Source organism: Meleagris gallopavo, chromosome 1 (assembly GCF_905368555.1).
Source record: "Meleagris gallopavo chromosome 1, MGAL_WU_HG_1.1, whole genome shotgun sequence".
Classification (NCBI taxonomy): domain Eukaryota; kingdom Metazoa; phylum Chordata; class Aves; order Galliformes; family Phasianidae; genus Meleagris; species Meleagris gallopavo.
Window position 1 is genome coordinate 168652489 of NC_139404.1, and position 288358 is coordinate 168940846.

Consider the following 288358-nt stretch of genomic DNA (forward strand, 5'->3'; position numbering starts at 1 on the left):
ATTGAAATTTCATTTTAAAACTTGGAGAACAGTATTATTAGAGCATCTATCCATTTTATGATGTCACCTCAGTATATTAGGAAGGAAGAGGATAAAATACTGATTACAGAATGCCTCAAAGCACACTACTTTTTCAGAAACATTTGATGCCTGGTTATAGCCTATGCAGATCAGTGTACTCATAGCAATCCTTCCGCTTCTCCACATGTAACACTTGGGCACAGTGTGAGACAGTTAGGGGAATGAAGATCTCTTCTGTGAGTGGACGCTGAAAGCTGTGGTCTTCCCTGGTCTTGAAAATCAGAGATACGTTTGGTACCTGGGAATATAAAAGGGTAAAACACCAAACATATCTTTCATTTACTTGGAAATGTTGGCATAGAAATAAATATAAACATGTTAATAGGACAGGAATTTTACCCTGGGTCTATGAAGCCCAGAGATCTGGCTTCTGATATAGTGATACTTAATGACAATTACAAAAAACTGTTCCTTTGGAGTTATCCCCACAACCCTCAAATGTTAAAGGAATCAAGAATGATATTACAAAGATCTGTGATCCCCCCTGTTTTCTCAGAAAGAACAGGTAAGCCATCACCATCTACAAACGGCAGCACAAGACACATCTCTCACTGATCTGGCAGCAGATCTCCAGGGCCTTGAGGGGACAAGCAGTCTTTGGTCTGGTCTGGAATTGTTGGGCTGTCATACAGAAAAGGCATTGAGATTCCTGACGTCAAGAGAACAGGCAAGGAAGATGTGCTTCACAGTGGGACTGATGTACACCTCATGTTTTCATTAGCTAGATATTCCCAACACTGTGAATAACGTCTAGATACACCATATTACTCTTTGAAGGTTCATCCTGGTCTGTAACGCTGGCTTTGGACAGACTCCAGCCCATTAAAGCAAGGAACCAACTTTTATACTATTGCAGTGGGTATGCTGGGCACATAAAATAAGCTTCCTGTCTAGCACAGGGCCAAGCAAACTCAGCCAGCTCCTCTCTTTCCACTGTATGTTCCTGGTGCACTTCGCTGAGCTTATTTTCAGTAAACCCAGGTACAAATCACATATGTAGCAATTGTAGAAAGAAACTTTTTCCCTTCTGTTATGGGTATATGAATGAAAAGAAACAAGCCTGTTCTGACAGGTGGTGCTCCTGTCAACAGTGTCTTCTACAAGACATTTGAATATATGTAAAATCTTAGAATACCAGGGAGAAGATCTACTGGAAAACATGGCATCAACAGAAGACATGCTCATGGTGTACACACACCAACCCATTCTCACTCCTCAGAATCCTTTCTTGCCCTGATTTATCCCTCTGTGAAGCTACATCTGCCCATCACTGTTGCTTTCTGACCTCTTCCAGAACAGCCTCCAAAACAATTTTTCCTACTTAAATTTAGTCACTGAAGAAAGCAGCTAAATCACAAGTGTAGGTGTGCAAGGCAATTAAAGAGAGACATCCTTCCTGAAGCTGATTGGGGTGAGTTTGGTAGTTTCTTTTTTGTCTTACTTGACTGTAAGATATATCTTAGGGCAATTACACCCATAATTTAGATGCTGCTTCTAAGTGTAGCTCAGATGACTCATGCAGAATAAGAGAAAAGGTATTAGCAGCTGTCAATTAACTGTCATTGTGGTGACGAAATCTATTTTAGATGGATGGAGGATTTACATCCCATGCTGTTCTGCAGCTCTGCTTGCTGGGGGCCCCCCTAAAGCTCCTGTTACCACACTTTTTCCTCCTCTCTCTTCTCTTCTGAAGAGATTCGGTCTCACTGAGCACTTTGCTTTGCCTGCTAAGTCTTTTCCAGACTTTCCTATCACCCTGTGAATGAATGCCATTCCATTGGCTAGAAATGGTTTCCAAGTGCAGAAATCTCACAGTGAAGGTGTCTCAGGTCAGAGATATTTTCCTTATTCATACCTTGACAGTTTATTGCAACAGAGTTCTTTGCAAAGTAGCTTTTAGATGAGGTATCCCAATCCTTCATGCCCACAGCTCTCAGCCATTTGAAGAAAGTGACAAACTTAAGTACAGAAAGTGTATTTTGAGAATAGCTAAAGCATATCCTAGTAGAAGTTCTCATCATCTCTTTGAGTCATACAAGAAGAGCAGAAAAGGATAGGGAAATTGTCCACCTTTTTGAAGCTGTGCCTTCTAAACTCCCTTAGGATGTTGTGGATGCCCCATCCCTGGAGGCATTCAAGGCCAGGCTGGATGTGGCTCTGGGCAGCCTGGTCTTGTGGTTGGCAACTCTGCACATAGCAGGGGGGTTGAAACTCAATGATCATTGTGGTCCTTTTCAACCCAGGCCATTCTGTGGTTCTGTGATTTTATGATCTTCAGATTTTCTACCTCTCATCTTAGAGACAGTGTGCAGAGGCATTGCCTAAACTCTGTCTTGAACTCACAGGCTCTCCTTTCCTCTACAGATTGCTCTATTCTTCAACTCTCTATGTCAGGGCAAGTCTGCTCACACACACCACCTCAGCAATACCTAGCTGTTAGCCAAGACCAAAGCAAGAGACTTAAACAGTAAGCAAGCAGCTGGATATTTGAGGTTAGACACTGATAGCACCAATAGCTTCTTTGTTCTAAAAATATCTCGTGACACTACATTAAGTGCCCAAGGAGCCTGTGTGAGAGATATTTTCACGGGAAAACAATGTCTATGACTTTCAAGGCAATCGTATTTGTTATTTTGCAAAAACCTTCATCTGAAGAACCTATCTTCTGCTGCCTCCTGCTCACAACCCCCATCATATTTTTGTTCTTTCCATAGTCTCATGTTTGTCTTCCTTTGCAAAAATAAAAGTCAGATGGGAAACTGTCTTTTCTGGGCATTCCCACAGCACGTATTTGCATATTTGAGCAGTATCTCAGTAGCACAGTGTTCTTCAGATAATCTGAAATCACAGAGGCTATGCAGGTAGCAATCACAGCACAACTTAAGTGACTACGCCAGGCAAGGATCAACAGCCCAGAAACAAAATACAATGGCTGGAAGCACAAAGGTTAGCTGGCACCAAGAAATACATGCAGTCCTGGCTCCTATGAACTGCAGGTTAAAGGGCGATGGCATCCCGGGGTGCTGATTTCATTCTCTGTTGTCTAATCACAGCTAATTTCAGGTTATATTCTACAATTCTATGTGGACCAGCAGCAGAGTGACACTGGTTTCCAAGGAAGCCTTTAATCTGAAGATACTTCAAAAGTTTCAGAAAACCTTGATCTAATCTGACAAATTGTGGCACCTCCAGAGGATTCATTCACCTTGAAGCATTTCTTTTCCCTTTCCTTTGCTTTTTATCCTCCGTCATGATGCGAGTAGGTGATAAAAGTGGCCCCCCACTGCTGATGTGAAAGGTATCCAGTTTCTCCAGAGCGGATGTTCTGACAGCTCAAATAGTAAGCAACAAGGATTTGAGTTGTTTTTCTGTTTGTTGCTTTCTTTTCAACCCCTCTTCCTACATTTAAAAAGGACAGCACCTGCTTTAAGCCATAGAGGAGCAACAGAGGAGGTCAGTGGTGAAGGGACAGCTGCTAGGAGCACGCTGGTTACAGAACCATAGGATCACAGAATCATTTGAGTTGGAACAGGCCCCTAAATGCCGTATGTTCCAACTGCCCTGCAATGAACAAGGCCACCTACAGCTCCATCAGGTGCTCAGAGCCCCGTCCAGCCTGACCTTTGGTGTCTGCAGGGACACCACCTCTTTGGGCAACCCTGTGCCCACCCTTACTATAAAGAACCTGATGGCTCTTAAGTAACACAGGTGTGTGGAAGGTTTCTGTAGGAGAAGATGCTAGCTCAAGCTTCTGCATTAAGGAGCCAGGTGTGTTTTTACAATCTCTGGCTTACACCCAGGTGTTGCCTCTTTCTGGGCCTTGGCTGCCTTTTGGGACAATTTCATTCAGCACTGCCAATGCCAGCAAAGGTCTCTGCTTCAAAGTTTCCTACTGGAATCATGCTTTCTTAGTGTATCTTTCTTGATAAATTAGAGCTAAGCAAACAGCCACCAAAAGAGGTTGAAAGAAGTACCGATATAAACAGGAACATTTTGCTGCTTTTTTTACTTGGCAGTTAAGCAGCAGCTGCCTGCTGAACTAGGTAAATAGGGAATAGGGCAGTATTGCACTATTATCAGGGTTCAAGGCAAACTTTTTGCTTTTTTTTTTTTTCTTCCCCCCATTCTGTGCATATTGTGGATTTGTTTTTAGATGTTAATTTATTTTTAAATTTCAGTCTGGGTTTCTGGAAAACAAACAGGTTGAAAATGATTGTGAAATCATTCTCTGACAGAAAGTAGCCAGGAATCATGCAGAACTGCTGACAATAGAAAGAGGTTTCCACAGAAATGCCTTTGTTTTTTAAAAAGGCTATTTTCAGCTACTAATTTTGTGTTTGTATGTTTTACCTTCTTTGTATATGAAAATATCAAGGAAGCAAAGAAATTGCAAATCTACCTTCCTGGGCCAGACTGAAAGCTGAGCTGATTCCCTCTTGCAGTGGTCTGGGAGATGGAGTGAGCAGAAGGTGTCAGAAGTTCTCCATAGGAGCCATGAGGAGTCCACTTTCACTGAAGATTCCCCAGGATGAAGATCATCTAAACTTGAAGAGTAATAGGTCTTGAACAATGCTTCTTCACAACAACGGAATCTGCCATATCCTTCTCAGTCTACTCCTCCCCTAATTGAAGCAATCTAGTCTTTTCAGCCTCTTCATTAACTTCCTCTGATCTCATCATTTAATTGACATTCTTTACAGCATTTTTAATTCCACTGTAACCTCCAGGTGCAGAGACCAGATCTACGCACCATACTCAAGACCCATGGATGCACAAAAGATTCATAGCATGGCTGTTTCCATCCAGAGTGATGGGTGGTGCGTATTGCAACCAAACCTAGACCCAAAGTAGAAGATGCAACCGGTTAAGAGCAGTTCTGCCCAGAGAAGCTGTGGATGCCCCATCTCTGGAGGCATTTGAGGCCAGACTGGATGGGGCCTTGGACAGCCTGAGTGAATAAATCATGGGTAGTTCCTCTGGATAAGGAGCCAGGAGATAGAAATCAGCAAAAAGGGCATGAGCAGCTGCTGGATGCAGAAAGAGAAGAAAGAGAGGGAAAGTGATTTAAAACCTTCTCTCCTAGGATTTGCATCTGTTAAAAATAAGCAACAGCTGAAGTTAAGCAAAAAGAATATCTCCAAGTACAACAAAAGCAACTTTAGTATTCAGAGAGTAAAGAACCCATAGAAAAAAAACACTCTGAACCTAGATTTTTGCAGTCAAAAGAAGCTGGTTGAAAGTACTAACAACAAACAGCAGAGCTACTTAAATTCAGATTACCACAGGCTAAAATCCCAGTGCAAATGTGTGAGATTTTATGAAAGCAATTTAATTAGTCACAAGTGACTAGGCATGAGGATTAGCATCAGGCAGTACGGGAGAAGGTTAAAAGATCCTATCTCCAGTTTGTGACAGAAGACAGGGCTCCAGGAAGAGTAAAAATGCAATGAGCCTTTACAAGGGAAGTGGGGTTTACATGGGAAACTGCTGCAGAGACAAAAGAAGGGAGCCTAAATTGCAAGAAAAATCGTGTCAGTAAATTCTGATAAAGAGAAGATAAAGCCACAAAAGGGGAAAGGGTATCTTAACATAGAACAAATCTTCACTTTTAAGGTAAAAGATCAAATGGATTTATGAGGACCACAAAGTGGAGGGTGAATACCTGTACCAAATGCCCTACCAGTACTCCCATTAGCAGTCTGGCAGTGGTGTAGCAAAATAGACCTGCAGAACATGGTGATGGAGAAAGTGAGCCCTTCTCTGGTGTAGGAGAAACAAATGTTTATACATGAGACATTACTCTGAATGAAAGCTTTCATCTGGCGAGGTGGAACATGAAGAAATTTGCCCTCTCATTGAACATAACAGCCAAAAATGAGGAGGCCTTTCAACTGCAGTTGCCTCAGGTGGATGTTCAGGTGGGATCAAAGCTATGTCCCTGTGGGTGTTGTTACCACGGGAGTTGTGGTCCACATAGGACTCATGTTCAGGTTTTAGTCCTGGGCTGCCTTCTGTGTGATTTGGTGCTAAGCTTTTTTTTTTTCTTTCTGGTGTTAAAAACTGATGTGGAACTTGAGCACATAGGTATCCTTACTGCCTTCCTACCTCCTTTAGTTAGCTCTTGCTAACTGGCATTTCAGAGGAGGACAATGATCTGGACCTAAGACACTACTGGAGAAGCAGAATAAGAGCAGATAAGCAGATCTGATCTTGTGCTGCCAGCAGCTGCTACGGAATGCAGCAGCAGGGCCTAGGACAGCCTCCTCACTGTCCTGCAGGCTGCGGCCAGATAAGGGTGCAAATGGAGCAGGAAGATTCAGATTAGACCAACAGCATCAGGGTAATAAAATATCTGCTTATTCAGGGCTGCGGTTTGGATGGCAAGGCAAAGCCAAGGGGCCCTTTCCTTGCACCCGCCTGGGTTCAGCTCCCTCCAGCCCGCAGATGGCTATTCTTGGCTCTGGTCGAGCTGTTCATGACACTCAGTGTTGAAGCACAGAGATTAAAAGGAATGTAAGCCAGATTTCCTGCTACGCAGTTTGGGGCTTTAACCACAATATTTTCCTGCAGAACTCTTCTTTGCTTATCCTTCCGCTCCACACCTTCAGCAAGCAATGCCTGCTCTCAGCATGGTGTTCAGTCCTCTGTTATCTCCCTTTCTCTTCTCACGTAGCTCTACATGTTCTTCCTTACCCAGGTATCTCCACAGAGGCCCTCTGAAGCCAGCACACCTCCCGTGCAGGGGCAACACGGACCCCATATGTCTGTGGGGTGCATCCTATGGCCCGTTGCACCACAGCAGGGCACAGCACCAATGTGAACTTCATGGTTCTGAGGTTTGTGAGAAGGCTATAGAATCATAGAAGCATTAAGTTTGGAAAAGACCACTAAGATCATCCAGTCCAATCACCAGCACATCCCCACCATGTCCACTAACCACGTCCCTCAGTGCCACATCCACACAGTCCTTGGACACCTTCAGGGACAGTGACTCCACCACCTCCCTGGGCAGCCTATGCCAGTGCCAAACCACTCTTTCAGAGAACAATTTTTTCCTAATATCCAACTTCCAAGGTGAGTGTAACTGCAGCATTTCTTTCCTGTGTCCAAGGAGCCGAATGCTTTTTGCTCTGTGCCCATCCTGCTCGTACTGCGTCCCATGTCCCCACATCCCCGTTGCCTGGGCTGCAACCGCTTTGTTATCTACCCTAAACAGCCCTTCCTCTGCCTTCTCACTCTGCCATCGAGGTCTAGAGCAGCTTCCTGTCATATTTTCTTTGCCGCTTGTATCTTAACTCCTGCCTCAAGTAATCTCTGCCTCTGGTGAGCGTTTTCTGTGCTGCATCTTTCTGCAGGCCGTATATCTTGCTGTGCCCCTGTCCCTCTCGCTTCCTCCAGTCCTACTGAATCTCTTCTCCACCAGCTTGTGATTTCAGGGTTTCCTGTTTTCAGGAGTCAGGACCCCCAGGCAGCATAATATAAACTGCCAAAGCTACTTGCTCCCAGCAATTTAATGAAAGCATTTCAGCTAACTCCTGCTCCCTTGCACTTGCAGCACATCTTGTATGGTCTGGTTCCCTGCTCCAGCAGAGCCACATGGTTGGTGCCCCAAAACTTCTAATTGTTGCAGTTAATGCTTTTCACAAGGAATTGGTCTCAAGCATCTCATTTAGAAGGAGAAATATTAAATAGCTGTATGTATATTGGAGAGCTTGAAAGAAGTCTCAGATGTTTTATGTATTATTTCTTGAAATTCAAAAGAATAAGCTTCACAGGAAAATCTGCATCTACATTCATAGCATTCTATGCATTTCCATAGGCTTTAGGAGAAATTGGGATACACAGCTGACAATGATACAGATCAATAAGAAATATGTTTTGGAAAGTAACTACATAAAAGAAGACCACCGCAGGGGAATTCCATGTTATTTAACACCAGGTAATACCAGAGTGCAAATTAACACACTTTATTATGAAATCCACCTCTTTTTCCTTTCAGGAGGAGATACAGTGGTAATGCAACAACTAGATTAGCTTTAACTGGGGTTAATGAGAGGCTCTCTGAAAGTGGCAATATCAACAGATAAACATGCTTAAATTTTGCTGATATTTTTAAGCATTTAGATGCAGCAAGACTCAATTTCTACCGGTTTGTTAGAAATTAGTTTCTCAATGACCTTTTCTATGGAGAGAGCCAGACTGGGAGCTTTCTTCGAAGAACATCATGACTCCAGAAAATGCATCCAGAATACCTAAAACAGCTAAAAACATTTTATTTCTAATCTTAGGACATGAAAAACACATTTCTGCACCCAAAAAATCAGGAAAATCAAACTCAGAAATGCTGATGCACTCTCATTTCCTAGCAACCTGGTGAGAAAATGTTCAGGAGATTCAGGAGATGGAGAAGTGATACCCATTAAAACTATCTCAAGCAATACTTACCCAGGACCACGGGGTTTGTTCACTGGTATCAAGATTTTTTGGGCAGAGGTGAAGGTGTTAATTAAAGGTTCTCTGCATTGCTTTTTGCTGTACGTACTGCACGCCTGAGACACAATGCTTGGGTCGTATGGCATCCCGAGGAAGATAGGGCCACAGCAGATCCTGGAGAGGTCACAGCGTTCACTTTCCGCCCAGGAAAATGTAGGCAGAAGTGTGTGTACATAGCTGGCTGAAGATGTACCTAATGAATTATTTTATTTCTGTTGTGACTGTGGTATTTAGGGCTAACTTAGGCCATGCTGACATCTCCACTTACTAAAAGCTGTGTCAACCAAATCGAAACTCAGTTGCAGGGGATTCCGTGCAGACCTCAAGCTCACTTGCTTTGCCTCTGAGTATGCGTTTTCCCTACTAACAGGGAGTAGAAAGCAGGACCTGGGGTTAGAGCTCCGTCTCTCTGAACTGAGAAATAGGCACTTTTAATCAAAGTTCTTCTCTTTTGAAGTTGCTTTCTTGATCTGAGCCCCAGTCTTGTGCTGCTGACACCTCTGTGAGCTGAGCCTCAACCAGGAGCTGTCTTTGGCTCTCAGGCACCTACTGCACTGAAAGTGGAAAAATCACAGAACAGTACGTGTGTGAAGTCACCAGTACAAATTAATTACACCTTCCAAGTTGTTAGGTCTTAATAATAGGCTGAAGAGCTTCGCAGGGTTGATGCCAGCATCAGATCATGTAGCAGAAGAGAAAGTGGTAGCTGCAAGGAAGAGCTGGAAAAAGCAGAGCTGCTCCCTGCAGAGCAGCTCTGTTGTGTTCTTTATCCCCTGTTTAACTGATGAATCTGCCAGGTTGGTGAAGTTTTGGTTTTCAGCTTTTTCCCTTGTGTTCGCCTTGGCTGTTTTGCCTCCTAAAGTTAGCCTGAGTAAATATTTGACTTCTTCTCCTAAGCCCCCGCATACCGTTGTGTAACCTAATAAACCCTTTTATTTCATTAGCACCGGTTTACCCAATGTTCCAAACTAATTGAGGATGGATTTCCGAGAAGAAAAAGGAAGAACATGTTCACAGCCACAGCCACCTCTTCACCTGTTTACGAAAGACAACTCAGGTTCTGCAGCACAGGGAAAATATTGGCACAAAAATATCGCATCTCACCTTTCTGCAATGTTGTCAGTCCCTGTCAGTTGCCTGAGCTAAAAGCCGCATCATTCAGCGCTTAGATAAAAATGGAAGGTAAAAATGCAGGTCACTGCTTTCCTCAATGCAGTGGGGATTATTGGAGCAAATCCTGCCCGTCAGTTGGTGGAGGACACCTCTGCTTCATGCTCTGCTCTAGGAATGGAGGAGGCTGGCGCACATATGCATGATGGCAAGGAAGGGCTGTCTGGTTTTCAGCCACTTGTTTCAGCAGTCTGGGATCTTTGTAAGGAAGTGGGGAGTCAGAGAAAACACAAAATGTCATGTCAAGGACAAGCCTGTGAGGCCTGTGTCCCGAGTCAATATCCTGAATGTAAGGAAGAAATTTTCTACAATAAGGGTGGTGAGGCACTGGCACAGGTTGCCCAGACTTGTGGTGGAGGCCTTATCCTTGGAGACGTTCAAGATCAGGCTGGACTGGGCTCTGAGGGACCTGAACTAGCTGTAGGTTTCCTGTTCACTGCAGGGGAGTTGGAACTGATGATCTTTTTAAGGGCTCCTTCCAACTCTAGCAGTTCTATGATTCTATGATTCTGCCTAAGTCTCCTACAGCTTCAGTTGGCCGTGGCTAAATAACCCCTCAAAAACTCTCTCATTTATCTTGAACAAAATTTGAGGGCAGTATGTATTTGTACCTTGTACAGTGCTTCCCATCACTAAATCATAGAATAGTTAAGCTTGGAAAATATGACTAAACTCATCTAATCCAAACACAAGCCCATCACCACCATGCCCACTAACCCACGTCCATTAGTGCCACATCTCCACATTTCTTGAACATCCCTGGGGACGGAGACTCCACCACATCCCTGGGCAGCCCATTCCTGTGCCAAACAACTCTTTCTGAGAAGAGATCTTTCCTAATATCCCTAATATCCAACTTGAACCTCCCCTCATACAACTTAAGGCTGTTCTCCTTCCTATCACTGTTACCTGGGAGAAGAGGCTGACCCCCACCTCGCTACAATCTCCTTTCAGATCATGGTAGAGAACAATAACGCCACCCCTGAGCCTTTTCTTCTCCAGACTGAACAGTCCCAGTTCCCTCACTCCCCATAAGACTTCTGCTTCAGATCCCTCCCAGCTCCATTGCCCTTCTCTGGACACACTCTAGGGCCTCAATGTCTTTCTTGTAGTGAGGGGCCCAAAACTGAACACTGTACTTGAGGTGCAGCCTCACCAGGGCTGAGTACAGGGAAATAATCCCTTCCCAGCTTCTACTGACTATACGATTTCTGATGCAAGTCAGGATGCCATTGGCTGTCTTGGCTACCTGTGCACACTGCTGGCTCATGTTCAGCCAGCTGTCAACCCCAGATCCTTTTCCTCCATGCAGCTTTTCAGTCACTGCCCCAAACCTGTAGCGATGTCTTGGGTTGTTGTGACCAATGAGCAGGACCTGACACTTGGTCTTGTTAAAGATCATACAATTGGCCCCAACCCATGTTGAAACCACAGAGGCTCTGACATAACACTGGCACAAAAAAGCAGATTTGCTGTCTGAAGGACCCAGAGCATTACCCTTAAGAGGACTCCAGTGGCCAACTTGGCTCCTTTTGGCATGGCCTGACTTGATGCATGGTGAGCTGAGAAACCCCTTTGGGCAGCCATCCAGACAGTGCAGCCTTGGAGACATCCTGTCCTCAAACAAGGCACAGCATCTCTGATGTGCACTGTTTTCTTCCCTTTTTGCCTTTTCCACAACTCCTGGAATGTGTTTGCATATGGTGGAAAAAATGCAAGGAGTAGCAAGATGCAGCCAGGGACATTGCCCTGCCTTTGGCACTAGGCTTGGACGAGGACCATCATCACTGTGGAAGTCGGGGCAACCCCGGCAGCTTGTAGATGAGATTAGGGTGAGCTCATCAGAGATGAGCTGAATTCTAGGGGAAATCCATTGTGAAATTAAAATAGAGGAAAATCTATCTTCTGCACAATCTCAGTGAACACAGAATTGCAGCAAAGCTTGTTTTGATCAGAAAACTGGCTAGCAAGTATGAAATATTTTACAAACTTTCAAACTCATCTTCTCCTCCTCATTTCATTAATGGGTATCTTTTATCCTGTCCTAAGCAACAGCAAGAAAACTAATTAGTTTAACAAGTACAACAAATGGTTTTATTGGCAAAAAAGAACCCTTTGAAATATACATTACATTCACAAAGGATTAAATTACACCCTATTATCCATTTTCCATAAAATAAAGATTACTTTGATAAATCACGACTAATGTTATCTTTGGCTGATAAGAACTCCGTGCTTATTTGTGTGGCTTCTATAAATAGTGTGCTCTGAATTTATTTATCCCTAAATATAGTCGATGATACAGTCTGCCAGGCATTTTCCTGCAATTTGACAATACCACATCTGTGAGCAAGGCAGCAAATGAAAGCTTCATTGTCTGAATATGAAACGTGCAACTGGAAATTTTTTTTTGTCACACCCTACAGTAATCCATCAAACATATTTCTGCCATATCTTGCTTGAACAAGGTTTCCCTACTACTAAAGCAAAGTAATCTAAAGATGCCTTTTTTTAGGTTCATTTTTAAAGAGAAGAGTCTCATGTGTTTCATCTCCCCATTATATGTAGAGTCAGCTGTAGGGGATTGTACCCTGATTCATGCTATAATGTAGGGACAAATGGACATTTTCAAGTATCCTTTCATAGAATCATAGAATGACTTGGGTTGGAAGGGAGCGCAAGGATCATCAAGCTCCAACCTCCCTGCCACATCTAATATTAGACCAGGCTGCCCAGAGCCCCATCCAACCTGGCCTTGAACACCTCCAGGAACGGGGCATCCACAACCTCTCTGGGCAGCCTGTTCCAGCACCTCCACACTCTCTCTGTAAAGATCTTCCCCCTGACATCCAACCTAAATCATCCCCCCCTTCCAATTTTAAACCATTTCTCCTTGTCTTGCTATTATCTACCCTTGTAGAGTTGACTCCCATTCTGTTTGTAGACTTCCTTTAGGTATTGGGAGGCTATAGTGAGGTCACCCTACAGCCTTCTCTTCTCCAGGCTGAACAAGCCCAGCTCCCTCAGCCTGTCTTTGTACAGCCCTCATTTTGCACTTCGTCTTTCCATAGCATTGTTAAAGGATTTTGGAGGTTAGTGAAGATCTGAGTGATTGATCAAGGACCAAGGCAGAAGCAATGTCTTGGGTTTCAGTCCATTTCTCCATACGCCACCTCTACATCAGTGCCCCTTTACACAAGACCATGAATACCGGGGATATCAAAAGACTTTTGTGCTTGAGAGGTACAGCTACTTCTTGAGCATTTGGTAATCACATACCCCAGGCTAGTGTGAACATCTCTACCGAAGCATTGAATGGTTGAAGTTAAACTTATTGAAGAATTAGTTTGGTTCTGATGAGCCAAGCTGAGTTCCTACCCTGCAGCGGGTAGGTGGAGACCTGTGGTATTGTTGCCCCCATGATCCCAGCTCTGCCACCAGCAGACAGAACCCAGGGTGCCCCAGGAATCCTGGCCACCCAGCTGCAGCCATTCAGCAGCCAAATCTCTGGGGGATTTCAGAGCCCGCTGCCACAAAGCACGAGGACATGTCCTTTTCACAGAAAATATTTGGCTTTCATTTGGAATCTGAACAAAGATCAGTGCCATAAGATCTCTTTCCTCTATGAAAGATGCCCTATGAAGGGCCTTCAGGAAATCATCCAAGTTTAAAAAAATGATAAATGAGTGTAACTTAAATACATTCATGAAGCAAATTGGCTCCAAGCTCATCTACTACTTTGTATAGCACTGGATGCCTCAGAGGACCTCATGTTACTCCAAATTACCAAGGGTTGGAAATGGTACAGCAGTTGTAGGACCGTCCTACAGTTTAGCTTCTGAAGTGCCTCAATGAAATGGGGTAAAGTAGAGAGAGAGAGGTTCTGAAAACCTCTAGCAAGTAAATCCAGCATGTGAAGGAGTTAAGTTACATAGCACACCGTCCACTCCTACTGCCAGTTCCTTTCTCCCAGCTATTCAAACACAACATCAATCTTGCATTGATTTAGGGCAGCCAGCCCTACCCTGGTGCTTTGAATGTGTGCCCTCATCACAAGCAAATGGCTCTTTTCTGCATTTTCCCTCAGAAGCAGGTGGCAGCAGATTTCAAACAAACCCACACCCATGTCTGTGCTGCTTCTCAAGGGTGTGTTGTGCTCATGGAAATATGCCTAACCCCTCCATTTCATTTTCAACATTTTCTAAGCTCCCCACCCCCTGGGTTGATGGCAAAGTGACTCAGCAGGGCAAGCAAAGGGATTAAAGAGCAGCCAGAATTTTTTTAAGTGAATGGAAAACTTTAGTGGCTCTGAAAGTATTTTCCTCCAAGACATATTTCAGAAACTTTAATAAAAATAATTACAGCAGAGTCTATTAACAGACAAAATTCAGGGCTAGAGTTGTAAAACTCAGAGTAGGGAGAAGCATGCAGATGTTACAAAATAAATGTATTATCACCTTTCCAAACTCCCTTAAATGTCTCTTTTTCCTGTATTAGAAAAAAATTACTCTGGCCGGATTGCTGCATGCATGCTATGATTAAAACAATGTATTTTATTTTCAGTGTGATGTGCATATTTATAGAGATAGTGAGAAAAAGCTTTGGAAAGATTGAACACAGAGGCACTGCCACTAAGTGCTGGTGAACAACTTTGGGTTCAACTCAGCTCTGTGGCTTGCTGGTTGCTTGCTAATTCTGTGGATGGTAAAGTCCTGGGGTATCGATTCTGCTTCTGGGGCTCATCTAATTGGAGGCCAAAGATAAGGTCCCTAAGTAACAACTGTCAGAAAATTTAGACCTCAGGCTCTTCAGGAGTATACTCACATACGTATCACAAAGTGCTTGTTCTTTGCTTGTTCTGTCTTATGTCTTCCATATCTTGCATTGATTTCTGCTGCTACGTTCAAAGGAGAAGAATCAGAGCTGCTCCATTTTGAGCTACACAAATGAAGGGTTTGGGTGCTCTCCAGGAACGAGGGAGATGCAGATTCCAAACTCCTTTGGCCCAGAACTCAGCTTACTTGCTTTCCACAAAAGTGCTCTTTCCATAAGGCAACAATGCATAAAGAAGCCCTTTACTCACCTACTCTCAGAACTGGGTCATCTGAACATCGAATGCAGAGAGCACTGCCTCCTGGAGCCAGTTTCAAATGTGTTTTTGCACCATTTTCCCAAGCATGCTGCTAATGGACTCACCCTTTGAAAATACTTCCCTCTGTATAAAGTGTTTAAGGACCAAGAGTAGATGCGTTGTGGATACTCAAGCCAGATCTACAATAAATTGGTCTACAATAAATATATATGGCCCCCGTGCTGCCACCCACCCTTTCACAATGCAACACTTACGGGCCAATCCATCAACCTGAGCAATTAGAGGACTGAAGCACCACAGTGCTGGTGAGGAAATCCTGGGAATCTGTAAAATGAAAGGATGAGAACTGCCAAGGAACGGCAGGTCTAAATAGAACAATCTTTTCCTTCCTGCTTTAGGAAGGCAAGCAGAGGAAATAACAACACGGAAGACCAAAGTCAGTAAATGAAATGCCTTTTATTGATTTATTTATTCATTTGTGACCCTCTGACATTTACTTTAATTGCACAGACCAAAATTAGTGATTGACCTTAATTTTTTATAAGTTACAACTTTTATAGCTATTGCATTAGTATTAAGAGAAGATAAAATCAGAGATAAGTCTCTACATGGACTCAAAGATGGGAAGGATCTTCTTGCTACTCCTCATGCAAACTACCAACTGATTACTGGAGACTGAGGTGAAGTTTAATTTGAGGAAAAAGTTCATTCTTATGAGTATATTAATCTATTAACAAGCTAATTTATAACCTTTTGACAAGTGATGTAATTTTCACCTATTAGATAATAATTACAGGCATACTGAGCAATATTAATATTATTAAACAATGAACAGCCTTCTGAATATGTACTATAGTAATGCAAAACCTGAATAATTTAAATGCCTTGCCTAGTAGAAGAGCATAATTTTCCATTAAAGCATTCCTAAGCTTCTAGACATTTCTTCTTTTTTTTTTTTTTCTTAAAGATGTGGAGTTCTAAAACAGATCAAATCCAACATTCACATTTACAAAAGAATTTACGCCTCATCCAAGAACTCCAGGGGCACACTCTTTCCAATCTTTTTATATTATACCAACAAATTATGCCCATTAAGAAAAGGAGATATTACTTCAGCGTGGTGTTAGCACTGAAGCTGATTTCTGAGCACACTGATCTATGCCATGAGTTCTCCAAGAGACTAAAATGTATTGCTGCTGCTCTCCTGTTTCCTGCTCTGTTGCAAGCATACACTAAATTTGGCTGCCACTAAGTGTGTGTTCTGTATGGGAAATATTATCATTGTTAAAAGCATCCATCTTAAATATACAACTGATTCAATATGAATGAGTGCTTATCTCCCCCTTGATGCCTATCTATAAGTAACGGCCATAGTCCTGTGCAAATGATCTTCCTAACCTACAGAGTTATTGGTCCTAACCTTAAGTTTCAACTGATATAAGGACTCCTACATAACAATTTCACTAAAACAAAACCCTTCTAGTAAAACAAAATTAGAAAAATAATTTAAAGCATGAAGTTTCGGGTTATGTACATACAAGCAATTCAAATATTCTTTTTTTCCTACCAAAAAAATACCCGAATAACAACACAAGACAATGGATGCAAAAAAAAAACAAACACCAAACCTCCCCCCCTCAAAAAAAAAACAGGAATTTTGCCTCAAAGATTTGATCAACAGATTTTGAAAAAACACATCAAATATTGCAAAATGATTTATGAGCTATAAAAGACTTGAGACATTGAAACCGTATCAGCTGCATTAAAATTAAAGAGGCCCCGTGTATATTAATGATAGGCTGAGAAAAGGAGTGAAAAAATAGAGAAAAGAACAAATAAAAATATTGGTGAGGTCATAAGTGACACTGATTCAACATCTAGTTGAAAGGATTACGTATAGGCAAGGAAAAACCTTTCTCCTTTACTCTTTTTGAAGAGATTGCATATTGTCAAGGTCCATTTCCATTACAGGAATACATTAAAATAATTTTTAATCTATATTCTATTTTCTGGCCTACAGAAGGTTTTCAAAGACACAGGAAAGACTTCACTTCTGCCAAGCAGATTAAAGAAAACCGCATTCCTACGTATTTTAATATATAGTTACACATCAAAATTCAAGACAGAAAAATAATTCAATGCAAATAACAGACAGTACTATGGATTCTGATAAATCTGGGTGAAGCACGACTATGAGAGAAGTGCCTGAACTTGGTGAGGAGATCTGTGTAGTATCGTTTCTGGATCCTTATATTTATTTGAGGGATCCATCACAGCTGCATATAACTCACTGTAAGCTCTGCAGACCAGTTCTGTCGACTGTTTTATTATCTGCTCTCTAAAAAATAAAAATAAATTCACATAATTTGCAAATTGTAGGGATTTAACAACATTCATTGAAAATATACATTAGAATTCGGTGTCGGTTACATTAAAAAGGCCTTTTATTTCAAATATGAAAACAACTGAAAAGCTTTACAACAAAAGAAGGCTTTCCCGTCTGCGCTGTACATACATGAACTCATGTGTACGATTTTGATAAACAAGGAAATTGCATTTTTTATTTCTGCAGTCGTGAAATGAAACCGTAGAAGGAAAAAAAATTATAGAATCATAGACTGGTTTGGGTTGGAAGGGACCTTTAAGATCATCTGGTTCCAACGCCCTGCTATAGGCTGGGACACCTCCCTCTAGACCAGGTTGCTCACAGCCCCATCCAGCCTGGCCTTTCTCACTGACGTTTGTAAACAGACACACTGTTTTTATCTATGAGCACAATATATTCTGTTTGCCTTATCTTCACAGCACCTACTTCATAATTTGTCAGAGGAAGAGCTGAAAGTGATAGTGGTTAGAGATCTAGCATTACTACAGCCTTTTCCCAACAATACCATAAAGCCTGCATCCTGTTATTTTTTCAGATCTGAATGAGTAACAATGCACGAAGATTCCATGCTAAAACACTAACAGGAAAGCTGGATGGTTTTTGAAGACAAATATTTTTATTTTACATTGCCCACTGAATGCTTGCTTTGATCACCATGGTAATGTGCTTACAGTTACATATGCATTTTTATCCAACAAAAACATAATTACAACTATTTCACAGTCAAACTCATACAAACGGGACACCAGGAGATGTGGAGGAAATGGACCCTGAACCCAGGTCCAGCCCTGTTGTAACTGATAGGCAGCAAAGGAATATGATGGCACTCGCTAAAATCAGGGCTGAATTTACCACTTCTGACCACAGTGAGTGTGGACTGACAAACTGGAAGGATTTTGAATACTGAGTGTGTAGAACTTTGCATTTTCAGGAAAAAATAAGAAAAGGAAATTGAGATAATAGGTGAGACATATACTGCATTTTATGCTGATGTGAAGTATTTTGTTTTTCAACAACCACTGCCCACTGTCTAATTATTAGATTATTAGAATACCTGAAAAACAGACTGTTGTTATAAAAGCAGATCTAGAAATGCTCTTTTAGAGTATTCAGAGTTTCCTGGTAAACAACTGTCTCAGAACACAGCTCAGGATCACTCAGCTACGGTAACGTGACCACCTTTTCAGAAAGAACTGCACAAAGGATTTGTATAGGACTCACTGCATAGCACCAAATACTATTACATTAAAAGAAAAAGTTTATTAAAATATTCCAAAGGGCTGAACAGCACGAAATGAGTCTCTCCATCAAATAATGTCAATGTCATTAATCAGTAACATTAGGATTTCAGTTGCCATAACAACACGATCCATTTTATCACCAACACAAATGGCAGTGCTTTCTAAAAATAATAATGCCAGCATTCAGTTCCTGTGATCCAACACAAATGGAAAGAGCTTTACAAGACCGATATCCACAGAAATAAATACCTTAAAACTTTTCCTAAATGAGCAAAGGAATTTGAAAGACAAGATTATGTGCTGGCAAATGTTCTTTTTGAGGGAATGAGGGAATGCTCTTCATGGTCATAAAGCTTAAATTATATTGCCACTGAGTATATAATGCACTAGTCCCTTATCAAAAGCATGTGGTCTGCTTTTGAGAATCAAATAATCGGAGTTTTGCAGCTCAACAACTGGAACAGAGAATCACAATGATGTGATTTCAAGGAAGAAGTCTTCAGTATTGACACCAAATGTCTGTAAAACTAACTTGAAAATGATAACATTGAAATGATAGCAGCAGTCAAATGTTTCACTTGAATTTTGAGAAACTTCAGAATTTTGCACCTTTATTTAGTACAGAAAAAAAAAAAAGCCTGAATAGTAAGAACAAGATTCTGCAGGCAACCATCTATGTAAATATGTACTTTTGAATGCTTTTATTTTCAATTCTGTGCAGAAGCCAAACTGCAATGTTGAGTTACAGTTGGTTAATAAACCCCTTTCTGTCAGCTGAGCTGTGGCAGCTATAACAGTCATCGTCACAGAGGTTCCCCACTCACCTCTCTGCTGCCCACTGTTGCAAGATAACACAAATTTCACTTAAATTGTGCAGAGAGATTTAAAAATTTCATAAATGGAGCAAGGCTAAGAGTGCATACATGACCAGTTTATCTTGATTCATCTGACAGAAAGAAATTATTAAGTCAAGGCAATTTCAGTGCGTGCCTACATCTTTATGGTAGCATAAAGTCTACCTTGAAAAAAAATCACTTTTGTGTTAGTAGCGAAAAATTGAAGCTTTCAAAATTCATTTACTGTTATTATGATTTTAAAATATACCTACATTAAAAAAATATATACTGAGAGCTAAAATATTGGCTTAATAGCTTGACATCTAGAAGCCAAAGTTTCAGTGCTTCTTTTACACTGCTGCTCAAGATGCCTCACTTGATCTGTACTGCGTAGACCTATGCTCATAAGACAGAGCCAGCTCTGCTGGTTGAACTGCAGGAACACTGGCCCTAGCAGAGAGACCCAACAAAGTGCTGAGAGGAACCGACATCCCCCAAGCCAAGCTATGCAGCAGGTGTATGGCGTGAAACTGAAAGTCTCTGAGTGAGAAGAACTTGAGCAATAAATTCCCAGCAATAAATGTTTTTCCCTTGCTGTATCCTGATCACAGAATCATAGAACGGCCTGGGTTGAAAGGGACCTCAAGGATCATCAAGCTCCAACCTCCCTGCTGCATGCAAGGCCACCAACTTCCCCATTTAATACTAGACCAGGCTGGTTTTGAACACTTCCAGGGACAGGGCATCCACAACCTCTCTGGGCAGCCTGTTCCAGCACCTTCCCACTCTCTCTGTTAAGAACTTCCCCCTGACATCCAACCTAAATCATCCCCCCTTCCAACTTTAAACCATTTCTCCTTGTCTTGCTATTATCTACCCTTGTAAAGAATTGACTTCCCTCCCTATAGGTACTGGAAGGCTGCAGTGAGGTCACCCTACATCCTTCTTTTCTCCTAGCTGAACAAGCCCAGTTCCCTCAGCCTGTCTTTTTAAGATGTTGTAATATAGACTCATTTGGAGGACAGGCAGCTGTAATGAGAATCCAAATGTTAGAGTATTAACTCAAAACGTGATGTGCCAGTCATAATTTCTCATATCTTCTTGTAATGTGCATTCTTGACAAAAACATGAAAAATAATGTCAAGAAAAATTTTTGATCAGTGCAGCATATCATTCTCTGAATTAAAGTACTACAAAATGTCTTCATCTGGTTTGAATTTAATTGGAAAGAAATTCGTGGCATTTTCCCTAGCCTTAGGGTTCAGTTGGCCCTTATTTGTCATATAATATATTCATGAAACAAGAGAAGAGATAAATTACAAACTCCTCACTTCTACACTTCAAAGGAAAAAAGAATCACTAACAAAAAAAAGCTATGTAAAAGTCATCTCAGAGCAATATCCAATAGCACAAAATGTCAATACTCCATAGTAAAAGACAACACTTTTGATTATTTTAGTCTTAATGGAGCAGTGGGGGTAAAAGAAATCTTGAGCAGAGAATTAAATATTTCATTTGCCTTCAGAATGCTTACAAAATAGTTCTAAAACAATTTACAACTAAAACGACAAAAAAAAAAGCCAACATAGCATAACATGTTTAAAACAGATGAGTGTAATTCATTTTGATGGCGTCTGTTAAATGAAGAGTGAGTACTTCAGAAATTTACAAAATTACTTATTCCTGTTTTTCAAAAAGTGGTGAGTCAAAGCAAAATTGACCTGAAGTACAATGCAAATGTGATTGCAGCTGATAACCTGAATTCATATCGTGATCCACAAAAACCTAATCAAATTCATCTTCCTGAGTACTATACAGGCATAACATAAATTCAAAGTTAAGATACTTACTTCACAGTGGCACTCAGAAGGAAATTCAGCTGGGACATCAACAGACTATCTGGAGCAGATAGATAGCGATCAAACTGAGCCTAGGGGTGGGAAAAAGAATGTGAGATCAACACAGAAATAACTCGTTATGTGAAGACAGATAAAAACACAGATCTCTGAAAAGTGACTACAATAAAGAGGCATCTTCTTACTTGATATGATTGTCATTATTTTTTTTTTTATATACACTTAAGATAGAAGCTAACATAACATACAGATATTTAAGGCAGAGCTTAATAGTCTACAACAGCATCAAATCTCAGCACCTCTGTTACCACAATTTCAAGTTTCTGACTCTTGAGTTGTATGGGTGGAAGGGTGAAAAATGAGAATGTAGTTTCCATATCTATGCAAGTTTTCCATGCAGACAGTGCATGTATGCACCACTGAAGATTAAGCCTACCCTATTCAGTGCAGAGGAAGCACTGTAAAGACTAGAAAGAAATCTAGTCTGTCCAAGTTACAACATGGGTTTTTTGTTTAATTATTTTTTTTTTATTTTTCCCAAGAAGCTGCTGCTTAATAACCTAATTAGCAGTTAAGCTGGGAGAAACAAGACCAAGAGACCTACTTGAGGTTCCACTAACTCCTTCTAGGTTTACTTCTCCCCCTCGTAATACAGTGAAAAATAATGTAAAGTACTTTGATTTTATTTCTTTGGAGAAGAAAGAACTAAGTAAGAGTGTTACTGCTGCCTTCAAATATTTACTGTGTAATTGTAGGGAAGATGGTGGTAGGTCTCAGAGGTGAACTCACGAGAGATAATGGACATGTTCTTCTGTTCTTCCAAGCAATAAGGAAAACTGATTAGATGATTAAATATTATTTGGAAGATTCTCACCAGCAGCGTTTATTATCAAGTTACCACGAAATAACCAGGGGAAGCTGCAGTACCTCCACCCTTGGAGCTAGTACCTCAGGTAAGGCCCTAAGCAACTTTATCTAGTAACAGCAGTCTTCTGAAACATGCGAGTAATCTTCTCAAGCTCCTAAATCCTAAAACCCATGCCCACTGTCATTTAAATACACAGAAGATGGACATAAACAACTAATGAAGTAGGTCAGTTCTCACAGGGTTATTTGCCAAGGCTGGGAATTTAGGGGAGATACACTTGATAGAGGTATGGACTTCATTAGAACAGCATTAGTAAGCACATATGAGCAGCTTGAAAGTCTGTGACCTGGAAAGATTTCAAGTTGAGAGGCAGTGAATCTACCTCCATGTACTCTCACTCCCTTATGGTTTAAGTCCTACGAAGCAGACAGACTACAGTGTCTGATGAGATTTATGTGGGCTTCATTTCAGCACAATGGGTTCAAGAGTGTTCGAGCAAACATACGTTATAAAAAAAGGTACGAAGAAAAAAAGACTTGGATCACTTTCTAACTTTTCAAGTAAAATTATTATTTACAACCATTAATCATTAACACAGATTCAGTTTAAAAACATGGTCCCCAAGCCACAGTCTTTAAATTTCTTGCAGGTCTACAAGACTATGATAAGAAAAAGATATTTTAAATGCAAAATGTATAAATAATATACAATAATGCATGATAAGAATGCATGCTGATCTGAGTAAACCACAGAATTACAGAATAGCCTGAGTTGGAAGGGACCTCAAGGATTATCAAGCTCCAACACCCGTCACATGTGGGGCCACCAACCTTCCCATTTAATACTAAACCAGGCTGCCCAGGGCCCCATCCAACCTGGCCTTGAACACCTCAGGGACGGGGCATCCACAACCTGTTCCAGCAACTCACCACTCTCATAGTAAAGAACTTCCCCTTACATCCAACCTGAATCTTCCCTCCTTCAATTTAAAACCATTACCCCTTATCCTAAAACCACTGAGTGCTCTGTGCCAGAGCTCTGCTCTTCCAAGCAGCTTGGGATTCACTGGTTTAGAACTGGAATGGTGGAAAATAGGCTATACTGACACCACTAGGAGGGATTCAACATTCTTAAAATGACCCATTTCCTGAATCAAAAAAGACAGAGCCTTTCCCTTCCAACAAATTCAAGCCCGTGTGATCTCAAGATTTACATGGGGATGTTTTCTGTGGGGTGTGCGTGCACTGCTGGATGAGTAAGCCTTATTTACGATTAAACTTTCAGAATAAAGCTAAACTTGGCTAAGCAAGAAGAGTGACACATCATATGTTATTGCCTACTGAACTGTGATATTGCAATCTCTATGCAAAATAGCCTTCACATACACAAAGAAAAAGAATCAGCTGATAATCTGTTTTAAAATATAATGCAGCTTCCAGCTTAAAAATATATATGTAACTATATATAACAAATATAAAGAGAAACAACTGTGGCATACACCCAGCACTTAACTTCTGAGTTTAGTTGAACTATTTGCATAAAATCAAAGCCCTAGGACTAAAATTATAAATGATAGCAGAACCCATATTTCAAAGCGTTCTAGCAAAAAATAAATTCTGGTGATTAAAACTAATTAGAGCTAAGTATTTGCTTTTAGCAATTTAAGATGACTCATGGGATAACATTATTATAAGTAAAATTCTGCTTCTCAAGACTTACAAACTAATATTCTATTACTACTAGTTCATAAATAATTTATGAATTTATTACTTCAAGTGGTCAAATTACTACAAATGAAGAAAATATTCCCAGACATGCAAGTCAGCTATTCTTAAAGAGCATAACTGGTGAGATGAATATCTACTACATCTCACACATTAACAGAATTCTTTCCCAGGTCACAGCAACACTACCACAAAATGAAATTGGAAAATGCTTACCATTGCTGCCTTCAGGGACATGGAATCCAAGCTTGGCAAATTTGAAAGAGGACCCTAAGGGGAAAAAGAAGAAGTCACTCTAGCATTTGGAAAAAGACAAGAAATAATAAACTCTACAATCTGATCATATTAAATTGTTACTTGGTCCTGCTACAGGATATTACATGTTTGGAAACTGAATCACCACACCAGTGCTGGAAATGCAGTAACAGTTCATTTGTATTCCACCACTCCCTTGAATTAAAAATTTGGAATACTGTCTTCTTCATATATCCTCAAGTTCTTTTCTCCTCTTTTCACCACTAGAGACAAAACCTGAAAAAAGTCTTCTACAAAGTCTGGGATAAAAACTCAACTGGCAGCCATCCAAACAGCCTTAGCATCCCAGGATCACAGAGGACAATCTCCACCTCTTCATCTGTTCCTGGACCACGATGAATTCAGCTCTGCTCCCCAGTTACCCTTCTGTTTACATGGCATTACAGTGCATACATGCTGTCTCACCCCTCTAATGAATCCTGTAACAATCTCACTCCTGCAGCCAGGCAGTGGACAGATATGAAAGAAAATTACTACTGGAAATTCTATCCACTTTCCATTAAACAATCTGCTGTGGTCTATTTCAAATTGGTTTTAGAAGAGGAGATAAGCTTATGAATAGGAAATCAAACTGAGTTACTAAGTCTGGGCTCTTTACATAAAAATACTGCCTAGACAAAGAACAGGAAACTCTCTAACGCAGTACCAATTTCTCCTGTAATCACTGCTCTTCACCTTCATGAAAGATCACAGGTACAGGTAAAGGGAAGAGGGGATGTAATAACAGCTAGCAGATAAGAATGATGGCTCAAAAGAAACAAAGAACATGAGCCCCAAGTGTCAGTTTTCAACTTTTTCTAAGGAATCTGATGTTTTCACTTTTAGAATTGGATCGTCTTGGTTCTAGAACAGGTAAAGCAGTGAATAAAGCCAAAAAGCTACTATTAAACTCATCTAAAATTACTATTATACTCATCTAACATTTTTTCATGGAATCAAAAAAAGCAGTAATTGTCTAATGCATGCAAGGTATCTACTCTGGAAATGAATATCACAGTGGGAAAAAAAAAAGTGAATGTTACACACACAGTAGGTCCAAATACATCCTACATACTGTGGAAGGGGTATACAAACTCACTACTTGTGTTTTAGAGCCAGCTGCACTCTAACAACTTCAGAGGGTTATTATACTACCTATACAGTTATTCTGAGAACATACCTGCACAGTTAAGCCAGAAGGAATGATGCATCCCAAACCTACTAGGCTTGCTTAACAGAGCACGAGGAAAATGTGCACTTGCAAGGTACCTCAGTCTAACAGCCCTGGCACTGTATGAAAAACCAAAAGAACTTTTGCTTTTACACAATACTTCATTTACAAAACTAACAATGCCAAAGTTCTTCTGGTTGGCAGGTACACAATACCTTCTCAATAAAACCAGTACATTACCTTACCTGTTCTGGTTTGTGTTGCTGCACAGAGTTATATATGTAACTTAGACCAGCTCTAGTTAGGACATAAGAAGCTTGTTCATTTATGAGTGTATCTAAATGAGCTTCAATCTGAAATTTTAAGCATAAGATAGTTAGAAAATATGCATGAGAATATAAAATAAAACTAACTCTTGTGTGTCTAGAAACACAAATAAGAAAAATGAATATGATTAATAAACAAGGGAAAAACACAAACATACAGCATAATTACTGTATCCATTTACATCTCCTATATTATGAGGAAACAGTAAAAAATTTATTGGCTCTTCTGTACAGAACCAAACTTTTCTGTATTCATAAATTCAACAGCACTAAAAATAAAAAAGTTCTTTGAAAATATGTGATAAAAACCATTCAGCTTATTGAAAATATCAAAACTTATCAAAAATATTGACAACAGGGTGGCAGCTTTATAACAAACAACACTCAAAAAATGACAGTCTCTCAAAGGAAAAATAAAATTGAAACTAAAATATAGAATAGGATCATAGAATCCTTAGATTTGGAAGGGACATTTAAAGGCCATCTAGCCCAACTCCCCTGCAACGAACAGGGACAACACAGCTACTTCAGGATGCTCAAAGCCTGATCCAACCTCGCCTTGAAAGTCTTCAAGGACAGGGCATCAACCACATTTCTGGGCAACCTGTCCCACTGCCTCACCACCCTCAATGTAAAAGACTTTTCCTTACATCTAACCAAAGACTACTCTACTTTGAGCTTGAAACCATTTCCCCCAAATCAGTAAGGCTTCCAAATTCAGTACTGATAGCCATGTGTTTAAAAAAAAAAAAAAAAAAAAAAAAAAAAAAAAAAAAAAAAAGTTGACTGAATAACCAATAAATCCAGTCACAGCTAAAGCAATCACCTTTGAGTAATTTGGGAAGATCTGTGATTAAACAATTTTAAGATCACTGTCCCATATTTATTTCTCTTCTAATCTTAAGAAAAATCTAAAATTCATAATATATCAAACTCTGGTAAAACATAATGATATTTAAAAGCATTTTACTTTCTAAAATTGTTTAGAAAAATGCACTTTTTACAAATCAGGGGGGAAATCTCAATATTTCAATTTGGAGATTTAACTGTCTTCAGGAGTTCCTTTTTCTTTCCCTATGAAAAATGTTTCTTACTTAATATGCCATTCTACCTTCACTTTGATAATCTACTTACGTGTAATCTTAAAGTTTTTTTCCAATCTATTTCTGTATTCATAGAACACTTGAAGAAAGCAATTGGTATTAAATGCATAACCTTCAGTTCTACTGCTTATTTTAAGAATAAATCAATTGCAACATTTACTGTGAACAAGAAGCTCTGATAATGGAAGTTCAAAATGCCCCAGTTTGGTGAGGTTTTCTGTTTGTTTCCCAGCTAAAAGGTGCTAGAAATTCAAATTAGGAGTAGAAAGGGAGAAATGGCTCACAGCCAAACTTTACTGATGCTTTCAAATAAGAAGTTGAGACTTTTTTTCCCCCCCAAAGTCTTCAAGCTCCAAAAACTCTCCTGAGAGGTACTGCAGAGATTATTACGTAGCAAAACTATAAATGGGCAATGCCTACGTTTTTTTTTCCAAGTGAATGCTTTATAAACTACATTTCCATTTTGAAATGCTACCAAATATGAACTACTAACCTGCCACATTAGGTGAAACCTAACAAATGAGAACGGAAAGGTAAAAAGAAGCAGTGAAGTAATGACCTCAGGTATAGTGTACTAACACCCCATAGGATAGAACACAGCCAGCTGTTTCACTCAGCTTTCAAATTCTATTTGCTTCAATTCACACAGTTTGCAAGTGAAATAGAATAATGAGAATGACTCAGAAAATGAAAATTTTCATTGATATGGGTTTATCCGCCACTAAAATAAAATTTTCCTAATTTTTTTTGCATGTTTGAAATAAAGGATGCTGTGTACCATCATCAGTTCTGATACTTTTTATTGGCTTATAAAAAGAGCTCCACTTATCCCATTTCCTTGATTTACAATTGATCCAAAATAAACATTATCAAAGACAAATATGTTCAGATCACAACTTACAGTCTGCAAAACAAAAGAAAAACAGTAGTAAGTTTATTTTCAGCTGGGCTAGTAATGCTCACCTGAAACTGTAACATTTCCAGACGTTTGTCAGTGAATTCAAAGAGAGCCAAAGTAGTCTTCATCATATAAAGTGAATTTACCATGAAGGTTGCCATGTCAGCTGTGCCCAAATTACTAGCAGACACAGTACACATCTGTAACAATGGATCTAGCACACAAGACAGAACCTAAAATAGAAAACACAAAGAAAAGAAGGAGGAGAGGAAGGAAATCATGTCACATGAGGCTTCTAAGCTCTTTCTGTCTCTCTCATGTATTTATTCTCCATAGCAGAACAAAGAAAAATGAGAGTTTCCAACTGTGAAAGCAGTTTTCTACTGGATTTGTCAGTAGGTGATCAGCTACCATAGTGATGGCAAAAATACAAAAACCTGAGAACAGATTCTAATCTAGTAGGAGGAGGAATAACCCAGAATAGATAATTGGCAATTGTGCAATCTTGATGGAGTATTTACTTAATGGAGTAGTAATTGGATAACAGAATGTAGACACTGTGCTAAGAGTAGCACTCCATACTGTACTGTAATTATCCACTTAGTTAGTCACCATGGTATTCACATTGAAAACTTGAGTTTGGAAGAAGGCTCCAAAATGGGACCAGAAGATTAATGGACCAAGACAAACCTAAATTTACTTTCTTTCCCTCCCTTCTCTCAAAGCTCCCTTGTACCTGCACGAAGTCAGCCTGACGGGCATCCAGTGGAACAACGGATGAGTCGTGAGATGCCAGAACCTCTCGTAGCAAATTAAGTGTCTGATTTAGTGCAGAGCTTGGGCCGAGATCAGGAGGTGGGAGTTCAACCTAAAGAACAAGATGATCTGGTTTTTTGTTTGTTTGTTTTGTAAATAAATGCCATTTACAGCAAACTTAATCAAACCCGGTGGCACAAACGCAACCACCTAACAGCAAAATTACATGTAGCCATGCAGAGAAGAACTTTAATTTGACCCTGGAAAAATCTAGCACATTTCAGATAATAACTGTCTAGAACTTTCAGAATAATCATCCGTTTGGTAACAAACAAGCAAAACTAAATTTCTCCCCTCATTCAAAGTATGCCTATTTTACAACCTAACAATCTAGAGAAACTCAAATGCTACAGTTTCTGGTGGTAAAATGTATACACATATATATATTTGCTAGATTAGGTAGTAGAGAACAGTCACACTGCTAGCATCACTGAGTTTACTCTGATTAAGGCTTCTTGTAAAGGCTTCAAAATCTAGCACTAGCAGAGCTCTGGGGCCATATTGCAACAGCTGAATCATCTCCTTGATAAGGCTGTGATAAGGCTGCCTATCCCTATCATACCAAAGGGCTGGTATGAGAACTGCAATAAGCAGCAGTAGACATAGATGCAACAGTCTTAATACCTACCAAGTTTGTACTTAAATTATCAGTATACAAATGATCTGCACGTAAGCTCAAGTACACCTGTATAAATTGCAAAGATAGGGCTGCAATCCAGTGCTCACACTATCTCAAAGATAAGAGAGATATGAGAATCACAGATATTCAAAAACCATAAAGAACACACTTTCTGAGGAAGATTATATGAAGAGTTGGAGAACATGAAATAGATTAAAATTCTACAACATTTTTAACACAAGCTCAAGTACTTTAACAGGTAAATACCAACTGTATCATTCATAAAACATTTACATTACATAAAACCTAACATATTTTTTTTTCCCAGTCACAACCCTCAAACTCCACTAGGGACATAGCCGGACCTTCTGTCTGCAATGATGGTTCAAATTAGCTTCTTGCTGCCTCCAGGTCGCTACTCACTACAACCCAGGCTGCTGTCCTCATTTCCTTCTGACAAAACCTCTTCTCCCTCTTTCCTGTCTCCTGCCTATTCAAAGGGAAGCACAAGTCTGTCTAGATTACACAGTAGTAAGAAGACCCCAAGAACGCTGAGCAAGTGAACACCTGACAGCATAATCACCTTCCAGAAAGACAAGGGGAAAATTAAGTTTGGCTTCATCTGGGACTAGTTTCCGTGTCTCACTCAAGGTGTGTAGGTGCAGAAGAAACAGGCAGTATCTCCAAATCTCTTAAGACTTCTGCCCAGTAAGAATGGTAAGAAGGTAGCTCTGGATGGTCCCCCTAGGCACAGCCAACATGCTCCGTATCTGTTGCTAAAGCAGATCAAACAAGAACTCTTTTGGATCCTTCTGAACATGAAGTGTTTCTCTGCACTCATTTTTCCAAGAGATAATATAGTCAATTCAAGGAACAGTTGTTGCTCAGCATAAACAGTTGAAAATTTTAAACAGATATCCTCCTAGCAATGAAGTAACAGCAATTCAGGAAGAAGCACTTACTACTTGGTGCTGATTAGTAGCAAAGTCTACTGAAATTTACAGCAGTGAGTGACTTTCTTCTTGTTTATCCTTGTTATATTAGGGGTATTGATTGTGCCCTGAACACACTGTTCTCAGACCTGAAACGGACCGTGTTCAGGGATATTTTGTCATTAATTTGAGACTAGAGTCTGATAGGGCTTTCACTTCCAACACAGATACAGATCATGGCAATGATAATTTCAGGCTTCTTTACACAATTACAGAATTTTTGTCTCTTCAAGTAGATGATGGCCAGAAGCCTCTAAATTAGCTTCAACTTTCATTTAACCTGTTCTTTTGAAGTTCCTTGTTCCCATCTAGAAGATAGTGGACAACATTACTGGGGAAGAAAACATTACAAGAAAAGAGGTTAAGATCTTTAAATTCTATTTGAGCTAGCTTAAATTCCTGACTACTTCAGAGGTAGAATTATTTATAAGTTCAGGGAAAACTAGTGCACTGCTATATTCATTCTAAATTTTTGCATGAATATAAGTTGGGTTTAGTTTTTTTTTTCAGAATTAAAAAAGAAAATTTTAACATAGTCATGGACGTTAGATCGCAAAGCTAAGCTGCTATTCTAATTTAAATTTAAAAAGTGATGTCCTAAATGTTTTATAAAACTTATTAGAAATAATGCTATTTCCAGGGAAAGAGCTTTGCTGACTTCTGCCTATGAAGCAATTGGTTCACACACAAGCCAGACAGGCGCTACCTAAAAAATTCTCAAAGAATTCAGTAGTAGCCAGTTCAACAGTATTAAAATGTACTCTAACAACATCAAGAATCTCATCAGTTCTACCTTAGCAGTTCAGTCACACCAAAACTAACCCAGTCAGCTGTTCACCCAGACAAAGAAAATAATTCTCATTTTGTAAACTCTAACACATAAAACAGAAACCTATTCTCCTAAAATAGGTTTAGCATAAAAAGTTGTGGACTGACAATAGTGTTAAACAAAACAAGGCAGTAATTTTAAAGAAAGCACTGCTCAGACAGACAAACAAACAAAATGTTGGTGGCTTTCTGAAGGGCCTACTTGGCTTTTAAATTTGACTTTAAAAAACCTCATTGGAAAGAAGGCAGACGTAGCACTGAAGACAGATGCTTCATTCTAGAAAATGAAATAATCTTTACAAGAGTTAAACAACAGCATCTCATATCAACTGTCTCACAGCTGGTTTCCCAGAAATCTAAGAGGTTTTATTCTGATGGGAACCAAATTATGAAGGAGAAGGTCACAGTTATTCCCCTGCAATGCTTTAATATCTTTTCTACTGACAAACTTAACAGATTATGGAAACATTACATTTAATTTGCATACATCTAGTATAAAAAGAAGAGCATTGAGTAACACAAATTCCTCTGGCTACTCTACTAATCGTCTCCTTCCTCAGATAGCATCCAACAGGTTAGCTCACTTTAGTATTCTTGTGATACCTTTCATTCTACTCACTTCTGTGTTTTAAATTATTCCTTCATTTAATAATTGTTCTGGAGTATTACCAAAATGAGATAGTAAGGACAGATGTGCTTGAAGATTCCCTTACAATTAGCTGCTCTAATAAAATATGCTGGTGCAATGGGTTGATTAAAATGCCTCACCAGTAGACTCACGATTCTAAATACCAATTCTCTCAACATGAGTTGACAGTCCATCTACTCCAGTGCAGAAGGTGCTTTGAGCTTTGTGTCCAGTTTCTCTGGAATAGTTTCTGTTGTCTGATAGTTCTGATTTAGTATTTTCTCCTGGATTTATCATCATCTGTAAAATGGTAATCTGCACCAGATTGTTTTTAATTAGATCCAGACAGTGAGTAACACAAAAAGAACTCTAAATTACTAGGCATTCGGTTTATCAGTGTTTATCAGTTGAAGGAGCAAATACCAACAAGATTTTCAAATCAGGGACACTAATACAGGCCAAACCCCATTCTGCTTGAACGAGGAAGGTGTTCTAAGCCAGAAACTACCCACTTTGCTACCAGAGCTAGAAAGCACAGGAAAGACTGCCTGTTACCAGAGCTAGAAAGCACAGGAAAGACTGCCCAACACTGCTTCTGAAAGATAAAAGCCCATAAAACAATGCAAGGGAGATGCAGTGTTTGTAATAAAAGCTGGTGCACTGAACTTTCAGTGTGACAGAGCTGGTGATGCACAGCCTCTGTATGACACCAGCATTGAACTCTATGACAACCTGAGAATCTCAAAGCTGTGAGTGTTAATTTAAACCTCAAAAACTAAGTACCTTTGGAAGGACTGTCACCAAGCTTTAGAACAGCTTTCAAGAAATATAGAAGCCAAAGAGACTTCCTCATGTTCTGCCTTTCTTTTGATAAAAATGAACTTACGTTCAGGCAGTGTGATGAATGTATTTATTGTATTTATTGTGTAGACTTCAGATCCTAAGGAGCCACCTGAGAAGTGTGAATGAAAACGTGATAAAAAGAGATTATCAGAACGAAGCATGTAAAGTTGTGAGAACTGCTGACTACGTTATTTTCAGATTATAACCAGAATGCTTGAGGTTTTCTGATGTAATTAAAAAAATGTTCATAGGAAAATGCTTCTGAGGAAGTCAGTAGGAACTCTGAAGTAACTAGGGATTTCCTTGTATCATCTACAATGACAATTTGACAACCAAAGAGGAAGAATTCTGATCTAAGACTGCCTTTAAGATTCCATATAGCTTTGTGCCTGCGGAAATACTTATGCAATATGGGATTCTTTCTTAAAAACAGACGTACTGGAAGCTGCTTTCTTCTCCTATAAAGAACAGCCTGAAATCTCAGTTTCCCACCGTGCTTCAAAAACAAAACGCCAGGCAGTTTGAAGGTAGTTTTATTCCTAGCATAATCAATAAGCCAGGGAATTAGTTTTTCTGTGGTAATGAGGAGAGAAACACATCTCTGTCCTGTCCTTCAAAGGAAAGGGTCTTGAGGAGTTAGCATGCTTTATGAAACCTGCTTTGTCTACAAAGTAAAACCTGCTTTGTCTCAGAAGTCTGCGCACATTCCTATTTAAAAACAAGTTTTGCTTAAATACTACCCTTGTCTATCAACTATAAAGCTGTAGATTCTAGAAAAACATACCACAGCAAGACACAATAACACATCAGTTTAATCTAGACAGTTGTCCCCACGCTACAGCACAATAGAATTTGCACAGGGCTGAAGAAACTCCTCAAGCAACAAATTCACCAGTAATGATGACTAAATCTTGTGGAATTCAGTAGCTATGAACAGTAAATACAAAAACACTGACATTCTCTCTAAATGAAATACATATTGAAGAACTGATCTCTATTCAAAACTTTTGCTTATTATTTCTAAGTTATTAGTAACAACTGATGATACTGAGGGAATACTCTCATCAAAATGGTGATTTAATCAAAATAATGGACAGCTGATATTCTTTAAATCAGACTTGTGAAAAAAATATATACTTTCCAGACTCTGTAAGTGAAAAATTATTTACTAATTTTCAAGTGAGCATTCTTTTTGTGTATAACACATCAGCAGCAAAGCCTTTGCAATCATATACGTAAGCACAAAGGTCTGTTTTTCAGTACTTTAATCTTAAACTAAAAAAAATAAAAGTTCTGGAAACAGCTGCACTGGATACATAGCAAAAATCTGGTAAAAATGTTGGACTATGAAGAGACTTTTACTTACGCACAATTGTGGCCTAAATACACATTAATAAAAAAAGACCTGGATGACAAAAAGCAACTCAAAGTTTCCTTAACAGGTAAAAACATTGGAGACATATGAAAAGGCATGAAAGCTGGCTGTGTATTTAAATGAACGACTAAATGAAGTAACAGGAGAATTAAATTTATGCCACAGTATGGTCTTTATCTCATAAAAACAAATGTTTCTCTGGATGTTATTCAGCCTACTTTTGTTTTTGGGGAAGGAAAACTATTTTTAGACACAAAGAGATAGGACATTATCCTATCAATCCAGAAGTCCACTCACAAAGGAAAATAACATAAGGTGATTCACAGGACTGCCCCAAACTCTGTTACAAGAAAGAATTCTTCTCATGTGTATAATTATCTAGTTTTTAACTCCTGAAGCACAGATTCATAAATAATTGCAGATGCTTTTGTTACTTGTACATCGAATCAACTTCTGAGTCTCCAAGTCTTTGGCCTCCATCATATCCTGAGGACAGACTTTTTGAGTGTATATATGCTATGTGAAATTGTCATTTTGTAAATAAAATCTGAAATTGTGTTTATGAGAAAAAACAGTACTTCTTACATCACACGGTAGGCTGGTATGCCTATTCATTATTCTGAATGACTTGCACTGAAGTGCCATTGAAGGTAGCAGTACAATCACCATCATTTAAAGTCATGAAACCCAAAGTTGACTCCTTTATAAAACAACAGCAGTGTCCACAGCCAACCACATCCAGACTGGAAGCTGAGGGAAGGGGAACTAAATCCCTGCCAACACAACAAATGGATTGACATGATGGATCAACAGTTGGACAATGGGTTGATGGTTGGGCTATATGATCATAGTGGTCCTTTCCAACCCTAATGATTCTATGAAGTTCAAGAGGATTACAATACCATCCCACAGTCACTACACGTGCAGCCTAACAGTTTGCTTTTACTTTGCTCAGACCCCAGAAAGCTGAAACTTAATTGCAATTGGCTATGAATACAGCAAGGTGAGCTTAACAAGAACTGTTTCAGATACTGAACAATGAGAAGTTCACGGAAGTGAAGTTCAAAGCAAACAGCAGCAGAAGAAAAGATACCAGGGAAGCAAAGCTGGCTTTGGTACAGTTGTCTAGTTAATAAAAGTATATTCTGCTTCTAGCAGCAACAATGCTTGTGGTTTTTATAGAAGACAGAAAAGGTCAAGTTTTCCTTTTACTCAGTTTGCCATTCCGGGATTTACTGCATAACTTCAAAAAAGGCATTATTCACATGAGTAATTAATTACTGATCTGATGATGCTTCAATACAAATTATCTAGCTCAATTAGCTGACCCTGCTTTACTGCGCTAAGGGAAATTTCACAATTAATTTTTCTGTTTGTCATAGATTTTACAACTGTGTAAACTGCACTGCTGCTCTGTAAACAAATGTGGGTAATAACGCTATTTCTAGCCATATTTACTAACAGTAATAAAAGAATTAAAACACAGATGTGCAGGCTTTTTTATGGAATTCTATAGCCAGGACATAGAAACCAAAAAAAAAATAAATTCAATTTTAGGAAAAATTGAATTCTAAAGCAGCCATTCATCTAATAATCTTGCCAGATAAAAGGAAAATGAAAACATGAGATTGAAAACATGAAAGCTGCATCATTTTGAAACAAACCTTGTCCATTAGTTTACTCGCATGAAGACTCAAGCTGTTAAAGAATATCTTCTTACTCAACAAATGCATTTCTTCTATTGTTGTCAGTAGTGTGGCTGCACTGTTTCCTACAATAGCACTGAAAACAAAACAGAGATTAACTATATGGCAAGGTCAGATACTTCAGAAGCATTTCATGTATAAATTTTTCAAAGCTGAAAATGTAGGAACTGTAAGAAAAGCCATGCTGGCTTTCAAGATATGCGTACTAAGATGACTATGAGAACAAGCACAATTAACCACACCATCAAGCAGATACAACTTTTAAGTGTAGTCTATCTAAACTTTAGCACTTTTGTCTCAAGTAAAAATACTTCTAAGCTACAAAAATGTCAGATAAAAATGTCATTGCATCATAATAGGGCTAATTCCTGTTGCTTGATCTTCAGAATACTTCAGTTATTTTCAGAATCTTGTTGCATTTAATGGGTTATATGTCAAACTGGATTTTCTTTTCATCAATCGGGCACGCTTCCTGTATACAGAGGAAATTATTCAGCTAACAGGTGGTACTTCAATGAACTTTAAACTATACATCACTTACAGGAAAAAAAGTAACAGGTAAGACTGCCTCAGACCTTCCATTTTAACATTGCATTTTCAGTTGCTTTATAACTATTGGGAAACAGACTTTGGGGACAGAAAAATGACAGCGAAAAATCTTACAGCTGTTTTGACAGTAAGAATAGGAATAAAATATGTTTTGCTCAATATTATGAAAGAAAAAAAGTCCCCTATCTATTCTACCAGAAACCTGCAGTTCCATCACACTTGCAGGATTTAAATGCAGCAGTAGATGACCAAGAACCATTTACTCCATTCCATCCAATACCTGAATACTGAACATGAGCTCAAATCATAGCACTAGTGACCCAAATTCTCAGCACTTTAGTACATGATTATGGAGGAACATTTTCTTGCTATTGCTCTTTCTAACCAATATCAAGTATTGCAAATGCCACTATCTATAAACAGCAGTGATTCTGATTCTTCTCCTGTTTCATTGTTCTAAGGGACACTTAAAAGGTTGGAAGATAACTGGTAAACCTTGAACAGCAAGATACAGAATCTTGCTGTTCAAGAGGAAATGCATCTTTTCAACAGGAAAATGCAAGTGCACAATCAGAAAAAGTGGTATCCAAACACAGCTATCTAGGGAAGAAAAAAAATTGAATTTCTAGAGAGAATTTAATTCTAGCATTTTTTCCAAGGGATAGCTGACTGTCACCTTAGATGCTTGCTGGAGTTTTTTAACATACTATTGGCATCCAGATGGAGAAGTAATAAAAGATTCCTTTTTTATTTTTCAAATCAATGCTATATTCCAAAGCAGACTCTGTAGGAATTGAGGAGTAACAACAGACAAATGACATTTGCTTGGTATCATGCACATTTCTCCCTGACTGTGTAGTACACAACAAAGACTAAGGCCAAGAAAAACCTTTCTACTATTCTAATCATTATATTTACAATAAAAAGAAAGACATCCTTAACATATTTTGTAGCTTTGCATACCTGATTGTATGGTGGTAGAACTTGAGAAGATTAGAAATCTTGTACAGTAAAACTGCTCCTGGCTCAGCAACAATCACCTGCTCAATCCTAACCTGCAGAATAAGCAGACATTCTTCAGGTCATACATTCTAAAAGACAACCTCTATCATTTGACGTATAACACAATGCTGACTTTTAAGAAACACATTAAATGGGAAAAAAAAAAAAAAAATCAACAAGAGAGGATGTCCATTTAACTGTAACTTTATTCTTGAACCAAAATATTTTTGGGGTTGCCAAGTCTCTGGGTAAAAAAAAAAAAAACAAGCAGCTGCTTCTTTAAAAGATTCTTAAAATATAAAATGAAATAATCCCCTTGCCCCCAAATATTCCCCCATAAGTTTTTGTTGCACCTTGTTACTGAAAATTTCAAAATACTGAGATTATTTTATGGATTAACACCAGTATTGGAATTCTTCTCAGCACTGAACAGAGCAAGAACAGCTGCAGAATCCCTAAACTATAACCACGGATCTTGAGCTCCATGCAGTAATTTGGAATATTCAAAGCACTAGGCATTCTACTCAAAAGACACCATTTCGTCTGAATTCATCTCTCCTTTACTTAAAGGAGATATCACATATCTGCCACCAGTATGTAAGTAGGTATTTTTATAACTAACAAGCAGCTATGTTGACTGTTTATCTCAACCAGGAGATATTGCTGACACAGACCAAAACAGTGCTGAATTTCTTTACACTTGGACAGTTGATGTCTTGTCTCCATGGTACACACAGTCTCAATTCACTCATAAAAAGCTGTCCCAAGGTCAAGCTCTGGCGCTTATGAAGCAGTGAAAGTCAGTGACTTATCACTGCACTATTCTCCCACATGCCTGTGTGTGAAAGGGCTACATACAGACCACCATCAATCTCCAAGTTATTTGTCTGCTGTTTAGTGGAGCACAATGTGCAGCAGTGCCTTCTTGGCAGAGCCAGTTGCAGAGAGAATCAACTAAGATTCCCTTTGCATCCAAGTTTGAGACCAAAAATGAAGAATAATTTTTGACTCTTATCTGCAAATGCACAAAGTTAATTTTAACATTCAGCTGTACTTTATTCTCCAATTCATATGTATGTACAGAAGAGTATAAAATTATATGTGTGTGTGTGTGTGTGTGTGTGTGTATATACATATATGTATATATATATACACACACACACCCATTTTCAGTGTTGCATAGAAGGATATTTGGACAGGAGTATATTACAGCCCCTTGGAGAGACTACAGCTTGAAGAAATCTTAAAGAATGCTGTAGAACTAAAAGTGGTCCAGAGAAAAGTAAAAAGATGTCAACTAAGAAACAGTTTTTCATGGTTTCTTTCAATACTCAAGAGTTAGAGTTACTAAACAAAACAAAATCAACAGGAATTGATTTTTCAAGAAGTTAAGCTGTGCACTTCCCTCTTGCTAGGTATGTTGTGAACACCAGCATTTTATACCAGCTTGACACATTCATGAAAGAAAAATCTACTGAGCTCTATTAAATACAAAGACAGTAGCTGTGGTTCAGTAAATCCTTAGTAAGCCCACAGACAGTTGAGGAAGCTATTCTGCAGAATAATCTTGCCACAATTCCTCAACATCATTTAAGAAAGTAACATGGGCATGACCAAAAACAGGGTACTAAGTTAAAATGATTTTCCATCTGATCAACTACATCTGTTCCCATATTCTTATCCTAAGGTAAATTTTTGCAAGTAAGTACCACTGAACTTCAGGAAAAGCAAAACAGATCAAGATACAGATTTAGTATCCTAGCGCCTCTCACTGTATGACTACTTCTAATTAGAACACTAACTACATTCCCATGAACTACAGAACCCTTTTGAAGGGCACTATAATTTTCAACACTGAGAATCCACTCTTAACCAAGGAACAATGACAATACACTGTAGAAATGTTCTGAGAAAGAATAACAGATTTTGTTTTAATATATAGAGAGTACTAAGAAAACCAAGATCCCATACCTTTAGAGGCCTGCAAACACCTTCAGTGATGTGCCCAACTACTTCTTGAATATTTTCTTCCACACCTACAGTGAATGCAAGCACACACTAAGATTATGCAAATTTAATTCTCTTTTCTTCAAGACTATAAAACAAATAAACAAATGTTAGAGCTACTCCTCCATAAAAAACATTATGAACGGCACGTTCTTTTCTTCACAAGACTAGTTTATACCTCCACTGAACTTCAAATCTAACCATTAAGAAATAGTTGCATGACAAAACAGTCCTGAAGACTCATTACCTTATGCTACGCAATTGCTTCCTAGCACAACACAGAGCCTGGGGATTTGAGAGAGAAGGAACAATTGGAAGAAAAATGTTTTACCCAGAAACAGTCACAGTGATGCTCAACATCAGCACTTTTTGCAGCTAAAGGAAAAAAAAGGAGGGGGGGGAGGAGTAAGATGCTTAAGGAGCAACAGTACCTACCATTATGAAAGGCCTGAACTGCAAATACACGTCTGACAGCGACGTGCTCATGGCACTGTTACAACTTACATCACATATCACTGTAGTGTACCACAGCATTAGCAAGTGCTTCCTCCCTAGCAGCAGTTGAAACTAATCTATCAGAGAACAAACTATATATGAAAGAGAATATTGCCCTGTCTTATCATGAAACACAAAATTAATTGTTGCATGGCAACCAGCACTGTCATAAATCAATCAAACTGAAAGCAACAGATCTTCAAGCTCTCACTTCAGTAACAACTCGGAATAGATTTATGGAGACAGCAATAGTTTAATTCTAATTTAAAACTTGTCAACAGGAGTTCATCTTCAGATGGGACCCATGCAATGAACAGTAAACAAACTGACTGTGATAAAAATCAGGCAACCTGAAGCTGTATTCTACAGATCTTGTTTCACACTAAAAGAGATTACCGCTCAAAGAAAAAAACTGTAGAAGATTAGAGACGTGTGACAATGCCTCTTTACATCAAGACAGGTGAAAAACCACATAAGCAACTAAATTCAGTAAGGTGGTCATAGCTAAGAACTTCAACGTTCTAAATTCATACAGTCATAAAAATATGTTTATATATTTATGTATTGATACTTATGGAAAAAGCAAGATTACAAACCACAAGGTTCATGGCCTGTTACACCATGGCTAACTCCCCAGCACATCCTAATAATTTACATATTTCTTTGGTAGGAACAGCCACCTTTTTCTGGTTCATCAATATAACAAGCACATCTCTGCAATCATGTTTCTCAGCCAGACTGACTCATTAACAAGTTCTTGGGTATGAAATTTTAGCTGCAAAAATAAACAAGTTCAAATAGCAAGGAACATGGAATTACAATTTTGGTATATCGTATGCTTGTGCCATCACATACACTTTCAGATCTAATTAGAGTATTTTAGCCTTAGCAAAAAGCAAAAAGAAATCTTCCAACACAATTGATTATATAAGCATTGCAATTATTAGCAAGTCACAGTGACATGGAAGAATTAAGATTAAACAACTCTTAAGAGATGCAAAATCACTTTCAGGTCCAGAACAACATAAAATCATTGACCTATTCTGAATTTTGCAATGCTTAACATTTTAATGGCTTTTTCGGCCAGATAAATTTTCAGGGGCTAATGTTTGCAAGCTTATGATTTTAAAGCTCTTCAAGTTACTCAGCAGTACTTCGTTATAGGCTGTAGATTCTGTTCTTTCTGAAGTCAAAATAGCAAACAGCTCTCCAAAATGGTATGCACAGGTCTTCTTCCACTGGGACCAATCTACATCTGTCTCCATCCACAGACAGACAAGTCGCTTTTTTCTTTTTTCTTTTATAAAGAGAGGTGGAAGATATTTTGCCAATGCAACTCAACATCTTCTCCATAGTCCTGAAATTACATAGGGCTTGTAAGGAGGACTTAACAATGATTTGAACTCAGAGATTCCTGACTTCAAATAATAAAAACAGTTCCACCTCCAAAAAAAAAAAATATTCAAAGTGAAACTAGAGATAAAAAGCATTTGACTGACCTAGTATAGGTGAGATAGTGTTTCCCTACATTTCACCTTCAAAATTCCTCATCTACTCTATGCTAGCTGCACGGTCTCCCTCTACAGGGAACAGGGAAAAAGAAAATAAAACAGTTTTGATGAAGAGTCTCCAGAAACGCCTCTATCAGAGCTATCTTTTGTTAGGAAGATTAGCCTTCTGGAAAGCAAATCACTCTCATTATCTATAATCACAAATCAACAAGATGTCCACTTTTAAATGGACAAGTTAAACTAACTTAACTTCTGCTGCAGCCCTTGCAACCTGAAGACTGTACAACAATATAGATAATTCACCTCAAATCTCCCAGCACCGCACACACTGTACACACTCATCAGTCCCAGACTAGGAGCAGTTTTCACATGAAGCATATAACCTCAATCTATTTAATCTGAACCATAAAGCTGTACTTACTTCCCACTTAAAGGTTCTTGCCATACTCAGTGGTATCCTGTTAAGTACTGTTTCATCTTATAGATCTTATCCTACAACCATGCTCATCATCAGAATTTTTTCCAAAGATGCAGAGGAATAGTTAACAGATGCATCTTCCAGGCTTTGCTGGCCCCAGTGTGAAGAGAAGAATCCCTCTTTACCTTTTCTGAAAAGTAGGTAACAGTGATGGCAAAGCACAAAAACATGTGTTTGCTTATACTATTTTTGCTTCCAATAATTAATATTTTGTTTATATTGGACTCTTGGAAAGAAGTTTTGATCTGATGATTTTTTTGGAATTTTTTTTTCCTGTAAATGTTTCTATTCTCTGTATTCTCAAGTAGTTTACTCTGACTTATGGCCGAAATTCTCTAACTATATCTGCTTAGAAGGTCACAGCATCTCAGTCCGACTTCCTGCCAGAAGACTGAAGGATTCTGTAGTTAGATAAGCACTGCACAAAGAGGTGGGATAACTTCAGAACAGAACGGAAGACTGGGCAATAGCACAGCCAACTGCAGAATCAGATACAGTACCATCTCCTGCGTGGCCAACTTTTCCTGAAAGACTCCCCAGTTACAATAGAAGCATTAAATCAGAATTATCGTGTTTTTTTCTCTACCATACAACCATCGTGAGGCCTACTTTATTGTCTCTCTGAGATACTGCCAGCAAATTAAATTAACTTCTCTAGTAACTGTGGTTAAAAAACAACATTTCTTTCCTGCTTGATTTACAGTTCCTACCTCCTTCAAACAGCCTCCATGCTCATATACCTTTAATATACCTTTAATTACAAAAACTACTTTGTATTTTTAGCAATAAGGAAAATGAGAATGCATATTAACTTTAAATCCCAAATCAGGACTCAATTAAAACTCATGATCTGAAAAACTCACCAAAAATACAGATCAAATGTAAGCTCTTGCTTGTTTGTTACAACTGAGCAAACGTTTTATTTGTTTAGTAAGTCTGGCTGAAGCTGTAGAGGCCAATCACATTACAGCTTCTACTGAAAAAAAGTTCTCAAATCATGGTCCAACATACATAAAAGAGAAAAACTGCTGAGATATCTGCATGAGAATCTATCATTTCATTCATAAATGAGATATTTGTTATTAGCTGTATGTACAGTGGCCTACTTTGACCTTCAGAAACCTATTACTTGACACATGAAAATTCCCTTATTTGTAGCACAGAAGGAACAGAGCAAGGAACAACAATTCTCAAAAAATAACCTTACGATAATGTGTTCAGAGAGATATACTTACAGCTTATGGACAATTTTGAACTCTCAGCTACAGTACAAAATGTCTCTTTGTAAATTTAGTGTAAACCTATTATAAGTATAGTTAAATGAAAAGAATGCAATTTGAAATATTCTGCTTTGGTAAGGATTTCTGACAAAATGCAACCATATTATATTGTGAAGTTAATTCCAGGAAAACGAAAACTTAACTCTCAAAACTTAAACCCATTCACGCTTCTTAATTTACTTTCTTATCACTTCCCAATATATATTTTGAAATCAAGTACTACCTTGAATAGTTACAAGCTTTAATATAGCTTCTAGATGTTCTTTTTCAGAAGCTGTAGCTTGATGCAACCAGGCCAGCATGTCTCCTACATACCTGAATAAAGACAGAAATTTCCGCATGAATCAGGGGTTCATGGTGTGAGGGATTCAAAGTGTGAACAGGCAAAAAGAAGGATTATTCCTAATACGTTCTCAGTACAGTACCTCAGAGGATCATGGGAGTGCATTTCAATAGGGCGGGGAGTACCTCCTAGACCTCCTCTGGTGAGAGCATCTATAAAGCCACGGACTACAGCACTCCTTCGAGCTGTTCCAAACTCATCTAGAGTGTACCTGTTATCAAAGAGAAATCAAAATGAAAATGGATAAAATACAATAGTTCACGTTATCACATTTAATCTCTTCAGTTTCACAGTCTGGAGAAGAGGAGGCTCAGGGGAGACCTTATTGCTCTCTGTTAACTACCTGAAGGGAGGTTGTAGTGAGCTGGGGTCGGCCTCTTCTCTCATGTAACTGGTGATAGGACTAGAGGGAATGGCTTCAAGCTGTGCCGGGGGAGATTCAGGCTGGATGTTAGGAAATACTACTTCTCTGAAAGTGTGGTCAGGCACTGGAATGGGCTGCCCAGGGAGGTGGTGGAGTCACCGACCCTGGAGGTGTTCAAGGAATGTTTGGATTTTGTGTTGAGAGAATGGTTTAGAGAAAACTATAGGTGATAGGTAGATGGTTGGACTGGATGATCTTGAAGTTCTTTTCCAACCTTGGTGATTCTATGATTCTGTGAAGTCATCATTTCTATAGTTCTAAAAAACATGCACCAATGCTTCTACTACACAGCATTCAAAAATTCCTGACATCATTGACTCTACATAACAAAAATTATAGATGGTTTTTCCTTGACCCTTCCACCACACACAAATAAATAAATGAAAAATCATTTCAATTTTTGCACAGTACATGCTTATGTATTGACAGGTCTGGGACTCCTGTTCACATGTGGTCCACAACTGAACAACAGAAGAAGCAAATCAATGCCACAATGAGGCTTCCTCCTTCCTCTAGATCACCAGAGGACTAGCAGTGACAAAGTTATCTGCACATGAGTGTTTCGTGTCAATCAAATCAATCTCAGTTACATATTTAAAGCACGGATAATTGGAACTCAGACTGCATAATCTCAAATGGCATTCTGGTAATAGAGAAGGTACCTAGAAAGTACACAGCTCATTTTTGGAGAAGGCTACTTTCCTGTTGGGGCTAAAGCACAATAACAGCTGATAGGCCCAAAATGAACACTGCTAACATCCTTGATTTATCTGGTTAGAAACAGGAATTTAGAAAGCAGTGGAACAATTACTTCTTTGAAGAACAGAATTTAAGTATTTTGCACACGATCCACAAACTACAATGAGGAAAAAGAAAAAAACCAACAGCATATTTTCCCAACGTAACAGAAGAAATGCCAAAGAGTAGGCTTGGTATCACTTCCCCATGACACCCAGTAGCTGAACAGATACAAAAGTAAAATAATAATAATACAAAGTATGTTACTCACTGACTGAAATTAAATAAGTAGCATGCTCACAATTAAACAGACATGAAGGACAGAATACAAAGGGAAATAATACACTGTGTTGTACACGTTTCAAGTTCAATTAGATTTTTCTTATACTATAAATAGTTTAATTAATCATTCATTTTTGTTCTTTTTTTCATCTAAGTTACTATCAAAGGGGGGAGCAGAGTGAAGAACCTTGAAATTTCTTTTTCAGTATTCTTCGTATACTGTGCTTTCTTACTCAGAGTAAAGATATACTTTGTGTTTGTTTGTTTTTTTAAAAAACAAGCTTTTTATCAATCATTACTTATAAAATTTATGCAGTTAAATACGAGAGAAATCTAGAATCCATTGACCACCCACAGTCCAGGAATAGCAGCGTTGCAGCTCTGATGTTAGGAGAAAGCAGACAAGCTTTCCCCTTTCCCCCCAAAAAATCAGCTACGTCATTACAAATACAGCAGGATAATATAACAGTGAGATTGTAAGACCTGTTTGATTTGAATGCAGCAGTTATTAATGGTAATTTTGGTTTAAAAAAAGGAAAATACAACTCGTTTTCAATTTGGTCGCAGTAGAATAGGAGATGACAATGCTGAAATCCTACATGCATAAAAATTAATTAGTAACAATTATTTGTACTAGAAACACACTATTTAGTACTATTTTAGGTGAAGAAAACAACATTTAAACTCTTTTCAGTCCAGGTCCAACTTAAAAAAAAATAACAATACAGTAATGTAATAATAATCATTTGTGAGGGGAGGAAGAAGGCAGTGGAAAAGCTGTGGAAATCAGGGTGGAGGATGGAAGAGGAATGCTGCTTTGAGCTATAACTCCATGTAGTATCTATTAAACAGTTTTCCATGTTTCTGTTAGAAGTATGAAGTAAAAAACAAAGTGAAATATATTTTTCAGATCTGTACTTAGTTTTCAAAAGGCCACCTAGGGTACAATCTTTCTGTCACCTCAAAATTAACATCACAAATTCTTGTTTACTTATTTATGTTGTCTTGTTTCTAAACTGTTCTTTTCTCTTTTATCCAATCAAATCACAACTTTTATCAGATGCTGGTACAGTAATTTGGAAGGGAAGCTAGGTTTACCTTATACTTATATGAATAACTGCAATTAAAAGTTATTTTCTTCTATGACCTAGTTTTTATATTTCAAGCTCAGGAGTTAGAATATACAAAAGTATATAAGCTATCTTTAGATTTAAAATACAAAGCATCAGTACTGCACTTTTGACAGTAGTTATCTATGGTAAGAAAGACATGGTTCCACCTTTTACAGTATCGTTTACTTTTGCCATTCTGGGAGAAAATAAAGTGTCCTATCATTTATTTCTTTTTAAACTTTGGTAACATTGTTTATAAGAAGTCAGGAAAAAAAAATAAAGTCTCTATTGCAGATTCATTTTAAACTAGACAGCTGTGGGTTTAAGCAGAAGATACTTTAGTTTTAGTTTTTGCTGTTTTCAGTCAGTTTAAAAGAGCAAAACTACAGTTTTACAAAGTTGAAAGTAGCACCATTTAACAAAATATTTATTGCAGAAAATACAAAACATATTTATAAAGAACCCTATGAAATGTGAATGATCCTATGCAGCTGTAAGAAAGGACTCGGAGGACAGACTGCAAAAAAAAACAAAAAAAAAGAGCTCTCCAACCCCTCACTTCAGCCTAATGTAGCAGCTGGCTGCAAAGCGTGTAAGGAACAAAATCAAAACCGAATCTCAAAATCAAAGAAGCGAAATGTACCAGAACTAACAGTAAAACAGTATCTCCTCAGGTATATGGTCACTCCAATATAAACAGTTCTTAGAGTGCCACCTCGTGGTTGTCTACAAACTACCATTTAATTTACATTAAATTCTGAACAAGAACCGAGGACTACTATGTATCTAAGCACCTCTATGCTTGTCTTCCATTCTCCTCAGAGGGGATCCGATTAATGTTTCTAAGTATCTTAAGTGCCGGAGACAAGGAGAAATGGTCAACCTCTTTTCAGTGGACTGTGGGGAGAGGACGAGAGGAAACAGCCATAAACTGAAGCAGGAAGCTCTGCATCAATGTGCTTCCAATACTCCTTCACAGTGAGGGTGGTGGAGCATAGGAACAGGCTGCCCAGGGAGGCTGTGAAGTCTCCTTTTCTGGAGATATTCAAGACCCATCTGGATGCCTACCTGTGCAGCCTACTTTGCAGGGGGGCTGGACTCCATGACCTCTAGAGGTGCCTTCCAGCCCCTACAAATCTGTCATTCTGCAATTATGATTTGTACAATCATTATTAAAAAAATGCTCTCACTATCAGAAGTGCTTCAGCAAAAGCTAATTAGCATTTATCAATTTTTTTCACTTTGGGAATTTAAATGAGACGATCATGTGATTTGGATAGCTTTTTTTCTCTACAGAAAAACCCTGCAAAGAGAGCAGCAAAAATTCTGATATAAACAAGAAGTCTGTCATTTTATTTATAAAAGAAACAGTTTGAAGAAGTCCAACCTCTACTATATCATAACTATGTCAAAGAAACTTCTGAATTTAGATAATTTGAATATGTTTTTATTATTTCTTTTCAAATCTGATGGAAGACTAAATTGTCACTGTCTTTTGTATTGCAAATCATTGCAGTCTTCAAGTTTCATAGGCTGAAAACACTAATTTCTGTTAGAGATGGTTATTAACACTGACTTACTTGTAGAGAACAGGTCTGTCTTGTAAGGCTTCCATGGCTTGGGCGAGAACTGGAGAAATGTCACATGATTCTTGTGTCAAAGTCCTGCACTCATCTATAAAATATCAACAGAACATAAGAAGTGCCTTCTTTACGATGCAATACCTTTTGCACAAGGCTGACAAACAAGAAAAAGGGCTACAAATTCAAAGATTTCTGATTTCGAATTGAAGCCTCCAGAATGTGCTACCTGGCCTTGTTTGTATTAATGTAATTAACTTCCCCTCAGTACTTTGCTGTAAACTGGATGTCCATCACAAATCTCAACAAAAGTAAAAATGAAAGAAAGCTTATTATCTGCTTGCACCCACATACAAACGTTAAATCATTCAACCATGAAAATTCTGTCAGGCTTCTTTGTAAGAGATTGACACATCCCAGATAAATCACTGAGAAAAAAAAACAGAACAAGCATTTAACCAAGCTGTGAGGGTTTTTTGTTTCTTTGTTTGTGCTTTCACTTTAATGACATAACTATATAATCTTTCAAAGCCCATGAAAGAATGTTGAAATCACATGAACTAAAACACACAACAGCATAATAATGCTGAATTTTTGTTAGGATGAAACTGCAACCACTATCTGAGACTTCAGTACCAACTGAAGAACAGGCAACAAATTTCATCTCCCTTTGCACTAGCTTTTTGCACACCTTTTGCTGTCAATGTCTTGACCAAAGTAATTTAAAAGCATCTACACTTTTGCACTATTTAGATGTGATATCTAAGACCGATGCTTGGATCCAGAAGATGTGAAAAAATAATCACCTATATTGATTTAGAAGAGCATTCTATTAAAACACGTTGGTTTTGTTTGTTTTTAAGTAATAAGCCACTTCTCAAAAACCAGAACTTTCTTATGACCTGTGAGAAACTAAAATGCAATGCACTTAACAATTTCCTTAGACTATCTGACTGTAATTACCATTTAGTTCATAAAAGCTAGCTTTTAGAACAAATCTTTCAGTAAGAATGAAACCCAAAGCTTGGAAAAGGTTTTTGCTGAGTTCAATCCACATCAAAGAATTAAAAGAATCATCATCGTCATCATCTTCATACACAAAAGAATGGCAGTCCTACTTTGAGTCCATCTGTAAAGCCGCTCATAAGATGTCTCTTGCAGTAAAGCCATCTGTTCCATAATTTCCAAGCTACAAGATAGAAAATTTTTATTTGCAAACACTATTCTAGGTAGTACTACCAGAAACATATGAAAAGTACCATTATTAAAAGTATGAACATTTTAAAGTATTACTGTTCTTCATTTTGATGTGAAATAATCCATAAGGTCATGAGAAGTAAAGAACGAGACCCTGCTGCAACTTTTGTTTGCAATTAGCAAAGGTTATCTTGCATTTCAGTAACACTCACCCTGCCCTTTGCTGATTTGTCCGGAGGAGAATCTTGACATCATCATGAATTTGTTTTACTCTTCCCAGAGCCTTGAAAAAGTCCTAAGCCAATAAATAAAACAAATACAGTGTTAAAAAAAAAAGCAAGTTCTCATTCACACCTCTTGCAATTTATACTCCTTCTTTTAATTTCATTTTCATGTTCCTTGCAGGTCTGTGTTCCAAGTGCTGCTTGTAAATTTAAGCTTCCCTGCCGCTTCTCATCCTTCATTCCATCCTAATAGCCTCGTGACATTTTCCTCTCCTATTGCATCACTCCTTTCTGCAATAATTTATTATTATTTTTTTTTTAATAGCCACCAAGATGTGTTTTTAATCTGTCTCATAGGTACTAGGGCATACATTCTACATTTAATAACAATTCTGGGAGATTTTGAGGGTATTACTACACGTTGCACTATCATCTCCTTATTAACACTAGCAACTAAGGAGTAAAGTGAAACACCATAAAGCACAACGATTACATTATGTTTATGTTTTGTTTTCATATAATAAGGTAACAACTCCTAAGAAAAATTAAGCCTTTACAACATACTAAACCCAGGATTTCCAGTGTAACATTTCCATCTCAAAATTTCAACAGTAGCAAAGAAAAAAAACTTCTAGAAGACATTGAGGTTGGAGCAAGAAGGTTATTTTGTTACTACTTTAAAGCATTAATGGAAATCTACTAACATTATCCAACAGGTCTCAATACAAAGTCCTCTTTCAAACATTATAAACGAGGCCAGAGATTGAGATGTAACTGTTTCTTTTGTGACTTGAATACAGTTTGCCTCAGAAGAGTCCCATTTGTTTCAACTCATATAAAATTATGTATTTTAAGAAAAATAGTCAATTGATTTAACACTGCAACAACTGTGTTGAAGATAACGTATTTAGAAAAACCCAGAAACATACGTATAAAATCTCCCCAAAACTGAAGTCTGACTTCAAAGTCTGTGCTTTTTATGTAGGCCGCAATCAATCAGTGTGCTTGAAACTTTATTACTGAAGTTTGCAACTTCAGTAGCACTGAGATGATTCTATCTGTTACTTCTGCACATTTTTTAGGTAGTAGGTCAAAGTACCAAAAGGATTAATCCTTGCTCTGCTGCAAACCAAGCACTCAGTAAATAGCATAGCATTGCTATCATTGTTCCTTGCAATGTGCTTTTTAGAAACCTGAAGGTTTTTTTATGATAATAGTTGGTACAGAAGCATACAGCAATTACTCAAGTGCACAACCATTTAACACATTCCATTTATGCTTTCATTAGCATTGTTTATGGTTATCTGTTTCACGTCTTCAATAATACTTGAACTGGGAACAGGATGCCTGTGGGAATGAGATACTATGTCTCAGCAGGTAGTCTGCATTTAAGTGAAGGTTTCTATGCAACTACAATAAGAAAAATCTATTAAGCATACTCAGTTCTCTCATTATTCAGTGTGCTCGTACTGCAGAACAATAAGCTGCCTTACCAAAAAAATGAACTTTTTCAAAAACGCTCTGGAAGGTGGCTGAAAGCAAATCAGCACCTAATAGCTTCATCAACAAAATAATAAAGAGAAAGCTCCACGTTATATTGATCCAAATTACTGAATACTGAACACACACACACACACACACACAATCACAGAATGGCCTGGGTTGAAAAGGACCACAGTGATCATCCAGTTCCAATCCCCTGCTATGTGCAGGGTCACCAACCACCAGACCAGGCTGCCCAGAGCCACATCCAGCCTGGCCTTGAATGCCTCCAGGGATGGGGAATCCACAGCCTCCTTGGGCAACCTGTTCCACTGCCTCACCACCTCTGAGTGTGAAAAACTTCCTCCTGATATCTAACCTAAACCTCTCTTGCCTCAGTTTAAAATCATTCCCCCTTGTCCTATCACACACACACAAGAGCAGTGCTACTTAGAAGTGAAGGACATTAATTTCTCATTTGCTTTATTTGAGCATGAAGTAGTTTTAAAACGTCTTTGCTGAAAAGTGAGGCTCCATAAAGGTCTTTTTGAAGTGCAGGAATACACAACGGCTCTTATTGCTTCTTAAACTCAATATGCAAACTAGACTTTAATGCTGGTTTTCTTTCTTGCAATCAGAATCTTTCATCACACATTTCAAACTCATCAGAAATTCAGCACTGTGTTAAAAGGTACATTCCTCCATAAAAAAATGAAATTACAAGCTGATAATAATGATCTCATGTACAATTCAGCTAGGATGTTTTTACATTTTAGTTCGGGGCAAAGCTTTTAATGTTCACTGAGTTACCTCAGTAATTGGCTCATCTTTCGTGCCTCGAAGGAGGTTCATTTCATCTGGTGTCAGTTGGAATTTCGCTATGAACGCATCTGCAACTTGTGCTTTCATTTCTAGTCTCTGACTGCAATAAAACAAAGTGAAAAGGACATTAGCCGTTAATGCTTATCTCTGATTCATTTTGCATATTCATACTCTTGCAAATATAATAAGCGCTAGAAACCAACGCTATTAAATTCTAATAGGACATTTTTGCCATCAAACACTTGAGTCGCATCTTTATGTACAGTCTTCCATTACCTTACATACATTACTGAACAAAAACAATGTAAAGTTAACATATCTGAGAACTAATACATTCTTTCAAAAATATCCCCTTCGTGTTTGTATCAGAAATGATCTAATCCGGATACTTTGTACTTGAACAATTTAATGATTGCAATTATCTCCTTTCCAATTCATCTCGGAAAGAATGAGTTTTAAGCTCCTGTTCTCAGAAAGACATAAAAAGCTGTAGAATCCAAAACAAGAAAACGATCATTCAATTCATCCAGTTTTCTACAGAAGGGTGCATTTCTGTTTAACAATATACAGATGGGATACAATTTCCCTAATCTCACAAGCAATCGAGACGTAATGGTTAATTGTCTTCTTGATTACCCTTCCTGAAATAAACACAGCAGGGATGTAATATGCAAATGCCATCTCTCATGGGCAGCATTTTTGTTTATTTATTTATTTTTACAGGTGTGTTCCATCACACACCTTACAACCACACAAGGACTCAAATCTAGTTTTATTCCACAGGAAGAGTTTGGAATTCCAATACCAACAGAAAAACTGCTTAAACTGTGGTTTGAGCACATAGCATTCCATGAAATAGGCATTTTTTTCTAGACATGGAGAAGACACTGAATTAGTTATCTGCAGAAGAACAGGGCTCAGTTATTACTTTAAGACCATTTCAGCTTCCAGTGTAATTACTACAAGATAAATACACTGCTATTATAGAGTGGTAAGGCAGACAAATACACTTCTAAAACTGACTGCTGTAATTAAATTTCCTTGCAAGATTAGAGCTTGAAAATTAAGTTTTTACTTATTTGCTACTTCTATGTTACCCAGCTCTGGTGTCTGGCCTGCACTCTGCTGAAGAAGCACAGAAAACAGGCATCCCTGCTGCAGACTTAAATAACCTTCCTACCCTGCAGCTCCACAAACTCTTTTAGAGGTCAGATAAAATGTTTTGCAACTGTCAATACTCCAGCATATTCAACAGTGAGCAAGACAGGAAACCCCAAACAGTTTGTTTATTAAATTTGAGCTGAATAATTTAAAAAAAAAAAAAAAAGCCTGGTATTTCTGAAGTCACACCGAAAAAATGTAAACAAAATAGAAAACCGAAACCTCACATGCTTTAATTCCACACCTTTAAATGACATGCTAGGTTTCACATGGGTCCTACAGAAATATGACTGTTAACACTTTACACTGGCAGCCCCACAATGTTTAAAAATCCTACATGTTTATGACTTAGCTATCAAAATTGAAAATCAGGCATGGATGCTTCAAGTTTCATCAAATGATGGTGCTTTTAGCAACACATTCCTCTTCCACACTATTGTGATGAGGAATTCTAATCCATCAATGTCACCACCAATGGATTTGATTGAAATAACCACCAGTGTAATTCAGTGAATTACCTTTATTCAATTGCTCTCCCCTCTCATAACAGAAACCTCTATTTTATATTTAACTACAAAGCTAAGCAGACTTACATTAGACACTCTCTCCTGTAGGGAAGGCAAGGAAGGTAGGAAGGAAGCTGGAGAAAACAAATGCAAGACCTTCTTTGGGCTTATCTAAACTAATACTATCTCCCATAAACACAGGAACAAGTGGGATGTAAAGACACTTCTTTGTTCTTAGAACCTGTGTACCGTCTGAGCATAAAGAAATTTTAATTGCCCTTACAAAAGATCTCCATTTACTATTCTTGCTCATCTTCAGATTTTTTGAATGCTATTTTTATAGGATCTTTCAGCAGTAGCCTGCATACCTTTACCGAACTGAGGAAGGGTGAAGTCTATTTCAAGAAATGCAGTAGAGCAGACATACCAGGGTTTTGTTTCTTTCTCACTTTACTTTGAAGATTTGTTGGAATTAAGGTTGTAGAATAAGACACAGAGAAATATAATTATTTATAATATACAATAATAATTATTATTATTTATACAAAAAAACGTATCTATTAGTCAGCTCTGGGATTCTGTGCCCCATTTACTTATATGGTTATGAAAATAAACAATTAGAAATCACAGAAGATTTCACTACTAAATCACTAATCTTCTGTAAGTCCTCACTCTACATAGCCCCCCTATTTTTTTTTTCTTCCTGTGACAAAGAGGACAAATTTTTTTTTTTCCTGTGACAAAGAGGACAATTTGCAATAATTTACTCACATAAAAGAGTCATAGAAGTAAATCATAGAGTGGTTTGGGTTGGAAGGGACCTTTAAGATCATCTGGTTCCAACCCCCTGCTATAGGCAGGGACACCTCCCTTTAGACCATGTTGCTCAAAGCCCCATCCAGCCTGGCCTTGAATGCTTCCAGGGAGGGAGCATCCATAACCTCTCTGGGCAACCTGTTCCAGTGTCTCACCACCCTCACAGTAAAGAATTTCTTCCTGATATCTAGTCTAAACCAACCCTCTTCCAGTTTAAAGCCATTTCTCCTCGTCCTGTCACCGCATGTCCTTATAGAAAATCCCTCTCCAGCTTTTCTGTAGGTCCCCTTCAGAGTCAATGTACTCAATTCCAACACAACGTAACATAAAACAACTGCCTGAAGGTGGCAGCAGTGTTTAATCTATTCGTCTCAAGATAGCCAGAGTGGCAAAAGCTTCTACCCTAAACCTAAAAGCACGTCTTCCACTTTTAATAAAGCTATTTCATTTGGGCTCTGTAGAAAGGATATGAGATTTAAACAAGCTAATCAAGTCCAGTTTCAAAAAACGGGTTACCAGGTTAATAAGCTTTGATTATCCATCTGTGTGAGAAAGGATCCTATTTTCCAGAAGATGACTGATCAAAACGAAGCAAGAAAAGCTGGAGTAAGGCTATTTTGCACATAGCTCACAGCAGTCAGCACCTGCATAGACACTCAGACATTTCAAGACCCACGGCCCTTCCTGCCAACCTCATCATTTCTAAACTATGTTCTGAGGAAGCACAGCATAGCAGATGGGAAGGCAAAACTGTGCTGGTATCTCAGAATAGGTTATTTTCTTTTTTCCCCTTTATCAACGTTATCCTTGAAAACAACAAAACTAACAGATCATGGAAATACAGAACTGATGCGAAGCAGGAAAGCACCAAGCACTGGTAGACATTTTGAGCTTGGATAGGGGACAGGACTCCAACAAAGAGCAATTTCCCCAGTTTTAATCGTTACCACGGAGACAGAATTCTTTTGCAAGAGAACTCAAAAGGGCTGGGAAAACTATGCACTTCATGCACTTTTCACTTGAACTAAATACAAATGCACACTGTTTGTTAGGATTATCACCTAGACAGCTGAAAAAAAGGAGGTGAAGGAGAAACAGACTTCTCCAAAATTTAATTCCATCTCGCCACCATGTATACCATAAAAATCTGCTAGCGCCCTTTACTTAGGAAGAGTCAAAGCACAACTTTCTGAAAGCACTTTCAGTTCACACTACTGAGGATTCGATATTCTCATTTTTAAAGCCTCAAAGAGCAACATTTATAGTCATTTTAACTCAAAAAATAACCATCTTCAATGAATATTTATCAATGATCCTCACTGGGAACTGGAGAAGCTACTTTTCTGTTACGGCTTTTGCAGAAGGCAAATTTAAAAGATAATTTAACAAAACATATATATATATACAAGAAACCATATTTAAAAACAAGTACCAGCTGCAAAAATAAAAAAGCATTTGTAGAAGAAATTTTTATACTATATTTTGGCTGTCATAGAATCACAGAATGGCCTGGGTTGAAAAGGACCACAATGATCACCCAGTTTCAACCCCCTGCCATGTGCAGGGTCGCCAACCACCAGACCAGGCTGCCCAGAGCCACATCCAGCCTGGCTTTGAATGCCTCCAGGGATGGGGCATCCACAACCTGCTTGGGCAGCCTCTTCCAGTGCGTCACCACCTCTGAGTGAAAAACTTCCTCCTAATTTCTAACCTAAACCTCCCATATCTCAATTTAAAACCATTCCCCCTTGTCCTATCACTATCCACCCTCGTAAACATCCATTCCCCCTCCTGTTCATAAGCTCCCTTCAAGTACTGAAAGGCCACAATGGGGTCTCCCTGGAGCCTTCTCTTTTCCAAGCTAAAAAACATGTCAAACACACATCTTTAAAAAAAAAAAAAAAAAAAAAAAGAGAACGCAAACATTATCAGAAGGTATTTAGTGACCAATTTCACCACAGAATTCAATTATTTCATTTTCTGCTACAGTTAAAAAAAAAAAAAGAAAAGTAAAAGAACAGTGAATTGCCTAACATATTCCCAGGATAAAGGAAAATAACATCATGATTACAGAAAGCTTTTGTAAGACCTCATCTGGAAAACATCATTATCCTGACCACCTGTGTCCAAGAACAATGGACTCCCATTGAACCTGAGGCAGTGGAATGGCCACAGGAATGATGAACCTTTCCTTATGAGAGGAGGCTTAATGATGCTCCACCTAAGAATTAGGTAGGAAATTAAGAAAAGGCTTTTAAATCGGAAAGAAGAAGCTTTTGAGGCAAGCAGCAGGTACAAAACACAAAAATAATTAAGTACTTCTATGCTGAACGACTGACAAGTTTATGAAAGTCATTACGTAAATGAAATACGACAGCAGAAAAGTGGACTTGAACTTTGGTTTCTCTCATCTGAAGTCCCTAACTGAAGAGAGCAATTCTGCAATGCAATAGATGTCCTACGTGATACACCAGACTCTAAAAACAAACAAAGATTAAAAAAAAAAAAACAACAGGCTAATTCAGAAGTTCAGCAACAGAAGATACTAATTGCACTGAAACAATTCAAACCTTGTCAAAAAGACAGATTACTAAACACTAGAATGAAGAAGTTCACATGCTGTAAATGCATTCACAATAGAATCACAGAACGGTTTGGGTTGGAAGAGACCTCATCTAGTTCCAACCCCCTGCTATAGGCAGGGACACCTCCCTAAAGACCAGGTTGCTCAAAGCCACATCCAGCCTGGCCTTGAATGCTTCCAGGGAGGGAGCACCCACAGCCTCTCTGGGCAACCTGTGCCAGTGTCTCATCACCCTCACAGTAAAGAATTTCTTCCTAATATCTACTCAGTATGTATCTACTGAGTAATACCATAAGGTTTCTGTGGACATCACCTTTATTTACAGAATAGTACATAAGATTTTTATGTGCAGGACTTCCAAGTAGTCATTTAATTTATATGCTTGCTAGGGAAATCAGTGTTTAGCAATGGTTAAGATGTCCCTGTGGACAGAGATTAGGTTAAAAAGATGCATACTTCCAGTAGATGGATTATTTTGCATTTTGTAGGGGTTAAGAGAGCTGATACTATGGCATTAAACAGACTGACATCTCAGTATATCTTTTACATAATCTGACATAAAGACATACAAAATTGGATTTCTCAACCTAATTTTTAAATCTGTCATCAAATTCTAAAATGTTGCCAAAGACATAAATATATATATACACATATATATAATGTATATATATACACATATATATACACATATATATACACATATATATACACATATATACACATTATATATATATATATACACATTTTATATATATATATATATATATATACTGCTCCCTGTATTGACTTGGAATAAGATCAGAGCTTACTAAGGAGTGCTAAATTAGATATTAGAAAAATAACAAAGAACCAAAATCAATTTCCAGAGAAGACCAAGAGCTCTCTGTTCTTCGATGTGCTGATTAGACAAGCATCAGACAGAAATGCAATCAGATAATAATGCACTTTTAAGGAATGTGTCTCAGTCTGCGAGTCCGTGCCCCACTCCACACTGATCAAGAGAACTTCATGCTTCATGACAATACAGGGTTGCCAGGTAGAAGAGCGAGTAGGAAATAAAGCTTTTTTTCCCTTTGTTGTTCATGACTAGAATGTGACAAATTAGGGGTTTTTTTTGTTTTTTTTTTTCTTCAGATCCATTATTGCTGCTTTGATTCCTGTGTTATGGCCTATTAGCTATGCTTTACTGTGGCACAAATCAGGAACAAAAAAATCAGCAACAAAAAAATCAGCCTCACAATTTCAAAAATGCTCACTCTCAACCCCCAGAATTGTAATCCAGTTCAGGCAATCATTGCTTTTTTCTCATGAAGTATTTTCACAGGAATAAACATAATTACAAGTTCTCAAAGGTCAAGACATGAAATACATCTCATTAACACGAGCCACCAGATCACCAGTTTTCTCAGCAGATGCTGATGCAAGCATACCTCTCTAACCTGCTACAAATACTGCTGAGCTTCCTGAATCACTTCCAAACTGACTGATGAAAAAGTTGTTTCTGAAAAGAGAAGAAAATGGAGAAGCACCACCAAGAGACGAGCATGAAAGATGTGTGCTATAGCAGATGTTCCCCGAGAAACATTTTTCCTAAGACTTTTGACCTCGTATTGAGCACTGCGCTGACACTCAAATCATTCACTGAACTCCAAGAGCTGCGGCTGTTGAATTTAAATGAAGAGCATGTCTCAGTGTCATTCAATTAAAACAAATTGAAGCAAAGAGAATTAAACTCAGTTACAGCAAGAGAACTGATGAGTCATGGAATGCTTTTACCAAAAAATCACATGCCAAGGAGCATCATCCTTTTTCTGTTGGCTGTTAGAGAAGGGAATATAAAATCCCACACATCTTAAGCAGCAGCATACATTAGGCATAGAAAGCCTAATGCAACCTGAAAGCAATATTAGAGTGCTGAAGTAAATGTACAGAAATGTACTGAAGATACTGAAATGGATCTTTAGCAATTCACAGAAACTGTCTAAATTAACTACCTCACTTCTTCTTCATTATCAAAGTTTGTTACGAAATACAACAGAACAAACATTCTATTTAACACTCTACGTTACAAAGCATCCATAAATCAATCTTGTGTTACAGATGGATGGGTTAAATTGTTTGTACCGCATTATTTAACATGATGAGGACCTATCAAGTTACTTTAAGTCTCAATTTTTAAGAACAGCAGAAAAAAACCCAACAGGTTTTACATTAAACAAATTACATCACTTAAATAATAACATCAAGGCCAACTGCTCTGCTTTTAACATACAATACAGCTATTATTAACTTGTCTTCACAGGGAAGAGAAATTCAGAACAAGCAACATAAATGACAAAAAAGAAAAAATGTTTCAACAACGCTGGCAAATTACCAAATATAAAAATGCAATGTGATTAGCAGGAGATATTTCCTTCCCACAATTTAAGTGATATAATCTAGTCAGCATTTATGCCAAATCAAGACTAAAGCTCACAGACTAAATTACAAGAAAAGCAATGCTGAAAAGCAACAATTTGAGAAGGCAAAAGTTTTAGCTGAAATCTGAGACAAACATGTTACTTTCTTCCTCAATTATATCTAGGGTCTTAACCATACGTTTTGCCAACACAGGAAGGGCCCTAATAGCTCATTACCTACAGGATACCGCAGGTGCTCTGCTCTATCTTCAAACCACAAACCTGAGAGACTAGAAGAAACACTGATGAGTTCAGGTAAGAAGCTTAGAAGCATGAAAATTATCCTGGAGTACATCTAGTAATAGCAATAAAACAGTGCAAACAATAAAACGTGAGCATAATAAATCAATCCCTGCACAGAAGCACTGACACAGATACAGCCACCTCTCCGCAAATACTGCAGGAGAAAAAAAACACCTGGCAAGAATGGAAGCACAACAAGTGCTCTGACTTACAACGTTCATTCTCATACTCAAGCTTCTGTGGCCACTTTGCACTTTAGAAAATATTATTCTTTATGCTGATCTTGGGGAAAATAAATCAAACCAAACCAACATCACCACCAAAACATGTTATGTAGGCTCATGGGGAGCATGCCACATGGGGAAAAAAAAAAACAAAACAACTTTGCAGCTTAAGAAAACAGTTCATTTACTATTTCAATGCTTACTTTTGATATTTGGTTTGTATAACTAGAGGAATGAATGTCCTCGGTTAAAAAGACATAACTCTCCCTGATTTGCAGTGGTAATTCGGTTCTCTAATTGCAGTTTGAAGTAAACAAATGCCTTTGGACAACATTTACTTCTCACAAGGCATGAAGATTTACAGAAGGCAGAGGTTCCACCTGTCATTCACTGAAAACAATTAAAACTACAGAAAGATGAGATACCTTTGATCAAGGCCAGAGCTAACAGTCACTGCATACACAACTTTGTTCTTACAAAGCAAAGGGAAGGGATTAAGAAGTGGACTTCTAACATAACTAATTTGCTAATTTCATCAGATTATGAGAGTAAAGATATCAGCTCATTTTCAGTCAGAGATCAAATCAGATGTTTTTAAAAAGGCAAATCCCCAGCAACCTTAAATGCATGAAATATATCTGGAAGTTTACTGTCTCCCTTCAGTTTAAGAACACTGGAAGAAATCAAAAAAGAAACACTTCCAACCTAGGAGGAGACAGGCTGCTGAAATAAATCAGATGAAAGCCAGCCATCATGGAAGGTATTATTTTTTCCATCAGTAGCAAATCTTGTACAGGATAGTTTTTGAAGTTATTAAATATAAAACGGCTAAAAAGATGAAAAGAGATCAGGGCTTAATGTAGAACTCAGTGAGAAGGGCCGGGTCAAAATAATTTTCCTCAAGGACATTGTAAAGAACTGGTTCAGCAAAATGATAGAAAGTCTTACCTCTGCTGTTACACAACGTTCATTAACTATCGGTGGGAAAAAGAAGAACATAACTAATGTGAAAAAGAACATAATTATTTCTACATAATTAATTTTACTTTTCAGAGTAATGTTTCAAAACATTTCATTCTCCAGCACTTATTTTAAGAGCTTAAAAAAAAATAAATCACAAATATGGTGGCCGTAAAATTTAATTTGGTTCTGAAAAAAATACTTAATGTTAAAATTAAAAACTACAGAGAAAAATCTACTATATTAGATCTATTTTAATACAAATTCTCATTATCCTGAACGTTCAAGGAACTTCAAAGTAACTGATGTTTTCCTATGAAAAGCCTATTACAAAACAGTTGGTAGGACCACAGAGTAGAAACAGAAATTTGGGCCTGATGAAATCTGCAGATGCATTCTGTAACTTTCACAGCAAGGTAAGAAACCTATTCATTACTATAGGAATCTATCTTAAAAAAAAAAAATTATCCTCAGCAATTACTGCTGCCTTCTGAACTGACCGTTTCTGCTTCAGTCTCTTGTTTCAGCTGTCCTGGTTTTGAATGGGCCCAACTTTCATCTTCTCTGCATTTCAATCAGCACTTTAGGACAAACCCCAGAAGAAGCGTTGTCCAACCTGCACTCCTTTGTTGGCTAAGTAATGTCACTTATTAATCCAAAGGAATGAGCAATTCACAATGTATATTTGGCTGCCTGCAAGCAAGATTTCAGCTTTTCAAGAAACCCCTAACATCTGACACTAGAGACCTCTTCCTGTGCCCGATTCAAACCAAAGTAGTGCATAAAAGTAAACAATCACTGAACGTGTCAAAAGGAAAGATTACTCAAATGAACCATATAGAACAAAACAGCCTTCTCTTTGCAGCTTGACAAAGCAAATAAATAAAATCATTTTGTCTAAATTTTAGCCAGGAAGAAGAGCTAATCTTGTTAATAAATAGCACTATGAGTCTTCCATAGCCATAACTGTGGAAGATGACAAATGCTGTTCGGTTTCCGATGGTGAGTACTTCATGCTGTACTTATAAAATACCCTTTTAAAAGGTATTTTTCCTATGTGTGCACTCTTAAGTCACAGAGTGAAAGACAGGCTGCTTCCCAACATTTTTCTTCTCCTTATGCTTGAAGAATGTTCTGTGTTCTCAAGGTAAATTTGCAGAAAGTCTTTTAAGTTAACTACTGTTTAAGGAATATACTGTAGAACTACTGATGTACCCTCTGCATAATCTCCTTTAATGACTTTAAGACCAATCAGGCATACTGTATTTGGAATTGGTCTTGCTATCCCTCCATTCTGCTTCAGTACAGGGAATCAAAACAGCTTTCCTGTTCTTGAGACTAGACAAAAATAGATGACTGCTTTTCTGCCTTGCTGCTTCACATGCTTAACCTCAAAGTAACACATTTTCTAAGCACTGACTTCTGCTCATTTACTTAAACTCTGACTTTGCTAAATCCTTCATTTTATATCAACCAGTATTGTATTTCAAGAAGTTATTGTAATTCAACATGAAAGTACGGACAGGTTACACTCCAATCTCACATTCGATCAGACTCTCACAGGGCATAATCCACTTCCTACTGAAGTCCACAATATGAACCCACTAATTCTGAAAGTGCAACCAGAGCTACCCAAAGTCATAATTTCTACTAGGAATGTATCACTGGAAATAACTGTTTCTAATCTCCAGAGAGCTATATATAATCTTTAGAAGAAAGTTCATAAAGCGAAGAGATTCATTCTTCTAAACTGACAAAGGCTAAAGCTGTAAAACCAGATGCCTTAGTCACAGAAACATTAAAAATTACACCAATCTGTCATACGCTATTATTATCCCCTTCCTATTAATAAAAATACTGAAAAGAGCAAAATACAAATCTTCTCTTCCACAAAGAAGCTGGAGAACTAAGGGAAAACTGGTCTACGTTAGGCTCATTAAACAGTACTTATATATTTCACAGTTAACTTCAAAGATGGCAAAGTAGATTATAACTCAACTTTTCTTCTTACATCCAGTCCCTGAACAGCAGAGTGATCTCCAATGAATATGGAGCATTAACACCAGAGAGTCTGTGGAACTAATGCAAGGCTTAGTGTTGAAATACTTCGGTAAAGTTTCATCAGTACAGAAATCAGCTCAAGGTCACAAATCCCACTTCCATCCATCATTACTCCCTTTCCTTTTTATGTCTAAACCTAGACTGTTCTTCCTTTAAAGATGAATATTATGTCACAATAATAAACTAAAATAATGGCCAACAACTTCCCTATACTAGTGTATTTGTAGGGTGAAGGAATTCACTTAAAATATAGAAATAGGCATTGTTGTTTGCTTGTCTTTTGCATAAAAAAACAAAAACACATTTCATTGCAACATGAGAAAGCCCTTATTTCAAAGCAAATAAAAAGAAAAGATACTTCAATCAATTTGCATCAAATTTCTGTATGTCTCTGAATTACACAGAAAATACCAGTCAGATAGTCATTGGCATTACACTACTGGAACACTAAACAAGAGAAAAAACAAACAAACAAACAAAACTTCAAACACAATTGAAAAACAAGCTTACATACATTAACTAACATCAAACGGTATATTCCAAATGCCCCAAATGCAAAATAAACACTGAAGTTGAATGAATTTTGATCTCATGTAGATCCATTATCTGTTATAAAATTATTTAACTTACATTAGCAATTGACACTCGGCAAAACAAAGCCATACTGAGCACACAGTACCACTACAACTCTTTCCTCTACAAGGTCCATCTTTATGACAACAAGCATTAACGTGTTCTCACCTTTGTATCCTCTAGTAATAAACTTGAGTTCTATATTTTTATTCTAATTGAACTATGAACACAGTGTTAAAAAAGAGAAGTACAGATGCAAAAAAAGCAAAGTCACTAAACAAAAACAGAAGTGGCAGAACCAGATCTAAAATAAAATTACATCAGTACTGTCAAGTCTTCAAGAAATAAGTAAAATGGCATACGTACTTTTCTGCTTGGAGCTTTGTGGTTTTTACTATCAAGTCCTGGGTTTGTTCTTTTGCTGCCTAGAGTTAGAATCAAGTATACGAGGAATACAAATAAAAAAATGTACTACACAACTTCTAAAACAAATAATACTTTCAAACCTTTCTGATTAGTATTTTAAAGAGCATATACTATTCAGTACAAAAAGCTAATAACATTTATTAACTCACCAAAATTTCAGGTATGAAACAAAACAACTTCATCTGTATATATTTTTATTATTATGTACACTCATATTTGCACACTGTTCTGCAGTTTGAAGAGGTTTCCTGAGAGACAATGTTATGAAACAAAACCAGTAGAATCAAGATGGCACACTTGATTTTTCTCACTCTTTGATTACAAGATAATTTCTAACAAGTATGTTTTAGGTATATACATGGACATGCTACTCATGCTTTACTCAGTGTGCAAGGCTGAATAAATTTAAATTTTATACAATAATACACCAAATAGTTAATGCTTTAATCTTTCACACATCCACTCCAACAAACTATTTTCTCTCCTCTCAAATACAAATGAAAATTGATGTTCTCAGAAGTACATTGCTACATTCCAAGTAAGTTAAGTTCTAAGAAAGTAAAATAATTTCCTCAATGCATTTTCTAAAGTAAAAAAGAAATATCTGAATACTGCATTATACATAATACTCGTGTATCAGTGTCACTGTTAATCTTCTAGAATAACGATTTATACTTCAAAAGAAAACAGTTACAATCTAAAAGTAAAAGAACAAAGCACATCTCTTCATACATTACCTTCAAACGACTGGACATATCTTCACAGCAGCTGCTCATCGCTTGAACATCTTCATTTATACTCTCAAGCTCCTAAATAAGTTAAAATAACAGAAACAAAGCAGGAATGTCATGCCCAGGGCCACTTTCACCCCATCAAAATGAGATTCCTCTGTTACTACGAACGTGCAGATCACACATTGAGTACTATGTCTAGTTCAGGTCAACACAACTCAGAACTGATGTGAGGGCTGCAAATTTGATCAAAGGGCAGGAGAACCTGTCCTTTGAGGAATAACTGAAGGCATTTGGTCTTTTCATTCTGAAGAAAAGGCTCAGGGGGACCTCATCATAGTATTCTTGCACGTAAAGGGCAGTTACAGAGAAGATAGAGGCATTCTTTTCACAAGGAGGCACATGAAAATGAGGGGCAACAGACACAAGATATACTGGGAGGAGTCTCCCCTTGATAAAAGAAAGAATTCACTTTCTTCTTTTAAAGTGAGAATAATCCATAACGGGAACAACCTCCCCAGGGCCATGGCAGAATCCCCATCACTGGAAGTTTTCAAAATGCAATTGGACAGGGTTTTTTAAAATTATGCAGTTCTATTTGAGCAAAATAACTACCCAAACTGTAAAGCTGCTACCTCTTTAACTTGCTTGAATATGTGGACAAATTCTTCATTGATGGCCAAGCTCCGACGCTCAATGTCTCCACGCAAGTTCCTTCGGGTGCGCAGACTGTTTTCGACAAAAAACGTCGAAAGAGCCTTGAGTGCTTCCAGCATCTCCTAAAAAGCGAAAACAAAACAAAAACAACAACCCACAACCTTTAACTTGAGAGAAAGTTACAAAGAACCACATCACATAGGCTGCAACCAACTCATGTTCGGGGCTTTGGAGAAAACGTTAGCGTACTGCTAGAATACAGGTTGGATATTAGGAAAAAATCATTCTCTGAAAGAGCAGCGAGGCAGTGGCATAGGCTGCACAGGGAGGTGGTGGAGTCACCGTCCCTGAGGTGTAGACGTGGCACTGAGGGATGTGGGGCACGGTGGGATGGGTTGGTGGTTGCACTGGATGAGCTTTGTGGTCTTTCCCAACCATAATGACCCTATGATTCTATCGTTCTTTATGGTTTTAGAGAAAAACAAGCAAACAAACAAAGACAACACGCTTTAGATCAGTCAGTAGATAACGAAAATAATTACGAGTATTTCTTTTAATGTAATACACGACTTCGTTTACTTTTATTATAGTTTTAATCACAAAAATCGGTCAAAGCACGTTCATTCACAGCTACGAAGTAGCTAAATCAGGTAAAGCTGTGGAAGCGCCCTGACAGCCGAGCTCTGAGCCTTCGCAGGGCTGCATCGGAACGAGCTGCTTCCAAGCCTCTCTCAGCACACAACGCTCCGTGCGCCCTCCCGGCGCTGCGCAGCGACACGGGGAGCGGCACCTCGGCCGGCTCTGCCCCGCAGGCCCCGGCCCCGCCGCCCGCCCCACCTTGTCGTTGTCCAGCCGCGTCTCCAGGATCTTGTTGAGCTTGCGAGACAGCGGGTTGATGCCCGGACCCGTCGGGGCGACTGCCGAAGGCGGCGGAGCGGTGTCGGCCATGGCTGCCCGGCCACTAGCGTGTGGCTGAACGGCTCCCGCGGAAACACGCTCCCCGGGCTTTGGTTCCGTGTGTATTTGTGCCGACCCAGAGCCCTACGTTAGCTGTGAAGAAAGCATCTGCAACTAATTCCACAACAAAGCTGAGGGCTGTGGAGCGAACGCTCTGAAAGGCTGTCGAGGAGCTTTAGAATTTTAACCTTTAAAAAGCAGTCCAGGTGACACGCGGTGTCCCACAGGGGTCTGACTTGGGTCCGGTACATCAGTGATGACACTGAGTGCTTCGTGTCAGGAATTTGCTTAAAACTTAAAATAAAAATGTAAAACAGCCCCCATTGACAGCTGCATGCCATCACAGATGTGAGCAGTGATATTTAAGCACGTACGGAAAAATCTATTATTGGAAGGATCCCATCCCAACCATAAATGGGATACTGCCACCAGATTGAACAAAGATTTGAACAGTATTAATCTGTGGTATGTACTGACACAGTGAAGACACGCCTCGAAGTCAAAAGGATTTGAACTTCTTGAATAGGATGGAGAGATGCTGGCACAGCTGCCCAGAGAAGCTGTGGGTGCCCCATCTCTGGAAGCACTCAAGGCCAGGTTGGATGGGGCCCTGAGCAGCTTGAGCTGCTGGGTGGCACTGCCCATAGCTGGGGATGGGCTTTGATGTCCCTTCTAACCCAATCCATTCTGTGATTCTATGACACTATATGAACCACAAGTTTCAGATTATTCAGTCACTGTCATGTCTCATCCAGAAAGTTATACGACAAACATATAAGGAGCCACACAGGTTTTCCTCTGGCATTTGGTACATGTGTTACCTTTTGAAGCATCCAGTTTTTGCTTTCCAGTGCTCTATGATGGAAGCATATTTTTCCAAGAATTCCTTTCATGAGCTGGAATGCTTCTAGCTAAGTCAATAACCCGTAGGATTTTGAAAAAGCATATGTTTATGTGTGCTTGTGTTCCCCAGGGAAGATGAGAATTATTATTTTACTCTTTCAGGAATATTAAATGCAACTACCATAAAGAAAAAAAGAAAAATAAAAACCTAACTTTTTCTGAAATGGATATTATTTGCAGACTGGCATTTTCTTTGTAAAAAATATTTTAAAACAAAAAACACGAGGTCACCGTCTAAAACTCAGCTGCTGTGACATGGTTTCTAAGTGTCACAAACAAAGTTTTCACGTGGCATTCTTACTAATTTCCATGTCCATCAGCAAACATTTTCCTGCTAAGGCAACTGGTTGAACACTGTGGGACAAAAAGACTGGGGGTTTGTGATCCATAACTGCCAGAAGGTGCTTTGATTTCATATATCAGTCCCTGCGTACCAACAGAAGACAGTTTGTAAAGTGTGTGTAAGTTACTCAAGCATAAGTTATCTTACCAAAGCTAGACACAGCAGGCAAACTACAGGTGGCAGCAAAGAAATGTATGGTACCCAGTGTTTTCTGTTGATTTGCTTATTTCAGTTCTTTATTATGGTAACAGTGTTCACGGAACACCCATCTGGTAAACTACAGATAGGAGCACAGTTTATTCTGTGGAATGACTGTGGAATGCCTCCTGGTATTTAAGTAACCCAAGCTAATACTGCAAACGTATCTTCAAACACATTGAGTTATACGGTTTTTTGAAGGGAAAGACAAAAAAGCTTTCTGTAGTAAGTAAGGAAAAAACAAACAAACAAACAACAAAACAATGGGTATACATAGTTTGGCTAACAACAAAACAAGGATGTGACTGGAGCTAGTGCCCTGTGGCAAAAGATATATGATATAACATGGCATAAAGAGAATGTTTCCTTAAAGAGGTGTCATGATAAGCAAATGAGTGTGAGAAAGGAAAATATTTTTTGTGATGAAGGAAGAAGAGAACATAAAAATCAATGAGAACATAAAAAAAAAAACAAACACTGAAAGAAGAGTAATAGAAGAGACTGAGGAATCTTTGAAGGCAGGAGAGAAGAAGGAAGAAAGTGGGAAAAAGAAGGAAGAAAGGGAGGAAGGAGGGGAAGAAGGAAAGGAGGAAGGAAGGGAGAAAGGAAAATAGGGAGGAAGAAGGGATGAAAAGAATATTGGCAATGCTACTGTTATATGCAGTTTGTAGGCTCTGATGCTTTCAGATGTATCAAGGAAGAGCATTTGCAGGAAGTTGGCCTTAGTAACTTGCCTCTTAGCTACTCCATCCCTGGTGAAGTGAGAGCATCCCTCTGTGTCACAGTCACGAAAGAAGATTCATGTAGTTGTAAAATGGTTTGGTTTGGAAGAGACTTCAAAGATCACCTAGATCCAACCCCCTGTCATGGACAGGGACACCTTCCACTACTTTGCTTGCAAGAAGATTGGTTAAGTGGAACTTGATTTCAACATGCTCTCCACAGCACACAACACACCTCAAAAGATATCCATCACTGCCTTATGTTCTTCACTAACATCAAATTATTCTTTGGCTTTCTCCAGCATTTTAAAGTCTGAGATTTGACTTTAAAAAATCCATCTGATAAGCAGAGGAAAAGGAAGATACTACTGTTTCTTTAAGTCAGTTAGGGATTAATTTTTTTTGGCTTGTTTTCCAAGAGAAAGGTTAACACTGTAGATACTTTTCACCAGACTAAATCAGCCCACTCCTTGAGCTAGCAATTTTTCAAAAGCTCAGACAGTGTTGACCCCACTCTACAAGTCAAGGTATGACTCCATGAGTAATTTGATCAGAGATAATCCTGACAGCAACCTGTAGTCATGTAGCAAAACATGTCTTCGTCCCTTGAAAATCCAGAAGAACATACAGTTCTAAAGTTTTCTGCTAGCTCATGCTATCCCTCTTGAGGATTTGTTGTCATGCATATATATTATAGTCAGCAGTACTGGCTATAATATATGTGATGCTGAATCAGCCACCTGGTTTAGGAGCTGCAAAACTCCTGTTTGTTATAACTCACTGAAAAGATAACTTTAGCAGTACAGTATGCACTTTAAAGCATGCCAAACTTATGAAATTTTCCTGTTCATCTCCTGCTGAAAAAAACAACCACTGATAATAGGGGAAGTATCATGTCACCGAAATTAGTAGGATCTGGTCTAAATGCATTTTGCTCCAGACCTCTTCTTAGTTTTCTTAGACTTCTCTAAGAAATCTTAGACAAAACGATATGGTCAGATCCCCAGAAAGGTCAATAACATTGGTCATGGTACTGTCCCGAACTTCAGTGAGGAGCAAAATTGCATCTAGGAGAAAAGTTTTTTGAATAAACAAATGGCTTAGATGGTGGAGTCAAGAACAGTAGTATCTTCCTGTGCTAACGAGCTGCATTAGTGAAGTTGTGTCTACGTGAGTCGGATATAAAGCTTATCAACCTTTGTGTATGCCTTTTAGTATGTTGACAAGAACTGCAATATGGAAGATTATTGTTATCATGATAATAACAATATAGCAATGAAGGGAAATATTTTTTACCAAAAGAGAGAAAAAAAACAACAAGTAGAAACAGGGTATGATGAACACGTGATATAAAGTCCATGTTTTACACCTTACCTGCTATCCTTTCTCTTCAAGAAATGACTGCCTTTGTCCTGCTAGTAAAGAGTCTCTGGAATGATTTTTTTTGTACAGATGAAATAAAGATAATCTAAACTGAACAACAACAAAATACATCTATTCAACATCAGGGAAAGCAACAGCACTCTTCACTATGGTTCTGATCTCAGCCTAGGTCACTCTCTAGCTAAGAAAACTTGGAGAATAGAACCTGAATTACTGAGCACTGCCTTCATGTCAACCCATGAATATATGGGATCATGACATGGATCATAAAAAGCTTAGATTTAATAAATCACAGGAATGGGCCTAACCAACAGTATGGATTTCTAATACGAGCAGAAAAATGCCTTTTCAGTAAGTACATCAGGACAAGTTTTAACACAGACCACAACTGCCACAAACTTGGCAGAGTTCCCTTTTTCAGACTGATCCTCAAGCTGCTATATTTAAACCCAAACTTGTGGGTCAAATGTCCTTGACTTAAGGATGTCAGTAGAATCTGTTGTTTTTTTCTTCCCTTGACTTTTCTGGCATGTTTCCTATGAACAGACTGTTCATTATGCTCTCCTCCTGGAAATGGAAATCCTAGACCACTACCTTAAGCCCCCACAGATAATGATGACGCATGACTGTTATCACTGCAATGTCTGCATAACTTATGCATTTTTGCTTTCCCCAGAACCCAGCCATTAAGGCTGCCTTGTGTTTACAGTTCAGGTTGCTCGAGACATACACTACATATAGTGTATGTTGTGTCATTCAGAATTCATACAAGCTTGCAAAATACTATTACTCTACTTGGCAGGACAAGAGATGCACAAATATTCACACGAATAAAATGCGCAATGAAGTAAATTTTGCAGACTCCATTTCATTTTCTCTGTTGCGTTTACAGATTTGTCTCTAGTTTGAAGCCTATCTGTCTTTTCAAAAGTTTCCTTTTAAACTCCTGTAGTATAACTTCTGCCATCATGCCTTTTTGCATCTCCCTTCTGCACAGTTCTGCAATGCAGACACGGTATAATGACTGGATTTGGACAGCTCCATTCAATTTCTTTACCACAAAAATAATTTGAAGTACAGTCTTCTGCATTAATGGCTGCAATAATGGATCTGATGGCTGTTCCACGGGATATAGTTGCATAAAATGATAGATTTCTCACCTTGGTAACTTCACAAATTCTGCACAAATGTTGGTATTGGCCCAGAGGGATCAGAGTGTATGGCTAGGGACAGCTAGGGTACGGGATCTCCCTTTTAAAAGGCAGGTGGCAATTTTCTCAGGCAAAAGTGACTCTGGAACCATGAGGAAACAAGGAGCTTTTGAGTGGACAAGCAATGGTAGACAAAAGTGGGGTAGCTTTACCACAAAGGTCATTGTCTTGTGACACTTCTTCTTAGAAATGTTATTACCGTGAGTCACATGTATGTATTCATAACCATGGCCATTTTTATTGCAACATTAAAACCAAAACCAAACTGTGCGCATACAACTGTTAAACCCATGCTTCCCTAGTGCTCATCACAAATGTGTTTGAAACTTTTTTGCTATAGGAGGAAAAGTAAAAGTTTCCAAAAGGCCAGGAGAAGTCACTCTCTGCCATCTGTCAGAAGGGAAGCAAAAACAACAACTTTTCAGCAACTCCACTGTGGAGCTACCTGGTATATTTGAATTTAATTCCCTCTGTAATGTTGATTCGGAAGTGTCCTCCAGGCTTGCCTCAACCACTCATCTTTGTGTGTCAGCTCAAGCGGACTTTCCAAGGCCTTGGCCAGGTGCCATCACCCTCAGAGATGCTGGTGAGCTTCAGTGGATAAAAATAACTTAACAGCTGACAATGGTCTCAGATGCCACAGATGAGCTGTGAACAATTTCTCTACAAAGATCTGCTAAACTCCAATAAATGTGTTTAAGGCTGCAGTTTCTTTCTAAAATTATCTGCCATTGCTTTCTGATGGTCACTTCTGCCTTCACGGCATAATTGCAGAGCTGTATCGCCATGAGCAACACACTGGAAGCCAGTAATTATGTCCCTGAAGGATGGCAAAGGCTGTAGGAAGCAACTTTGTTTTTGAGATTTGGTTTATCCAGTACACATTTGTACATTTGTGATCTGGAACAATGAGGCAGGAATCAGCCTATAAAGTTCTGCTAAGAGAAGGCAGGATGATCATATCCTAGCCTGGCCCTGGCCTCATCATGGGACAGAACACTGATGGCACTCTGTGATCACATTTTTGAAGGAGTAAGCATCGTACATTTTGCTGTTCAGATGAGTGATTTGCAAAAGCAAGAGTTCTGTGTAAGCATCTATAGCAGGAGGCACATTAGTTTGGCTAGTGTACAGTACAGTGTCTGCAGCCTTGTGAGACTGTTCCCTGGCATGAACTCAGCAAGCTCTTCCAGCACCTCCAACTACAGTATTAACTGCAAAAGATTATCAGGTTCCCCAGGACAGACATCAAGCTTCCTTTTGCATGCAAACTAGCAAAGACTATTCTGTCCATGCAGGCAGAGCTGTCTTCAGTATATCGTCATTATGTCTGTACATCACGCATCAATCAATTTCACTTCAACACTGACACCTTAAAACATTGTGTATGCAGAGCATGTGCCTTTCAAGGAGCAAAGGTGATGTTGAGAAAAATGCTAACCTGAAGGTTTGGAAATAATATTTTATGTTTATGCCAATGGTCATCATCTTCTTTCTATTTCTGTCTCATACATGGCTCTTTGTGTGATAAAGTCCAGACCCCTAATAATATTGGCAGAGTAACACCTCAAAGAAAAGCATCAAGTGCTTTAAGCAGCAGCAGATTGCAGCACTAACTGGCAGAAATTAGCAGACTGTCTTCAAGTAATATTTGTGCCTCACTACAGAAAGCTTATGGCAGGAAATGCCGATGCTGGCATGAAGTTAGGCTTTCCTTTCACTGGTTAAAAAAGCAGACTGCTTGGGGACTTTATCAGGGATGTAACTGCTGATCCACTGCTGCACTGAATAGCTGAATTTGTTCTCACTGTCTTGGACACCGATGCCTGAAGAAAATATTGAATACCTATGCTGGGAGACATCTCACCAATTTTCTACTGCTACAGGCTGCCCAGTAAAACTCTGAATGCCCCATCCCTGAAAGCATTCAAGGTCAGGTTGGACAGAATCCTGGACAGCTTGAGCTGGTAGGTGGGACCTCGTAGTGAGAGGATTGGAGTCTGATGATCTTTGCAGCCACCTCCAAACCAAACCATTCTATAATTCCATGATTCTATTATTCTGCCATCAGGACTGAAGGAACAAAGTCCATAGCTGATTGTCCTTTTTCTCAGAATAATAAAAGGAACAGAAATTCGGAGGGCATTTCATCCTAAGATACCTACCTAGCAAACTTTCATGACAGACCATTGACTGGATACATTATTTTTCTCACTCCTATAGACCTGACTCTGGCTTTAGACTTCTCTGCAAATAATACTAAAAGTATTCCCCAGCTTCTGTGTTGTGGAAATTACCTACTGTATTTGAACGCCAGCGTAGACGCAGACTCTCCCTATACTCATGGGGAAGGAGGTGAAAAAAAGCACGATGCTTTATTTTGCAATAAATAAAATAAATGAAAAGTCCTATTTTCACAGCTGAATGATCTACTTGGTGCCTGTAGGCATGTGACATATCATACAGATACATATCATTTTGGGTGAAATATTATAGACTTTCCAGTTGCAAAGGTGGAAGTGCCCAAGGGCTAGTTCAGTTTTTGGACCTGAATTAGAAAAACTTCTTGATTTTCATTCATAAATCAGTGGTACAGTCTAGTTCATACCTGCTTCTTCCGTTTCTTCTTCCATATATTCTTTCTTTATTCATTTTGTCACAACCTCTCCATCTTCCCATCCAAATCCATCTCTCAGAGGTATGTGTTTCACCCACCTCTCAAGCCTGTCCAGGTCCCTCCGGATGGCATCCCTTCCCTCTAGTGTGTCCAATCAGCTTGGTGTTGTCTGCAAACCTGCTGAGGGTGCACTCCATTCCACTGTCCATATCAGCTACAAAGACATGAAATAACATTGATCCCAACACCGATTTCTGAGGAATGCCACTCATCACCGGACTCCACTTGGACACTGAGACATTGACTGCAACTCTCTGAGTGTGACCATCCAGCCAATTCCTTATCCAGTGAGTGGTCCATCCATCAAATCCATTTTTCTCCAATTCAGTGACCAGGATGTCATGTGGGACAGTGCCAAACACCTTTCACAAGTCTAGGTAGATGACATAAGTTGCTCTTCCTTTATCTACTGATGCTGTAACTCCATCATAAAAAGAAAGCAAGTTTGTCAGGCATGACTTGCCCCTGGTGAAGCCATGTTAGTTACCGTCAGTCACCTCACCTTTATTTTCCATGTGCCTTAGTAGAGTCACCACGAAGATCTGCTCTATGATTTTGCATAGGTATAAAGGTGAGACTGAGTGGCTTGTAGTTCCCTAGATTCTCTTTTTTTCCGTTCCTGAAAATGTGGTTTATGTTTCCCCTTTTCCAGTAAGTGAGAACTTCACCAAACTGCCATGACCTCTCAAATATGATGGATACTGGCTTGGCAACTTCATCTGCCAGTTCCCTTAGAAACTGTGGATGGATCTTGTCACTTGTTCACCTTCAGGTTCTTTAGATGGTCTCAAACCTGATGTTCACTTACAGCAGGCAGATCTTCCTTCTCCCAGTTCTTACCTTTGCTTTCTGCACCTTGGACAGTGCAGCTAGAGCCCTTGTTGGTAAAGACTGAGGCAAAGAAGTAAACGAGTATCTCAGCTTTCTCCATATCCCTCATGACGAGGCCTCCAGTTTCCTTCTGGAGAGGTCCCACATCTTTCCTCACCTTCTTTTTATCACTGATGTACCTGTAGAATTTCTTCTTGTTCCCCTTTAAGCCCCTGGCAAGATTTAATTCTGTCTGGGTTTTAGCATTTCTAGCCTGATCCCTGGCATTCGGAAAACTTCTTTATAGTCCTCCCAGGTAACCTGTTCCTGTTTCCACTCCCTCTCCTTTAGCACAGTGAGGTTTGGACACAATTTTTATTACCCATAACAGAGATAACGTACCAGCACAATTCCACAGGGATATTTGCTTGCATCTGACTCATTGAAAGGAATAGCTGTTTTACTAGAAGGTTGAGAGAGAGGGCAGAAATACGTGTGTTGAGCTTCATTCTCCAAAATGTCAGGCACTGGCTTAAAGATGTGTTCAAGTTCTTGGTAACCTGTGGCCAGAGTTTCTGTTTTGCACTGTTGAGCCAAAGTTCCTTTATAAGTTCAGTCTCTGAAGTTAATAGAACTCATGGATGTAAACTGACTTCGGCTGAAGAAACAAGATGGTTCTGAACAGGGAAGACAACTGTCACTGCTTCAGTCAAAGAGAAAGTCTGCATTGCCTTCTGGATGCGGAGGGAGAGAGTAAGGATTAATTCCCTTCTCATCACTGTCTCAGCCCCATCCTACCTCATTTTTCATCCAACTGTTAAATGTCCATGTGATGGGTAGTTCTTTAATATGCAGTGCTACCGCAGTCCTCTCTTCTCGGACATGTGAAAGCGGCGTAGCAAATATCCAGCTTTTCTAAGTTCTATACACTACTAAGCCAGTAGTGTATAGTTAAGATTTTTTTTAAAGACTTCTCAGTTTAATGGGTAATTTCCCTCGAAAATGGTAAACTGCAAATTAAATGAAAAAAAGCAATTAATTATTGAAATGATAATATCCTTGTAAAGGTTAAGAGGTAATATAAATGAAGTTCCTGTGAGCACATTAATGGAATTACTATCTTCCTCTTTACAAGTGGCAACTGTAACGACCTTGCTAATTAGCTTTTTCATCGTGAAAATGAATATTGAAATATGTAGTTATATTGCAGAAGCATAGTCTATGACTAGGTTATTTTGCTACAACAAAATGTAGAGAGAACTCTTTCACAAGCAGTTAAGAGCTCTTTCCAGAGCAGGCAGCTTCTAATGGAAGAAGAAAAAGATGTACTTTAAAGACAAAGAAAGAACAACTTGTAACGTGGAAGGAAAACACTTTGTAAAGGCAAATATTAGCACTTACAGTCTAACATACATTCCTCACTCCCTGCAATGAAGGAAGAGCATGTGGCTGAACTGGTGTCTGTGCCTCCCCATCCATAGTGCAGGTCAGGTAGCCTGTGATCTATGCTTGTGCAGAGTGAATCTGAGCCTGTGCAGTATTTTTAATGTAGGTATGGTAGAGGTATAGCTGTTTATCACATCTATACAAATGCATAGGGCATGTAGATGCTATAAGACTTCTGACTTCTCTTTGCCAAAGCCTTTTAGATAACCTCTTTACAACAAAGAGATTAACAAACAAAAAGAACTAGGCCTTCCCCTGTTGAGAACGTGATGACATTCCCTGTGTTTTGGAACGGAGTGCACCAAGAAGTGGGCACTGCCTGGGTTTCAAGTCACAGCGCTGGCATTACATTTTTTTGCCATGTATAAAGCTGTGAGAGATTTCAGAGGTCGCAGCTTCACAGAGGGCTTGAGAGACACATGAACCTCCGGGTACGATCTGGAGGAAATGAGCTTCCACTTGTAAAATGAATTGGCTTTTGTCCCCAACACGAGGATTTCCAGCTTTGCTTTCAAAACCCCCCAGAAATCATTAGCTTCTTCCTTGGGAATGCGATCTAATAAGATGACCTAGATGCAAACGATTGCTGCAGCCTGGGGAAGAAGCAGCTCAGTGCAGTTTTGCAGCAAAAGGCCTGGGGGAAGGACCAGGGAGCTGCCTCGCATCCATTTCACGCAGATACACACTTTACGCAAAATCCAGCAGTGAGGCCAGCGTGGCACGTTCTGCACCTGCAGCTCGTCAGCATTAAGACAGCAGAACGGTGCGGTCGTGAAGCAGGTGAGAGATTTGTGCAGAACGCAGACAGGCTGAAATCTCTGCGCCGGCAGAGCTGCCTGTGCCCGCGGCCGGAGGTGCCCAGCAAGCGGCACTGCGGAGCAGCGCTGGGAGCTCCGGCACCGCTCCCTGCTTCGGGGACTGGGTGAAAGCTGCCTTTTGAGGCTTTACGCTCCCGTGTAGGATCCGTGTTTTCTTTAGCGCTCTTTTTCTGCCTGGGGAGGATGAGTAGATGTTCTGCTGGTAAATAAGTTGGCTCGATTATGTTGTATTGGTCTGTGCGCACAGAAAACAGACTGCCAATAAATATTTCTAACTGAGAAATCACTCGTTCACAATCCAAACTTTCCTTATTTTTCCAAGCCCACTTGGGAAGAATGGAAATTTAGGATTAAAATCACTCTTGTGGTTTTCCTCTGTGCAGAACTAAGCCAGTTCCCTGTCAAATGAGAACTAGCCTCGGACCAGTTGTCCCATAGCATCTTTGTGGCACTGGTGAGGGCAGAGCAAGCATTCATAGAATCATAGAATTGCTAAGGTTGGAAAGATCACTAAGTTGAACCACCAACACATCCCCACCCACTCACGACATCCCTCAGTGCCAAACCTACACAGTTCTTGAACACCTTCAGGAACAGTGACTCCACCACCTCCCTGTTTTCCCTATGCCAGTGCCTCACAGCTCATTTTCAGAAATTTTTCCTAACACCCATCCTAAACTCCCTGATGTTCCTCCCTCAGCTGCAGAGTTGGTGCCCAGTGAGCCTCCTCAGCATCTCCCACTAACACAGGCCTCGTTGGCAATGGGACATGAAAGAGATAATCAGGAGCTTGTTTTGCTACAACTGCTATTTGGCAAAGTGCAGAGCACCTGGTGGCTTTTATGTTATATTACTTACATAATAAGTAACAATGCTTTAAAAATGAAGCAGCTTAAGGAGGGTTTATTGCATATAATAAAGGATGTTTCCTTTTTTCTCTTATTGATTGATGCTTTACATGTAGGTGTGTCCAGAGATGAAGAGTGAAGTTAGCAGCAAGAGCAGTATTTCCACTGAGACATCCATGCTTCACAAGCATGTTCAGTTCATGAATTTTCAGTAATGTGATTTGTAAAATTTGCCACCTTTAAAACAATCATAAAGATAAATCCTAATGATAACATAGCATTGGAAAGGAACAGAAGAGAGAATGTTTTGCCCAGAGCTAAGTTGTTAGGCCAGGATTCAGGTTCAGATGTGACAGCCTCATATCTCTGGAGTCCACTTTCACCCACAGTAGAAAACGTACAATGTGTGTTACTTGGAAGAGGCACCACATTGGGTGTATTAAGATCTAGCAATTTGAATTTGTTTTCTTACCTTCCTCTGGATGAGAAATTCGCAGGTGTTAGACTTGAGGTGCTACTTTTTTTCCATGATTAGTTGTTTTCTTCCTGCTGCTGTGACTGAATTTAAAGTAAGTGTATTAATTATCAGATGGCTCCCCATAATATTCGTCTGCTTGATTTTTAGTGACTGTATTTGAATAATTGAGTTGACTTTTTGCTGCTCCCAGTACATCGCCTCAAGTCTATTGTTGTGCCTACATCTTTCTTTTTCATTTAAAATCGAGTCCAGACATGACCTGAAGATCCAGTTTTGTAAGATGCTCGGAACCATGAAGGCACTATCGCTCTCCTACAGACCACACAAGAGAAAACCAGATGGTGGCCTGTGAAAGAAAAGCTGCTTTTTTTTTTTTTATTCTTAAAGATGGAAAAATGAGATGGAGGTTCGCTATCTGTTTCATTTTCCTTGGAGTTTAGGAACACACCTACTCCCCTATGGCATTTTATATATGACAGTGGATTGTCTTACAGGATATGCTGTAATGAAAGCTTCTGTGGCTGGGGCTGTGATGTGTATATTAACTGGATTGATTTAGGTGCAGTGACAGGATTTTCTCTCTTTATTCTGCTGCGCTGATCCAGTCTGTAGGGCCCCAGATGTAACAGCAGCTTAGTCAATGGATCAGGGAGAAGAGAGACGGTAAAATCTATACGCATATTTTCCCATCTCCCTTCTATGGCAGTTTTATGACAGTGTGTTGGTAGGCGTTTGATCTGGTCTGACTTCAGGTGGTGCCAGCAGTGGGAATTCCGCATCTCATATTCCTGCCACCAACTCGGAGGCTCTCTCAAAAGAGGATTCTGTTAAATTTCCGAGTACCAGAACCACTTTTAAAACCAGCTGCTATTTCAGAATAGACAAGGCCCTGGGGATCAGGACTGCTGCCATTGCTCCGCTATGAGGAGGGCTCAGCTTTTGTGGTTGTAGGAAAGATCAAGAGTCCAGAAGCACTGTGCAGTAAGTCCCTTTTTATTATTTTATCTACAGGTTAGATACGAGTTGAAATATTTTGGCTTTCACAGTAAAAATACACCTAAGCACAACGTTCCCTGAAAAGACAGCAAATGTTGATATAGTTGAAGCACACTGAATTGCAAACATTAGGGAAAAAAAGGAATAAGAGTTACATAAACATGAAATGTGTTTAATTTGTTTCTAATCAAAACAAAACTGCTTGTCTCTCTGACAGCAAACGGATGGAGAAAGAGATCTTATTCAAGTGGATAAGCTACGTGGCCAGCTTGCAGGGGCATTCGGAGACAGTTGGCAAGATAAGATGCTTCAGGAGAGATGCAGAACTCTGTGTGCAGTCTCTATGAGGGAATGCAGAATGGCAGCAGCTCAGGGAGTGAATATAAAGGCCATATAAGGGAAGTAAATGGACTGCTGTAGAGATGCCATTAGCAAAGCAAACACTGACTTGGGGACCTTGGCATATACCATGGAAGAGATAAATTGCATGAATAAATGCATACTTGTTTCCTTCTCCCTAGATTCACAAACTCAGATGTAACCTAGAAACTGTTTACATGTGTGAAACAGAAGTTTTTCTGTAGTCATTTTAACACCAAGCAATTTCTACCCCTGTCTAATCCCAGTGCGCTTAATTTAGACACATCTATCGTTATTTCATTGTAACCAAGGCCTTGGGCTAATGAAAGAACACCAAACTGGCCTTTAAGCAATTCCAAATTTATGACAATACTCTCTCCTTCTCTCTCTTCATGCCAAGAGCACAGTTCCCATGGTGGTAAAAGGGAAGCAGGAGGAGAAACACCCGAGCCAGGCTCTGGCTGGACGCACAAGAGTGGTCAGCATGCAGACACTCGCAGAAGCGGAGCTGAGCATTGGGGCATTTTGTGGTGGAGGCCTGGAACCGTGCAGTGCTGGTGTGAGAGGAAGGTGCTAGGAAGGCGTGCTGCAGAGTAGGCTCTGCTTCTCACCACTGGGTACAGTCACCCACCCTATGGGCACAGCCATGTTCATGTTCTGGCGTGGCTCACTTTCAGGATGAGTATCCAGATCATCCTTTGCTCAGCCACGTTTTATTTTATCCAGCAGGGATGAGTGCACAGGGTGGATGCTATTCAGATGGTGTTGAACAAGAAGACAAGGCTTTAGAAGGGCATCTAATGGGTCTTGAGTGCTAGAGACTTAGGCTAGAGCAAATAATAATAAAAAAATAACATGTGGAAACACGGGAATATCCATCAGCACCAACAGATTTGCTGAACAGATTAGGCAGGAGGGTAGAATAAGATGATCTCCAAGGTCTGTTCCAGCCCAAAGCATACTGTGGTTCTGGGATTGGGTCAGGCTGATCAACTCCTTGAAAGGGTAGATAGCAGCAGAACAAGGGCAAATGGTTTTAAGTTGAGGGAGGGAAGATTTAGGTTGGATGTCAGGGGGAAATTCTTCACAGAGAGAGTGGTGAGGTGCTGGAAGAGGCTGCCCAGAGAGGTTGTGGATGCCCCATCCCTGGAAGTGTTCAAGGCCAGGTTGGATGGGGCCCTGGGCAGCCTGGTCTAGTACTAAATGGGGAGGTTGGTGGCCCTACATGTGACAGGGGGGTTGGAGCTTCATCATCCTTCAGGTCCCTTCCAACCTGGGCCATTCTGTGATTCTGTAATCTCTAATACTTGCCAACACAGACACAACCTTTGTGTGTGCAGCTGAGGGGCTGTGGTTGTTTTGGGATTATGCCTTTATTGCCTTCCTTGCAAAGCACATCACTACACACACCTTCTAGCACCAAAGCTGTATTTCACAGAATCACAGAACTGTAGGGGTTGAAGGAACCTCTGGAGACCATGGAGTCCAACCCTCTGCTACAGCAGGCTTCCTACAGCATGCTGCATCTAATACAGAATCACAGAATATTTCACCTTCTTTTATTTGAAGCACTTTTATTTAACCTTCTTTTATTTGAATCACTTTTCCTTAAGGAATATGCTTGAAATGATAGGATGGAAAACTAGATTTTGCTGGATAATTCTCAATCCATTTTTTTGTCCTTTGAGAAAATATACATTTCCACTAATGTTCTGATTTTAAGACTTTACATTACAGGGCAAAAATAGAGTCTTCTATTTATATCTAAAAAAAAAAAAAAAAACCAAAAACAACAACCATCCAATAAAGTGGCTTTGTAATTTAATTTCGAACATGACTGTTGTTACTACTAAATGGTGTAAACACAGACTGAGTGCAATAAACCTCGCTTCCATTTAGCATTAATAATATTAATGATCAGTACTTAAATCACACGCGATGTTCTAGGACTGCAAAAGAAACATCACCAAAGAGATTCTCCCTGTCTGGTGCCGACATAATTTAAACTCGGCATAAAATTGTCTTCTGTTGGAGGGAATCTATTGGAGCTGCAGGGCGGGGAGGAAGAAGCAGAAAGAGGAAATCTCTCTCTCAGCGGAGACCATCCCTCCTAGCAACCCCTCCCCAAAACTTTCCCATTCCAGACCCCGGCCAAGGCCTGGGGGCTCCCATCCCTCCGCCCGACTCCCCCAGCCTCAGGAGCTGCTCGGTACTCCGCTCGCGTTGCCCCTCTCTGTAGCACAAACTGTCGGAAGCAAATCGCTGGCTCAGCAGCTCGCATGCACACACACACACACACGCACCGCTCAGACGCACACCACCCGCTTAGCCCGTATTTTCCCATGTAAAGGCTGCAGCCTCCCCCCCCCGTTAACCCTCCCTCCCCGCCGGCTTTTTCCCCCTCTCCCCCACTCTCTCCCTGCCGCCCCCGGCCTCGGGACGCCAGGACTCCCCCCGGGACCCCCAGCCCCGCCCCGGGACGCCTCGGGGAGGTTCCTCCCGGCCCCTCGCCCCCGGCCCCGCCGCGGCGAGTCCCGCCCGGGGAGGCGGCGGCGGGGAAAGGGGGAGGAGAGGCGGCGGAGCGCGGTGCCTCCCGAGGAATCAGACGCGCGGAGAAGGGAGGGAAGGACGGGCCGGGGTGGTGCGGGGAGGGTCCCGGTGCCGGTCCCGCCCGCGTCGCCTCCGCTCCGGGACCGCGGCGAGAGTCGCTTGGGGCGGCCGCCACCCGCCGGCTCCGCAGCCGGGCCCCGCGCCCATGTGCTGCCGGCACTCGCGGCGGCAGCCCCAGCGCCCGGCGTGCAAGTAAGTATCCCGGCTCCCCGCGGCTTCCCCCGGCCTCCCGCGCCCCTCGTAGCCCGGCTCTCCCCGGCTGCATCCCCGCTCCGCTCGCTCCGCCAGCCAGCAGCCGCGTCCCTTTGCCGTTCCACCGAACTCTGCGGACCCCCTTCTGCTCCCGGTTCCCCGCTCTCTCCTTCCTGTCCCGCATCCCCTTCCTCTCTGGGGCCCGCGTCCTTCTCGGATCTCCCCACTACTCCGCACTCTTTCCGCCCCTTTCTCCCGTCCTCTTACTCCCCTGCTCTCCCCTGTACCCTTTCTCGCCCCTCCGCAGCCTTCTCGCATCACCCCGGCGAGTTTCACTTCCCGGCCCCCGCTTTCCCTCGGGGAGCCCCGGAGCTCCCGGCCGCCCCCTCCTACCCCAGAGCGGAGGAGCGGGGTTTTGGGGCCGGAGGGGCGATCCCACGCCCCAGAGAGAGTGCCGGGCGTGGGCTGGCAGCGCTCGGGGTGCGGAGCGGAGCTGCTGCCCCGCGGTTTGGAAGGGTGCTGCCTCTGCATCCATCCTGATCTCGTCCGCTAGTTGAGGGAACCATCTCCCCCGAGTGCCGTGACCCACTTTGCCGGAGACGTTTGGTGAAACGCCAAGACGCGGGCGGGTCCTTCCCCGGGAGATGCCTGCGGAGGGATGGAGGCGGCCCGTGCCCCGCTCCAAGTTTCTGTTCCCGGGGTTAGGACTCTGGCAGGTTGGAAGGCGTTTCTGCAGATGGGCTGTGTCTGCTAGGAGCTGAGCGTGTGGCTTCTCTGAATCTCGGGCCTTTCTCAGCGTTATGGAAGAGACTTTTTGTTTTTTCTCAGTGTTTTAAAAGTAAACAAAAGTTTTGTGCGGTGCACACACTTAATTTCACTTACAGCCACTGTCTCTGCATTCCCTCCTGGTGCAAAGGGAGCTTTAATTTTTTTGCCTGCACATTAATTGAGTTCACTGATTGGTGTCTAATCACGCTTAGAAAAAAAAAGCCCTTGTAAATAGCCATCGGAATTCATTTATAGCAACTGTGAGAGGTGATCATAAATTTACAGACACAGTTGGAACAGCAATCCAGGATGGATTTAACAAGAAATATACCCCAACCTCTGGGAAGCAGCTTTCCTGAAACAGGCAAACGCACCACAGAGCTGGGAGGCTGCGAATTGTCCGGAAGGAGCAGGAGCTAAAGGTGCTGGGTTTGGGCTGGGAACAGGCAAAGAGGTTTTGTGTTAATGAGGTTTACTGCTGCCACAGGGGTCTGGGATTGAAAAGCTGTAGGCAGTGTGAATGGTTTGCACAGAAACTGTGAGGCCATGCCTAAAGCACGTTGCAGGAGGAGGGATGAATGAGACCTCGCCTTTTTCTCTGTCAGCACAGGGAAGGTGAAGACGTGCAGGAGTGAGAGGTGAGCAGGGAAGCCCTGGCAGGGCTGCACAGCCTACGTGCCCACGCTGCCCCCCCATAGTGATGCTAGTGGCTGCAGGAATGGGACAGAGATGTATGATGTCTTCGTGAGAAGTGCTGGAGGAAGGAAAGATGCTCTGGCAGATAAACTCTTCTAATATCAGTGTTACTGAATTTGGCTTTTTCTCCTTTCTGTTATTTAATCAGGGATCTTTGTCTTCATGATGGGAGGAAACATCCCCCTGGCTTTTAGGATCGGAGCTTCTCCCATTGTGAGGATTTGCCAAGGCTGAGAGACTCTGGATTATCCCTAACGTTCCAAAATACAGAGGGGCTTTCTGTCTCTCCATTGCGAGGGGCTTGGTGCAGACGCGAAGATGGCCTCCAGCCTCACCTGTGCTGGTGTGGTCTGGGCCTTCCTCTCCTTCCTCTGCGCAGCGGCATCCTGTGTGGGCTTCTTCATGCCCTACTGGCTCTTGGGGTCTCAGCTGGAGAAGTCGGTTTCCTTTGGCACTTTCCGGAGGTGCTCCTACCCGGTGCGGGATGAGAGCCGCCAAACGACCATCATGGTGGAGCAGTGCGGCCGCTACGCCTCCTTCCAGGCCATCCCCAGCACCGAGTGGCGGATCTGCACGGTGGTGACGGGCCTGGGCTGCGGGCTGCTCCTCTTGGTGGCCCTGACGGCCCTCATGGGCTGCTGCGTGTCCGAGCTCATCTCCAGGACCGTGGGCAGGGTGGCAGGAGGCATCCAGTTCCTGGGAGGTAAGTGCTGCCTGCTTGTGCTGCAGTGTGGATCTTCACACTTAATTTGTATGGGTGTGGAGACTTCGGGAAGAGGAAGGTATGAGGCAGACCACTTGGCTTGGCCACTTGACCACTGAGTGGCTGAGTGTCTGAATGTGTCCCAAAGGCTTGCTCACCTACAGCTGTTCTTGCACTGAGCCCCATGCCTAGTTGTTGGACGACTTTTGAGAGCTACCTGAGAGGTTCAGCTCACATTTGAGCTAAAGACAGAGAGGGAATGTTTAACCCTGGTAGAGGAGGCGTGAGGAGGAGCCCTGCCAGGCTGCTGGCTCCATTCTACCCGGTGGGGTTAGTGGAGGCTGCGGTCTAGACATTGCGTAGGAGAATCACCTCCCATTCTTTTTTTAGCCTGTGAATTGTATGGCTTTAGCCGTGGAGTGTTTGAAGGGTATGAGACAATAAGCAGGATACTCTGGCGTGTTTTTTATAGGGCTGTTTTCCTAGTAAATCATCACTCTCCCCTGTCATCAGCAACACAAGGCTCGGTGGCACTCACTGTCATCTCATGCCACTTGGTGTACACTTGCCTCCATTAGGGGATGAGTTTATCTGCCCAGGTGCCAGCATTTGGGCAGTCCTTCTGGGCCCATTTCCTGCCCTTCTCCCCCCAAACTGAGGTGCAACCAGATAGGACAGTGGGCTCCCATCCCACATGCAAGATGCAAACACAGCTGGGGTGCAGCTTAGGGGACGCAGCTGAGGTCCTGAAAGGGACCTGTGCCAGGCCTTCAGCTAGGCGGTGTCAGCGTGGCTCCCTGCCGGCTGCCAGAAGCCCTGGCTCTGACTTTTGGAGCATTTTCCGCACTTTAGAGCAAACTGACCCTGTCACTTTGCCCTTCCCTCAGCACTGCATTCCTGTGTTTAATCTGGCTGACAATTTGAAAACGCAGCAGCTGCTTGAGAGTTAACTCTGCTGGAAGCTGCTGCTTCGAGAAGGCTGCTTCATTATAGAGCTCCGGTCAGGCAACCAGGGCGTGGAGAGGATTTTCAATTCAGCAAAGCTCTGCAAGCCCACGCGGCCTGGTTAGTTCCACTGAGAGCCATCACAGGCTCTGCTTGGGCTTTAACCACTCCCTCCTTCCAATTGCTGCTCTGCTCATCTGGTTTTAATTTGTGTTTGGTGGTGCCGCATGCCTGGGTTTGGTTACAGCCACCATAGTGAAACATGGTGGAGCTGACGGACAGACGGATAAAGGGACATGGGAGGTGTTGGAGACCCTGCACCGGGATGTCAGCATGGGCCATAGATGTGGGCTCTTCCCCAGGTGTCCTCCTGCTTAAGGAGAACCCTTCAGATTGTGCCATGGTCGCTCATATAACCACACTGCATCCCATCCCTTTAGAAGGGAGTGAGCATCTCAGGAGGTAGCAATTCAAAGATATGTGAACCTGTGATAGGAAATGAAAATTGCCAGCAACTTTACTCACAGTTCAGAAATTATTTACACAGCACGTCCAATTTTCCCCTCTACTGGGTTTTATGGTTGTTTCTCATTTCACTCAGTGCTGCTGGAAATTGTAAGAAATGAACAAAGTGAGAGCCCATCATTTCTTAATCTGCTTAAAAACTGTCTGTGGGGACGTCAGAGAGCGGCCAGGTGGCTGAAGTCAGTATTTTGGCTGATCTGAAGGCACGTATGGGGGTAAAGATCAAATCCTTACATCCTTCACCAGATCTTCATCTGCTATTGATCAGTACAGCTCCATTGTTTAAATGACATAACTACATTTACACAGATGTTGACATTAGGTATTATAATCATTAGGTTGTTTTAAGTCAAGCCATGAGCTGTTGGGGTTATTTGCTATACAGGAATGTGGGTCTTTGTTCCCTGTACAATGGTTATAGGTTGAGGTATATACCATGAAGTGTGCTTTGACTATGGCTCAGTGGCACTATTGTGATTGCCACTTTAATTAGCCTCCATCTGGAGATCTAGCCAAATATAACCCTCACAGATATTTTTATTGGGGTTAAAAGAACCATCTACAATTATTATTATGAAGGAAAAGTGAAAAATTAACAGTGCACTGAGTGGTGCCTTTAACTCATGTTTTGTTCCGTTCCTTTCCCTGCATTTGGGCAAGAAGATGGGTAATGGTTTCACTTTCTGTTTCTTCTCATCCTGCACCAACATAGCTGCTGCATTCAGTGGTAGAGGATGAGTGTTTGAATAAATTGCATTTTTCTTGAAGTTAGAAACCAGCGTAGGCATGTTCAGCTGGTTTAAAGTTATAATGGTGTTCTGTTAGTCTAGGATCTAAGTAGGTTTCCCACTGGGATTTAAAATCATGGATTGATGAGGAGCTAAGCCAACTGAGAGCAGGGAGGCTTGTGGGGGGGTGAGATGTAGGCTGCCCTATGAGTTGCTAAAACTCCTTCATCCAATACTGGAAGAATTTTTACTGCCATGAAAGGTGGCAGAGAGGCATATTTACCAGAAGTGTTGAGCAAACAGCCTGATCCTCTTCTTCCAGCAGTAACAAAGAGAGGGAACTCCAAGTAGGTCAGTAGAATAGCACCTGTGCAGAAGTAGTGCAGCTTGCACTAGCTGAACTGTGCCAAGCTTTTACAGCTGGGATTTCCCCAGTTGTATGTGGCAACTCACGTGAGGGAATTATTCATGAGTGCTTATGCCACAAATCTGCTCTTATCATAAAAATTGAATGGCAGAGCCTGCAAGAAACTGCAGGTCCATGCGGACCCAGAATGACTCTTTAGATATTGGTTGTTTTATGTACTTTGTATGTGATATTTCAGACAATCCTGGCTAAGCAGCATACATATATTTTATGTTGACTCTGGGATATGCTGAGTTTATGTTCCTAACAGAAAGGTTGCATCACAGTCTTTTCCATTTGCAATTTTAGGAACCACTTCCTTTCCCATGTATAATCACGTGGCAGCACTGTAGCTTACATGAAAATCACATTGCAGCAATTGCTTACATGAAAAACAATGCTATCATTAGCTTCTTCTAAGCTTCTACTAAGGCAGTTTGGGCAACAAGAAATACCCCAAGTCCAGCCACTTGGTCAAAGTATCCCAAGTCCAAGCTGTGGTCAAACTGCTGCTGCAGTATCTCAGCAAGATGCTTCAGGAGCATTTTTGTTGGAGTGCTTTGACATGCTGACAACCCAGGTGAAAGTTATGCTGTCTGTAACCTCTTGAGGGCACAGTTATGTAGACAGATACAGTCTTTGCTGGTAGCAGTAAGTGCAGCGTTTCTAGCTGGTTTTCTGTGGATGTTTGGAAGATAAAGAGATATGTAATGTAGCTAGAACAGATTGCAAGGATGCATCTTTGACCATAATTATTGAGGACACAACAGCAGGAAGCAAAGTTTAAGAAATCTATGGCAAATTAGAGTCTATAATTATTGATCTTCTTTTCATTGTATCTTGGCAAGTCAATTCTACTTAAGTGAGGAGACTAGAAATTTGCAGGTCGGCAGCTCAGATATGACATACTAATTTGGTGAATAGTTTCACTCTGCGAATGCAGAGCAATGATTTTAAGAGCATAGCAATAATCTGAAGAACATAATGAACTGAAAGGTTAGCCAGTTTTATAAGAGACAGCGGATTAAAAGATGCAAGTATTGCAAGGATGGTCAATTTAAAGAGTGTTATGCTGGCAAGGTGAAGCTTTTCATTAAAATGGTCAGTGCACAGGAATTATAGATGTAATTTCCACTTGCTCAGAACTCCCCTTGGCTCTGCAGGAAAGCTAAGACAAGCTCAGAGAGGTATGAATCCAGGGGAGCAGAGCATGCAATGACCCGCTGACTTAGAGGCCCCTCTGAATCTGACTCTTTGGCCTTGATTTTGAGTGACATATGAAAAATAAGCCCTTGCCATCATTGTGAGTAGCCGTGTGGCTTACACTGTCATCTTCAGTACTCATCACTTGCTGTGCAAGTAGCGCACAAGTTTTGCCAATCCTTTCAGTAAAGAAAGAAGCAGTACTTTCTTTTCCAATTCCCATTTCTCTATTTTGTTTCTCTTGTGTCTCATGGGAGCTCTTAAAATTCCTGAAACTATGATCCTTAAATTGCTGGTTAGAAAACATGGAGAGTTCTTGAAATGGGCAGTGGTAAAAGGAGCATTTAGTTAGAGAAGAAGGGGATGAAGATTCTAGCAGCTTCTGATTTCACCTCAGGAAAAAGATGGAGCCTTCTGGAAAAAGTATCATACAAACTGCCCCAGGATTCTTATCCAAGTGTCCTGTGCCAATAGTGATTGTAACAGTTTCCGTCACCTATCACCTGGTCAGGACTGCTGTGTATGAAGGGCTGATGAATGTGGCATTTTCCATCAAGATGAAGATGAAGGTGGGGCAATGTGTTGTCTGTGAGGAACTTTCAGAAAAACCCTTGAGATTTTAAAGAGAAAAAGCCAAAGGAGATCTGCAAGTTAGCATATTAACAGCTGGATGTGACTTTGCAGGTGAGACAGTCAAGGTCTAAGATGCAGAGGGTAGAAAAGGGAAGAGATCTAAACTCATAGCACTGCGGGACCGTGTAGAGAAGCTATTCCTCAAAGGAAGTGCTTGAGGAAACAGCTAAAGTAATAGGAGGGCCTCTTGGAAAAGATGAAGTCCGTGAGCCTAAAGGACAAGAAATGTGGCTTGCAGCCAAAGGCAAGGAGAATGAGGGCAGCCTTGGGTCTGAGATTAGCTCAGGAAAAGTCATTAGGGGCTTTGGTGAAGGTAACTGCAGATGACTACCGAGGCTAGAAACCGTCAAGGGAAGGAAATGAACTGTGGGCAGTGACCAGTAACCATTATTTTGTCTGACAGCTGCAATGAGACTTTCTGCTTTCTGCGTGGAAGACTAAGGTCAGGATCATTTTCTGCCTATGGGGAGAGAGTGTAACTGGGAAAAAATAACAAGGAGAAAATGAGCCTTATGGGGGCAGGAAGGCCAAGAGACTTCCAGGAAGGAAATGATTACCCCAAACTCATTTGGGGAGAGTCCAGGGAGGGGTGTCTGTTTCTACCCAAAACCAAGCACTATTCTTCCCCTCCAAGTTTGCTTCTCAGGGCTGTTTTACACATCTTTCCCTCTCATTCATCTTGTCAAATGCAAAGCTTCAGTGACTTGTGACTTTGCTGTGCTGTAGACATGTGTCAGCGCAATCCTCACCCAGGACAAAGATGAACTGCATGCTAGGTATTAATCCAGTGCATACATGCTCATGTAAAGGCATTGCAAGAGGGGCCTGTGAGGGGAACGGATGCCTCACCAGAAGGTAACAGAAGAAGAGCAAAAAAGGAACATGGCACTGTTAAATATTACTTGTGAGTGATTATATGTCATGTTGTAGCCTGATAGATTCAGCAGTAATAAGGTCAGCAGAGAGCACTGTGACTATTTAGACTGAGGTCTGCCTTAGCATAGGTCGCAGGACGACCTTCGTGTAACTCCTATTTGAACAAGAGTATATCGCTGAGGAAAAAAAAAACAATGAAAAACAACAAACAGCCTTTCAAGTCTGGATTTAATTCCAGAAAAACAGGATCTTCATAAGTCTTTCCTGTAGTGAATTATACTGACTGCTTTTCCTGTAGATCATTAATGCAAATATTAAAATGTGTAGCATTAAAAATAGATTACTGAAAATCACATTTGCTTAAGGATCATTGTAATTATTCTTTTAAGATCCACCAGTTTACTTGTTTTTAATCCATTTAAGCTATATTGTGCTTTCTTTACCAAAACCTGTCTAGAAGCATCTTCATGGCATCAGTGTTTCACACTCACTCCAAATTTCTATAGGTATCCACCAAGAGATTAAGTATAGTGTTTTGCAGCATCATTGTTTTTTAGATTGTCTGTGCTTCCCTTGACTTGCTGAACTGCATCCTGTGACTGCCAATGCTGATGTTCAGTGCCCGCTTCCCAGCACTAAAAGTTGCCTTCATGTGCTGTGATAGTGTGCAGGTCAAATTCCTGGATTTGGGTCTGGAGTCCAGCTGAGAAAGGCTGGGAAGCATTATGTTTGGGAAGATGCTAAGAACGAGGGAATTTAGAAGGTGATGTTATCTATAACAGATTTTGTAGCATATGTTCCATTGAAGATTAGCCAGCTCTCTCTCTGCTGTATTCAGACAGAAAAGAGGAATTAAAATATAAAGCAAATTCAAAACAAAAGATGAACTGATGCAATATATGTTCTTTGTTGCTGTTGGTTTGTAAATGACATAAATTAGATTCCTATTCTCTTAGTCAGATGTAGCCTGTATTGCTTAAATCTTTTATCAGTGCAATGCCACCAAATCTGTCTGGAAGGGAATCGAGGTTAGCAGGTGCTTGTATGCAATATGTGAAAAAAAACCAGGTACTTAGATTCCAGACAATCCCTTTTCCTGTGACTGCCTTCCCTTTGGTTGCACATGTCCTTCCTGCCCTAAAGCCCTAAAGGCTGCCCTAAAGGCTGCTGACCCAGCAGATCTACCAGCACTGCTCTTTGCACAGTCTTTCCCTAAGGAATCCAACTGAAGGAGACCCAAGTGAACAAATGTTTGCTGCTGAAGCTAACGCCAGCCATTGTGATGGAGCAGGTTAGCAAGCAAGATTAAATAATAAACATTACTGGTCATAAAGTGCAGAATGATTAGCTCTCATTCCTGTCATCAGGGGCATGAGGAGCATTGAGCAAGCAAGGAGTTGTAATACTCTTGGAATACTGGAGATGCAACCTGAAGAAGACAAATGGTGCTGGGAGTAGCCTTCATATTTATCTGCTTCTGTTCTTTTCATTCTGTCATCAGCCAGTTGAGATGTCTTAACTCTTCCGGTGTTCCAAAATCATATTGGGGAAGCAGCAGAGCCTTTTTCAGCTACAAATTTTCACGTGTTCTTTGAAGTGAAGGACACTCAGTGCAAATTATGTCAATATTTCTGTCCTAAAGGTAAGAATATTTGATTGTGACATTAACCTAAAATGGGTGTGGATCCAAGGTTGTCTCTTTTTGAAGTGTTATCCAAGTGAATTAACTTGTCTGTTAATTGGGCTCTGAAACAAGCATTCAGTTTTTTTTTTCCTCCCCAGTTATATTCAGCCCTAATATAATTTTCAGATAAATAGGGGGAAAAAAGCTAAGTTTCAGCCTGGAGAAAGATTTTGGTGCCTTGGAAGCACAATTAAAATGGAAATGCTGATGTATTAAAAAAAAATAAAAGATGCTGCTAAAATATTGGAAAGAGTTACTTTTCTTCCCTTTCCTATTGATGTTGAAAAAGATGTTTTGAATATTGTTGCAGCTGTATTCAGTTTCAGCAGATTTTTGCATTAAAACAACATTTTTGATCTATAGAAATCCTGGAGTGCTGTTTTATTTATCTGCAGAATCAAGTTTAGGCTTCTTGCTTTTTATTTTTTGCCCTCTTTTATTAGGAGGGAACAATGATACTCAGCACTTCGGCGATGCTTTTCATTTCAAAGGGCTTTGCTTGCATAACCTAATGAAACTTCAGGAAATGTAAGACATGGGAACAAATAATCTATTTTGCTGGTGCAAAGTCAGAGTAAACTCCGAGTTACTTTTCTTCTGATCTTCTACGTTTGTATTGATTAGAGCAGAATCTGGGAGTTAGCAATTTTATTTTTGCCTTGAAAGATTTGGCTTCTTTTGGTTCCTGAGCTCCGTGAGATGTTTGAATATTGCTGGGAGCTTCACTTTGGCATCAAAGTGTTGCAACGTTTTCCAGTGCAGATGAAGTCATATTCCCCACAGAGAGGACAGAATAGTTCCCAAAGGCACATTTTGCAGGATTTTGTCCGGTCTAGTGTTAAATGCTTTTATTTTCTTCTCTCAGGAAACACAGCTTAGTAGGCATTGCACCCAGAACTTTTCCATGTTATTCAGCCTGCATTTTCCTTTCCTTGCTCACATCCCTTTATTTCTCCAATGCACATTTTTACCTTCTGATCTCTTTAACTTCTGCTTTACAAAGTAGAATAAGACAGTTTTCAATCTCCTTCATCACCTGGATAAAGACAAGCACGAGAGCAACCAAGGCATGCAGAGGCATTGGAAGGAGCATGGCTTAGTGAAGAAACAAGGAATATAATATAATACATACCACCTAAACATCACCCACAGCCACATGCCTTGTGGTGTCCATCATGTTGTCTGTTTCTCTGCTCAAGGATTTATTTTGGCTCATTGTAATATCTTTGTTGATTTTAGAGATATTAAGCTTTCTCTGTTGTTGAAGTCCAAGGACCTAAATAGCATTCAGACCATACAGAGATAGCATTAAGTCACAGAGGACCAAGAAGGGCACTCTCTCCTCAGTCTTGGGATGACTCTGGCACCACAAGATATCACAGGTCAGAGAGATAATATTGCATTTGACAGATCCCTTCTAACAGCTGTCCTGTATCTTCTCAGGCATGAAAAATTGAGCATGGTCAGTGCACCCTGACAATGCTAGTTGTACAGCTGATTCACTAGGCTTGATTAGATCTTATTTACATTGTTTGTTCCACTGTCAGTCCCCTGATGTCACAGGTACCTCTGAGAACAGATGCAGATTTGTCTCCCCACTTTTCCTTAGAGCCTTGACTGCTGAAATCAACAGCAGTATTCCTCCATGGGAATTAGGGCAGGGCAGAACAGCTCAGCACAGTTGCTACTCATTGAGCTCATGGGATTTGGAGGAGGCTGGTGTTGCGTAGCAGTGCCGAAAGCTTCTTTGGGTGCCACATCCTACCTAATTCTCTGGATACTATGTACTAACTGCATTAGTACTTATGCATTAAAACAATAGTCTTTTTAGAGGGTTACTGCACCTAGAGCTGAGTCCACCTTCTTCTGCAGAAGCCTGGTAAACCCCAGTCTTTCATAAAGACTGACTATTTTGAATCGATTCGTAGACTTTTAAGTGAGGTTGGCAATAATTTGTAGGACTTGTGGTTTGTAAAGAAAATGCTGGTGAAAGAAAATCTGAACAATTATCTATTATAAATTGTTGTTATTTTTATCTTGTAACATGAGCCAAAAGGCTCCAGAGAGAATGAAGCAGAAAATGCAGTGTTTTGATAAAAACATATCATTTCTGCAGTAATGTAAAGACTTGAACCTTTTCCTTTGCAGTCTGACAGTTCACTTGCCTTGTATTGTCTCCCAATAAAGATGACTTTGCAATATAAAGTGGTATTGTTGATTTGAGAAGAATGGCTTTCTAATAAATGCAAAGGGATATGGAGTTTGTCCCTTGCTTTGAGGAGAAAGGATTTGAGATAAAGCCATGGATGATCAATCTGGAATTACAAAAGCTGCTACTGAAATACAGCACTCTATGAAAGGATATGAAACCCGCTGGCATAGTGGAGTGTAAGAAATAGCCTGAAGGCTTCTGAAGAGTGTGCTTCACGACTTCTTAACAAGTTGGGTGGTTTTTTTTTTGTTTGTTTGTTTTTTTGTTTTGTGTGTGTGTGTGAATCTTCAGCTGAAAGCCCGTTTATGAATACATTTTCCTAAAAAAAATCAGAATAAAAAAATCAGAGTAATCTCGATATTCTGAGCTTAATAAGCAATTCAGGTCAGGCACAATACAGAGCAATGCCAATTATTGGTATGGATTACCAGGACATGTTAAAAAGTGCTTAGTTTCAAGGAGTGCTTAGTTTCAAGTAGAAACTGGGGTTAGGGGACTTTGTGAGTGCATGCATAAGAGGAAATCTCTTTGGACTTTGTTTCCAGCTTAGCTCAGATTTGGCCCAGATGCTGCTGTATGTCTGTGAGCTTCAACTTTTCCTTTGGAGCTTTGCGTGTCTGCCTGATGCCAATTGTACAAGCACTTTCAAACAGAGTTAGTGCTGTCACTATGGTTGCTGCTATTATAATGTAGCAAGTTCTAGAAACCGATCATTCAGATCACTGAGGGAAGAGACAGCTGCTAATCCAAAGAAATCCGAAACAAAGTCAGACTGGAAAAAAGAGTGTTCTTTGAATTCATGACATTTTTAAATGCCTTCAGACATACATACCATGTGCTGAGTCACAGAGGGTGTTAGTATGTTTTGGGTGCTGTGCGGGTTTCACACATGAGAATACAGAACATCAGCCCTGGTCCGTGCCTCCAGCTTGTTGGGTCTGCTTCCATCTCCCCTGGCATTGTAGCTTGCATGGAATTCCATTTGTTTACAAGTACTTTTTCTGCCACAGCATTAAAAATATAGTGAATCGCACTAAATACTGGGATAAAGATCTTTACAGCCAAGACAGATTCCCAGACCATTTTGGGCACATTCTGCAAAATTAAGAGATTGATATAAAAGTCAGCATTTTTACAAGAATTTCTTTTTATAGGAGTCCCAGTGGATGGCTTAGGAGAGCTTTGTTCAGACTCAACATCTCCTCTCTAAGTGGAGACTTTCTCTGCACCAGGCAGCCCAGCAGGAGCTGGACCTGGACACTCAGACCAAGTTGTGGTCATAGAATCCATCAGCAAGGCAAAGCTACAGACCCAAGACTCACTGTGTGGCCAGGGTCTAAGGCAAACTCTGATGTGCACTGCCATCTGTCTCCCAAACTACTCATAACTCTGCAAAGCACTGAAATAATGAATTAAGGTCAAACTACTTCTAACAAGTAAGGTGGGCTGCACAGCTTTATGGCCCCTTGTGCTACAATAGTTTCAGAGGATACCCCTATAAATGAATGCAAGCACAGTTCTGTTTGCTAGATCAGACTTTTTCTTAACAGTGTTTCAAACTAATGCTGTGCAATAGTTAAGGAGTAAAGTGATTTCTTGGTATCCTACAGTGGAGGGATGCTTTAGAAACCATTCTCCTTGTGAGCTCTGAGCCATTTGTTGAACACTGTCCATTGCTTCCTTCTTATCTCGTGTTAGCATTTGATTTTATTCTCTCCTTTCCTCCATTGGCTTCAATTCTCTCCACAGACTGTGGGAAGGGACATGATGGCTGAAGTTAGTTGGTACTGAACCATTAATAACTCTGTTTAGCTTGTTCCTCTTTTCCATAACAATTCGCAATAAAAACTGTGTCAGGAAAGAGCTCAGTGACCTGCAAGGGCTGGGACAAGCCTTGCTCTGGAGATGGCAAATTCCCTTTGAAGCCTCTAAGCTGGAGATCCGGTGCTAAGAACACAGGAAGCAGGAAGGATAAATACTGTAACTTTTCATCTCATGCATAAGAATTGCTGTCTGTTTTGATCTTGTGATAGAGAAAAGTCATTCTGCTTATCTCACCTAAAATAGTGGCTAGTCCGATTACAGGCTTTTCTGCCTAGCACCTTTTTAAATTCAATTTGGCTGCCTGTGCCCTTGGCACTCAGTGGGTTTCATTAAATTTCACAGCAGTTAGTTTTCATTCCCTCTGTGACACCTTTTTATCAACATTTGACTCCAGTGTAATTTCAAGCAATTGTGCTGTTTTTTTTTGCAAAGCGCTTATACCATAACAATTTGGCAGAGCAGGTGGGGGAAAACGACTCAGATACCACTGCAAATCCACATAGAAAACTGATGGAAATCCGGGTCCGCTCAACACTGGTTTTTTGCGTGCGATGATAAGAAAAGGGAGCTGCTTCCCTTCCTTCTCACTTGGTATCAGCCAAGACTGTCAAAAGTACGGCTAAAGAGCTTGCTGTAAGAGGCAAATTTCTCTTCCTTCAGGCTAATTGCAGCTTTATTTTAGAAGTAGAGCTAGTAGACTGCAGTTGAATTGACAGCCCGAGGTTCTGAGACGAGCCTTCTGGAACCCAGGATGCATGACGACAGGGGTTTTCTTTTCAAAACCAGATGAGAAGGCTGGTTTGCTAGGAAAGTGTGTGTGCATGCATGTGTGCAGGAATGCAGAGAGCAAACGTGGTTGTTTTCCATTTAGTACATGATGCTCAGGCCCTGTGGGTAGGGTGAGGGGAGGTGGACACCCCAACACGATCCTGGCATCGCTTGGTCACACCATTGCTACCTCCTCCCTGGCACATAATAGTGTTTTCTCGGGGCTGTGTTTGAGGCAGATGCTGGGTGTTAGTGAAGGTGCTTTTGAGATGTGCTCCAAAAGACCATCGTTTGAATTGCGTCAGCCTGTCCGAAAGGTCTTTCTTAGTCTGCTGGGGCAATTAGAACATGCAAAAATAACGTGTCATGGCTTCTCGGTCAAATTTTAAACTGCTAATTAAAAATGAGGCTTAAAAAAGCCTAAAAGTGAGCTCTGCAGACAGGGGTAACTGAGAGACTGACAGAGCTGTCTCACTGCAAGCTAAGGGTAGCTGTGTGGGGGAGACCATAAATCATTTTCAGAATGAGACTTCTGATTGATGAAACTTTTCCTTCTTGAAGGAACTAGCCTGAGTCCTCAGTTATTAGTTTAAATTAATAGAGCACCTGATTTTCCTATGCTTTGAGGTCTCCATAATTACCCTCGCTGATAAAGTATTCCCAAATGCATGTGAACTTGGGCAGGCCCTTGAGTGCCTCAGGAAAGCTGGAGGTTATGGGCATTCCCCTGCCTCCTTCTCAGGAAGAGGTCTCCCATGGATTTCCTTCTCAGCCCTTTGCATACGTGTATGTGACAGCTATTTGGTGAGTAGGCTGACTGTAGTTTACATGTGAGGCAGTTGCTTGAGCTGGTTGGGAAGGAGTTTCAAAAAAGGCATGGTGCCTTACTTGCACTGCCTCCAAATGTCACAGAATCATAGAATCCTTAGAGTTGTAAGGGACCTTTAAAGGTCATCTAATCCAGCTCCCCTGCAATGAACAGGGACACCACAGCTAGATCAGGTTGCCCAGTGCCTGATCCAGCATGGCCTTGAAAATCTCCAGGGATGGGGCATCACCGCCATTTCTGTAAAATACCTTTTCCGTATCCTTTAACCTAAATCTTCTCTCTTTGAGCTTGAAGCCATTTCCCTGTGTGCTATCACTGCAGATCCTGCAAAAGAGTCCTTTTCCTTCTTCCTGTAGCTGCCCTTTAGATAATGAAAGGCCACTCTCAGGTCACCTCTGAGCCTTCTCTTTTCCAGGCTGAACAAGTCCTGTTCTCAGCCTGTCCTCACAGGAGAGGTGTTCCATTCCTGGGATCATTATTGTGGCCCTCCTTGGGACACACTCCAGCAGGTCCGTGTCTCTCCTGTACTGAGGACTTCCCATCTGGATGCAGTACTTCAGTGCAGGTCCTTTTTGGCAGGGCTGCACTCAATTCTTTCACACTCTGGCTTGTACTGGTAGTGAGGATTGCGTCAACCCAGCTGCAAGATCTTGCACTTGGATTTGTTGAACCCCATAAAGTTCACCAGGGCCCTCTGCTAAACCCTGTCTAGGTCCCTCTCGATGGCATCCTGTCCCTCTGGTGTGGATACAAAGTTCCTTAGTGTCTCCAGAGACTCATGGCTACCAGATGGCCTCCAGAACCATGTGCTCCAGATGCCAGTTCCAAGCAGTGAGCCATAGATGCACCACGTCTATCAGGATAGCTGACGTCAGCCCTGGCTCAGGTCAGGCTGGAAGAGGTGGCCTCACCACTTCTTCTGGGGGAGGAAAATATCTTTTTAAGCACAGTGTGAGTGTGTTGACCTCTGGCTCATGACTGAAGTCTTGCTTGTTTTTTCCAGGTTTGCTGAGAACTTTGCTTCATGGATGAAGATGTAAGTGTTAGTTTGTGTGAACAATTTTTTTTCCTACTAAGCCAAGTGTAAGAATACAGAGTTTTCCTTGGTCTAAGTATGATGGCACAAAGTTAAGGATGTTTACTGTGATGTTTCCAGCAAGAAGTTCTCCAATATAATTAGCAGATGTACTATGGAATTATGCAGGCATTTTATACCAGGATTATTCTAAACATCTATAGTTCTAAAAATATTTTACCAATCTGAGCAGTTGCAGCTCTGAAAAGCTTATTTGGGAGTGCAGATAGGTATAAATTCTAAAAGAGTTTTATCTTTATCTTTTATCTTATTAAGACTTAACACAAGACTTTGTCCTATTGTTTCAAGATGACATGTTCCAGTATCAGTGCTGATGAACACATGACTGGGTGGCCTTTCAGGAAGAGAGATGCAAGACTGCTAATGATATACTGTTTCTGACAGGTTCCTCTGAGTATTTATGGGCCTTGATATGTATGCAATCTATGGTTATTTCAAAACTGATTAACATTTCTGAACCTAAGTTAAAGTTTGTACTTGACATTTCAATAGAGTCGAGGCAAAATTAATCAGAGCTCAAAAGATATGCAGTCTTCCTGACATGCTGGTGACGGGGAGAATATAAACCTCTGAGAACAGCTTGCTGAAAGTCAGAATGTAGCCTGGGTTTTGGAAGGCATTCAGTAGAAATGGCTTATTGCTACGGACAGGCTCTGAGAGGGTGTGCAGTGGTGGAGCCGTGTTTACTGACTGTAGCACTAGCTTAAATGAGTCAGAACTCTGCTGAGTTACTTGTCCCGTAATAAGTCACTTGGAAATCTTCTTATTTGTGAAACATTAGCATATTAAATATGCAAACTAATCTCTTGAAACAGGTCTGATAAGCAGCGTTTTTAAATGTACTCTGTCAAGACATTTTTCAGTCAATGAAGCTCAGCAAACAAATTCTTTCATTTCAGGGGCCTCATGAGAATAGTAAAAAATTATACTTAGTTGTGATTTTAAACAGCACGCCTGTCTGTCTATAGTAAAAATAAGAAAATGGAACAAATTGTCATGGAGGCTTTTCTTTTTTGTTGTCTCTTTTTAAAGTAGGTCAGTGATAGCTTTTGTGCGTTTCAAAAGATGGTTAACAGCCTCAGTGAAAGATACTATGTTTGAAAAGCATCTGATCAAATACTATGCCTCTTAAGAAATCATGCTTTTATTTTCTCTGTAAAATAAAACTCTAAATCACAGAAACATAGAACAAAGAAACCGTAAAGGTTTCAACCTGTCATGGGCAGGGGCAGCTCCCACTAGACGAGGTTGCTTAAAGTTCCATCCAACCTGCCCTTGAACGCTTCCAGGGAGAAGCATCCACAACCTCTCTGGGCAGCTGAGCCACTGCCTCACCACTCTCATAAATGAGGGATAAGAGTGGCTGTGTTTTAATTACACCTGGTATCTGTACAAAAATAAGATGTACTGCATTTCTGTAGATGTGTCTTTGTGTTTTCCAACATAGGTTCGGTTTATTCCTACTAAGTATAGTGGAGCTGGATGGCATTTTTAGGAGGAAAGAGAGCGTAAGCTGTTTTTTAAATTAGTTTTGAAGCTGCAAATCTGTTGCCATATTTTCAGTCTGGAAGAGATCACCCAGTGAGCAGCTGAAATAAAGAAGATCTGCATGGAAGCAGCAGCTTCTCCCAACACTAATATCAAGGCATCTAGAAGGGGCAAGAAGCTTGGGTGGAAGAGTGGTTAGACTATATTAATTCCTTTTCTCTTTCTGACTTGATGTTTATAATTTCCCCTTACTTGTTGCAAAAATTGTCTTAATTTTTACATTGGTAGGAGTAAAACAACAGCCACAACTTCCATTTACCTCCGGATCTGGTATGTTAATGAGTTACATACTGATCCATTGACACATGGACCTGGATTTGATCTTACATCTGGAAATCATTAATGTTTCTCTCATAAAATCTCTTTGATTCCATTGCATTGCATTTTCTTCCTTTCCTCTCAGCACTGTTTTCTTTTCGGAGTACTTTATTCCTCATCCAGAAAGCATGCCTTAGTCATCATGCTGGAGATTGTTCCCATTTAAATACAGATTGTTCAGACTCTCTTTAAGATATCAGAAGTTTTTCTTATTCTCTAAAGATGCAAAGACAGATGAATCCTCTGTCTTGCAAACAGATGATGAGAAGTATTGCTTCCAGATCATGAGTGAAAGTTCACTTTGAAAATAGACTTGGGCTGCTGCACACCCAAGGGAGAGACATCATGGTTTTCATTGAGCTTAAACATCACATAAGACGGAAAGCACTTGACCAAAGCTTACAGTCTCAGTAGGTTTAACTACAAATTCAAAAATTACAATCAGATTTTTCGTTGGGGCCTCCCTCCAAAAGTAAAGCTGAGAATGCAGATGTATCTTTAACAGTCTTTGAGATAGATAATGGGTACAAAACAGTACAGCAGAAAATATAACATTTGAGGGAACTTAAAACTACGTATAGATGGTGCTGCTTTTTTTTTTCTTACTATTCAGGCACACAATTTGATGTCATCTCTGGCGAAGCTGAATGACAGAATTCAATATTCAAAGCTATAAAAGTACCTTTGCATAAAATCCTTATCTGCATGGTGTTTCTTAGCACTGTTGCAAGGAGTATTTCCATTTAGCAGATAGGAAGCTAGAAACTTGCTGAAGGTGGCTTATAAAACTTTCAGTTAAGTAAGTATTGATTAGAGGCCTTGCAGACCTTAGGCTCATGTGCAGCCACTGAACCAGCTGCCATATGGAAGCACTTCTAAGATACAGAGTTGTAACAGTGTGCCTCTTATATTAAATTATGACTACAGGATTATTTGCTTAGCATTTCTGAGGCAAACAGAAGCTTACACTGTATGCAGCCTGAGCTGATGGGCAACTGTGAGAACACTGTCAGTCACAAGCTAACACACAATGTTGCTTAGGGCAATTTTACCCTCTAGAGCTTCTTGTTGCCCTAATTAAAAGGCTTTTTTACTCTAGTTATGCAGAAGGCATGCCCTAACTGAAAGAGTCAGCAAACTTTCTTTCCTTAAGAAATCTCTTCTTGTCATAATAAATGACATCCCATGATTCAAAAGAGATCATAACTTCTTTTAAGTAGAAAGATTATATATGCTTGTTTAGAATCATGGGATCATAGAATCACAAGGTTGGAAAGGACCTACAAGATCAACTAGTCCAACCATCCTCCCATCACCACTGCTACCACAAGCACTAACCCATATCTCGTAGCTCCTCATCCAGACGCCTCTTGAACACTGCCAGGGACGGCGACTCCACCACCTCCCTGGGCAGCCATTCCTGTTTAGGTGATTGATTTTCAACCTTTTTTGACTGACTGACTCATTGGCTGTAAGGCATGGCTAAGTTTGCTGAGCGTATGTACCTTTTGTGGATCCTTTATGAAGGCCTGTGACACCTCCTGTGCTCTTGCATCACAGGCCAAGACCTACTGAAAGACCAACTTTGTTACTTTGGGTAAGTTTTGTTAAGGACATCATCTCCATATGCAAAGAACAGTAATCCCATATGCTTCTGTCTAGGAAAGGAAAAAAAAAAAAAAAGCAAAGACTACTTCTGCCATACAGATCAGAAAGAAGATTTTAGATCAAAGATTTAATGGAGTCATTATCTGGTCATCCTTTGCATATGGAAGATCCACAATTACTATGCTTCTAATTTATTGTGCAAATATGTATTTAGAAATTTAATGAAATGTGGATATGTGTATATTCTTTTGAAAGAGTTGTTAGAGTATTGGACCACAATTTCAAATGGGATCTTTTACAGGAGCAATTAATAGCTCTGCAGATTACATGTCACTGAATGAACAATACTTTTCAGCAAGCAACAGAGCACCATAATCATGAGGAAGGAAGAATTTGAAAGCAGTAGAGAAGTAGGCATGGCTTTTAGGTTGGTGCTTCAAAGTCTTCAGGTTTGAACTACTGTTGAGATATCCCTAAGTTCGGGTAACACAGATACAAAACATTGCATAAATGCTCCTTCTCTCCACTCTTTCTGCTTTTTAGCCTTCAAGTTGCAGTAATCTGAGAAGTGTTTCTTTCTTTCCTATCTCCTGATACAGGGAATCCTGTATAGCTCAGCTCAGGCAAATGGCCCTTTGGCACACTCCTGTGATGGGACCCTATAAAGGTGGGCCATGGGGCAACTCTTGTTTGTGCTGCCATGCAAAAAATGCTCAATAGAACATTTTTTTTGTGATGCAATCTCAAGATTAATTTGTACTAAAAGTTAGCAGAGGACACATAGAAATGAATAATTTGGATTTGCATATGGAAAGAGTGAGTCAGAATGACTTTGCACCTGTTGGCTATTATGCCTGTCATATATATTTGATATTTTATTTTAATGCTTCATGTTTCTATTTTAGTGATTTTTTTCATGTTTTGAACTAGTGTGAAAACCTATCATAAAAAATGCTGATACTTTTTATTTATGTAAGATGCTTAAATTATACTTCTGACGTTTTCCCCAGCATTTTATTTATCTTGCAGTCATAATTATTTGGTGCCTCCTCCGTCTCCTTTGATTTAATTATGGCTTTATAGACAACAGTCAAAGAGATGAGTCTCTTCAGGTTGATCAGTTGCACAGAGTGCCTTCCATGCTCTGTAAAGAGTTTGCTTGACACCTGGTAATTAAATGAAATAGACTTTTTGTCTCGTCTGTTCCTAAGGGCTGGGGGAATATCAGGCATCCAATGATGCAGTTTGCTTATCAGATGTGTGGCAGATTCTGCCTGGCAGTATGAAAAGGACAGGTGAAATAAATTATCGAGTTACCAGCTGCTTTAACATTCCTGTTCAGCTTTGTAACCCAATTTTGTCAAGTTTCTGAGATTTGATGCGTTTTGTGTGTGGATCTTCTTCAGTCTTTTCAACTGTTGACAGAGAGAACTTCCTACTGAAGTTATTAGTGCCTAAAACTCAGAAGTGCTTTCAACTTCCTCTCTAAGGCAGGATTTTCTACAGAATAAAGGCATCTCTTCTCGTGCACTTGTATTTAATATGTCCTTTTTGATGCCATGGTGATGGAGTGACTGGAATCTGTACTTCCGTCAGCTTATCTTATACTCTCTTATTCATCTGTTTACTGCTGGGACGGTGCTACTGGCTCCTCTGGGTTTTCTCCAGCTTCACTCCTGCTATACTTGAAATCTAGATATACACTCACCTGCTTTTTGCAGCACACAGCCACAACCCCAACTCACTTTACAAGGAAATGAATCGGGTCTACTGAGCTTTTAAGCTCAATGGAAGTAAAACCTGAACTTAAGAATTTATTGGCAGCTTTATCCCTGAAAATATACATGTCCACAAAAGTAACTTTGCCTTTCTGTTTCTTTTTATTATTCCTTTCTTTGTGAACAGTGTATTTGAAATCAGTGCTATGACTTGGAGCCACTAACCATTTCCATAAGTGTTTGTCATTCAGAAGTGAAGATTGTCATTAACAGTAGACTAGAATCTTTTCATTTGGATACAAACATTGGAAAAACTCCTTGAACTTACCTTAAAATTGTGATGAACCAGCCATATTTCTCAGTGGTTTCTAACGTGACTTGCATCTGCTCTGTCTCATTGTGTATCACACCACTGTGTTACCCACTGGGAGATAAAATGCACTATCATTAAAAGACAACTCCCAGAGAGAAAGACAGCAAAACTTGTTTAATGAAGGCAGATATGGAAAAATGAAAGAAATTCTAAATTATTTTTTGGAGCATTAATACTCCTTTCTTCTTGGCCACATTCATCTGGCAGTTTTATTAGCAACTTTCTAAGAATCAGGCTATTAGCAGGCAAGATGAAGGGAGCTGTTGGAAAGCCTGGGAACCCTGATTTCTGCTGGCCATGTTGGCCAGCCACTCCTTGGTTCTGCAGGGCAGACTGCTGGGTGCCCTACGCCAATCCCTTCAGAGTGTGTTTTGACACAGGAGGACAGAACTAGGTTTTGCAATTGGTAGTTTCATATTCCAGGCTTGGTCAGAGGCTTCATTACTCATCTCCCCAGGTTAAAAGCTTAATTTTGATCAGCAGGAGTAATAATTCCAGGAGAAGTAGCCCAAACAATTTGATGAAACCAAGGAAGTCTACAAACAGTGAAAGAGTTCCCCGTATGACATTTTGATACTCTTTTCTCTGTGAGGCAAAGCATTGTTCTGTGAGTGATCCCTGTCATGTTGCAGCACCAATGGACATCCACACTGGCATTTTTTTCTTGCTGCTTTGGTTTGGAGTACTTCTGCTTTCCGTTTTTCTTCAAGTTGCTGCACTGCAGGCAAATGTTTCACTCAGATGCCCGCCTCTCCTCTTCTTGTGCCAATGGATCACCTCACAGCACTGTAACATCCTCCTGCTGAAGACAAAAAATTCAGAACATGCTGATAGATTCTTGGCTATCTTAGAACATTACTTAGCAACTGGTGGTAAGGATGAGCCCCAAGGCTGATGATGGAGAGTGGATGCTCTGTTCCCAAACTGCCTGCAGTTTGGCTGGCATGCCACAAGCCTGGTGTTATCCAGGTTGCTCAGCTCTTTCCCTTTCTTTACAAGCCAAGAATGATTCTGAAGTCCTTCCTTAAGTACTCACTGGTCTACTGTTTTCTGTTTCTGTGCTGTTTGCATGTGAGATGATAGGAAGAGATAAAATACCACGTGGGAGTTGTGCTCAGTTCCAGCAACCTTGTGGGAGACATTTAGTCTTGAAATGACACCACATCTGCTCACCAAACCACCACCTCCCACCATTGCTGGAACACTTTTCAGTATCTACATTGCTATGTATTGGTGCCTCACTAGTTTTGTCTTCTTTCCTTTCTCTCTTTCATCCACTGGCTACTCTGCTTCTGCTGTTTCTCCTGTCTTCCCCAAAAAGTTTAAGGGCAGCTTCTCCTTAATATCGTTTATATCCCTATCCTCACATTGATAGGCAGTGTCATTTCATTTGTGTTTGTGTGGTTTTTTTATTAAAGCACGTGTTTCATTATTTTCTGTCCTGCTCTCCCCGCCCCACCTCCTGATCCTGCAGCACCAGTTTTCCACTGGCCCACCACAAATGAACTGCTCTGCCTGAAAATTGACTTGGAAAAAAAAAAAAAAAGTTATTTTTAGCTGGATCAATTCCCCTATCTGATTCCCTGTGCGGCTGCACAAATGTTTATGCTGGCACAAGTGAGAGGATGCTGTGGGAATGGGAAGGAGTAGTCGGAAGGAGGAAACCAGGAACTGCAGGCATCACTTACAGCATCAAGGGCTGCCCCTGCCACTGAAATCTATGGGAAAGTCTGTAGAGCCTTGGAAGTATTAATATTTATATCTAGTAACAAGTGTAAGTGCAGATGACGATGAATGTTTTAAGTGAACTTTTTCTTGTAAGTGAGGCAGCCAGAATGGTTTGAGAAGCAGTGGCTAGAGTTAAGAGCAAGAAGTTTTAACAGAGCTTTGCTGATCCTATGAGGGCTTTTTTTCAGAAGCAGCATGTTCTCTCCCATAGTCAGATTTTTCAGAGTGCACACTACAAGAAGTGTATAGGATAAACAAAGTTGAGTGCCTAACTGTTCAGAAAAGAAGCACCTTCTATTATAATGTATTTTCACAATGGCAGCCTCCAGGTTCCCTACATTTTAGCATCAGTGACCAAATCCTTAGTCATAGCGCAAGGCTGCAGAACACTGTCTTTATTCAGGGGATAATGCAGAGATTTCAGTAATCCCCTAGGAAAAAAAGAAAAAAAAAAAGAAGGCAGAAAGAAACCTCCCACTGATGAGCTTCCCAAAGCAGGAGTTTATGCACTGTATTTTTAATGAACACAGTGTAGCAATTGCATTGTTTCTTCCCAGGATGATGTTAACCCAGTACTCAGGACTGCTTGTCAGTGGCATTCCTGTACCCGACATTTCAACAGTACTTTTCTAGAGGGAAGAAAATAGATTTGAAATTCAAAGTCCTGGGTATTTCTAATACAGTTTTTCAGGTTTAATTTTGCATGTAATCATGATACCGGCTGGCTTTCTCCTCAAGACCTAATGTTGTAATACATCACAGCACTTTTATCTGGGAGCTCATTGTTACTTAATGTCTGCAACCAGGTTGGGGAGATTTGAGGCTTTTTCTCTGCAAAGTGTACACTCATAAAGAAGGTGTTTTTTAGAGCCCTGTCAGCTGAAGTGTTTTTGTTATTATGCTTGGGTGCTTTATGATGCTGTTAGCATCTTCCTTACATAGCACGCCAAGCTGATCCATCATGTCGTTTTAGTTGTTTCACTACTTAATCTGCCTTGCATTCAAGTAGCATTTTAAGTCATGGTCCTCTAAATGAAACTTTCTTCTACTTCTGGCTGTAAAACTCGTAGAAAACAAGTTTGCTGAGGGTTATGTTGTTCCAGATTTTTTATTTACAAAGGGAGAACTGCAGATGTGTCTCTGTTCCCAGGGACCCCGATCCCTTGGAAGCTTTCTGTTTCCAAATAATTGAGCAGAAGCTGTCAGAAGCTCCAGAAATCTAACCAAGCTGCAAAGAACTGCATTTCTACCCCAGAGTGAGCTGAATAAACCAAGTGTTTAATACTGAGCACCACCAACTTGGATCAGTGTTCTTCCAATGTCTGCGAATGTGAGAGCCCCTTCCAGAGACCCAGTGGATTTCAAATCTCAAAGTGCATTGAGGTTTAATTTACTTATACATCTCTTCTTCCAGCCTGCTGTGCATTTACTTGCTTCGGGTCGGTTCTGATGTCTGACAGTGCCAGCACACTATGTAATTATAAGATGAACATAAATATGAAAACCACGGTACCAAAATTATAGCTGGAGTTCATTGTGCTCTAATTTAGTCTTCTCATCGTGTCTCTAATTTGCAATGGGCTGCTGAAGTTAGCTTCTACCGCATGGCTGCCCATTGTGCAGCTGGTGCCCATGATCACTTGCTTTTTCTATGAAACCAGTGGGGCATGAGGGAAACTCATGATCTCAGTGGTGAAATAACAATGCAGAGCTGGATCCTTACATGCAGGGAAGCTGAGGCTGAAACTTGGCAGCCGAACAAAAAGAGTCCAATTTTAAACCACGTAAACCATGCTAAATTGTCCTAACACTTTGGATTAAGTGTGGAGTTGTTTCTGACACGTGCACGGTCTCTTACATTGGAGTGGATAATTTCTTGGTTCAGAATAGTTATCTGATATTTTCACATCTTGTACTTCAACCAGGGTTACACAAGCGGTTTTAAATGCTTCATGATAATGCCTCTGAGCATGTCATAAACATAGCAGAATAGCTTCTCCACAAGTCATGACTTTCCAGAAATAAAAGCTCTCACTACTCTGGAAAGCTGTTCCAGGCCCTCATACTTTTTTGGTCAGAAGTATTCTTCTCATCTCCGGGTGTATCAATGTACTGTTTACAAGTTCTTCCTTGCTTTGGGACAGTGTGGACCCTTAGCTAAAATAGCACTGATGTGTTTGTGTAGACAGCAATCATATCTCAACTCAGACTTTAATTCCATTGTTGGTTTGTTTTTTTTTTAAATATTGAGTTGTTTTGCCTTCCCTTGTAAATCAGAATTTGCAGTCATCTGCCTCACTCTGTTAGTCCTTGTCACAAGCATGCATGCAATTTGTTACCTCTGGTTTTTATTTTGGCAGCCCTCCGTTCTTCAGGTGCATGTTTCCAGCTGGATCTCGTGGTTCTTTATCTTCAGTGAAGGTAGATCAGCACCTCCAGGAGCCTGGTCCCACCTGGATTAAGTCTCACTTACATTAACAGAATGTTTTTTGTGCTGGAGGTGCCTTTGCTTGGGATAGAGAGTCTGGATAATTAGCTCATAAAAGACGTTTATATAAAGTGGTTAAATTTTGGTGAGATTAATCTTGCCCCCTCAAAACAACTGTGTATGTTAGCAGTCAGTTTCTTGTGAGACCAGAGGATGATCTATGAGTGCAGCAAATGATGCCGGTGCTATATATCGATGTGGTTCTCATCCAAGCTGGCTTTGTAGGGCATGAAAACACCTCGCAATCTTCTTTAGAATCTGTTCAATGACACCATGGCATAATCCTTTATCATCTGTTATGCTCTGCTGCACTGAGTACATCCCATAGGACAGCTTTGTAAGGAAGTGCTTGCTGCCATCCATGTGGAAGGCCTGTTTCCCTGATTGATTATCTGGCTGCATTTCATACTTCAGATTGGAGAAGTCTGCCTGGTGAATGCTAACACTGGCTCTACTTACTCAGCATCAGAACCCACATAACCAATTTTTGTCCATTGGCTTCAGGATCTGCACTGGGTGATCTCATGCTGATGTATTTAAATGACAGGGCACTCTGTACATTTGCTTATGTGGATAATGGCAGCATCCATTGTTCATTCATTAAGCTTAGCAATCAAATGTGAAAATTAACTGCACAGCAGACCACTCAGAAAGCCATGCAGCATGGAAACGCCTGTTCTGTATTAAGTAGATGTTTTCAGGACCACTCCATAGTGATGAAATTGTCCCATGAATAAAAAGATGTACTTGAAAACAAGGCTGAAGTGTGACGCCTTGCCAATGTAGTTTATTAATGCCTTGAACAACTATAGTTGGGTTTCAATTATTTATGGTAATATCATCTAGCTTGCCAGTAAACATACTGTAATAGGTTTTCTAAAAGTAATGAAGTCCTGGAAATATGAGATCTTGCTGCTAACATAAATTACAGTTCAGCTGAAAAGAGGAATGAGTCCCCATGAGGGTGAAAAGGGTTGGAGAGTTCTTTAAATATGTGTGGATTAGCAGTGAGAATTAATGAGCAGTTATTATTTATAGAAACAACATCTGATCAGTCTTTCCCCGTAATTTATCATTCCTCAAACCTGGATTTATTTTGCTTTTCCTCAGCTAGAGGCTCTAAACTAAGTAGTATTTTTTCTATGTAACCAAAATTCATCAGTATTTTAAATGGGATCTCCTTTTTGTGCTAGAATAATTATTCTTGATTTATGTTCTCTCTATTTTGCATACAGTAGGCTGAGTTCCTAGTTAAAATTCCTGTAGCTCCATTTGCATCAAAGAGGCTTGTACCTGTTCAAAGACAGAAGAAGGCAGGTGTAGTGTTGCCTGAGACCACAGTTTAGCCCAGGTATTTCTCTTATGATCCTTACCGAATCCCTCAGAGTGGTATCTATCCACCTGCAGGCAAAATACCTGCCATAATTCCTTCTTCATGGGCTCTCTCTGCAGTTTAAGAGAGAGCAGAGGTTAATAATAATTCCACTCCAAAACAGTTGTACCAGAGGGTGGATGTTTGATCATTTGTGCTCCTGTTGCATGGCGTTCCCACATGAGCTTCAGAACTTGCCTGGAAGCCACCCTTGGTGACTCAGCGGAGTGATTCCATACTGTAATTTACTTCTTAAGCCTTCTAGACAATTTTGCATGCATTATTTGTGGAAGTCAATGATATTCATGCTAATTCTACCACAGCTGCAATTGCATCTTACCTACATGTCAAAAGGAATAAGTGGCAGTGAGTTTGGCACCTGGAAGAAGTGGAAGGTGGTACAGCATGACATGGTGTTTCATATAGGCTGTCCGTCTGTCTGAAGTGCCAGTCCTATCCCAGAACCTCTGTCTGTGCTAGCAGAGTATTTGGATCATTAGGATACATTGCTTGAAGGTCCCCCCTTTGTAACTGATATATAAGCCCTAGCCTCTGTGATTGTTTCAGGTCCAGGATCACGTTACCTAAACACTCCTATATTGAATGATCTGAGTCACTGTAAACTGATTTATTCCAGTCTCTTTTGAACTTGTCTGCTTTTGCCTTCTGGTGGCTTGTCACCTTTGTGCCTTCTACCCTGCGCTGCACCTCTTCTCTTTCTGCCCACTCCCAGTTCTCCTGGTGCTCTTACAGGTTACTGGTCCTTAAGTGAAAACATCCCTGATATCTATGTGTTCTTTGCTGGCTTGTTCCAAGTCCCTCTTTGGCTCTCCTTTTTATTTCCTTTATAGTTTTCAGCATGTTTTTTTGCTGTCTCCTCAAAATGATATTTAGTAGTTTCCTTGATGGCTTCATTCTTTATATGTATGCCATATTACAATAACCCTAACTCAGATGTGTAGGTATCTTTTCCTATTATTACCATTATTATGTCTGCCACATTCATTACCAACTGGCAGCCACAGGCTTTACATATTAAATATTTTCCCCTTGAGTACCCTCTATTTCTCCTCTCTCAAGTTTATTTTCCTCTCAGAGTGTGGGGACAAATCATATGCGTAACTACCATTAATGGTAATGGGAACTGTGTGTGTAAATCTCCCTTGCATCCAAAGGAGAATGGGCCTCCTTGTTTCTTGTCACGTAATATGTCATCCCAGAGGTCTTTCTCAGTGCTTCTCCTTAAAGGTTTCCCCTGCCTCATCCCCTGGCACAGAATACAGAACTTGCAGGAAAAACAGAGCACAAGTAACAGTACATTAAGCAGATATCAAAATCCATATTGAAAAATGGATAAGCTACAGTGGGGAGGTGTGGAACACACCAGTCACTAAGGAGGATGAATGCTAGATATGCCATGAATAATTAGATGAAACACAAATAAAAGTGACATGACTTGTTTCTCCATTTACTTTGCAAATAGTCTCTTCCGTACCAGAGGGGAAACACTATGTTCAGTAGTGTTCGTCATATCCACGCTGATGAAAGTGAAGAAAAATTGGCTTTGTTTTGAGAGATGATGTTGAGGGAGTCATTGGAGAATAATGAAGCTATTGGGCAGATTGTTTAAAGTCTCCCGTTACAGCCTCATATATGTCAAGGCAGTACTCACATCTCCCCAGTGTGATAAATTAGTATTTATCCTGGAGCAGATATATATATTATAGTATCAATATGTCTTACAAGTGAGATAGGAGACTAAACCACAACAGATTGGGAAATGCCAGGGAATTAAGCCATTTGGCATGGGAAAGGAGGCTGTATTGTGAAGCATAACAGGGTTTAGTATAAGCAATAGCAGTGCCACGTGATGAGTTCAGTAGGGTGCTTTAGCATATTGCACAAAGCTACTTAACTGAAACAAAAAACTGGCCCACATTAATGAATATTTTGGAGGGGTTTTGTATGTGTTTTTCTTTAGAGGTCACAAATAGACCACATAGTGAATATTGCTTTTTGCTCACAATGGGAGGCTCTGAGCAGTGAACAGAAGTCCCATTGGTTTCAGTAGAACGGGATCCATTCATGAGGGCTGGCTTTTCATGCTGGCGCCATTGTTGTTATTCTTTATTAATTTGTATAGCATCCAAACAGGCAATTTGCAGACAGACACAGTAAGGTTCTTGCCCTGAGGAGCATACGAGTATAATTAACCCATAGAAGTGATTTTAATAGGACATTTCAAGCACTTAAATTAAATATGTGTTGTTTCTAGAATCAGATCTGGAGGAAGGTAGGGGTCCACACCAGCAAAACAGAGACATCTTTCCCACAAATCCCAAGCTCCTTCCTTCTCCTGCCAGCATGTGCTCTATGATCTGCTGACCCTTAATATTTATGTTTTGACATCTAGGACGAAAAAAGTCCCAAAGCTGTGCAGCTGCAGGCATGCACTCAAATGTGCCCCACTAGAAAATGCGCAGGAGTTACAAACTCATGATGGAATTGCTCCCTCCTGGTGCTTGCCCGGACTGAGATGCAGCTGTTCTGTAGGCCATGTCCTCACAGGTGGTCTTCAACCTCAGCAAAACATAGGAGAAAACCACCTCATGCCACAGCTAGAATTAGAACACCATGATTTCATAGGTATTTTGAAAGTTTTCTAATAAGACATGCAGTCAACTATTATTGCCATGTATGAGTTATTTTTGATAATGCCACAGTTTTCATTTTTATTTATTCAGGCTAAATTCAGTCTGTAATAAGCAACAGCAACTCCAGAGCAAACCTGAGAATCAAATGTAAAGAATGAGGCTCTGAAATTACACATCTTATCTCATTTGGCAATGGGGAACGGATGCTGGTGTATAAGAGGAGTGTATGACTCTACTTTTGGACTTATTTGGGGCTTTGATGTCATTCTCTTGGTGTCATGCAGTTATACGTCCATGTACGATTGAGACGAGACTAGAAAGCATGTTTTACAAGACAGGAGTTGTTCACAGCTGGTGCATCATTTGTATTTTATTTGAATGAAGCAATTCTGAACACAGAGTTAGAGAAATGAAGACTTTGCTGAACCTGAAGCTTGTTTAAGTGACTTTTTTTTTTGAGTCTGTAAATTCTTCTAATTGAAAAAGTAACATTACAATCTGCATTAAAATTACAAGTAGTAATCATATTAATGATATCCAGATTTGATGTAGCATTTGTATTTCTTATTAGCGATAGTTTCCAGCTATGATGATAATGTGTGAAATAATTTCCATGGGCTCATGTTCTTGCTATGAAAATATGAGTTCAACCCATAGTTTTCAGAGAACACTTTGTTATAAAAAGTCTTTATAAAAAAATGGTCACTTGGGAAGCAATTACTAATAATTACAGAATCCTTCATCACTGCTTTTGATCTTTCACATGCACGGATCTAAACCCCTAATATTCATGTTGCTGACAGTACAGCACAGTTCAACAATAGCTTTGATGCCAGTAAGAACAAAAGGGCTTTTAAAAAATATTCGATTCAGCAATTACTGTCACAGCCCTACTCCTTGAATGCAACTGTGTGTGTTCTTTGCAGTTAATGAATTCATAGTACCTTTTGAAATTTACAGTACTTTTCCCAGCCCTTAGAGTTTTTAGATGTGAATTGTATCAATAGTGATATCCATAATCTCTAGATGCTTGCTCTGTGAATGTGAGTTGCTCTCTGAGCCATGTCTACAATTAATTTTGAGATAATAGTTGGGCCGTCTCATGCCTTAGGCAAGGGACATCTGCTAGGCATGTGTTTTACTCCACCAATAGGTCTTCAATCTTTCACATCCCCATGAAATTAATTTTTTCCTGGGGCTCCAGATAATTTGTCTTGCCTAATGAAAGTACAGTCATTTCACAAATGACAGACAGAATGATTCCAGAAACTTGTATTATAGAAAATACAGGTTTTTTTTTGTTTTTTTTTTGTTTGTTTGTTTTTAATGTGAAAAACTGATTTATTCTAAGAGCTTAGTTAGAAAATATAGAATGAAAGAAACAGATTATTATGCTAAGGCAAGGGTATTCAGAATAGGTCTGCGATGTGAAATACAGAAGCCATATCTACATAGCTCATGCCACACATACGAATCTTGTAAGGCAAAATATAGTCGTCACTGTTCACTCAGTTGTAATCTATAACCCATCGTCGTTGTCCTAATTAGACTGTGTAGTCTTTGGGACAAAGCTCTTCAGTATCTCAGCAGCTTCTGAAGGAATGGTCTCAGGTTGCTCCAGAGGAGTTTAACATTAAATATTAGGAATTTCTTCTCACAAAGAATGGTAAGGCATTGGAACAGGCTGTCCAGGGTGGTGGTGGAATCACTGTCCCTGGAGGTGTTTAAGGAAAGGGCAGATATAGTGCTTAGGGGCATTGTTTAGTGGGCAATGTTGGTGATAGGTGGATGGTTGGACTAGATGATCTCAGAGCTCGTTTCCAACATTAAAGATTCTATGGTTCTATGATCCTGGAGCCCTCTCAGAGTTCTGCCAAGTGCCAGATGCTGAAAGGCCTTCAGCTTCATGAGAAAAGAGCCTAACTGGGTCATACTGACAGGATACAGCCTTTGCCTTCTCCACCATGAGCAGGAGATGCACAGTGCTCTATCCTGAGACCAGGGTCCACCAAAAGCTGGGTTGTGTCTGCTGTGTGTGACACCTAGAAGAGCCTTAGAGATGGAGCTGGGTTCAGTCATGTCTCCCTTACAGCAGCCTGATGTTGAGGCCTCTTTCCTTTTCATGTACCTATCTGGCATATGCTGGGGTATAATAATCGATTCTGCCTTGCTGTGGGTCAGAGAGTAGGAGAGGAACTGGCTGCTGGACTAGGACTTTTCATCCTGGAGAAATACAAAATCCTGAATAGTGCAAAGCATTCCCTGTCTCATCTCAAGCAAGGATCAATATCCATCAGACTGCGTTATTTGGGAGCTAGGTTTTGAAGAAAGCAAGTCTCTGTGTAACAGGCAATGGACCCACAGGACACCCTGCCAAACAATGTTACAAATGAAAAAAATCCAGGAAAAACTGAGCAAGTGCTTGGAAGAGTGGTTTACAAAGGATTACTAACCAGGCAAAGCACATCAGGTTTAGAAAATGGCTCTCATCTGAAAATAGTCAGAGGCAGAGATAGTCTGCAGGGGAAATAACTGAAAATACCTGCCCATTTCTTATTTTTCACTGGTGATATTCTTATGGCCATTGCTGAGGGCAGGATCTGGGCTAGATGGACCCTTTGTGTGACCCAGGATGGCCACTCACACGTTTTGATGTGCACCCAACACTGTGGTGGGAGGCAGTCATAGTTGTCGCAATAGTCAGTAGCTTTCCTGAGAAGATGTGTTCCTTTGATATGACTGGAAACCAGCTGAAGTGGTGTGTGTCTGAGGTTTGCATTTACATACCCTGAGATCAGTCTGGCTTGGCTGTCCTTTCTTATCCTTTTAAAGCCTTGAAGTCATTTATTTCCAGAGGATTTTGCACGCTTGCTGTTGCAAGCTGGAAGCTTGCCACTGTTGTTCTGCACCCATATTTCTGGGGATTTGCTGAATGTTATGATTGAGGCAATTGCACCTTACATATACTTCCAGTTTTAAATGGTGGTTCCAAAAGAAGGTTCAATCAGCAACAAGATAAAAAAGTAACTCTCCTTCCTCTCTGCCTAGAGTCTTATTCCACAATCCCAATATACTCCTGGAGCATGAGGTGGCTGTGCAATTTCAATGACCCATCTTATCTTTTTCCGTCAACTTAAGCAAGAAAGAAACTCCTTAATAACTCATGTCATTACAAGTTGCATTGAGATAGAAGTTTGAAATCTGATGGATTTGGGAGTTCTACCTAAGATTTACTTCCCTTGAAAAAAAAATTTATGCTTGGAATCCCCCTGCTCTCCTGCCTTGTCTTTTGTAATTTCCATTCCTTGATAACTTTGCTGAGGACTTGTGGGCTTCCTTACACACTGATCGCAGGTTTTCATTCTCAAATGAATCAATGCTATATCACATAGTGTTTCTAATGCTGGGCTAAACACTGCTTTTCTCTGGAAATGACATCAGGAAGATCTGGGTACTCAAATCTTGCTCGTTTCCCTAGCTACATTGGTTGGTTGTGACAAAAAAGCAAGTTTATTCCTGCCAACATCATCTTTCTGATATCCTGTGGTGGTCTCTATGATAACACAACAGTTTAGAGAAATAGTGCAACAGGAAGGCTATCAGTGGCTTATTCAAAACCTCCCAGAAATTATTTCTATTCCTGTTTTTCATGAACCTCTCTATTGCCCTGTTCAATTCAGATACACTAATATGTAATATCCTACTGCTTTCATTGTGCTCATCACCACACTGAGTGCCTGCAAGAATTATGCTTCTTTTTTTTTTTTTCCCCACAAACTCAGCAAAGAATAGATTAATGGCACTTTCTGTTCCTCCTACTTTTCCTCCTACTCATTCATTTGCTTCGGGCAGCAATAAACTCAGCAATTATAGCAGCAGCAGCAGCAGCCACTGCCAGTTTCCAAACAACACATTTGGCCAAGAAGAAAGGCTTCTTCAAACCTGTACTGCACTGCCCACAGTCAGAACAAAGTCTGCGCCTCCCGACAGCAAGAAAGGCAAATACACTCAAACAGAGGCTTGCAAACACTCTTCCCTTCCTCCCTTGCCAAAGGTAAACACTGAACTGGTTTGCAAACCTGGCTGAGGACAAGGAACTGCCCTGGTTTCATGCATTTAAAGCAAGGGCTTTCCTTTTACTTGCTCAGGACAACAGCTCCAAGTGACTGGAGCTCCAAAACACTCAATTTTGAAGGAGAAGTCCTGGGAAAAGTTGCCAAGGATGAAGTGGCATAAAATGACTTGGGAAGACTTTTACCTGACATTACTGGTGGTCCTCAGTTTCCATTGCGTTGGTGGACAGGCATTCCGTCTCCAGCTTTGGTCTTTATACCACCACTCTTGTTAATGTTCTTTTAGCTACAACATGTGGAACAGTGCAAGAAATGGCACTAATGTACTAATGTCCTATGTCAGAGCCGTCTTATCTGCCTGAGTAAATTAAGGTTTTCGTTAGATTATCTTTTATTACAACGTACGTACTCTTTGAATGATTACTGCACTTCTTAGGTGGATCAATGTCAGAAAAGCAAATTGGTTTCTTCAACAAATGTAGGCAACAATGACCACGGAACCAGGTTTCCTGGTTCTCAGTACTAGCAGCAAGAAGATCTGCAGTGGCCAGCAGTCCTCACTTCTTTTGTCAGTTTAGGAACTGCTAAGATTTCTAAAGCTGTATCCTGACCTCTCTTGATCTTGACTTCAGGGGCAGCCTTCACATGCATCCATCTTTCATTGAATCTCCTTTCCTGTCTACCTACAGGCAGTCTTGAATTTAAATTGAAGTTGCAAAGCGAGACAGATGTCTTTAATGAACATTTCTTCTTGCTTTCACCTCCCTTAATAGGAGCCAAACCCAGTAAATATCACCCATCCCGAAGCTGACATGTTTTTGCCTCATGAGTGGGAGCTTGTGGGCCACTTTTCTTAGTTGGTGGCTTTTGCTCTTTTGCTTGGTGATCAAAAGTTGAGTTTCTAGACCAGCAGGATTGGTCATTTACTGTTTTTTTTTTTTTTTTTTTTTTTTTCTGAAGAAGAACCAGTTTGGGGAATCCCTGTTTATACTCATTAACATTGCCCTATGGACTGCAGTTCCTTTGTGTCTGCAAACATGCCTCAGGACAGATGAGAGGTGTGCCTTCTGCAGCTGAAAATAATTAAATGAAATAGTATTGCCAATTGAGAAAGCCAGTGAGGCCTTTGAACTTTAGAATAAGCACTGCCAGAAATAAAATAACGTGTCAGGATGTTGTAAGAATTAAGTGTATTATTGAGTCTAGTGGGAAGAAAGCCAGTGTCTTAAATGGAGGGCACTGGAGTCTCATGTTGATTGCAAATGACACTACAGTGCAAATTACGGCCTGTGTTTCAGGCTCTGCTGCTCGCCTCTCTCCACTCTAGGGATATATCTGTGTGCTCACTTCTTCAAGAGGGAGAAGCAGTTCTCCCATAGATACACAGAGACACAAGCAGCCAGGCCAACCCACACACTCTTGAATAGCTGAGATCTCCCACTGAGCAACAGGAATAGAGAAAATCCTAAAGAATCTAGCATGTGATGAATGTAAAGCATGATTGCCCCGTATAGGCGGGGGAGAGGGAAAGCAAAATGATAATTGGAGAAGGAGTATGTTTGTGTTTTTATTTTCTCTCTTAACACTCCACTCCTTCTGCCTCTGAGAAGACCGTGGAGGTGGTGCTGCGTCTGCTCCTCTCCCTGTATAGACGGAATGAAGGATTTGTTATTTTAAGAGCATGGGCAAATTTCATCCACTGTCTAACTCCACGTTATACATGGTGGGGATCAGCTATCACTCTCTGTGTTTATACCAGGCTGCAAACTGCAGCATTAGCTGATGTATGCTCCTTGGCTGATGTTCCGAGAGTACATGAAGAACAAAATTGGATATAAATCCCATCTTCTTCATAAATAAATATACAAAGTACTGTAACTCTTCTGTAGGAAAGTCATTCTCATTTCACCCATGTGTGACAGAAGGTCTATTAAACAGCCACCATACTTAAACCTTTAAAAAGGAGTGTAGTATGATCCCTGTGGACAATTATATTACACTTTAAACAAATGAATTACCTGCAAAATAGGAAAGAGAATATACCTGAGGCCAAAAGTCTCCATAACTCCTTGGAGAAACAAGGAGACTGGTCCTTCCTGTCTCCTTGGGCTCTCTGCAGCTGCCTATTCTGCACTGCAATGCTCATTATAAGCAGATGAGTAGCTCTCCATTTTGCTTTGAAACCTCCAGCAACCATTTTGCTGTAATACCAAGTTGTTTTATATTTTCTAAACCTTTCCTCACAGAGACAAAAACAATACCATGATAAAGAAAAAGAGCAATTTTCATGACTCTTCTTGGAGGGGGAGAGCGAGTATTTACAGCCCATTTGCCCCAAGAGCACAGTCTATGGGAATTAGGGGGTTGGTGGTTGTCTAGTCTGCTGTGATTTGCCCAAGGCCATACAGCAGAGACAGAAGCAGGAGCTGAGATCAGGAATTCATGGCTCTCCAGGCGGATTCTGTTCCATTCTGACCTTGAAAATTTAGAATTTCAAATCCCTCTTCTCATATGCATTATTTAAAAAAGAAACACCTTTTCTTAAATATTCAAGCAGCTAGGCCTTGCATATCTTCTCTCTGTTCTACTGGCTCTGGGAGTCTCACTCGAGCTAAGCCTATTTAAGTTTCCTATAATGATGCATATTGTAAAAGTTTATTACAACAGAATTTAATGGCTGGGAAGAAAGAGTCTGCAGGCTGAAGCATTATATCAAAGGTAACCTTTTAATAGAAAATTTTGCAGACATGGTAAATTTAATTCAACTTAACTATTTTACTCTTCACTGTGTCTTTCTCATATCTCCGTGAGGCGGGGAGAAAACAGACCTGATTTACACCCTCTCTTGCATAATTATTTATACTTCTACAAAGTAGATATTAAGTGCTTCCAAATCCCGATGGCAGCATTTTCCATGCAATTGAAAGAGGAACTGAGAAGTGCTCAAGGAATCAATAAGCAGAGAAATGGGTCTAGGCGCAGCTTCATCCCTCCCAGCTTCATGCACCTATGAAACCCAAGTTTTGCACATGGTTGCCATAGGTGCCCTCTATGATCAGTGATGAGAAAGAGACCACCTGCAATAGGTAATTCTGGCCAAAAATGTTCCAAATTGATTTCTGCAGGTTACTCTGCCTGTCTCCAACCTAAAAATCTCAATTCAGTTGCCTTAGCACAGATGTTTAACATTATTAGATATGCCTGAAGGAATCTTAACTGGCCTCCAGCTGCCAAACCAGAGTTGCATGGGTTTCCCATAGATCTTATGCTATATGTGCCAGGCCTGTACAGAGATTTTAGATACCCTAAAGAAACTCAAATGGCACCAGATGCTTATGTTTAAGCAACTTACTCAAGCTGTAATTAATTAACCAGCCTCCTAAATTCTAGGTGGATAAACGGGCATGAGGGAGATCTGAAGTTTGTTGTAGGCAGTGTGAAAACAGCCTTGCACAGAGGAAGAGCAACTGCTTTCCATTACCGTATGTTAACTCCTTTAGCTGATAATAGCACTTAGGGAATCTCTTGGGTGTTCTCACTGAATTAAATGTGACCTCAGAGAGGGGCACGAACACAGCTGAATTGAGACCTACTGTGGATTCCCCTTCCCTTCCCTTCCCTTCCCTTCCCTTCCCTTCCCTTCCCTTCCCTTCCCTTCCCTTCCCTTCCCTTCCCTTCCCTTCCCTTCCCTTCCCTTCCCTTCCCTTCCCTTCCCTTCCCTTCCCTTCCCTTCCCTTCCCTTCCCTTCCCTTCCCTTCCCTTCCCTTCCCTTCCCTTCCCTTCCCTCCACCTGTCCTCCCCTGTCCTCCCCTGTCCTCCCCTCCTTTCTCTTGTATTGCCAAGTGACTGAGATATAAGTCCAAGCATCGCAGAAAGGATTGCCTGGAAATTATGATTGCTTACTATTATAACTAGTTCCTGAACTGGGTTTTCCTGCTCAGAACGTTTCACAGCTATATATCTCAGCTTCCTTTTCCATAATTAGGGGTCATGATATTCACATGCCTTGTAAGAAGCTTTGACAGACCATGGAAGATGCTGAGTGATAGTTTAGTTTTGGGGAGACTTGATATATCTCATAGCCTGAAGAGGCAATGTGTTAACTGTACTGTAATACTGTATGGAAGAAGTTGAGACTGTATGTTCATTCCCAGCTTCAGAATAGTGCTCTGGATGCATGATCTTCTCCCCTACCAAGAACATATTTTGATATTTTGATAAATGAATCACAGTATCTGTAAAATCTGAAGAGCCACTGAAATTCTTTGTGAAATGATTCTTACCAGTCCCCATCACAGTTGTCACAAACATTAATCTGGCATATATAATAATCTGACACTGATCTAGCAAAGTCCTTCCCCATTTTGAATAACAATTTCTTCTTCTCTATTTCCTTTAATGTGGTTCCATCCCTAACTCCTTGTATTTCCTCCTGATTACCTAGGAAACCGATTGTGTTCCTTCCATCACTCTCAGAAATTCTTCCACTGAGAGCTTCATGATCTATAGCACACATCCTAAGCACCAGGTGAAAAATCACCTAGAGAGATTTCCTCTGGCCAACTGAATGCAAATTATGCAGTCCTAGAGCAATGAGTTCTTCTCTTAAAAAGGACATTGACCCCTGCCGCTGTCTCACTATATTAATGTAGAGCCAAGCTCAGTTTCCATACAGCATTTGACCTTTCCTCCTTATGGAACCATCTATAACTTTTGTAGGGATGAAGCTAACATTCTTCCAGACTGTCTAATAAGACTCTGCAGAAAATTATTCTAAAACAGGCAGGCTATTTAAAGAACGGAAATACTCTTTCTAAAGATAATTTGAACTATTTTGCCTCATGTCATGAGACAGATATCAGTCTCAGTTCAGTGCAGAGAGATTATTCACAAGTCCCCAGAATATTGTTGTTCTTTTACATTTTCTAGATTTTTTCTCATAATACATTTAGGGAGTAATTTGGAGCAGCACTGCATGGATTCATTAGACCCGCTCCAAAGAGGATTTTCTTTTCTAAGTGCTCATTCCAAGTGTAAGGTTCTCTGGACTCTTGGTTCCCTTGGTGTTTTGGTGACAGATAGCCTTCACATCTACTTCTTTAAGTGGAAGCAAGGTCATTTCCGGTATAAAGGGCAGTGCCTAGATACATGCTTGATTTGGCTTAATGACTTCAATTTAAATGATTGGTATTCAAATATCATTATTAATATTATTGACTGCTTCCTGTAAGTAGGAATCTTGCTGTCATATGGAAGTGCCTACATTTTATTCCAGCAAAAGGCTACGTGAAAACTTGTGATCAGTTTGACACAGATCAGTGGCACACATTTCTTAGCATGAAGGTGAAAAAAGGACAGAATCAGATTCAATAGTTGGAGAGGAAGGAGATAGCAGGAGACTAATGAAGTACACACCTGCATGAGTATAGTGTGCATGCATGCATGTTCTGGGTTTGCGCAGCACCTTACCTCAAATTTCTTAGGTGCCACTAACATGAATAATTGATCTCAGCATTGTGGTGGAAGGCTACGAAGGACATCTAATTAAGCTTTCCTAGGGGAAAACTCGTTTGTCAAAAAAAGATATAAAAAGTATCACTTTGTTATAGGGAACTCATTACACAGGATGATAGGCAATGGATTGATAGCCACCTCCTACGGTGCAGTCATCTTTTGCCTTTATGATATATAGGCATGCCATTATCATAGGCTCTTGTAATAGGGGTGATATTCAGCAAAGGAATGGGCTTTGACTGAGCTGCTGAAGGCTTCATTTGAAGTGCAAATGAAAGGTCCAGTTCAACAGGGAACACATGTCTCAAATGTGTGTACATGAAACTCTACTTGATTTCTGCCAGAGCCTGCAAAGAACAGAGTATCAGATAAGGACTGGACCCCTTGAGGGACTGCTTATCGTAATGTCACTTGCAGGGGTAAATTGAGTTTTCAGCTTGGAAAAGCTTTTAATTCAAAGTGAACAGCTTGAGATGTGTTGTGGCCCTGATTAGAGAGTGAACTCATGAACCAAAGGTTGAAAATTATCATACCTAACCAGAACAAGCAGCGAGATTCCTTTGGGAATATCTGAAATGTCTGTATCCTTTTAGGGAAAAATCCAAATGAGATATTCTTTCATAATCTTTCCTTCTTAAGAGTGCTTTAAAAATCTCTTCACATTTGCCCAGCTTTGTGTAGAAAAGAGAAAAAAGAGAGATTGCATCTCACTAAAAGACAAGCATCCCATATAAGTATCTATTTCTTGCCAAACTGTGAAACTCAGAGAAGCTGCCACTGTTTCCAGTGGGGCTTCACACCTGCCAAAGATCCACTCAGAGCATCCTAAAACTAAGTGAGGGTGACAGGTCTTGTTTCCAGCCAAGAGCATAACACTTCAGGTGATATATCTTTAACTTCAGTATAGCACAAACAAGTCCAAGGTAAATGGTTGAATACTATGGGAAGAATCAGATTGTGCTGTCAGAAGGAACAGCTGTATGTGAAACCAAAATAATTCAAATTATGCAGTGCTTCTGGTTAAGCCAGAGTGGAGACAAACAGCCTTTGTTTGATTTTAACAGAGCTATTTGCAAAATAAAAAACTCCTCAGTTTGAACAGAAGCGAAGAAATCTGGCTCTACCACATGAAACTGAATAAAACCAATCTCTCTCCCCTGAATACGGAACTGAAAGGAACTGTTCTGGAAAACATCTATATTTATGTACTCAGAGGCTACATTAAATAATTTCCTATTGGCAGGCAAATCAAATTCCAGCTATGTTAAAGGGTACTTAAAACAATACAAACATTTGAAGTGAAATATTCAAAGTTAGATCTGGGAGGGTCAGGACTAATTTGTGAATCATCAATCAGCCCAACGGCAACCTGCATATAAATGCTCAATTTTGTGTTTTACTTTGTCATCATCATAAAAATTGATTCTTCCGTGCTGTGTGACTAATATTTATAGGCAAGACTTCCTGGTGGAAGAGAGGTTATAATAAAAGCCTTTGTGAGTCCAGTTAAGATAAGGCTCAGGTGCAAATATGCAGTACTCTCTGTACTCTATACTAATTCTTCACAGGACCCTTTGCTGGGGGGATGGTATCACACATATAAAATGATACATCTTGCTTAAGCTGACTGCTGTAGACTCCCTTGATAGCCAAGAAGAAGAAATGGAGACATCCATGTTAGGAGACGTGATGCTGCTCTCCTTCCTCCCTGAAAATTAGAGAGCTAGAGCTGGATAAAGACCTCCAGAAAAATTTAGGTTAAAATCCGGGATAGTTTACAGAGAAGTATATTTATGTAATAAGAAGGAATAAGAGTGTGACATATAGGAATGCTGACAAATGATGGCTTTTATTTTGTGAACGCAGCCACCTAACATGAATAAATCTGGCTTCCTAGGAAGGGGTCAGTCTTTCTTCATCCCGCCATCACAGAGGTGATGAAATAATTTCCCTAGGGAAAGCACTGTGCTTGGCAGCAGAAAACCAGGAATAATAATAAAATGTGCTACTACTGCACTGTCGTACATTATTATTTAACCCATTGCTGTATGCCTGATTATGGGCCATGCTGCTTTGAAAGAGCTTTCCTGCTCTTTTTTTCCTTTCTAAGGATGCAGACTGTGTTGGAAGCTAGCAGGTGCAGTCAGCCAAATAGCTTTTCTCTTGACCACATCTCATGTTTTTGTGGTAAGATATGAGCATTGCACAGAATCCTGACTCTGCAGGGCTGACGGCCATTTGTTTCATTAGTGTCTTCTTCTTCCTGGTTTTTTTCTTTTCCTCTCCTCTTCAACCACTGCTGTGGGTACTCGTGGACAGAAAGTGAATAGCAGAGCTGTGCAGAAAGGCCCTGTTGTGCTTGTTCCTCTGCAACCATATGCTCATTCCCCCAGTGAGTACTGGAGCTTGCTGTTTTAACATCAGGCTTCTCCTTGGCATGCTGAGTGCTCTTATCCATTACCCAGGACATGCCTTGAATCAGCTGGAATGCAAAATATTCTTTTCAGGGGTTGCAAGAAGACTGTGTCAACACTGCAGGGTTTATGTTTTAGCTCTCCAGTTAATGTTCTCTGGTCAAGATTCTTCAGTTCTCCTCCATGGTGATTCAGTGGTGATCACTGGGAAGATAATTATTTTCCATGTTGAGCACTACTGCTCTGTGCTAAGCTAATGCCACACATCCCGAGGGACAGATTCAAAGCCTCCTGGATGTGGCTCTTCATTACTGGGCTGCCTGGGCCTCTGATGGCTGAATGTGCTGTTGTTTCATGTTCAGGCTTCAAGAGATTTACCCTCCTCTTTTATTACTCCTGTCTGTTTGTTACATGTCCTTGTAATTACGTTTGACATTTGATAAAGATGGAAGGAGATGAGTGGCCAGATGCTGTAGCCTCCCTCACACCTTGCTGGGCTGTTTATAACTTTACTCACATCTTATACAGCAAAGATGACCACACAGAAGGCATGTTGGTGGGAACTTGCCCTAGGGGGTGTTATGCTCATGGGGTGACGCAGGCCAGTGCTTTAGCAGATAATGAGACCTTTGGGTACTTGCTGCCTCAGGAGATGAAGTTGTCCTCTCCAGCAGCCATGCCCTCTTTACCCACACCTGCCCCTCCATCTGGGGACATAGCCTCAGCTCTTTGCCACAGAGGCCTGGAAGGGGTAAGGGAGAACCTTGCTGAGAAGGCAGAGCAGCAGCTTCTAGGCCTCGTTGGGTGGCCAGCTGCTGAGCCCCCACTCCTTCGGGGAGTGGTGATGGCCAGACATCTGGAAGCTGAACTGTTAATGCTTCAACCTTGTGATGAGGCTGTGCCTATGCTTTCGTGAGGTTCAAAGGCCCTGGCTGTACCCAGATTGCCAGTTCCTTCTCTCAAGTCACGGGATGCGTTTTCTCACATGTTCCCTGCCTGTGTTTGCACCTGTCAGGAGATCTGAATCCCGATACGGTATTTGGGAAAATGCTATTTGCCTAGTGGGAGTTATTTACCCAGGGGTGGAATATTGTGCTTCACTGAGGCAGTCTTTGATCTTTTGTTCTGGGGTTTTAAGAATCATGCAGTCAGTCTCTGGCAGACTGGTAGCCAGGGCTTTCTGTAAGTAATTTCCTTTAAAATCCGAGTCACTTTGGCTACCTTGAGGTCTGAAGATTCCTTGTCTATAAATTAGATAATTTTCTGGGAAGTAGATTCATGTTTTAATCTTCATTTGAGCACCCGCCTTGCAAATCCATTTAAGCTGCTTGAGTTACTTGGCATTGTAACAGAACTCCAAAGTGCGAGTTTGCTTTCTCAAGCAAGACTTCTACTCATGCAAATTCAGGTTTCAAATACTGGCAGCAAAAAAGCAGAACAAAGAAGAAAGGAAAAAGCGGAACAAAAAGGAAATGCAGCCACCTGAGCAGGGATTCCACTTCACACCTGGTCGGCTTTGTTTCTCAAGTTGTGAACTAACCTCTAAATGAGTGCATGGAAATAGAAACACTTCCACACTGATAGCCACCTATTGTACAATGAAGGTACCCTAATTAATTCAGAAGATGAAAATACTGCAGGGCCCTCTGCAGCAAATTATACATTTTTCCCAAGTTCTGTTAATGCCAAAAGAAGATCTGTTTTTATACTTGCTGACAGATTTTGTCTACGCTTTTTTCTTCCTGAATAAAACTGCTAGAACAGTGAAGCACAGAGTAACTTCCCATTGCTCTGCTGTGATGTTTTACTATTTTGTGAGTTAAAACACTGTAACTGACACATAAATGCATGAATGAGACTCCCAAACACGTCAGTGTAGTGCTCTTGTATAGATAGGTGCCTCATGAATTGCTGCCCTTGTAACATATTTTAATTGAGTTAATGTATTTCCCATCAGCAGTTAGAAACAAACAAGTTTTTCAGAGCTACCGGTTTTGAGAACCCCTCACAGGCAGCAATATGTGTAAAGGAGAAGGGCTTAAAGGAGTTGCTTTAAGAAGTATTGTGTCACCAGTGCTGCCTCTTTCACAGCTCCTCTTCTATACCTTCAGTTGCTGCTTCTGCAGCATCGCTAATTTACCTTGACAATTGACACTCGTTATGTTTCCAGCAACAAAATCTGTAGTGACACAGTAACTTAACGTTTGTGTGTTTCCTGGGAGAGCAAAGGGAATTATGTTGTGCACTGCTGTCTGACCCTCATTATGTATTGCATCTGTTCTGGCTGGGTGCTGAAAGAAGTGCTAATTCCTATCTTGCCATCTGCCTGAAATTGTCATAGTCCTTCAAAGCCACAGACACATTTTTATATCTTGTCACATAATTTATGCATTTAATTAGGCAACTTCTAAGGCTTGGGTAACTGGCACAGCTTTTTATTTATTTCTTAATGAGAAAAGAACAGCCTCAGGTGGAGAGGTAGCTGCTGCAGCCTGCAGCAGAGCACTGGGTGATGTGCCAGGTTTGGGGGGTGACAGAGTGTGGGTGCAGAGAAAGGACACTGCCCTTTTATCTAGGACTGTGGTCCTGGGCTTGAGGCTGGAAGGAAGAGGAGATACAGCACCAGTGAGAGGAGAGGGAACCCTCTGCTTTCCCGTCCAGCCTGTCTCCTGCACTGCTTCCACCATAGGGCCTGGCATGGATTTCATGTGAGAGCTGTGTGTGCTGCCTCTGAGATTAAACCTGTGCTCATTCCCACCTTTCTAAATGAGAAACCCTGGCCAAAGCATCTTCACGGCCCATAGCAGTGATAAGGGAGTAGGAGGGCAGCCTGCAGCTATTCCTCTGCCACTTCTGCCTTTGGAAACCCATCGCTTTCAGTCCTGTACTTTGGAGAAGCAGCACTCAGGAAACAGAAAGTATTTTTATTTTAGATAACCCTGGGAGAATCTCCTCTGGCACCAGGCGTCACTGCACAGGGCTGAGCTGTCAGCTGCTCAGTGGGCAGCAGACACAGCACAGGAGTCTTTATCTGCCTCTTGTTTCTCCTGGGAGAGAGCCCATTATTTTCCCATAGTGGTGCAGCATAGCGTTGTTCCATGTACATCTTGATCTTATCTGGCACCTGCTCCTATGGGGGTGCCCAGAGGCTGCTCAGGGCAAGGAGGTGGGAAGAGGCGATGCTGCAAAAATGTAATAATAAACCTTCACAGTGATGAATGATCTCTCCTAGGCTTTTTTGGTGTCTGATCCTGTGCTGGTGCTTGACAGTGATCCACACAACTGTACTGTCTGAGTTTGGGTTAAACAACCCACAGATCTGTATTCACATGCAAGTTATCTCACTGGATATGTTATGTGAAGAAACATCTGAAGGGCTCAGTCCACTGCTAATAGCATTTCTGGGGCTGGAAAGATGCTATTGCAGACTCAAGAAATCTCTGAACTGTGAACTCATGCTGCAGAATAAGGAGATGTTTTCTGCCAAAATATCTCACCAAGTTTACCTTGTCCCACATGCATCTCTCCACATCTTTCTGAGGCAGTCTCAGGCTAGTTGAACCCTTATTGTCTGGCCTGGCTTGGTGAGAAATAACAGCCTGCTCTTCACCTGGCATTTCTGAATCCCTTCCCAGCAAAGCAAATAATTGCTAGTGGGCTTACTGCTGACATTAAATATTTCAAAAGATATTTCTTAAATTTAAATAATAATATTTGTATATAATTATATTAAAAATGTATTTCCTTCTAAAGAAAACAAAACTGTTGAAAACTGTATGTACTTTACTTAGGAACTCTAAGAGAGTAAATTTGTGGGTAGCAAATCTGTAGACAGATTTTTATTGCTTTTATCAGCTGAGGTACAAATAAAAGCTTTGACATGGGCAAACAGAGGCACGCACACATGAAATTAGTGAGAAAATTCTCAGAAGTCCAATAATTAGCAAAAGTGATAGGTCACAATTTTATAGCTGACCTTCTACAATGGTTGGTATAATTTATATTCATCAAATAGCATTACTGAATTAGGAAAGGACCAGCGGAAGCGTGGGGTTGTTCAGCGTGTTCCCCCTGGGGAAAAGGTGCTTCTGCAGGATGCAGGTGTGAAAAGTGCCTGGCTCTCAGAGCAGCTCCCTGGCCCAAGGATAACTGGACATAGGCAGGCACTCTTGTAGCCATCATGCTGGTGTTGCTCCCCTACAGCTGCCTACATGAACACGAAGAAGCTCTTCCCTCTTCCCTCCAGCAGCAATTAAGATTTTTCCTAAAGCATGCCCAGACAGAAGGTGATGTGGCTTCAGGTCATTTGGAAGCGTTTGCTAATGACCTTTGTGGTCCCGTTGCTAACTGCTAATTTATATGATGCATTTTGCTCTGTGTAGCACTTGCTGTCAGAAATGCTGACTCAGGATGCTCCGAGGTGAAGATCTGGTGCTAGCACAGACGTTTGGTAAATCTGCCCGAGCTGCACTAACTAGGAAAGAAAGGGATAAAAATTCTCATTAGAAATAACATCATTTAGCTTAATGTAATTTTTTTAAAATTCTTTTAACAACATCATCTCTCTGAAGGTTCACATACTATCTGCATCTTAAACTGAAGCTGTTAAAAAAGCCTTGCATATAATATCTAGATCTAATCTTACTCTGCTAGCTAGCTAGTTTCCGGGAAAAGCAGTGAGGATCTGTAATATAAGAACATTTAATATAATGTGCAAGTGATGCCAAGAGAAGGAAACGTAGAATTCACTGTGCTAACTTTGAAGAGCTTGAAACAAAGGGGGAAATATGCATGAATAGCTGGAGATCCCTCAGATAATGTTAATGTCATAAATTTAGAATATTGTAACATACTTTGTAAAGTGAAGTAATTTTATATTCTAAGTAGAGAACAAATATAAAGAGCTTTCCTAGAGTGTGCTGCAGATTAATGAATTTCGAACAGACACATCAAAGCAAATCTAACAATAACACTGCCACAAATAAAAAATATGTCAGGAAGAAGCTAAAACACAAAGACAAAGGGCTGGATTTAGCTCTCGTTATCCTTCTGTAGATCCAGCGTAACTTTGTTGATCTCTTCAGTGACTCCAGATCTGGATGGTGATGACAAAGAACAGAATTTGCCTCACGCTTGCATTAAAAGTGAGGAAAGCGCAGAGCCGTGAGTGAAAAAAGCCCCAGGGTTTTTATGAGACAGAGAGCTGGGAAGAACTGAGAGGGAAGCCCTGGAGAGGATGACGAAGAGCTTTGTGAAAGGCAGAGCTGCCTTTTGTGCTATCGAGGCTGCGGCATCCCCTTTTGGGCACTGATCCGCAAAGCGGATCAAAAGAGAGCTGAAGGGAGGGACAGCCTGTTTCTAGAAAAATGTGGGATTTTGGGAAGGCATGGAGATGCAGGGGGAATTTAAAGCACTCTTGTGAGCATAGAGAAGGAAGCAGGGAAGGAGAGGAGGCCTGGCCTCCTGGGTTGCCCCTGTCTGCATGCTGCCCCTGCTGCCACTGCCAGGGCCACCCTGGGTGTGAAGGAATCAGGGTCAGGTGGTGGGAGATGTTTGTGACCTGCAGCCCAGGACTGATGTGGGATATCACCAGGCCGATCACAGTCTGGCACCTGCACACGTCTCCTCCCGCTCCCAGGCCATTTTGGACTGGCCATAGCCTTACCTCATATCTTCCCCCACCATGGGGGTGATTCAGGGCGGATTGCACAGTCCTGTGCCACCACCTTGGGATCTCCCGATTCTCCCCAGGCAGTGGCAGGGGAAGGAAGAAGCGCTTGTCACATGGTTTTGAACCCTCATATACACAGATGAATATCTTTGCTGAGTGATTTTAGCAAATGTGTGGAGACGGGAAGGCACTGCAACCTGCACACAATGAATGGAGCTAAATATTTTCCCTGGAAGCTATTCAATTGTTACAGGCAGGGAAGGCACAGTTAAGGTTGACAAATCCTTTCCTTTCTGTTAGCTTTATTCTGCCTTTTATTGCCTTTGTCATCACAAGCACATATACAGATCCATAAAGCAGGAGGCCAGGTAATGATGGGACTTGGCATGACATTGTGTTTGGGCTCTGCAGACACCCACTGAAGTGCCACTTGCCAGGTTCCTATTCAACCTGAAGGGATCAGGCTGTCAGCATATCGGATAGCAAAGGATTGCTTAAAAACAGAGAATCCTTGTGTCAAACTTGGAAGGAGTTTTGATTGAAGCCTGAAGAGGAGTTGTGCTTCCTTCAGTGTTCCTAATCTGTCTAAATGACCCATACAAAGAACCTAGCTGCAGACTTCTTATGTTTGCTCTTACCTGTAAGTGCAGAGCAGGCAGCAAAAAGAAATCAAAGGGACGTCAGATGTACTGAGAAACTGGGTCAATGCACAGCAAATGGAATTTAATGTCAGAACATAAAGAAAATTGTGGGTAAAAACATGAAATAAATGAAGCTAATAAGGACAGCTCACAGTCAGTCTTTGGAACAGCAGTTGCCTGGTTTACTGAAAGGACTGAATGTTTGAGAAATCAGTTTCCAGACAATAAGTCAAAACCTGTGGGACTGCTGAAATACCTGACCACAGTAGGCAGCTCCTTAGCTTGGGAGAAATGTTTTTGTTACGTGGATTATGGCTGGGGAGCTGATCCTGAGCAGGATGCGGAGTGTGCTCTGATTTCATTACATTTCCTCATGCAGCTGAAGTTGTCAGAAACTGAATTTAGTCCTTCTTCAAGGGAGAGCCACATAAGTGGTTTTTTTTCCATCAGAGCAAGGGGGAAGGATTCTGGGAGGCCTTGAGAGAAACCTGCTTACATATTCTGCGGGGGATTCTGAGGCGGCTGTTTTTAAAGTTGTGGTAATATCCAGTGTAGCGCTTGATCGAACAAAGAGCTGCTTGTTAACAGCTGCCTGAAGGGACCAGAGTGAGGAAACAGAACAGGTCTTAAGTGGGCAGATTTCCCTGGTACACTGCTGGAGGCCTAGGGATGCTATATGCACACCCTAACATGCAGTTGCAGGCCAAGAAGCCACCTGGAATTTGACAGAGGAAGGTGGAGTAGGAAAATAAATAGAAAACTATGAAGACTTACTTTCAACTTTTTATTTACATATCCCGGTGTTTAAGTTCAGGTGCAACCTCAGGATGCTTCTTCTTAGTGAGTGGGACACCGCATACCAACTTTCAGTAGTGATGTGGGGGCTGAGCAAGGAATGCATTTGCCTTGTTTAGTCCAGTGCCAAATGGTTTCTGTGATGGGATGTAAACCAGTGGTGATGCCAACAGTGTTAGGCTAGAGGGTGGCAAGGGTAGTGAAAGTAAGGATCTACATTGGCTTAATTGAGGCTAGTTCCCAGCAGGGACATGTAGAGAATGGAAGGACAAGTGGCATGTACTGGGTGTCTTCACCACAAACTAGATATCTAGAGTAAAACATATTTGCAATTGGTTTTCCAAGCAAGAGCCAGTGAGGTAGAAAGACACTGGTGCTATTCAGTAAATTATAAGTTGCCTCCTCAGAGGAAATAGAGCGTTAAATAGAAAAGCTGAGTGAACTTTGATGAACCAAATGGCCTATGCTTGTTCCACCATCTTTTATTAATTGCACCAGGCAGCTCTGGATCTTAGAGTGTATATGTGAATGCTCTACTGTATCTCTGAGTTGTCACTTGGACTCTGAATTCAGGGAGCCTAAGGTGATGGTAACATACTTTATTTCCCAGACATTCCCTGCTAGAGAAATTTAGATGAAGAAGAAAGACCATGGGGATAGAGAATATGCAGAATTCCCCAGGCAGGGGGGCTCTAGAGAACTGTACAATGAAGGGTTGACTGTCCCCAGGATCTGAGTGAGGCTGTTAGGTGTAAAGCAGTTCTTCTTGATAAACAATTGTGCTACAAATTTCTCTTTTCTGCCTTTTAAAAATACTTATTTATTTATTTATTTATTTATTTATTTTGTATTGCTTCCTCCTGAGGGCAAGATGGCTTTCACACAGATTCTATCCTGCACATGGGAGTAAGAGGGCTGGAGGGCATATAGCACATATCCTTCCCACAGCCAGGCCCAAATGTAGTGCAGTCCTACCTTAAGAGTCTTTTCTGGCAGCTCTTGTAGATGAACGAGCTTTTCTTTATGCCTCCAGTTTCTCTGTTCCTGTCACTTGAGATGCCACTGAGCCACCATATCAATGAGCTCTTGTCCCTTAGAGGATGTCAGCTGCCATCGTGGAGTATTGATTTCAGCTGATTGTTCATGAGTAGGTTGAACTATAACTTTGCATGGAGAAATTGAGCTGTTGGAAGTGTCACTGGCACTAGTAGAAATTTCCAGCCAGCGATTATCTGTGTGCTTCTTTGGCAAAGGTAGTTCCCTAGGGAAAAATTCTCACTCTCTCTTCCCCTCAGTCTCCAAAGCACGTTTTCACGAAACTGCTGCCCCACCCTAGCCTGGGGAATTCAAGGGAGCAGAGATCAACCCTCACATCAGGCAATGTAACAAGGCAAGATATTCATAAACTTAACTACTTCTGGACCGCTGAAGTTTATCCACCTTCAGAGTAATATTACTCCACACATATCATGTATGTATAATGTAATGATATGATAATGTAACACACCTCCAAAAGCAGGTAATCAGCAGTGTTCCACCCCTACTTGATATGCAACTCCCAATCCTTGTTTTCATGGCTATTTTATATGTACCAACTGTGAACTTCAAGTCTCAGCTCCTGGTCTACATGGAATCATTTCTAATTGCTCTTGAAAAAACTGTTCACTTTGTAGGAATGTGACTCCAGTGTACTAAAAAAAAAAAAAAAAAAAAAAGACTGATTCATATAAGCAGGTCAAGAAATCTGTCTAGGTGACTTCTAAGCAATGGATCCTTTGTCATCCCTTGAGATCTATTCAGCTGAATTTTGATATTTTGATATATCTCCTTTGCACTTTGATATTTTTCTCCCTGTCAGCAAGCCACATCTTAAGCAGTAGCAGCTTCTTTGCAATTAACCAGCATTTTGAAAAGTCACAGCTCTCTTTCAGCCCTCCCTCTCCCCCTCCAGTCTTCATCCAGTATTATTCTTGCAAAGTCAGTGACAGCTGAAGGACTAATCCCTTTAACCTCACTGTAGGATTTCTGAAATTAACTTTCTCGGAAGGAAACTTACTTCTTTCTGCACATTGACACTTCAGAATTACTCACTCCCTTGAGCTATGCTGCTTTAATATCCTCATGATGGATGCTGTATCAAACTTAAGACAGGTATTCATGTTAACAACATTAGTCAAAAATCATATTAGGGAGGAGGTATGGTCATATTGGATGAGATTAGTGCTCTAACTTGTCGAAATCCCAGACAAGGTGCTAAGAAGGAACTTTTCAATTGGTTATATGTGTAACCATGTGATTTTTCTCTTCTTCAGCTTGATAACAAGATGAAGGGAGGTCCAGCACCCCATTATCTTTGCAGTCTGTTCTAAAGGGGTGGGCAGCTCAAAAAAGGTATTCTGTGTTTAGCTGTAGGTGTTTTTCCTCACAGCTATGTTGTTCTGTCTTGTGAAAATGATTAAGTTACTCAATAAATTTTTTTTAGATTAATGTAGAAGAAGTGGTTGTTGTTTTGTTTTTTGTTTTTTGTTTTTGTTTAATAAAGATCCTTCTTTCAGCTCATTTCATATCCTGATTTACTAAGCTTCAAAGAGGTTGGATGGATGGCCAAGGTCACACAGAACTGACTGACTATGTCACTGTTGGTGAGATCTCTGATCCTAATAGCCATAGGGCATTATGGATGCTTCAGTCTGTGAATGAACCTTCTCTGTGCTGTGAAAACTGGGTCTCCTTTAAGAAAATCAACAGTCTTACTACACTGCAGGCTTATTTTGCTTTATCCAAAGGTGAGAAATGTTTGCAATTCACTTGGCTTGCAACATGGCAGATGTATAACCAAATTATGCTCAACCTCATGGTGGGAAGACGAAGGCCTTGCATGGAGCGTGTTGCTGGGCTGATGCCTCTGCATCTACAACCCAATTGCAGCAGGAGCAGAGGAATGTGAGGTGGCTTGTAAATAAATTACATAATTTGGATGGCATGAAAGCTGGCTGAAAATATTTTGTATTATTTTCCTGGAGGCTCCTTGAATAGCTGTTAAAGTTCTTTGTTGTTGTTGTTGCTGCAGGGCCTTACGTTTGCAGATAACATATGCTACATGTGACTTACAAGAAGATGCACCAAAGAGTCTATGCAGTGTGAAACTATAATTAAGCCTCCACAGAATTTGGGCTTCTGGAGCATTCAAGATAACGTAGGGAAAACTTGGTGCAACTTTAATTGAAAAATACCTACAGTGAACAAACAGAGCTTGTAATTAGCTCCTCAGGAACCTCTGCATTGTGGAACTTGTTACATTTACATGTTTTGAAATCAAGGGTTTAACCAGGCAAGATGGACCTCATCATTCATGTTCGAAAACACTTTGTCCTTGAACCTCTGCCATACCTAATTGCCATTCTTCTCTTTTGTGAGATGAAAGGGGACCTCGATCATCAAATTCAGCTGTCCAATATCACTAGCAACCAAATGGTTTGATAACAGTGGCAACAAATGAGCCTGTTTCTGTTATATCTCAGTAACTTTCATTGGACATATTAATTCCTCAGTATGGCATGGGAGAGGAAAAGGACTTGGGATGCAGAAAGCTTGCTGAGGCAGGACAGCTGTTCACCATGTCCCATATGTATCTCTGTTGCATCCTCCAGCTCACCTATCTTGCCAAGTAGAGAAAGAGGCACCTGAAACACAGCCAAGAGTGTGGTAACTTCTCAGACAAAACTTCAGATTTGAGCTGCTGTCACTCAACTGCTGCAAGTTTTAAGACAGAGAGAGGTGGGAAAGAGCTTGCTCTTGCCATCAGATACATAATCCATCTATTATTAAATTTGGCCGTTAATAATACATGAGAAACTCATTTTTTTCCTTAAATTTTGTATGTGCCATGGCAATGGGAAACTGTCATAAATCTGATGTTAATGCACAGATAACCAAGAAGTTAGTTAATCACAGTATTTACATTGCTCTGAGCCTGCTTTGCTGCCTTGCAGAGATAAATTAGGGAATGAGAGTGATATAAAACAATATTTTAAAACTATTATAAGCCACTACCACATTTGGGAAGTTATTCTACCATTTATAGTGCTCATGGGAGGTGGAAATCTGTTTTTTTTTTTCTTTGTATATCTGTGTATAAGTAATTGACAGTGCCAGCTGTTTTTTTCTATTGATAAATCCTGTGTTTATCAATATAAGTGATGAATAATCTGCTTTGTCCCTATACTGTTTGAGGTTATTGAGGGCAGAGCACAGAGCTTTCTTTGTATCTCTAGGGAATCAGAAACCTCCAGTTCCCTCAAAAATTGATGCACCAGTTCAGGACGGTGGTTCCAGAGCTTCTGCTTTTGGATCTATCTGCAGGAGATGTTGCAGTATTGCCAAATTTGCCATTTGTATCTCTGCAGACTTCTCCGTAAAGTGTCTCAGGAAAGGCCTCTGTCTTTGTGGCATGCAGATCTTGTGTCACAGAATGAAGTGCTGGAGCTTGTAGAGAAAGTTGAGGAGTCTGAGCTGTTTTTCAAGGAAGATCAGTGCCACCCTTCTTATTAGGGATGTGCTTGTACAAAAGCTGTCCTATCTCTGCATACTGAATTCTTTACCTTCGTGATTTTCAATGCATTTTCTGGTTTGTTTCGGTGGAGCTGATGGAAGACCATATGGTCTAGTCCCACTGGGTGAATGGACTCTTCCTTACCTAAGAAGAGAGAAGTACCTACTCACGAAAGACCTTTGATGAGCTTTTGCATGATGCTAGGACAAATTAACTTTTTTCCTATGGCAGCATACATTATGTTATGTAGTTGTAAGGAGAACTGAATCTTTGAAAGGGCTGCTAGCTTTGCAAGATAAAGGTTTTCTCAGCAGGAACTGGCAAGGTCACTTTTGCAGCAGTACCCTTCTCTCCATGGCTGGTCAGACAGAAAGAAAAGCTGTCCTAGCCCAAGCTTGTGCTGGCAGACTTATGATTACTTCTGTCTTGCTACAACTGTGCCATGACATTGAGGTACCTTGTTTTGTTCCCTGAGGACCATGATAATCTGACAAACCTCGGGATGTTGCCATGGACTGAAGATCATTTACAGAGTCAGCTATGGTGGGAAAAATAGCTTGTTCTTTAATCCATACCCCAAGTAATCATTATCAACCATGAACTATGGTCTATTCTGCAAGATCAGGCCTTTTTTTTACAGCAGCACTGAATAATAAAGCATTTAAAAATACCTACGCATAAACTCCTGACCTTTGAGAGTTTTTTCAAAGCAGTACATTTGCTATGTTGCAGTTTTGGGAGATGGCCCAAAATTCTCCCTGAGGAGAGACCAGAATAGCATCCTTAGAAATGTGTGTGAGTTGGAAAGGATTAGCAGGATTAAAGAATACTCATAGCACTCCATAGGTGGAGGCTGACTTGCAAACCTGAACCAAACCTCAGTTTCTAAAGTGAGTAATTTTGAAGGCTCAATGCTGCCTTCCAAACAGCATCCCTCCAGTGCCATTGTTAATTAGCTGATAATGTTCTGTAAGGCTTTATGCTTCAGAACACCTCTCCAGGAGAGATAAAACCAGTGTCCTAACTAGTTATAATAGCAGTTTTTCCACTGCTGGCATTTGTCTTTGAATCAGGCCTTAAATGCGTATAATATTGAATTATATAGCAACTGTGCATTTTCCACTGACCTCAGCAACAACAAAATTTACTCTGTGCATTATTGGGGAGAGTGGGCTCCACAGAAAAGTAAGAGAGAAAAACCTCCCATCAGCATTTGTTCAACTGTTGGTCTCTGTGGCTGCTTCTTTCATTAAAGGAAATATTTCCTTATAATTGTTATGCTCTCTGCCTGGCAATTTTGATAAGCCCTCAACAAAGCAATGTCAGAAGGCTTAAGCTCTGAATTTATCTGATTTTGATGGTAGATTCAGTCTTGGCTGGAGATTTGAATGTTGTTAGAGTAAACTCTGGCTCTGGTGGGAGACTGCTGAGGTAGAGAATCCCACATTTCCTTGACTGAAAGCAATATTAATAGTGTCCCTGAAGGTTGGTCACTTATTTTCTGGTTTGTCTAAAGTGTAAAGCCACCTGCCATATTCCTTTGCTTGTTATGTCCTTCATGGTACATGAGATAATCATGTGAATGAACAAGAGGGATTACTTACTTAGGTTTAGACTTGATGTCAGGGGGAAATTCTTCAGAGAGAGAGTGTTGAGATGCTGGAATAGGTTGCCCAGAGAGTCTGTGGATGCTCTGTCCCTGGAGGTGTTCAAGGTCAGGCTGGAAGAGGCCCTGGGCATCTTGGTCTAGTACCAGATCTGGAGGTTGGTGGCCCTGCCTGTGGCAGGGGAGTTGGAGCTTGATGATCCTTTGGGTCCCTTCCAACCCAAGCCATTCTACGATTCTTTGATTCTGTGATTTTATGACTTACTGTTGTGTCTGGACCCAGGCAAATCCTGTGACTCCCTGGTTCCTAGGGCAGAACTGAAGCAGATTTACCACTGAAAGTTGCCCCAGGAAGTGGTGGGGACTGCTGACTTTGCTACACCTTAACATGAGGGGGACCTCAGTAGGGCCGTGCTGGACAGTGATGCTTCCACCAAATAGGCAGCAATGCAGTTATTTCCAAAGAGGGCAACTCGCACATGACTGGATAATGAGATTTTCCCATGTAGTCCCACAAGGGATTCGTTTGCTCAGGAAACAAAGAAGAATAACAGGACTTCTAAGTCTACAAACAAGACCATATCTCTCTGCCTCATATTTACAACATGGATATATCTGTCATCTTTGATAACAACACCAGAAGGACTGTTTTCTTGGAAAACAAGCCTTCATTGTTCAGGAAATTACCATTTTAATTTATTTTATTTTACTAAATTTCTGCTGTTAGGCTGCCCACGGTGCAGAAGCACTGGGATGTATACAAAACAGCAAGTCTAAATCTGAAGTCTAAATCAGACTTTAATAAGAGAATGTCATGTTGCATTTAAAAACTTCTCCTCACCTTCCTTTTACATGCCATCAAGTGAAAATAAAAGTAAGGTTATAATTACATCGCTGCCTCCGCTCCACATTATCTGCAAGATCTCTCACATTTCTTTCCACACCTTTTCCTCTCCTCCCTGCTTTGCTGCTTACTTAGCAGGCTGTCAGGATCCCGGTGCTGCCTCAACTGAGCAGATGACTACCTGTGGTCCCTGTTCATTAGGGGTGACAAGTTAAAGGAGTAAATACCTACCACATGGAAAGTTTCATGCCACAGAGTGTCAGCCTGACATGAGTGGGTGGGAAATGAGGTGGCCCGAGCTTTCCAGCTCTCTCTGGAGCATGAAATTGCAGAGAGTGACTCTGACAGATGCTAACCCTCTTCAGGATCCTAATGCTCTCTCAGATCCATCCTTCCTTTTTGCTGCTTTACGGTTGTACAAAATATTGTGAAGTCTTGCTTCTCCTTACAAACAGATTGGCCCAAATTCTTCTTTTTATTATCTGTTATTCTTTCCTTCCTTTTCATTCCTGTACTTTATGCCCTTTCTTCCTACTTCTTCCTTTTCTGCTGCTTCACACTTCTTCCCATTCCTTTCTTTCCCATACTTGTTAATTTATTTTTTTTTCTTCAAATATGAATAAGCCTGTAGATTCCTAAGAATTAACAGGCCTTGTGTTTCCTGGCCTTCCCTGAGTTCCTATCTCCCAGACTATGTAGTTCCTGAGTTCCTACTTCGTGATCTTGGCCCAACCCTTGTCTCATGGCACCTCCAGGGCTCCCAGAATATCTGAGAGTCTTCGTGCATGTGCTGCCATGGTTTTCAGGTGACAGGGACTTCATTCTGGAGTCAGAGAATTGTAGAATCATTAAGATTGGAAAAGACCACTAAGATCATCCAGTCCAACCACCAGCCTATCCCCACCATGCCCACTAACCATGTCCCTCAGTGCCACATCTCCACGTTTCTTAAACACCTCCAGGGACAGTGACTCCACCATTTCCCTGAGCAACCTGTGCCACTGTCTCATCTCTCTTTCTGAGAAGTTTTCCCAATATCCAACTTAAGCCTCCCTTGGCAGAAGTTAAAACCATTACCTTTCTCTGTTACCCGGGAGAAGAGGCCAACCCCCACCTCACTACGACCTCCCTTCAGGTAGTTGCAGAGAGCAATAAAGTTTCCTCTGAGATTCCTCTTCTCCAGACTGAACAATCCCAGTTCCCTCAGCCACTCCCCATAAAACTTGTGATTTAATCCTTCACAGCTTCATTGCCCTTCTCTGCACACACTTCATGACCTCAGTGACTTTCTCGTTGTGCGAGGCCCAAAACTGAACTTTAGGTGCATCCTCACCAGGGCTGAGTACAAAGAGACAATCACCTCCCTGCTTCTGCTGGCTGCACTAATTCTGATACCAGCCAGGATGCCACTGGCTTTCTTGGCTACCTGTGCACGCTGCTGGCTCATGTTCAGCCAACTGTCAACCAATGCCCCCAGATCCTTTTCCTCCAGGCAGCTTTACAGCCACTCTGCCCCAAGCCTGTAGCTTTGCCTGGGGCTATTGCCTCCAAAGTGCAGGTCCTGACTGTTGTTCTTGTTAAAGCTCGTAGAAAAAAGCTCATGGAGTTTCCTCAGGCAGAAATTTTCATCTTTGTAGACTAAGAGACAGAGGGGCTGGCAGGCATCTCTGGCCCTCAGAGCTGTGCAGGAGGACATCTTAAGAGCAGTCTGGTTTTATTGCCAGGCTAAAGCAATGCTGTTACTGCAGCCTTAAAATTGCCACTTTTGCAAGCCTTCACAGGAGACAGGAATCAACTAGCTGTACTTTCACAGTGCTTTATCTGATGAAGTCTCTTTCAAGGTTTTCATAAAAGTAGGTGGCATTGTTCAGAGTACAAGAGAAATTAGGTTTAATGGGAAAAATAGTGGCTGAACACTTGATAGTTGGAGAACCAGCCAGTGGCATAGGCAAGCTCACTCTCAGTGCTGCCTTTACGTCAGGCAGCAGACAGAAGCACAGAGGCTATGTGACACAACTGGCCACTCTTTGATTCTGAAGCTCTCTGATAATACGTCTATTCATCCGGCATAGCTGCTTGAGTATATATCACTGTGACAAGAAGCCGTATTCTGCTTAAATTGCTTTAAGCCAGTACACTTCACAGTTTACTGTGCTCCAGCTTTTAATAAACACTTATCAGAAATAATTCATGGTAATTTTTTATCAGATACGTGAAACATGCAGCAGCAGCATTCAATAGAGATTTCAGGAACTCTGCCGTTAAAGCCTCTCGACTGATCTGAATTCATTTGTAGGCACGCTGATCAAAAGGAAACCACTATTGGCATCTAAATATTAAAGATTCAGATTGTAATTGATCACAGTCCTTTGAAAAGCCTGATGAATGGGAATAATTTTAAAGGATTTGAATGTTGGTTTTTTTTTTTTTATTTCCTTGCTTATTAGTATTATCTGTGTCCAGATGCTGGAGCAAAGCATGAGATTAATCTGACCAATTTATTTTTTAGAATCATAGAATCATAGAATATCCCAAGTTGGGAGGGACTGCCATGATGTTTGTTTATTGCACATGGATGTCCATGGATGTGCCAAGCAACATATTATTTACTGAATATGAACCCCATTTTCAGTTTCCTGAGGTATACAGACAACGAACTCATCTTCAAGAGGCTTTATAATCCACCAAATATTGATGCAATGTGAAGTATTTGTCACTAATGCAGCTCCATAATAGTAGACCGCAGTAACCATCCATTAAATGGAATGATCCCAGTAAGAAATGATATCCATTACAGATATGCTGTACATAAAGGATGGACTCAAAGTTCAGCCCAGAAGTTACTCAGCGAACCAAAGTTTCTTGGAATTGTTGTGTTTGATCTGGGCTATGAACAAGGGCTTGATTATATCTTTTGTCCCTTCCAGCCCAACGTTTTATGATTCTTTGGCATTGGTGGCAAAATATCATGGAACAGATCAGAATTTCACCTTGCGGATCAAAAAGGGCAGAAAGACAAAATAATAGCAAGAAATGATATCAATAGAAGAGCAAAAAATATAGGTAAAACTAGTTTCCATTGTATTGTCCTTTATCTCCTGCTGAGAAGTTTTTGCTGCTCTATAATTCCATGCTGTTCTCTGCTTCACATATACCATACACGTTTGCTGATTTGTAGTTGGGGCACTTTTATTACCTTTAATATTGCCTGTGTGTGTAGCTCATGCAGGCGTCACTTCTCAGACACAATTGTGGAAATGGAATAATGCAGTGGATAAGTACGTGTTTCTTCCTGTTCTGTTTTTTAAAGAAATCAGGCCATTATGTGTTGCTTTCACTATTTTGGATTAGCCTCTCGCACATTATGTATGTTCTATGCAACTCATTCTGATTTGTTTTCCAGGTAATTTCTAATTTTTATTCTTCTTAATTGCAAAGCACCCTGTATTAGATGGTTTCTCGTGGGCAAACAAGTGGGATGTCAAAACATATTTGCCTGGTGATGCCAAGCACAAAATTCATCATTCCTAATTTAAATGGAATGTGCTTTGCAGAACCAAAATACTGCCACCAATACAGATGAGACATACAAACAAAGAAAATCAGTTTGTAAATATGCAATCAAAGGAACACTGACTCATTTTCCTTTTTTTCCTTCCTTCTCTCTCTGTTTCTGTGCTCAATGTCCTCACTAATAACATGATTATCTCATTCTCTCCTGTGTCACGTGCTTGAATAATGAATACGAGTTGTTTTAGAATAAACTCTACTTGCTAGCTTTGTTTGTAAAACAAGTGTTTCTGATTCCTTGTCAACATGTTGATAGACCTCAGGGTGTTGAAGTACTGCCTTTCCATTTCAGCATTCTTTTCTGGGTGCTGTGTGTTGGTATTACAGCCTTGCGCGTGTGGCTCAAATAGACATTCTTGCACCTGCTGTGGCACTGGCAGTGCTGTGCTTGCTCTACTGTCTCCTCCTATGGTTTCAGGTACTCTTTGATCTGCATTAATTACAGAAGGGCATGAAAGCAATGTTAATTGCTTATCTTCTGACTCTAGTTCTTGTTCTCAGAAATACTTTTCCCCTCCCATATTGACTTTGTGGATGCAAACACATGGGTTTTATCCACTGGCAGGCCATGCTCTTGCCAGCTCTCTCCAACCAGACTGTAAGCAGTAATTCTTTCTGCTCACCCATGTGCTGACCGGTGCAAGAGCAAGCTCCTAGCTTCGGAATTGCTTCCTGTTGAGTGTGAAACCTGAGCAAATAATTCTCTTTCCAAAGAAAAAGCTTATAGCTTTTATGGATGTTCGTCCCCTGCTGTGTAGATATTAATCTCTCTATTATAGGCAATATTAATAATTGACAGAGGCCAGGAAATACAAACAGTTTTAATCTGAGCTTCATGCATTTATTTAACAACAACGTATTCATTTTTAATGGCATTATGGATTTTTAAGTAGGAGAAAAAGTACATTCTCTCACTGGAGTGTGATTGAGGTTTTACATTCCTATATGGGAGAAAAAAAGTTCAGTCCTGACCTTGGGGCATTTAAACATAGTCTTAAATAGTTGTGATAATATTACAGTCTACTAATTCTTGTAAAAGTATCTTCAAAAGAAACCGTGATGGGGTGCGATCAGTGGAATGCATTTATATAGATCTGTGAATTTCTGCCTACACCCATAACAAGCAAGATAGCACCTCAGATGACTTTTATTAAATAGCTCATTATTTGAGGGGCAGATCGTGGAATCTACCATTGCTTAATACATTTATTTATTTTAATATAGTCTTTTGGGGGACTATGCTTACAGAGAATTTCAAGCTGGCTCCAAAAGCCAAACATGCTGCCAGATCCTACCAAAGCATAGATCCTACCAGATATACTGGAGATAATCCATCTTTTGTCTTTATGTGCTCAAAATACTTTGAAAATACAGCCCTTGGAAAAATTTTCCCATTGAACATCCCCTTCTTTTTCTATGTGCTATCCACTCCAAACTTTTTCATGTAAGTCATGTTTACTGGCACTGAGCAGTCATCCAAGTCATCCATGGCTTTTGGTGGCACAAGTGCTGGATCTCCATTTTAACTGAGGTCAGGTAATTGGGTCAGCTGAAAAAAACAGCAGGCAAGGCGGTGGGATGGGGATGGAGAGTAAAGTTCTAAGCCATTGGGTTCCCTGCGTTAGGGGACATCAGTTTCAACCTTCTAACCTTCTTTCAGGAGGAAGTTTTTCACACAGATGGTGGTGACGCATTGGAACAGGTTGCCCAAGGAGGTTGTGATGCCCCATCCTTGGAGGTATTCAAGGCCAGGCTGGATGTGGCTCTGGGCAGCCTGGTCTGGTGGTTGGCGACCCTGCACATAGCAGGGGGGTTGAAACTGGATGATCGTTGTGATCCTTTTCAACCTAGGCCATTCTATGATTCTATGAAGCTCTAGCCAATCTACTTATTGCCTACTCTAGGCAAAGAGAATTTAAGGTGTTGTTACATCATGAGTTTTCAGGAAGCAATACTAAGATGATTCTAAAGTAGAACAGGATGCACTTTTGAAACCCCAGAAATTTTTGAGGATGTGAGAGCATGTTTCCAGTTCAGCTTAATCTGAACAGCCAAAAGACCGGGGAGGGATAGGAATTTCAGGTGCCATGAGGGATTGTGTGCAATACTGTGGTAACATGTATATGTTGATTCTTTAAAAAATTTTCGCTCTTTGATTATCCTTGGCTGAGAAAAAGATAACAAAAGCATCTTCTGTATACTTTGGCATGGAAATATTTCCATAAATGTGGGCAGAAGGAGAAGTTGCCTGCAGCTGACTATGGGTGGTAGTTTGTATTTGTTTTGCAGTGGTTGTCTTAGACAAAGTCCTTTGGGATCAGGGACTTTCCCAGCTGAAGGCAGACTGTTCACTAGGGCCCAGGTGGGAACCATTTCACATCAGCATGTGATAAAGATGCTGCCACTTTGGCTTCACAAGCTCTGATTCTGCCAAGCTTTAATCCTATGAGTAAGCTTGTCTCTCATTAGATTTCAGTGGATAAGAGGCATTTTCATGTGGATGAGAGCAGGCTGGTGGGAGATCTTGTGTCTTAACTCTGATTAGGTCAAATGCAAGATAGCAGCATGGCTTCAATATCTGTATAGCTGCTCAAGTGCGGGGCTATGGTTGGATTTAACATCCTTTTAGCCTACCTGTCTGTTAGATATACACTAAGCATCACTCTCTGTAGCAAGACTGGACAGGATTGTTCGTAGCATCATTACCTTTGAAGATGGGTTCTCTGGTAGATACAAAATACCCTGGTTGATAGTTCCTGCAGAGAATATCCCACAGCCCCAGAGCAAAAATCCTGTTCCCCCAAACGGCACTCCTTGCCACAATTGCTGCTACCTAAGCAGGATCATCAGTGTAATTTACAAAACACAATAAAGAACAACTGGAGGTACCTTCTGAATTAGAGGAGTGCTGACTAACAATAGAGAACTATCTCTAAAGCCCTGCTCTTGTTCCTGAGAAGAATCATTTTGTCCAGTGCCAGTTTTGCTTAAGGAGAGTTATCAAAGGAAGGAGCAGAAGAAAGAAGAACTATTATAGAATGAATACCTTTCTTTCCCCTCACTCAGAACACTGAAATCTGTAGGAGTCTTGTGTGCCTATCTTGCTGAATCCAGTCTCATCATTTGCAGCTTCTCTATCTTTTTTTTTTTTTTTCATTTTGAGCTTTTCCAGTCATTTCACACTTTCAAATAGATGTTGTGACACAATGGCTTTCCCTTTCACTGCCATGATCCCTCTGATAATTCTGTCTCCTGAACTCCATCTGCACATCTGCACAGCCAGCCCAGAGTTTAAATAGGGCATGGCTGGAGCACTTTCAGCTGTACTTGGTGGGACTTTACTGCTTTGGAGTCATGTTAAAACTGATATATAGATCAATCTACACTCCCCACAAAAGGTAATTGTTCAATTTTATTTTTATAGTGCCTCAATTTACAGCAGGTAGTTAGATTTCCTATAGGTTTATGCATTTCAGATGGCAAAGCCCTATCATTTTAGTGCAAAGGTTTCATGTAGCCACCTGGAGCCTGTATTTCATAAAGCCTTGCAATTTCTTGTTTTGGGTTATGGGAAAACTTTGTTACACCTGTAGTCTAATATTGTGTAGGACTAATTATACCGTATAAGCAACTCTGCAGCCTTTGTCTTTGCCTCTGAGAGGAATGCTTTAAAGGTAACCTAACCACATTAAGGGGGAAAACATTCTGTGTTATTACCTGCCATTTTTCCACAATAGAATGGTCATTATAATGTTGCAATGGACCTGTAGCTGCAGGTATTGCATGCAAGTTTTCCTTTGCAGTGGGCTATTTCATCTATGAAAACTGCATTCCTGAGGTCCCAGGGATATTATAAGTTTAGAGACTAGCCCAGCCTATGAATGCTATTATTAATGTAATTGTTTCACCAGACCAGATAAATCTGATGGAACACTAAAAAGAAAAGAAGATGCTGGTAGTGAATGACTTAGATGACAATAACCTAGATTAGAAGGCAAACCAGAAGAAGGCAAAACAATTTGGCTTTCACAGGAGACCTTGTGATAGCACCTCATTTACTGGTACTCCATTAAATTACAAATACTAATTGGAAATGAGTGAGAGTCCAAGGGGTGTCTGTTGATAGCTTCTCCATGCCAAAGTCTTATGTCTTTTTGTAATGGCCCATTTTGAGATTACATGGGAGTAGACAACCATCTGTTCTGATGCTGTCAGTCTAGTTAATCTCTTATCCTCTCACTTGTGATGGTCAGTGTATCTGAAAAGGTTCTGGATGCTTAATATTGGTTCTAATGGGAAAATCTTCTTCAGAATTATACCAACTGAGAGCACACATATGACAAAAATTTTTTACCTTCCCAAAACTTGGTTGCTGCTGAAAGCTTAAGCATAAATGGTTTTTTCATTGTCAACTATTGCTCTTGTTTCCATGCCATTAATAAATACACAACCAGCAGGTCTAGTGTGGAATTTGTGGGCATCCTGCTTTTAATCTTTGGCCGGAGTAAAAGCAAGCTTAATATTTTTGTTCTTTGATCTCAGTTTTAGTCACTTTCCAGTGCATGGCAAAATATTACCTTCCATCCCATGAATACTCATTTTTTGTAATAGTCTCTAGCAAGGGACTTGGTGAAAAGCTCTTTCAAATTAAAATGAACGATTTCTGGTGGTTGTTAAGGGATAGAGTATTTCAGGTCTCCGTGTGAAAAGTGTGAAATGCAAAAGGATTTGAAGGCCAAACTTTCTTATCAGCAAGATATGACCACAGCGGTTGGATTTGTCTCGGCTGCTGTTAGCTGTCTCTATGCCAGTTGTCTAATCCAAGGCAGTTACCAAGGCTAATGCCCTTAGTCATTCTAGAGGGAAGGAAGCATCTCCAAGTGGCAATTCATTTCATTCTGAAAAGGTGTATTTAAAGGTTTCATTAGCAAAATTGGTTTAAGTAGCTTCTGAATTTGCAGTTCACCTCTCTTTACATGTGCTGGTACAGCTTTTGCTGGGACTATATTAGAAGGAGGAAACTGAATAGGCTTGGCTTATTTTTAACTTCATAAGAGGCTCTTATGGAAATTAAGGATATGGTTGCATAGGCAGCTGAACTGATTTAATGGCTAATTAGCACAAAAAGGTGAAAGTCTTGGTCATCTTCCCTCTTTCCTTCTGACAAGAGTTGTCTGCTCCTCTCATATATGCCCAGCCATGTGTTTCCTTCCTTCCTTCCTCTTTCTGCATCAGCACGATGCTCTTGCACTTGCATGATGAACTTGTCCAAGAAGTGATAGAGCAGAAAATGAACAATACAAAGCATGATCATTTGCTTTAGCCACATCATGTACTTGCTTTTGCTGCTGTTATACCTATCAGAATGTGAGCACTGGTGGTGAGGAGGAGGTTGGGCCCAACCACTCAGTAGTAGTGTGTATTTCCTTGGATACAAAGGGACTTAGGAAACTCCCTGCATAGTCACTGCCTGAGAGGTAAATGTTATGTCATGCTTTAGAGCAGCTTGCCCAGGACCATGCCCCAGTATTCAAAACATATGCCCCAGTATTCAAAACATAAACTGGACATCCTGCTCTGGATGGTGTTGCTTGAACAGAGGGTTTGGAATAAAGCTTTTTGAGAGGTCCTTTTCAACCTCACCAGTTCTGTGACTCCATGATTAGGAACCGTTCCCCACAAAGGATTTTTTGTGCTGGTGAGATTGTTGGTGGAATTTACAGCTTGGTCCCATAAACAGTTGCAATACAACAGTATGAACATTTCACTGAAGTCATAGAATCATAGGGAGTCTTAAAGACCATCTAGTCCAACTCCCCTGCAATGAGCAGGGACACCTACAACTTGATCAGGTTCTCAGAGCCCCTCCAGCCTGACGTTGGTTGTCTCCAAGAGTAGGGCATCCACTTTGTCCTATTACAACAGTCAGTAGGGAATGGAAATTTTCTAAACTATTTTTGCTTCTGCAGGCAATTTTTGCTTCTGTTGAGTGACCTTTGCATAGCTGTCAGGAACTTTTTTAACTCCAGGTACCTATTTCACGACAGTGATTGTAAGGGAGTCCTGACTAAATGGCTAACTTTCAGATGGCTGAAGTTTGGCAAGGTGAGTGTCGCTGTAAGCTGCAGCATATCAGTGCTACAGCCAAGATGCAGCTGTTGTGAAGGACTGGTTCAGTAAAAGTCTTTCACAATGTGTTAAAATCATTTCATTCCTGGGCCTCTTTTCTTTTTTTCCTTTTTTTTTTGGATGCTATTGTTATGCTTGGAAACCTCAAGTGATCGCTGCACTTTTCTGACTTCTTGTCTCTAACTGATTTAAGTAGCGATTCCATTAGGACATCAAAAATGATGTGGTAATTTGGTATGCTCACAGCCTCTTCACTTATTTAAAAAGAATGAAGGCATGGGCAAGTCATCCATTATTTATTGATAGCACTTAAGAAAGCACTGTGATAGATGCTGTTGCAAACAGACATATCATGTGATTGAGAAATTAAAGTCAGTGGATGACACTTTCTAAAGATTGTTTCAGAAGATCTTTCAAAATGGAGAGATTCCAAGCTTTGACAGCTTTGAAAAGATTGCTCTGGGAGATCTTGCTAAGTTGCACAAATGGCTACTTTCAGACGGCACCAAAGAACCATATAAATTCCTCTGCATCCTCAGATGCTCAGATATTGCACATACTTCTTGAATAAGAAAGGCCAAAGGGTAGCTTCTATTCTTCTAACCTAAATTTCATCAAGTCTCTGGGGATGAATTATGTCCCCAGTGCAGTGTCTGGGAGTTCTCAGGACTGAGAACTTAACTTCTCCACGCCGCCTTCAAGACTTGCTGATACTCAGGGTATTTCTCCAAAGCCAGACCTCCTGATTTGTAGAGAGGCTGCAAATGTGCTAAGTCACAGTGAAGGAGGAACCCAAGAGGAGCGACCCTTCTCTAGCTGTAGAGGTCTCAATCACACTCTCTTTTATGTCTCTTCCAAACATAAGGTGTATTAGAATTTCTCCTGTGTGTCATTGTCTGATGATATAAACCTACTCATAGTTTTTCTTTCTTGTGCTCACTATATCTAGTATTGATATCAAGTATCACACTTTTATAGTGTGGAGTCAACCAGATAACTGACGGTCCTAGAAACACAGTTAGAAAAATACAGGGCTAAAAGATTAGGCTGGGACTCATCACCCCATCTTTAAATGTTTACAACATAATGTTTATGTCTCACATATTTATCTAGACACTTCGTATACTCAGTGAGGAGAAACAGGAACTTCTGGGCTCTGATTCATCTGCTCAGTTTTGAACTTCATCTTGCTTTGTCTCCAAAACTTCTGTTTCCCTCATCTGGCTGTGAAGGAAGACAAGATGAGCAAATCAGATGAAGGAAGATGTATCTATCTCCTCTTAGTGTGTATCAACCACAATGTCATGTGTGAATATTCTACTTTTCTATGTATGGGTGGGAATATAGCCTATTCCACAGAAGTCAGGCTTGCCCAGCAAGGCAAAAAAACCTTGAATTCAGCTGGCTTTCAGGAAACAAGAAAATCAGTGTGTGACTGAAAGAAAAACATAATGGAAAAGACTTCATAGAATCATAGAATCATAGAATGGCCTGGGTTGAAAAGGACCACAATGCTCATCCAGTTCCAACCCCCCTGCTATGTGCTGGGTCGCCAACCACCAGACCAGGCTGCCCAGAGCCACATCCAGCCTGGCCTTGAATGCCTCCAGGGAAGGGGCATCCACAACCTCCTTGGGCAACCTGTTCCAGTGCATCACTACCCTCCATGTGAAAAACTTCCTCCAAACTTTACTGTTTTAAAAGCACCAAGACAAATATAAAAATGCTAGCCCATCTTTAGACTACTGGAAAATAGGTCTGTTGTTCCTATGAACATTTCACTAAAAAATGCAACCCTCTTGCCAGGTGAGATATTTGCTTTTAAGTTTTTGCTGGATATGAAGACATTCCAACTCATATTCTTCTCTGCTATTTGTATACTTGCAACGCTTTCCACTTTCTCTAAGGATCTTTCTAATGTGCAAAAAGGTTGATAGGTGCAGCCTGGAGCCAGCAGATTCTCCATCTGTACTTGGAAACTACAAAACTGCCATGTCTCTGTGCAGAATTTCTTCAAGCACTGTGCTAGACTAATTAGATTGCATAGCTTCCAGATTATACAGGGAGAGATGGAGACATCAGTAATGTAGGCATCTACTCTGCTGGACTGGGATATATGCTTGTGATATCAAACATTTTTTTTTTTCCTTTTTTCATCTTTTGTTTTTTTTTTCTTTATTTTCTTTTTCTTTTTCCTTTCTCCTTTTTTTTTTTTTCTTTTTTTATTCTTTCCCCTTCCTTTTCTTTTCTGCTTGAGTATAGTGCAAAAAAAACAGCTAAATCAAAAATGCCTTTAGTGTGATTAGTTATACTTTCTCTGAAAAATGGCAGGGACACAGTGTTAGTCTTTCACTTAAACTGTAGAAAAAATTCAAGCTTTGCTGCTGGGTTCTTCACTGCTGTAAATATCAATATATATATTTTGTGAAAATAGTCCTTGCTTCTGCACTGCATTGGTTTATGAAAACTTGTAATAAACACGAAGTCAGAGGAGATAAACTCAGGGTCTCTGTTTAGTTTTTGTGAACTTTGAAGGGTAAGTCATTCTGCTCCAGTGCTGAAAACATTGCATACATACTAATATCAAAAACTGTCAGCTCCCAAAAGTGTCTGGTTTCATTTCTACTGGCAGGAAAAAAGTCCAACACAAGTTTATATACTTATGCCAGTCTTCGTTGCTTTCGCAAAGACTGGATATTTCTGGAAAAGACCTTTTGTCTTCAACCACCCCCACCAATCAAAATAATAGAGTTAACTACTCTCCATGTATTTTTACTGTTGATGCTGGAAGCTTAGAGGGCACCTATTTTTCAACTTTTCCCTTGGCAAACTGCAGAGGAGTTGGTGACCAAAAAAAACCCCAATCTTACACTGTTGGGAGGGTGCCTTGGAACTTTCTGAAGCTTTGCCTATATGAAACATTTTTAAAATGATGGATCAGCAAATTCTAAGGAAAGGAGTGGTTTAGTGGAATTTTCCTATTCCTTTTTTCCTGCCCAGGTCACTGGCAGTGCTCCCATTTATACAGATGGAATCATGATTCCACATACATCTCAATTGTAGTAGTGCTCCAATAGGTGTTTTTTGTACAGACTTTCTATGAAAAATATTTAATTGATAAATAGAAATAGAGGCCAAATTCTGCAGTTCAGTGCCCAGTTGATAAGTGATACTGAAACCCACCTGTCCAGAACAACCACTCAAATGGCTTGGAGATGCTCTACTCCCATTACTGCCATTGGAATAGATGTGCTTTGTATGTGCTCCTTTCTCCTGTCCTGTCTGACAGGAGCCCTCACCTTCAGAATAGAATCATAGAACAGAATCATAGAATCCTTAGAGATGGAAGGAATCTCTGAAGGCCATCTAGTCCAACTCCCTGCAATGAACAGGGACGTGCACAGCTAGATCAGGTTGCCCAGGGCTTTATCCAGGCTCACCTTGAAAGTCTACAAGGACGGGGTTCAACCACATCTCTGGGCAACCTGTTCCAGTGCTTCTCACCCTCACCGTAAAAGACATCTTCCTTATATCCAACCTAAATCTACCCTCTTTGAGCTTGAAGCCATTTCCCCTTGTTCTTTTACCACAGACCCTGCTAAAGAGTCTGTCCCCTTCTTTCCTGTAGCTCCCCCTCAGATACTGAAAGGCCACTCTCAGGTCTCCCTGGAGCCTTCTCTTCTCCAGGCTGAACAGCTGCACCTCTCTCAGCCTGTGCTCGGAGAGGTATTCCATTTCCCCAAAACCAAAGATAAGTGATATTTAGAGCTGGGTACCTTGCTTATCCCCCTCTGATTCTTTCCCACACTGCAAAGTCTTGTCTCTTGATTTGGGTGTCATTTATGAATTTAAATCCATGGTGTTGTTACCCTGTGGCTTCTAACAGTGACATATTTGTTGTTCATTGATAGGATGAAGAAGTAGGAGGGTCTGATGTAAACAATGGTGGCTACTTATTTTGCCCTGTCTGCTCTGATGCCACAGGTGGGACCTTGCTTTATTTAGTGCTTTAAGAGATCCCATGGAGACTTCTTAAAAGTGAGGCTTGGGCAGGTGTAGGTGAAAAGAAGAGAGAAGAGCTTCCCTACTGTCTTTAGGCAGTGGGTCAGAACTTGCCAGTAACTTCCAGCTGGAGCTCCCACCCAAAGCCAGGCTCAAAACTGTCAGCGAGTTTGATCTGTCATTCCTCCCCAGCTGTACTGCTGTGAATCCATGGCAGCAGGAGGTTATTTCTAAGGCTCAGATCTCCCAAGGGTCCCCCAGGGAGTATGCTGCCTTTCCCTCAGCTGCTGCAGGGAAAAAGGCCACCAGCTCCCAGCTGCCTGTGCCCATCCAGTTCCTTGCTCCAGTTAATGAATTGATAACAGGAAGGCAATTTATTAGTCCTCCTCAGGCACTTCCCAGCACCTCTGTGAGACAGAGCAGTCTCTTTGAGGCAGGTAGGATTTTTTTCCCAGTCTCACAGAGCACAGTGAACAGTGCTTGTCATACAGGTGAGGAAACCTGCCTTCAAAGTGACAGCAGGCAGTGGCTGGCTCACGTTGGGACTGCCTCCTGCCAGCCAGCATGCTGAAGGGGGATGAATATTGCATTATTGCCCAGGAATGAAGGATCCAAATTCTTCACGCTTATGAGGAAAAGATCGGAGGCAGCTCTAGGGCACTATGTGAAAGAAAATAAAAAAAACAGTTGTAAATCATTACAATGCAATGAGAGAAGGGAAAAAAAAAAGAAAAAAAAAAAAAGCCCATTGTGTTTTATTACAGCACTAAATCAGTGTGAAAGGAGGTGGGCAATTTATCAATGTAGAATCTATGCTGAGTACAGTACTTGAATTTGCGTTCATTAGTTTTCTGATCAAATGATTTTGCTTTCATTGGTCTTCTTGTAAATGCAGTCTTTCTGCTCTCAAGTAAGAAATCCCAGCTGCAGGGATGTGGAATGGTAGTGTAACTCTCCTTCTCAAGGTGAACAGAATTAAATTGTAAAGACCCCAGCAAACCTGTATCGCTTTATTTACCTACAGCAATAACTAATAATACTTAATGCCCTGAGAGGCTTTTATTGCTGTTATTGGAAGGCAGCACTATGGTGTATGCAAGCATAGATAACTCATCACAAACAGGAAAAAGAAAGTTGAACTAAGCTGTTTGACAAAAGCTTCGTTCACAATTAGGTGATGGGCAGCTCCAAACATAGAACATAGTTACAAAATATGTTAACTTCACCTCCTTTGTCAGTATTCCCTTTTCATGTGTTACCTGTGCTGTTTTATTGCACTGTTTTCATTAATCCATGATTCTCCATCATGCTGTGGAACAGCTTCAGCAGATGCTCACACATTCATAGCATTGCCTTGGTGACTCCATGAAGACGAATTGAAGGGGAAAGAGGGACAACGTATGCAACAGTGTGAGTCACTTTACAGCTAACTAGATTTTTGAGAGAGAAAGAAAAGATTTCACGGAAGTTATTACATTGTTTCTTGGTTCTGAAAACAACTGAAACATAATATTGATATAATACTGTATATATATATATACACACACACACACACATATATATATATATATACACTAGTATACTATATGTATTATGGATAATAAATGTGCCTGAATTGTAGACACGTAGGAAGGGGATGTAGGCTGGTTGCTGGTGTTTGGAGGAGAGACAAGTCAACTGCACCATAGAGGATAGCCCAGCAGAAGTTGAGCTGTCAGTTGGAGCCTAGAGGAATGCTGAGGTTTCCTGGGCGTCCAGTCAGAGCTTTGCTGGGAAGGAGAACACAACCACAGGAAGAACCAAAAGGATGTGGGGAAAGGATACTGGTAAGTTGTTTGAAGGAGAGAGAGAGATGTATTAAACCTCTCTGTGAGGTGTGTATAATCTTCTTCATTAAGAAATCTGGTAGTAAATATGGAGGTTGGTGGCCCTGCCTGTGGCAAGGGGGTTGGAGCTTGATGATCCTTGAGGTCCCTTCCATCCAAGCCATTCTATGATTCTGTGAAGAACCTTTGAATATTGAGGTCCTGTGGTTGGGGTGCCCTTGCATGTCTATAAGTAAGATTACAGGGCACACCCAACTGTGGTTTCCACAGATTCTAGTTACTGTGTTTAATATTAGTTCTCTTTCTCATCCCTCTCTAAAAAAGATGTAACAGAAGGAAAAATAAAAGAGAACTGTAATAAAAATGGTAACATTTTCTAGACACTGCGGAATATTTTTTACATACGGAAAGGCTAACTAGATGGGACTGTTCAGCCTGGAATAGAGGTTTCTGAAAAGGTTATGATAAAGGCTCATGAAATAATGAGTTATAACAAGCAGTGAGGAGCAGACTCTCCCACTCATTTAAAAAGCTAAAGGACATCAAGGAATACTAGCAAGTAGCAAGATGAAAACAAACAAAAGTAGGTGTTTCTTCATACGGGTAGTAAGTGATGCTCACAGCAATTGGTGAAACTTCTGAACTCCTCTAATGAAACAATAATTCATAGCAGAAGAATTCCCCAAGAGCTGTTGAGTAAAAGGACATTGCCTTTGGCTGGGAAAGTCCTAGAGCTGCAAAGCTTGCAAGCCTGGAGGGATATCTGGGGAACTGTCAATACATGCTGGCTCTGTTCCTTTTCAGATGTCCAGATAGGATCTAGAGGGACCTTTGCTCTGATCCAGTTTGGGAAGAGTTTCTGTCCCTCTGTGTCTATTCCAAAAGCTTGTCTGTGGTAGGATCAGCTTGAAATGTTTTCGGAGGTTTTCCTGTTCATCCCTAAGCACATTGTTGCATACTGGTTTAACCGTATGTGTGCGTGCTCTTATTCCTATAGCCTGGGAGGTCAGTGTGCTGAATGGAACAAAATCCTGCTCTAGTTCTTTTAAAGTATGTTTGTAGTGTTTAAAAAACATGTTTTTGGGTTTTTTTTTTCTTTTTCCTTTAATCTCTCTCTCTCTCTCTCTCTCTCTCTTTTTTCCAATCACAAAAAACACAGCCATACACTAGTGAGCTAAATATACTGGGCTTAACTATCAGTTCCTGTGCTAGGGAATGACAGGAATGTAAAGACATTATAAGATACCATGGGGAATTCTGGTGTCCAGCGTTCTTCTGGGTGCATTGCAAGGCCTGACAGCTCCTGATATGAAGATAGCTACTTCAGAGCTCCTCTAATTTATGCTTACCTTTCTACAGGCTTTGGAAAACAAGTAACAGGATAATAGCATGCTCCAATTATGTCCTTGGTACACTCCTTGTCCTGAGGACCATAAGCGTGAAGCCTTTATTATATCTGCCCCTTGTGTCTGCTCCTTGAGGAGACATAGGAAAAGGGACAGAGAGACAAAGAGAGACGAATCCTCTCAAAGTAACAGAAGGGTAATTTCTCCTGCTTTAAAATACCTTTGGGATTCTTCTTTCTTACTAGCTTTTCCTGTTTATGAAAATGTAGCTTCTTGCTGGTGATGTAAGCTCACATTAATTTGTCAGAGTAGGATGCAATTTATAGCATAATGGAGAATCAAGCCTGCCAGACTGCTGCCAGCAAATTGAACATAGGTTTAGAGATTTCCAGAGCTTATTTGTCATTGTTGACTGGAATTCCTACATCATCATCATCATCAGCTCACCTTCTGCATACCACATCCACTTGCTTAATTCACATCAGCAAAATGAACAAGACAGTGAAGCCTTCCAAAATTAAGACATCAAGTGGGAACCTACTGCCTTGTGATTTCCTCCCCACCTTTTCTCTCACTCTCAGAAATGCTTACGCTTTCATTCCTCCTCAACCTACCAGGAGCAGCCACTAAAAAGTCGTTTGACTTTAAATGATGAGACTATAGTTGGGAGGGCATGAAGGTGGTCTCCTGAGCACGACTGGGAGTTATTACTGCGGGTTAATTACTAGGGGGATTTATGTGGTGAGCATCAATTAAATCTTAGGCACATCAAGATTCTTCTGCATAAGCTGGCCTGTGCTGAAACTGCATAAGATGACTTTTGTCTTGATATTGCTATTTCATTTGTCAACTAAATATATAGCCCAAACATATTCTGAAAATGGGATCTCAAACAATCTCAAATGCCCCAGGACTATGAATATCAGTCTGCTTATCAGCAACAAAGTTGGACTACCTGGAGTGATTGAGTTATTATAATAATTTGGCATCAGTGGGAAAGCACTGGTAATGGATGACAACATGTTGCCCTTGCTTAGGGTTACTGAATCACGTCAAGGAATTATGGAGTGAAGGATAATATGCATGGGCCAGTTCTGCTAGTGGGAGTGAGGGAATGCACCAGACAAAAGCAGGCTTGTTGCAGTGATATTTCTTTGTCAGATGACAGGCTCTCTGAAACACTTGCAAACAACTGCATATTGCTTTCTTCTGGGATTGAGAAGGTAATGTTTGCCAAATAATGGCAATTTATTGGCAATAATGCCAATAAATGATCAGTGGAACCATGTTAATAAATACTATTTTTGACCTTTCTACATAGAATACAAAAGAACCAGAGGGGACAGAAAATGCCGGGAAAAAAAAAAAAAAGAAAACAATAATAGAGCTTAGAAAAAAGTATCAGCTGCTCCTGTTCAAGTTGGAGCCCAGGCGAAAGAGACAACCTCTCCTCAGTCTCCTACATTCCAACACTTTCCCCATCACTCATTAAAAAGTGGCTCCAAATTGTTCCTCAGTGCTTCCTTAGATGTTAGAAAGAAATTCTTTACTCAGAGGGCATTGAGACACAGCTGTCCAGAGAAGCAGTGGATGCCCCATCCCTGGAGGTACTCAAGGCCAGGTTGGATGGGGCCCTGGGCAGCCTGAACTGCTGGGTGGCACTGCCCTTGGTAGGGGGTTGGAGTCCCTTCCAGTCTGAGTCATTCTGCAATTCTATGGCAATCCATGTCTCTTTATGAAACTCAGTAACCTACAAATTAAATTTACAGTGGCCAAATGTATTTTAAGGAGAAGAGTGAAAAAATTCACACAGGCTGTGGAAAGGTACTCACACTTTACTTTGTAAAACTGTGTTGTTTAAATTCTTCCTGGCACTTTCACGGCCACAAGATGCAGAGCGCACGAGAACAGGGCTGTAAAAAAAGGCCAGGAGTGCACATAAAGCAGCATTAAGCACAAGTTGTGAGGCAGCGATCGCTACTTGCCATTGTGTGTTTGTGTGAGGAAATGAACCGTGCCATTCAGACAGGGCTGTGATCGATGAGGAGTGATCAACAGCCCATGTTCTGAAGCCTCCATGTTCAACCCTGCCAGCAGCTGGGAGTGGAAAATCTGCTAAACGTCTGCCTGGTTTAATGAGGTTTTCCTATTAACATTCCTCCACTTCAAGCCTTGTGCGAGTGCCATGGAGCTATGGTGGGAAGAGAAGGGAGATGGGACATAGGAGCATTATTGCAATGAGGGGAATGTGTGGCCCCTGGGGTGGGGTGATGGGATGTCAGCTGTTGCTGGTAGGGGGAAAGGGAGGGAAGGGAAGGGAAGGGAAGGGAAGGGAAGGGAAGGGAAGGGAAGGGAAGGAAGGGAAGGGAAGGGAAGGGAAGGGAAGGGAAGGGAAGGGAAGGGAAGGGAAGGGAAGGGAAGGGAAGGGAAGGGAAGGGAAGGGAAGGGAAGGAAGGGAAGGGAAGGGGAGGGGAGGGGAGGGGAGGGGAGGGGAGGGGAGGGGAGGGAGGGGAGGGGAGGGGAGGGGAGGGGAGGGGAGGGGAGGGGAGGGAGGGGAGGGAGGGGAGGGGAGGGAGGGAGGAGAGGAGAGAGAGAAGAGAAGAGAAGAGAAGAGAAGAGAAGAGAAGAGAAGAGAAGAGAAGAGAAGAGAAGAGAAGAGAAGAGAAGAGAAGAGAAGAGAGAAGAGAAGAGAAGAGAAGAGATGAATGATGGAAAGCAAAGCAGAGGGAATGCTAAGGAGAGGCAGATCATACAGTCATAGAATCAGAGAACAGCTCAAATAGGAAGGGACATTGAAAGGTCATCAGAACAGACCTTTCATGTGAAGAGGGAACCTAGATGAAATTATCTATCACCCTATCCATTGCATATTGAAAACTCCAGTAACTGACTTTCTACCATGGCCCCGGGGAGACTGTGCTTGCAACAGATTGTTCTCACCATAAAAAATGTCTTTCTCATAACAAAAGACCACCTTTCCTGGTGCAACTGGCACCCATTGCCCCTCCATGTGGCTTCTTGTGAAGAGAGGACCTCTGTCCTCTTTAAGACACTCTCTAAATACTGGAATACTGAGATGAAGTCTGCTGTTGGCTTGTGGATATTTTCAGTCATTCTATCTACAGTGTTGCTGAGGTAGTCACTCACAAGCATGACATCATGCACCACTGTGATTGTTAACTCTTAATGTATCATCTTGGGGACAGCAGTACTGGGCTTAAGGCAAAGACTCTTGAAGGAGGAGCCCAAACCTGCCTTCTTTGTTGTGGTATTGCAACCCAAGGAAGATTAGCTGTATGGGCTGGAGGACTCTGAAATGGTCCCATGTGGAGTGTGTGTTGTGAGGCACTTAGTCATCCTCTCCTTGAAGCTGATTCCTCTCTCTCTCCTCTGTCCTCCTGCTAACGGGAAACAAGATTTGCAAATATTGTAGGAACAACCCAGAGTCTAATTTTATTTTGCAGCTTGGTATTATGAAGTGTCAAAGAGAAAAGGAATTGCAGATGGGAGCTTGGAAGAAGATGGGGAATGTGGGGACCCACCTCCTTGAAACTTTTCTGTTTGTCAGTTTGCATGTGAAAATTTCAACTCCTGGTGAATCATCTGGCTATGGCCATAGCTCAACAATGAAGTGAGACTGAGCTTGGGTAGATGTGCCATGCAGGGATGGGCCATAGGAAGCAGCTACTGTGCTTTTTCAGAAACCCTCTTTTCCAAGAGGGAAAAAGGGGATATCTGGGTGAGTACATAAACAAACTGACCTCCTGTGAATGGAGGTTTATAACAAATCAGTGCTATGCGGTATGGTCCAAGGCTATAGATATTCTGATAGCTATGAAGTTTAAGACCAAACCATCCCCAGCACTCTCCAGTTTTATCACAGAAGGTTGATTCCCTCTGAGCAGTGCAGAGGGAGATCTGTACATCAAGACTGGCATTCCTAAGGGGGTTGTAATTTGCTCTCACATAAATAAACAGCATGCAGCTGTCACAAATGGATTCAGGGCGGGAAAAAAAAAAAAAAAAAAGAGAGGATAAAGATATGTGGCAATTAAAATATTTTTTATTTGAATAAGCCTGATGTCCTGTAGAGCTGACCCAGACTGTGCTCTTGTTAGCAAAAGTAAAGCCAGCCAACTGAATGCTTTCCTTTCAGCAAAATAAGGGACCTCTGCAGCTCAACTGATGCTTTCTGCTGACCTATGTCTGCCATGCTCAGGTAGATCAGACACTACCTGAAGTGTCATTGTGATACAAAACTTGAAGCATTGTCCTCACATCCTGCGTCTTTTTACCCTCCATAAGCCAACAAACTGCCTGATTCATTCTTGTCCTCCTTTTCTTCGTCATGTCCAAGCACAGTTTTTTCTGTGCTTACCATGAGGTCTGTAAAATGCCCTGGTCAGCTTTTAAAATATTTTAAACCCTATAAACAGACAAATAATTCTAAATAGCTAAGCTAGAGACTAATGAAGTGCTCAAGAATGCATTTATTTCAGGATTTTTTCCAGTTTGCAGCTGAGTGGAAATTTTGGTAGCTGTGGTTTTAAGTAGAATGAGTGTGGATGCTACCCTGGTTAACATACAATACAGTACTAATGTAATGCCAATTATAGATAAGCATCTTAATTAAAAACTGAGGAAAGCATGCTTAGATATTTTCTAGAAAGTGAGATTGGAATGTAATCTGAATCTTTATGAATGCAATGTGAGGTAAAATAATCTTGATGTTCTAAGGCTTTTTGCTTGGAAACAGCATTTATTTTCAAACAGTGAAGCCCTTCTGCACAGTAGTAGCCCTGTTTTCAGAAAAGCTGCCTACCATGTTGGCAAAAGAAAACTTTTTGTACTCAAATATTTTGTATGTCTCAAAATGAAGAACACATTTAGAAATAAAAAGAGGGTGAATTGACTGCCCTATGCAGTTATTGAAATCTGAAATCTGAGTCAGTTTTTGGCAAGTGCCTTATAATAAGGCTACTGTTGTCACACAGTCAGCTTATTTTTGTTTGCTGCTCACAGATGCTTGTTAATAAAATGCGACAGCTTGAATTCAGACCTGATGCAGTAAGAGTCTTTAAGTTCCTGCTGCTCCCAGGGTAAGATATGTAAATGGAGGAGGATGCTCATGATATTTTCTGAGGACAACTGAGATTAAATAGCAGTCAGGTGTAACACTTGGTCAGGTGTTTTAGAAGTGTCACTGGCCACATCCTCAAGTGGTGCAATTTGAGACTCCACTGAACTCCATGGGCTATGTTAGTTTCTCCTGGGATGTTCAGGCTCTGCATTTCTGCCATACCTAAAATGGCTTTTTAAGCATCAAAAGGCTCTGAATCAAACTTCTAAGGGGTATGTAGGATAAAAAGTACAATGAATTTAGGAGCAGCTACCCTGGAAGCCAACTTAGTGATAAGAACTTGCTAATGAAGTACTCGATGAGAAATGGAACTGATATTTGAGAGTAATGGCCAACAATGGAACTCAAAGAAAATCTTTGAGTGTTTCAGATGTCCCAGCTGATTTTTGAGCTGAATAGATATGAGACAGTCAGAGCTATCTGCACACTGGAGACTGGTGTGAGCCATGCTGCGAAGTCTGCCTTCCAGCTGGCAAAACAGTCAAGCCCATTACAAGGCAATCTGGCTAGTATTATATCTTTTAATATATTTCCAGACTTAGTTACTGAAATCTCCGGAGGATCATGAGCCTCCAAGGTCATCAGGGTTTTGACCTTTCTTTTATTGCCATAGCAACAAAAGCTGTCTTTAGTGTTTAAATTAGTTAATCAATTGCAGTCCTTGATTTACGCTGGTTGGCAGCAGCCATCCTTGAAAGCTATTTCTTGTCTAATATGTGCTTTTATCACAGGAGGGTATTCCCACACCTCAGCTGAATAAGACCCTTTGATAGAAGAATTCACTTCATCATCTGAATTCAGTGCCTCATCTGGGGCCAACTAGCACGAATTACCATTACAGACTTTTTTTTCTCCCAGAATCATCTTAATTCTGGTTTACAACCCCTTAGAAGGAGACGGGGGGTCACTTAATTGGAAAAAAGCACAGGCTCTAATTGCTTCCATAAAAGAGGAGAATGTTCCACCTTTGAACTGTGTGTAAATGAAATTACAATGCACAAACAAATTAGTCACTTCAAAGGACTCTTTTGAATAAGGTCAAAATATGAACCGTTTTCTGTTTAAGTGACATATTCTGATAATCCCTGATTCTTCTGAGAAATAGCATGGAATAACAAATCGAGGGCAAGGGCACTGACAGAAATGCCTTGGGACTGGAGACTGTTCAATATTTGCTGTGTGGGCCTGGGAGCATTATTCCAGACCTCTGGGACTCTGTTCCCTGAACTGGAAAGTGCAGCTCATACCCACATTGCTCAAGTGGAATCAGAAGGGTTAATTAGTGAGTGCTTTCTTGCTTCAAGTGGTGTAAGTCTCTTGATCTGCAATACAGAGGTATCTGTACAAGTGCTTGCCGCTGGTTTTGCCTTTACGCCAAGCTGCCTTAAGAGATTCACAGGTTCTGGTGGAGAAGAGGGAACCTCTCGAGGTCTCTTGTTAAGGCTGCTGCCCAGAGCAGACCCAGCAAGTTGTTCAGGTGGAGCTGAGACGAATCTTGAATACCTCCAGGAATGGAGATCCCACAGTTTTTCTAGGCAACCTGCAACTCATGTTGACGCTGTGTCACTTCTACAGAGATATATTTATGAGAATTGCACTCTGCCAGAAGTATTTTTCATACTCTAACATATTCTAGTAGCTTTGCACATAAACCTTCCTTTCCCTCTTAGACAACCTGTGAAGTTAGGCTGTGGCTGCCTTGTGCCTCTGGAGACAAATCCTAAGACACAAATCCATACCTTCTACAGCAACTCTGTATTAAAAGTGACTCTGAATGTTGGTTGAGCTCTGATATGTCGGTAGGGTTTTCTTTCTCTCCCAATCATTGGTAGCAGCTTTATGAAAAACAAGTGTAGAGAAAGTTGGGAATTTCTTGCTGAACTACCAGAATACAGAGATAATGTCTATTGTGTTTTGGAGTGTTTTCTCCTCTAGTTTCCTGGATCTCCAAACTAAAATTTAGTTGAAACAGGGTATTTCTCCTAATGCCTATCAGTACCTATTTCAGTGGGCTTTAGGTAAGGTTATGGACTTCGCAATGCAAAAGCTTGTGTGAGTTATGGAGAAGCACTATGCACCTCTGTTCTCAATTTTAAAGAGTGGAAGAGTGCCGTTTGCAGAGTAAAAAATAATCCCTGCAGTCCAACACTGTGATTCTTTCTGTTGCCATATCATGGGGGCCTCTCGGGACGTGTTCATCGGGCTTGCTTCTGACAACATGACCTCATCATTATGCTAAACCCATGTTCTTCCTGTCTTTACACAAATAGTCTTGCAACCCAAATGAGCACGCTCTTTGTTATTTTAAAGGGTGCCTGGTACCAAAGCAAATCATTTTTCTTTTGATTAGCATTTTCAAAGGATAACCTTGGTGAATTTTCTGCAGAGGCTGCCTTTGCTACACAGTGCATCTGGTCGAGTTTTAATCATTTAACAATTCTTTGCCTCAACACGATGTTGTTTCTGGGACTTCTTGAAAGTTGTGACAAGACGGCCAGCAGGGACAATGCCTTTTCACGGATTTGTGTTCACTGTGTGATAGGATTCATGTTTTACACTCTTTTTTTTCTGCCAAGAATGCTGTTTCTGAGGCAAAGGTAAAAGAAAAGGCGTCTTTATAGCATGCAATGGTAGTGTATCTGTGAACTATGTATGACTGCATGCTAGCTTGGAGAATCAGTAAAATCAGAATAGTTTTCATGCTTATTCTTGCTTAGACCCTTGGACATATTTCCTCTGGACCTCTAAGAGGGCTTTCCTTTGGCTAAGTGTTGATGCAGCTTTGGTCATGGAGTCCCAGTTGAGCATGTATCAAGGTCTATCAAATGAACTGACATGCACCATATTTACAGTTCCTCTGGAACAACACTATCCATTTGCAGAGGGATCAATTAGTTGTGGTGCTCAGAGAAAGGATTTCAGTAGTAACTTATGGAATGTATTGCTTAATGTAAAATAAATGAAGTGGGAGAGAGGATGGAGATCAGGATGCCTGTATTTTGATTTGTCTATTTTGTAGCACTCAAGCTGATTGCAGATAGTCAGAAAACTTTGACTGTCACTTTGGCTGGGTTTGGCCAGTGAATGGTTGGCTGGCTGAATGTTTTTATCTGATCTTGTTTTCAAATACGACTCTGTGGCCAAGAGACACCAAGCCCTTCCTGGAGCTTGCAAACCAAGGCAAATGGTGCTGGTGCTGTGCCACGGGATTTGCTGCTCTCAGCAAGTTATCCCTGCTGTGCTTACATGGATGGAAGTTGTGGCATGGTTTTGGTTGTATTTGGGGTTCCTCAGAGGCAGTGGTCACCAAACGCTTTTAAAAGTAATTATAAAAACAAGGGTATGTGAGTCAGGGCATTCCCTTCCTAAAGAGAGAGTAAACCACCAAGATTTAAGAAGACAAGGTCACGGCACTTAGAGGAGGTTTGTTTTTGATTTTTAAACTTGTTGGGTTTTTGGCTGTGATGTGGGCTGCATCCCCTTCTAGGGTGACACTGCTTGCCCGCTTGTTTGTGGGTGATGATAAATATTCAGGCCTAGGTTGTATTGGAATCCCTTCAAATCATTTGGCAGCAGCAGCCCTTGTGGGAGTGAAACTTGTGTGTGAAAACTGCCTAACAGGGGAAGCAGGGTGAGAGGAACCTCCCCAGTAAAAGGAAAGTTGCAGTGTTTTCTTATATCAGATATCTGATACTAAAGCTGTATGATGTCACCTGAAAAGTCAAGCTGATGAGCAGTCACTGAATGATGAAACTTGTACTAAGAAACACTCGCAAACTGCAAATAGCAGAGTATGCCTTTGATGTCCGTGCTATTTGTAGGTACTGTTTTAATTGCGTACAAATCATTATGCCTTGCATTTATTGCAAGTTTCATACCCTTTCATTCTCCACCAGGCTTTGCTCTCATTTCCTATTGTGGGTTTTTTTTCTCTGCACTTTGCCTTTTTTTTTTTTTCTTTTCTCCTGCTTTTCCCCTCAGTTGTTCTTTATTTAAAAAGAAACAGCAGAAACTCTCTATTTCTGTCTTACCATCTGCTCTCACTCCAAGGTGGCTTTCCTGCTAAATTGCTGCCACTGGAACTGTATAGCAGGTACGTGCCACTCCATGCACATACGTTTTCTGAAAGTAGCTGTTACATTGGTTACATTTGCTTGAAAATTGCGATTTCAAATTCAATTAGGATGATATCGGTTTGGACCCAGAATATCTAAAGCAAAACACAATTACATTAAGGACTTTATTTATAAGAGACGAATCTAATCCTGACAGAATCATATCATACAAATACTTCCTTTTCTTTTTAGTAGAAACTGTCATTTTCTTTATAGGCTAATTTCTCCCTTCCCTTCCCTTCCCTTCCCTTCCCTTCCCTTCCCTTCCCTTCCCTTCCCTTCCCTTCCCTTCCCTTCCCTTCCCTTCCCTTCCCTTCCCTTCCCTTCCCCTTCCCTTCCCTTCCCTTCCCTTCCCTTCCCTTCCCTTCCCTTCCCTTCCCTTCCCTTCCCACATAATATTCATCACTATAGTATTCAAATATATTCTTCCATGTGACACATCATTCCTCTTCCTCAGAGCAGCAAGATGTTCAGCAGCATCATTCTGCAGGTAGTAGGAAGAGGCTCTGTTTTGTGCATGGAGACCTTCATTTTTCTATTTCTTCCCTGGTTTGCTCTAATAGTCTTCAACTTCTCCAGTCATTCTCAGAGCATCTTCACCTACAAACATATCTGGATCCATGATGATTAATCATGGCATAGTGGTTTATTGTCTCAGAGGTGGAAGATTTAATGGACTTCAAATAAGAAACTCCCAGAGGATCAGCAGGACTTTCAAATTCTCTTTTTGGATGGCTAGAGGAATTGTCAGGAAAATAATAACAATGATATATACTGATATTATAGTGAGGGCAGCATGGGGAGAGGAGAGCATTTACTTGTAAAATGCACTAGCAGGGAACTCCTCTACTGCATGATGCCTGGTAGTGCAGGTTTAGGGACATAGTAGGCATGGTGGTGATGCATATATGGTTGCACCAGATGACCTCAGTGGCCTTTTCTAACCTCAATGATTATATGATGCTATGACTCTGTAACTCTTGTGAGCCTCAGCTGAGTCACTCTGATGTCTTCATCTGGGATGCCTTCTAGCGAGTGAAAGATCATAAAAGATGGACTTCTCCATATTGGCTGAGGCTGGTATTTTCCCTTGCCTAATGGAACTGAATTATAAAACCAGGCTCATAAATTACTCACCAGAAAGGAAAACCTCTGGTTCCTGCAAGCCTCTGCACCGAGCAGCATTCCTCCCCTCCCCTATCCCTTGCTGAGTAGTTTCTGTGTTGAAAAGTATGACTTTTAGTCATCCTCAGAGTATTTGGGAGCTTTCCCTGTGGTTGCCAAAGAGCTTTTCAGGATGAGGATCACCCAGCGGGTCTCCAGGTTGGGGCAGAGAGGAAGGAAAGAACATCTGTCACTGAGGTACCTGAGTGGATGTGTGAACAGATGAGCAAAGAGCACTGCCCTGGTATGAATGTGCTAAAAATGAGATTTTTTTATGGCCTTTGCTGTTGTACAAGATGCTCAGACTGTTTGGGATTTTTCTTTCATTAACAAATACAGAAAATAAAAAAGAAAAAGAAAAGGAACAAAAAAAATTGGGGGCTTTATCTGATCTATTTTTCAAGCTAATGCAACCTTCATTTTTGGCACACAGACCAATTATGACATAGTCATGCTAGAAATAATACAGGGAATTACTCAATAGTTACTTCTCTCTGTATTTTCTTTACTGAGCTGTTTCAGTTTCAGCTCTGTCGTTTTACTCAGTGGACAGCAGCCTTCACTTTACAGCTTGCTGCTATTAAAAAATGCTATCATCTGCTTTCTCATTTTGCAACGCTGTTTAGCACTAATGATTCACGCAGATAATGTATACACTGTGTAACCGAAAATAAATACCATGGGATTTGATGGAAGAAGGGTAATACAATATTTGAGAATCTTGTTCACCGGAGAAAAGAAACTGTAACTGTTTCCATAATGTGCCTGTCCGATTACTGTTGAGATTCGCAGACCGTGGGACTGTGCTCCTATTCCCTGCCACCTTCTCACAACAGGCAGAATTCAGCCCTGATGATGCCCTGGGTTTTCAGCAAGGAAGGAGCATCATAGCTCATCCTATTGCTGCCTGTGAGGCAGGCACATTGCCTGCCTTGGTCCTTTGTCAGCCCTCCAGCACCCCTTGACCCAGCTAACTACCTGAGCCAGGTGGCCCAAACACTTAGAGGCAGTTAAACTCCAAGAATTTGGTGTATGTAACTCAAAACCATGCTGCAGTCACAGGAACGCACTTGATCCATCAAATAACTCCGGAGTGAACTGCTGAGTTTCAGAGGCAAGTTGTTTTAATCTTCATGACCTGCAGTGGTGCTGGTGAAGGAAGCTCGCCAAAAATCACAGCCACAGGTGTTTTTTTATGAAATCCAGAGGGCATAACCCATGGTCTATAATTTCAAAAGTAACCAGTGATTATCTTGCCTCACCACTGATGGGGATCGCCTTACAGAAAATTGAATTTCAGTTGCTGAGGACTTAATGCTGGGGATAGAGTCAGCTGAAGTGTGCTAAGCCCCTCTCCTTTCATTAGTGATGTCTGCTGTAGTGTGTCTTGGGTCATGCTCTCTGGGAGCAGCCACAAGTATCCAGCCCTGCTTGTCATCCATTAGTTATTGGGACAGAAATCAAGCCATCATTCCGTGTTCATTAGTTCACGATCTCTGCAGTGATAGACACCTGGTTAAGGGACATGGGTTATTGAGCAGGGTTAAGATGGGTTAACAGATGGACTAGATGATCTTAGCGGTCTTTTTCAACCTTAATGGTTCTATGATTCTGTGATTCTGTGAAAATTATTGAGCTGTAGGAGAGTGAGCTTGGACAGGCACAAAGCCATGGTCAATTTCCTGTTGAATTAGCCAAGATGCATATTGAGTTTTGTTGGGTGACAAGTGATGTGGTCCAGCCTGATTTAGAGTGGTTTAGGTTTATTGAAACAGTCATCAAACAAAAATCAATCCTTTCAAATTTTGTATCAAATTTAAACAATCATAGTGAGCTTTTATTTCTTCCATGCTTTCTATCTTGTTGCTCTCTCAGTTCTTGTTCTGAGCACCCTAAATCTGGAGGTAGAGTTCTGTGGGCCCATGCCCACATTTAGTCTCACGGAACACTTCAAACTCTGACTATATAAATTGCATGGCTATGGTTCAGGCTCCTGCTGGAAAATTCCCTTTAGCTCTCATCTTTACCATCTTTGTGTTTTTGTCATTTGCTAAACAGATTGTAGCTTCAGACAAATAGCTTCCCAAAAATAACTGGAGGTGGTAGCAGCCATGTCAAGGATATTATAAAAATCCCGCTTTCTGTGCTGTTTTCCTTAATCCTGAGCACACAGCCAAGCAACCAAGTGCTAACAGAAGGGATGTAAAATCTTCTTCTTCGGTATAATGACAGATAGCGTACTTCACCCTCTTACAGATCTTTGTGAATGGTTAAAGTTATGGCTAAGTCTGGATTAAGCAGCATTTCAACCAAAATATTGCATTTGGGTCTTTCAGACTTTGAGTCATTTGAAAGATGGGGGAACATTTAATCTTACACCCACACAAGACATCTTCATTGCCAAAACAGGATCTTTCCTGATGTTTAATGACTCTTCAGCATGTGCTGAAACTGAATGCTGAAAGGAAAATACATCAGTCAGCAAGGGAGTGCTAAAGCTTTTTCTGTACTCATTCAGACATCATTGTCAGCATCTTTCAGAGAGTTTACACATGCTAAGTATTCTGGACAGTGCTTTTCATATCTTGGAAGATCTTTATCATACGTATTTCACATAGCAACTAATCTCTTTGTGGATGCCATAGTGATATTTCACTAGTCACTTCTCTCCTGGTCTCAGCGAAGTACTTCAGCTCTCCACGAGCTGGTTCTTGCCTTGCCTGGCTTACAGATTTCCTCTGTGTCTGATTCCTGCATTCCATTTGTGCCTCTTGAGCTTGACTCAGACTGGCTGGAAAATGGAATGAGAAATACAACCTTTGGAAACCATTTACAGCTTCTCATTTGTGCTTTCCTTCATAGATATAATTCATTACAAAATAATAATAAGTCTGTGATACAGATAAAATCAGGTGATTCTAATCTGATCCCTGTTTTAATGGCAAAATTTTCTAAATCAGATTTTTCATGAATGATGGAGACTTCGAGTGAATGCTGTTGTATCACTCTGCCACTGCTTGGGTAGAGAGCTGTCAGCAAGGTAAAGTTAAGGCTTTGCCTGACCTCTAATTATAGATAACTTGGAGTCTGGTTAATTTACCACTTTCTTAATGGACTGAGCAGCATCTGAGCATATCAGGAGTCGCTGTGAGGATGAGAACACCCTCAGTGGCATTCAGTGCTTTGCTGGGATCCACTGCATCTGTGAGGCAACGAGCCCAGGTACTCCTTTCTCTGCAAACCTCCCTCCTGGTGTCCTGCTGTCACTGCATAACACAGCTGCTATTACCAAATGAAATAATGCAGCAACCCTCCGCTTCTTTCTCACCATTATTTGTGTCTCACTGAGTCTGAGCTGAAGTAGTTTTTAACTTTCCCTGTGAGGAGAAATGTCACAAAGAAACACAGCAGCAGGGGTTTTTCTGGCAGTGTGATCTCCGCTGGTTTTTTTTTATTCTAAGCAGAGATGATCCCTTTTTATTTTCTTCACATTAGTTTTCATCATGTATTTTTCTTGGGTTTGTGAAAAAAAAAAAAATTAAAAAGCTAAGAGGAGTTAGACTAGATATTAGGAAGAAATTATTCACTGTGAGGGTGGTGAGACACTGGAACAGAGAGGTTGTGGATGCCCCCTCCCTGAAGGCATTCAACACCAGACTGGATGGGGCTTTGAGCAACATGGTCTAGAGAGAGGTGTTCCTGCCTATAGCGGGGGAGTTGGAACTAGATGATCTTAAATGTCCCTTCCAACCCAAATTACTCTATGATTCTGTGAATTTAGGACAAAGAGTGAAATGGCAAATTTAAACTCACTAGTTGCAAGTCACTTGGAAGCATGGACTGTAATATTAACAGCATCTGTGGGTATAGAAGAAAACTGGATCGTTTTTTTTTTCATCCATTTTTTGACACTGACCAACTATCACTTCATTCAAAATCACATTTTTTGGAAGACAGAAGTCTTTCTGGGGAGAACAACCTTAGCTCAGTTGCACAGATATAGGCAGAAGATGCTGGTTCCTCAGAACCTGAATAAGAACAGCACTCAGACTCTGCACTCTGCAAAGTACCACTTCAGATAGGGCTAATGCTATAATGAGAAAGGCACAGATAATCTTGTGTTCCGTGAAACGCTGGGCACCTCAAGTTGTACAGCATGGGATGGGTTTCAGTCAGGGTTTGCAGCAGTTACTCCACTTTGGTCATTAAAGCTTTTGTAGGATTTTCCTAATGAAAACAGTTCCGTCCATCATTGCTGTCAGAGAGATGTCTGCATGAGAGCTCGTGCTGCACCTACAGGTAAATGCAGGGCCATGCAGGGGTACAACAGTGTGTATGGAGTGGAAGCTGCGGCAGCTTCTCTTACCATCACTTGTCTGTCCAAGAGCTAAGGGCAAGGCAGCTCTGGAGCAAGTCTGCACTCAAAATGCATGGCTTTGTCAAAGAGTTCTACTGTAAAATAAGTCTCTTAATTTGTGATGGTGCTAGCTATCTGCATGTTGTCGCCACTTTCAGGTTTTTTGGGTGTTTTTGCCCCAAAACATGGCTCGAAAATATACATTTTTGGATCATTGGGTGAAGGAGGGAAGGTGTTAGTAAGTGCCTTTGTTAGGCTTTGTAGTGGTTTCTTGTGGCTTCTTGGATTAACTGTATTTGGTACAGTTGGTAAGTTGACCTTTAGTAAATTATATAATTATCAGGATATTTATTCCTCCTATAAAATTAGATCAGTTAGCATCCAGAAGATAATCATCTTCTGGATCAGAACATAACTTATGTTTTGAAACAAATGCAGAATGAAAAATAATGAGATAAAACAATGCAAAATCTCAGATATTTTTAATTCCATAAAAAGCAAATAGATTGAAACTCACTCATTTTGGACAGATTCAAGTGCTGCTGAATTGGTGACAGAAACTATCAAACTTTTTACTGATATAGTTTGGCTTGGTAGTTTCTTTGTTCAGTTGCTGCTTCCATTCAATTCTTTAACAGAAGGGATTTTTGAAAGAGGCAGAGAAAGGTTTTTCAGGTGTTTGAACAATAGATCTATTGCTGCTCCTTATGCTGGCATACTTTGCCTACTTTAATTTTCTTCAAATTAAAAAAAATGGCAGAAGAATTGCAGTGCTGAAGCTGCAGACACATCTTTCTGACTTTAATCGTCTCCTACACATTATGTCTATAAATGCTTGTCCCTGCTGCTCTGCAGTCACATTATTCAAATCTGAACTTTACAACTGACTTTCCTTCTAAAGTTTGTCAGAAACGATCAAATTCACAATTTCAAGTATAAATCCATTTTCACTGAAATGTCAATTAAAAAACAAAACAAAACAAACTAGTCTACTTTCCAAGTTAAAATATGAAGAGATTCCAGTCTTTTTCTTTTTGCTCTTTACAATGTTGATAGAAAAAAATCCCTTAACAGAATTTAGAAGAGTTCAAGGTCTCATATTTAATTGATCCTACTCATTTCTTTACACATCTCTTCCCAGCTATGGGAAGTGTTTCCTTCACATACTTCACCCATAGAAGTTGTTCAGTGGTCCACGGCTCTGATTCTTCCAGTGCTTCCTTAGCATGTACTTTAACAGTGCTCATGGAGAGGTAAGCCAGCAATTTTTGCCTAAAATGACATCCAGATCCTATTTTTCCTATCTAAATAGAGGTGAGACACATTACACCTGTTTTTTTTTTTACTTTTCCACAGACTTGTTGACTTGTTTATTGGTGTATGACTTTTGATTTAGTTTCTTAAATAATTCAAGGTAGGGTGCACAAGCATCCATGAACTATAGGCTCATTTTAGTCAGAATATGCACACTATTAATGATGGAGCCCAAACCCTGGTCTGCTTAAAGCACAGAAAGTTGAATGTTCAAAAATCAAGGATAAATTCTCCTTCATACATTTTTTATAGGCACATATAATCTCTTGACTTCTCTTTCCATTTTTGATAAGATTAATTTTGATCTCTGAAAGAAGAAATAAGATGAGCTGTCATTGGTATTTCTTATGCCTGGAGCATTCATCATGATATATAAGCAAAAATGGTTTGTCTTTTCTGAGATCTACTGGCTGCAATAGAAGGGAGTGGGTTGGGTTCATAGCAGGAACTCTGTCAGTCTCTGTGTAGACAGTGGAGGTTTTAAAACTCTTAGGCTAGATGGATGATCCAGTGTTGTCTGAAGTGAGGTTGGTTCTTATCTGAAGTTGTTTTTGTTCTTCCCTTCATATTTTGAAAAAGAGGGGTGGGCAGGTGAGAGAGGCAGGGCATGGAAAGGTTTCTTCACTTCTCAAGAATTAAGATATTTTATGTCTGCACTGCTCCTTGTGATGCCAATAGAAATTTTATGTGTGGTGCAAAGGAAGAGGTTTTGCCCAAAGACTGCAAAGCACTGGGAAGTAACTGGGCCCCCCCTTGCTCATTAAGAGCATTCTCTTCTTATCTACGAATGTATGCAGATAAGATGCTAATTATGTGGCTCCATCTGTTGTATTTAAAGTGTCATAAATGCAGATCCTAAGTTTAAAGCTGTTTGTAGAAGCGTGTTAGTTTTCAAGTCCTTCTTTTTAGAATGTGACTTTCTAGAGTATGATTTGCATCTGGAACAAAATTTAAGAGGCTGGGAGGGGCTGCACGCTGCCTGTTGGATGATGGCAAGCTGTATCTGTCATCTTTTTGGGGAACTTCCATGACAAAACATTTTACTCACCATGGCCACAGATAAAATTCCTTGACATGTGCTCTCAGCACATGGTGTATGCTTGTACTAAATGTTAGGGAGGATACAAGAGAGGATGCTTTCCTTCCTTCTTCAGCAAGTGGTAATACTAATCAGATTGCCTGCTGGAAAGAAACTTTTGTCTGGGCATTTCTGTAGATTTATTCAGTCATAGAATCATTAGGGTTGGAAAAGAAATCATCTATTCCAACCATCAGCCCATCCCACCATGGCCACTGACCACGTCCCTCAGTGCCACATCTACACATTTATTGAACACTTCCAGGGTCGGTGACTTCACCACCTCCCTGGGCAGCCTGTGCCAACACCTCACTGCTCTTTCTGAGAAGCATTTCCTAATATTCAGCCTGAACCTTCCCTGTCTTAACTTGAGGCCATTGTTACATTTGCTATGTATACAGGGCTTTTGTGACATTCTCTGGCACAAGTGAATGTGCTGCCCAGGGAGGTGGTGGAGTCACCGACCCTGGAGGTGTTCAAAGAATGCTTAAATATTGTATTGAGGGACGTGGTTCAGTGAAAACTATTGATGATAGGTGGATGGTTGAACTGGATGATTTTGGAGGTCTTTTCCAACCTTGGTGATTCTATGATTCTAAATAAGGCTTTGAAGAGGAGAGAGGAAAGGAAAGAAACTTAGTTTTCATGTACGTTGCATTAAGGTAAGAGGACTTTCAGAAATAAACTGGATTTTTTTTTTTTTTTAGATTTTGCAGCAGAATTAAAATTAAAAAAAAAAAAAAAAGGATCATAGAAAGAACAAGGTAGTGCATTGTGCATTGCTATGTCAGTGGGAGAGTTCCAGGTGGTTAGCACCCTATTTTTCTCTTCCAGTTCGAAGCAAACCCACCTAACATGCAGCCTTCTTAAAGAACAAAGTGTTTGCCTTTGTCTCCTGAGTGTGCACTTGAAATTGGGGATTGCTTGTACGGCAGCTCTGACAAGGACCCTCCTGAATAGCAAAGTGTGTTTTCCTTGCTCCTTGTCCCACTGCCTGTCACAAATCCTGACCCTGACAGGCTCCCTGCCTTCACCCTTCCCCTCAGTCGTATCCTCAGAGAGCAAGGGGCAAGGAGATCTACAGGCTTATCTTTAGGCGTGTAGCTTTCTCTTGTCATCCAGTATGGTGAGATGCTCAGTTTATTACAGCAGCTGATAAGGACTGGCCTTTGGTGATGTTAAAATACACCAAGTACTTTTCAGAAAAGGAAAACAGCCATTCTTCAAGCAAGGTGAACTTACAATAAATATGAATAGGGGAAATCTTTGGTGGCTCCAGTCAGACACTGAAGCGTTATAGGAAAGCAGATCACTGCCATCTTTTCTACATTTTCATGAGGTATATGATGGCACCAGGGGCCTGCAAACCAGCAGTGTGCCTTGACATGTGAGCAGGCCCTTGGGGCTGGGGTCTCTGCGTAGTTCTTTCCTCATTCTTACTGCAGTTGGGTATCTGAGTCTGCTAAAGGTACAAATGAAGGTGAGTGAGCATGACTGGTTCTGGAACAGGTTGGCCCTATCCCTGGAGGCATTCAAGGCCAGGTTAAATGGGGCCCTAGGCAGCCTGATTCACTGGCTGGCAATCCTGCCCATGGAAGGGTGTTGGAACTGGACGGGCTTTGAAACAATTTCCATCACATCACAGCTCCTTCCCTGCTATTAAGGAGGAGGTGGCTAAGTTAAAGCTTAGATCTGATTCAGTATCTGAGGCCCTTGAATGTTTGTGAGGATTAAGCTTAAAAAAATGCAAAACTTATACAACTCATTATACATGAGAGAGGTCTAGGGAGCATTCTGAGAATCCTTCCTTATTCTCAGTTGTTGACACTGTTGACATTGCATTGGGTACTACGCAGCTGTCTGGTCACTAAGAAATATTTACTGTTGGAAATCAGCCTTACATAACTTAGTGTGCTTCTTCACCAAGGTTCGTGGTTACTGGTAGTGGACCTATGTGCATAGCTTTACAGGCAGGTGGAGGAAAATTTGACAGGAAATAGGTAATGCCTATTGAAACCAAGTCCTACTGCATTATCCAAGTGCTACAAAGAATGTTTAATCAGTTTCAGTCTGGCATGAAACAGGTATTAAACCTGCAAAGTAATGCAGTTGTTTTATATTTTACATATTGACTGCTACACTTTATGAGATACCCTTTCTTGTATTGATGCCGTTGCAATCCTGCCATCAGCATTAACACCCTCAGCAGCCCTCCTTGTGGATGGGGCAATGGAAGTGTAGCTAATGCAATCCGATGCTCAACCTGAGATGCTCCAGGATTTGCAGCAAACGTTGGCTCACATATTTTGAAAAGATTGGGAAGAGGTTCTCCCCCCACGCTCTGAATAAGGGGGTTATATAAAAGACTTCTTAATATTAAAATATTTCCTTTTTTCTATGTGGTCTTTGCAATGAAGCCTTTGGGGCTGTTAATATCTCTGATGTTATTGCTTTGAAGACTGCATAATATGATTTTAAAGGATAAAGAGTTTAAAGGACTCATCCATTTCTAACACTGGCAATCAATCTGACTTTGTAGCTCTAGATGTAAGTGGAAACTTTGATATAACAGAAGTTAAAGGCAAAAGATTTTATATGACAGTTTGAACAGATGCGTATTTCTAAGTGCTGAACTTTCATTTGTAAGGATTTCATTTAGTGAAGGATGCTCTATAAAACTGCAACTACCTCACTGCATCTGACTGTAGATTGTTAAGTGTAAGAAATCTTCAGCTAATTCAATGAAGAGACAAATGAAGAGAGCTTTTCTATGCAATACTGAGGAATCCACAAGAATTTTAGCACACGAAGCTATGTGTCAATTTGGAAGGAAAGGCTAGTCACATCAAGTAATGTCTTCTTTAGAAAAGCTAGAAAGAAGTGTCTGATAAAAAATGTGATTTGTTTAAATTGACTTCAGTTCTACTGAACCTTATCCTTACACATTACTAAAAGGAAGAGCATGAGGAAAAAAGCATCCTGTTTGCAACAAAGTTTCCTAATTTCCATTTCTAGAATTCAAAATAATTCTCCTGCTTTAAATACGAAGATTTTTCAAGATTTTTCAAAAACAAAAAAATACATGGATTAAGTGAAAGGCAGTGTTGGGTAGCAGTATGAGATTTTTACGTTATCGTTCAGGAAGATCAAACAGTGCTAGAAAGAGAGTAATTGGTCTGGTAAGAGTCCCTAAACTGACTGATGGGGCACTCGTCCCTGAGAAATAAAATTTAAAGTTTTGTTGTTGGAACTTGGAATTCACATGCCCTGGCACTTCCCATTGGGCACAGCCTTGCCTTTCTCCTTTATTTTAGGGCAGTGGTTTCATCTTCTGTCAAAGATATATTATAGAATGTAAGGGAAAAAAAGTTTCTTCTTTGACAAATGAGAAATCCCAGCATAACTCTATTCCATTCAATCTATTTTATTCCACCATTTATAATTGAGTTTCGCATCTTAGTCACTCCAAGGTTATTCTAGCAGCAAGAGTCCCATAACCACATAAGGTATGATGATGGATTTTGTATCCAGATCAATATGGATCTTCTGTTATTGTTGAACTAGATTCAGTCTGCTTTTCTAAGCATCTTTTCTGTCCTTATCCATCACATCTTCAACTTTTCCCTTATTAACTTTTCACCTAGGATGACAGAACTGAAATATTACATTCCCTTAGAAGCATAGTTTTGGGACTGTTACTTTCATTATTCTAAGGAAATAAATATGATATAATTTGACTGCACATTTTTAAGTAAAATGGTCATAATATGACCTATGTATCCCTAGATTTTTATACGTACACAGCTCTGTATGTGTTCATAGGGGACTATGTTTCTCTTATGTCTGAAATTATTTTTCTGATTATTATTATTTCTGATACTACAGTTGTTTAGATTACTTCCTTTCTTGCATCTTTGAGTCTTTGAGCCATTTCCTCTTCTTACATTACAAGAAAGGAATATTAGTCTGGCTGATACTGTAACTAGCCTCTTAAGAGAGACAAGCAGCCTTTCTCAAAAGGGGATCTATTGTAATTTTGTTGCATCTGTTTATTTTGGATCTATTTATATTTGATCTACTTGTAATAGTGTTGTGTGTAATTATTTCCACTCAGCTACAAACACTCTGCTTTCTAATAACTGCCAAAAGAACAGTACACAGCTAACGAGCTTTAATGAGAGCACCTGAAAAACACGTGGATCTCAGCTGAAGTTGAAGTTGCTGGGCCAGCCTTGCATGCAGTCTAACTTTGCAATTCAGAAAAATATCAATTTCCAAACACATACTGCACGTACGGCAAAGTGCTTGCCCTTGAAAAGGCCCAAGTATCAAGTCCCTCTCCCTGAACACAGGTGAGCGAGTTTGTGAACATGGTTGGATGAATTTGGGGTGACAAGAAAGGCCAGTGAACAAAAACAAAAATCCACCCCAGTGTCAAACTTCTCACGGATGAGCCCCTCCAAAGAGCAGAGCAGCTGCATTTCCAGTGCACTGTGGGATCCTGGCCCACTGTTACCCTCTTCACTTGTGTCCATGGGTTAAGCCAAGGATATGCCAACTCACAAAAAAGACAAGTCATTAGCTTGGTTCAGTTGTTGATGGAGAGGGAGATGTGATCCCAAGATACTGTGCATGGATTTAGTGTCTTTCACAATGGGGTGGGAGGTACTGAGGACAAACTAGCTGGGCAGCAAACAAGCAATTGAAACCACATGTTTATGATGTTGTTTAGCTTCACAAACTTGTAGCTCTTCAGCAAAACGTGCCCTGCCCTTCCCAGTATCCCAGGAAGGCAAGGCTTATTTTGGTGGTGAGCAGCAATAGAACAAGGAGAAATGGGCAGAAACTGGAACACAGAAAGCTCCATACTAATATAAGGAAGAACAACTTTACTATTAGAGAGATGGAGCACTGGAACAGGCTGCCCAGAAAGGCTGTGAAATCTTCTCTGGAGATATTCAAGACGCATCTGGACACCTACTTGTACAGTCTGCTGTAGGAAGCCTGCTTTAGCAGGGTGTTGGACTCCATGATCTCCAGAGGTCCCTTTCAACCCCTACATTTCTATGATTCTGTGATTCTAGGAGGAGACACTTTTACTCCTTCACTTTGGAGACCAGATACAATCTGGCAGCAACTCTTGGAGCATGAATGTGATTCATGGCATCCAACATGCCACTTAAGATTTACAGTACTGCAAGGGGACTGTAATCCTCTGCCTAAAGTGCCTATGAAGAAAAGCTTTACAAAAGTCAGGCAGTCTGTTGCACTCATTAATGTTTATTTTTTTTCTGATGGAGTACGTTCAGGTATCATAACTTGTGTCCAATCTGAACTCTGAGCAGAGAGGCATAAATATCTGTGGGAATGCTGCTCTTGCTGGACCTCCTTCACGTGCTCTTTTCAGCAGGATGCAGCTGCACATGACTGGAGCATTGGAGAGCTTACTCCTCCTGGGGAAGTCAAGAGTGACCCTGGGGTTTGGAGGGATTTGCTAGCACAGCTGTTCATCTCTGCATACTGATGTGATCTGGGAGATGTGGAAGTGAAAATAAGGAAAATGGGAAGCACCTGCCCAGTGTTAGAGGAAGTGGTGGGATGATGGAGATGTAGATTTAACCTTGTGATATCATTCCTGCAGCTGCTGCAGATTTGACTGTTCGTCTAGAAAATCCATATTTGCGATGAGCAATGAGAAAGGCATACTTCAGAGATTAAAAAGGGCCTTTTTCCCACCTCTGCTTGTACTGAAGTCATGTCAGACTGAGCAAAGAACAGAAATAGAAAATACAAAGTGTCTCTCAGCACTGAATAATTCGTGTGATTTATTTAGCATCCTCTTTGCCAAGAGAGAAAATAACACATTATTGCCACTTTTCCTCTGAAATACCAGTGCTTGCCCTGCTATCTCGAAATAGCCATTCAGAGCATACCAAATACAACAAGAAATGTGTTACCAGATGTTTTCAGCTTAACAGGAAACAGAGACTGGCTCTTTGTTTCCCAGTGGGCTGCCACGTGCTCTCCTTGCCGAGGGAAGGATCTCAGAGCCAGGTCAGTCGCTCACCCATGGATGGAGCAAGGTTAGCGTTCAGATGAAAAAGAAAATAATTATGAGTTGAGTAAATGAGATTTCTCAGAGTATGAAATAATACACTGGGCAAAAGCTATAATTCACATGGTACAGTCATCTGCTAATGACATTTTTGTGTTGTTTCTGAGGGATTTCTGGACACCGTGCTATAAAAACTTAATGTGTTTTATTAGAATCAGCATATGTTTTCTACGTAATGATCAGCATGCTCCAGGGCATGAATGGAGCAGCGTGGGGCTTTCTTAGAGCATTTTTGTTGTATGAGTTATTGTGTCTTAGAGTTATTTTTCACAACTGACATTTGTGAGCGATAAGTATTTTCTTCTGCCTGGTAATGAGGCTGGAAACAAAGCCATGCAGAAAAATAATATCCTTCAGTATTGTACATATGCATTTAGTACTCTATTATGAGGAAAAGTGTTCTCAAAAAATTAATTCATGTCTCAATACGAAACTGTTCAATACACCAACTGATCTTGCACAAAGGAAGTCCTGTGATGAAGGTCTTGATTGTTCCTAGATAAACAAAAAGTAGCCTCACAGATTTCATAATGACTCATAATAGAGTGATTCATAGGAACTAAACTGTTCAAGTCTTTGAAAAAGCTTGGTGCCTGAATTTTACATGCCCTAGAAATATTTAGCTCCATTTTGATGGAATTAAGAAGCAGCAAGTTAGATATAAATGGCCACTCTGATCAATTAAAAGTACCCCTGAACCAGCAGAGCTGTGAAAAATGGTTGGGTTGGCTGCTGGATCTACGCAGGGCTGGTGGTAAGGGGAATTAGAGGATCCCTGCTGAAAAAGTTTGGAGCGCAGCATGGGGAATGGAAAGGATGCTGCACACAGTGCTCTGCTTCCTGGCTTGGGGCTTTTTAGGCAGTTCAATTAAATATGTGTGCGTTAATCTATTGAATTTCTACTTTGTTCCTGCTCATCCCTTGATCCTGTATTTTCACTTCAGATTCCCATGCAAACTCTTCCATGCCCTCGCTGCTTCCTGCTAGTTATCTCACATCTCACTGCTGTTTAACTCAAAAGCTTGCATTTCCTAGTTTACAGGCAGCCCTATTTTAGCTATCCCACTGTCTCTTGTTCCCATCACTTTACAAGCTGTGTCTGTTTCTGTGACTTTGATACATTTAGTTTAGGCTGTTCTCAAGAACAGCTGTCTTAACATTTTCCAGCAAGTTGACCTAGATGCAGCCCTCAAGCGACTGAGAAAGTAAAATTAAGCCTATTGCCTATCAGTCACTGGACACAACCCCAGCTGGGCTCCATGGATAATAACAGCTTAGACCCAGATCCAATGTAAGCAGTCTGATTTAGCAAGGGATCATGCTCTGATGGTGTTCGGGCAAATTTGTCTCTCTGCACTGTCCGGCAACAGTGGCTCTTACTTTAGTTAGATTTTTTTATTTAGTGTTTTTGAGTTCTGGAAATGTAAAACATTGGTGTTTCTGCATGTAAATGACCACATCATACCTGAGCCATACAATAATAATTATTACTGTTGAACATGTTAGCACACAAAAATATTGTCTTCCTACCATAAGAAGCATAATCCCAGACTTTAATAAAGCTGAACCTTTATCATCCAGCCAGTCAGTTGGAGCATGGTGATCTAATTAAACTGTGCTTTGCACTTTTTTGCTCTTTTATGTTAATCTCTCATTGAACTTTGTTTTGATTTGGCTGTTTACATGCTCTAAAACCCACAGTGGGTTTTGCCTTTGTGAGAGTTTGATGTTAATGCAAAGGAGCCATTGAGTCCTGAAAAGTCAAGGCTGCTTAATTTTGTTGAGATACCACAGCACAGTGAGGTCTTGGTGGTTACACCAATTGTTTTATTTGAGAAACTTTGGAAAATCTGCAGCTGTGACCTGATGGCTCCCAGTCTCCCGCTTTAACAAGGGACATGCAGATGTCTGTTATTCAAAGCATGAGATAATCATCAGTGTCTGAGCAAATTCAAACTGTTATCAGCTTCTGCTCGTTTTATTATGCAATTTCCACTTACTCCATCTGTCACTCATATTACAGAAAGGAGACACGTTGATAAAATAGAGGATTTACATGCTTCCTGGAAATAAAGCCTCAATAAACAATGGCATCTGGTTTCCACAAACGTCCATTAGAGCTACTCTCATCTCTGTCTTAATGCAAGCGTGAACCAAAGCATACCAACATCTGGCAAAAGCCTCTCTACCCTAATCCAGCTCCTGGCCACTAAAGCCCTGAAGCTACCATAGCCTAAAATGGGCCCTTCAGGATGTTCCTCTTACACCTTCAGAAACTGCATTTAGATCTTGCTGACTTGTGTCTGAGAACATGCGTGCAAATTGGACTTCACAGATGTGTTTGCAGTGTTTAACAGCATTTTTAACATCTAGAAAAGGAACTTAGGATCTGAAGTACATTTTAAATGTGCTTAAGAAGATCAGAGGGAAAAAATAAAAGACACCTCATTTCTCTGAAACAAGGCCTATCTCTATTCTCTATCTCCCATGTCTTTGGTGCCCATGTATCACTTCAGCTTGAGGGTGTTTGATGGAGAGGTAGCCTAGAAATGAAGGAACATCCATTAATCCCATTCTCCTTCCTTCTAATGCTTTAAATCCCATGATGATACCATCTCAATGCCTGCAAATCCCCAGCCTGTTTTCACACTGAATAGCCCTGAACAATATGGAGGTCCAGGCACAGGTCCCAGGACTGATCCTGCTGGTGGGGTGTTGGGGGATGCTTCCACGCAGGGCACGGCCCAACACATGGAGATGCTGGAGGGTGAGAGTTCACCAACGGATTGAGCCATGACAAAGGCTCCATTCTCTGTTGGAAGTGCAAGATGAGAAAGGGGGAGGGAAGGACAGAATGGGGATGGGGTTGCTGGGAGCCATGCGTCCCCAGCTGCTAGGAGAGGTAAGGAAGGACTTGGCTGGACTTGAATGTACGCTACAGACCAAGTCTCGTCTCCTTTGGTAAAGTCTCAGTTCAATGTAGTAATAAGTACTGCATTAAAATATTTGGTAATATTTGATTATTAAAAATTGATTGGTGATATAATCCCAATATATAATGCATTTCTCTCAGGAATAAAGGCAGAAATCTAACCCAGCCCCCACACTAACTCCTTTAAAATCAGGCAGAGGGCTGTTGCTCCTCATCTGCAGTGTTTTTTGTAGGCAGCCTTTGCCTGCCTTTGTTGCACGGATTGACCTAATTTAGCTCTGCCAGGCAAACGGCTGCCCACAGTTCAGGAGGCAGAGAGCACTCCCTGCCTTTCAGAAAGGTGCTGCAGTGTTACCACATCCATAAGAGGATCATGATAATCTCCTTGGCTGTGAAGTTGGTGTTAACTCTTTTTTTGCTGGAGAGATGAGAAAGGAGGCCCTTGAATAATAAGCTCTTTGGATATTTTCAGACATAAGCATTTTGTTTGTTCCCTGGATAAAGTAATATTCTTCTCAAGAACTGAAATAGGATTTGCTGTCTATTAATGTCTTATTTTTTCTACTCTTCACCTCCAGCTTATTCCATCTGTAAATAATCAGTCGCACAAGCTGACCTGAAAAGTGTCAGATAAGAACTTCCCATACTGAAACTCAGGAAAGTCATAGGATTATAGAATGACTTGAATTGGAGTGGACCTTAAAGATCATCTTGTTCCCAACCCTCTGCTGTGCACAGGCACACTTTCCATTAAATCAGATCGCCTGGGATCCCCAAAATACTGGTCTTATTAAAAAAGTGGCAGCTTAAGTAAAGATATCTTGTGATGATTTTCTTCTGCTGTGGTCAAAATGGGAGTCTTTCACAACTCACCGCTAAGTAAAACTCGTGAGCATTTCATTTCTTCTTAGTTGCTCTTAAGTAGCAGCCATCTATGCCCAGTGCTCAGCATAAGAACTCAGCCTGCCTGTTTCTGGACATCTCTGCCATAAAATATCATCTAGAAATGCTGTTGAGGGGATCCTACAGTTCCCCTCTTCCCTTTGATAGCTGAGGAGCTTCAGTGAAAACTGAGCAGGTATTTCCACAGCTGGAACAAGAGAACATTAGAAGTCACTCTTTTCTTCCACAGGATCTGCATGTAGTTAGCCATTCCCTAACCACTCGAGACTGCACAATGGACTCACTGGAAATATCCATGAAATGTAGGCATTGTGTTGGCCTTTAAACAAGAAGGGCTGGACCAGTAGCCCTGTATCTGCTGAGATGCTGCAGTCCCGGGGTGAACACTTCACCTGCCACACATGCACTTGTCTTGACCTTTTTTCATTGTCGCTCCAATTGGTGTGAGGCAGGTTGTTCCTATAGACACCTCAATCCTACAGGACTGCAAGGAGGAATGGTCTTAAACTGAGACAGAGGAGGTTTAGGTTAGATATTAGGAAGAAGTTTTTCACACAGAGGGTGGTGTAGCACTGGAAAAGGTTGCCCAAGGAGGTTGTGGATGCCCCATCCCTGGAGGCATTCAAGGCCAGGCTGGATGTGGCTCTGGGCAGCCTGGTCTGGTGGTTGGCGACCCTGCACATAGCAGGGGGGTTTGAAACTATATGATCATTGTGGTCCTTTTCAACCCAGACCATTCTATAATTCTATGATTCTATGTTTCTATGATTCTATGATTCCATGATTCTGACTCAATCTGGTGATTTAAGTTATGCTACCTTTCATTCTTCCCACTCCCATTAGAAAACATCTGTATTATGGCTCTGCTCTGCCCGAGGAAGGAGGTCTTGCTGGCGGACTTGTTCCGGGCAGTGGTAACAAACCAAGGGCTGTCCCTGAGTTCATGAGTTGGAGGAAAAAAATAATTGTGTAATACTCACTAAAGCAGAAGGGCTTCCTAGCAAAGGTAGGATGTAAATGAAGGGCATTCCAGCTTGGTCAACCCTTCAGAAAACAGAGTGAATCCCAATATCTCTGTCCTCACTTTTCACAGACCCTACTGACATGAGAACTTTACTGACACTCCTCTTCATCATTTGTTTGCAAGAGACACTTACTGTGCTCAAGAGGCATTTTGACTGATAGAGAAAAGCAAAACAAGGCAGACTCATAGAGAAAGGCTTAAATATAATTGGACATGGAAGCCAGTGCTGCTTTTTTATAATTCTGCGAACAACATTGTCTTGACTATTATTCATAGGCCTGCCAGAAGCCTGTAAAGCTGAATACGAAACAGCTCTTCCCAGTTTGTGGCACAGCAGCCTCTGGGCATACAGCGAGTGTGATTTTGTGTGGTGCTTCATGCACCCCTGCTTTGAAGCACTCCTTAATGGTGGATGTTAAAGATTTCTTTTGCTATGGCTCTGCAGAGGGAAGACAAGCTGCACTCCTGGGTTCGGGGGGACGTTACATTGCAAACTGCCCACCTAGCTTCATTGTATGGTGCAGAGTCAATAAACAAAGCTGTTGGTGTGCCTGCACCATTCTGCTTTTGGAAAAATCCCAAACCAGCTGAATTACTGTCAGCTGAGTGACGTAATGATGGAGGGTCCCTCAGAAGGCTCATCTTGTTCATAAAGAAATAGAAAACATTGCCTTTGTACAGCTTTGCAGAGGACTTTTTGTAACAGATGATATGGTGAATTTATTTGGTGATTGCCAGCAGCATATTTTCAGTACAGCCGCAAGCTGGAAGGGGCTTCTATCCAGACGAGATTTGGAGGCACCTTCAGCCCCAGCTGGAATAATAAGTAAGTTTTGAGCTGTGATAATGCTCTATGTGAGTACACTGCCTGTGTTCAAAAGGAATATTACAGGGAGACCACCCTTCTTGCCCTGGGCATTAAGCTCTCTTCAATGGTATACATTTCTCACCATGGCAATGGGAATTGAATTTTCGACTCCCAGAGCTCTCCTGGATATTTCAACCAGTCTCATGTAATACTATTGTGGCCAGTGTCACTTCACCACTGAAAACTAAATGAATGAATAAATTAGAGCCGTGGTGTTTTGGATTGCTGAATTGCGTCCAAGCTTTTTATTGCAGTCATGAACTCCTTTTCTGATGACAGACGGAATGATACTTATTAGGCAGTTAGGCAGATCATTATAACAAATGAATGTGAACAGTACAGTAGCAAGGCTGTATATCAGAAAACTGAGAAGGGATTATCTTTTAAGAAACCTCTTTCTAACACCAATTGCCTTTTTTACTGGAGAGCCCCTTCATATTGCACAACAGTTTATCCTCCCTTATTGATGCAAGTAATCTGAGTTTATGGCTCCTTTCACAATCTTTTCCTCCTTGGCCTTTAAATTGCCTTTAATATAGAAGCTATTCCCACCTTTTTAAAAGTTGGTGCTCCTTTAGCTTTCAGCTTCCATCCTGCTCCTATTTTATCTGTCTCTGACTATCCCTCAGTGTCAGATTTGCAGCCTTCAGTTCACTCTTTGCCTCATTTCTGTGCTGTTGTCTCCGAAGCCCTTCGCTCGGCCCCAGCTACCACAGTGCTCCATAGCACTATGGGTACCCATCTCTGCTCATCCCTTTGGGGCTCAGTGGGTGCCCGATCCCTCAGTCCCTCGGGGCATTCAGTCTGGACTCCTGACCTCTTCATTTTGGCTGCAAAGGGGCCTCAAAACAAGTCGATTTAGGTTATGGTTTTAATTTTGCTAAGGGAACTCGCTGGCTACCTTGAAGGTGGTGGCCCTTTGCCCTTGGCACAGCACTTCTCCTGCCTATCAGTAAGTCACTTTGGAAAGTTAAAGCTTGCAGAATAACCATATAAAAATGAGGTGGTTTGTTGTTGTTGTTTTTTTGCCAGGGTTGTTTCCTGATCTAGCACATATTAGCCTGAAACGGCCCAAAGGAAGGGGCAAGATGATGTAGCAGCTGGTAATGTAAAGAGGAGCCAGCTACTCAGTATCAGCACACCATTTGGCTTGCTCAGCTCTGACATGAAACTCACCCATGTCCTGTTTTGCTTCTCATAACCATCAAAAGAGCTAACTGCTTTGGAGAGGGGGAGCTGCCTCACTGGATGCCCCATTACTCACCTCTCTAGGTGGCCAGGACAAAGCAAGGTGAGTTGCTGTGCTCTGGAGTGGACTGAGGTGTCTGTGGATGCCATTGGTGTTGTCCTGTGCTGCTGGCCGTCACAGTACAGTATCTGGTGAAGCTGATGACAGATACCAAACTTACGTATTACTTCATTGCAGAGCCTGCAATGGGAATGAAAGGTTAATGTGGTGGGACAACAGATTGTTATGTAGCAAAGAGAAGTGACATTTTCTGATGACGTGAAGCCTGGAAGTGGCTCTGGGAGTGCTGCAATCAGTGTGCACCCATTAAATATAGAAGTGCCGTGGGATCCCAGACATCAGTGCCTGAGTTTTTTCTGCTCTGGATGCAGTGCAGTTCAGTGAACTTTCTGTGATACACACTAAATGAGAGGGGGATTCACAGACTGGCTCTTTGATTTACAATGAAAGGCATTCAGAAAAGATAGGTAGTGTGGGATGAAACACCTCTTGACAGAGAACTAAATTCAGAAGGGAAAATTGTTCTATGAGAGCTCTTAAGTACAGACACTTAACTTCCAAAATATATTTTCGCGGTGAGGGGTAGATATAAGTCTCCATTTAACTGCTCCCCTGAAGTCAGACCAGAGTGATCCATTTGGTTGTGGAATAGTTGCCCCTGAAAGGCCATAAACCTTTATTGCTTGGGGACCTTTGAAATTGGACTGGCCACACTGTGGTTTTCAGCACAGACGAGAGCAACGTGCTTTAGGCAGCAAGCACCATGTATGACCTTAGGGATGAACCTGCCTTCCTGAGGAGTGAGACTGGGTGTAATTTGCTCTTCCCTATCTTCAATTTCTGCAGCTTTTCTAGATCTATTATGATCAGAGACCTGGGACACAGCAATCTGTGTTACTTTTTTCTTGTATAGTTTAAGCTTGGTTAAGTATTCATTGCTTGCTAGCCTCTCATTCCTGACTCTCTTCTTCCTCTCACTCTTAGGAAGTGAAAAAATGCTGATTTTCTTCTGTGGCAGTGCCCAAGTAGCCACTTAAATGCTTGTGGCAATATCCTGCTGGGACAGTTGAACGAGAGATGATGATGGGACAGTTGTGAATAGAGTGCTGCAGGTGGGGAGAAGGTGGCTTTTCAAGCCAGCCCTCAGTGATAGCCATGTGGGAAGATAGTCCTATCCAGGTTCTTGCTGACCTTGCTGAAGTTACCCTGACACTGCTGCTATGGTTTTAATGGGGGCAGACTATAGACACCAAAACCTTGTCTTGCTTAATTTTCACATAAAAGTTCCCCCCCTCTCCTCCCCCCCCGGGACGTTTTAACTAAAAATAGCAGGTGTTTGTTGAGTTTTGTTGTTGTTGCCTGCAAACTCCGTAAAGTATCTCATGTTTAATTTATGCTTATTTTACTAACTTAAAAGCAACAAAAGGTGCACTCATAAGCCCTGAAGTAGAGGATGAGATCTTTAGCTGACAGTTTTGCATGGTTTTCCAGGAACATATTGCTCCAAATTGCTATAGGTAGCCAATGAGATAATCATAAGTGGAGGAGTATACAGAAACAAAAATATATTGTGGTTTTTGTTTACTGCAGGGGCTGTAGGATTTGTCAGCCTGCTGGATTATCACAGAATCATAGAATTGTTTGAGTTGGAAGGGACTCTTAAAGGCCATCTGGTCCAGCTCCTCTGCAATGAACAGAGACACCCACAGCTCCATTAGGTGCTCAGAGCCCCGTCCAGCCTGACCTTGGGTGTTTCCAGGGACAGGGCATCCACCACTGCTCTGGGCAGCCTGTTCCGATGCCTCACCATCCTTACTGTAAAAAACTTCTATCTTATATCTAATCTAACTCTTTTAGTTTGAAATAATTTCCCCTTGTCCTATCACAATAGACTCTGCTAACGAGTCTATCCCTTTTTTTCTTATAAGCCTTCCTTTATACCTGCTTATCGCATTCATGACAGTAGTCAGCCCCTGTTGCTATTACAAGAGGAGCACTTCCCCATATCTCAGCCTTTTCAGATCACAGCTTGATCTGCTGGGTTAAATGGCTAATTGAAGGTGCGTGTTTCAGTGTACATTAGTCAAACCTTGTAGTTAATATGGCAAATCACTTCTTTGTAGCTGTGCACAAAGTTGAAAGTCTTTGTTTCTTTTGTTCGTTGCCATCCCTGTGGCCAGCTATGAAGGACTGCTGAGTTAATTGTATAATCTAGCAGGACTCAGTGGCAGGGCTTTAACTTCACCTCACCTAAGGCATTTGTGTTACTCTGCCTCTTTCCTTTCTTCTTTCTTCTTTCTGCCCACTCGTTCCACATCTATGTTAAGCTGTGCGGAGATGCTAAAAGACACTATAGGCCCAGATGCCTGTGAGAACCTCAGACTCCAATGAGCTGTGGCCACAGACACCAGGTGGAGATTCTGTTGTGGTGAATATGTGGCGAATGTGTTCTGGTGCCAAGAGCTGCACGCTCAGGGCCCAACAAACCACGTGCAGCCTGTTGTGTGCCCACTCCTGGAGCAAGGGCTGGGGTGGGCTCTAGCCTTGGATATGTTGGGCTTCTTTAGTTGCTTGTTAGTTTGATTTTCTTTCTAAGTGTTCTCTTTCACTGCTAAAGAGAAAGATAGAAAGTTGAAATGAATTTAGGTCCACACTAAGTCTTTTAATAGAATCGCAGTTCACCCAACTGCTTGTTTTACTTTTGTCCCAGGCTGCAAAACTTCAGGCTTTGTACACTTTGCCTCCTTGTTCCCACTGTCTGCCAGTGTCTCCAAGTATCACACAGCTTTTATTTAAGGCAAGTAGTCCCTTTGCCTTTTGGAACTATTACTTCCTCTTCCTAATGTAGGGAAAAGAAGGCTTCCAGGGACAATATGAGTAACATAACCATTGCACAGGGATGGATCCCATGCTGGGGTCAGGAACAGGCCACAGCATTCCCAGCTCACTGGGAATTGCTCTCTGCAATGACCATGATAATATTTCTCAGCCATTACAGTTTCAACCTTTTTTTGCTTCAAAACTTAGCATCATGTCAATGAGTAGCAACAATAGAATTCCTTTCCTAAGCAGTCCATCAGACTGTACATATATATTCAACCCCACTTTTCCTGCGTGGTTTGCTTGGTTCTTTGAGTCCTCCCAGCTGAGGGGCAGCCTGGGCTTTGGTTTCCTCCCAGCCTTCAGCTGAGCAGAGGTGGTCAGGAAGCTGCATGTGACAGGCAGAGTGGGCAGGATGAAAAGTGCTTTTTGGGCCACAGCCTTTTCTGCTTCATTACCTTGAAAAGCCTGCAAGTGAATATCCATTCATTTGTATTCAACCTGGTCATTCTGGTTCCAGACCTCCATTCTTTTCTGCCGCTGACAGGATGTCACGAGGAAGGGCCTGGGCAGTGACAGTTTGTGCGTCATGGTACCTTTCTATATAAACTTGATTTTTATCTCGTAATGAATCAAGCCACAGGAGTCCAGTCTGGGAAAAAAAAAAAAAAAAAAAGTGTCCTGAGGAAGCAAGCTGAAGCTGGAAAGTTTTTCAGTCCATTTAGAAATAAGAATGCATTACAATGTGCTTTTTCGCTCCACACCAGACCCCTGTTTTCTCAAAAGGTAGTCGGGGTATGAAAAGGGTTTTGCATTATTTATTAGTGTGCCTCTGTCACACATAATGAGGGCTATAAAGTATGTAAGAGTTTATAATTGGCTATCTGCAAGAAGTAATCCTAAGGGGGCTGTGCAAGGATCAAATAAATTATGCTTCATTAAAGTAGTTATGCCAAGGATATTAGAAAATTGTTTTTAGTTGGAGGAAGAAAAAGGAGAAGCAGAAAAAGAGAAAAAACTCATTACCAGACCCACTTCTGTCAAAGCTTTTACAGTTTGAGGCAACATTTCAGTCCTCCTCTTTAAAATTCCTGATGTGTTCAAGATGCCAAAGAAGCAGTTGCCACGATACTAGTACAAATAATGCGTAAATGGGGTTTATCTAAATTGTTTCATTAATAAACTTTACTGAAGGCTCCCATGCAGTTAAACAGGAATCCCAATTCCCCACTATCCGCTGTTGGCACATCAGCTTTCAGAAATGAAACTTTTATCTTCTCTTCTCAGGGGAATATGAATGACTGACCCCCCTTTCCTGAATCTAATTATTGTTCTGATAATTCAGAACAAGGATTCAGTGGCAGTAAAATACAAAGAAAAAGGATGAACAGCCGGACCTAGAAGCTGTGATGGTCTCATTTTAAAATGAACATTTACATTTCAGAAAAGCCATGATAAAAGTGATCTCCATGTTTCTGACTTAGTTAGGGCTCTTCTGATCCTTCTGGAGATAATTTGTGCTACAGCAGAGTTGCCCCTGGAGTACTTAAGTTAGACAAGGAAAAGTCTTGTCAGATCCTAGAGGGAGGGAATATCACTCCTTTTAAAGCAGTTACTGAGTATCGCTCCAGTTTTAACCAGAAAGCTGAGGAAGGTCAGAGATAGAATATACCTGCTTTTGAACAATTTCCAACATTTTCCACCTGTACATACACACCTAAAGACTGCGGGTAAAACTTTGGCTCCACTGAACTCAGTGGCAAAACTCATGGATTTCATGGAGCCAGTTTTCCCCCACTATATGAATGAGTAAGGTTTTCAGGCTGGGACTGGAAGGTCACGTATATTTTTGTATGCTGGATAGCAGTACTTTGAGAGGTCTGAAAATATACCCCATAGCCCTTATGGGCCCATAGCTACTCCAGCCCTTGTCTAAGCCATAAGATGAAATCACATTTTGGAATTCATGGGTAAAATTTCTTTTTTTCATGAAAAGGGTTCAGTCTCATTGTGCCATTTTGCATTTAGTATTACTATGGTTGTCTCCGGCACTCTAAGACACAAGAACAGGTGGCATGTAAATATTTGACACATGTTGAAAGGGTCAAGGAAGGCTCTAAGGATGAGACTTTTGGCAACATTTTCCAGCAGGTTCCTGTTGCATGAAAGCAGGAGCCAAGCGCAGGAACCACAGGCAAAGGAGAGAGAGCAGCTGAGCTTCTATAACCTGACCAAGATAGCCTGCACACCAGGAAGATAGCCCCAGCTTCACTCTTGGGCTTCTAAATGCACGACTCTGTTAAACAGCTTTGGCTTTGAAACACTTGCAGGTGGTTTTATTTGCGTTGAAGTAAACATAGTGCTGATAATAAAATCAGCTATTTCAGATCTGGAATATAGAAGGCCAACAAGGAGCTTGGATGTACCACGGGCTCAGCCAGTTTTGAACAAGGAATGGAGATAGCAGTTACTATCTGAGGAAGAAGAAATCTTCCTCCTTAAAAGTTCTATCAGTAGTTTAGGTTCCATAATTCATTGATTCTGCAGCCATCTAACATTCATCTCATAGCTTGGTCATTTTCTCTTTATATCTGTTTGCTTACATTCTCCCTCAATCCCTGTAAGAGGTCTAACTAATGCTGCTATTGCTACTTAGCACTCCTAAGTCTGAATAAAAGTGCATGCTTGTATCTAGCAATTGCGTGTTCCAGTCCCCAAGTATTAATCCATTAAGCCAATGATCTTGTAAATTGGAGCAGAAATATTAAGTGCTGGGGATGGCATCCTGGCTCTGATAGACTTTTATCAAGGACGGGCTTTATACCAAAGATGTACTTGAAGAGTCTTTTGCTAATCATAAGCATCATTTCTAAAAAGTTTGTAGGAAGAGAGAATAGTAATGAGCTCTAAGAGCCACACAGTTCATTTTAAGGTTTTGCTAGTTAGTGCTACCATCACCGTCAATGTCTTCATTTAGCTTGATTTAGCTCTCTTTTTCACTTCTCTTTGCTGAATGCAGTAAGTTTGATTCATTATTTGGTCGGTCTGGTTGTATTCTGGCATTGTTTTTAATTTTTTGAAGGAAAAATTCATGAAAATAAATTTAGCCAGCAACCCATAAATATTTCTCAGGATAGAGAAGACTATACGGAATGGCCAATTCTAGCAAGAAAAGCTAGTGGAGAGAAGACAAGGGGAGGTTGTCCCAGGTAACAAATACGTACAAAGGTGTTTCAAGGGGGAATAGAATTAACTGCTCCTTGAGCCCTGGTAGGGGCTTAGCTAAGTCCATGATTTGAGGAGCGAACTTAATTGCCACAAGAAAGGTTTAGGTGAGACAACACAAAAAAAGCTTCTCTTAAAGATACAGAAACAGAAGAACAAGTTTTCTTAGAAGAGGATTGGATCTTCATTGTGAGAGGCTTTAATAAGTGATTAAATAGACCTATGTTTTGGAAGGTACAAGCTAGCTGAGTTTATCCTGACTTGAAGCAAAAGGATGGATAAAACAGCTTGTTCATGGGATGCTTCCAGCCCAGGTTTTCAAGTCTTTTGTGTTTAAGTATGCTCAGTGCATGAAAAAATTTCCTAAATGATATAGGAAAAAGAAAGAAAGAAAGAGAGAGAGAAAGAGAGAAAGAAAGAGAAGAAGAAAGAAAGAAAGAAAGAGAGAAAGAAAGAGAAGAAAGAAAGAAAGAAAGAAAGAAAGAAAGAAAGAAAGAAAGAAAGAAAGAAAGAAGAAAGAAAGAAAGAAAGAAAAGAAAGAAAGAAAGAAAGAAAGAAAGAAAGAAAGAAAGAAAGAGAAGAAAGAAAGGAAGGAAGGAAGAAAGGAAGGAAGGAAAGGAAGAAAGGAAGGAAGAAAGGAAGGAAGGAAGAAAGGAAGGAAGAAAGAAAGAATCAACATAAAGAGCTGGATGGTGCATCGACATTATTCTGTTGCCTTGGGATGACTCACAGGTGGGAGGGGAGGAGAGGATTTAAAGAGGTCAGCTGTAGAGCTCATCATGGGAGAAGCAAACCTAGTTAGAGTAAAAAGATTGAAGTATGCTTGGGATTCTGATAAGGTTGTCCATATGGATTCTCTCTGAAGAGGATAAGTGGCAGCGCCAAGTGTTTCTGAGCTGCAGATGTGCAATACATTTGCAAAAACCTACAGCTTCTCTCCAAAATTATGATTTATCACACCTTGTAGCAAACTGAAAAATGGGACCACTTTGAGGGAAATTGACTTGATAGAGTACTTTTTCCTCAGGAAATTGTCAGTTATTGAGCTTGAATGCCTTAGGAAAGAAGGCATAGGAATTTCTATATTTTGTACTTGTTGAATATATTATATATATTCACATATATATAATATATATATATACACATACATATATCCCTTTATTGAGTATGTCATATGAAGCAAACTTCAGAGCATGTAAAGATCGTGCAAAACAAGCAAACAATGTGATAATATGGAAACAGGCATTTTGGGTGCCACACATTGAGACTTGGCACAACGTGCCACACAAAGAGGAACTTTGGCATTTCTCTTACTGAAAACAAAGTAGCTGAGAAGGGACAATAGATTTTTTTTAGTTTAACTGGGAAAGCCATATGAATAATTTCACTCACAATCTGTTATTGTTTAGCCTGGACACTGTTTATTTTAATTTTACACTCTAATTTCAGCACAAAGGCAAAATGCACTGAGTACGCTTACGTTCATGCACACATCAATTCATAATCTTAACTGCATGCTAGTCTATCTGGAATTGTGCAATGTTTGATACTGTCCTGAATGACATCCTGGTTGACAAACTGGAGAAAAATGGATTTGATTGATGAACCACTCAGTGGATAAGGAATTGACTGGATGGTCACATTTAGAGGGTTGTGATCAATGGCGCAATGTCTAAGTTGAGACTGATGATGAGTGGCGTTCCTCAAGGATTGGTTCTGGAACCAGCGCTATTTAACATCTCTGTAGGCAGTGTGGTCAGTGGGATCAAGTGCACCCTCAGCAAGTTTGCAGATGACACCAAGCTGAGTCGTACAGTTGACACAAAAGAGGGAAGGGATACTTTCCAAAGGGACCTGAACAGGTTTGAGAGGTGGGCCCATGCCAACTTCATGAAGTTCAGCAAGGCCAAGTGCAAGGTCCTGCATCTGGGTGAGGGCAATCTCAAGCGCAGATAGAGATTGGATGGAGAATGGCTTGAGAGCAGCCCTGAGGAGAAGGATTTGGGGGTATCGATTGATGAAAGATTCAACATAAGCCAGCAATGTGTGCTTGCAGCCCAGAAGTCCAACCATATCCTAGGCTTCATCATGAGAAGTGTCACCAGCAGGTCAAGAGAGGTGATTCTGCCCCTCTACACTGCTCTTGTGAGGCCTCACTTGGAGTATCACATCCAGTTCTGGGGCTCCCAACACAAGAAGGACATGGAGCTGTTAGAGCAGGTCCAGAGGAGGGAAACGAAGATGATCAGAGAGCTGGAGCACCTTCCCTGTAAGGACAGGCTGAGAGAGCTCGGGCTCTTCTGCGTGAACAGGAGAAGGCTCTGAGGAAACGTTATAGTGGCCTAGTGGCCTTCCGGTACCTGAAAGAGGCCTACAGGAAAGCTGGGGAAGGACTTTATATAAGGGCATGTAGTGACAGAACAGGGGGAAATGGTTTTATACTGGTAGAGGGTAGATTTAGACTAGACATCAGAAAGAAATTCTTTACTGTGTGAGTGGTGAGACATTGGAACAGGTTGTCCAGTGAAGTTGTGGGTGCTTCCACTCTGGAAGCATTCAAGGCCAGGCTGAATGAGACTGTGAGCAACCTGGTCTAGAGGGAGATGTCCCTGCCCATAACAGGGGGTTGGAACTAGATGGTCTTAAAGGTCCGTTTCAACCCAAACCATTCTATGTTTCTATGCTCTGCAAGCAGCAAGGTATTAAAAAAAGCTGCTGAAAAGTGTTGCAGCTGCTGTAGCAAGCAATAAATTAAACTATCCCCTCCTTCACCAGTTCCCAAGCATTTAATAACACTTCAGCTGTCTATGACATATCCACTTGAGAGCTCTAAGCTGTAGAAATATGTGTTTGATGGCTATGGACCTGTGTACCAACTAAGCCGGCGTGTATGTTTTTGAAGAGTAGAGGGAGGATTAAGTCTGTGCATCACCAGTGAGAATAGTATAAAGGTAAAAATTATTCTCAGCTGTGTTTGGTACTTACCACTGACTTTTACGGCACTATAGTAGTTTATCTTTCTAAATTTCTTTTCTGGAGAAGGGGGTTTCCAAACTTCTTTGATTTGAGAGGTTTTGCAGACTGTCCAGTAGCAGTACAGAACCATCTAATTATTTTTACTAGATATAGATTGCTTCATTGCTTGTACGAACTTGCTTGAAAGTACAACATGGTTTGCCAGGGGATCTGCAATCAATGCACTGAAAATGCTATTTTTGAGGTCTTGACTGTGGCAGAGATTTCACTAAGATGTGCAGTAGCTGATCTTCCAGTAATCCATGGTTTGTGGACAGCTCAACAGAAGTAAAATAAACTGAAAAATAAATAATAGTAGTCCTCAAGATTAATGAGGAGGAGGCCTGGTATGTAGTATTCCCCTACTGGATATATGTTTTGCATCAGTTCCATCTCATTTTGGTGACCTGCCACCAAAGTGAAGGAATTAGTTGGGTAGATTTGTTGCTTTATCCAGCATCTACAAACTATTATTTTTCACAGATTATTGGCCTAATAGACATTGAAAACCAATTTTGTGGGATTTAACCCATGTCTTTATTTCCAAATGCCGGGATAATGTATAGATAACATCATTGTGGTGATGGTCAAGAGAGTTGGGCTGAATTCCTGCTTTAGACCTTTCCTGAGCACTTCTAAACAATTTTAGTCTACCAAGTTTGTGTTGAAAAGATGTGGCGATGCCTGCACATTTATCCATTTTGTCCACTTAGGCATCTTCACTGACACAGAATACATTTCCTTAGTTCTCTCCTCGCAGTCCTCCATGGGATCAGTTTGTGTTCTAGGAAATCCTTAGAGCTTGGCACAAACTTTCTGGCTGGTTTTTAACTACTATGACTACTACATGGAGAATTCTGTATCATGAGAAGATAGTTATTGAAGTACTTTTTATTAATTATATTAGGCATCCCTGTGTTTCTAATCGAGTGATTTCTATTTAAATACACTATGTCATATGCCATATGCTGCTCTAGACTCTGAACTGTCATGTCTTTGATTCTGAGCCACAAAACCATGGGATGAGCACACAGATGGGTTGTCATATCAAGAAGTCTGATGGCATGTGATAACTACCAGACTTTTATTTCTTTTTCTCATTATATACAAGCAGTGATTATGGCTTGCCAAACAAAATGAGCTGACAGTGAAATTTCAGAGTGTTCTCTGGAGTTCTTCAAGCATCTCAGTTCCACTTCGCAGTTCGCTCTGTCTTTAGCTGGAACAGGTCACATCTTTTCCAGAACAAGAGATGTCAATCATTGTGTTTCTTTGTGACGAACTCTGTGAGAAACGATGCAGAGACTCACCAGAGGCAGTCCTTAGTAATGGAGATTGGTGGTAGCAATTGAGACAGGTGAGGGCCATTTTAAAGCAATAACTTGTTTCCATAGTGATAACTTCCTTTAAAGATACAGCATAGAGGTTTACACCCAAAAGCAAGACATTTTTTCTTTTAATCTTATCCTCTAACTTTCAGGACACTTTCCATAAAGTAAGGAAGGGTTTACGACAGGAATTCGGGTATTTGCATCTTCAGAGAAGAATGTGGGCAGAAAGATAAAGTACAAAATAAAGCATAGGTAACATGAGGCAGGATTTAATTATGGATTCATACAGTTTTTGAAGGTGTTTACAATACGGATATTTTCCCCTCAGATAGATTTCTAAGCTTACATTAAGATCAACAGATAAATAAGGTAAAATTTATTAGATTCCACATCTGGATGCTTTGTGCTATTAGAGATACCCTGGGGTCCAAAAGACCTCTGCTTGGGCTGGCATGTGTGACAGAGGATTCATGGGAGTCTTGCACTTCTCTGAACAGGCAGCTGGAGGCCAAGTGAGATGCTGAATAGTGCTCGAACTGACAGAAGAGATTGCGCTTGGACAGCCAAATCCCACTCAGAGTCAGGATTGCTGGTAGAGCATAATTCAGTGACTGACCTCATTTGAGATGTCCTCTGTTATCCTGCTAGTCCAAGGGGGCCAGTCTTTCCCAGGCAGCTCTGTCATGTCTTTCAGTACCATGTGAATATCTTTGCTGTCTTACAGTGAGGTAGGTTTGGATGTGTTCCAGACACAGACCAATTTGTATGTGTTCTTTGGGCTGCAAAATATACCTTCTTAGACTCCTTCCACTGCTCATACTAACAAGGGCCTAAATTAACGTGCTCACACAGAGGCATCTTTATAGGTTTAATATACCACATGTAAAACTAGCTCCCTGCTCAGATGTTTGTAGAGTTCTACACGTACATATCACTTGAACCTGATTGCCTTAAGCTGAAGTGCCTGAAAGATGGAAAAACTATTTCCTGAAGTCTTAGAGGTAGTAGGGGATATCAGGAGGTCATACAGTTCAACCTTCTGCCTAAACAGGACCAATCTATGATCATGACCATGATAATCACTTTCTTATCTCCTCTTTGGCAAACAGAAGCTGCTAAGTCTGGGCTTATCCGAACTGCTTAGTGCTGTGCCTTGTGGCTAAACACTGGAGGGTTCATGATATCTCCCTACTTACCTCTTCCAAGGGGAGATGACTAGCACACATTAAATGAAGCCCAAAGGAGAACACCTGGCCAGAATCTCTCATACCTAAATGCTCACGTCTAACACTCATTGTTAAGGGGAAACTGCTACAGTGAAAGCCTTTTTTAATTTTATTTTTCCCAATTTGAACCTTCTTTTCTCATCCCTTGGGACCTGTGGATCTATCTGAAGGATGCCCTACTTGGTACCAAATACTTGTATCTTCGTTGGCTGAGAGGATGAAGAGAGAGACTGTGTGATCTGATAGTGAGGGTGTTAGTCTGGAGCCCCTGCTTCAGTGGATATTCATTCTCTTATCTGTTGGTGTAGCCTTTGGACAGCCTCCACTATCGGTCAGGGGTCTGTCTTAGCCTCACCTAATCATAACCAGTAATATGAAACTTGCACAAACAGCTGACTGTTTTCTCAGATCTCTCTAGATCTCCATGCTGGTGAATAGTACTGTACAGTAAATAGTAATAAAGGAGTTTTTAGTGAAATATCCAGCAGACGTTGTAATTCAACTAGTTCTCAAAAATTATATTACACCTCCTACTGCATACATAAAGTAGGATTAAACTCTTGGGTATTCTATTATCTAATGCCAACCCATGCAGACTGTGGAATATGTTTACTGCTGATTTATAAAATCTAGCTGCAAGAAGTACTTCAGGGGGTGATTTTCAGTGTTTGGAAGTGGTGGGAGCTGCCTCCCAGCCTCCCAGAACCCCCTGCATCAGCACCGATTTTGAAGGGCTTTGAATATGAGGCTGGATCTTTCCCTTTTATGCCAGCAGTTATCACTGCCTTGACACTTGTACTTTTATGAAACAGCACTTACTAATTCACTTTTGTTCATTAGCAACTCCGTGATTTCTCCACTCTTCCCATTTCTCCATTTCTTCACTTTGAGTGAAGCCCTGAACTGTTTTCCCTTCTTCCATCCCGTGACCCTTGTGAAAAGGGCTGGAAGTCCAGGGCAACATAAAAGCCATCTCCATCAGTGTACCCCTTTCCCCACCACTCTGTGCTTGTGATGCTTGTATGGACACCCAGACAAGTGACTCCCTCATTGAATTCTTTCATGTTATATGCAATTGTACTCCCTGCTGTTGTTGCATGGTTGACTTCCTTGAGCAGAGAACTCAGAAGTTGTTTCTTCTAAGCATTTCAAATCATAGTTTTTAACCTATTCATTTTAAACCCTATTGTTTGTTGCCTGAGGTACATCTCAAAGCAGCAGATAGTCTTCATGTGCCAGCTCACTTTTATTCTCATGCTGCGGGCTCACTTTTCGAGCAGGTAAAGCTTTTCTAGCTTTAAAACCATTACGGTGAGGAGAGCTTGTAAGTCACAAGAACCAAAGAGCCAAAGTCTGTGCCTCACTGAAAAATTGGTTTTGTTTTCCTTGTAGATATTACTGTACCTTCAAGTGACAGATGGGAATGTGAAAACTTTTTATCATCCTTAAATGTTCAGAGCAGCTAATAGAGAAAAAATGTGAAAGGAAAAATCATCATTGAAATGGTCTTGAAAGGGATGACTTCCAAATTATTGTCTGTCAGCATCTCCAGATGGCCTGAATATCAGTCAGATCTGAGCAGTACTCATTAGAGATGCCTAGGAAAATAAAAAAGTTCCTTTTTGGTCAGGTCCAAAAACGAAAGGAGAAAAAGTAGAAGAGAAGAGGAAAAGGACAAACATATTTTTAAGATGAATTTTCCCACTAGAAAGGGGCTGCTCAAAAGGCACAAAAGGTTTTGCTTTTGTTTTCCCTTAGCTGTGCATGAATCATGCTTTTATATTTGTAGGTGGGTTTCCACAGTGTTTCTGGGCTCTTTTCTGGAGGAGGGGCATCCCAGGAGCTCACAGTCAGGCAGAGTCCCCAGCTGCTGGCCATGGTGCAGGCAGTCTCTCTGGCTGGTAGATGATAGCTGTAAGTGGGAAGCACAAAGAGGAAAACAACTTCCAGCGCCCATCTAGAAAGCACTGCAGGTTCTTAAAAAGGCCATAATCAAGGAAAATCATCATGGGTTCTGTTCCCATTTGAAAACGCATTTTCTAGCCGCAAGACTCGGAGGCTAAGTCTGAAGCTAAGTGCCCCATTTACTGCCATCACGACCTCTCTGTATTGATCAAACTGATGGGTTTTCCTCCCTTCAGATTTATCTGAATTCTGTGCAAGGGAGAAGGAAGGACTCTAAGGAAGGTTTAGCTTTATTTAACACACTTTTGGGGGTGCAGTGAGCAAATGGGCTGGCGACAGAACAGAGATGGGGCAAGTAAGAACTGTACATGCTGTGCCTTCAAGAAGCAAGGGAAAGAACTGAGCCTGTAAAGCAGGATTTGTAAGCTTTGGACTGTTAGAAGAGTTACAGACAATTCATTTATGGTGTGATGCCTACAGGAGTTATGGAGGCACATCACCTCTTTGAGTGGAGGCTCCCACTGAAGCCACAGTAGCAGGCTGAGGACTGCCAGCCACAGGGATTTGCAACCTTCAGCTCTTGTGCATTGGCTTCTCCCCATCTTTGTTGGCCTTTCTGAGTGCAGTGATGTAGATAAATCTGGTTAATGTCTCCTGTTTTATTAATCCTTCTGTACTTATTGTTTGAGAATTGCTGTTCCTGAGGTTATTAATAGTGGTTGATATTTTACCTCTTGGAACAAGCTGATTGCTACATGCTACAAATCACGTCTTTATCACTTCAGAGATGAAGCCTTGATCTGTGCCAAGCCACTAATGTAATTACTGTCCCCTTCCCGCCACCCCCTGCTCAGCATCATCATCCATATGCACAATTGCCACAGGCAGTTATTTTCAATCACACCTCCAGACAAACAAGATTGTCTTTTAGATGCTAAGCATTACTAAAGTATGATCATGCATTATTCCTTCAGCAAGAGTGACAGGTGGGGCAGTCTGGGAAGGATGAGGATCTCTCTGGGTAGTTTGCTATTGAACCATCCACTCACGTGGTTTGTAGTTTCACAGCTCATAGGATTTGGGGACTCTGCTCATTTAAGGTCAGTGTGGTCAGCCAGGAGGGCTCTCACAGCCAAAGGTAAAGTCACAGCAGTGGCCATAGGGCAGAGCATTCACACAGTGTTTTTAAAAGCTCTAATGTACCATGTTGTGAGAGTTTGAACAGCTCCTCATTTTGCATATAGGCTGGTTTTAGCTCTCTTTCTGAAAACATCCAACTCCCTTCATGAACTACACAAAGAACCAAAATCGGCTAAGTCATGGAGCCAAGCACTTAATTCCAGCTTTGCATTACTGCAATTGGCTGTGTTTGAGTCACGATGCTCGCAACAGCAGTGCTTCACAGATCCTAAGGCTCTGCACAGTGTTAAGCAGCTCTTTTTGTTCCTGAATGTAAAAAATATATAAAAAAAGAGAGAGAGGGCACATGGCACAGCACACCAAACAGCAGCCAAGTGCCACCAGCACCTCCACTGCCACCCAGTCCCATCCAACGGCACCTCTGAGCTGCAGCCCCTTTGGTGAAGCTGCCATTTAGGGACCTGCTTATTTCCCTCCCCTTTGTCTTACTTTAATTGACTGCAGTGGATAATGAAAGATGACAGATGATGGTAATTACAGCACAGTGGCTTTTTTTCCTCCCCTTTCTTGAAGAATGCTCTAGGCATCCTAAGCATTTTAAGCAGCTGTGGAGATGGGTGTGGTGTCCTGAGTAGCATAACTGGCTAAATTCATTAACATAGGACAGGGCCAGGGTGTGACTGGTGAACTAAACCAGTCACCTCTCTCTACTGAAGCAGCAAAATTAGCTTAATGATTTCCGCTGGGTTTGTGGCCCTTGTATTTAACTTAGACATTTAAATGGAGGTTGCAGCTGTTCCACAGAATCTACGGTCTCTGATTAAACAAATTGGCTGTGAGCACACGTATGGATTATTAGAGATAATAGCATGCAGTCTTTTTGCTTTCCCAAGGTCTGATCCACACGTTTAGTTGCTTACAAACATGAGTGGATTGACTGGAAGGGGAGGAAGGGGCTGAAGTGCTCTTATCCAAGTGTTATTAATGTTACGGGCTTTTGGCACACTTCACACTTGTATTACATAAAATAAGGGAATTGAAATGCCAGTTCCTAGATTCACTGCCTATTTAGACTGTAGTGGTACCAGCTTTGTTCCAGTCACGTAGAATGCTACTGAAAACAACGGGGCAGATCCGCACCATTATATGCACACAGTCGTGCAGCTTTCTGAGCTGGTCTGCTTGGATATTACTGCTGGCACTAGGCAGCCCATGGGATGTTACTGTCCCTGGAGGTGTTCAAGAACCATGCAGATGTGGCACTGTGGTAAATGGTTATGGGAATGGTGGGGATGGGTGATGTTGAACTTAGTGATCTTAGTGGTCTTTTCCAACCTTAATGATTCTGTAATTCTATGATTCTGTGTCACAGCCAACATGGGGATACCACTGTCCATCATCTGTCTTTCATGTCCAGGAGCTCATTTTGTCTTCCTCAGCCTTTCTTATCATCAGTAGTGAAGTTCCTTCTTGCCCTATAGGTCCTGCCCACTCCTAGGACGTCAGCTATGCTGTAATTGCTTCGCAGTGACCTTCTTGCTCTAGCAGTTCACGTGAGAATCAGTTATGTATTTCTGCAAAAATCTTAAGCTGTCTTTAACAGTTTTGAGTCTGTATTTGTTAATAAGAAGCCTAAGTTCTCTTGTGTGAGAAACATACTTCCAGAGAACTTAATGAGAAGGCACTCTCATTTACATGGATTCTACCAGCTTCTGTCAGCTCTGCAGCCCTGGGGAAAAAAATCAGATGATACTGTGGGAGCTGGTAGTGAGGAGATTAGAAGCAACCACATCTAGGCCAAGCAAAGTCCTGCATTCATGTGGCCTTAATTGCTTTTCTGTCTTCACAGCTGCTGAGTGAATGTTCCACTTGAGAGGGGCTGCCTCAATGATTTATTTTCTGTTATGCTACGTAGGGATGGAGAGAGGAACAGGCAGTGTCTGTTGAACAAAAAAAAGAAGTAAACAAGAGTAGCAAGAAGATCTAAGGAGGAGTGAACATTGGGCCCTGAACAGTGACAGGTGTGCTTGGAGGGGCTACTGTTCCTTTGGTTACAGCTAAGGTGCTAAGAGCATCAAAACATGTGGAGAAAGGTGCATCTTCAAGCAAGTCAAGAAAATAAAGAAGTGATTTCTGTATCTTACAGGTGTCAGCAGTATAAAAAATTGAGGTATTGTGAGGATAGAGGCTGTAGAAATGCACAGCTAAGCCCATGCTCTGAGTCAGAATCACTCTCTGGACTCTTAGCGGACAGGTGTGACATCCATAGGGCCTCTGTCACCACACCCAGGGCTTTGCTGCAGTAGGAGCATAATTACAGAGGCACTTTGCCAGCGACCACATTGCCTTTATTCTTATTGTCAGGAGAAGAAAAGCGAGGTGGTGGGAGGCCAAGGGACTTGCCCAAAGCTTGCCAGCAATGGCTGTAGGAGTTGAAACCCTGTCCCAGTCTACTTAACAGGAAAAAGGCACTGCTGAAAATCCATGCTGCCAACTTTCTGCGGTCCTGTCTGCCTTTTCATCCCTCAAATAGCACCCTGTCTGTTATTTACGTATGTTATAGTCTGTTATTTACGTAGTGATTTGTTTCCAGTCTTATAGAGAAGATCTGAGACAAAGGAGGTAAAATTAAATGATTTAGCACACATAAAGTTATTCTCTTGGCTGTCCTTGTTAAAAAAAAAAAATAACAGAAAGATCTTGACAGCTACACCTGCTCTTGGGCAGCTGCTGTCATGACAGCTGAGAATGCAATATGATAAAAATGCCACTTCTACAAAATAATCATGGCCCATTGGATGATTCCCAGCAAGATCTTGTGAAAAGGCTTGCTTAGCTCAAGCATTTCTGTTTTGGACAGTGTGAGGACTGGAGAAAGCAATGTGTGCCGTGAATGTTAAGCCAAACACAATTACAGATAGAATGGCTCAAGAGCTCTGTTGTTTCTGCTGAAATAATACAAGGAAAATGTGCAGCATGTACCTGTGGTATGAATTGATCAGGTGACATGAAATCACTCTTCCTTGGCTTTTGAAGTGGTGAAAAACAAAAGAAAATGACAAGGGATTAGCACAACTGTCAGTTTACTTTCTCCTGCTGGAACCATGATAGACCCTGGTTGATTGTTGTTTTAATTAATCAGAAGCAATCAGCTTGTAAATGCTGTGATTAACACAGCTTCTGTTTAACCCTGTGTTGAGCTTTCCAAGCAGTGCATGTAGCAGTTCGGCAGAGTCAAAGGGGAGTTTAAAAGCTCTCGGGTAGCAGCTCCAGAAGCTGAGGCTGGCATCTGGTGCTGAGCCACCCTGGCTACCTCCAGCACACTAAGCAGCTGGAAAACCAAAATGCAGCAGTACAAGATCAAATGATTTCCTACTGTTCTCAGGATAAAAATTGCTGTTTTTTAAATCTGAGATTCTTCAGTGGCAGCTTGACTTCTAGCCTGTGTTTAAGCTAATGGAAATTGCTTGTGTAAACTTCTCTCTCTTCTCTCCCTAGGTCTGTTGATTGGCTCTGGTTGTGCTCTCTATCCTCTTGGATGGGACAGTGAAGAAGTCAGACAAACCTGTGGCAACCTTTCCAACCAGTTTGAATTGGGTAAGTTTCCATCAGAGTGTTTCAGTTGTATTATACTCTTCTGTCCATTGTCCATGAAAGCAAATGAAGATCTGAATGCAGGTTTGGAGGAGCAACTCAGTTGTGTAGGATAGGGTACTCGTATTGTGTGTTTCTGATGTAGTGCTAAGGCACGGTAGTTTACTGAAAATATTTTCCAGCAGAATATTATAAAATATAATAAATAAATGTACGTGTATTTATATTTAAGACATCAGATGGAGTAGTCTTACAATATGTGAGTGAACACTCCAAGAGATCTTGGCAGGGTAAGCAGGGCCATCATGTCACGGATTGGGGTAATCCACAATGAGAGCAGTTAGTGGTCTTTGAAGTCTGGCATGCTTATGGCCTTCTAATCCAAGCCTGGGAATATGGTTTTGGTTATACACAACCTTGGGAAGATGGTAAATAACACTTGTCCCCTGTGACTGCCTTTTCACAAGCAAGCAACCAGCAATGTCTGTGCTGACACTAAATGAGAGCCAAAAATGCAGTGAAGCTATGCTCACAACCACACAGTACAGGGCAAGTTACCTCTAGAGAGATCATTAGGGTGATTGAGAACAGGCACCCAACAGGGAGATAGTGTGGATGATTGGGATCTGATGTTTGAATGAACATGCAGGTCCTTGTTAAGCTAGAAGGATGAATGCGGCTGCTGCTTTCCTACTCTGTAAGTGCTCTCTAGTCCTGTGTTACTTGAGAAAGAAGGGGACCTGCAGTCTTCCTGTAGGAGCAGAAGAGACTGAGCATCCCACATCCATGCACACTGAGCTCCAGTTTCCATGAAGGAACACAGCTCCCCATTCCCAGACACTATGAACTAAGCCTTATGGCTGCTGTTAGAAACTCTTTCCATACCTGTGTGCGCTTGGCTCACAGAAGCTTGACAGTAACTCCAGTGCAAAGAACAGTGGACAAAATCTATGTTACAGGTGTTTCTTCCAGCTAGGGGAAGGTGTCCTGCCCCATGGCATTGGGATTGCAGCCAGATGTTCTTTAACGTTCCTTACAACCCAAAACATTCTATGATTCTAGATTTGCAAGTCACCCAGGGGATGTGTAATGTGCCCTAGAAGCTTTACCTTGTTTTCTGAACTTTAATATCCATCTGTACTATTAATATTAAATTTTCTTTCAATGAAGTATAAAAAGTTCCTGCAATCTTTTTTTTTTTTTTTTTTTTTGCACTTAATACTTGAAAAATATGCATGTGATAGCTATGAGAACACAAACATATAGTTAACTAGCAGAAAAATAATAACTCAAAGATTCCTGGTTCCATGGAAAGGTGTGTCTCAGTGAATACAGTAAAAAGACCAAGAAGACAGCAGCTGTTGCAAGGAATAGCTGGGTTTGTTTTTGGCCGGTCCCTTCCATAAGTCTGGATTGGTTCCTCGCCAGCCCATTTGGCCTCTCATGGGTGCATGAAATGGCATGAAAGGTTGCTCCTGCAGTGCCAACTTGAAGCTCCTGACAGCCTGCCCCTTCCCAGGCTTCAGTCACTGCTCTCCTCGGAGTGCAGAAAAGTGTTACTATTCCTGGTTATTTTTCTGACAACTCACTTAGGCAGCTTCAAACTGATGTGCCACTGAGGAACACACTGTGGTAATGGGATGACAGCTGGACTAGATGGTCTTAGTGGTCTTTACCAACCTTAATGGTTCCATGATTCTATGAAACTGTGACCTTAAATACAGTCATGCTTACAGCCAGAGCAGTCTCCAAGGCCACCTTCTACATCTGATTCTTGACTCATTCATTTATTTTCATAAATTGAGCCATTTCCCCATTTAAAACAGTGAAGGAATCCACATGAAAGATTTCAGCTTTTCCTCCTGGTATACATAAAGACCATGAACAGGGGACATACAATGTTAACTGTGGAGATGTGTACTCTTACTGTATTTTCTGGACTTGTGCAGGGCATGTATTTTGCGTGCCTAGACTTGATGGCAGTGCTGGTCTTGCAGATCTTTAGGAATCTTGTGTTAACACATTAATTAACAGATTATAATGAGAGCTGAAACCCGATGCAGTAATTTTCACCAGGCAGCTCTGCCACTGAGCTATTTCTTTTCCATATAGACTGGCAGTGAATTTAAATGTGTGTCTTGGATTTTTTTAAGTTAATGTCAGTGCCTGGTTGATGCTGTTATCAAAGTCATTTGTAAGGCAGAGGTATACTGTCCAAGGGCTGTTTAATGGCCATACTGCTCATCTGATTTGATATATATCTCTTCATTGGTGATAACCCAAACCCTCCAGTCTTTTCTGCATCATTAGAGACTAGTTTACTCATTATAGCCAGCAGAACAAAAATGATGTTTCAAAGACTTAATCTCACCCAGTCTCAAGACAAATTTTAGTAATTATTGCTTTCATTTGAATATTTAATTTGATTAAGCTGCAGTGATATGCTTTCTATTCCTGAGTCTGTGAAATGAGTTGCCTCAAGAACCACACATACATGCACTGCATTCATAATCTGCCCCTGGGAAAGGTAAGCTGCCATGAGCCCTGGGCTACTTTGCTGGTGGGGTAAATGGTGGCAATGTGAGTGATAGTCTTGCTCCTCCTGCTGCCATGTGTGCTACTAAGGATGGCAACAGGATCCTCATTTGGTGCATGTGGTTACTTTCAAAGGGGAGGATGTTCAAAGGGATGCTGATCAGGATAAAGAGGGCCATGGTGAATATGTACATTAGTAAAGGAGGCTCAAAGCTCACCAGGTTTGACCATAGGGCCAGTAAAGGTAGGGGTTCAGCAATTAGAAAGATTTTCTGGTGACCAGATTTTTCTGGCAAAATGAAAAGAACCTTGATATTGGAGATAGAAAAAAATAAACCAGGAGCTGCATTTACATCATAAGAGGATGAGAAGGACAAGAGGAAGGTGCAGAGAAAGAACTGCAAGAACTCACTTGTGAAGCAGGGGAATTGTGCTACCTAAAATGTAATGCTAACCAGAAATGTTTCAAAATTAGCTATTAAATGAAAATGGCTTAACAAAACAAGACAAAAAATCTCCGTAACATGCTCATAACTAGATAGAAGAAATAAATAGCAATGCTAAGAACCCATAAAAAGCCTAATCCTTAGTGAGTGTGCTAGATAAGATGTGATTCTCTATCTCTTCATGCATTCTGAAAAGGCTTTAGACTGATAGGCTTTCTAAATAGTGATGAGACAGCCCAGATTGTGAAGAGGGGACCCCCTTCCTCTGTACCCATCAAACAAACACATTTTTGTGTCTGTTCGAAGGAAATACTTAAAAAGGCTGCAGGATTTTCATTTACGTGTAAGTGGATTAGGATATTCTCTTCTAGAAAACTGAGCTGACATTGTGACATGCCCACCGGTTTGCTGCTCTCTTTAACATTGGATATTCATTTGATTATTTTTTTTTAAGTGAACTACATCCAAGTGGTTTACTTAACAAATGTGCATTTAATTGGTCTAACTTTTTGATCAAATAAAAGTGTTTGTACAATTTGATCTCTACAAAGGAGAGTCATTCTTCAATTGAAGATACCCTGCCAAGGATAACCCCATTTGTTGATTAAATTGCATTCAATAGATGAGCTGCTTTGCTAATGAGGAGAGGAGTAACCTCTGTAAATAGACAGACTGGCACACCTGTAGAAGGACCTGTCTGCTCATCTCTAGCAATCTGTTTTTGCCACAGTGAAAAGAACACCACGATAAACTAGAACTATGACAAATGATTCCTGGTAAACCTTGTTGCAGCAAGGTTGCTGTGGTATTTCCAGATCTCTGTTATGATTCCCAAGTCCCTGCAATCTGGTGAGACCTGTACGGAGGCACTGGGACCTCATTCCATGCTGTGGCCACCTAAGATCGTGGGTGCAGCTGAGTTTCCACCGAAACATCAGTCTACGAAGCAGAGAATTCTTCTGCTGTTTTTAGGTTGGAAACTCCGAGAAGGATGATAATAATAATAAATAAGGGTGAGAGGAAAAAGATGGTCATGTTTTAAACTCATATAATTGTTTGTCAAGTGACTGACTGAAAGTCTTTTGTCTAATTATCATTACCTTAGATAGAGACTGGAGTTACAAAACTACCAGTACACATGATAATTTGACTGCCTTTCTCTTTTACCAAATCCCTGAGGAAGGATCACAGTCATAATCTCTTGTCACCACGCAAGCTGTTGCTGTTATGCTGCATTATGTACGCACCGGAGTCACCCGTGAGCTCATTCAGGACAGCACTGCTGTGGCACATCATCCTCAGCAGTACACAGCTGCTGACCGAAGGGTGTGAATGTGAGTCAGATCTGCAGAATCCTGTGGCCTGCTAAAGGAACTTGCAGGCAATTTCCTCAAAGCAAGTACCTTTATAACTATAACACGTAGCACACGTTCAATTTTGCTGAGCTTGAGAGGCTAATACCCTGTTTTGTTTTCATTTCTAACTGTACCAGACAAGAATACCAGCTCAAAAAAATACTTCTTTTTAAGCAGGAAATTCTTTAAAGCGAGGGAATGAACATTAAAGTGAGTCTGCATTAAAGTGAAGACTGCACCAGATATATGAAAACGCATCTACATTTTGCAAAACTCCTACTTTGATAAAAAGCCTTCTGAACTTGCATGTTTTTTTAAGACAGTACTGGTGTACATTTGTGTGTTTACGTTAGCATTGGGGTTGAATGTCTAAACTCAACAAGAAACTTCATTTCAGGCCATCACTTTCCCTTGATGCCCATGCAGAGGCTGCTCAGTTGTTGCATGCTCATCTCTGTTGTGATGGGTGTGGAGAAAGCTAAATCCCACAGAAAGTGTTGGAGAGGACAGGACATGTTCAACTTAATTCACAAAATCAAGCCTTGGTTGGCATCTGGTAAAACAGCAACACATGAGCAATACCCAAGTGCCCGAACAGCAAAATGCTTATCTGGAGTGAGATTCACTTGTTTAAATGTTGATGACTCATGCCACTTTAGGTGCCTTAGGAAATTTCATCTCATTTCTAGCTGCCACTCCCCTACCACCAGAGGTATGAAATGATATTAACCTGAAAGAATGAAGACATTTTATTTAATTTAAACCTCAAATTTTAAGTTGAACTGTATGGGGAAAAAAAAAATAGTCTTCCTTTGAGGAAGTCCAGTGTGCTAGGCAGCCAGGGTTTAGCCTGAATTTTTGATATCCTACCTCTTTTTATGAGACATTACTCTTTATGTTGTATATGCCATAGACCTGTTTTATTTTCTACTGGTGCTAAGGAAGATCCCACACAGAAGCTCGCTGTTTGCTGTTCAAACTACTTTCAGGGCATATCTTTGAGTTTCATGATGCTTTTATTTGCTAATAAAGGTGGTGAAAATCACAGATCTGGCAGTAAGTGCTGGCAGGACTCAGGTGTGGCTGTAGGCATGCCATGCCCTGCCTACCCACCCTGTGGCTGCTGCCACAGCCTGCCTGACATGCCTTCTGTGCTTGTTTGAGTTCATGCCATCCTTCTGAGGCTGGGAACATCCCCTTCCCTCTTTCTTCTTCAAAGTCCCACTAGATCCTCTCCCGTTGTTTCGTGTCCTCCAGCTGTCACGCTCCGTTGCTGATCGTCATGCATAGGGAAGTCTAATGCAGCAGCAGCCAAAGCAACCCAAGCAGATGGCTGCAAACATGTACCTTCATTTGCCCTCCGATTTTTTGGGCTGTTGGGAGAGGGCTCCCCTGGTGAATGTGTCTGCGTGGAGAGCAACTTCACAGGCTGGCTTCCACCCTGCGCTTAACTATCAGCTAAATTGTCCTCAGAAGATCTCAGAAGCTTCTCTGTAGAAGGATATTTGTTTCCAAAGATCATTATTATTAAGGTTCCTCTCTATCATTTTTAAAGGACTTCAATCTTAAAGACAACTGTTGCCTTGATAATTATTTTTGCTAGAGGAATATGAGAGTAAATGATCTCTAAAAGCAAACTGCAGTTACTAAAACAACAACATAAAAAAAAAAAAACAAAACCAAACAAAACAACTCTCACAGAGAGCAGTGAACATTAAAATGAGCTTTGTCAACTAGTTAATTGGGCCTTAGGTGGCATCATCTCAACATCTGGCTGAGCGTTGACATACAGTGCCAAAACTATCAAGGAAAGCGCTTAGAGGGGAGGACAATTTATTAGAATCCTATTAAAGGCAAAGGCTTTATAGCTCTATTTTTATGAGCAATCCTTCTGAGAAAGCTGGTTGCTTTGTTCACAGATCCCCTCGCGCGGCTCAGAGATTTTACTGGGGCTGAGCACAGTTTTTATAAGCGTGCCTGAGCTGCAGCTGCTAAGCTCATAGATAAATGAATTAGTCAGCTTTTGTGCTAGTAAAGAGAGTTGTTTCATCAAGAAACATTTCCTCTTTGGTGCTACCTAGTTATCTTTCATTCTTATTTCTTTGCAAGACTTTGGTGAATATATCCTGTCTAACCTACCTTTGCCAGAGTTAGACCAAGAACCCTCTGGAGTGAAGGGAGGCAAAGAGGAACAACCAGAAGGGGACTCAGACCACCTGGGAGCAAGTGCCTGCTGCTCCTTATTACTAGAAAAGGGCATCTAAACTTGCTATTTGGGATCCCTTCACAAATAAAGGGATTAAAACTAGGTACTACTACTAGACTAGGGTCCACTCAGTGTACTTTAGATGACTACCTTAAAATGAAATGCATCACACTTTTTCTCTCCGCTGTCTCCAGAGGCGATCTGGGGAACTAATCCAGTGTGGATTTCTGCATTGTGAATGTCCAGGGAGAGATGAAATTAATTTCATTTTATAGAGTAAGTGAGCTTTCTGCTGACTTCTTCCAGTGGTCTGAGAGAGCTCCTGTTTAGTAGTACATGAGCTATTTGCTCTTGGGATTTTGAGCATTGTAATTGTCACAAAGTATTTCATAGAATCACAGAGTCATTAAGGTTGAAAAAGATCTCTGATATCATCCAGTCCAACCATCCACCTGTTTCTCCTTTGCTGTTTCACAATAAATCCACACAGCAAATTCAAGATTTGATTAAACAAAATTATGCAATTTTGAAGGTATATTATTTGTATCCTTCAAAGAAAGAAGGATTTTGCCATGGGAGTGTTTGCAAACAGCAGAGCTGAACAACTTGAAAGTTGTTGCTTCTTTTGCCACTTTTACACTTCTGAACTTCATGAGGCTGCCCAGAGAAGCTGTGGGTGCCCCAACCCTGGAGGAACTCAAGGCCAGGTTGGATGGGGCCCTGGGCAGCCTGAGCTGCTTGGTGGCACTGCTCACTGGGTTAGGGCTGGGTGGGCTTTAAGGTTTCTTCCAACCCAAGCCATTCTATGATTCTATGACAAACCAAAATACTCATGCAATTGATTTTGCCAGTAATAATTAACCAAAATAGCATGAGCTCTACACATGAAAGAAGTAATATATTTTTGAAGAGGCCTTCGGAAAGTCCGATCCATACAGTAGACAAAAAGAAACCACCTTCACCAAATTGATCATTGTGTATTGTGCTGTTTGTTCAGCTGCAGATTTACCTTACATAGCATACTTTCTTTGTTTCACATAACTACTTGAATCCTTTCTGGATGCATTCCAAGTTTTGACTTCTTTCCCTGCTTTTGAAGGTGATTTCAAATGATGTTTTTTCATTGTGTAGCTGTCAAGAAAAATATTCTTTAGCTATTTATCTTGGCTTTGTTTCAAAATAATTGTCCCTTCCTATTAATTAGCTGATTATCTTTTACATTCATTTGTGGCTTTCGTATCTCTAAATCCCAATACATCCCTTAACATCACATTTCTTGGTTTCTTCTTTGATTACTTTTTTCAGCACCCTGATTGATCACAGGAATTCACATTCCCCTGTAGTACAGGACTCTCATATGAAACTGTTAATTAGAGTTCTTGCACAAGTTTTTGCAAGTAACAATTGTATCTTTTATTTTTGAAGGTATATTATTTGTATTCTTCAGTGTGGGCAAATCTGAAACCCTTTTTCCTTAATCTTGGAAAACAGACTGTACTTAGGATTAACTGTTCAGAGCCTGCCAAATACTGGCAGGCTGAAAGCTCAAGATAGCCCCGACATTAACAGTAAATAAGGTGCAAATATTTAAGATACTAAGTCTTGCAATTAACAAATTTGCATCCAAGACACTTTCATATTCTGGATAGTTTCCATAAGTGCCAATTATTGTTATTTTAGATGAACAACATATGTTATTTCCAGGACCTTGATAACTATATGTTTTTTTTTATAAGACATCAGAAGTATAAATCCTGGTAAAATTCAGTTTTAGCAACTGGATCCTGGAACAGCTCCACAGGAGATCAAGTATCCACAAAGTTCCTGTTGCCAAAGTTCACTCACTCCCAAATTTCTCTTAATCTTTATTTGCCTTACATATTGGAGGAGGGGAAGGGAACAGAGGTCACATTTCACGGCCTTGAGGATTACGTTAGAAATCAGGAAGAGGCATGGAAGTTTTTGTGAATAATCCCTTCCATCACTGCAACACTAGCCTTTCACATTCACTGATGTTTTTCAATTTAGCAAATATTGTTTTATATTCTATGGGATATCTTTCTGCTGAGTCCTTCTTTGATGCTGTCCTCATTCACCTTGCTTTTGTACTTCATCCTCAGGGACTGCAATGTCTTTCAGTCCTTTTACAAAGGAGAGGAGCATGATAATGCTACTCTTCCCTCCTTTTGTTTGCTTGGAAAGTGGCCATCCAGCTCTATAGCTGCAAGGTCTGTGATTGTCTGATTTCACAGTTAATCCTGACGCTCTCTTACTGCCTATCTCAAATGTGAAAAGAGAGTTCATAATGCCAGTTTTACCAGAGCTGACTTGGATGGTTCTGCTTCACTGAGTCACCAGAAGGCAAAAGCTCCAATTAGTTATGCTTTCCTTTCCAGAATTAATAAAAAACCAAAACCGCAGCTCACATTTTCTCCTACATACTGATCTGTTAGGTAAAGACTGATTAGTAAAGAGCAGCAACACTTCCATGCAGAGAAGGGAGTTGCTGTGGTGCGTATCATCTGTATCAGCCAGAAGAGCACTTCAGTTGGTGGGGAGTTTACTTTGGCATGAAACAAGATCAGCCCATCTTATGCGCAGGAACATGTACACATTCTTGCATGCATCTCCACACACCCCTGGCACACTTCTACAAATATATATTTCTCTTCACTCTTGAGGAAAAGAACACCTTTTCTGTGTATGTGAAAATTTACAAAATTGCACTTATTTAATTCTATCATGTAATTAGGTAGCATTGCTCTTCATTCTAGAGATTTGGCGTTAATTTCAAAAAATTATTTCAATAATTCTGATGTTTAATATTCTGGGCTGTGTGAAGGCAAAGTGCCCTTCTTGATGGCCAAATTCAAGCCTGGTTCTGTGTAAAGTTTTTAATCATTTGCTTTCCTCTGAATACATGGTTAGTCGCACTGATGTCAGTACAGTAAAGGTTGAACATGAGAAAGGATTATTCTACAGCACCTGTTATTGCACTATTTATAAAAACTAGTAATTAATAATTAATTGTAACTAATTAGCAAGTAATAGTAACTGATTTGTAAAAAATAAAATGCTAGAAAGCAAAGTCTATATTTGCCATGATAAAGCATTTTGATAGGTGTATCTCTTTCCATTTGGTACTATATTTAATTACTTATTAACCCTACTTTTCATAAAGCTTCATTTTTCTTATAAATTGATAGCTTAATATCAAAGTGAAAGAAAAACAACTCTGCAATTTAAACTGCAGTTAATTTGCCCAATTATTGGCAACCACTAATTTTTCTTGAGGGTGCAGGGGATTAAAATAGCAAATACACATAGTAAAATGAGAACACTAATGCAGAAACATTTTTTTCTTGCACAATAAGGGTAGTATATTTTCGGTTTGACATGTAGCTATGCAGTTTAGGCAATCTTTCATTTCAACAAGTACTTTTAAAATAGATTCTCTCTGGCCTCATAGCTATACTAATCTATGAACTTAGGACTTACCTCTACTTAAAATGAAAAGTATGGCTAAGTCCTATGCCCTCAGACCTTCCCTGCTGCAGGCGCTTCTTCTGCACTTGAAATAGCTTGAAATGCTGTTCTGCTCAGCATCATCCAAGTACAGATCAAGCTGTTTTGTCTGAGGCCTCCCATTGCTCCTGACACAGGCTGGAAATAATGGCCAGGTTTATTGCTTTGTTATTATTGCTCAAAGGTCAAGCTTCCTGTTCTTTCATCCATTGTTCTGCACTCTCCCGTTCTTATATTTGTTCATCTTGACCCAGTTCACACCTGTGAACTAGATTGCATTTGTTAGATTAAGGGACTGCCTGCCATGCCTCAGAGCACTAAGTAGGACAGTGATCCTTAGAGTAAATGGAGCACGGTATGAAGAAATAGATGCTATTCTCCTCATCCAAGACTGAATGTGCATGGTGTATTTGTTAGACACATCTCTGATACTAATTTAACATGCCTTCTTAATATGTATTAGGTGCACTCTTCTCCTCTTCAATGACCAGTGAGCAGAAGTTGAAATCACATCATGCAAAGGTCAAATTTACTTCACTCTATTCCATGTAGGTCACAGCTTTGGGCAGTGCAAGCAGGCAAATCTTTAAACTATTTTTAAGTAGTATTTAAATGTTTAGTTTCTATACTTGGAAGCATCACAATGAGAAAGTTTTAAATTTTGAAGCTGCCATTACAATTCTTTTGTAGCTTTAGGAATACTTAACAGTTCAAAAGACCTATCAGATGTAGTCGATCACCTTCAACTCTGGTATAAACATGATCATTTTCAAAGCAATCCAGTGAATTTAGACATATGGTATGTGCTTAATTCTGGTTTTGAAAATCCCAGCAGAAACCACAGACGTGTGTGTACAGGTAAAGGAATTGTCCAGAGATAGGTCTGTCCTATCCAGAGACTGGTGTACAGTCGGGCAAGGATCATTGCCAGGGACACTGGAAGGCACTTGGCAGCTCTCCATGATTTCTGATGGTCTTCTCTGTTGCAAGTCAGATTCTTTGTGTGGTCTTTTGTAAGGGAGCCAAGAATTGTTTCAATCTACGGAACACATCAAGATTACAAAACCAAATAAATATCTCTCTCTACTGCAGCACATTCAGGGGAGCTAATACTGAGCCCAACCCAAGGCCTCAGCTCCTAAAATTCTCTGATCATGGAAGTATTGTTGTTTCACTGAGCCTTTTATAGAAATAAAAAGAAATTGAGTATTATGAAGAAATGAAACAAGTAGTATGCTGCATGCTGTGGCATCATCCCGATGTCTGCAGAAGGGACATGAACATAAGTGTTGCCTCCCACTCACATTCGTTATAAGACTGGCCAGCCACTATCCTGCAGACAGCTGATGGACATGCTGTTTGCCTTCAGGCATGCTAATACTTTTGACATGTTGAAATGTACAGACATCTTGTGCATCTTGTGCCTAAGGCAGGATTAGCAGTCTTGATAACTGTCCAGTCGACAAGCCTGGTCCTCAAGAACATCATTAGGACAAAGTATGGATGTGCCACCTGTTTCAGCTCTTTCTAGGTGGAAACTGTTGTTACCTTCTGTTCTCTGGAGGGAGGAATAGTTTCCAGCAGGTGGGAAGGAGGTGTAGTATTACTGAGAGTGCTTACTGGTCGGAGAAGAGAGATGGTACTTCAGTAGGAGAGAGAAAACAGTCGAAATCAAGATGACCGACATGATGAAGCCAAATTGATGATGACTATTAAGACTGATTGAAGTCCTGAGGAGTAGAATCATAGAATCACCAAGGTTGGAAAAGACCTCCAAGATCTAGTCCAACCGTCTGCCTATCACCAATATTTCCCACTAAACCATATCCCTCATTTCAACATTTAAATGTTACTTGAACATCTCCACCACCAGGGATGATGACTCCACTACCTTCCTGGGCAGCCCGTTCTAGCTCCTGACCGCTCTTTTGTAGAAGAAATATTTACTGACATCCAATTTGAGGCCTATTGCCAGTTACGCAGGAGAAGAGGCTGACCCCCTCCTCACCATAACTTCCTTTCAAGCCATTGTAGAGAGCGATAAGGTTTACCCTGAACCTCCCCTTCTCCAAACTAACAATCTCATTTCCCTCAGCTGCACCTCATAAATTCTGTGCTCCAGACCCCTCACCAGCTTCATTGCCCTTCTCTGGACATGCTCCAGAGCCTCAATGTCTTTCTTGCAGCAATCAGCCCAAAACGAACACAGTACTCAAAGTGCAACTTCACCAGTGCTGAGTACACGGGGATGATCACTTCTCTGCTCCTGCTGGCAACACTTTCTCTGATAGAAGCTAAGATGCTATTGGCCTTCTTGGCCACTTAGACAGTAATAGCAGTGTTGCCTGGAAGGAGAGCAATCAATTTATGGTTCACTGTGGGGTTTCTCAACACCATTTTTTTGAGGATTAGTTTGACCTATATAATGACACTGAGGCCCTTTAAAAGTATTGAAGGCCATATTAAGACATTATGAAAACACACTGGGCTAAATATCCATGAAGTTTTAAGTAATGGGTGGAGACATTGGGTGGGAACAGGGAAGTCTCTCTCCTTTTGTATTTTAATGAAATGTGATAATCACTGGCAGTCTGATCTTAGTGTGAATTAAGGATCTGTTTTGCTTTTGGTGGCAACTTGTGAAAATACTGGGATGCACTGGTATCTTCATTTCCACTACACCAGCACACAACTGTTCTGCTGCTGTTATTAGTCCTGTGCTGGTTTGTCACTGTCATACTGGTGTGTTGCCCATCACTTCTCTTTGAGCACACTGCTTGCTCACCCTACTAGCAGGGTAGGCAAGAGGTAGGATTTGTGGACTCCTCTCCCATAGAAGCCCCTGTACAATTTGTTCTACAACATCATGCTCCTTTGGCCTAGAAAGTCTCTGTTTCTCCTCTTGAGAACCCAGTGTCCTGGCCTGTCACTTCATATCCTCTTCTCCTAGATGGAGACATTACATGAGACTGTGGAGCTGGTATGACTCTGCTGCTTCAGATGCTGTCCCGAATCAGTCCAATTGGAAACCCACAAGTCCTGAAAATATGCTTAGAAATGTGGGAGCTCATTTATTTCGTCAGTAAATGCATATTGTTGGAGCAGAGATTTATGTAGAAAAAATAGCTTTTTCATAGTTCTCCCATCTGCGTTCCTCCACGTTTTTGCTGCAGGGTAAAGCAATGAATGGTACCACAGGCTGTACTTGGGTTTAGCAGGCCGAGAGGCACCTGCTCTACTGCTGACATGTGTTTGGAGCCAGCAGCCTCTGCCTTTCCTATCATGTCTTGCTCTGTTTCCCTTGCAGGAACCTGCGAAATCGGCTGGGCTTACTACTGCACAGGTGGGGGTGCGGCAGCAGCCATGCTGGTGTGCACCTGGCTGGCCTGCTTCTCAGGCAAGAAGCAGAAGCAGTATCCCTACTGAGCAGGCCCGGTGCGGGCAGCCGCCAGAAGCACAAGGGGCCTGCAGGTGTCTTCTGGACCACAATGACAACAAAAAGGAAAATTTTAAGTGCTTTCATTCTGAAACTCAGTAGGATGGGCTGGTGGGTGGCATTGGGAGCCCTGGGGAAGAAGGTGAACCATGGACCAAAGCCACCCCGCCAGGCAGGTTGGGGAAGGGCCTCACCAGAACCTGCCTGTGGCCCACCCCACAGAAATGTAACCACATAAACAAGGAAAACTCCACTTTGGCAAATTGTGACATTCTGCGTGCACTAATTAATTGAGGGATTAGTGAGGAAAAGATGTTGCTGGGAGGCTGGGGCAGTGCCCCTGCAATGCGGTGTTCCCAAAAGCACACACACACAGATGTTGACCATGGCACAAAATGAGTAGAGAGGAAACCTTTTTGGTGCGATTCTTCTTTCTTTCTTTTTTTTTTTTTTAGAACTTCTTTTTGGTGGTTTAAATTTCAGTGTTACAACACTTTTTAATCTATAGATTACACCTAATAAAAGGACCAATAAGCCACTTTATCAGTATTTTGTATGTTCTCTGCACATTTCTCTTCCTCAAACATTTAGCCATTGCTTATTCATCCCTATAGATCTTTTATTAAGCCTCTGTGTTTTCATCATTATTACAAAAATGCAGCATAATAACTTGGCAGATGTAGCCGTTGCCTATAGTACTTTTATGAAGTGCAGTAAATGGGCATTTTTCTGTCCATTGAAAATTCCACTTACGGTACTGTAGAACTCTGTTGGTTATGCGAGACTGACAGGGAACTTATTACAGACATAGATTTTTGTCTCTGTTATGTTTAGCTCATTGATGTCGTATTGTGCTGTACCATGTTTATTATTTCAATATTCATTTTTGTAAAAAAAAAAATTATATATAAATGTGCTATTTTATGTTTGTATTTGAAAAATCTCTGTAAATAAATTTTTCCTTGATCAATACTTTCAATTTGTGGTTGTGTCATGAGATGAAAAAATTCCCTTCTTAGATCCCCATTTAAAAAAATGTCTTGGAAATAATCAAAGCTTTTAAACCATACTGTATCTTTTTTTCCTTGTAAAACACATGCATTTAGGATTCATCTGCATAGCCTGAGGATGGATGTCTGCTAGCACTTAAGACAAGCCAGCACGTCCGACATTTTTGCCTGATGCTGTTAGGTATGGTGTAGGACATCACAGAGACCTTCCCCATTCTGGCCTGGACACAGCATTTCACACAGTATCGGTATCCCTTTTAGTTGACTGAAACAAATCCTTACTATTTTAATAACAGCCACACTGACTAAAATGCCTACAAGGGAGGTAGTCCCCTCATGAGGTACTGGCACTGTATTTAAAAAACTAAAAATAATTTTTAAAAAGACCTCTTAATATAGTTAAGAAAAATAATATTAATTTGAGATATGGGAATTTTTAAGGGATTTTCAGTCATAGCACTGTTGCTGCCATTCAAATGTGTTTTTCTACTCTGTTTTTCCAATATGATACTTCTGTCATTGCCTGTTTCAAAGCTATAATGTGTATACTAATTATGTTTCTGCTGGTTAATAGCATATGTGCTGTTGTAACTCTGAAACTCTAAATTGATCTGTACATTGCACTGGGCAGCTTTTCAGAAGTGCATAGAAATAGCAATGTCAGTTACAGTGATCAGTCCTTATACCGATGAACTGGATTTTATATAAGTTGATTATAGGCTACATACTATTTTTCACTTTATAGTGTTGTGTGATGAATATAAAATTGCACCTTATCCTTCCCAGATTAGCCCATAATAGCCATATCACATCCAGTTGCAGTTCTGGTGAGAACCACACCAACCATGCCATGGAGTCATGGAGCAGCAAGTGAGCTTGTCTCTCTGCAAGCTCTTCTTGCGGCACCAGCAGCAGTAGGATGCAGAGCACTACACCCCTTCCTCCTGCTTCCAAGTCTTCTGGGCTCATCCCTTCTCAATAAACTGTTCCAAAACCTGCTGGTGGAAATCAGTGGTATTCCATATACTATCACAGTAAGTATGAATTTACCCCACAGTATTGTAGATTGATGCTTTATTAAAACCAAGAGTGGTATAAACACAACGTTGACTGTGGTTCTCCTGGCTTGAGTTGGATCCTTGGCAAATTCCTCTTGCTGCCTTTCCATGATGTGTAACTGCAGAAAGATGTCTTCTATTCCTCTGAACCTGCATTTTGCTGTATAAGTATAATCACTATAAAAATATAAGTTATTACTTTCATGTTGACCCTCCCTACATTAGTTCCTTGTCACTGCAGCATGGAGATCATATTGTCTTGTTTTAGATCTTCCTGCGGTTAGATTCTGGTATGATTTATACTGAGAAACTGAAACTATGCAGTTATTTCATGAAGAAAATTACTTGTTTTGTTTTGTTTTGTTTTGTTACAATGCCATAAAATACATAATGATTGACTTTTTTTGAATCTGTATACAATCTCCTTTTTAATTTGGAATTGACTAAAATACCAATTTTGAATAATCAAGCCAATGATATATGCTGCATCTGCTCTGTAGCTGGTTATCGTATAACCTTCATCTGCTGTGATATGAATCACAGCTTAATTTAATTAGGTTTGTCCATACTTGTGTATTTTGGTTCTGATAGTCATTTTGCTCTAGAATATGAATACCATATTTTACAGCCATCAGGCATCAGAGCTACAAACTCCAATAACTTTGAACCAGAAAAAAGACTGCTTTCAATTTCACCATATTAATTGTCAATTAAATATTTACTATGTTTAATTTTCCATTTATTTGTTCTTGAAGATGAGGAACATGGCCCTTCATTTGTCAAAACAATCATGAAAACACGGGCAAGCTCCTAGGCTATTGAATTTTATCCCTGTCATTACTGGCAATTGTATCATGTAATCCTGCCTAGAAATTTATCAAGCTCTGTTTTAAAACTATTTAAACAGTTTTCCCTCTGAAACTATATTATTATTTCAAAGTTTCACTCTCTGTGTGATTTGATGTTTTCTGAGTTCCAGAACACCCTCTATTCTGAGGTTCATTCGCAAAATGGATGGCAGTGGTCACAGGATGCTTCCAAGAAATACTCTACGGGAAGCAAGTTTTACCCATCACATCTAATCCAGGAGCTACATAGAAAAAAGTCGTATGGTTACAGACTGCTGTTCAGTATCAGAAGCTACCTTAGGATAAGTCACAGGATACTTCTGCAGGACAAATCAGGTGGGAAGGGACCTTGAGGAGATCTCTAATCCAATGTAGTGCTTAAGGTAGGGACAGGTGTCTCAGGGTTTTATCTCATCTGATCATGAAAGCCTTTAAAAGACTGATGATGGTACATCTCTTGGTGGCCTGTGGTGCTCCCAGACTGTCTTCATGGGGAAGAATTTTTCCTTATAACAAGTCTGAACAGCTCTTGTTTCAAATAACAACCGATGTCTCTCATTCTCCCACCAAGCATCAGTGAGAAGAGCTCATCTCCATCCTTTCTGTCACCTTTCACCAAACTAAATATACATCAAAAATGGCTGCTTCTGTTGGACCTACTCCACTTTGCTGATATCTTTCTTCAACCAGGGTGGGCAAAACTGGATGTGATATCTACATGTGCTGATCAGAGGAGGACAATCACTTGCCTACAGGTGCTGGCCCTACACCTCTTAGTGCAGTCCAAGAGGCTGCTGCCCATTGTTGATGGCAGGACATGCTGCTGGCTCCTGTACTGCTCACTGTCTCCGGCTCCAAGATCCTTTCTGCAGAGCAGCTCCCTGGCCAAGCAGCCCCAAACTGCATCACCGCAGGGGTTTCTTCCTTCCCAGGTGCATGACTTGGCATTTGCCCTTTCTGAATTTCATAAGATTCCTCTCATTCTGTGACCCCAGTCTGCCTCAGTCCTTCTGAATGGCAGCCCTGCACTTAAGTGCATTATTAACTGGTTTCCCCATCTTGATGTCATCTTCAAATTTGATGAGAGCGCTTAACCTCCTCCAAGTCATTCACAAGGCCATTAAACAAAACAGGTCACGAGACAGACCTGTGACAGCCCACTTATCACAGACATCCACGTAAAGTACAACCAGTAACTAAGACTCTCTGAGCCTTGCCATACAACTAAGCTTTTCCCTGGCTGATTGTCCACCCAGTGGACAATACAGTGACTCAATCTTGGTACAGAATCTGTGTCAAAAACTTTGCAAAAAATCAGTGCAAATTATACCTACTGTGGCTCCTCCCTCGGTTGCAAATTCATCATTTTATCATATAAAACCACCATGCAGGTCGTGGTGTAGATTTTACTCTTGATAAATGCGTGCTTCAAGTCAGCAAAACAAATGAAAATAAAACTTTGGGTCCCAGCTGCCTTTCTGCTTTGCATAGCTAAATATAGAACAATGGTTATCAACTAATCTCCAAATATGCAAGGTAGAGAAAAAAATGAGCTATGGAGGAATCTGTATATAAATTTGAACGAGGCAAGTGGAGGTGAAGGAAATTGGTGCAGTAGATTATTTATGTAAGTGAGATCTTTGGAAATGGATTCGGGAGGACACAGTTTGAGTAGGAAGTTCTCGCAGTGGAACCCTTCTAGAGCTGGGGACTTTTGTCACCCAAACAGCATGGTGTGCAGTCCCAAGCCTCTTGTCCTAAGGACTAATGCAGTATTCTCTGAAAGTGCAAATTCTGTCACGCAGATATTAAGTCCAAGAGAAGATTTTCTGCATAAATATGAAGTTTGAGAGGACTTGTCTGGATTTTAAGAGGGCATTATGTTCTTTGTGTAAAATAAGCTATTATTTTTCAAAACTTGCATGTTGAGAAATGACTCAGTTTTTCACTAAGTCCCACAGTATTTGTTCCTTCCCAAAATACATATGTATTTTCGTGGAGGAAAAAACCCAAACTTCAAAAATGCTTTGACTCTGAAATGAGAGTTAGCTGGCTTCCGAGGTGGCTTAACTCCTCTATTTCCTTTTTCTTGATAGAAAATTCATAAATCACTTGCAACTGTGATTTATCTGTCATTCTGGAGTTTGAAATAGTCTATGAAAAATATCAAACTGAATGACAGGAAAGATAATCTATACATCAAAATAAGCATTAATTCTATTCTACACACTTAACCTTTCAGAGAGACCATGGAGAATTAAGATGTGTCTTTTTTTAGAAGTGACATTTGAGAGTAATACCCTAAGCAGACAGAGTTTAAAATGTATGCCTTCTAGTAAGTATTCAGTGTTTTTATTATTGTTATTTAAATAATGATGGATCAGAGAAAATGATGAAAAATTTGGAACACGGTTTCAAGTTCAGTGTCAGGAAAGATGGCTGCTGGATTAAACTTAACTCAGTAGCCCTTTCTCATGTTCCTCACCAAGAAACAAAATGTTCTCTGAATTTTTGAGGGAGGAAAGGCTCCTTACATGGGCAACTTTATGGCTTTTTAGTCTGCTGGATGTATCTGCTAAGAGTATCAGTATGTTAGGTCTATGCAGTGTTATGATGAGCGTATTAAATGAAACCATCATGAGGAAAATGTTAATTTGAAAGGAACATATGGAATAACTTTATTATGTATATCTGCACCATCAGGGCCCATAGTACTGCTGTCTTCTTTCCTTGGCTGCAGATAAATTGTATATTAAGGATCCTCCATCACACACGTACATCTTGTGGCCCTTAAATGTCTTCTCAAAGGGCACTGTGTGTCATACTGAGCATCACTAGAGTGTGATCATCTGCAAACGTGCCTCAAGCGTGACTTTCACCAGAGTGGATATAAATCAGTAATCAAATGGGCTTGTCAGAGTGCATGTGATAAAATAATGCTAGAGCAGAGAAAAGCCATCTTTCACCTGAAGTGAAACCAACAGCAGGTCTATGTTAGCAGGGAGAAAACTTCTGCATCTTACTATTCATAGGGATGGGAGAGTTTGCTGCTATCATGGGAAGCAGCTACCAGCTCCTGTCTGCAGCAAGAGTCAGCAGCCCAAGAAGTAATTCTGTGGGCGTGCAACCACTTAGGTCATTTTCCAAACCTTTTCATTATGAAACACTTAGGGAGGCCACTGCCTCATCTTCCAAGATAGCACATTAAAGACAGAGAACAATCCCATCTTCCCTGCTCCACTCAGAGGCAGACCCTGTTTGGAAGAGGGAAATGCTCATGCATAGACCTCTTTATACATGGGACTTCTGTTGGCAAGCCTGAACAGTTGAACCAGAGGTATAGAAATGGCAGTGGCCTTGTTGCTTGGATGCTACAAGAGCTTCCGAAAACTGCATGCAGTCCTTCACTGTGTATGAATGTCTTCACTCTTTTTTCACTCACCAGCAGTGGTGGGTAACTGGCCCTCTTCACAGTGTCCAGCAAAATTAGTACGTAAGTACATTTAACAGTGTTATGCTCTTGGGCTGTTTTCCCAACAGTCATGTGGCAAAAACCCTTTTGCTCCAGCTTATCACCAGAGAACTGAGTGCTTCATCACATCATGGATGGCAGTGTGCTACACAGAACTCCTGAGCAGGTGATTTTCTTCACATTCCTCTGCTGCTAAGCCCAATAATATTACTCTATTCCTTAAGCCAGTTTTCAGGAGCCAGGGCTTTTGAAAGCATGAAACTGCACGGAAAGCAAACTGTTCAAATGAAAACTTTGTTTTCTGCTGAGGATCACAGTCATTTCCATGGACTGGGACCAAACGCTCTGACCTTGATCCAAAACTGATAGGAGCCAATGGCAAAAAGCCCACTGGCTTATCTCAGGCACAGATTCAGTGGGCAAAAGGTCATAAAAATTCTATATCTGGCTTTGTGTTATTTTCTGATTAACTGTCCAACTTTGTTTCCTATGGAGAAAGCACACACACATATCTATGAAAATATATATAGACATTTTATAAACAAAAATATCCCTGTATCTTATTTGGCTTTTTTTTTCACTTACATAAACATTTCTTATCATCTTAGAATTAACTAAACCAAAGTCATGCAAATTCAAAATACATGGAACATAATATTAATAATTAGTCTTTATTTATGAGTTACATCTTCACAAATCAGAAACTTAAAAAGCTTTTAATTGGTTATACAGGCAAAACAACAGCCAAATTTGGATAATAAAGAACCTTTTTTTGAAGCAAGCCAGCTGTGTGTCCTTATCTTGCCCGTTCCAGAGGAAGAAAATGAAAAGTGAATTAATGAACATAATGAATACTTGAAAGAATATTAAGTAAAATCTGTTATATGATGTAAGACTGTGGTGCTCAGCTGATACCAGGCTGGTTGGGTCTGAAGGGACTCCCTATTGATAAATGGAAAGGACAAAGAACAGAAAGTACAAAGGTAGTTGTATACTGGATGTTTACTGAGGACCTTGCTACAGGGCAGTAGTAGATGCTTCTATAATACACTGTGGTTCAGTAGTTCTCCATTGGAAGCATTGGGGTTGTTCTCTGAAAATAACAGTAAGCTTTCTGTTTGTACAGCATCCAGGGCAAATATTTCCAAATCTATCAATATCGCTTCTGGTTTTTGTCTTAAAGTAAAATAACTCCCACTTTCCAGCAGGACTGAGGGTTATGAAAGAATTTCCTTTCACTGAATGCTAATATCTGTTGGTAAGGAAACGCTAAAAGGAAAGTTCAGTTGAAACCCAAGCTATAATTAGGACAACATCTTTGAAATAATAAAATATTTCTTCCCTACAGCTCAGTGGCCATGTTAAGAATTATGAGTGAGATACAGCCAGTTATATTTTCAAATAACTGTCAATATACTCTTGGTTTTCTACACTTCTAGGAAATGTGCAATTGGGGTGCACCCACCTTTCTGGTTAAAATCAGAGCTCCTCTTGCAGAGCATTTGTCACCGTGCTCCCGTGTATAGACTTCAACAAGTCTGTGTCCATACAGTTCCCCCATCTTGCAGGAACCTGACCCAAAAACTTGCTGTGAAGGGCATTTGTTGCCATTCCCCACATCAAGCTCTCCAATCCTTTCCTGCATGTTGCTGCTGCAGAGCACAGCGGATGTTTCTGGAAGGTTTCAAACTGTTTCTCCTTCACTGATCAGAGTACTTAGTTTCAGGATTATAATAATCCATCACCAAGAGATTCCACAGTATACCGCTGTAAATTGATTCACTTCCCAAATTATTATATTCCAGACTCTTACAGACTACTCAACAATGTCAATATAGTAATATAAAATACTTTTTAATTTTTTTATTTTTTTATTTTTTGAGGTCTCGGGTGGCAGCATGTACCAGAAAAAGTCACAGCACAAGCAACAGGTCCATCTGTGGTAAAAAAAAAAAGTTACCTTTTGACAAGGCAACAACATACAGAAAATAAAGCCAGCCGTGCCCAGATGAGCAGTGACATTTCTAAGAGGAAATGAAATATTAAGCAATCTGACTTCACTGTCAATATGTAGAAGTGGCATTTTACCTTTCTCTGAAGAGTGACTGTTTTTGGCACATACTATTGAGCAGCTTCACGGCTCCTCAATCTACAGGTTGTTATGCTTGCACATACTGTCAACATGGAGTACTGTGAACTACTGGGCAGCTTTCTATATCTCGGGGGAAATCTGAAGGAGCTTTTAGCTAACAGAGTCAGATCGGCATATATTTTCAGGAGCTGATTTTGTGTGACCTGTGGCCTGCAGTGTAGCTATGCTTAACTCGCAGCTATCAAACAAAGCAATCAAAGAGGCCTAACAGATGACTAGACACAAACTGCTGAAAAACGCTAAGAATCTACAAATAAGATAAACTGAAAACTTACTTTTAAGTGGTATTGATAATACACTTGCATGAAAATCCTTGGTACTGATATCCCCAGTGCTATATCAGAGGGCTGTATATATATAATGTTTGCTTCCCATTTATTTATTTATTTATTTTCAATAAATTCTAGTTAGTTTTGTCTCCAGCTCATCCAATATTAGCAAGATTGAGGTCTGATTAGATGATTGTTAAGCCCTGCTCTTCTCTTCTCACTCTGCTCCTTCAGGACATTATTCTTCCCAGTGGAAGCCATTGTATTCCCTGGTACGAATACTCTTAACTCCCTACATGGACATTTCAGGGGTTTATTTATTTAAATAGACAAATGCTTTACACAAAAGATTTGGCAGCCTAGTTCATACACAGTTTCCTTTGGGAGCCACAGTAAAACTTCTGTGAATGCAGCACACAGTGCAGAGCAATTCACCAGCTTTTGTAATTAGGAAACATTGCTGACTGAACCTCATTCAGACAGATGATTTCAACAGTCAAGAAGTAAAAGTACTTAGCAGCAAAGCATGCTCTTCCTTTTTCATTGCTGCTAAGACAGTGGGACCATTCAGATCTGCCTCCAGCATAATTATAAAATGGTTTGAGCTGCTTGGAGCATTTTCAGTCAGTCTGAACGTTTATTTCCTTTTATAGCAATGCAGAGTGAAGGTGCTGACAGTCTTTAAATGCAGTGCTCGAGAAATACTGCAATTCACAATCCAGCTCCTGTGAGGTAGATAAAGACTCTGATGGATGCTCTAACTCTCTGAATGCCAGACAGTCTCCAGGACATAGAAAAGAAGAGGTCAACTTCCTAATAAAGACAATATTTTCATCTCTCTTTTAAGTCGACCCTTAGGTAACTTTTTGTTCAGAGCAGGAATCTGTCTGTAGGATTTGTGTTGCTTGCAGCCTTTTAGCTGGAATGAGGAGGTAACAGCTCTATGAAGATACGAAACACCACCATGTCTCCCAGCCTCAGGAGGCATGTCCAAAATGACAACTCAACCCATTTGCAGGGATGATCTAATACATCTTGTCTGCACACAAGATGCTTCTAGATTATTCAATGATGAATTCAATTGCTTGTGCTCTGGCTGACCTGATTGTTCAGTGTCAAAATCCTGAGCACCATGGAAGTTGAAAAGGGCATTCAAGTATTTAGCAGGAATGTTTCCTAAATAGAAGCTTCAGAGACCAAATTGCAACACCAACCATCTTTCCTGCTTCTCCCAGTCTTATGAGTGTTCTACATTCAAGGCCACTTCCAGATGTTCCCCATATTATCACTACTTCTTCCAGTCAACTTATGTACATCTTTGCAACTGTTTACTCTTCACCCATCTCCTTACTTGTTCAGTTGTCTGGCATCTATAGCCATCTGTGTTTTCTTAATGGATTAAAAAAGGAAGATGAAACGCATCTGTGTTTTTCAGTATTATTTCATGAAAACATGCTAGTTTGTATAACAAAGATTCACACACAAAAAAATCAAGGGAGTTATGTCCTAGAGATCCTTTTAGTGCCTAAGAGGCATGCATCGTGGAAAGTGTTTACTGTCTCCTGAGTAATGGAGTCTGTGATAAGCAATTTGTTTTGTGAGAAAACAATGTCATCTTAAGTACCTGAAGGATATAATAATGGCTGTCCCACACTGTCAGCATTTCATTGTATGGCTTGACTTCTTTTTAATACACTGCTGTATTAATGCAGAGAAAACAAAAAATTGCTGCAAACATGTTAGATGTACTGAGAGTTTCAAGGATATAGCTACTGACTTATATTTTGTTCAAAAGACATAGTAAAGCCTATATCGTTTGCACAGAATATGAGGACTGGCTTTAGGAACATAGGTTCTGTTGCATTATTGTTCCTTAGCTCTGATGTTGGTTCTTTTCTGGAACCTGACAGAACTTGAGGTTTCTTTAGGAGGCTTTGGATTATGGGCACAGCATGGGCTCCCTCTTGTGAGCCATGCCTAATGAAAAGAAGTCAAGGAATTCTCAGCTGTCATCTGATCTCAGTTCAGGACTAAACCTCTGAAAATCTCCATAACACTGGGAGACTCCATAGCTGTTTTTGATTTGTGGATCAACTGCCTGTGGAGAAGTGGCATCCAAAAATAGCTGAACATGATGAAGGGACACACTGGGGAGCTTTTGCAATGGAGGAGTAACCTGAGGGAGGAGAGAAGAAAATTGGACTGCTTTCTGTAGTGTTACTGCTGGTGACAAAGTACCCACTTATTCTTAACATCCTACAGTTCAGCACAATGACAACAGTTTTTGTTCTCAACGTGAGAGGGGAGGGATGGACTTAAATGGAAGCAATCAGAATGTAACTTACACGCTTATCTATACTAGCACAAAGTAAAGGCACTAGAAGAAAAATGCTCAGTCATCCCAGTGACTCGGGGCAACTAGACATGAGTGCTTTGAGAAATGGAATAAACAAGCTTGGGCAAAGCACCATTCAGATATAGTTACATTACCTCATGAGTTATTTTTGCCATACAGTCGTGACCCAGGTCCTTCTACTTGTCCCCTTTCAGCTTGTGACTCTGTCAATGATCTGTGTTTGTTTGTTTTTTAATCAAAAATCAGTATTTCTCATTTGGCACTGCAATAAGACCAGAGCATGCGCAACTGAAAATTGAATCTGTGAGCACAGGCTGATAGAGCACACAGGATGTATACATCACTACACACCACTTCAAGCCCATTCAGGGCAGTATTCATAGTGGTGAGATGTTGTGTGGTTCAGCTTGGGGAATGCTTTTGTTTCTGACAAGCAAGACAAGGGCAGAACCAAGCCTGACAGCCAGGTGTCTATCTCAACCCACTGCCCTTCCCACAAAGCATCACTGCTGCCTGGTTGGGACTCTTCATCTGCATCCATTCAGTTTTATGATGGCACCTCAGCCAACAGCTTCCAAAGTTTTCCTTCTATAACACTCTTCCTCTGAGTGGAGAAGTTTCCTTCCAGGTGACTTGACACCATTTTTCTGCCTGGATGTGGTTGCTATGACAGCTGCTCCCAGTTCAGTAAATGCTCATCTTGCCAATCCTTTGCAAACACAACTCTTGCCTGTCTTGTATTCTCTGGGAAATCAAAATATGCTTCTGTTTTCAGTCTTTTAATTTCCTCGTGCCTGTGTCTCCTTTTGTTTTGAATCAGCAGCCTACTGCTGCCAATATTTTAACAACAGGCTTTCAAAAAAAAATTCCCCACCTCAGTCTAAGACAGATTTTGTGTGTCGCATTGCTACAGCTGCTGAGAAAAGAGGCTGGGGAATTTATTTTTATGGTTTGCATTTTGAAACAAAGCACTTTCCCATAAAAATCAGAAAGTCAACACTACTTGGCAAATAAATGTAGCTTAAGTGCTCTTAACTGGAAGTAGTTACAATAAACCTTCCTCCTAATAAATCTGCTGGATACTACTCTGATGGTGTGAACTGGGGTGCTAGATGAATGGTAGAGTGCATGCATTTACACCAGTGGGCACTAAGAGGTATTAGGAAAAGTCGTTTTAGCAAATGTTTTATCTCACTGTCCCCTGTTGCCCTTTTAGAGCACATAAACATGTGCTCTACTATTTTCACATAAGCATTACCTCTCTGTTGAAAGTCTTGTCAGACCTGGTCCACACATCTTCACTCTCTTAAAAAAATTAACTCAGACTCCTCCTTGGTCTTTATTTATCTATATTGATTTTCACGTTAATAACTTTAGTTCCCTGAGTCAGCTTGCTCTACCTTTCTCTCAGTTTTCCCATTTTGGGAGCCCTCCCCCATGGAAATCGATGGAATTCCTCGTCCCCTACAGTAAGAGGAGGAGGCTTGTTGTAAGGTAGGTGATTGAGAGTAGGAGTCCCTCTCGTTAACTCTAGAGACTCCCAGACCTCTGGCAAAGCTGACCATCATGCTGTGTGAAGCTGACCCCTTGGATGCTTTGGATACCTTCCAGGGTGCAATGTGCATTTTTCTGCTTATCTTCCCTTCTCAGGTCCCTGGTTTTGGAGATTTGACTCTGGAGCAGAGCCTTCCTTGCTCTATTTTTTTTCCTCATCTCTGAATTCTAATGGCCTACACAGTTCTGTAGCTCCCCTCTTTTCCACAGCAGAGATTATTTTTCCAGGGTAGATATCATACTGTCTTTACAGAAGAAGCAAACTGAGATGATGGCCAATAGCAGAAATTGCCATTCTCTTGTAGCACTCCCATAAGCCGTAAGTGGCTCCTCTAAAACCAGCAGCCTTACCCTGCAAGCAATCAGAGTCAGCTGGGCAAGGATCTCTCTGCCTACCTCCTGCCAAGTTGCGTGGAAGATCTTGGCAAAAATAAAAGTCTCTCCCAGAACTTCATCACTTTTGGACTCTGAATTCCTCATTGTGTCACAGCAAATAGACAAAATAGGCTTAAGAAAATAGGCTTAAGATGAAGCCTTCCAAGGAGGAGCAAGATGGCTGTTTGCCACGGCTGTCAGCAAGTTGTGAACATGCAGCTATTGGTCCATTGAAACAAGTGCCTTGTGACTGCACACTGCTGCAACAGCTCAGGGCATGACTTTGGGATGTGCATGTGTGGGACAAGCCATTGCTGTACAGTTCCAATAGTTTTCTCAACTTCCTGGTTGACTGCCAGTGACCACAAGGCTTAATTTCCCACCTTTGAGTTTCTCTCCCCCTCAGGATCTTCCCATCTGCTGCCTTGCATCTTGCCCAGGTAAAACTACACTTGCCAACATTCTCCTTCCAAAAATACTGCAGTGTTTGTTTTGGTTTGTCCAGATTGTGCTGGCTCTAACACCATGGACTGTGACTACTGATGCACGGTCCTACTGGTATGTTTATCTGAATCCAAAGGTTGCAATATCTTCCCCACTTTGCAGCCCTGCACTGTCACTTTTGCCTCATAAGACTTAGCAGTCTGTTAATGTGGCCACAATATAGAGAACTGTTCTTATATTTAGTAACATCGCTCATCAGCACAGGATTTTTTTCAGTAAAGGAGGTCTGAAAAAAAGATGTTCAGCTGTTCCTGTGCATAGACTGCAGAGAAAAGTGTCTTCATAAGCAAGGAGACTGAACTACATCTTTTTTCTTTTTTTTTTTTAATTTTAATTTTAAATGAAATTTCCAGACCTTCAAATTAAAAAAAAAGAATCTGACACATATTCTGACATTTTATTTGCTGAGTGGTTTACAGGTGCTGAGAATTGTGCTCAGTGGAGCTGAGGAAGGGAGCACAGAAAGGATTTAGCCCTACCCCGAGACCTCCATGCAGGGTGAAAAGGAAGGCCGAGACTTATTGGAGCTTACAGTGAAGTAAACTGAATTGTCTGTATTTCTTCTGGGTTTTTTTTACACTCGCAGGTCAAGATAGGTGATAGGACTTTAATGGATGAGCTGTAGCTGACCACCTTGGAGTAAAGACACTTTAACAAGCCTCACACTGGTGGGACACCCGCACACCACCAACAGGACTCTTGCGGGTCTCAAACTGGAACAAAACAAAAAGATTCAGCCCCTTTTCCTTGGAATTTCCCTCTCTCCCAGCCCTGCATGCAATTGGTGAGGCTTAGCAGCTACTGAGGCCGAATGCAGCCTACTGCTTCCACTGCCCACTCCGTAGCCCCTGTGCCCTGTGCCTGTACTGCAGTGCCAACACTATCTGCTCTATGTGAGGCAGGATGCTTGCCCTGCTCCCTGCCTCTGCCTCTGGCTGTCTGCCCTTTGGGTACCAGCCTATCAATGCTACCTAAACATAAATCAGGCATGGCAGATGCCAGAGCTTCTGGTAATTGCACTCCAAGGCTATGAGATTCTGACAGCACATCTCCCTGCCAGGCATGGACTGCTGAGGCACATCAGACTGCAAGCCACCATTTGTGTCCATTTGGATCCAGCAGCACTGTGTCAGCCCTGGAGGGGAAAAGATGTTTCATGGAGTTGTCTGATGCCTTTTCAACTGTGAGTGAATGCATGAATTGAGATTCTTCTCATTCTACTGTCAACTCTTTCTTGGGTCGTATTTTTGCTCAGAATTCCCTGTAGTTCAGGTGTAATTAGCAGCTATTTCTCACGCCTGCACTAGCCAGGTTTAAAAAAGAGCAAAGTTTTATTCCTAAATGCAATAGATCTGTTATACCCACATGGGAGGAGAAGGAGGAGAAAGAGCCCATGGAGTTCTGGCTCCTGTGACTGGCTCCCAAGTGAAGACAAGTCCTTCTGATCTGATATGTTTAATTAACTCTGTCATCATTGTTGATTGTGTTTCTTTGCCTCTGGGTCTGGTAAGGATTGGAGCCCACATACCATGCTTGTAAGAGTGAAAGATACACCTTCAGTGGGGCCCAGATTACCTGCAATGGACTCACAGGCATTTTCCTGAGTATTTTCTGTGCTGCTCATTGAGGTGATTTCTTCCAGAGCAGAGTGGAATTACCAGATGGGATCACCCGGTATTTGTATCATAGTATCTTATCATAGAACCACATCATAGAATGGATTGGATTTGAAGGGACCTTAAAGCTCATCTAGCCATCTAGCTCATCTCATCTAAAGCTCATCAGCCCCATGCCGTGGGCATGGTTCTACCCAGCAGCTCAGGCTGCCCAGGGTCCATCCAGCCTGGCACTGGACACCTCCAGAGATGGGGCTTATACAGCTCCTCTGGGCAACTGTGTCAGGCCCTCTCTCAGTAAATTTTTTTAAATCTAATTCTCTCCTCTTTTAGTTTGAAACCGTTCCCCCTTATCCTCTTACTATATACCCATATAAAAAGTATATTTCCCTCCTGTTTGTAAACTTCCTTTAAGTACTAGGAGGCCACAATGAGATCTCCCTGGGGCCTTCTCCAGGATAAGCAAGCCCAACTCCCTCAGCCTGTCTTTGTAGGAGGAGTGTTCCCTCTGATCATCTTCTTTTCCCTTCTCTGGACCTGATCCCTCCCTTCTAGAAACTACCTGGACATCAAAGAGGGAAAGATACTAAAGGAGATAAGGACAGGGGAACAAACAGGTGAGCTGGGGACCCTGACAGGATGTAGGGTCTGTAGCTAACTAACAGAACACTCTGGGTTTCTGCTCCAGGCTAGTATGTGAGGGACTGAAAAGTGAAATGCCTTTTACAATAGGACATTCAGACAATGACAGTGTGCAGGTTTGTGCTCAGGGAGCCCTTATGCTCTCCATCTTGCTTTAGAGCCAGGCAAGACCACGGCTGTGTGGGCACAGCAGGGCACGTCCTGTCTCTGCTGGCAGCTCTGCAGCTGCAGGTGGCATCCCCAGCAGGACAGGCTGGGCTCCAGCACTGAGAGTCAGCCAGGCTCTTTCTGGATGTCTCAGGTTTTTCTATCAGCCTTTCAGTGCACACATAGAGGGCAGAGAGGGTGCAGGTAGGTGTAGAAAATGCCCATCCATGAAGATAAATTAATCCACAAGGATTAACGGGGGTTTGGAGTAAGGTGTAAGGATTATATGTGACTTGAAGATGTGTGGTATGTAAAATTAATCTATCCTTACTGTATGTTCCAATTTGAAATATTTGCTGCAGAGTCATAATGTTTTGAAACTGAGTTTCTTTTCCCTGCTTGTTGTTCTTGATGTGGAAACTGGGGGACCATAATACCACTGTAGCCCTGGTCTGCTCTCGAGCCAAAGGAGTTTGGCTGGTCTTCAGACTCCTACAGGAGAGTAGAAGACACCCAGGGCATGGGCGTTACAGGCAGATGGCAAAGGAAGAGTCAGATGGTTTGCACTGGTTTGCTTTGATTTGTTTTGGTCTGGTCTGGCTTAACACAGAGAGAAATGGAATCGTGGAATAGGTTCCCTATCTGAATGCTTCTGGTGAATAACTTGCATTGAATTGTCTGCCCAGACTGCAATATCCAGGGAAGGTTTTTCTCCACATAGCTGTCTTGACTGTGTCTTCACTTCATAATGGTGGACTCATAACGCACACTCCTGCCCCAGTGTATGTTAGCTTCCAAGCAGGGCTCAGGTGCTTGCAGCAGCCTTTGATGAAAGGGGATTTCACAGCAGAGCTAAGCCCTTGAGAAGACCCTGAAATCCCAAGCACTAATATCTCAGTATGTATTCAGGCAGACAGTGAGGTTTATATTCTACCACTTTAATACAAGTGTACACTAAACACGGTCTTTTTAATGATTGAAAATCTCAGCAAAAAAGTTCTACCAGAAAAGCTGGCCCATGTGGCCTCTGTGCAGTCACAGAGGAGGATTGCTCACACCTTATTCCTGGGACCTCCTTCATAATCCTTTGAGAAAACATTCACTGCATAAAACCTCCCCCTGCGTGTTCTAATGTATTGCTGTAACAGTAATCTATTATGCAGATTTTGTGGATCACATACAAATTACTGTGAAACCTGACTGTGGCTTAAAATAGACACAAGAATAATAGAACAGCAGTCATAGCAGTGAAAACAACAACAGCAATAACAATAATGGATTGATAAATGACTCCATTAAGGTCTCTCTACAAGTACTTGATAAAAAATGTATTTTTAGTTTTCAAATTATTTAATATAATACTGTCTTTATTCTTTATGGCTTCAGAAATATGAGTAAGGTTCATAGAGTTTTACAGTCTTTTAAGATACAGAAAAATCACATTTTCATCTGAGACATCTGATGGGTTTTAAATGAAAAGAGGTAATTAGATTTGTGTTTTTCATTTTGCTGATGATTCTGTACATTAACATGCCATCCTAGAGAGGAAAACATTCCTTTTTAATAATGCAATGTATCAGAGCTCTCTTAGGAGAAAATTCTTGGCACGAAAGTTTCCCTGGCAAAGTAAGCAACCTATGAGAGCACATATCCATATTGTGATGACTATATTTAGGAATTTCCTTCTTCTGGACAAGCTGAGCCTCCTGGAGAGCTGTGCCTAACCAATCCATGCTCAAAATAAAACATGGAATCTTGCTTATCCAACTTCTCAATGGAGTTCTGCTAAAAAACTTCAAAATTATTTCATGTACAATGTTCCTCTTTTGTGCCTCTGAAACCAGCAGCTGTCTGTCCTTCAATTGCCTTTTTCCAGTGAAGCATTTCCAAAATTTCTATTCAGGCCCATTTCTTCTCTGCTTTCTGGCTGAGGCTCCTTTCTAAAGAGAAAGGCAAATCCTGATGGGACAAGCTATTCTATGAATAGCTGTTAGTGAATGCCCTCCCAAATACAAGCAGTTGGATCTTTCAGAGGACTTGAAAGATCTGCCACTCTTCCCAACTGTTGCCACCTTTTTCATAATCACATGTGGTCAGAAGCATGCAAGGCTTCCCGCCAAAAAATATATTCCGTAAATTTCTCGTAAGGATTACTCACATTTTCCAATTCCCAGATATATATTATGATAATTTCTACTTGGAGCTAAAAGAAGATTGAAAAAGAAAAGCAAGAAAAAGTTGTCAAGAATTGGATACACCTTTAACTGCATGTACACACTTCCTTTTCCTTTGGTTCCTCAGCCAATAGGTCTTACTGCTTTGAAATCACTCCAAAATGTTTTAAAGATCTTTTCTTCCATTCAAAGAACTGACATGTTTGAATGGTCTCTGAGCAAAGATGGATGGGTTCATTAGGAAGAGCCAACAAGTATTTGGATGGGTATAGTCAAGTTAAAAAGAATGGATGCCTTCACTTAGGGGCAGAAGTCTGAAGCTTGCATATCTAATACTCATGACAATGTAACTCTCTGAAAAAATGGCATGTATTAGGGGTAGAGGTGGCCACAATAATGTGGTTGCCATGGCATGTGGAGCAAATGAACTGGAAGTTGCTGATGGTGTGTATGCAGTTCCCCTACTCTTTGTTGCTTGGTGTGTGCTTTGCCTTAGCTAAAGCACAAAGGAGAGACTTGGTTTAAGTTTCAAGACTGATTAATAACCGTTTCGCTCAGTGAAACTATTGCAGGCAACATGCACTGACTAATTTTTATTATGGTTCAATGCTACCGAAGGTCGTAGTTGTTCTCACTAACTGTAAGAGCAGGTGGGTAAATTGTGGAAGGAATGCATAGTGATAGGCAATATCAGCCCTGGAGACAAATCTAGAAATCACAGGCCTTGATTCTTACAATCACATTCAGATGCTCCAGAGTAAGACTCATGTCACTTAATTCAAAGTGTCTGAGTTGTAGATGCTTAGTTCTGAGCTAATTTTCTTTTTTGCAGGTGAGAAACAGGCTTCTCAAGCGCTTGATCCTAACTTAGGTCCTTACCTTAGGCTGAGATAAAATGCTCCTTGGGAATGCTCCTTGGGAATTTCTGAAAGGATTGACCGTGTTTATTTGTTTAACTCTGTACCTTGTCAAAATCGTGCACTTGCATGCATGAACAAAACCCTCAAACACTGACAAACAATGCTCATATCATCAGCAGGCTTCTTGGCATGATTTTAATTTGTTCCAGCTTGCAATCCCCCAGCCTTTATCCATCCACAGCTCTGGGACTAACATGGGCAAAGAACTGTTCCAGCTAGGCATATTGAGCTGGTGACAAGATAAACTTAGTGAAGCAAAGACAATTTACATGTATGGACATGGGCATACCAAGCCACTTGGTCTTGGGGATCAGATATGGCTCTGGACAGTTTTATTTATGGACCTAGATGTGGTTTTCAACGTTATTCAGTTTATTGAAAGTGTAGATAAAATTGCATTAGTTGTCTATGCACAGGTGTTTGTATGATGAACTGCACTTCCCTGTGTGGGGATCTTTCGGATCATGCCATGTGCTTGACTGAGATAAATGGTGGCCTAGTGGCCTTCCCTAACCATTTCTTCACGTGACTGATGTGGAGTGCGGGTTCTGCCAGATGGCCTCCCACTGCTGTGCTGAGTATTTATGGCACAGAGATGTGATATCTCAGTGGATCTGACCGTTGCTCAGCCTAGGTCAGCCTTTAAGCCCTGGTTTCAGCACGACAACAAATCACTGCCTTCAGCAGATGGCATTAAATCCTGAAAGAGACAGAAAGGTATTGTATCATCTCTCAAGATCAGCCTTCAGCTTCTGTTCTGAAGTATGACACTCCATGACACCTCTACAAATGGCACAGCGCCATTAATTTGGACAGCTCTGACAATTCCTACTCTCCAGGCATGCTGGATTCTCTCACTAAATTCCCAGGGCAGTTTTTATTTCATGAAAAACAAAGAAACATATTTGAATTTCTCACCTTTTATTTTTCTTAACCTGCTTGTCCTTGGACAGTGAGAAAGTAGGAAAAAAAGCTCTGGAACAGTAGTATTCATTAAGTTAAACCTTCTCTATGCTGTACTGGGACATCATTTTGGGGTCAACAGGAGCTGCAAGCCTTTTGCGCTATCAGTGAGGGATTGTGGGCCAGATCCATATACTTCTGCCCTCCTGTGTTTTATGATCAGTAAAACCAAAGTACCACATCTAATTCATTAACTTTGAGATCTGTAGTTCCTTGGATCACTTCTAGAATCAAATTTGAAATGTATGCCATGTCCTCTACTTCCAAGTTCTGTGAAATTTTTATGCTTTTTGTGACAAACGCAGTCTTCAGCTCAGCTGCTTCATGGATGTGCAGCTGTAGAATGGGCCTGAGGGGTAGATGACCTAGATCTGGTGTTCAGTGCCATGTAAGTATTGAATCTAGTCCAGCTCTTGCTCTTCTGTCATCTCCATAAGTACCTTCTTGTGTTTATCAGGGAAGGGAGGCAGGGAGCCACTCCCCACTCTAGTTGTTAAATCTGATGCAGAGAGCCATCCTGATTCTCATCAGTCTTCATTTAATCCCACTTTTAATCAATCTCCTTCCCAACCACTGGTCTCACTGTTTCTACATTCTACATTTCTTTAATTTCACTTGTACTTTGTTTGGCTCCTATTGATGTTTACTCTTTGCTGTTAGAGCCTGTTTTTTCTCTGAATGCCACCTTGGATGTCACGCTGTAATTTATGCTTCTGTTTACTGGCTTTATTGGGATTGCATTTGTACCTTTTCAAAGATTTTTGTTGGGCTTATATAGTGGCTCTAACCTCTGTATAGAAAGTGCTTTGTGTCCTCCTGGATTAAAAGTGCTATATAAAATGGAGTGTGCTATGTAAAGATTTTAATTAAATAATTTTCACAAGGTTTATATTGCGATAACATGCTCTCCTAGAGATCTTAAAGCCTTTTTTTCCTTGCTTTTGTGCCTGCATTAATGGTGCATTCTAAATGACAATAGGAGTCACTAAGGAATACAAATCTAGCATTCTCTTTTCAAGCTATATATACTTTTAATGACTCACATGATACAGCAAGAGATTTCTCATTCATTACTTTGCAGCACATGATTTGCATTGCTATGATGTAGCTAATCAGCCATTGACGTACTCAGGGTTCACATCTGCAGTTTTATTACCAGAATGAAAGCAACATGAATCTTCATTTTGGGGTGGGTTTTTTATTGTTGTTTGGGTTTTTGTGTGTGTGTGTGTATGTGTTTTGTATTCTTCTAATAAAAGACTTTTAGACCTTTCAAATATTCTTTTGTTGTTGTTGTTGTTGTTTTTAACATATTGTCCACAGCTCTATGTGAGCCATTATTGCCTGGTGTCTGGAAAGTTCAAATGTCTACCACCTGTCATAGCATCCATCAGTCATCACTGTTTCTCTGTTAGAGCTTCATCGGTTCTAAATGACTATAGCCAAGGTAAATAGAAATGTAACTGGAGAAATAAAACACACTGTAATATTTGTTGGTTTTGACTTCTTTGGGAGATTACTCTGCCAGTGATCATGCTAAGTAAGGGCATTTTGTTCTTTTCTTCTTTTGTTTTGTCCATTTACCAGTCCTACTGTTAAGATGGACTTTAAATCAAATATTTACATTTCAGGTAGCTATGGCCATTTTCAATTGTTTTCAGGCTAATGCACACAGTGAACTGCTTGGCAAGAAAACTAAGCAATAAGTTTACTTCAAATAAGTGTTTTAAACCTGTATACTTTAGAAAAGTTCTCCTTGCTGTCTTATCTGCACCAGAAGGCAATGTAAAAATATTCCTCATAACTTCTTTCCTCTGAGGTTATTCCAGATATGAGGCTTGAGCTTATGCTAACTCAAGATAGAAAGAAAATGTGTGTCATCCTGAAGTTGATGGCAAAGTTCCTGTTGGTGTCAAGAGGGCCAGAATTTCACCCAAAGAGATTTGGCACTGACTTCACTGTAGAAGAGTCAACATGGACTGCTCTGATAAGATTCTTATTTTGTCAGTGCCAAAGCATCCACCCACTCTGTGTCCAAACAGGAGAAAAACCCAGATGGTGTCACATCATATTGCAATCCAGATCCATTTCAAAAGAGTTTTAGAGCCAAATCTGATCAATATATTTAAAATGTTTGTCTCTAAATTTTTTGTAACACTTCAGTAGGCAGTTCCTAGGATGGATGCCAAGGTTAACTGGATGTACAAAACAATTATCCTTAGCTGATGCAACTGGATGAGAGTCCTGGCAGGATCCCTCTGTCAGTCTGTCTCTTTGTCCATCTCTCCCTATTGCCCTCCATGTCTGGTTGAGACATCACAAATAAGCAGAATAGGAGAGACTAATGTCCATGTCAGAGGAATAAACTTTTCACAATTCAAGAATGCATCCTGACTCATATGAGGGCTGTGCTGCCATCCAGAGGGAGTTTGACAGTCTGGAGAGGTAGGTTGAGAGAAGTCTCATGAAGTTCAACAAGGAGAAATGCGGAGTCCTGCAAATAGGGAGGAACAGCCCCAGGTGCCAAGACATGCCAGGAAACAAGCTCTGCAGGAAAGGACACGGAAATCCTGGTGGACACTTGAGTAGAACATGGATCAGAAATGTGCCCTTGCTGTTAAGAAGGCTAACGGTATCCTGGGCTGCATTAGGCAAAGTATGTCCAGCAGGTCAAGAGAGGTGATCCTTCCTTTCTGTTCAGCATTGATGAGGTTGTAGATGAAATACTGTGTCCAGTTCTGCACCTCTCCCCAGTACAAGGGAGACAAGGGAGACCTGGATATATTGGAAAGAGTTGAATGGAAGGTCACCAAGATGGCCAGGAACTGGAGAAGCTCTCCTTTGAGAAGAGGCCGAGAGAGCTGGGACTGCTCAACTGGAGAAAAGGAGGCTCAGATGGATCTCATCAGTGTCCATAAATACCTGAGAGGAGGGTGCCAGAGCTGCCCAGAGGCTGTGGGGTCTCTTCCCTGAGGGATCTCCCAGAACCACCTGGACATGCCCTGGGCAACCAGCTCTAGGTGTTCCTGCTGGAGCAGAAGCTGGGGAAGATGGTTGCAGATATCTCTTCCAACCTAAAACATTCTGTGATTCCGTGATATTATCAATGCCTGTTTTTTCAAAGCCTGCTCCTAAGCTAAGGCTTGTTCAAGTGCCTCCCTGGACAGAAGCAGAAACAAGAACTTAGGGATGTCACTGGCTGTTTGTAAGCAGCTTTATATCCTTCAACTTCTTCAAGCAAGGCCTAAAAGAATCTGGAACGGTTTAATCAGAAGCTCCAGGCTGAGAAATTCTGGGGCTGTGAAAGTTTGACTTTATCTCAGTCTTATCTCTAGAGGACAGTGTATATTCCCTCGAGCAGAAGATAAAACCTGGAGATGTTTTAGGCCAGTATTGGTTTTGCTTTGTTGCTTAATAGAATTTAAAACCAATTAAAATTAAATTGAAATCAATTTGATTTGTATATGGGATTCAAACAGGCTTTGTCTTAAGATCCGTAGTCCCCACTGAAAACAGACCTATTTTTTTTTTCACTCATACACTTTTATAATTGAATAGAAGAAAGTGCATACATCTTTAAGATTTTCATTTTAACTTATATAAATTACCATAATGAGCTTCGTGGACCAGATCTTGCTTTAATTTAATCTGGGGCAAATCCAAAGCATTTACGCTTATTCTTATAGATTTATTTTAAAGAGCAGAGCCTCACTATCCAGTACCAGTGCTTAAGTTCACAGAATCACAGAATCACAGAATTGTAGGGGTTGGAAGGGACCTCTAGAGATCATCGAGACCAACCCCCCTGCCAAAGCAGGTTCCCTACACCAGGTCGCACAGGTAGGCGTCCAGGCGAGACTTGAATATCTCCAGAGAAGGAGACTCCACAACCTCCCTGGGCAGCCTGTTCCAGTGCTCCGTCACCCTCACCGTGAAGAAGTTCTTACGCACATTCGTGCAAAACTTCCTGTGCTGCAGCTTATGTCTGTTTCCCCTCGTCCTGTCTCCACATACCACTGAAAAGAGACTGGCCTCACCGCTATGGCCGCCACACCTCAGATATTTATAAACATGGATCAGGTCCCCTCTCAGTCTTCTTTTCTCAAGGCTAAACAGACCCAGTTCACTTAGCCTTTCTTCATAGGGGAGATGCTCCAGGCCCTTCACCATCTTTGTGGCCCTCCGCTGGACTCTTTCCAAGAGATCCCTGTCTTTCTTGTACTGGGGAGCCCAGAATTGGACACAGTACTCCAGATGAGGCCTTACCAGGGCAGAGTAGAGGGGAGGATCACCTCCCTCGACCTGCTGGACACGCTCTTCTTAATGCACCCCAGAATGCCATTGGCCTTTTTGGCCACGAGGGCACACTGCTGGCTCATGGCCAACCTGTCGTCCACCAGGACGCCCAGGTCCCTCTCTGCAGAGCTCCTCTCCAGCAGTTCATCCCCCGGCCTGTATTGGTGCATGCAATTATTCCTCCCTAGGTGTAAGACCCTACACTTGCTTGTGTTGAACCTCATCTGGTTTCTTACTGCCCAGCTCTCCAGCCTGTCCAGGTCTCGCTGAATGGCAGCACAGCCTTCAGGCGTGTCAGCCAATCCTCCCAACTTCGTATCATCAACAAACTTGCTGAGGGTGGCCACTATCCCCTCATCAAGGTCATTGATGAAGATGTTGAACAAGACCGGACCCAGCACAGACCCCTGGGGGACACCACTGGTTACAGGTCTCCAGCCAGATTCTGCACCACCAACGACGACCCTCTGCGCTCTGCCAGTCAGCCAGTTCTCAACCCACCTCACTGTCCACTCGTCTATCCCACACTTCCTCAGCTTTGTTATAAGGATGTCGTGGGTTTGTTTGTAGTTGTTTGTAGTCAAAGGCAATTCAAACTCCACTGAAAGCTACAGTTTTATTGGAAATTTCCCATATCTTCTATTCTCTGTGTGCAAAAAGATCACTGTGTTCCTAATGGTTAATCATTTTTATAAGACTGTTCTGCATGTAATTAAATATTGTAATTACTGTTTTTGAAAGCAATTCATAGTATTTACTGTTAAGAAGTGGTGTATGCTAAAGATATTCACATTTATATATTAAATCTATTATAGTTATATTGCTCTCAATGCTCTTGGAACCATCCTCAGCATCTTTTTCTAGCACTTGTGGTTAGGATAAGAACAGTGTCCTCTGTTGGCTAAAACAATACATCTTCCATCCTTGGATCCCGGCCGATGGTTGTGTGGCCTTGTGATTAATGTTAGCTGCAAAGGAGGCAGATATTTCCCCTCCTGCTGACATTATTGTTTTCCATCTCCTCCTGTAGATAATGGTTATATATTTTTCTTCAACAAAAACAAAATGGGGCCAAACAAAAAAATCACTCAGACATATCACCACATATATAATATAGCTAAATTATTATATGTCAAATGAGTGGTCATGTCTTTTGTCATATAAGAGAAATACAAGGGCCCTGTTACACAAAGATGAATTTTCCCTATAGGTATGAAGTAAGATTTTCAAAATCAATTAATGATTTTTCCATGTTTCATCTCTCAGATTTTTTGCTAATTACAAAAAGCTCCTCAAAATTCCCACCCCTATAAATCTGAACATCAGACACTAAAAAAGCAAGGGAATCAAAATCAATATTGCCAACATCTGGCCTGATTTCTTGTAGTCCTGCTTTTCCCCTTCTTATTAGCAGCATGTACTCCTTCTGTAGCTGAGCATTTAGTACCATGTGGTACTGTGTGATTTTTATCCGCAGCTCCTGTTACCACCAGATGCTACTCTGACCTTATAGCAGTTTGCAGATACTCCTTGGACAGAAGTGTGAAGCACATAAATTTGTGCTCCCTATCAGTGATGCGTATATGTTCTTGTGTTTTTTTTAATCCTCAAGATTTGGAATATTGTTACCACTTTGTGAGAAACTTATCTTCAACGGTTCATGATTGCCACGGCTCTACTTCTTGCAAGGAGGAGGTGCAGTATTTATGGAAAATAGATCATTTTAGAATAAGGTTGCTTAACATTGTGTATGTTTTCTTGCTTGTGACATTTTTTCCAGAATCTTGATTTTTCTATGTTTTGGAAGCAACCTATAAGAAATATCTTTCTAATTTTCTCATTGTTGTTCTCATGAGGTGGGAGTCATATTTCTTACCGTCAGATACACATGTACGCATCTGAACTAGTCCAGAGGCCCTATATAATCTGTAGAGAGAAGGGTAGAAGGCCATAAATCATCTGACCACCTGGCCTTGGCATGTCTGACCATATTCTTTCACTATGAGGGGAACCCCAAAGGACTCAAAGAACAGAGGTAGGTATCTGTATTATACCTCTGCAGTTTGGTGAGACACATCTCATACGCCACCTTCTTCTCACTTCTACTTTTGTTGGTCTTTTGCACGCACAGTTATTACTGGATAGTAATGAAGACAACTTTGGCCAGCTTTGCTCTGATTCTGGTTTGAATATTAAGTTTAACAGGATGGCAATGGCTGCTCATGGACACCTGTGCTGCTAACAGATCTCATAGTCCCTGGCCCAGCTTTGGCCCTACCTACTCACACTCTCACAAGCAGCATTGATGTACATCTCAGAAAAAGCAAAAACCAAAGATTGCTCCCAATAGACAAAATGGATGAGATCTTCTCATCTGGGTGAGGAAGAGATTCTAGTCATATAAATGCTAAGTGCATCATCTCATTTGTCCCCATGACCAGAGTATGCTACCTGCCATATGTTATTTACTAGCATAGATATAGCCTGTGTGTCTCCATCTGTAAGTATAAATATTTCTTTGGCTCAAATATTACACAAAATTCTCCTTTCTAACTCACTGTTTGATCCCTTACATTTCATCTGGCTAAATATTTCTTTTCCTAAAAAGGCTTTTTGTTCGTATGTAAAATGTTTTGGATTAGGTAGTTATTTACTGACATCTCTATGGGAAGTGGTAAATTGTTGACATTAAATATCAAGACAATTATTGTTGCTTGTGTAACACTATCTAATGTCTGTTGCCACAGAGCAGCAGTATTTTTCTGTGGGAGTACTGTCACTTTGGAAAAGCACCCTGGTACTTTATTTTTCAGTACGACATTTGCCTTTTTTCTTTCAGACATTTATGGATTTATGTAATGCGTTCACCCAAATAATTAATCTGTATTGTGTGTTTTGAGGAAAAGCAAGTGTTTGACAACTCTTTTATTTAATTGTGTCTAACTTCAACTCTTTCAAAAATTTTGTCTTTCATAAAAGGAACTTCTTTAGAATCTCACTTTTTGTCACTTGCTATTTATTCTTTTGTCCCCCTGTCTCCTGGTGCAATTCAGGAACAGAAAACCAGACTGAAAGATGGTACGTAAGTTTGCTGTCTATCTATATAGCCCTAGACCTGGGTCAAGGTATAATTTTTCCAAAAGCTCATTTCAAGGCATGAGGATGAACTGAGTCTGAAATCCTTGGAATAAAATGACAGAGGGTCATAGAAACACCGCTCTGAAGCCAAATTCTTGTCAAAGTATTCGGGTCTGTGCTCAATCTGGGTCACTCTAACAATGTTTGACAAGCTAGACATGTTCTGTAGAGTTAATTTCCCAGCTATTTTAGTCCATCAAAACAGTCACTGTCTAGGACACAAGATCCAGTGTTAGCACTTCACATCTGATCTCTCAACTCCCACAAGGACAGTCACAAGTTCTTAGTGGTGCGTCTCTGTACAAAACTGGCTCTGTAATTGCAAGCACTTATTTCTTGGTACACAACTTGGCCTGCAGGATAGCAAGGTATCCTCCACATTTCTCTCTCTGTTTGTTAGAGCAGATTAGTAGAGCACTGTAAGCTCTACTCGGATATACAATTTAAATAGGTCAACTTCTCTGAAAAAGCTATTGAGTTCTCTAGTGATTGGAAGCAATAATCACTATTCATGAGACTTGCAGTATCACTCAAAGACCTTGTTTATATCAGACAGATCTATTGTGCCAGCTACTCTACAGAGACAAAAAAGTACCTCACCTGAAGTCTTCACAACCAGAATTTGTAGTAGGCTGAGTAACAGGAGTGGAAAAAGGGCATGAAAAAATGTAACAGTGCGCAGCTTGAGAAATCTCTTAGAATGCTTCACCTTTATTCTCCTTTCCAATCTAATGTATGAAGCTGAATTGTGCTGATACAATCCACCTTTTGTAGATGGCTATATCTGAAAAACAGCATGACTGCTGTGATATCTTGGTCCAGGTGGCTACTGGTCCTTCCTGATAGCAGTTCATGACTCTGCCATTTATGCATGGCAACTAGTCTCCTTCCCAAGTGGGAGTCAAAGTTCTTTAGCTCAGGGAGAAAGGGCAGAGGGTGTGGGAAGATGTGCCAATGGCCCACTTTTTCCTATATGCCTGGCCAGTATGAACAGAAAGATGATAGGGACCTATGAAAGGATGTCCTTATTCCTCCTAATTCTTCTGGGTAAGCTATGAAGCTTAGATGCATGATGCCTCCAAAGTATTTAAATTTATGACCTACTCATTAATAGTGTAATCTTCATTGAGAGTGGTGAAGCACTGTTTGAATTGCAAACTGTGCTTCTCAAAACCAATTAGCCATATGTGTTGCTTACACCTTAAAGAAGCTCTAAAAACTTGGTAACAATGCAGAAAACAGCAACAAAAATTGTTGTAGAATAGAGAAATGCTTATAATGAAAGATGCAAGAACTTCTCTTTACACAGCACTAAGAGGCAACCTACATTCTAATGTGACATGTAAATATTCAAGTTATTATTATTTTTCTTAACCCGTCAAAAAAAGACATGATAAAGCCATTGAATGCTTGTTAACATCAATCAAATTCAAGTTAGGAATAAAACATGGATTTTCAGCAACAAAGATTATTAATACAGGATGACTTGCCTTTGATGTCCTCACGGGTGTTTTGGTTTAAGATAAGCCTCAGCCAGACGGTATGATGAACTTCAAATTGGGGGGAATTAGAGGAACATTCCACACTTGATTTAGAGGCATTAGCCATATCATCTTTGAGATTCTCTCCAACCTTTGGATTTGATAGAGTCTAAGGTTTTCTGTCACAGAGAACAATTGTATGTGAGAGGAAAGAGTGGAAGAACATTCTAAAATGCTCATGATATTCATGGTGATATTATGCACATGTCCTCCTCATCCTCAATGGGACAAAGGGAGCAGACAGTCTGAATAGTTGAGATTGTAAACTTTTTTTGTGGGTGACAGCTATGCCATAGGAGTGAGTATATTTTCAACATTTCATTCTTGATTTACAAGAGAAGGAGGACCTGTATTTAAATAATATTTCCTTATATACATGAAAACTGTAATCTATACAGCAGATATTTTAGAAGATACATACAACCCCATTCTGAGTTATACCAGTCTAAGACAGGAGTAGTTCCAAATTTATGTTTGAAAACCATGGCTTTCTTTCTGTATTTTGAGTCCTAAACCCATGCAAATCAACAAGTACAAATCATGTATGCTGCAGCTTGACTGCTGAAACAAACAGCAAAAAATCCCGAATCATTGCCAAAGGCAATTTTCCAATGTATGTTTGATGCACTGCACAATGGACACTCTGCCAATAGTACCTAGCATATGAGGAAAGTGATATAAATGTCTGATAACAGCTATAAAGATGAAGCACTATGTAATAAAGACCAGAGCTATGCTGAACAAACCAGTTGAGAACAGCCCACACAGGAAGCAATGAGAGGTCATCACAAAATTATGCTCTACATCAGAGAGAGAGGATAGCAGAGGAGCCCAGTGTGAGGTTTTTTTCAAGTGCACTGAGGGGAGTACCTTAAAATTCAGAGATATAAAATTGATAAAGAAGTGGTGTTTTGAAGCAAAGGAAAACACGTAGAGTTTATGCAAACTCAGCAGTTGAACTGAGTTGTGGCTGACATGAACGGCACTGATATTGCCTTGATTTAAGAACTTCTTCAGTGTTATTTTTGTGCTGATATTCTTGAACTAATAAACCTGAACAGTTTTCATAAGAGACAAGAGGCAAATCACAATCTTTCCATTTGTATTGATGGATGTTCTCTACAAAGACTTATATCAATCTGAAGTACTTACTGCAGAATGTAATGAAGTCCTGCAGAACAACTGAGAGGCACTGGAGTAAATAGCATTACTCACATTTCTCTGACAATGAGTGAAACAGATATAGGTAAAGGTTTTACTGTGGCCAGTTAAAAAAAAAAAAAAAAGAAAGAAACTGAGAAATCAGACCTTCCTGTTCTCAACTTTAAAAGAAAAGTTAATCAATATAGCATAGAAGATCTTACCACAGGTTTGGAACAAAACTGTACAATGAAGTATAGAAAATATTTTTTAATGATTCATCATCAGAAAGGAAAGATGGTTAGGGCTCTGAAGTGATCCGTCTCAGGACCTGTTCAAAATTTTCAGAGCTGTATGACTATGACAATTTCAGACCTGTAAGACTGACAATTTGTAAATGATGTTGAACTGGAAAGGGCAGCAAAATTTTTGAGAAGATACTTTCAAAAAAAATCTTGACAAATTGGTTCAGTGAGCTAAAATAAACAGAATGGATGGACTGCAACAAGGGTAAGCTTCACTCAGGCAATGAAAGGTGCAAGTTCTGGAACAGGATCAACAGACAACTGTCATTACAGAAATATCTGAGAGGCTTAGAGAAATGAAGCTAAAGCTGTATCAACAACATGGTGGCTATTACAAAGAAGCAAGCATGAACCTAGGAACTCCAAAGCGTAGAAAGGCCTGAAAGGCAGGTGGAAAGGAAGTATACATTAATTTAATTCAGAATGATGATTTTTCTTGGAGTAGAGAAACTAATCACATTTCTGAAGGGATAGAACTGGAGGTACAACCAGGATCATATTCAGGAAAGATTAACCTCTGTGGGCCCAGTGTGAGTGAAGCATTTTGCATCTGCTTGGCAAATATAAAAGCATTGCTGGCTCTTGTTGAGTTTCTCATCAACCAACACCCCCAAGTTTTTCTCTTCAGAACTACACTCAATAACCTCATCACTCAGCCTGTATTTGTGCTTGGGATGACCCAGACACAAATGCAGGACCTTGCACCTGGCCTCATTGAATTTTATGAGGTTAACACAGGTCCATCTCTCGAGCCTGTCAAGGTCCCTCTGGATGGCATCCTTTCCCTTCAGCATATCAACTGTACCATCCAGTTGGCTGTCATCTGCAAGCTGGAGATGCACTTAATCCCACTGTCCATGTTGCTGACCAGGATGTCAAATAGTGCCATTCCCACTACTGATCCTCAAGGACCACGATTTGTCACTGGTCTCCACCTGGATATTGAGCTGTTGGCCACAACCCTTTGAGTGTGACCATCCAGCCAATTCTTTATTCACTGAGGTCTATCCATCAGATCTATGTCTCTCCAAATTAGAGACAAGAATGTTGCATGAGACAATGTCATATGCTTTGCACAAGTGCAGACAGGTGATGTCAATTGCACTTCCCTTGTCCACCAATGCTTCAACTTCATTATAAAAGGACACCAAATTTTTCAGGCACAATCTGCACTTACTGTAACCATATTGGCTGTTTTCAATGAGCCTTAGCATAGTTTCCAGAAGGATCTTCTTCCTTCTGAGGAAGGGAGATCTTCTCTATTCTTGTTGAGAATAGAGGTGAAACTGACTGGCCTTTAGTTCCCCAGGTCTTCCTTTTTTTCCTTTTTAAAAATAACCAAGGAATGGAAATTCTACAATAACCTTCCTTAGTGCTTAACGTAGGATGTGGCCTAGGGTAGTATAGACAAGTAGTAATTCACAAGCCTAAAAAATAGGTTTGTTTTCCTCCATTTCACACAGTGCTGAAGTATGAGCCAAACCTGTTTATGAGGATGTGGATGGCAGGAGGCCCAGTTCTGGTATTCAGCTAAGCAAAGCAGGCTTTCGCCCATATCTTGAACACCACATATGTGAATTGTCAAAAGCGTACTTTAAAGGGGAAACAATTTCTTGGCTTTCATATTTCCTGGCTTCACTTGATGGAGAAAGTTGCTGGAGTTTCCAGCTCCAGCCTGGCAAAGTTAGCTAGCTCCACACTGGAGTGAGAAGATCTGACTGCATCACTTTTCAAAAGCATGGATGCATATATTGAAAAGCCTAGAAGTTGTTCTTGTTTTCAAAAAATAAACTTCTGAAGCTTGTTTACTGGTAATTCCTATAACAACTTGTTGGATCCTGCCTTCAGGAACTTCTACTTATTGGTTTAAGTATTCATCACAGGGAAGCATTTTTGACATCAAGTAAAGTCAGAATATTGGAATATAAGAGAATAATACAGAGCTACCCATTTTCCATATTGTGTGGTACACAATTGGTAAATCATTTCCAACACACCCTGAAGCTGAAAGGCAGATTTTAATGGTACTGTATTGCCATACATAATGCAGACGCTTCCATGTTTTACTGACTAAAGCCCCCAAAGCCTGGCTTACGTGAAGGGCACGCTGTAAAAGGTCAGAGAGGTCTCTGAAAGAGAACAGCGTATTTTAGTCATTTGAAATTTGTTGTCAGGAAACGATGCTGGTATCAAAGGGCTAAAAATAGAGTTCAGTCATTTCACATTTGGAACCTAAAGCAGACTTTGGCGTTCTGGAGGGACTGGTGACCATAATCCAGAATCTCCTGATCTAGAGAAGACATCTTTAATACAAGAGAATAAAATAAAAACAAAATAGCTGTGTGCCCATATCAGAACCTGCTGGTTAGTGAAACCAAATTTGCACTTTATGACAGCAGGTTTCAAAAATGCAGTAAGTGCAAAAGCGGAACTGTTTCACTGTGTAATCAGGTGTAATACTTCTGCTGAGTTGAAAAAGTATTCTCAAGAGGACTCCCAGAATTCTGCAATACAAATCATGCTGGTATTGAGGGTACAGGTACAATTTGACCTCATTTGCTTCAATAGAAAAAATGAGCATGGATTTTCTCTCTGGTTATTTAAATGGCAGACTCCAAAGCTGAACAGCTAGTTTTGTAGCACAGAGAGGAATCTTTCTGGTAACTGCTCTTCTTAATAACTGAATCATAATTAGATAAATATATACATTTTACTTGCTGCTAAGCTCACAATAAAATGAAACACAGTCTTAGAAAGTTCCTTTCTTCCCGAAGATTACTGCAAAATAACAAGTTTAGTGTTCTCCAAGAAAATAATATTCCTGTACATTAAAATCTCTGCACTATTGTTATCTGGAGAACCCTATTATAATGAAAAACCTGAACTCTCTGGTATTGATAAAAATGTATATTTATGTCTCTGTCATTGGATAAACTGCCCCAAATAATTTTCTGGTGCTGCAAAGGAGCTGTCAGCAGCTACAGAAGTCTGAAGGGAACACGGGTTAATGAAGAGCTAGAGTCAAAGCCTGAAAGATTTGAGATAACTCTGTGCTTGGCAAACACATTAAGATATTGCAGACATGCCCATTTGCCCCCAAAGCAGACTGTTGCCTTCACGAGCCTCTTGCTGTTACAGCTCCTCCAGCTGAGCATGGACTTTACACACAGATTGGAAGGACCAACTCCAGCTTAAAATTAACACCTTTTTTTTAATAATAGGTCGTGTTTGACCATTAAGCCATTTCCATTCTTCCTAATGCCCTGTCTTACCTTTTTTCCTTTAGTACTTCTTCTACTCGTGACTCATTAACCTTATGTCAGAGTAAGGCAAGAAGCTACTCAGTACGCTGAGTGCCAGTTCCTTCCTACTGACACACACAGCTAGCAATGAGGACTGAGAGCAACCTCAATTGCTTTGCTCATTTTGGGGCTATTCATGTCCACACAGTTTTTATTTCATTTCCTGTGAGCTTGTATTAGCTAAGGCACATTCGCCCTGCAGCACTGTGAACATGAGCAAAATAAATGTGTGAAGCTCCTGGCCTTTTTTTTTAAGCTGTGCGCTATTCGTCTTGCTGAAACAAACATATAAACACACTGCAAACCCTGCTTAGCAAAACACATCCTCGAGGTGAAATCTTATTTATCCAATGCAAAAGCAGCAAAGGAACCATTGGTGCTGTGAAAGTGAATAGATGTAAGAACTAAGTAGATCTGCAAGGTTTTCACAGCTGACAAGGATTAACGTGAAGGAAATTTGAAGGGAGATTATAAACAGGAGGGAAACCAACATTTTACATGGGTAGACAGAGATAGTATAAGGGGGAAGGGCTTTAAACTAAGAAAGGAGTTATTTGGGTTAGATGTCATATGGAAGATTTTCGTAGAGAGGTTGGTAAGGCTCTGGCACAGCTGCTCAGAGAAGCTGTGGGTGCCCCATCCCTGGAGGCACTCAGTGTCAGGTTGGATGGGGCTCTGTGCGGCCTGAGCTGATGGGTGGCACTGCCCATGACAGGGGGTTGGGGCTGGATGGGCTTTGAGGTCTGTTTCAAGCCAAGCTATTCTGTGATATAATTCTATGATTCTGAATTCTGCCCAAATTCACTTTTTTTTTTTTTTTTTTTTTTTTTGCCCCATGGATATCGAATACTCTGGTAGCTACAATGTATTTTTGGGGTATATGGAATTTTTGCCCCTAGATTAGGAAGAGGATTTCCCAGCTCAACTGACTCAGTGTTCAGCTGATGTTTTTGAGCTGGCATTTTCCTCACCAATACTTCTTTGGAAGCAGCTTCCCTTCATAATCCACTGTCTCCCTTCTGCCTGCTCCCAGTGAGGCAGGGCTAACATCCAGCATACATGCTGGCAAACTCAGGCAGATGCAGTTGCACTGTATTACTCTATGTAGCATATCAGAAACTTTTCATTTTCCCTCTGGAGACATTTCTCTGCTACCCCAGGGCACAGCACGCTCCAAAAAAAGCTTGAATTTATCAGTAAAATAACCAGCAAATTCCTCACAGCTAGAGAGCCTCTCTGCAGATGGCTGTAGTGGAATTGAACCAGCTGCATGCCACCTGGAACCATTTCACCACAGCAATTTGGAGCAAAGGAGAAAATTCTCCTTTTTTTTTAAACTCCCTTAAAAATATCACAGTAATAGTCCCATTTGCTGGATCCAGAGATTTGTACCAGTCGTTCTCTGGAGGCCTTATTTTTTTCTCACGTTATTTTCTTCTGTAAGCGGTGAACTCCAGCACCTCCAGAGAAGAACCAGTGGCAAAGAGAACTCCCAGGTCCAGGTACACATGGACAGAGTTGTTTTCCTGGGGTAACTCTGATTAAGGTCACTGAGGGGGAGCAGTCATACTGTATTGGTTTCTGAGCAGATCTTGTTTAACAATCTTTTCCATTTACATAGTCTAAAACATAATATTTACCCTAAAAGCAGAAAGACCACTCCCATCCAAGCTGCAGCTAGTTCTACCTCGACTAATTAAAATAAGCAAATCTGAACATTTCTGCCTGTATCCTGATTCTATCCTGATTCTCTGCCACTGGGATTTCCTTCATTTTAGCCTTCCCAATGGTGGCATTAGGAGGTCTAGGAATCAAGAGACGTTGACATTGTGAATGTTTCCCTGGAGAGTTACCTGGCATTTTCTTTCCAAATTAGGATGCTTAGCAGGCCTAGGACAGAAAAGTGAGAACTGCACCCGTTGGTACTGCAAATGTTATAAATACAAATGGATAGTCAAAGGTTGTTAATTTTTATGTGCATAAAATGCACACATGAGAAGAATATAAACCAACTATAAAACAGATGCATGGCTTCTTCCAACACTGTGCTCATAATATTATACTGAATGCTAAGAAGTTTTCTTCTCTCCTCTTATTTATTTATTTGCTTTCTAAATGTTTGTGCATAAATTCAGCTCTTATTAAAGCTGCAATTGGTTGAAAGCACTGACTGCAATAAGCTCTTAAAGAGGTTGGCTCTGCAAAAGCTTTCCCCTTGACATCTTTTGGAATGCATCTTTATTCCGGTCTGAGACGTTCCTTTGATTCCAGTGGGACTGCCTGCATATCCCCCTTTAAAAACAAAACAAACAGCAAATACCTCTGGTTCCCTTGGGACTGAAATAATCTCTCATGTCTTTGTGGAAGGAGAGCATCAGATCTTTTTATGTTCTGAATGTTGCAAGCTTTCCACTGCAATGATTTTTCTAGATGTAATGCTGTTTTGGAAAAATAAATAATTTTCTGAGGAAGTCAGGCTTTCCTTGTTTATACCATCCTGCCTTTCTAATCTTTGTCTGAAAAAGAATTACATCCCTCATATATTGGATTTAGTCCAAATTGTTTTTTTCTGAAAAATAAAACATGATGTTCAACTGAAATATTTTGATGTGAGCAGTTTGAGGTTAAAACAGTGGGAATTTGCTTTTTAATGGACTCTGTGTCTCCTTGTAGTGCATTGGGCTCTCCTGGTGTGCCTCATCCAAGGGGAGAGAGAGGCTGCCAGGCATTGCAATGGCAATGTGCACCATGGCTCCTTGGGCAGATGCACTTCAATGTCACCTTAATTTAAAATAAAGCTTTTCAACTGGGAAACAGCAGAACCTTTTATTTCTGTGTACTAGAAAGAATACTTCAGAGAGCTTTCAAATCTATTTTCAGAGCTTGTTCTGCTCTTTCAGCTTTTTGACCTTATTCAAAAGGAAAGACAGTGTCAGAGCTGGTAGAAAAGGAATTCCGGTTTTTGTTCCCCTCTAGTTCAGTGTCTGCTGTGCAGTGCAAATGTTCACCAACCCCACTGTCCTTAACCAAGCACAACAGGGAGTTTGGAGAAGCTGTGAGTTTTGCTGAAGGAACTGAGAGTTTGGCTGTGAGCACAGATAAATATATAATGCAAAATCACGCTGATAAGCTATGCTGGACCACCATTCGTTGATGATATACCCTTGAGAATGGAAAAAGTCTTGAAACTTCATCTAAATGGCTGTCTGAAAATAGTCATTTCCAGCTGAGGTGTGAACTCTATTGTAAATAATATTCACCTCATATTTTTGGGAAGAATAATTTTCTCTGCTGGTAGAATAAAGGAGGTCAAATCCATGTTCTACAGGTCAATGTTGTTGATTGGATGGATTTTTTCCTCCTGTATACCTATGAATGAGATTTTAGTAGTTGGCCCACTGAGGTATTTATTACCTGACAAAACTCCGAGATTTCAGAATTAAAGGACAAGAGGTCTGGTCTCATCTCCAGTGTTTAGATTAATGAAAGTGTGAGGATGAGAGCAGAACAGCACAGCTCTTCTTGTTGCTGAATGCAGGAGTGCAGTAATGATGCATGCTCTTACTTGTCATTTCTGGTAAACAATAGTTAGTGCCACAGCCTATAATGCTAATTTTTTACTCAGATAAAGTATGTTTAGTTATGTGGAGGTGAATAATACCTGTAACTTGCTTAAAATAAACACACTTCCAGTCAGCTCTGTCTTTATACCTGACTAAAGGCCTCAGGTGTTCAGTTTGTGCAAGGAATATACATTAGCATGAATAACTAAATCCAAATCTACGGTTTGTGTATCAGGAGAATCTACTGCATTCCACACATAGCACTTACATACTCATTCCTCAAGTGAATTTCAGCAGAAGTTCTTCCTGATTTGAAGTAGCAGTAGTTTTAACAAGTTTTTCATGAAGTACCACGGGTGATTTTTTTTCTTTAATTATATGTGGAATTTTATAAACGTGTTAAAAAAAACACACTTTGTAAGCAGCACAGAAGTTGGGCCCAGCTGGTCTGCAGTACATGAAAGCACTCTGGGAATGGCTCTCAGCACTTTCCATGACCATACATTTGTACACTTTCCTTCAGGGTCCCCATCATTTCTGAAGCTCAAGTATGTGAATTACTGTTTGCCCTGTTTGCACAGAGATCTGTGGAGATTAGCTAGATAACCTGCATTCGAGAGCAGCTCTGTTGTGTATATCCAGGATGTTATGCAAAATGTTTATCTGGAATACATATTTGTCTCACTTAACTACAGACAACACAGATTGCCCAGCCCTGAAGTCACTACAGCTGAGACAAACCTGACTTAATACAAAGCTGGGATGCATGTTGGGTTGATATAACATAGAACCAAGACTGTAATTAACAGATCATAGGAATCCCTGCAGTTAATTCTTGTTTCAGAAAACAAACAAACACACACACACAAACCCAAAACAACAACAAAAAAGCAAAACAAATCACCTAGGATTCAATTTAAAAGAGCCAGCGTGAAAGAACTGATCTCCACGCTTGATAAGTCATAGAATCATAGAATTGCTTAGGTTGGAAAAGACCTTACAGCTCATCGAGTCCAACCACAACCTAACCATACTACCCTAACCCTAACAACCCTCCTTTAAATCATGTCCCTGAGCACCACATCCAAATGGTTTTTAAACACATCCAGGGATGGTGACTCAACCACCTCCCTGGAGAGCCTATTCCAGTGCTTAACAAAAGACATTCTGTTCCTTAATTACTCACAATTAAAACACTATACCTCAACTTCACCCTTCAATAACCACAGGTTATATCCCCCATGGTCCTGTACGAACTATGACTGTATCACTGTTTGCCTTATTTTCAGTTGGTGGTGTAGGCAGACATCCTTGAATCCTTAACCATACAAATTGAAACATAAGTCATCATTTAAGTTATGAGTGGAATTAGTCTCTTTTAAGTTGTCTATCAAATTGTCAGCTCATCTAAGCTAGAAACCAAGACCTCAATGGATAGAAAATAGGTGTCAACATGGGTAGAATGAGTTGTCCCCTCCATCTACCATTAACTAACGGCAGAGCTACAAAATGACCTTAAACTAGGTGCCTAACTTGTAGACAAGGCTAAGGTAAGGGTAAAATCTAAGTCTAAGGTAAGGTAAAATCTAAGGTAAGAATGAATTTATACAGCATATCAGAAGCCCCAAATCATTCTTTAATGGATGACTTAAAAAAATGGGGTAGCTTCTCAATCCTTCTCATGGTGCTTTGTTATCTAGCAACTGAGAAAGAATTTGCAGACTTCTAGAAAAATTAATGTCCAAATATGCCTGTGGGTTTAGAAGAAGCCTGGGAAAGTTTTGCAGCAGAAAATTACAGTGATCAAAATAATCATAAAAGTAGCTTTATAATCCAAGTTTCTGCGCATCCATAACAGAGCATCTCCGCTGAGGCACAGTGATATTAAATATTCCCTTTCTAGATTTTGAGTTATTTGTTTTATTTATTTCTGTTGTTGCTACTGTGATGCTGATAATCAAGTTTATAGATAAATATAAAGTCTTTCTGCAGCAGTTAATTTTCTCTTAACCTTACAAGCAATAATAAAAAAGGACAAGCTATTTAATAAATCAGCAAGGTTCTTTCCTCTCATTTCCATGAAAAAAAGCAATTCAAATGATAACGTCATGCCAGCTAGACTTCCATTGGAAGGAGCATCTTTCATGATGAGATAAAAGTGTCATTTCAGGCACTGACAAAGCTTTTGCTGTGGTCTCCACAAAAGAACCTCTTATCTTATCACTGAACACAGCTGTAAGCTTTATAAATATGTTCTGTGGCTGCCCAACTCTAGCTCCTATTGTGAAACCCAGTGGTAGAAAATTGATATGCAAATGTCTGTACAGCTTCTTGTCCTTGGGGTAAGTATGGCAGCTTATCAAGAATTTAGTGATACTTAGAGATTACTTGCCAAGCTGTTCTCCATAACATGGATGAGGGGAACTCATGTCCCATCACAGTTATTGAACGCTGAGTGTATGACTTAAGTGCAGTTATGTGGAAAGCTCTGGGGTTAGAAGGAACACAAAGTAGGAAGCCATAGTTAAAACTCCTATACAGGGATAAAATTGTCTAATGTTCTCACTAACCAATCCTTACGTTTTTCGTTGAAGGTCTTCATTTGTCTTGTTTTCCCTTCATTCTGGAGACTGATATTTGTCATCCACAGAGCCCACCTCTTCCCCAGTCTGTGCTGTCCAGAGAGAATCCTCTGGAGATGTGGCTTGTGTGTTGTCTGTAGGAGCATGATGAATGCCAGCTTCACAAGCAAACTTTAGCAGTCCACATCTTGTCTCTGTCCCTTTCTTTGTTTCCCATTCTGGGCCTTGCACCTAAGCACACTGCTGGTCCTTCCATACTGGATCACAGCTTGTCCTCAAAGACACAGCCTGTCCTCATTTTTCCAGGTGTGAAGGAACACCTGTTGTGCAGCTCTCTTCAGAGAGACTGTGCTTCTCTTCCCCTAATATATGCATCGCTGTAAATCCAATGCATAACAGATCTTCTGTTAAACATACACGATAGCAATGCTTCCATAGTGATTTGTAAGAATACAAGGATTCCTATAGAGAAAATACATCTTTCAATCTAAATGGAACATAACATCCTGAAAATTCAGCTATCTGCCAGCCTAATTTGAATTGCATATCAGAGCTGTCTTTTAAAGAGATTTATCTCATTTCAGTGCTGCCATGGAAAAGTTGTGCATCCAATATGTGTCACCTGAGTGTTTCTCCATGCATTGTAGAGAAATAGCTATCTACAGGGGACTGGGCACCTCAATAACTCAGAGACACTCTGTAAAGGCAGGACTAGTCTATCTCTGCAGTGTCTGTATATTTACATTCTATGGTAAAACCTCAGTTATTTTTAGGCGGTGTTGTCCCACTTTCCACTGGGGGAAATATTTCCACAGTGTCTAATTTTAAGTGCTTAATTCTAATGCCTAGGATGCAGCTAGCCTGTGATTCTACAGACAGAGTTGTGGAATACAAGTCTCCTCTGGATTGCCCTCTGGAAAAACCCATCACTCTCCCTTGATAATACAGAAAATGAATTTCTTATCCAGGTACTCAGAATTACATGTCACTCAAGTATCTTAATTATATGCAAACCCAGACACATCATCTTTTGCCAATAGTACATGGATGAAAAAAATTTTTGGGTGGCAAATAAAGACACAAGTGCTGTCCAGAGTTTGGTTGTATGCTTTGGTTTTTTTTTTGCTTTACCTTGCTACAAGAGAGTCCTGGTTTCTCAGACACGTAGGAGAGCTCCCTGCAGAGTCTGCTAAGGGTGATTAGGTACAAGTGGGAAGGAATCCAGCCTGATGAAAGCCTTCATGCTGCATTACAGGGCTAACAGTTTGTAAAATCTTGTAGTAACACCATGTGCCCAGACTAAACCTGGCAGCCAGAGATACCGCGACTCCAGACTGCCACAGTGCTCAAACAAGCAAACAAACAACAAATACAACAAACAAATATGCCATTTAGAGCAGAAAGCTTTTTTGTATCTTAGTCCGAGAGGGAGCATCATTTTGCTGAGAAGTATAACACACCATGCTATGCTTTCTTTCAAGAGTAAAATCTCCATCACTGAGTACCATCAAGGCAGACGACAGATTGTGCAGAAAAGTTCATCAGTAACTTTGTCCTCCCATTCTCAGTACAGCACTGGGCAGTCCTGCAGCTCCAGACTTGCAGACTCAGGTTGTGTATTGCTCTCCTGACACTGCTTGTTGTGGTTCATACATGCAAAGTGAGCAGAAGATGGCTTTAGTGTGCTATCAGTCATTGGGTTCAAGTGAAGATGGCAGTAATATTGAAGACTATGATGGAATGGAAAAGCATGAAACAAGCTGCAGTAGTTCCAGCCATTCAAATTGTCATATTTACCTTTTATTTTAGCATACAAAGTTAAGAGAGAAATTAAAAAATGAGCTTTGCCATATATCCTCTTGGGATATGCATAACTTACCACTTCTGCAGCAACTTTTACATCTAGAGTAAGATTTTTTCAGGTTCCAAGCTCAGAATGTGGCTATTTTTATGAGCATCTGTGAACTTCAAAAGCCATTAGAGAGCAGCCATACTGCAAGGAATGTAGAAAGCAGATTTTGTACCTCATTAATATTTTCCTGTTTTGGACTTTTTCCCATCCTGCCGAGGGACTCCTGATGTGCTTTAGACTCATTTCATTTGCATAACCAATTCAATAATTTGTGACACAGGGACATTTGCCTCAATCCGTATCTGTGCCCCAACCTTTAGGTTCTAGAGTCAGATGCTTTTTAACCTAGTTAATATTATTCTTTATATACAAAAAATGGAACTGCTCCAGGTGGAGAGAAAGAAACGTACATCAGAAATTGATGGTTCTTTCTGAAGAGGAACTATTTTATCTAGTAATTTCTGCCTTTCCCTGGTTTGTTTCTGACTATATTTTGACAGTTCTACATTTAGAAAATATATAATCCAAAAAAAGACATTTTTCATGAATTGATGATGGGCTTATGAAATCAAGGACTGCTGCCAAATTCTAGTAGAAATAGGAGTTTTACTATCTTGGTGTAGTATCTAATCCGGATTTTATGGTAGGTGGAAACAGATTGGCTTAAGTATAAGAACAGGAAAACAATGAGACAGCAGGAAGCTGTTCCTTAATGACAACGTGTCCCTTTTAAATGACAGCATCTCTTTTGGATTGAGCAACACCACCAGATTTTGCTTTTGGCTGCAAATCTCTGTGTAAGTACACAAACCAACTAAAGAAGGTAAAGGCTAAACAGCCGAGGTCAGCCATTCTCCAGTTATCTGCTGTCAAGATTTCTTGTACCATCTGCTGAAACATCATACACATGCATCATACACCAGCCTGAATGAGATGTAGGGTGATCCTACAGCACAATTCTGTGCTAACTACAGAGAGTAAAGGAAATGGAAAATAAAAGGTGTATGTTGTTAAGAAATATCCTTACGGCATTTAGACTTGAAATCCAAATTTTACAGTGTATAATTTACTCTCCAGGCTCAAGGGGTAGGTGGGAAAGTAATGGAGCAGAAAAGCCTATCCAGACTTAAGAATTTCCAGGCTGGAAATTCCCATTTTGGTGGTTATCTAAATCCCCAATTTCCTAATTGTTTTAAGAAAACAACATTTTACAAAAAAGAAGGCCAGGAGAAAAATGATCTCTTGTAAAAAGAAGGCTTTAGAAGCAGAGAAACTGTTACAGCAGCTGTATTGGAGAGACCTGTTGCCCTCATTAATCTGAATCTCATTTCCCAGGGGATTTTCAGGACAGAGCAAAAGGTACATCTTCTCTGATGTGCATTTTAGTAACAGCTGAAGTTGTGTTTAAGCATCTATTACAGATAGATGCATGCAAACTTACATATTAAAAGTATTTCCTAACTTACTAAGAAAAGCTTTGTCTCTCTCTCTCTGAAGCTTACCTGCACTGCAAACATAGTACCAGACTTAGCCCAACTCTTAGCTCAACTCTCTGTAGAATCTCCCCTTAAAAAAAAAAAAAAAAAAAAAAAAAAAAAAAAAAAAGGAAGGAAAGCAAAGCAACACAGTTCATTCTCAGAAATGGCATGGATAGACTCGGCTCCATGAAGAAGAGTGGCCTATCAGCTTTTGGATGCTCTCTATTTGCACATATCTCAGACATGGGCAGCTGGGTCTGCACTGCAGTGGATCTCTTTCAGAGTTTTGCTACTGTGCATGGTTCATTGTGATGAGTAAAGCTGTGAGCCTCTGCTGTTGTGAAAACATGAGAAACAAGGGGAAATCTGAGAGCAGATAGAACCAGCTGCCACTGATTTACCCTTGTCCTAAGAAGTATGGGAGTAACAGCACAGTCAGAACAGAAGTGATCAGAAACGTATTTTTTTTTCCTTAAAGGTAGGTATCAATATATAAAATGAATAAAGCTTGACAGTCCAAAGACTGCTTTCTTTCTGCAGAGAACTGACTGACTGTGATATTCTGTAATAACCTGTATAAGTCCTGCAACTAAACCAGTTCAGCAGTCTGAACAGTATTTACTTCAGATTTCCTATTGCACAAGATATTTTGTTGTAAGAAATGCAGTTTCTCAAAGTTGCTATACCCAATTACAGAAGTATATGGATGAGTTAAACTAAGGTTATTTAGTGTCTGAAATGCTTCTGAGACACTCCAGGAGCTCCTGCAACACCCTGATGATCTACCCTACCAGTGTATCTGCCACACATCTACTTCTTTTTCTGACTGCATACACTGTAGCTGGAGAAGTTTTTGTCTATCTGTTTGATACACCAAAAACCTGTTGTTGCTATTACAAGTACTAATGTGTGTTATAGAATAATCCTGATCCATGAAATTTGTCATTTGTATATATGTGTATCCCTATGTACCTACACACAAATATATATGAGGAAATTTTTGAGAAAGTCATGTATTTGAATACTCAAGCTCACATATCTGTGTTAAAAAACAGAATGTTTTACTTCTGATATTTGTACTAATTCTCTTTATTTCTGCCTCCCAGACAGAGATAGAAGGAGAAGTTATTTCCACTGAAACAGGCCCCACTTCAGGGCTTCAAGACATTTCCAAAACACTTCTGTTTTGGCAATTATTTGAATCAGATCTATATAAACATGCTTCCTAAGGGAGGCATCTGCTTCAGAGACTACATCAACGCGTAGCTATTCAAAGCTTAAGCAATCACTGTTTCAAATTGTGCTGTAGGTGCTATCCATAAGTTTACAAAGGGCTTTGAGCACTGGCAATTAGAATCATGCAGAGATGGCAAACCTGCACCAGGAAGCAGAAATAGGAAGGCAGGCTGCAGGATGCTGCCTGGATTTCTCCTGCTTGCATTTATCCCCCGCAAGGTGCATGGTGCCCAAGGTCATGTGGGGATCAAAAAGAAGACTTCCAACATGAGAACACTAGGAATAATGAGAGGTCTAGAAAAGAAGATCTATAAGTAAAGACCACTGGGGTGGATGAGGTCTTTAAGTCTAAAGAAGATAAGACAGCTCAGCATGAATAGCTTGGAGAATCACCAATGCTAGTGGAAGTAGAGAGCTACATAAACTTTGTCACAAAACAGTACCCGTGGATGACACCATATTCAAGTGAAGAAATAATCTCACAACCTCTTGAAGTGCTTTCTACTGCTATGATTTTGTAACCATATTGAACAGAGCTGTACCTGCAGTTATTGGGATATACTGTTTCCTGGAACAGTTGCTCCCATGCATGTTCATGTAGGACCTTCCCTTCTCCCTAGGAACTTCCATTTCTTACACAGAAATCACATATTCTCTGCTTGGCTTGGTTACATGCCCATCCCTGTATTTTAAAGTGGAAAACCATACAGATAAGCACAGCTCTGATTCTTCCAAAAGGGCTGGGCAAAGAGTCATAGAATTGTAGAATCTTTTGAGTAAGGAGGAACCTTTAAAGGCCATCTGGTCCATCTCCTCTCCAATGAACAGGGACACCGACAGCTTAATCAGGTGCTCAGATCCCCATCCAGCCTGATCTTGAATGTCTGCTGGAATGGGGCATTCACCACCTCTCTGGTCAACTTGCTTCAATGCTTCACCGCCTTTACTGTAAAGAACGTTTTTCTCATATTCAATCTAACTCTCTCTTCTTTAAGTTTGAAACCACTTCCCCTTGTCCTATCACCCCAGACCCTGCTAAAGAGTCTGATTCCTTCTTTCTTAGAGCCACACCCCTCCCTCTTTAGAAGAATGTCAGGTGAGAGAAGACAATAACCTTTCTCTTGCAACACAGAAATGCCAGGCCCCATACCAGTTTGAAGACAGTGGAAAACATTGCCAGTTTTGGCTGGACTGTCCTGTCATCTCCACTGTGTAGTCAAGAGTTGGTGCTTTCTGACTTCCATCTGAGCTGATGAAAGATGGGCTGCATGGGCAACATTTTCCTAGGAATGACACCATCGTAGCACTTATGAAATAATGGTCACCTCCACTGGTGCAGATTTTTATGAGCATGGCATGCAAGCTCTTGTTCATTGTTGGTGAAAACACATAGCTAATAGTGGTGATTATGTTGAAAAGCAGCTGAGAATGTGCCCTATCAAAAAGTGTTATTGTGCTCTTTGTATCTGTTGCAGTTTCCGTGGAAATAAATAGGAGAGATTACTTTCAAAGCATCCTATGTATATATACACATATATATCGTGTATTTTTCCGTTCAGTTGTCAAACTTTAAAAAAAAAAAAAAAAAAAAAAAAAAGGAAAGGAATTACTAATTTTCAGTCCTTTCCTTCAAAGAGCTTTTCTTCAAATAACTCTGAGAACCAGTTTGTGCCAGCGTAGAGCCCCTGTCTTCAAAACAACACATTACTTATTCTCTCCTCAAAGCAGTTACAGTGAAGTGCAAAATCAATTGCAAACTAACAACACTTTGATTTGCTTACACCTGCTCTGGACTGTCATAAGCTCAGCTCTGATAAGTAGCTTGTAGAGCCAGTCACGGTGTCTTTGCACTGCAGAGTGCTATGTCCTACAAGGCCCTGAGATGGCATTACACTAGTACACTCTGCCAAGTGGCTGTGCATCCCCTCTTGGTACAGCCTTAACATCTCCCTTTCCATGATAATTTTAGTTTTTACTGGTTATGTCCAGCCTTGGGACGAGTCTGGGTTGGCTGAGGCTAGCTACTGAGTGGATGGCTTCTCCTCTCAAGTGGAACCTGGTAAGAGAGGATGAAAACCTATGTGATTACTGCTGTAATAAATAAATGTAGACATTGTCCTTAGATGCTTAATTTTTTTAAAGAGCCACTTACATCCTCATTTTATTTAAGTCTATGCATTCAAACTGCCAATTCAAAGGTGAGCACAGAAACCAAGCTGTCTCCATTATCACTCCTGTTCAACAACACCAACATTTCCTAGCTGACCACAACACGTATAACAGCAATCAGTTTGCCTATCTCTTTTCCAAGCAGTCAGCCTTCTCATGTACTGATGCTGCAAAATCCTAGACAAATCTGATCTTGCTCCATTCTTCATGATCTTGAAAAGCGCTTGTGAAAGCAGGACTTTTCTGCATCACTTTCAATTCATCCCCTCTGGCTCGGGCTTGAAATTGGTACTACCAGTTTCTAAAGGAAAATGCATGCAGCTTTGTGAAACTGGAAAGCATCTCAGCAGGGAATCAGGAAGAGGCAGAGATGAGAAAATAAGAAGGAGATGAAACATTCTCTAACAACTGAAGAAAAGAAAAAAAAAAGGAAAAATTCCGGTTCCTCAAGGATAGCATCCTTTGCGAAAAACAAAAGCACAGCTACATGCTCCTGCAGCAAACATCTTCTGTATTAGTACACACTCTGAAATTGCTTTCAAGTCAGCTGCTTCCCAGGAACAGTCTCTCAAGAATGAGAACCGGGCACTGAGCTGAACCCCCCAGGGTGAAGGGAGTCCTGCCACAAGTAGGTGCTCTAGAGGGACATCAGCAGGGCTCTCTGCGAGCTGCCTGTGCCACTGTGGCTGCTCAGATTCACATGGTGGGTCCAGGCACCCTGAGGCCCTGATCTCAGCACCCCTCCTGTGTTTACACTGAGATTCCACTTCTGCTCAAAGTGTGATGGGCTGTTACAGTGCCTCAGTTCATATGGTTTTCTGATCACAGTGAGTGATGAATCATAGAATGGCTTACGTTGGAAGGGATCTTAAAGATTATCCAGTTCAAACCCCCTGCCATGGGCAGTACCACCCACCAGCTCAGGCTGCCCAGTGCTCTATCCAACATGGCCTTGAGTTCCTCCAGGGATGGGGCATCCACAGCTTCTCTGGACAGCTGTTCCAGGGCCTCACCACCCTCTGGGAAAAGAATTTCTTCGTATTATCTAACCTAAATTTTTCAGTTTAAAGCCATTCCCTCTTGTCCTATCACTATTAGACCATGTAAAAAGTTGCTCCCCTTCCTGCTCATAAACTCCCTTCAAGTACTGGAAGGAAATACAGACCAAAGCACACACTGTGATACTTTGGCTGGGGAGCCAATATGCCCAACAATATTTTTGTAAATCATGGGCACCAAAGGAAAAAGGAAATCTTTGCAATTGAGTGTTGTTCTGAGGCTCCTTCTGAAAGCAGGCCATCTGGCTGCACGGCGGTCTATTTGTTAACTCTCCAGCCTACTGCTGTTTCCCTGCTGGGTGACACATGCTGAATCTGTCACACTTCTAGAGTGAAATTATAAATAAACAATGGTGTATTCAAATAAAACAGCACTTTCCCACAGAGGGCTCATAGGAAGCAAAAAGGAAGCAGAGAGTCAAATCTTTGTTCTTTTGTGTGCAGGAAAGTAGGTCCCTTGCTCAGCACTGAAGGGGCGTGGATCTGGTGGCAGGAAGATGCCTGTTACTCAGCAATGGATGGTTGGGATCTCAGCCATGGCCACGGCCACCTTTCGCTGTTTGTTGGCATGTGGTAAGAAGCAGTGTGTGGGCCGCCAAGTTTCCAGAGAAACATAGGCAATGGGAAAACAGAAGGTTAGTAGGAGGAATGGGGAAGAGCCCAAGCTTGCAGGCAAGCAGCTGAAGTACAAGTAAAGCACGTGTACTGCCCTTTGTGGGACCTGTGTGCTGTCTCAGACTAAGCAGGCCTTCCCGTTTCTCTTAATGAGAGATCTTCTGTAGGCTGCTGCATGGAGAGAAACCCAGCTGAATTGCAAAGCCCCACGAGCCAGGATACAAGATAAATATTTAGAACTTCTTGACTCTCAGTCATGCCCTTTTTCTTTGCACATCAGAAAGCTGGAGAAAATGACATGCCAGATCCCTTGCAGCCAGCTTCCTCCATAAGCCAGGCCTTGTATGCCTGAGAGCTGTATGGCAGCAAAGCCATGCTTCATAGTGACACCTCCTGGGAAAGGCAGAATCAGCTTTCCATAGGCTTGTGAGTCAAAAGTTCATGGTAACTTTGGCAGCAAGCCACCACTCGCTGTAGACAGCAGCTTTCTCTAGATCCAGAAGGCAATGTCCTGTGTTAACTGCAATGCTCCGTTGTCATTATTTCACTTCCTAAGTCTCCAGTATTCAATGCCTGAACAAAATGTATTGGGAAACAGTGCAAAACTGCTGCAGGTTAGGTATCCCAGTGGAAGTGGTGCATCTGTACAGACTACAGTGCTCAAAGGGCAAAAAGTGATGTTAAAAGAGTAAAGAAGTTATATATAAAAGAGTAAAGTTGTTATATTTCAGACCATTCTGAATACCTGCTGGGTCTATTTTTTCCCAGTTCAACTTTTTGCAGCTAATTTGAAGTCACGGTATATGGGGGGGCTGCTTTGGATTTGCATTCATGGGAGTGAGAGAGACACTGGGTTTGCAGGGGTGAATGGCTGTATTATGAGGTGTAATTAGGGTCAATCGCATCTGCTTGGGCATTCACAAACTGTATGGCTATTACCTCCCCCACCACACACACACCAAATGCTGTACTGGAGATTTTAAAAGAGAAAAATAGCAAGAAGAAAGGTGCAGGAGCTATTAAGATTGCTATTGGAAAGCTGAAGCTGCCAAGTATGTACAACCAGTCTTGGAAAGGTCAGGAGAGAGAGGTAGGAACAGTGTTCCATTTGGGGCACAAGGCTGCTGCAGAACTTGACTCTCATTTTGACCTTCTTTCAGCAACGTGTTTCAGGAGAAGCTCTCCCATGCTCATCCAAGATGCCCAGCAATCCAGATCAGGGTCAATCACACATTTGAGTTTCAGCTGAGCATTTTTTTAATATCAGCTGATATTTTTAATGTTAAATTCAAGTTTGGTAGCATCACAAGCTCCCTCTGCAGCTGAAAATCTCCAAAGCCCATTACAAACAAGCTGGCAAAGAGCATGCATCCCTCTATTGACTATGTAAGGAGTCAAACACCTCTTTTGAGGCAAAACCTTGTGGAGGCTCAAGTAAATTATTGCCACATTTTTCCCACATCAGGAAAATGTTCAGGTCTGCAGGCAAGGAGACACACTGATGGAAAGAATGCATTTCTCTCCTGAGATCAAAATTCATATGGCCAAAGAAGAGTGGGCAAAGGGGAGCCTGGGCAAGACTGGAGAACCAGGCCCTACACTAAAGCACAACAAATATGTTTTTCTTCTAACCAAGTAAAGATGAAAAAAAATCTCCATTCGGTTCCACTTCAAGCAAACAGAAAAATCTTGCAAAAGCACAGAATGACGATGTCCTTCCAAAATGCATCACACACCCACACAGTCACTGCTGGCAATGAGGTAGTACTAGAGAGAAGGAAACGTGAATTAATCTTCAAGGTGCTCGTGTCTCATATGGGGCTTTTGACTACAGCCCTTTCAACTGTGATGTACTCATCCTCTGATCTAGAAAGAAACTATACCTTACTGAGCCTCTGAGACCACCCTGTGGGCTTGAGCATCTCCATGACTTGAAGCTCAATGCCAAGCTGGTTCTGGCAAAACACACAGATGGATGCTGTTCCACAAATAACCCACTACCTCACACAAGGCTCTTCATACTGGAGGCCCCAGCAAGGACACACTCTGCCTTCCCATGAGAATAACAAAATCATAGAATCACTGAGATTAGAAAAGACCTCTAAGATCATCCAATGCAACCATCCACCTACCACCAATATTTCCCACTAAACCATGTCCTTCAGTAGAATGGCCTTGGTTGAAAAAGACCACAATGATCATTGAGTTTCAACCCCGTGCTATGTGCAGGGTCATCAACCACCAGACCAGGCTGCCCAGAGCCACATCCAGCCAGGCCTTGAATGCCTCCAGGGATGGGGCATCCACAACCTCCTTGGGCAACCTGTTCCAGTGTGTCACCACCCTCTGTGTGAAAAACTTCCTCCTAATATCTAACCTAAACCTCCCCTGTCTTAGTTTAAAACCATTCCTCCTTGTCCTATCACTATCCACCCTCATAAACAGCTGTTCCCCCTCCTGTTTATATGCTCCCTTCAAGTACTGGAAGGCCACAATGAGGTCTCCCCAGAGCCTTCTCTTTCCAAGCTAAACAAGCCCAGTTCCCTCAACCTTTCCTCATAGGAGAGGTGCTCCAGCCCTCTGATCATCTTAGTGGCCCTCCTCTGGACCTCATCCAAGAGCTCCACATCCTTCCTGTACTGGGGTCCCAGGCTTGGATGCAGTACTCCAGATGGGACTTCACAAGAGCTGAGTAGAGGGGGACAATCACCTCCCTCTCCCTGCTGGTCACTTCTTTTTTAATCAACCCAGAACACAGTTGGCCTTCTGGGTTGCAAGCGCACACTGTTGACTCGTGTCCAGCTTCTTGTCCATCAGGACCCCCAAGTCCTTCTCTGTGGGGCTGCTCTCTATGAGATCTTCACCCAGTTTGTATAAATACCTGGAATTGCCCTGATCCAAGTGCAGCACCCTGCACTTGGCCCAATTGAACCTCATTAGGTTTTCATGGGTCCACTTCTCCAGCCTGTTCAGGTCCCTCTGGATGGCTTCCCTTCCTAGATGGCTTTCCTTTCTGGATGGCTTTCTTCCTTCCTTCCAACGTCCTTTGTTGAGGGATATGGTTTAGTGAGAACTATTTGTGATAGGTGGATGGTTGGACTAGATGATCTTGTAGATCTTTTCCAACTTTGGTGATTCTGTGATTCTGTGATTCAATGTATCGATTGCACCACTCAGCTTGGTGTCATCTGCAAACTTGCTGAGGGTGCACTCAATGCCATTGCCTATGTCATTGATGAAGATGTTGAAGAGCACCAGTCCCAAGACCGACCCCTGAGAGACACTGCTTGTGACCGGCCTCCACCCTGACACAGAACCATTGATCACAGTCCTTTGGCTGCGTCCAGCCTACCAATTCCTAATCCATCAAACAGTCCATCCTTCAAATCCACACCTCTCCTATTTAGAGAGAAGGATGTGGTGAGGGACCATGTCAAAGGACTTGCAGAATTTCAGGTAGATGACAACCACTGCCCTTCCCCTGTCCACCGAAACCGTCACTCCATCATAGAAGGCCACCAGATTTGTCAGGCAAGATCTGCCCTTGGTGAAGCCATGCTGGCTGTCTCAAATCACCTCTTTATCTCGAATGTGCCTTAACATAGCTTCTAGGAGGATCTGCTCCATGATCTTCCCAGGCACAGAGGTGAGGCTCACCGGCCTGTAGTTCCCCAGGTCTTCCTTTCTCCCTTTCTTAAAAATGGGAGTAACGTTTCCCTTTTTCCAGTCACTGGGGACTTCACCAGACAGCCATGACTTTTCAAATATGATGGAGAGCCGATTGGCAACTACATCAGCCATCTTTTTCAAAACCCTAGGATGGATATCATCTGGCCCCATGGACCTATACACGTTCAATTTCATGAGGGGGACTTGGACTTGTTCTGCTGCTACAGTGGGTCAGAAACCACTCCCCACACCCTCACTTAGAGGCTCATGCTCCTGGCAGACCTGGGAAGCCTGACCACCCGCGAAGACTGAGGCAAAGCACTCACTGAGTATCTCAACTTTTTCTATGTCTGAAGAAGCCAGCTCCCAGTTATCTTTCATCAGAGGGGGAACGTTCTCCTTGGCTTGTCTATTCCTGCCTATGTAATTGTAGAACCCCTTCTTGTTGTCTTTCACATCTCTCACCAAGTTCAGCTCCATCTGTGCCTTGGCTCTACTAATCCTACCTCTGCACACACGCACAACAGCCCTGTATTCCTCCCAGGCTACATAACCCTACTTCTACTTTCTGTACATTTCCCTCTTTTCTCTCATTTTAAGCTGCAGGTCCTTGCACAGCCATGATGGTTGCCTGCCTGCCCTGTTCAACTTCTTCTACTGGGGGATGGAGAGCAGTTGCGCTCTCACAAGGTTGTTCTTAAAGAGCTGCCAGCTTTGTTCTGTACCCAGGCCCTTAAGAACAGCTTCCCAGGGGATCCCACTCAACAGTTCCTTGAACAGCCGGAAGTTTGCTCTCCTAAAGCACAGGATCCTAGCTCTGCTTTTTGCCAGGCCCACATTCTTCAAGATCACAAACTCCACCATGGCATGGTCACTACAGCCCAGGCTACCTCCAGTCTTAACCTCTCTAACGCTCTCCTCTGCATTGGTGAGCACCAGGTCCAGTAAGGCTTCACCTCGGGTTGGTCCATCCTGGACCAGGAAGTTATCTTCAACAGACTCCAGGAATCTCCTGGATTGCCTGCCACTCGCCGTGCCACTATCCCAGCAGATGTCCGGGTGGTTGAAATCCCCCATCAGGACAAGAGCCCGTGAGTGCAACGCCTCCTGCAGCTGAAGAAAGAAGACCTCATCAACTGCCTCCTCCTGATCAGGTGGCCTGTAGCAGACCCCAACCACTACATACCCTTTGCTGGACCAATCCTTGATTTTAACCCACAAGCTCTTGACCTGATTGTGGCTGTTCCTCTGACACAGCTCTTCGTAATCTATCCACTTCCTAACATAGAGGGCAACTCCGGCACTCTTCCTACCATGTCTATCCCTTCTGAAAAGCCTGTAGTCCTCAATCAGGGTATTCCAATCATGGGATTCATCCCACCATGCTTCCGTGATAGCAATTAGGTCATACTTTCCCAATTGCATCATGGTTTCTAACTCCTCCTCTTTATTCCCCATGCTGTGTGCATTGGTATAGAGGCACTTTAGTTTAGAATACCTAATGTTTCTTAAACACCTCTATGGACAATGACTCCATCACCTCCCTGAGCAGCCCATTCTAGCATGTGGCCACTCTCTCAGAGAAGAAGTATTTCCTAACGTCCAACCTGCGTCTCCCCTGGTGTAACTCGTGGACATTCCCTCCTGTCCTATCACAGGACAGCCCTGGGAGAAGAGGCTGACTCCCACTTTGCTACAACCTTCCTTCAGGTAGTTGTAGAGAGCAATAAGGTCACCCTGAGCCTCCTCTTCTCCAGGCTGAACAGTCCCAGCTTCCTCAAGCTTCCCCTGTCCTATCACTAGCACTGTCATGCTCACCCAACTCTTGCAAACTGGACAAGCCAGGCAGAAGTTCACTAAGCAATGAAGTGCTGTATTTTTACTGCACCAGAGGTTCAAACATGGAAGGGTAAAGCATGCAGTGCGAAGGCTGCTGAAAGTGAAGTCTGTTATTCTACTCAGAGTTCACATTCTCATCCACAAGGAATCATACTCCAGGATCAAACGCCTGTCTCTGGTTGGCATCACTCCAGCAGACGTGCAGGGGAGTTCCACTTGTACAGAGACAGATTTGTCCCTGGGTTCCTCCAGAGAGAGTTGCATAACATGCTCTGGAAACCATGAGCAATGAGTATTCTTCTTGGAGTGAATTGCATCTGCTAGATTTAATTTATTCGAATCAGAAACATATTCAACCATTTCCAACTATATGTTGCTTATAAAATCACAGTGCAGCATCTCCAGAGAGTCATGAGCAAACTGCTGTGCATGACCTGCTTTGGGATTCAGGCTGTAACAGGAAACTCAGCTTGGAACAAGAATTCTCTTTTAAATGAACTTTTGAAACTGGATCTATGTTGTGAAATATTTGGATATTGAGCAATGGGAGAATTTGGAACATAAACACAAGCGACTGCTGGCTATGAGCACAGCAAGCTGCAGCAAGCTGGCTGGGTGCTGTTGTTAGCCATCCCCATGGCACAGAGCACATAGGAGGCTGATGGGAAAGAAAGGCTCATTGAGAGCACTTCTCACACAAGGATACTTTTACTCAGAGGGTGATGAGGCACTGGCACAGGTTGCCAGAGAAGCTGTGGATGCCCCATCTCTGGAGGCATTCAAGGCCTGGTTGGATGGGGCCTTAGGCCGACTGAGCTGGTGGGTGGCACTGCCCATGGTAGAGGGGTTGGAACTGGGTGGGCTTTAAGGTCCCCTCCAACTAATCCGTTCTATGATTAAATTTCACCCTCAGTAAGTTTGTGGATGACACCAGCTGAGTGATGTGGTCAACATACCCGAGGCATGGGATGCCTGTATGGGAACTACTGAGTCATGGCCTTAACCACTGATTGAGCATCTGGAGAAAAGATCCAGTTAGCCCTGGAAGTACAAGTGAAGTTAATTCACCTTTGTGACCAAAAAGAGTGGAGCCTAGCTTCACCCTTCTTAGATCTCATTTTAAAGGCTGACTGCCATTGAGGAATGTTGTTTTGCTGGATATCTCTCCTTTGGGGAGTCTTTCCACAAGCCTTGATTTTTGGATACAAGTGAGTTAGTTTGTTTATTAATTATATTTTGGTGCTCCTGCCTGGCTTGCCAAATGTAAAGGCAATAAGATCAGTCCTGGATATGTGCAATGAAGGGGTGTTACCAAAAAAGGATGGCCTTTAAGGGCCCCTTCCAACTGAAATGATTCTATGAAACTGCACTGTTTTTCCTCCTGATATCTGTTCTCCCTGGTTACTAGTGGAGCATTTATAAATTAAAATTGTTAACAGAACCTTTTACCTCTGAAGTTTTTGAGACAGTCCTTCGTTTGCTGCTTATATTTTACAGTACTTTACTGCTCAGTCCATGGACTTGTGTCATCAGCTATGTCCTGAATGTTCTGCTCAGAGAAATCTAATTTAATCAGGGATTATTTGGATGCCCTACTGAGCAACATCAGGATTTGACTTGCAGGCAAAGAAAAGAGGGCACACACTTTATTGGCTCGAACTCAGTAATGGTCCAAAGCTGCAGGGAGTCAGCTCAGACCTTAACAAAATATATTGCTGCTCCTACAAAGCAATCTAAAGAACACCCTGCCCTTCTGGAAGCAATTCTAAGCCAGGAGGTCAGCAATAAAGAAAACTCTTTTTTTTTTTTTTTTTTTTTTCCTCAACCTTCCCCAAAAAACATTTTCCAAAACTTTTGTCTGAATAATGATGCAGATTTCTAAATTATACCTGTCAGCAGTAGCTTTGATCATTCAAGGGTGGAAGAGTGGCTTGACAAGCACTGCCTCAAGCAAGGGACATTGCATTGCATGGAAGGAGAGACTGAGCTAGGAGTTGTCTCTTTAGCCAGGCTCAGTGCCAGAGATTGAAACCAGCTGTGAGGTTTAGAGCCATCATAGCACTGCAGTGAAAATGTAAATAGCACACTGACCTTCAGGGAGGCCTTCCTGAGGACTCCCCCCAACATCCTTTGTCTGATGGCCACTATGGCACATGAGCTGCTGATGGCAGTTGCATCATCCGTAAGAAGCAATAAACCAGCGATGATGAAGCAGCAGAAACTAGGAGACAAGAGACTTGGTATTGCACCTCAGTCAAACACCCAGACCTGATTCTCTTCTCTTGTGGTGATGCAATAGTATCCATATTTGTTGAATGTCTGAAAGTTGACTCTGAGTTAGGCTGCATTTACTCTTTTATTATGGTAGCAGAAAATGTCAAGAGAATATACTTAAAAATAAGGCCTTTGTGCCTGGTGATTGTTTCCTTTTGTTCTGTTTTCAATTAATTTCCACTGAAATGTTACATTCCAGAGTCACAAAAAGAAAAAAAAAAAAAAATCAAATCCAACGTGTAGAGAATGCCATATAGTGAAAGAGTGGTGACTTTCTCAGAGTCATAGAAACAGAGTTTGAAAATGTTCTTTCTTTCCTTCTCACTTTCTCATGTTACAACCCCAGGCTTGTTTAAAGTATTAGCTGTGAAGGGAATGCGTTGTGGGATGTTCTGGTCCCAGTAAAGAAAATGGCAAAACCTCCACTAATTTCAGAAGAGACAATTAAGCCTATACCCTACACGGAAGAGGATTTGAAAAATTCTTTCTGGTATTGAAATTCCCTACTTTATTCACCTCCTCTTTAGATGAAAGAGTTTTACTTCTAGCACCTGTGAAAAGTGTTTCAGTGAAAGCTGTATTGGACTGGTCCAGCAAGTCAATGTGTTGTTGGGGTGGATGTGTCACTGTGTGGTTGGGTGAGCATAGGTGGTGCTGGTGCATAAGCTGGGCATCCCAGATACCAGTGGAGAGAAGGCATCCCCAGGTGTACCCAAGATCTCATGAGGATTAAGGCTACAGCAAAGCTACTCCACAGTTAATCTGTTGGCTTTGCTGTGAGCAGACCATTGTGGTAGCATCTCCAGGTACTTATCTAGGATATCTATCTGAGAGAAAAATGTATGTCTAAGGCAAGGGTGGGAAAAACTCTTATTTCTCCTTTACTTAAGAAGTCATACACTTCTGCTATGCTGTTGATGCCTTCTTAATTATTAGCAAGGCACTTCCTTACTTTAAAGCCCAAGAACAGGTTGACCGCGATTCTGCACTGATTCACTTCATGCAGTCATCCAGGCCCAAGCTGATCAAGGCACTCAATCAATTGCAAAAGCCTTCAGGAGCTCCAGTCCTTGCTGGATATTGTTCTGTAGCAGCCCTCTCCTGGAGAGCTTGCAGCCAAGAGCAGGAGGAGACAAATGGGTGAGGACAAGTAAGCAATGCACCCTAGAGAGAAACTCAATAGATTAACGTTTGGCAGCCTGTCCCTGAGACACCGTAGCACATCTGAAGAAGGCAGCAAGTGGAAGTTTGCCATTTATAACTTATAAGCCAAGAGGCAGCACATGAACATACTGCAGTGCATTTCATGCAAGGATCTGTAGGTGAGAAAATGGGGATGCTGATGGCAGTCTGAAGTCAGTGCAACTGCGTGCCTACAGTTTGGCCGTGGCTGAAGATCTTTCCAATTTCTTACTGCTGTATAAATTGGAGTAGAAAATGTCATTGCTATCTATCAGTTTAGCTTTCATCTTCCAAGCATACTCGTTCTCCTCTCTATTTGTATCAGTTTAGGAGGAGTTTCACTGACTTGGGTTCTCCCATCTCTGCTGACCATCGTTTGGATTCTACCAGTTCTGAGCACTTTGCTCCAGCCCAGAGAAGTACTTGATGTTTACTTCTTAGCAGTGATTAGCCCCATTACCTTCATAATTCTTGCATGACGCATTCTTGTTCCTACTGTTATCACTGCTATTTTTCACCTTGTTTATTTTCCCCTCACTTTCAAGCCTCTTCTCCCTAGCCCTCATTTTTCAGATAGCATATGTACTTCTATGTATTCCATCTTCCTACTTCTCAAAGTTTGAGTTTGCAATGACCTTTAATCCACAGGGAAAGGCTATATGCAATAATCAACAAATATTACAGATTCATTTCCTTATTTCTTATTAGGGGAAGACAGATTTCTGTTTCACGAACTTACGTAATTATTCTGGGACTCCAGAATGTACTCATTAAGAAGAATTATACAGACAATTAAAAATTCTCATTCAATTTCTCCCTTTTATTCATGGTTAAGAATATGAATGAACCACACACATAAGTTACTGACACATACATACATACATACATACATACTGTATGGATGTTTTGTCTGGAATGTTTTGCCTGATAGCTTTCCTATTGCAAGAAAATACTGTAATTAATTATCTTGTTTTCTTCATTAGTTATCACAAATGAATAATTTCTAGTTATTTAACAGGTCTGATGTTGATGTAGTGGCTGAATTCCATACCTAGCATAACAATATTTAACAGAGATGTTGCTTTATAAAAGGAATTTTATGTAGCTGCATTTAGTATTGCTCTTGCTGATCTAAAATCGGATCTGCTTTGGACTTCAATGCTGCTGTTGTATAAAACTTGGGCAAAAAATAAGAGATTTCTTTGGTCTCCTACTACTGTCCTTGAGCTAGGCTTTCTGATAACATATTGGAGCCTCTTTTACTATTGCAGCTGCCCGTGTCAATCCTTCTCTCTCCCACTACTATTTCTGTCCCCTAGGTGTGCCAGATGTTCCATCGGTCACCAAATGCCTCATGGCCAGATAAGAACAGCCTACTTTGTCAGACAGTGGGTTCATCTGGCCTAATACCTGTCCTCCAACAGCTGCTGATGGCAATGGCCAAGGAAGAAATAGAAAAATGTGCTTCTTCAGGACTATGGAAGAGAGGCTTTCTTGTTTAAAAGTAGTCACTTTGCATGCAGTCACCCCAGTATGTTCTTCTCCCATGTATTCAGCTTTTCTTTTTTTTTTTTTTCCCCCAACATTTGCAGTCTTTCAGCAACCATCAAGCGGAACTTTGTGATCTACTCTTGTAGGCAAAGAAATGTTGTTTTCCCCCTAATTTTATTGGGTGTTCACACTTCCCTTAAACAGAAGAATAGGTTTGCTTACTCTGGCAAATAATTGTCTGCTACTTATGTAGGCAGCTATAGGAGGATTTGTGGCCATGAGCCTATGCATGGAGGCCATCAGCCTCCATGAAATGAGACAATGAAAGTGACCAAACACTGGTTATGTTGCTGTGCTCCACGCTGTTGAAAATCTCTGCATTTTGTCCATGTATCAAACATATGCACTTTGTAGATCAGGAACTGATCCCCTAAAAACATAGCAAGTCAAATATGTGTCTGTTTTGATTTCTATCTTAAATTAAACTAATTAAATTAAATTAAATTAATCTCCTTGCCATAGCAATGTTGTTTTTTTGTTCACTGTGAGTTGTTTCTTTCAGGTAGTGCTCTGCAGTCCAAGGATGGTAGCAGTCGAGCATGAATTTTCTGGAGTTATATTTTTTTTTGACAAAGTGCTAAAGACAAGATTAACTTCTAAATGATAACATTATTTATTTGATCCATGCACTGTTTGTGCATTAACCTGGCCTCTGTGAGCACAGCACAAGTTTGACTGGTGCTCAGATGCATGGAGAGGCAAAAGTGTCTCAGAGATTTGGACATGGCTTATGACTTCACTTCACACAGCCCACAGACACATGGCTTCCACATCATTACTGAGTTATACTACAGCAAATATCAATGACCCATGGGGAAATGGTTCTCTAGACCAAGTGGGGAAGACCACTATCCAAAAAATACTGTTTTCTTTCTCTCTCTATTAAAACAGTTAATCACACTGGGGGGAAAGCATGCATTTCCTTGCTGCAAGGTCACAGTGAAATGATACCTCACAAAGGCAATGGAAACAAAAATGCAAAATTAACAGCAGATTAAAAAAAAAAAAGCAACAACAGAAAATAAAATAAAGAATAATTGTTTTGACAGGCAGGAGGGAAGCAGCAGGTGCTGCTGGAAAGAAGGAATGGCTGCATCCCAGTGCATGCTGAGAGCATCCTGCATCCCCAGCTGGGCTAGCTCCATTACTGGCATGGTGGGCGGCAGTGCTGAGTGCCATGTGTGTCACTCAGGGCACCCCCAAGGAAACAACCAGGATGCCTAAGGTTACTGAGGGCTCTGCTCTCAGTCTTCCTCATCTTAAAATTGCCATGAGTTGGTATGTAGATGTTTCTGCTTAGATTTTATTTAAACATACTTTTTCTCCAAGTCAGCCTTCGTTAGTGGGCCTTGAGGAAAGCTAGAACAATATTGAAGTGAATATGTCTGTTGTCGGGGCTAATGCGAGATTCTGAGGCAGAAATATTTATGTCTAAAATCTTTAAAGCTTCACAGTGCACAGCAACTTAAGAATCTATAGTAAGTAATGGTTCACCATGTTTGCCATCATTTATTTATAGCATCATGCTTCAAGCTTTGCTCTGAGTTCCATTGGGAAACAATGCTTTTGATCATGCTGGTCTCCCCTCTAGTCAGAGGAAAATAAAGGATGATATGGTAACAAGAAAAATAGAATAAGATTCTGTGGGTGTGCAAATAGCAGGAAATAAGCGTGGACTAAATTCCAAATAAATACATAAATGTATGATTTACAAGAACGAGAAAATGTGGTTGGAACACAAAATGCAGCATTCCTGTTCATGTATAACTCCAGAGTGTTATCTAAGTCAGTGTGGTACTCTTTAACATGAAAGGCAACAAAGGTGACTCTGCAGTCAAAGTTTTAATTGAGGACATGCAGAAACAGAAGAGAAGCCACAGGTGAAATGACAGGGCATCCCCAAAGGAAGCTCAGCTGAGGGTAAACTAAAGGGAGCTAACTGTTTGGATGACATCCAAATAAACTTTATCTTTCATATTGTTTTTTTCACACCAGGAAAAAAAACCAAAAATCCACAGCCCTATGTTTGCACCTTATTAATGGAAATCAATTAGAAATAGTCCAAAAATCAAATAGAAACCAAGTCAAATGCAGAGCTGACGAGAGGCTCTGAGGGAATGTGCTTTGTGTTAGGCTATTAGAGAAAACAAAATATAAAAGCAGTATGAGCTTCAAAGTAATGCAATGGACCAGATCCAAATTCCCAGCAGCACACTTCTTGGAAAAGATTCACTGGACCATCTAATTTGTTTAACACTTTCATTTCCTAAAAGTACACCACTAAAAAATTACAGCATATGTTAGAAAACACCTTGCATTTCTTTGAATTTAATGAGCAGATGCTGGATTTGAGCTCCCATCTTCCACTTAAAAAACACTTAGTGTAACCAAAAGCTAAATAGTTTGGGATACCCAAAGCAGAGGAATGTAAACAAGAGATGTTTTGGGTACTACTGGAAGATTACAAGTAAGAAAGGCTAGAGAAAAAATGTGAGTCATAGAATGCCTTAGGTTGAAAGGGACCTTAAAGCCCACCCTGTCCCAAGCCCCTGCCATGGGCAGTGCTACCAGCAGCTCAAGCTGTCCAGGGCCCCATCCAGCCTGGCCTTGCGTGCCTCCAGGGATGGGCACCCACAGCTTCTCTGAGCAGCTGTGCCAGGGCCTCACTGCCCTTTGAGTAAAGAATTTCTTCCTAACGTCTAACCTACGTCTTCCCTTCTTGTCCTATCACTATCAGACCATGAAAGAATCTGCTTCCCCTCTTGCTGTGAGACTGGAAGGCTGCATTGAGGTCTCCTCAGAGATTTCTCTTCTCTAAGAGGATGTCATGTCTAAGCTCCTCTGCAGAGTTCTTTGTTTCTTATGAATGTAAGTTCTACCCAAGTTTTAAGGTATCCCTCTGCAAGATGATGCCACCACTGCTCTGTGCCCCGTGTCACAACAGGGCCAGTGAGAGAGCTACCAGTATGAATTTCAAGCAAGGCTGTGGGAAGGAAGAAGTACTTCAGCTTTCCTGCTAAGTCCCTACACACTCAAAGGTGATAGAGGAGAGCTGTGAGGAGCAATTGGATGCCTTATGAACCTCCAGTCAGGGCCTCATCCAGTGACATGGAAACTGGTGATGAGCCCTCATGTCTGCAGCTGATGGCCAGCGGGAGAGAAGGAAGGGGAACTTGTGCTGTCTGAGGATAAACAGACGCTTTTCTCCCTATTGCTGCCAAGCCAATGCTTTTCATCAGCATCCAATCTGCGCTAGAAATGCTTCAGAAGAAAGAAGCTCTGTGGTTCAGAGTGCTTTTGTGCACCGACCCAGCATGAAGGGGCCCCAGGCAGCAAGGAGGGCCTCCTTGGTGCAGACTCACTGTAACAAATTGTAATATAAAACAATATTTATACTCTTATTTTTGTAGGTGGGGGTTTCCCCTGTCTTTCCCTCCCTCTGAAACTTGCCAAGCGAGAGATGAAGACAATAGCTCCTTTGTTACCTCTGACAAAGCAGAGAGGGAGTAAAGATTGTTTTTTCTTTTGCTGGAGAAGATACCAAAGAAGTGAAAAAGCGTGTTTATATTCCCATAGGCTTTTGTGTAGCTGTGAGCATCTCAGAGGCAGGACGAGACTGGAGAATACACAAGGATATAAAATCAGGGCCCTGCTTCAGCCCATCTGTTGTACACAAAAAAGCACTGCTCAGTGTGTGTCAGCGAGTGCTTGCATGTGAAAGAAAGAGGGAGAAGAAATTGCGGAGAAATACAGTGAGAGAAGAGCTGCTAATGTTTAGGGGGAAAAAATGGAATTCTAGTATTTTCCTTTTTTCTTTTTTTTTTTTTTTTAATGAGACCTAAGCCCCAAAATCTATCTCAGAATTTGAATTGTATTTTCTTTTTTTTTATAAAGAGCGAGTGAAAATGTAGGAAAAAAAGAAATAACAATAGAAATGAAGAGAGAAAATTGCAAATCTGAATATTTCATAATTGTTATTTCTGACAAAATGTAAATACCTTTGAGCAAAACAATAGCATCCCTATTAAAAACTTACATTATTCTCAACTACTCTGCACAGTACCAGGCTCATTTTTTAATGACACCTTGTTATTATTATATATTACACTCATTACAGGAGAGCCCAGAGGTTCTCAAGCTTCTGTCACACTGAGTAAGTACAATATTTCAGAAAGATTAGCCTCATCTTAAAGAACTGACAAGCTAACTAGGGATGAGATGCAACAAGTAGACGTGGGCACATTTCTCAAGCATCCAACAAATCAGATCAATCAGCAATCTGTAGACAGAAGGGGGACATCTTTAAGGCCAAAATAAGTTCAGGATTGCCCTCTGTTAGACACAGTCTCCCACTTCCTTGGTCATGTACACACATTCCTGCCTACTCCTCATCCTGGACACCAGGGAAGTCTGAGGACTTTCTTTTCTGCAGCTCCAAGTCAGTGGTGGCCCTGCATCTCTATGCCTAGTATACATTTAGGGGTCATCATCCCGTGTGATGAGGAAGAAGAGCAGTAGGAGGTCTCATCACAGTTTAAATAGGAATGAATCTTTGCTGTGTTGCCATGGGTAGAGAACGACTGCCAGCTACCTGGGAAGCAATACCATGTTTCTTGTTAACAGCAGAAAACTACAGTTGCATATGGAATCTGTACCATTACCCTCTATTCAGAAACAACTCTTTTACAGCAGGGAAGTTCTACTACTTTCAGCTCTGGGCTGTTTGCAGGCAAATATCTGCTGAAAAATTTTTCACCACAAGTAAAAAAGTCTTAAAAATGTCTCCTCAAAATCTTCCATCTATATTAAACTATGCTAAGACTCTAAGACATGCTTCTGTGACTTTCCCAGGCATTTCTGGTGGCATAAAGGGGAAACTTGAGAAAGACAATATGCACAAAAAAGTACATGGGGATTTAACTTTTTTCTCTTTAACAATGGCTTGGAGTCTTTGTGAACATTTTTTTATGGCATTTGTTTGAGATTTCCCATGGTTGGTGAAACACCCCCAGTAACAACTGCTTGGAGTCTCACTGACCAGAAACTTCAGCAGTCACAGATTTATGGCTTTTCTATTACCTACAGTCATAAACTGCCTTAAAAAGTCCTCTCTTTACCTAACTACAAATTGAATTTCAATAAATGTATGTAATAGAACCACAGGAAGGCAGAAGGCAAAGTTGTGTACAATCTTAAAATTTTACACGCTGTTCTCATTGCCTCAGAAGTTTTGATCAAATACTGGCCAGACCTAATCTATCTAGGACTAGACAAATCAAAATAGGGCTGCTGCAGTCCAAATTAAAGGCATAAATTAGCCAGGTGCCCTTTACAGACAAGGGGAGAACTACAGTAGATCAGTGACCTTCAAATTCCCTGGCTAGCAAGTTATGGAGATCCTTGACCTAAACCAGGGCATCTTCACAGCTGTCATAAACTGGGAGAAGGATCATTGTGAGCCTTCTACTAGACTGACACTGCTAGTATATTTCTAATTTCTGTATCATGAGGTTGTATGACCTTGCCTCATGGCAACCTCTGTCTCCTCTACATGGAGAATTTACTGCTCTGAAGAAAAGACTATTCAGTGTCTATCTGCTCCCTTTTTGCCTCCAGGGTAGTGCAAAGCAATTCAAGGGAACAAGGCTTTTAGTGCCTATGCCGGAACATCATCACATTAGTTGTACTGCAGCAGTATCCATTAAACTCTGTAGCCTTACCTTAGGCAACTACTCACCTTTGGAAGTTTACTATCATTCCCATTGTTATACATATCCTGGTAATACCTAAATAACCATATTACTTTAGCTTTTTTTTTTTTTTTTTTTTTTTAAACACAGATTGGTCTTGAGTGTGTCTTCAGAAAGCTCTGTCAAAGTTGTTGCAGAAACTCCCTGAAGGTCTACTGTCAGGAACAGTCCTACTAATGTCTCTGACCGTGTGCTGACTGAGTAAGGGAAGGATTTGAGTGTCCATCATCAGTACCTGTCCATAACACCACAGATCAGCTGTAGTTTAGTACTACAGAAGTGTGGGCTCAGTGCTGTCCTACCATCTCATACACCTGCCAAGGGGTTTCTAGCTGGGCTGTGAAATGATAGTACACACTAATATGTTTTAAAATCACGAATTTACACAGGCATTGTGGACAGTCTGTGGAAAAAGAGGCTAAGATTATCTGAGAAGTTTGGGAACCAGCGGTTTATCACCTAACTCGCACTGAGATCAGAACCAGTTCTGGTCAGTAAAGCAGCACAAGAACAGCCATGCACAAAAGTCCTGTAAAGGATCCCAGCTTTTATTTCATCAGGATTCACCTCTGATACTACAGGGGAGATCACACTCCTGCCATGCATCAGATAAAAACTATACAAGCAATATCAGCAGACAGCAAAGCTTTCTCAACTTCTACTGATTTGCAGGATTTGCCTGTGCCAGAGGCAAAAGTAAAGCTTGCAGGACGAGCTCACAAACTATTTCTCCTGCTGAATATAAGGGTAAACCAGGATGGCTGAAATCACTCTTCCTGCCAAAAGCGAGCATGAACACAATTGCTGCTTGTGCCTGTGTTTGGAGGCAAGGCTCATTCACTTCACCATCTGCAACACCATGTCCATTTTGGACATGGGAAGCTGGCAGTGACTCGCATCAGAAGGGGCTTCCAACAGCTCCAACTCCTTAATTAACAAGCATTTCACTGACTTCCAGGGAGCAAGCATAATGGTACCATTGTCATCGTGGATCAAAGTAAAGTGAGTCACTACTGAAGGTAACATTTAGCACTTCAGTCTTAGCTTTTTAGTGGTGGTCATGAAATCATCAACGTCAGCCTACAGTGCTAAGGTAGTCCAGCATTCCCATTTCAGAAAATGTGGTGTAGTTTTTCAGACACCACAAATGAAGTTATATGTGGAGTTTTAAAGGCTGGCATTACATATAGCACTTCCAAAATGATTTATAGACAATAGCCCAATAAGTTCTCCATTGGATTTTGAAAGGATATAAAAAGCAACACTTTCCCTTGATTCATACCTACTCCCAGTATTTCTTTAGACAGAGAAAGATAAATTTGCTTCAGCTGTGAATGGCTAACTTGAATTTCTCAAATAATAGGAGCTCATGGATTAAAGACAAAGGTCACAGATTTCGTCCCTTCTGGCTGGATATCTGTTAATTCGTGGCCTTAAATTTCTTATATGTACAAGGCAAGGACATTAAATAACTTGTCAAGGAGGAGTAGATGTCACTAGTGAAGGCAGGGTCAAAACTCAAGAGCTGCTGCATGGCAGGATGTCTTCCTAATATAACAAAAGATACTGACCTAGGATCATTACATTAATAAGATGTGCCTGTTTCCATGATCATAGCATTGTGTGGGTTGGAAGGGATCTTAAAGATCTCAAAGCAGAGTGATGACTATAAATATAAACAGAGGCTAACCTTGGAGAAATACATGGTTTAATACAACAGATGCAGTATGAATGGAAAATGCAAGCATGTTAGTGCAAAACTAAATATCCTAGACAATGTCAGTACCACATCTGAAAGCAACTCTTATATCATACTCCTGGCAATGGTTTAAAGATTAGGAAAGATTAGGAAGATTAGGTTCAAAGATTATAGGCAAATAAGAGTTTGATCAGGCCAGGTTTGGACAGGAGATTTCCTGCTTAGTGTACAGGGTGACCAAAGCAGATCATATTGCATGATTGTACCCAGTAAAAGCCAGCAGTGCTGCCATACCATAAAGAACTGAGATGGAAATGTTTTGCTTCCTGCTAGTGGCATCTGCACTGCTTTGAGGCCTGGACACCACAGCAAGGCAGCTCAAGTAGGCACCAAATGCATAGCAGAAAAGCTTGACAGAGGAGGAAACTGGAGGAAAGATGTTCATTAACTCACAGTGTGTTTCTGTCGATACTTGGGTTGCTCACGCCATGTCCTCTTTGGTGCTAGTCCATGCTCTGGCCTAACCTTGGCAAGGAGGTCAGCAGGAAGGAGCTGTTTTTTCCAATAACAACAGCAGCTCTTGCCCCAGCTACTTTTGAGTACCCATCCTTCACAAGCAGCACAAGCCCACAGTGGCATAGGCCAAGTTACCAATGTGGCCATGTTTGCTGCATCTCAGAGCCTGCTGTCCTGGGGAGCTGCTGTCTTCAGCAGTTCCTACTACCAGAATGGCAGACAGAAAGGCAAATGAAACTTGAAAAATTTTCCAGCTAAAGGCTAGACTTCAGTACATTGCAATTTAAATCTGAGTCATCTAGGGCTGTATGCAAATGTTTGGTCTGATTTTTAAGAGGGAAAAGATAAGATTTGCAAATCCTTCATTGAGTATGGGTGGTTTTCAAAATAACTTATTTGTCCAGAAATGCAATAACATCCCAACCAAGTCAGAACAGGCTTTGTAGTGAAATAAGCTGCACTTTGATTACTTGCTGTTGATGAAAATGCTACTTCGTTCAGTTGTAGCAAGGAGATGAAATCTCCAACACATTCTTACCTTCTTTTGCAATTATTGCTGCTTCTTCCAGAGCAAAGCAATTAAATTCACAGCACAGCATTCATGTGGCTGAGCACTGCCCCATTTTATAGAGGCTCTGGCGTAGTCTGCAAAGAGGAGTTCCAGACTTTTGCCAGTCCATTCTGCATAGAATTTCCTTGGGTCCTCCTGGTTCTATAAAATTTGAATTATTTATCCCATCTTTGGTTTGTTGCCTGTAGATGGATGATGTTTGTGGCCCCAGTGTGCTTCTGAGCTGCAACTGTGTACTACGTAAAATTATTATATCATTAAAGAAGAGCTGATAGATATAAGACCTGTCAGCTGCATTGTTTACCCTGTTTTCCTAGAGTCACTATGGATTCACAGTTAAAATTTACACATAGCTTGCCTTGTATTATCTATGGCAGCCTTAACTGTCTGTCAGTAGAAATCATCATGACGATGATGGGGGAGAAAAAGCCATAGCCCAGGATAGTAATACAACAGATATCTCATAGTGGAAAGCAACAGTAGCTCTTGTGCAACAACTGATGACTAATCAAATTGGCTGTGTTGTGCATTCCTTAATACGATGCCACAGCCCCCACCTTCTGAGATGGACTATAAAACATCTATTTAAGATCATACCAAAAGTGGTAGTGCTTGCACCTTTTCTTGCTCTTGTTATTGCTAGTGTCACTAGATGAGATTCATTTGATACCATTACTTGTGCTCGTTACAATCTTTGTGACTAGAATATGGTACAGTATCAGAATTTTAATGCCTCGTATATTCTCTGAGAGATGATGGCAGTAAATGTTACTGCTTTGACCTTCTCTGTGTTTTATCATTGATTCACTGGTCATCTCTATTTATTCATCTCTATTTGTGCCCGTATACAGACTGAAGAGCCAGAGAAGAAGTATGGTTACCAACAGATAAGAATGTTTACAGAATCGACTGTCTCCTATTTGTAAGCATATCGAAAGTTGATAGCTTTTTATCATCTTCATTAAGCATTAGTATATTTTCTGCCTTTTCTTTGAGACTGGGATTGCTGTGAGCAGGTAGAATGGCAATGCGTGGGTTCTTCTGTGTCTGAATAACATCACACGAGGCCAGTAACTTGTGCTTCTGAGAATAGTTGGTATGGAGATTGAAAAAAAAGAGCTGCTTGTTTGGTGCTATTTCCAAGACCTTTAAAGAATTTCTTGGCAGATTTACTTTGAGTAACATGAATAATAAGTGTAACAGTGATCGATTGCCTCCCTCATGGCCAGTTTTTTCCTCAAGCTTTCTGTATAGCTGGCAACTTGTTATTGTACCAAGTCAATAGGATATGAAGAGTTCCTCAAATAGGAATATCCAAGTGAAGAAGACGTATTATTCATACTGCCTAACTTCATCCACCAAACATAGGGGCCTATCTTAGCAGCCTAGATTGGATCACAGTATCCTTGACAGTCAAGAGAAAGAGCATGTTTTAGGACTGTCTTGTTACAGACGTCTCCATAATTTTTTCTTACAGTAAATGGGCAGGATGATCTCTGTCAGAGCATGACCTATAACATCTTAATTGGACTTTTTCTCTGGATCACTGGCTGAAAGAACCCTGTTCCACTGACTACAGAAAGAAAGCAACTACACTTGACCTGGACGCTCCTGGGCAGAGAAAACAGGGTGTTCTCTGGTGCACAGCCCATGCAACAGTTGCTCATGACTCAAAGGTATATTTCTTTGACAGATTCACTGACTTGAGAGAGCTCACCTGATTTATAGCGCAGATTGGGGTGTGGTGCTTTGAAAGTTCATTGCTTAGGCTTGTCCATAAAGAACAAGAAGTTTTCAGTGTCAGAAACATTTATTTTTCACCTTTTTCCTTTCACAAACATGTATTTTTCAACAGGCAGATCATGAAATAAGGCTACATTTGCTCCTGCACTATGCTATGTTTTGGTACAGAGAAAGGATTGCACAAGAGTGCCCATTACTCCATGAAGTCCCAATGCCTTCCAGCACTGCTTATAAACCTGCCATTAACGGCCAACACTTTATTTTTTTCAAACTTAAATTTATTCATGTAGCTTTGCGAAGGAAGTTTTACAGCTCTCCAGTATATTAAAAATATACCAGGAGTAAAACATGGTCTGATTTAACATCCTCACCTAAGCCAGAGCTCCTCTTTGAGCAGGCAAAGCAGGTAGCTGACCAGAACAGCAGCCTACTGGTGGAAAGAAAACACTCATGACTGCTGCTGGTGGTTGACATGGTACAGGAGAGACATTGACTGCTACTCTTTCTCCAGTGTCACTGAGAAGGGCTGTGGCTTGTTAGGTCACCACCCCACCCTTCCAGCTTACTGACTATTGTAGAAATCCCAGCTCCTTTCCTAACATGCCATGCCCCTTATTACTGCCTTCCTCTTTAAGAATGGGGTATGTCCAAGCCAGTCTCCAACTCCTGAGCTGTGAGATTGCAATTATACACCTCCAAGAAGCCTTTGTAAAATCTGGCTATAGCTTTAGAGAAAATATTTAGAGATGGAGTAGTAGGGCACTTGGAACAGAGAAGATCAGAGCATTCCAGCCACATGCTGTGCTTGGTAGCACAGATACTCAGGTAGCACAGACTGCAGATTTTGCTGGTCTGGTTCTCATCCCTGCAACCAGGTTTCTGCATTCAGACAATGCAAGCTGTGAAGGTGGCTGAATGATGGCACATGTAAGCAAGGTGCATCTCAGAATCACTGCTGTGGTTTCCAGCATCCTGATGTCTCCCCAAAACACAGAGGAGCTCAGTGGAAATTTGAACAGGTGGCAAGAGCATGGAGTGACTTGCATCAAAAGTGTCAAACTACTGGGTCTTAAACAAACTAAACTGGAGAGAAGGTGACCAACATGAATGTTGTAAGAATGCAAGTGATTAAAACATGATTGCTAAGAAGGGATAATTAGAGAAACTCCTCTCTAGAAGAGTAGCAATGAAACCAGAGATTCAGTGGCATATTTCTTGCATCCAATGCAGATTGGCCTGTGTGAGACAGATCCATAGAGAGTTTAAGAAGAACCCTGCAGCAGAGTACTTTATGTGAAGAATTTCCAGTTTTGGCATGTGTGGCTTTTGCCCTGAGTGATGTCAGGGTGAAATGAAGGGTCCCCAGATAAGTTATCCTGTTTCTCCAGTGTGAGATATAAGACTAAAGAACTCCCCTACCCCCCGTCATACTGCCCCCCCCCCCAAAAAAAAGTCTCAGCTTTGGTAATAGGTCATGGATAAAGGAAAAATCAAATATGAGGATGCAATTTTGATATTCCTTACCTGGGAGGGATTGAGTTGATTTGGCTGTCAGTGAGTGATTCAGCATAAAAGAATTAATCTGAATAACATGCAGAAAGATTATTTGAGAGCGACTGAAAGCCTGAAAAGCAAGGTCAAATTCTCTTCAGACATGTACTGATGATAATCCAGACCAGCTCTACTTGAAACAAACAGATTTATGTACTGATGTAAATGAGATTAGACAGAACTTGCTGTCAACATAGTCAAATTTTAAGTTGATCAAAGAATAAAATCTTTCTTTGTGTATATTCAGAATTCTTCAGATGACTGTAGACAGATTTAGATGGAAACATTTTCCCTGAAGAACTCAGTAAGACCAAGTTTCTTTTCAGCATTCAAAGGAACAAGGTTTTTTGTTTGTTTGTTTTTTGTTGTTGTTGATTTGTGTGTTTTTTTTTTTTAAAGGGAATATAGATAACATGAGGGTGTCTTGAAATCATTAAACAGCTCCTCTGCAGCCTGCTGAGTTGTGTATCAATTTCAGCGACTACATTTTCAGTCACCAGTGATGTACTAAATGCACCATGGCTATAGCACGGTTTGTTTTGAAAGAGCTAGGGCTCCAGATGAGCCAGAGGAAAACTTCATGGCAACTTTGGCTAGAATGGAAGCTATCAAAACCTTCTTTTTACTCTCCCCTGATATCATTCAAAGACAGTGACTCCATTTACTTCAAATTAAAGACTGCAGCATTCTCATTAAATGTTGGCATTAACACTGGTAATCCAATCTGCTGCCATGGCTGGCAGTGCCAAAACAAAATAATCATTTAATGCCTCTTTGGTCCTTCCAACTTTCCCTTTCAAACCTCAGTGAGCTGCTTGCAGATCCTGGCATCCCAGAGGTTTTGTCCAAACCCAGGTGAAAACACAGCGCAAGTACATTCCACCTGATGTAAGAGTACCTGGAATGCTAGACAGTGTTCAGAGTGCTCTCCTGTACTGATTTGCCATTGTTCCCCAATCCTGCTAAGGAGACTCATCAGTGGAAATGAGCAGATTATCTGCTTTTCAAATACAGCTGATGTTGTTTGTTAGGCAGGAGCATGGATGATTACCACATCTACCAGCTGTCTTGACAGCTAACACAGGTAGAGGTTGTCTCAGCATGGCCTAGTTGCCCTATTGAACTATAACAGGAATTTCTGCCAAGGCAAGAGTAAGATGAAGCAGTTCTGGATGTATAGACTGTAAGGTATCCAAACAGAATTACCAAAGGCTGGTTCCAAAACTTGTCACACTCCCTAACACAACCGTTTTATAAATGATGATCCAACACTGCAAAGCCTCTTCAGTCTTCTGCATTTTAGCAGTTTCACCCCACCACAGTACTTCAAATTTCTTGATTTTCTGAGGAACACTGTAGCAAACAAACCAGGAAAAGAAGATTTGTTGAAGGATTTATTTACTGTACACACATGTACTTTCAAGACAGAAGCAGATACATGTATGGTTTTCCAGCACAACATAGCTCTTCAGCATGGCCCATGTTTTTAGTTTGATCTCATCTGTTTGGTGAGTCAGAGAGTTAGAGGTCTCTTAAATTATGTTGTTACTTCTTTCTGCAGCTTTGTCTTCTGTCATGGACCTGAGCAGCCCTTGCTTTGATATGTATATTAACTTTATAATTGAGAGTTATTAAAATTAAATCCAGGAACATCTGCAAGAATATAGAGCAGAAATGAGAACCTCACTTTTCAGCCAAGTCCCATGCTTCAGAGCCATTTTTGCTTCCCTCCTCTCTTGAACACTTCTT

At 41.0% G+C, this 288358-nt stretch overlaps 2 protein-coding genes across 2 annotated transcripts; one reads left to right on the forward strand and one right to left on the reverse strand.

The window, feature by feature from the left end:
• Nucleotides 1–15273: 15273 nt before the first annotated feature.
• On the reverse strand, nucleotides 15274–65275 carry COG6 (component of oligomeric golgi complex 6). The gene is made up of 19 exons (XM_010728760.4): nucleotides 65111–65275; nucleotides 64252–64395; nucleotides 63623–63694; nucleotides 62826–62884; nucleotides 50861–50972; nucleotides 48557–48639; nucleotides 48266–48336; nucleotides 47148–47241; nucleotides 43094–43222; nucleotides 42892–42983; nucleotides 38869–38933; nucleotides 36859–36950; nucleotides 35305–35422; nucleotides 28276–28407; nucleotides 27605–27772; nucleotides 25458–25565; nucleotides 23964–24017; nucleotides 21150–21229; nucleotides 15274–17174 (listed from the first exon to the last, which is right to left on the reverse strand). The coding sequence occupies exons 1-19, from the start codon at nucleotides 65219–65221 to the stop codon at nucleotides 17027–17029; spliced, it is 1932 nt and encodes a 643-aa protein (XP_010727062.2). The 5' UTR covers nucleotides 65222–65275; the 3' UTR covers nucleotides 15274–17026.
• Nucleotides 65276–80959: 15684 nt separating this feature from the next.
• On the forward strand, nucleotides 80960–216901 carry LHFPL6 (LHFPL tetraspan subfamily member 6). The gene is made up of 4 exons (XM_085215956.1): nucleotides 80960–81225; nucleotides 82838–83392; nucleotides 202331–202429; nucleotides 215801–216901. Exons 2-4 carry the CDS (start codon nucleotides 83008–83010, stop codon nucleotides 215917–215919), a joined length of 603 nt encoding a protein of 200 aa, XP_085072082.1. The 5' UTR covers nucleotides 80960–81225; nucleotides 82838–83007; the 3' UTR covers nucleotides 215920–216901.
• Nucleotides 216902–288358: the final 71457 nt, after the last annotated feature.

Excerpts from the sequence above, each read along its gene's own strand:
- LHFPL6 (XM_085215956.1), top strand. The coding sequence starts at position 83,008 with ATGGCCTCCAGCCTCACCTGTGCTGGTGTGGTCTGGGCCTTCCTCTCC. Across the intron at positions 83,393-202,330 it reads AGGCATCCAGTTCCTGGGAG|GTCTGTTGATTGGCTCTGGT; the intron begins GTAAGTGCTGCC and ends TTCTCTCCCTAG. Across the intron at positions 202,430-215,800 it reads TTCCAACCAGTTTGAATTGG|GAACCTGCGAAATCGGCTGG; the intron begins GTAAGTTTCCAT and ends TTTCCCTTGCAG.
- COG6 (XM_010728760.4), bottom strand. The coding sequence starts at position 65,221 with ATGGCCGACACCGCTCCGCCGCCTTCGGCAGTCGCCCCGACGGGTCCG. Across the intron at positions 24,018-25,457 it reads AGCAACACAAACCAGAACAG|GGTCCTCTTTCAAATTTGCC; the intron begins GTAAGGTAATGT and ends TTTTCCCCTTAG. Across the intron at positions 17,175-21,149 it reads CTTCTGAGTGCCACTGTGAA|AGAGCAGATAATAAAACAGT; the intron begins GTAAGTATCTTA and ends TTTATTTTTTAG.